The sequence below is a fragment of the Mesoplodon bidens genome (genome assembly GCF_964165515.1).
Source record: "Mesoplodon bidens genome assembly, chromosome: 5".
In the NCBI taxonomy this organism is placed as follows: domain Eukaryota; kingdom Metazoa; phylum Chordata; class Mammalia; order Artiodactyla; family Ziphiidae; genus Mesoplodon; species Mesoplodon bidens.
Genome location: NC_138161.1, coordinates 84,570,561 through 84,841,105, shown reverse-complemented (window position 1 = coordinate 84,841,105; position 270,545 = coordinate 84,570,561). Strand labels below are relative to the sequence as shown.

General features: G+C 37.3%; 2 protein-coding genes and 1 long non-coding RNA gene across 4 annotated transcripts; 2 read left to right on the top strand and 1 right to left on the bottom strand.

Annotated features, from left to right (window-relative positions):
* Positions 1–26,511: 26,511 nt before the first annotated feature.
* Positions 26,512–94,725, top strand: LOC308618000. Its single transcript, XR_014015946.1, has 3 exons — positions 26,512–26,599; positions 59,178–59,257; positions 93,832–94,725. It is a non-coding gene; the product is annotated as an uncharacterized lncRNA (long non-coding RNA).
* Positions 94,726–148,647: 53,922 nt separating this feature from the next.
* Positions 148,648–217,867, bottom strand: SERPINI1 (serpin family I member 1). The gene is made up of 9 exons (XM_081234870.1): positions 217,786–217,867; positions 175,435–175,702; positions 173,805–174,035; positions 171,959–172,153; positions 170,278–170,482; positions 164,364–164,461; positions 150,790–150,876; positions 149,308–149,397; positions 148,648–148,965 (listed from the first exon to the last, which is right to left on the bottom strand). The coding sequence occupies exons 2-9, from the start codon at positions 175,682–175,684 to the stop codon at positions 148,889–148,891; spliced, it is 1,233 nt and encodes a 410-aa protein (XP_081090996.1). The 5' UTR covers positions 175,685–175,702; positions 217,786–217,867; the 3' UTR covers positions 148,648–148,888.
* Positions 217,868–218,496: 629 nt separating this feature from the next.
* PDCD10 (programmed cell death 10) lies at positions 218,497–260,727 on the top strand. Of its 2 annotated transcripts, none has more exons than XM_081235877.1 (8): positions 218,497–218,795; positions 235,906–236,116; positions 243,476–243,529; positions 248,286–248,403; positions 249,581–249,707; positions 255,067–255,145; positions 255,447–255,529; positions 258,572–260,727. In XM_081235877.1, exons 2-8 carry the CDS (start codon positions 236,021–236,023, stop codon positions 258,651–258,653), a joined length of 639 nt encoding a protein of 212 aa, XP_081092003.1. In that variant the 5' UTR covers positions 218,497–218,795; positions 235,906–236,020; the 3' UTR covers positions 258,654–260,727. The 2 variants fall into 2 exon arrangements, with proteins under 2 accessions (XP_081092003.1, XP_081092004.1); XM_081235878.1 differs by lacking the exon at positions 218,497–218,795 and adding an exon at positions 219,178–219,341.
* Positions 260,728–270,545: the final 9,818 nt, after the last annotated feature.

Sequence of the window (270,545 nt, the reverse complement as noted above, 5' to 3'; positions counted from 1 at the left end):
AAAGGTAACCAAAATTTTGAGCCTGAGTTGGTTGCAAAGGAAGGAGGAAAGAAGAGCAGTATGAGAGGAAAGTTGGTGGGGGGCTGTGGCATATCTAGGCAGGTTAGAATGTGTGGCTGCAATTCAGAAGACAGGATAAGAGGGAGAGATATTTGGGAGCCATCTTCACAGATATTATCCTGTGGTAACAATAAGGCCAGAGGGGTGCTCCCAGAAAGAATGAATATTGAGAAAATAGAGAAAAGCTCCAGATTCCTAATATGCAATTATAACTTGGAGTTTCTGTGCCTTATTACTAACATGTGTGACTGATAAAGTCTGAATATTTATTTTCCAGCTTTCCAGTTTAAGCAGAAAGGAGAAATAATTATTTTAAAGTGCTTGTAGTTTGCAACATGATTAGAAATTTAATAGTACATTTATGAGATGTGGATGTTTTATTTTGAGAAATGCAGAAAGCAGGTCAGACAGAATAAATATTGCTATAAATAAACACATACACTAGGCAACCCCAAAGCATCCTGATTTTGGAAATCAAACCATCAAGCATCTAATACTTTTGGCAGGAAGAGAGGAGACAGAGGCCAAATGAGAATTGGAAAGAACAGATGGCTGTCCTCAGGTGATAAATATTTAACACGAACTATAGCAGGCATTCTCAGTAGGCTGACAAGATCTTAATGACCTAAAATTTATTTTAACTTTCTCTACTTCGATGAAAGGGAACACCCACCTCCTCGGGCAGCGTATTGTGATAGATATGGCTTTGAATATAAAATATTGACCTGAGCCATATTGACAAGATGGAAGAGGGCTGCAGGGCAGAAGCTACCAAACTTTCTCTATTCATGGGGCCCTTAGTGTCTCAGTATTTCTTTTTTTCCACAGCATCCTTAGGCCAAAATAAGTACCTGAGAGTTCAATGTGTAAGTGGTTAGATCCAAACAACTTCATAAGTATTTATGTCCTAGCAATTTAGTAGCCACATGAAAAAGTAATACACATAAATTGAAAGAAAAAAATATTTTATATCATTCTTGAATAACCACAATTACCTCCTAATGGGAGGTGTGCATCTGCTGGGTACTGCACAACTTCTCAAACCTTGGAGTCAGACTGGATCCCACTATCCTCACTTCCTGTTCCTCATTAATTTTTCTGCAGTACTTGCTACAGAACCCCAGCTTCTAAAAGATGATGTCATCCAAAGGAATGTTGTGTGGTCTGAAAATTACTTCAAGCTTGTCATTCACGGGCTGTCTGACAGATGCTCAGTATCACTGTGTTTCCATTAAAAATGTAAAAATTCCACAGCTCCCCTATAAATCTTCTGCCAGCTTGAGATGGCGCACAGTTAAGAAACTGCAGCTTTAGGGAATTAGGAGGTAGTCACAAGTCAGAGTGGGATCAGGGAACAGAACATTTAGATCATCTCTGGATAATCAAGTGGTTTCCTCTCTGTGAGAAACTAAGATTCATTGAGTTCCTAAGAGGCCTCATAATTTGTTCCCAGTTATGCATCAACATGAGTTTGCATAACTCCCTTTCTAAAGAATATAAATAGTTTTCAGGATAAAACAATAACCTCTTACCCTAAGATCCCATGAGAATTCTTGAGTAAAATAAGATCAGATTATGTCAGTGCTTTCCTGGGCAGAATCCAGGACACATGTAGGTTGGACAAGGTGTGATTTGTTCCTCTTGGAGTATATTGAGCTGTTCCTCTGGTGCTTTGTTAAAGGACACAGTGTCAGAGCTATTATCTACTACAGGGGCCAGGAAATGACTCTGCATCTAATCACTACCAAGCCTGGAGATATTTTATTAGATGAATGAAATATTAGGCTCCTGTATCACTTGTGTTCCAAATTGGATCCCAAAATTAAATCCTTGTTTACTGTCTATTATTGCTTAACTTGCTTTTTTTTTTTTACTGCTATGATAACAAATTCATTGTAAGCTATAATTTACTAACTGTCTAATATAATCATTAGGTAGAACAACAAGATTGCCTCTAGCTCCTAGGACAGTTGTGAAGAAAACTTACTTCCCTTTTCCCATTTTCCCTGGAATCAGCCTGATTCTAGAATGTGTCATCTGTGAAAGGAAGAAGGAAAGGAAACAATTACTTATTTTTTTTCGAGTGTCTGCCTATTTTGTACTCTGAACTTTTGCTACTTTAGTTAATTGAGACTTCGCAAGAACTCTTGAAGTACATAGAACAGTCTCTTTTTAACTGGTGAGGAAAATCCTCCTCAGAATTAATAAGTGCTTGAGTGGGAGTTCAAACACCAACATCCATGTTCTTTTTACTATATACTGTCCCTCTCTTTCTAGGATACTTGGACAATGCCACCAAATAATGCAAAGTCATGTCTGATCTATATCCCTCCATTCTGCTACCACAAGCCCAGGATCAAGCCAAATTAGGGTTCAGATAGGGTTATAGGTTGGGAATGTCCCAACAGCCACTGTGCAGAAGTTGTTCTTTTTGTGTTCCCTCATATCCCTGAGTTGAAATCATAAGGGTACCAACACGTAGAACCTTCACCAAAGAATCCAAAGAAACATGGGCCTGGGGAAGACTGAGTGTGGTACTGGAAGAGGCCTTAGAGATCACTTAGTTCAGTTCTATGATATTATAGATGAGAAAAGGAGGACCAGGGTAGTTAAGCTACTGTCTCAAGTTAGTGAAGATCTGGGTTTAGAACCCAGGTCACCTGACATCAAACCTAGAGTTCTTTCTACCACGTCACATAGTCTTTTGTCCATCATGGGCTTCTTTTCTTTTTGAGCAACACACTAATATATGTTCATTATAGAAAAACAAGAAAATATAAATATGTAGTAGGTAATAAAAATAGAATTTACCCAGATTCCTACCACTCAAGATAACCACTTCTGTTAAGACTTCTTTCTATGCGTATATGTTCACATATATTTTAAAAATGTAATTATACTGTGTACGATAGCTAGTAATCATTTTTTAGCATAATATTTTATAAAGGCCTATGTAAATAAGTATACCAATATCATAATTTTTTATATTGCAGCATAGTATGACATACAAAAACCTTTTTTGTGGATGTTCTTTCTAACTCGTTGCTATTATAATAATATTTCCATAAACCTTATTATGTAAAAGACATATATATCTCTATCAATCTATCAGTCTATCTATCTACTGTATGATTAATTTCTTGAGATATATTCCTAGAAGTACAACTCCAAGAACAAAGCATATGTGTTAGAGTTCTCCAGAGAAACAGAACCAATAGGATTTATATGTAGAAAGAGATTTATTATAAAAAATTGGCTCACAAGATTATGAAGCCTCAGTATTCTCAAAATCTGCAGGTTGATTCTGCAAGTAGAAAACCCAAGAGGGTCAAGTATGTGTTCCCAGTCAGCATGCTGGCAGGCTCAAGACCCAAGAAGAGTCAGTGTTTTAATTCGAGTCCGAAGGCAGGAAAAAACTGTCGTCCAAGTTCAAAGGCCGTCAGGTAGGAGGAATTCTCTCTTACTAGGGAAGGTTCAGCCTTTTTGTTCCATCCAGGCCGCCAATCTGGCTACCACATAAAATTATCACAGTGTGTGAACAGTTTTTAAATTTCTGATTCATATTTCCAAGTTGGCCTCGGAAAATTCTGTCCTATTTCAGAAGGCAAACTCCAGCACTGGAGTATGTCCACTGTCCCCATCCTTGCCAACACTAGTCTTATAGATCTTTTGAAATCCTTGTCAATATACAGTCAATCCTAATTATTCATGAATTCTGTATTTGTGAATATGCTTACTCTTTAAAGTTTATTTGCAATTCTAAAGTCAATACTCAGGGCACTTTCCTGGTTGTTTGTGGATATGTGCAGAGGTGAAAATTTTGAGTCACATATGGTCAAACAAGGCCATCCTCTGCTTTCTTGTTTCAACTTTCATACTGTAAACAAATGTCTTTTTCACAGTCAATTTATGCCACAATTTTTGTGCTTTTGTTTGGTAATTTTGCTGTTTAAATGGTCCCCTAGTGTATGCTGAAATGCTGTTTACAGTTCCCATGTGTAAGAAAGCTGGGATGTGCCTTCCGGAGAAAATACACATGCTAGATAAGCTTCATCCAGGCTTGAGTTATAGTGCTGTTGGCTGTGAGTTCAATGTTAATGAATCAACAGTACTATATATCCAGAGAAACGGAGAGGAAATTCACTGATCTGTATGTGAGGCTGCTCTGGAAAATGCAAAAGTAACATCTACAGTTCATGACAAAGCTATGGGAAAGATGGAAAAGCAGCTAAATTTGTGGATTCATGAGATGATGACTGATTAAAAAAAGCATAGTAGACAGCATTGTTGTGAGGATGAAGGTCAAAGAAATTTATGGTCATGTTACCCAGCGTCAGGATAATGTTCTCAGCTAGTGTTTTATTATAAAGAAACACTGCATATGATTAAATAAAGTTATATATTTATCAGTTGAAGAAAATGTTGTGACCAAAAGCTTGCAGGAACCTGATCCTCTATTTCCCCCAGGAGCAATGGCTCAATATACATTTATTCAGTGTTCACAGTGACTTTGTAACTGTGAACTGTGATTTCCTCTTATTTTAATTTACATATCTTTTATGGTAACTGAAATTAGCCTTTTTATCTTTAATAACCATGTATATTTTTTCTTTGTCAAGAGGCAGTATAATGTAGTAGTTAAGAATGTGTACAATGTTTGAAATGATATCCTGGTTCCACATTAACTTGATATCAAGAAATCTGGGTTCTAAAATGTTTTCTTCCATACATATGTGACTGCTATTACTTTCTGAGCTTTTCTTTTCACTTATATAAAATGAAGGTATGAATTTTTCCAATTCTAAGGTTTTTGGTTTTATAATCTATAAAATAAAGGTGTCATATTCCAGATCAACTCTAAATTTACTTCCACAATGTGCATTTGGAAATCAATGACTATTATCATCTTTCTAGAGGCAGAGCTTAACTGCTGGCATAGTATCTACATTCTGCATTCTATTTTGAAGGTCTGATGTGTCTGAAGAATTTTAGAGTGATACTATTTCTGGGAGTTGTTTTATATATCTAATTTTGGATTGTTGGGCTAGCCTAACTTTTTGGCATTTGTTGACTCAAATTACTAAACAAAATTTGGATTTTTATTTTATATTATTACAATATTATTATATTATCTCTACTGTTATTTATGTTGTCACTGTCTCTAATTGTGCATAATTACACTGGAGACAAATATGTGTACTTCTTAACGTAGTTGACTATCACATAATTGCTGCTAATAAGTGAAGTACTTTATGATAATTTTAGGTAAAGAAAAATACAATCACCAAAACTAATACTTAAGATGCTCAATCTCCAACTAAAGTAAAAATAATCTTTAGTGCAGAAGAGAAAACAGAAGACCCTCATTCTGATGACAGAATTTGTAACTATTCCCCAAGATACCAAGTTTTGTATCTGATTTTCTACACCTTTTCATATAATCAAATGTTTCTTACTCCTACTCAGCTGCCTGTTCAAACTTGCTTTCTTATAGTCAGGCCCAAAATCTATACTCACATTCTTTGTACATGCTATGCTCGGATATCTCTTGTCTACAAGGATACATAATAAGTTCCCAGAAGTTTCAAATCCAGAATCATAACATTTTCTTAGCATTTTTTTTTCAGAATTTTCAATGATGCTTAGATTAAAATGGTCAGATATTAATGAAGAAAATCACACATTCTAGCAAAGTAATTGATTTATCTAGATGTAGCAAACATTTCTCATTTGTGGCTGTCTGGTGTCTTTTGAATACCTTCTCTATATTTTGATAACTTCCCAAACTTTGAGTTTTGTGTCTCTAATGGAGAATCTATTTCTAGTCTCCTCTACCCCAGGCTAAGGGCATAGCATCTGGAGTCTATCATCTACACTCTGGAAGACATGCAAAAGTAAGCAACCAGAGTATGTAAAATCCATTTTTTCTGGAATGCTAGCTGGGATATGCAGCTTTTGGCAATAGAAGTTTCTTTATTGGCCAAATCTCTGTGTGTTCCTGGGTGCTTGACCTCTACCCTGTTTCACCTGTGTAATGAACCTATGTGCTCCCTAATATCCTTTAGCAAATTATTTCTCTACTTAGATTAGACAGAATGTATTTGGTTATTGCCAGTTAATTAAAATATGTAAAGTTTTTATCAAAATGCTATACACATAGTTTTTAAAAATAAAAGGATTATAATAAACATGAATCATCTCTCTATCTTTCTTCATTTCCAATCCCATTACCCAGAGACATTCACTTTCAACAACTTAATTGATTGGGCTGGTATTTTCCTCTCCTCCATATATAAATTATATATGTATATAACTCTTTAGTTATCACATCTAGATATTACCTGTTGACAATGGATTTCTTTTTTTCACATTCATCTCTCTTCCCTTCCTCTATCTTCTCTATATCATTATAAAATATTTGCTTAGATAATTGGTCAGCATTTACTATGTAGATACTGTTTATTAATAAGCCAAGTAGTATACTATTGTTATATTTTACTTTATTTTTTAGCCTTTTGCTTTTCCTGGACTCAATAATTGCCTTGCTCCCCCTTTGTTTTGTTTGATTTTCAATATATCTTTTTAAATTCTCTGTCAGAACACTCAAATACTCATTACTACAATTTTTTCAAATGTTTAGATAAATCAGTAGTTTGGAGGCCTTACCCCTCTTCACTGTTTTAGTCTTGGTTCCCTTCTAGCCTAAGGCATGGCTGTCCTGGTGGGACTCCATTTTGTAGCTTTCTTGTGTTGGATGCTCTATTTTCTAGGCACCAGTCTGCCTCTTTCTTGTTTTACTGCCACATTTTGCTAGAGCACATCTTACAGTATCTTCCTGAAAATGAATATATGGGATTTTGAGTCCCTGCACTTTTGCAAATTCTCTATTCACTGCTCACACTTGATCATTTGGGTATAAAACTGAGTATTTTTTTCCCATAGCATTTTTCTGTGAGCAATACTTCTCTTTTTGATAAGAAAGAATCAACTTTCTCAATTGTTTTTTACTTGTCATTTTATGCAAATTAATTATTAACTCATGGCCATTACTGAAGTGAGTATAACTGGTATCTGCAATTTTAGGTGGGTATTTTCATATCTGAATATATTTTGCCACCTTTAAAAGGAACTAAGTAGTTTACAGTGTCAAATTTGTTAAAGATTTTGCATATCATCAAAATAATGTGAAGGATGTTAATTTACAGCCCTTTGGCTATCTTATTCCAGACCCAGGAAAATTTAGTGAACTATAAGAAGAATTGGACTTATAATTTGGTATCTGTTGCCAGTTGGGAAGATTAGAACTCTGTTTTGGATGTTGTCACTTCTAGCAAAATTTGCCAGATAAATGATGAGGTGCATAGGTGTTATGATGACTTTTTTGTGCTTACTGCCAGAACTCCTGGCTTCTCCCATTAATCCAAAGACTTTTTGAAATGAAAATTCCAAGAATATTAACTTTATTTAAATATTAAGATAAAAAATGTTAAATAAAATATAACATGTAGTTTCTATGAAAGTGAGCTTTGATCCTGAAGAAAATTCTGGGTTAAGCTGTATAAACATCTCTATGAAAATAGCAATCCTTAATGCTCTAATGTTTTATTTTTACATATTACATCACTCCGTGTTCTGATATATCCTTATGCAGCATTGTACTCAATAAATGGGAGGAGGCACTCAATAAATAATAGTATATAGAGCAAATGAATGATGAGAGACGTGGTAAATGTTTAAATAAGAAAGTTCAGACTTCTTTTTCTTGCAGTGGAACTCATGTAATGATGTAAATTCTACACTAATAGTAAATAAGAAACTTTCAGTATCTAAATATTTCACTCTCTCATCCTTTTTTTTCTCAACATCTTACTCAGGCACTGAATTATATGTCTTGTCACCATCTCTGCCACTTCGTTGTGAACTTTAGGTCTGTGATTAATTCATCTTTTTATTTACCTCAGGAGCTACCATTTTATTCTGCACACAGAAGGTGTTCAATCAGTGTGTATTGAGTTAAGTCATTAGTGAATCTTTGGCTGACTGTCTACCAGGTTCAACAATGTGATAGTACCTTTCCAATAAAGGAATAAGAAATGGAAGGTACATGGTAAAAGACATTAAGGTAAATGATTGCACAATAATGTACAGAGAGCATGGATAAATAATAAGGGTTCATCTTTTAAGAATTCACCTAAAAATTTCACAAGAGTTTAATTAATGCCTTTGAGTTCTTTGGCAGATACTTTTAAATAATACAAGGAGGATATTGATTTTAAACAACAAGGGACTCGATTAGTGCCCTGCTTTTGTTAGGATTAAAACAATACCATTCAAAGAATGTTCTTTCACAAAAGCCTTTTTAAAGAAACATATAGGCTTTTTGAAGCCTATCCAAGCAAATACTTGAGGTTAAGAAGCATTAGAAAGTTGAAAAGGTAACTATTTTTTCATGAAAAGATGAAAAATGAATGATAGAATCTGAGTAAGTGTAAATATGTAATGTAAATATGTTAATTTGAGGAGAAAGTTAAAAACCAGAATGCTAAAGGATGACCTAGGTCTTGGACCCTGTTGTCAGGGAATTTAATTCGTCTGGGAAACCTACTTGAGCTCTGCTTGCTCTATCATCGTCTTATTGTTTTTGCTCTAATAAGAGTACTGGCTCATTATAATTTCTTATAATAACACTGATATGAAGCATCATGAAATTCACCTCTAGATATAGTGCCTACTCAAATTGCCATCTTTTCTTGCTTACCTCTTTCTCTCAATCTCCTTGGCTGCTAAGCAAAATGCAGATTCCTTGAGGGCAGGGCTTGCTTACTTTACAGAAGCCTAAAATTATGCCAAGCACATAGGGCATTAAGAAGTAGTCTCGCAGCCCTCAGAATGGGAGAAAATATTTGCAAATGAAGCAACTGACAAAGGATTAATCTCCAAAATTTACAAGCAGCTCATGCAGCTCAATATCAAAAAAACAAAAAACCCAATCCAAAAATAGGCAGAAGACCTAAATAGACATTTCTCCAAAGAAGATATACAGATTGCCAACAAACACATGAACGAATGCTCAACATCATTAATCATTAGAGAAATGCAAATCAAAACTACAATGAGATATCATCTCACACCGGTCAGAATGGCCATATCATCAAAAATCTAGAAACAATAAATGCTGGAGAGGGTGTGGAGAAAAGGGAACCCTCTTGCACCGTTGGTGGGAATGTAAATTGATACAGCCACTATGGAGAACGGTATGGAGGTTCCTTAAAAAACTAAAAATAGAACTACCGTATGACCCAGCAATCCCACTATGGGGCATATACCCTGAGAAAACCGTAATTCAAAAAGAGTCATGGGGCTTCCCTCGTGGCGCAGTGGTAGAGAGTCCGCCTGCCGATGCAGGGGACACGGATTCGTGCCCTGATCCGGGAAGATCCCACATGCCGCGAAGCGGCTGGACCCGTGAGCCATGGCTGCTGAGCCTGTGTGTCCGGAGCCTGTGCTCCGCAACGGGAGAGGCCGCGGCAGAGAGAAGCCCGCGTAATGCAAAAAAAAAAAAAAAAGAGTCATGTACCACAATGTTCATTGCAGCTCTATTTACAATAGCCAGTACATGGAAGCAACCTAAATGTCCATCAACAGATGAATGGATAAAGAAGATGTGGCACATATATACAATGAAATATTACTCAGCCACAAAAAGAAATGAAATTGAGTCATTTGTAGTGAGGTGGATGGACTTAGAGTCTGTCATACAGAGTGAAGTAAGTCAGAAAGAGAAAAACAAATACCTTATGCTAACACATATATATGGAATCTAAAACACAAAAACAAAAAATGGTCATGAAGAACCTAGGGGCAAGACGGGAATAAAGACGCAGACCTACCAGAGAATGGACTTGAGGACATGGGGAGGGTTAAGGGTAAGGTAGGACAAAGTGAGAGAGTGGCATGGACATATATACACTACCAAACGTAAAATAGCTAGTGGGAAGCAGCCACATAGCACAGGAAGATCAGCTCGGTGCTCTGTGACCACCTAGAGGGGTGGGATAGGGAGGGTGGGAGGGAGGGAGACGCAAGAGGGAAGAGATATGGGGATATATGTATATGTATAACTGATTCACCTTGTTATAAAGCAGAAACTAACACACCATTGTAAAGCAATTATACTCCAATAAAGATGTTAAAGAATTTTTTTTAATTAAAAAAAAGTAATCTTGGGCCTCCCTGGTGGCGCAGTGGTTGAGAGTCCGCCTGCCGATGCAGGGAATACGGGTTCGTGCCCCGGTCTGGGAGGATCCCATATGCCGCGGAGCGGCTGGGCCCGTGAGCCATGGCCTCTGGGCCTGCGCGTCCGGAGCCTGTGCTCCGCAACGGGAGAGGCCACAACAGTGAGAGGCCCGCATACCGCAAAAAGAAAAAAAAAAAAAAAAAAAAAAAGTAATCTTCAATGTTGATTAAAGTGGGACCTTTTTCTATTCCTATTCTATTTGATTACTTACAAGTTGCTATTATATACATCAGAAATTCAGTGGTTATGAATTTTGTTAGCTTCTGAACTGTTTAGGAGACACTGAATGTTGTCCCTGGATCAATGAGTTCAGTTAAAGGACAGAAGCTATGACAAAGGGTCCGATCCCCTTAGTTACTTGTTTGTTTTCCCTTCACACAGGGAAAGTTTGTATCCTGATATAAACTGTACCCTATTTCCAAGTAGGTGATATGTAAATATATATGAATGGTTCAGAACAATTTGCCTGCAAGTCTGAATAAGCAGTTCCAGTTTCATGACTCTAGGTTAATAGTGTAATTTTTGTAGAAGGACAAGACTTTACCAAAGCCATAGTCACACTTACTGAGCAACAGGGTCAAGTTTAAAGCTGAATAAAAAATTACCACCTCCCCTTGTCTGTTGGTTGCTTATAAACCTTACAAAACTGGAAACAAATATATTTTGTGTACTCTTAAAATTTTAATATGGTTGTTTTCTTCCTGAACTTTTACTAAAAGAGTTAAATGAGAGGCAAGTATGTCTATTTATTAATGACATCATTACTCAAAAATTATTTATTGTAAAAAGCATTTCCTGCTACTCTATGCAAATTATAAGATAATACCAACTTTGGAAATTAGTTAAGCCTTTCTATCTAATTTCTCTGCTCCAGGAAGCATGTTGTAATAATGTACCTATTTGGTAGTAAAGTATTGATAGACATAGAAATAACAATTTTTAAAAATTGTATACTGGAATAATCTAAATTAATGAAAAGAAGAGTACTATAGTTCAAATGTTATCTGCCATTTTCAAGTTTTAGAATGTTAAAATATTTTTCTAGGATGATAAAGAAAATTAAAGCTAATTTTCTTTTTAATCATGCTTTCTTTTGAGTAAGAAAATAAATGTTGGGTATAAAATTAGAAAAGCAGAAAATTATGAAGAATAAAGCTAAAAGGCCTACTCATATCCTGTGATAAGAATGTAACGTAAACATTTTTAGAGAGCAATTTGGAAATAACTATTTTAAAAAGCATATAATCTATATAATGATCACCTTCTAGGAATTTAAGAAATAACTCTCTCAGCAAGTGAAGAAATATCTGTAAAGACAGCCTTGAAACATTTCTCTTAATAGCAAAGAGCACAAACAAAAATAGTTCATTAATAAGAATGTGGCAAAACAAGTTATGGGTTTACATTATTTTGAACTTGAGTCATTCACCAGATTCCTATGTTAGGGCTGTCCTATGCTCTTAGATATAGCAGTAAAAAAATTTTTTTAGCCAATGAAGCTTATGTTCTAGGGATAAAACAGACAACAAATATAATAAATTAGTAAATTATATAGCATGGTAGGAGATGAGCAGTGTTATGTAATCAATAAAAAGAATGAAACAGATGGGGGAGGCGGAGTCAAGACGGCGGTGTGGGGAGATGCTGAGTTAGCATCTCCCCACAACTAGGGCACCTGCCGGCTGCTGGTGGGGGACTGTGATGCCCAAGGAGACGGGAGGAAACCCAAAGTGAACGGTAGGACATAGGGGGACTGAGGGGGGAGGAGAAGTGGAGGCCACACAAGATCAGTGCCCCTGAGGCCAGGGAGATTAGGAGAGGCAGCGGAAGGGACTCTCTGGGAAGAGCAGGAGAGGAGTGGAGGGCGATCACCAGGCCCACTTGGGCCAGGGAGCCTGCTGATCTCCCAATGCAGTAACCCCGCCCTCCAAAGCCCAGTCCAGGCCACATGGGTCCTGGGGGCATAGGAGGGAGGCAGGGGAGATCAGGAGAGGCAGGTGGGAGGGGCCATACAAGAGGAGTGGGAGAGGAGCAGAAGGTGATTGTCCTGCCCACTCTGCCTGGGGAGCCTGCTGAGCTCCCAGGCCAGTCCTCTGCCCTACAAGGCCCCCCTCCGGGTCACATGGGTCCTGGGGACCATAGGACAGAGGCTGAGGGGAAAACAGGAGTGGCAGGTGGAAGGGCCCCTCTGGTAGTAGCGGGAGAGGAGCAGAGGGCAATTGACCCTCTCACTCGGGCCCAGGGAGGCTGCTGAGCTCCCAGACTGGTCCCCTCCCTCCCACAGCCACATTGTTCCTGGGGGCATAGGAGGGGGGAACGGGAGATCAGGAGAGGCGGGTGGGAGGGGCCCTCCCAGACGGGAGGAGCAGGAAAGGAGAGGAGGGCCTTTGCCCCACCCACTTGAGCCCAGGAAGCCTGCTGGGCTCCCAGGTGAGGTGCCCTGCCCTCTGAGACCAGAGGTGGGGGGCATGCCTGGGCCCCTTCTGTTCCTTGAGCCTAAGCCCCACCCCCCAGAGCCCCCAGGGCCTTTTCCAGCCCTGTGGGTCCTGAGCATTGGCCCCACCCACTGCCCAAAGCTTGCCCTTGCTTAGGCCCTGCCCTCCACAGCCAAGGCCTTCCCCCCACTTTTTGTTTTTCCCTCCTCTTTTTTACTATTGTGGTACTGATGTACCTTCCAGTTGTTGATTCATTATATTTTTATTTTTATATTCTTTCTAACATATCTGTTAGTTTCCTGGTCTAATTTTATTTTATTACTATTATGATTATTATTATTATTATTATTTTGGCGGTACGTGGGCCTCTCACTGTTGTGGCCTCTCCCATTGCGGAGCACAGACTCCGGACTCACAGGCTCAGCGTCCATGGCTCACGGGCCCAGCCGCTCCGCAGCATGTGGGATCTTCCCGGACCGGGGCACGAACCCGTGTCCCCTGCATCGGCAGGCGGGCTCTCAACCACTGTACCACCAGGGAAGCCCGAGCTTGCATTTTTTAAAGAACTACACCACAAAGCCACAGTAATCAAGACAGTATGGTACTGGCACAAAAACAGAAATATAGATCAATGGTACAGGATAGAATGCCCAGAAATAAACCCACACACATATGGGCACCTAATTTACGACAAAGGAGGCAAGAACATACAATGGAGAAAAGACAGCCTCTTCAATAAGTGGTGCTTGGAAAACTGGACAGCTACATGTAAAAGAATGAAATTAGAACACTACCTAACACCATGCCCAAAAATAAACTCCAAATGGATTAAAGACTTAAATGTAAGGTGAGACACTATAAAACTCTTAGAGGAAAACATAGGAAAAACACTCTGGCATAAACCACAGCAAGATCTTTCTTGATCCACCTCCTAGAGTAATGGAAATAAAAACAAAAATAAAATGGGACTTAATTAAACTTAAAAGCTTTTTACACAGCAAAGGAAACCATAAATAAGACAAAAAGACAACCCTCAAAATGGGAGAAAATATTTGCAAATGAAATGAGACAAAGGATTAATCTCCAAAATATACAAACAGCTCATGGAGCGCAATATCAAAAAACCAAACAATCCAGTTAAAAAAAGGGCGGCAGACCTAAATAGACATTTCACCAAGGAAGACATATAGATGGCCAAGTGGCACATGAAAAGGTGCTCAACATCACTAATTATTGGAGAAATGCAAATCAAAACTGTAATGAGATATCACCTCACGCTGGTCAGAATGGCCATTATCAAAAAATCTAGAAACAATAAATGCTGGAAAGGGTGTGGTGTAAAGGGAACCCTCCTGCACTGTTGATAGGAGTGTAAATTCATACAACCACTATGGAAAACATTATGGAGCTTCCTTAAAAAACTAAAAATAGTACTACCATATGACTCAGCAATCCCATTACTGGGGATATACCCTGAGAAAACCATAATTCAAAAAGAGACATGTACCACAATGTTCATTGCAGCTCTATTTACAATAGCCAGGACATGGAACCAACCTAAGTGTCCATCGACGGATGAATGGATAAAGAAGATGTGGCACATATATACAATGGAATATTACTCAGCTGTAAAAAGAAACAAAATTGAGTTATTTGTAGTGAGGTGGATGGACCTAGAGTCTGTCATACAGAGTGAAGTAAGTCAGAAAGAGAAAAACAAATACCATATGCTAATGCATATATATGGATTCTGAAAAAAAAATGGTACTGATGAACCTAGTTGCAGGACAGGAATAAAGACGCAGATGTAGAGAATGGACTTGAGGACACGAGGAAGGGGAAGGGTAAGCCAGGATGAAATGAGAAAGTGGCATGGACATATATATACTACCAAATGTAAAATAGATAGCTAGTGGGTAGCAGCCATATAGCACAGGGAGATCAGCTCGGTGCTTTGTGACCACCTAGAGGGGTGGGATAAGGAGGGTGGGTGGGAGACGCCAGAGGGAGGAGATATGGGGATGTATGTATACATATAGTTGATTCACTTTGTTATACAGCAGAAACTAACACACCATTGTAAAGCAATTATACTCCAATAAATATGTTAAAAAATAAATACTAGTATAGTTTTAAATTTGATAGAAAGTGAGGATCAAGGAGTGCACGCAGCCGCTACTTGGTAATAAGGAGGATTATTCCATGACAATCTTGGTAATATTATGAATCATAAATGGAAATTATGGAGTGTTTGAGGTACGGTTAGCGTAACCTAATAGTATAGGGCTGCTGTGCTTCACTGCTAAAGACAAATACCCCCTGGGAATAAGTGCTATTTTGCTTCACAAATGTTCAAGTGCCCATTTACAATCAGTAGATTTTAGAATATGGGAAATCAGCCACATTGAGTCTTAGCCCATAGCTGGAATTAAGTGACACAAAACTATGCAAGCCATTTTACAAGCGTGGCTTCATTCAGGTAGTTCAGCTTGTGTGTTTCATGAATACGACCTTGGGGCTGTTAGTTTGCAGAAGGATTTCAGTTTTACAGTTAACACAAAAATTTAAATGCCATATTCAGAGGACATTCATAAGAGTGTTCTTTGCTGTCTCCGTCATTTCCCACCCATCATCGAAACTTGACAGGTAGCCTTATGATGAATACTTTAAAGGACTGGTAAGGTTATCTTTCACTAGGAAATGCCATCAATGGAATGAATCAGATTTTGAATAAAAGCCAAAGCTTTAATTATGGATGATATTAGGAATACTATTCATATCCTGGGTATGGCAAAATATCTTGATTGACACATTAATGAATAAATTAAGTTTATTACAGGTTTACTGGAAAAGATTCTGATTTCTTTTTGAGATTTCACTTTACCTGATCTCAATAATGGTAGTAATACTAATGATAATGAGAGCTAACCTAAATTAAGCATGTACTATACGAGAAGCTGCTAAATGTTTTATATGATTATTTATTTGACAGAAACACACCATGTTAGGAGGTAGATAGTGTTGTTATTTTCATTTTATACGTGAGGAAATGGATACTCTGTGTATTAGTTTTCTGTCACTTCATAACATATCACCACAAGTTTAGTAGCTTACAACAACACCCATTTATTAGCTCACAGTCTGTAGAACAGAAGTCCAGGCATGGCATGACTTGGTTCTCTGCTCAGGATCTCACAATGCTAAAGCCAAGGTGTTGGCTGGACTGCTTTCTCATCCAGAGCCTCAGGGGAAGAATCCACTTCCAGTCTCATTCAGACTGTTGGCAGAATCCAGTTCCTTGAGAATGTAGAACTAACTGAGCTCCCAGTTTCCTTGCTGGCTCTCAGCTGGGGTCACTGTCAGTTCCCAGAGGCTGCCCACGCTCCTTACCATGTGGCTTCTCCATCTTTAAAGCAGGCAATGGGAATGTCTCATGTCAAATCTCAGACTTCTTTCTCTCTGACTCCAAGAACCACATTTCAAAGGCTCAGGTGGTCATGTCAGGTCTATCCTTCTTAAAGTTTACTAACTTTCTTAAAGCTAACTATGCCGTGTGACATAATCTAATCATGCGAGTGATCCTCCTGTCATGTTCACAGTTCACACCCACACTCAAGGGGAAGGGCGTTATACAAGGGTTGAGTCATCACAATAGTAGGTGCCTACTACACCCTGATAGCATAAATAACTTACCTAGGTAACCATCTAAAAACTAGTGGCATCAGGATTTGAACTCATGGCTGACCAACTCTAGATAGAGCTTTGCCCATTTTTCCATATTGGCCCTGATTATTTAATTTAAAGCTACAGATTAGTGGGGAATGTCTGACCATTATATTGCTATTGAATGGTACTCCTTGGAGTTCTGGAGTGAGTGGTCCTGACCAGACAGTATTATCTCTTGCCTCATTCTAAACCCATACCTATTTCATAATTTTTAAATTTGCTCACCATGATACATGCATTTAGTTTAAAAAGTAAGAGGGCATCATAAAGTTTATTTTTATTTTTTTCTTTTAAAACAAATCTAACTTACAGAAAAGCTGCAAAATTTAGAAATCCCATATACCTGTCACGAAGGTTCCCTAATTGCTAACGTTTTACTACATATATCTTAGCCATCTGACTCTATGCATGCATATTGTTTATTAACAGCTTTATTGAGATATAATTCTCATGCCATAAAGTTCACCTGTTGAAAGTCTACAGTTCGGGGCTTCCCTGGTGGCGCAGTGGTTGAGAGTCCGCCTGCCGATGCAGGGGACACAGGTTCGTGCCCCGGTCCGGGAAGATCCCACATGCCACGGGCCATGGCCGCTGAGCCTGCGCGTCCGGAGCCTGTGCTCCACAACGGGAGAGGCCACAACAGTGAGAGGCCTGCGTACCGCAAAAAAGGAAAAAAAAAAACAGAAAAAAAAAGAAAGTCTACAATTCAATAAATTTTAGTCTATTTACGGAGTGGTGTAATTTTAGAATACTTCTGTCATCCCCCAAAGAAACCTTATATCCATTACATAAGGATGTAAGGTTTCTTTCCCACTTAGCCCCAACCAACCACTAATGATCTTTCTGTCTCTACAGAGTTGCTGATTCTGGCCGTTTCATATAGATGGAATGTGCTGCTGCTGACTAATTTATCATGGCATTCGTTCAGGGGCAAAACTGAACCCAAAGTGGTCCAAGTCCCAGTTTAACAAAGAATGTAATTTTAAAATCTTTTACAAAGGTTTGTTTCTAAATCTTTCGATACATAATTCCTAGGACTTTGGGGTTTCTAGAATTGACATATTAAGAATTTACCTATTTCTCTGACTTCAATAAATTTTTAAATATCTTCAAAGTTTTAATGTATTTATATATATATTTATTATGATTCAATAGGCTTTAGTGTTCTTAGGTGTAATTTGAATTGATGACAGTTTTCTTTCTTATTTTCTCTTTAAATATATACCATGTAACAATTCTTTAAATATATAATCAAAATACAAGTTCAAAAAAAAATGTGGTCTTTAGTGACTGGCTTCTTTCATTTAGCATAATGTTTTTGAGGTTCATCCATGTTGTAGTACCTACCCATACTTAATTCCTTTTTATGGCCAAATAATATTCTATTTTTACATTTTGTTTATCCATTCCTTAGTTGATGGACAGTTGGGTTGTTTCTACTTTTGGTTATTATGAATAATGCTGATATGAACATTTGTATACAAGTTTTGTATAGACATATGTTTTCATTTGAGGGGGGTAGATACCTAGAAGTAGAAATTCTGGGTCATATGGTACCTCTACGTTTAACTTTTTGAGGAGCTGACAATCTGTTTTCCAAGGCAGCTGTACTATTTTACATTTCCACCAAGCAATGTGTGAGGGTTCCAATTTCTCTACATCCTGGTCAACACTTGGTATTGTCTATCTCTTTAATTATAGTTTTTCTAGAGTGTGTGCAGTGGTATTTCATTGTGATTCGATTTGCACTTCCCTAACGACTAATGATGTTCAGCATCTTTTCATGTTCTTATTGACAATTTGTAGACCTTTTTAGAATTGTCTATTCAAGTACTTTGCCCATTTTTAATTCAAGTTGTCTTTGAGCTGTAAGTTCTTAATACATCCAAGAGTTCTTTATGTACCAATAGTGTCCTTCGAAGCATAACATTTTAAAGTTTTGATGAAGTCCAATTTATCTGTATATTTTTTCTTGGTGTCTTGTGCTTTAGGTGTCATATCTAGGAAAACATTACCTAATTCAAGGTCATAAAGATTTACACCTTCAAGGAGTATTACAGTTTAGTTCTTACATTTAGGTCTTTGATCTATTTTGAGTTAATTTTCATCACGTAACATAGAAGTCTAACTTCATTCTTTTGCATGTGGATATTTAGTTGGCCCAGCACTAAATGTTGAAAAAGATTGTTTTTTCCCCAATTAATTGTTTGGTATTCTGTTGAAAATCAATTGTCCATAAATGTTGGGATTTATAACTGAACTCGAAATTCTATTCCATTGATCTATATATCTCTCTTTATGTCATTACCACACATTCTTGATTACTGTAGTTTTGTAGTAAGTTTTCAAATTGGGAAGTGTGAATCCTCCAACTTTATTCTTCTTTTTCAAGATTGTGCTGTCTATCTGAGTGCCTTGTATTTCCACATGAATTTTAAGGTCAGCTTGTCAATTTCTACAAAAAAAGCTGCCAGCTGGGATTTTGAAAAGGCTTGCATTGAACCCGCAGATCAATTTGGAGAGTTTTGACATTTTAACATTAAGTCTTTCAATTCATGAACATGGATGTCTTTCCATTTATTTAGGTGCTCTTTGATTCTTTTCAACAATGTTTTGTAGTTTTCAGAGTATGTCTTACATTTCGTTATCTTTACTCCTAAGTATTTTATTCTTTTTTGATACTATTATGAATGAAATTGTTTTCTTAACTTCATTTTCAGATTGTTCATTGCTAGTGTATAGAAATGCAACTGATTTTTGTACATTAACCTTGTATACTGTAATATCGCTGAATTCATGTATTCGCTCTAATGGGTTTTGGTGAATTTCTTAGGATTTTTTACATAAAAGATTATTTCATATGCAAATAGAGATAGTTTTACGTCTTAGTTTCCATCTGGAAAAGCCTAATTTACCTGGCTAGAAACTTCCAGTAATGCTTTTATATTAAACATTTTTTTTCTTCTAGTCCAAGATTCAATCCAGGATTATGTGCTGTATTTACCTATAACAATTCATTTGTTCACCTCAAATCTCGTTGTTTTCCTCAATGTTTTCTTTTCTTTTGTTGCCTTGATATTTTACCAGATCCAGGTAATTACTTTAGGTAGGAAATCCACAGAAATTGTTCTGTGTTCTCAGTGAGGCACATCACGTTGCTTTGCCCCATGGGCAAAATGGTGTTAACTTTGAACATTTGGGTAGAATGATATCCACCCAATTTCTTCACTGTAAAGTTAATAAATAAGTATATACATCCTGTCATTCAACAAACTTTCATCCATTTAGCTTAACATCCATTAATGATTCATTCCCAAATCAATCATTGCTATAATAGTTGCTAGATGGTGCTCAGTGCAGATCTTGAGACTTATTAGCCTCCATAATCACATGAGCCAATTCCTTATGGTAAACATATATACAATTATTTATATTTATATGTACTCTATTGGTTCTATTTCTCTGGATAACCTTGACTAATACAAATTTATTAAATTTCTAAAGCTCTTTTATTATTCTCTCAATATCTCTTTTAAATAACTTCTTGTTCTTTTTTTTTTTTTACTGTTTTTATTGGAGTATAATTGCTTTACAATGGTGTGTTAGTCTCTGCTTTATAACAAAGTGAATCAGTTATACATATACATATATCCCCATATCTCTTCCCTCTTTTTTTTTTCTGCTTTATAACAAATTTAATCAGTTATACATATACATATGTTCCCATATCCCCTCCCATTTGCGTCTCCCTCCCACCCTCCCTATCCCACCCCTCCAGGCGGTCACAAAGCACCGAGCTGATCTCCCTGTGCTATGCAGCTGCTTCCCACTAGCTATCTACCTTACGTTTGGTACTGTATATATGTCCATGTCTCTCTTTCGCTTTGTCACAGCTTACCCTTCCCCCTCCCCATATCCTCAAGTCCATTCTCTAGTAGGTCTGTGTCTTTATTCCTGTCTTACCCCTATGTTCTTCATGACATTTTTTTCCTAAATTCCATATATATGTGTCAGCATACAGTATTTGTCTTTCTCTTTCTGACTTACTTCACTCTGTATGACAGACTCTAGGTCCATCCACCTCATTACAAATAGCTCAATTTCGTTTCTTTTTATGGCTGAGTAATATTCCATTGTATGTGCCACATCTTCTTTATCCATTCATCCGATGATGGACACTTAGGTTGTTTCCATCTCTGGGCTATTGTAAATAGGGCTACTATGAACATTTTGGTACATGACTCTTTTTGAATTATGGTTTTATCAGGGTATATGCCCAGTAGTGGGATTGCTGGGTAGTTCTATTTGTAGTTTTTTAAGGAACCTCCATACCGTTCTCCATAGTGGCTGTACCAATTCACATTCCCACCAGCAGTGCAAGAGTGTTCCCTTTTTCCACACCCTCTCCAGCATTTCTTGTTTGTAGATTTTTTGATGATGGCCATTCTGGCTGGTGTGAGATGATATCTCATTGTAGTTTTGATTTGCATTTCTCTAATGATTAAAGATGTTGAGCATCCTTTCATGTGTTTGTTGGCAGTCTATATATCTTCTGTGGAGAAATGTCTATTTAGGTCTTCTGCCCATTTTTGGATTGGGTTGTTTGTTTTTTTGTTATTGAGCTGCATGAGCTGCTTATAAATTTTGGAGATTAATCCTTTGTCAGTTGCTTCATTGGCAAATATTTTCTCCCATTCTGAGGGTTGTCTTTTGGTCTTGTTCATGGTTTCCTTTGCTGTGCAAAAGCTTTTAAGTTTCATTAGGTCCCATGTGTTTATTTTTGTCTTTATTTCCATTTCTCTAGGAGGTGGGTCCAAAAGGATCTTGCTGTGATTTATGTCATAGAGTGTTCTGCCTATGCTTTCCTCTAAGAGTTTGATAGTGTCTGGCCTTACATCTAGGTCTTTAATCCATTTTGAGCTTATTTTTGTGTATGGTGCTACGGAGTGATCTAATCTCATACTTTTACATGTCCCTGTCCACTTTTCCCAGCACCACTTATTGAAGAGACTGTCCTTTCTCCACTGTACATTCCTGCCTCCTTTATCAAAGATAAGGTGACCATATGTGCGTGGGTTTATCTCTGAGCTTTCTATCCTGTTCTATTGATGTATCTTTCTGTTTTTGTGCCAGTACCATACTGTCTGATTAGTGTAGCTTTGTAGTATAGTCTGAAGTCACGGAGCCTGATTCCTCCAGCTCCATTTTTCATTCTCAAGATTGCTTTGGCTATTCGGGGTCTTTTGTGTTTCCATACAAATTGTGAAATTTTTTGTTCTAGTTCTGTGAAAAATGCCAGCGGTAGTTTGATAGGGATTGCATTGAATCTGTAGATTGCTTTGGGTAGTAGGGTCATTTTCACAATGTTGATTCTTCCAATCCAAGAACATGGTACATCTCTCCATCTATTTGTATCATCTTTAATTTCTTTCATAAGTGTCTTATAATTTTCTGCATACAGGTCTTTTGTCTCCTTAGGTAGGTTTATTCCTAGATATTTTATTCTTTTTGTTGCAATGGTAAATGGGAGTGTTCCCTTGATTTCACTTTCAGATTTTTCATCATTAGTATATAGGAATGCCAGAGATTTCTGTGCATTAATTTTGTATCCTGCAACTTTACCAAATTCATTGATTAGCTCTAGTAGTTTTCTGGTAGCATCTTTAGGATTCTCTATGTATAGTATCATGTCATCTGCAAACAGTGACAGCTTTACTTCTTCTTTTCCGATTTGGATTCCTTTTATTTCCTTTTCTTCTCTGATTGCTGTGGCTAAAACTTCCAAAACTAGGTTGAATAAGAGTGGTGAGAGTGGGCAACCTTGTCTTGTTCCTGATCTTAGTGGAAATGGTTTCAGTTTTTCACCATTGAGGACGATGCTGGCTGTGGGTTTGTCATATATGGCCTTTATTATGTTGAGGAAAGTTCCCTCTATGACTACTTTCTGCAGGGTTTTTATCATAAATGGGTGTTGAATTTTGTCGAAAGCTTTCTCTGCATCTATTGAGATGATCATATGGTTTTTCTCCTTCAATTTGTTAATATGGTGTATCACGTTGATTGATTTGCGTATATTGAAGAATCCTTGCATTCCTGGAATAAACCCCACTTGATCATGGTGTATGATCCTTTTAATGTGCTGTTGGATTCTGTTTGCTAGTATTTTGTTGAGGATTTTTGCATCTATGTTCATCAGTGATATTGGCCTGTAGTTTTCTTTCTTTGTGACATCCTTGTCTGGTTTTGGTATCAAGGTGATGGTGGCCTCGTAGAATGAGTTTGGGAGTGTTCCTCCCTCTGCTATATTTTGGAAGAGTTTCAAAAGCATAGGTGTTAGCTCTTCTCTAAATGCTTGATAGAATTCGCCTGTGAAGCCATCTGGTCCTGGGCTTTTGTTTGTTGGAAGGTTTTTTATCACAGTTTCAATTTCAGTGCTTGTGATTGGTCTATTCATATTTTCTATTTCTTCCTGATTCAGTCTTGGCAGGTTGTGCATTTCTAAGAATTTGTCCATTTCTTCCAGGTTGTCCATTTTATTGGCATAGAGTTGCTTATAGTAATCTCTCATGATCTTTTGTATTTCTGCAGTGTCAGTTGTTACTTCTCCTTTTTCATTTCTAATTCTATTGATTTGAGTCTTCTCCCTTTTTTTCTTGATGAGTCTGGCTAATGGTTTATCAATTTTGTTTATCTTCTCAAAGAACCAGCTTTTAGTTTTATTGATCTTTGCTATCGTTTCCTTCATTTCTTTTTTATTTATTTCTGATCTGATTTTTATGATTTCTTTCCTTCTGCTAACTTTGGGATGTTTTTGTTCTTCTTTCTCTAATTGCTTTAGGTGCAAGGTTAGGTTGTTTACTCGAGATGTTTCCTGTTTCTTAAGGTGGGATTGTATTGCTATAAACTTCCCTCTTGGAACTGCTTTTGCTGCATCCCATAGGTTTTGGGTCGTCGTGTGTCCATTGTCATTTGTTTCTAGGTATTTTTTAATTTCCTCTTTGATTTCTTCAGTGATCACTTCGTTATTAAGTAGTGTATTGTTTAGCCTCCATGTGTTTGTATTTTTTACAGCTCTTTTCCTGTAATTGATATCTAGTCTCATAGCATTGTGGTCGGAAAAGATACTTGATACAATTTCAATTTTCTTAAATTTACCAAGGCTTGATTTGTGACCCAAGATATGATCTATCCTGGAGAATGTTCCATGAGCACTTGAGAAAAATGTGTATCCTGTTGTTTTTGGATGGAATGTCCTATAAATATCAATTAAGTCCATCTTGTTTAATGTATCATTTAAAGCTTGTGTTTCCTTATTTATTTTCATTTTGGATGATCTGTCCATTGATGAAAGTGGGGTGTTAAATCCCCTACTATGAGTGTGTTACTGTAGATTTCTCCTTTTATGGCTCTTAGTATTTGTCTTATGTATTGAGGTGCTCCTATGTTGGGTGCATAAATATTTACAATTGTCATATCTTCTTCTTGGATCGATCCCTTGATCATTATGTTGTATCCTTCTTTGTCTTTGTAATAGTCTTTATTTTAAAGTCTATTTTGTCTGATATGAGAATTGCCACTCCAGCTTTCTTTTGGTTTCCATTTGCATGGAATATCTTTTTCCATCCCCTTACTTTCAGTCTGTATGTGTCTCTAGGTCTGAAGTGGGTCTCTTGTAGACAGCATATATATGGGTCTTGTTTCTGTATCCATTCAGCCAATCTGTGTCTTTTGGTGGGAGCATTTAGTCCAGTTACATTTAAGGTAATTATTGATATGTATGTTCCTATTCCCATTTTCTTAATTGTTTTGGGTTCGTTATTGTAGGTCTTTTCCTTCTGCTGTGTTTCTTGCCTAGAGAAGTTCCTTTAGCATTTGTTGTAAAGCTGGTTTGGCGGTGCTGAACTCTCTCAGCTTTTTCTTGTCTGTAAACGTTTTAATTTCTCCATCAAATCTGAATGAGATCCTTGCTGGGTAGAGTAATCTTGCTTGCAGGTTTTTCTCCTTCAACACTTTAATTATGTCCTGCCACTCCCTTCTGGCTTGTAGAGTTTCTGCTGAGAGATCAGCTTTTATCCTGATGGGGATTCCCTTGTGTGTTATTCGTTGTTTTTCCCTTGCTGCTTTTAATATGATTTCTTTGTTTTTTATTTTTGACAGTTTTTTTAATATGTGTCTTGGCGTATTTCTCCTTGGATTTATTCTGTATGGAACTCTCTGTGCCTCCTGGACTTGATTAACTGTTTCCTTTCCCATATTAGGGAAGTTTTCAACTATAATCTCTTCAAATATTTTCTCAGTCCCTTTCTTTTTCTCTTCTTCTTCTGGAACCCCTATAATTCGAATGTTGGTGCGTTTGATGTTGTCCCAGAGGTCTCTGAGACTGTCCTCTGTTCTTTTCATTCCTTTTTCTTTATTTTGCTCTGCATCAGTTATTTCCACTATTTTATCTTCCACCTCACTTATTCGTTCTTCTGCCTCATTTATTCTGCTATTAATCCCATCTAGAGTATTTTTTATTTCATTTATTGTGTTTTTAATCGATGCTTGATTCGTCTTAGTTCTTCTAGGTCCTTGTTAACTGTTTCTTGCATTTTGTCTATTCTATTTCCAAGATTTTGGAACTTGGAAATAGAATCTTGGATCATCTTTACTATCATTATTCTGAATTCTTTTTCAGATAGACTGCCTAGTACCTCTTCATTCGTTAAGTCTGGTGGGTTTTTATCTTGCTCCTTTTTCTGTGTGTTTTTCTGTCTTCTCATTTTGCTTATGTTACTGTGTTTGGGGTCTCCTTTTTGCAGGCTGCAGGTTCGTAGTTCCCGTTGTTTTTGGTGTCTGTCCCCAGTGGCTAAGGTTGGTTTAGTGGGTTGTGTAGGCTTCCTGGTGGAGGGGACTAGGCCTGTGTTCTGGGGGATGAGGCTGGATCTTGTCATTCTGGTGGGCAGGTCCATGTCTGGTGGTGTGTTTTGGGGTGTCTGCAGACTTTTTATGATTTTAGACAGCCTCTCTGCTAATGGGTGGCGTTGTGTTCCTTTCTTGCTAGTTGTTTGGCATAGGGTGTCCAGCACTGTAGCTTGCTGGTCGTTGAGTGAAGCTGGGTGTTGGTGTTGAGATGGAGATCTCTGGAAGATTTTCGCCGTTTGATATTATGTGGAGCTGGGAGGTCTCTTGTGGACCAGTGTCCTGAAGTTGGCTCTCCCACCTCAGAGGCACAGCACTGACTCCTGGCTCCTCAATTTGGGATGATTTGTTGTCTATTCATGTATTCCACAGGTGCAGGGTACATCAAGTTGATTGTGGAGCTTTAATCCGCTGCTTCTGAGGCTGCTGGGAGAGATTTCCTTTTCTCTTCTTTGTTCTCACAGCTCCCGGGTCTCAGCTTTGGATTTGGCCCCGCCTCTGCGTGTAGGTCGCCGGAGGGCGTCTGTTCTTCGCTCAGACAGGACACGGTTAAAGGAGCAGCCGCTTCGGGGACTCTGGCTCACTCAGGCCGGAGGGGAAGGAGGGGCACGGAGTGCGGGGCGAGCCTGCAGTGGCAGAGGCCGGCGTGACGTTACACCAGCCCGAGGCGCCCCGTGCGTTCTCCCAGGGAACCCTTCCCTGGATCCCGGGACCCCGGCAATGACGGGCTGCACAGGCTCCCGGAAGGGCGGCGTGGACAGTGACCTGCGCCTGCACACAGGCCTCTTGGCGGCGGCAGCAGCAGCCCCAGCGTCCCACGCCCGTCTCTGGGGTCCGCGCTTTTAGCCCGGCTCGTGCCCGTCTCTGGAGCTCTTTTAAGCAGCGCTCTTAATCCCCTCTCCTGGCGCACCAGGAAACCAAGAGGGAAGAAAAAGTCTCTTGCCTCTTCGGCTGCTCCAGAGTTTTCCCGGACTCCCTCCCGGCTAGCTGTGGCACATTAGCCCCCTTCAGGCTGAGTTCTCGCCGCCAGCCCCAGTCCTCTCCCTTCGCTCTTACCGAAGCCCGAGCCTCAGCTTCCAGCGCTGACTGCCCCAGCAGGTGAGCAGACAAGCCTCTCGGGCTGGTGAGTGTCGGTCGTCACCGATCCTCTGTGCGGGAATCTCCGCTTTGCCCTACCCAGGTACGTGGGGAGTTTCTTGCCTTTTGGGAGGTCTGAGGTCTTCTGCCAGCATTCAGTAGGTGTTCTGTAGGAGCTGTTCCACGTGTAGCTGTATTTCTGGTGTATCTGTGGGGAGGAAGGTGATCTCCGCGTCTTACTCTTCTGCCATTTTCCCCGGAAGTCCTCTTGTTCTTGTTTTATAAACATTATGCTTTACTTTATATCTCTGGGGAATTAATTCCTTTTTTTTTCTTTCTTTCACATTTCTTTTTGTTCCCTAATTTGTCTCTCTTTCCTAGAGTTTCACTGTTTGCTTTGGCTTCTTTGTTTTTTATCAGAAGCCCAAATGCCTGAAAATTCTTTCCTCTCTGTTCATATTTAAGAAAAAAATCACTAGAATACTGATTCAGCATACATAGGTGAAACTTATCTACTGGTGAGGTTACTGTAAGGTGATCTTTAGGGGTTCTCCAAATGTAAGTATTTATCTATCGCTATTTCTTATTAGGCTTCTCAGTTTCCCCAGAAGAAAATCGACCTTTCTTTCCCCTTGAGGATGAGGTCTACTGCCAATATTTTGAGAGACATGCTATGAAAGGGGCTAGAGGGTATTATAGACTAATCATTTGTGTCTCTCCAAAATTAATGTTGAAGCACCAATCCTCAATGTGACTATACTTAGAGATAAGGCCTTTATGGAGGTAACTGAGGTTAAATGAGGCCATAAGTGTGGGGCCCCGATACTGTAGGATTAGTGTACTCCTTTATAAGAAGAGACATCAGAGCTTGTTCTCTCTGCCATATGAGAATGTAGTGAGAAGGCGATTGTCTGTAAGCCAGGAAGAGAACTCTCACCAGAAACCGACCCTGCCAGACCTTGATCTTGGACTTATACACTACAGCACTGTAAGATAATAAATTTCTGTTGTCTATGCTACCCAGTCTGTGGTACTTTGTTATGGCAGCCCAAGCAGACTAATACAGAGTGTCTCTCTTTCTCTTAATACCTGTTTTTAATATGATGCTTTCATGCCTCATATGTTGCCTTGGCTTTATCTGGTGCTCTTGAATTTACTGTCTTATCTCTGCAAGACTACACCTTGAGTTCTCTGCTAAGGAAAGGAAGGGGTACCATGCCTGGCTGTGCTGGGTGTGGCAATGGATGCAGAGAGTTAAGTGCCACACCTAAATACTTTCAACAAATTCTTCTGTTTTTTTTTGTTGGGGGTAGGAGTTTTTATTTATTTATTTTTGCTGTGTTGCATCTTCGTTTCTGTGCGAGGGCTTTCTCTAGTTGTGGCAAGCGGGGGCCACTCTTCATCGCGGTGCGCGGGCCTCTCACTATCGCGGCCTCTTGTTGCGGAGCACAGGCTCCAGACGCGCAGGCTCAGTAGTCGTGGCTCACGGGCCTAGCTGCTCTGCGGCATGTGGGATCCTCCCAGACCAGGGCTCGAACCCATGTCCCCTGCATTAGCAGGCAGATTCTCAACCACTGCGCCACCAGGGAAGCCCCCAATTCTTCTGTTTTTATCCCCACCCTGCAACCTTCCCATCAGAGTGACACCTCCAGTTTATGCTTGTCTGAGGTTTTGCAGCTTGAATTATCTCATTTCTAGAGAAAAATTTTTGCTGTCTCTTTCTACTGCTGTTTCCTGTCTTGCTTCCTTTTTCTTGGAAATATATGCCTTTTTAAGTTTTCTAATTGTTGTTTTCTAATTGTCATTTTCTAACAATCATGTTAATGGAGTCCCTTGTAGGGACTGGACACCAAAAGATCATGGGCTTGATCAATTTTACCAGTTTCCCAATCCTACAGAGCCATTTACTGGGACTGAACAGCATGAGGTTGCAGGATGAACAGTTTGCAGGAACTGGAGAAAGAGGTCAAATCCAGGTCAGAACTTCTACGCCAGGGAAGGGAAGGAGGAAGCCTGTGTCCCATGATAAAGCTTATATTTAGACACTGGCATCTTACAGGAATTAACTGGCCAGACAGCGCTAAGCAGCAGTGATAAAGAACAAAAGAGGGGCTTCCCTGGTGGTGCAGTGGTTGAGAGTCCACCTGCCGATGCAGGGGACACGGGTTCGTGCCCCAGTCTGGGAAGATCCCACATGCTGCGGAGCGGCTGGGCCCGTGAGCCATGGCCGCTGAGCCTGCACGTCCGGAGCCTGTACTCCACAACGGGAGAGACCACAAGAGTGAGAGGCCCGCGTACCGCAAAAAAAAAAAAAAAAAGAACAAAAGAGGGCTGCCGTCTGGCTCTGAGATATCATATATGCCCTCCCCTAACTCTCCTCCTCCTCAACAGCAGAGAAAAAAACTCAGAGAAGGTGAAGGGAGAAATGTGGGAAGAGCAGACTATACCTTTTCTTTAAACTCCAAGAGAAATAGACAGCCTGCAAAGGGGAAAAGGAAGCAGGCATTAAATCAGATAATGAGGCTGAATTTTAAGAATAATTGGTACTGACTCTTTAAATGCGAAAGTGAGACTATTTAAGCAATAAAAAGGGACTAAAAGATTATGGACTCTAGACAAAATATATTCAAGAGAGCCACTATCAAGCCAGAAAGGGATGCCCACATGGCTCCAGTGGAGCCAATTATTTTTTAAATATTATGTTTATATACAAATAAATTGAGACTAATAAACAGTTTATATATATACTCTGGAGTTTACACGTAGTCAGATCAAGAAAAGAGAATAGATTTTCAAAGTGCTCTAAATTCCAGTTTCAAATACTTGAGACAAGATAGTTGGGTCAGGAATAGACTGGCTTAGGCCAGATATCTACCCATAATCCAATTAGGTGGGGTGGGAGGATAAGGAGAGAGGGCAAATGCAGGGGCGTGAAATAGAAATATTACTCTGGGACCATTTTTATATATGGTTCTCGGAGTAGGTGAAACAGGGCCTGGGAAGACATCCTCAAAAGTAGTGCTACAGCTAAGTGTCCATCAGCTGGTTGGCAATGACGGTATCAGAGTTAAAGAATCAAATCCACCAGAAGCCAACATACTTTCTTTCCCTGTGCAAAGTAATTTTGCAATCAAGCAAAAATAACTTAGCCATTTGCTCCAGGAAATTACTGTTACTGCAAGCTAAGATGGTGAACCAACTAAAAACTTGCTTATGAAGACTAATATTTTACTCATCAATACTTTTACATCCTCACATCACTATGCCTTCCAATCCAAGGCTTTCATGTCATAAACTTTGCCCAAACCCAATCAGTCCTCCTCCTTTACAATATCCACCTAAACTCTCCCAGCCTAAGTCACAAAACCTTTCAACTATTTTCCACTGGCTTCTCTTTTCTAAGGACACTATTAAGTTTGTATCAAGGTGATATTCTCCCTCATTGCAGTAAATCTGATAAAATAAGCTTTGCTTTAGCAATTGGTTCTTCTGGGGGGGTCTCCTTGAAAGTCAACAGCTGACATTGAGAGCTATGATTTCTGATATTTCTCCTGTTTCAAATTAATTTCCACATTTTATTACTATTTTCTTCCCTGAGAAGTTATACGTGGTTGATATTTGCAAAGCAAAAAACATAACTTTTGCAGAAAAACTTATTGAAAAGATTAACTGGTGACAAATTATATCCTGAAGTGAAATACATTTGTCTAAACCTAAACATCAGACAATAGTCAAGTCTACTCAAAATGTTAATCATCTTTTTAGTTGAAATGTAGGTCAAATAGTCATAAAAATAACAATTGGACAGAGTTGATGATTAAAGAATCACCCATGAGAATTTGTATAGCATTAATATCAGTAGTTAAAAAACAATAGTAATCAAGAACATTGCTACTACTGCTAGTTTTGTCTAATTTCCCTTTTAAATAATTTTTGAGTACATTTTTTCCTGGTGTATTTTTCTATTCCTCCTAATCATTGACTTCCCACTTGGTAAATATTAGTAAAGGGTAAAGTCTCTGCAATTTAAAAATTTTGATGGTAGCCCTTTTTGTTTTTTTTCATATTCCAATACTTCTACTGCAACACTGAATACAACATTCAATATTGTGTCACTGCCACCATTATAACATCATCTTTATTTTTACTAAACATAAAAGCATATTCATGACTATATATCAAAATCTGATGCCAAACGAGAACAAATAGGGTTGGCTTCAGTTGGAGTTAAAATGGGGCAAAATTTCATGTGCAAGTTGTCCTTGTGCATATCCATCAGAGAGAGCTAACAGTATTGTTTCCCCTTCATGTAGGCCATTATCAGTAAGAAGCACACAGGAAACTGTGTGGAGGTTGGTTTTTAAAACATCTTTCCAAAGAATTAACTAAACCACAAAATTTCACTCTTTCTCTCTAACCAGAGCTGTGTTGTAATAGCATCATACGTTATTGCATTAAGTATCACTGACACGCAGGGACCAGGAGATGTTTAGCAAAAACTTTTTTAAACCTCAATTTACACTCTCTGGTTGGGTGATCTTGGGCAAACAAAGTTATTTTTTCAGCCACAGTTACCTCAGTTGCTATATGTGAAGAATAATAACTGGTTGTTACGAAGATTAGAGAAAATGTCTTACAGCAATGCCTAGCTCTCAATAAATGGTAGTCGTTGATAATCTATTCAATACAAAAATGAGGCAAAATAAAATTCAATATATAGGCACACAAGACTAGGAGGGGTAACACATTTGCCAGTGAAGAATTTGAGAAATGTGTTTTAAACCTGGAAGAGCTGAGTTAACTTATCACATAGGGAACATCTGTAATGAAAAGGCAAAAAGCAAGATTTTAGCAGCTTGCTCAAGCCAGAGAAGAGGCTGGCCTGTCTCACATGTCTTGCATCATTCATTAGGAGATTCTGTGCTGGGAACTTTGTCAGGTTTTATATTGTGTAACAGAAAAGAAGATATCAAGTTTGAAACTTTTCTTTCTATTTTGATCTTTAAATATTACCATATAAATATTTGAATGGCTTGTTGAAACAAGATAAAGCAAATTCTAGAAATGTAATTTTTAAATTTTAGTCACATAGGACACATAGCAGAAACTTTGTACAGAAAAACTTTTTCAAATCAAGAACTTTGTGGAATTAAAGGCCTTGAATGGAACTAACTTGTCAGATCCTTCATGACTCACAAAATTGAATTTTTTTACTGAGATGGCAAGACCTCGACCACACTTGTCTTAAAACCTCAGGAAGGGCAAACAAGTCTGTTATTGATTTGTTCAAGGAGGTGATAATTCAGATTCAAACTGATTATGTGTGCAGTTGGGCTGCCAGTTTGATCTGCAGCTGTGTGCACTGCTGGAGCTAAAACATGACTAGGCATGTCTGGAGGACAAGTGGCACAACTTCACCAGGAGTCTATTTATATTAGGAATGAAGTGCCTCATAGGAGATAAATCATCCTAAAGGGAAGAGGAGTTGGAGGCGTGGGGCTGGTCCAATGGCAAAGACTTATCACCCGACAGACAGTTTTGTGTATAGCATGGTTTATGTTACTTAGGCTCTCAGCCTCCTTCCCAACCTTCCTCCAATTTCCTGGAATTCATATAAGTTTAAAGAACTATAAATCTTTTTTTTTTTTTTTTGCGATACGCGGGCCTCTCACTGTTGTGGCCCCTCCTGTTGCGGAGCACATAGATTATGTGCTCCACAATGTTCTAGAGTACAAGTTGTATTGAGCATCACTCTGTTTCAAGAAGGAACCATTAAGTGGTCAGAAATTATACCCACCCAGATGATACATTAATATCACTGAAATTTGGGAGCACTTCACTCTGTGGAAGTGTATTTTCTTTCATGACACTGATGAGATCAGAAGGGAGAGGCATTTACCTCTTAAGTAGTGATGTAGTCCCTGGGTCAAAATTGAGATGTATCCTGACTGAGCAGTCCCCACATTGAGTAAAGTGTTTTTTCTTCCTCTATTTTCAGAAAGAGTTTGGGATGGATTGGCATTATTTCTCCTTAATATTTGATAGAGTTCACCAGTAAAGCCATCTGGGCCTGGGATTTTCTTTGTGAGAAAAATTCTAAATTACTATTTTAATTTCTTACTTGTTATAGACCTGTTCTGATACTCTATTTCTTCTTGAATATGTTTTGGTAATTTGTGCCTCTTTAAGGAATTTACCCATTTCATCTAAATTGTCTAATTTAGTGCATAGGGTTGTTCATAATGTTTCCTTATACTGGTTTTAATTTTTGTAGGTCTGCAGTGATATTCTTTCTTTCATTCCTGATTTTGGTAATTTATGTCTTCTCACTTTTATTCTTGGTAAATATAGCTAAAGCTTTATCAATTTTGTTGAACATTTCAAAGAACCAACTTTTTGGTTTCTTTGTTTCTCTTTATTGTTTTTCTATTTTCTATATCATTGATTTCTGCTTAGATCTTGATTGTTTCCTTTATTCTATCTGTCTTGCGTTTAATTTACCCTCATTTTTTCTAGCTTCTTGAGATGCATAGGTTATTGATTTTAGGTCTTTCTTCCTCTTTAATAAATGCACTTAATGCAATAAACTTCCCTTTAGCACTCCTTTAGCTGCCTCCGACGCACAATTTGAGAAATCTTATTGAGAAATACAATTAATGAAATTAAATACCTACACTTGTGTTTCTATTTACCAAAAGAGAGAAAAAAGGGGAAGGAAAATGCCAGATTTATTTCAATAACTTGCTCCGTTTGGTTAGTAACTTTATTGTTCAAATAAGAGAGGAGAAATTAGTGAGCAGTACTCTCATACATCAGTGGATACTAATAGCACTGCAACCTAGAGGTATGTTTCCTGCCAGGGCATTGCCGGACTTGTCATTGTCCCATAGTAGCAGTTCTTTCAGAGCCAAGTCCTTGAAAAACCAATTAAAGAGTGTAAATATAGTTGCTTTTTAGGAAGCCTTCCCTCATTCACTCCTGTCAGCAATACAGATTATGGCTTTTGTGTCTGCTAATAATGACAGTATTGGTGGATCAGGCTAGAAGGAGAATGAATTTAATACAACACAAAGGAAGAATAGGAATTAAATAGTGAAACTTCCTTTCATCATGTGATTACTTCACCTTGAATACTAATCCATGCAGCTGTATTCTGCTGGAAAAAAATCCTTTTTGCAGTCACCAGAATGACCCTTTAAAATATATGTCAGATCACGTCACTCCTCCACGCAAATCCCTCCAATCACTCCCATCACACTCAGAGTGAAAGCCAGAATCTTTCCACTGGCTTACAAGACCCTGCGGGATCTGGCCTTCCACTGCCTCTTGGGTTTCATCTTTGGTTTCTCTTGCCTTATTCACTCTGCTCCCGTCCCAGTGGCCTCTGCGCATTTCCTCCACCATGGCAAGCATCCCCCCAAATACAGGATTTCTGTGTGCTGTTCCCTGTGCCTGGATTACTTTCCCTCCACATATCCATATTGCTCGCCTTCTTACCTCCTTCAGGGCTTTGTTCAAATGTCTCCTTCTAAGAGACTCCTTCCCTGATTACCCCTTTAAAATTGAAACCTATACTTAACAATTCAGGTACCCCTTTAGTGCTTTATTTTTCTCCTTAGGACTTATGACTCTCTAAGGTACTACAGATTATGCTTATTTAGTTTATTGTCTAAATGGCTAAAGGGAAGTTCCATGGGGCACAGCAGCTGTTGTCTCTTTTGTTCCCAGCTATATCCATGGCACCTAAAACAGTTCCTAATACATAAAAGAGATTCAATATACTTTGATGAATGAACAAATAATTGAATGAATACCATGAAGATCTGTCTAGGAGTTGAATGTGTTGAAATTGCTTCTCACAAAGCCAACAACATTAAAAAGCTTTTATAAATCTCCTGAATATGAAATTTGTTTGCTAGCTGCCATTCTATAGAAATCCAAATGCGTGGTGGGTATTAACTTGCAAATTCTGTAGCTCTTTGTTTCTCTAAATCACACTTCTGCTCTGAGCCCCTACCTGGCCAAAATAGTAGGAAATATCATTCATCACTGGCCTTCCCTCTCCTCTGCCAGGATGTGTAAAGGTCCTGGGAATCTAATGAGGTCCAGAAAATTTGGCAAGGGATCTCTGGTTTCTTCTCCTGATACACCTGCATGCTGCCTTGGAGACAATCTGCTGGGCTGGGTCTGTGCCAAGCTCTGACAGCAGAGACTGCCAAATTTAGAGCCTTGATGTCTTGGATCTAGGCTCCCTGGGTTCACTGTTGTATCACACCTCCTGCAGTTTTGCTACCTTCCGTGGTTATTGTGAGTGAGTGAGGTGTATGCTAATTTTCACAAAACCTCCAAATTCCTTCCCCTTTGAAATCCAGGGCTGCCAGCACCTTTTCCTCTCCCCCCTCTGTAGGAGTCCTGTGTGATCTTTCTTCAAAAGCCTTCAAGAAGGTAATGTTGGTTTCTCTCATGTAGGATGAGAAAAGGAGATGCTGGAACAGTCAGATTTTCTATTTAAAAAACCATTTTGTAATAAATGATTTCGTTAGTTTTACTAAAAAAGGTTCTGAGGTGAGGTTAGGGGCTTGCTAAGGGTTAGCTGAAAATCACACAAGGACACACTTCCAGAAATAAAAGAGAACATTAGGATTGAATGGCTAAAAAAAAATCTGATTCATACAAAGATTTTTAATAAAACATATAATGAAAGGTGATAATACAAATTAGAGATTTAAAATAAGTCTTTCAATCTCTCTTTCTTCATAGATAGATAATTAAGTATCAAAGTGGGTTCTGCATTCAGTGCCAGTGTGCACTGTTAATTACTGGTTTGTAAACAATATAATACAAAGAAAGTATAGAAAATGAGAGTAAGTATGTAGAAAACATCATAGCAGTTGCCATGCCATAGTATCCAAGTTCATGATCAGCAAACTCTTCTTGTTTAATAGGGTGTAGATCAATATAGATGCTGTTGAAGTTGGGTGGTGATTTGCTTGTGGTTCAGCTGCATACTAGTCATGTGTAACATTTTAAAGATATTTTGTCAGCTATAACCCAAAGGTGTATAGAAATCTGAGAACGGGTATTAGATATTTACAACTTGTTATTTTTAGTTTTTTTACATTTTAATTCAGAATTTTAAAATTTACAGTTTAATGTTGTTAGCAAAATTTGATAATTAAAATTTATATTATTTACACTTAACCCTAATTTACAGATTACTTTTTTCTGAGCCTAGTTCACTGAATTTTCTCTTTTTTTGTCAAGAAAAAAGACATTTTTTTCTGAATGTAGCAATAAAATATGTGATTACTAACAAAAGAGGACCAGAAAACTTACACTTGTTTTAATTGGAAAAATGATGTTTTATGTATGGTGTTTAATTTTGTGGCCATTGTTGATGAAGAAGTACTAAAACCTCGATGTGTTACTTATGAAGATGTACTGGCTAAGAAGTAATGAAATCATAAACATTTAAGCAAGATTTACATTCGTGGCATAAAGAAATATGCTTAACTGTTTGAAAGAAAAAATATTGAAATGAATAGCTGACAGAAGTATATGTTCACTATTTCACACATAAACATTCTATTTCACATATGAATATTAGTGGTGTATGGGTTACCTATAATGTAGCACTAGATACAATTGCTGAGGCTTAGGCAAAAGACTGTGGTAAAGATTTTTGCTTGGAAATTTCGGGTGTCTCTGCCGCAAAGAAGGTAGCTGAAGTACTTTCTAATGACTCCACAGCCTATTCAGGAATGGGTGAAAGATATAGAAAACCAAGTCAGAACAAATAGAGCTAGCAAAGTATTTTTGACTACAAGTTGATAAATAAACAGATATTGCCACGTGACAATTTTTTATATATATATACACACACACACACATATGTGTGTGTGTGTGTGATTTGAACATAATGGTGACTATTCTGTCAGCAAATGTGGTTCAGAATTTAATTTTAGTTTGGGAATAAATTCTGATGACATAGCTGCAATGACAGGAAAATAATCGGAATACTTGCCCAGATTAAGGAGTTTGTGCCAGAATGTAAATCAACTCACTGTTTCCAACATTAATGAAATCTTACCTCAAGGGAAAAAAAAAGTCAGCTGAACTAAACAGCAAGCTAATTAGTAAAAATTGTGAATAAGCTAAAGGTATGTTAAATTCTGGACTATTTCCTTTATTATATGACAATAAGGAAGCTTATTGTAAACAACAACTATACATGCTCCATGGTTATCCAGGGGGAAAGTTCTACCAAGAATGCTTGAGTTATGGAACAAACTCTTAACTCTTTCTACTGTGTAAGAAACCAGTTTGGTCTCAGCTTTTTACAGATCTTCAACAAGATGCCAGGCTTGTTTCTTTGTCTGAGATCTGAGATATTTTAAATGATATTTAATTTTTCCATGCAAGGAATCCAATGCAACATGTTTTCCAATGGAAGATGAGACCAAAGCCCAAAATGGAAACTAGGAGCTTAGAACGACAGTCTCTACAGATTGTTACAACAAGTCATGTAATTGAACAATTTTCCATGAAGTAGGTGATGACCTTCATGAAGCACATCAGCTAAATGAAATTTCCATAGGTTATTTTTAGAGGTGGAAAATGAGGAATGGGGCATGTTTGTTTTAGAATTATGGATATACATCTATCACATAAGAAATTACTCTTGTTCTGTTCACCTTTGCCTTTTGTTCTATCTTGCTTGGCTCCCCTCTGTTTAATTTCTAGAAAGATTAAAATAGCATTAATAAAGAATGTGTCATTTAGTATTGATTACTTTTCTTTGCCAAGAGCATTCCCCTTTGTCATTCTTTTTTTTTTTTTGTTAAATCCAGTTTTTTTTCCTCTCTGTTGTATGTGCCTAGATAGTCCTTGTTGATGATGATGATGATGGTGATGGTGATGATGATGGTGGTGGTGGTGATGATACTGCTGTAGATGACTATAATTTAAAAATCTTAAATATGTGTCTCTTTTGTTCTCTTCCTGGAATAGTAAATTTTACATTCCAGGGCACCATTTGACTCTGTCACTGAAAGTGACGCATTTAGTCTTTTGAGATATCTTGGTATAGTGGCACAACAACTTTAAAAATGGCATTTTAGTGGAGAAAAATATTCTATCAAGAACTATAGCTATGTACAAATTACTGCCCCATTTTACTTTTTTGTTCTCCAACAGTAAGTTTCTCTGTAGTTAAAAAAAAAAAAAGTCTGATTCATTTACTCATTTTACAAACTCTTGAATCCTGTGAAGGTTTATTCTGCCAACAGATGTGGTTCTCTCTAACTCTTATGCTCATGAAAAAAGGAATACTCATGATGTCCTGATGATTAGTGCAGGTGTAGGGTGCCAGATCCTAGCTTAATGATCCATTAAGCAGAAATACTGGTATTTAGAGATTCTGAAACAAATCCTAGTTCTAATTTTTTGTTCTGTTCTGTAGATTAGAGAATAACAAGCCCTATTCCCCCACATTTCATCTTGAGTCAACGCCAACCACACACACATGCACCTTTCTCTCCTGCCTCCCTCTGGTCACCCTAATGTGAAATGCATCTCTCCAGATACTGCACTTTTGTAGGTTTGAAATACGTCTGCTACTGAGATGATATGCCAGTAGGGAATGGCAGCGTCCAGGCTTTACATATATCGGGATGAGGAGGATGAAATTTAGGTGTAGAACACAGGTGAAGGCAATCTTGCCTTCTAGGCAGCATGTGATCAGTTTTTTACTAGGCCTATTGTGAAGACCATTGTGATTGATGAAAACACACACTGGGCTCCTGGAAAATGTCTATAAAATGGGGTCCTGGTAGATTTATAGTGAAAGCTATGAAGACTGGAGGTGATGTAGCAAGAGCATTGGTTTGGGGGTCCTAAGACCTGGGATTGAGCCAGCACCCACACTTACCAGCTGGGTGATCTCAAGAAAGTCACTCGAAGTGACCCTGAGTATTGGCTTCCTGAGTCATGTAATGGGAATAATATCACCTCATGGACAAGTTATGAAGATTGCCTACAATGAGTTATGAAGAAATGTTTTACACAGCATACACAGATACATTGCTTCATAGTAATGGGTACTCAATTTCTCTCATGAGTTCATTTTGCAGTTTACACCTAAGGCTGCTATGTCAATCAGTAGCTTTCAGTGAGAAATGGCCTTCCTTAAACATTGTGTAATTTTCTAGACTTTTTTGGCATTTCTAGTCCTTTTGAATCTTTCTTTTGGGTTCCCCCAAAAGACTCTTTTCAAATCCAATTTGAATGCCTTCCGGTGCATCCGCCTTTCCTCTGCTCAGGCATCTGCTCTTGCTGTGAGCTCCCGGCTGGCTGGCTCAGGCTTTACTCAGGCCTCTCGTCATGGCCCTTCTCCTACTTGACCTCTGGTGCCTCTGGATAATCTGTTCTCTCCTCCATTTTCCCACCTAGTCTCAGAGTCTAACTTACCTTTTTTTCCAGTTGGTTAAATAATACTACACTGTTCACTTTCTTCTCTCAGAGAAGAGGGATAACATTGCCTAGTGGAGATGTTTAGGTCTCTACTGAGAGCCTTCTTACAGACTTTCCACACAGACCCACCTCCTGGCTACTCCACCCTTACTTTTGGGCTGCTGCAGTTTTCCCTGGTACAGACTACACTGCCAAATCTGATCTACCAGGCCGGGGGATTATTCTTTCAGGGATTCCACTGGGATTCTCTCCAGTCTAGGGTCTCTTGTCCCTCAGTAGAAACTAGGTTCAGGTTGTCTTCTATAAGCCTTCTGGGTTCTATGTAAATCAGATTATGTGGCTACATACTGGTGGGTATGCCAATAAACTCTTTAGGCCAAAGTACCAGAACCTTACCTAAGACCCCCATTCTCTAAAAATAATTTGAATGAAAATAATGGACTTCTTTGGAGAGTAAACATTACATATAACTAGATAGACGGTATCAGAATATGTAACTCCTCAAAAAAAAAAAAAACTCCTTTAGTATTAATACAGGTCCTGATGGATTGACTTTGTTTTTATTATAAAAAGTAATTCTATTCTTTGTCTCTGGGAGCAATTTTTGTCTTAAAGTCTATTTTTTCTTGTATTAGTGTAGCCATTCCAGTTCTCTTTGGGTTACTGCTTGCATATTAAATCTATTACTATCCTTTTACTTTCCATCTACTTGTATCTTTGAATCTAAAGTGCATCTCATATAGACACATACAGTTGGACCCTTTAAAAAGATTATCTGCCTTTTGATTGGGTATTTAATTCATTCATAATTAATGTAATTACTGATAAGGTAGAATAGTAAGACATGGCCAATCAACATCTATTATTCAACCAATTGAAAAAAAGAAGCTATCATCTCCACCTTTACGTGAAGACCCAGCCAATGAAAAAATAAAATATTTCAGTTCCCAAATAGCATAACCTTGGTAATTTTCTCTGTAATTTTTATTTGATCAGACAGTCCAATTGAGATCTGACTTTCATGCATCCTTTCCCAAATAAACGTTTTCTCAATAATTTCATCTGAATCTTTGCATGACAGTGAAGTAAATTCTTCTTTACTTGTATAAAAGAACTTTAAAAGGGAGCTTGATATCTATTTAAATAGAAATCCCCTGCATATATATAACATATTTTAGAGTGAAACTACATTTATTACATATTAGCTAAATACTGTTCCCTGCATGAAACTTTGAATCTGAAATTTACCACCTCTATCTTAAAATATATTAGCAAATATTAGCTATGTAATAAAGATATCCTAACAGGGACAGCTGTTGGGAGGTGGAAAGGGGAGGAAAGGTAAAGTGAAAGACAATAGAGAAATTATATTCCTCTTTCAAATTGAGAAAGTAAAAGACACCGATTGAATATTAATTATAAGTTTGAATGCAAAAAATGATATCCCAGCATAAACTAAGATTTTTTTCTTGACTAACCAAGAGAAATAAAATGGAATTAAAAAGAGAAAGAATCTACCACGCAGTTCAGTGTTATTTAATGCACCACTTGAAATTCCTTGTACACAGTCCACATTTTCAAAATATGTGAGAGTGGGACAATTTCTCCACTTTTTTTGAGGCACATACTTTCAACATAGAAAATATTTGAGGCTTATGCCGTTGAACTTAGCTGAGCAACAGAGGGTGTGGAGCTGCATAAGGCAGAGCTTCTGAATTGATGTTGGTCCCTAAACAATCTGACAGTCTACAAGAGGGAAAGATCATTGTATTAAAAGGAGCATTGAGTTCTTTTAGTCATAGTATGTTACTTCAAAGCAAAGTAGAAACCTTATTTGTGTGAATACACTAACCCTTTTTGTGATACTCTAATCACTCACTGAACAAGGTCACCCTTTTAGTTCTCACAATGATGGATTTATAGAATGTTAGTTTTGGACAGTTCATTGAAGACCTTGAAACTCAACTCCACATTTTGCATATGAGTAAACTGGACCCAGATAGATGAAGTGCATCCCTCCAGGTCTCAGAGCTAGTCCATGGCAAAACAGGCATTGGAGCCCAGTCCCATAGCCTTTCCTTGACACCAGCAGTTCCCACCCCTGGTTGCACATTAGAATCACCCAAGGAGCTTAGCAAAAATAGTGACACCTGAGCTTCACATAGACCTGTTTGAAATCTCTGGGGGATGGAGCTAGGGCATTAATAGTTTTGAAGGTCCCCAGATCATTCCAAAGTAAAGCCAGGACTGAGAATCACATTTATGCCACTCTCTTGTAGAGTGAAAATATTTACAAATATTAGCTCATGGACCAAAAATTTTTTCATGAATTATTTTGCTTTTGCTTTCTTAGCATAAATGATGAAGCATCCATTGCTTTAGGGTAGGCGGATAAAAACCATGGACAAAAGAAATCAGTGTTCAGCCTTGATTTTCAAGATAAACTTTAAAAAGTATATAGAAAAGTAATAGTTTTAAAAACTAGACTTTCAATGGCAAGAACTAGGCAAAAGAGTTTTCTGAATTCCAAAATCTTTAAGTATCAAAAGTCAAATGTCGATGGACTCAGGCATGGCGTATAAGGGAACCACAGGAGAGAAAGAATTAAGGATATGTTGAAGGAGTCATTTCCAACCACACAGAAATTAGAGTAAAAACAAAAATGATGACCACTTTCCTGAGCTGGTGGGTAGAGGGCTCAGAGAGAATTGGAAGCAAACAAGAAATACACATCATAGGCTGGTTACCTGGTATATTAGGGTTCTTCAGAGAAACAGAACCAATAGGGTGTGTGTGTGTATTTATTTACTTACTTATTGATAATGTATTTATGTATTTATTATTAAGGAATTGGCTCATGCAATTGTGGAGGCTGGCAAGGCCAAAATCTGCAGGGTGATCTGGCAGGCTGTAGACCCAGGGAACAGCCAATGTTGCAGCTCCAGTCTGAAGCCCACCTGCTGGCAGAATTTTGGGAGGTGGGTAGGTGGGGTGGGGGTGGGAGGGGGAGAGTAGAGGAGGTGGTCTTTTGTTCCATTCAAGCCGTCAACTGATTGGATGAGGCCCACCCACATTGTAGCCAGTAATCTGCTTTACTCAGAGTCCATTGATTTTAATATTAATTTCATCCAGAAAAAAAAAAAAAAACACCTTCACAGAAACATCTAAAATAATGATTGGCCTAGTATGTGAGCACCATGACCCAGTCAAGTTGACATAAAATTAACCATCACACCCGGTATATGTCCAATTGTGCTTATACCACACCTACTTCCTTCTCTCTCCTTTCCACTCTGCCCCAGTCAAGATTCAGGGGAGAAGAATATCTGCTCCCAGTTGGACCTGAAGGCCCAAATGCAAAAAAAAAAAAAATCCTAAGAGACAATTTGTAGACTGAAGCGCCAATATGAGGATCCTCAAATCCCAAAATCTTATCTACTGCTAGAATTACATTTTAAAAATATGATGGGGTAGAAGTTACACATGTGGTAGCATGGGATCTCAAAATCCTGGCATAAAGTCTGGCATATTGTGGCTGCTTAATAAATGTTAGCTGCCCTAAGAATATTATAAAATATCGGATTATTATCTAGTGAACCGCCCACTGTTACAGCTTTTAAATCAGAGGTAGATTACATGTGCTCTTTTGTGTAGGTTAAAGATCTGTGGAGAGTTAAGTGTGGGATATGCATAAACCTTCACCCAAAACTTAGAATAATAATGCATGATAAAATTCATTTGCTTTTTATAACTTTATTTCCTCTCACCAGTGGGCCATTTTCTATGTTTATCCATGATAATTTACTGAGAGAAAAACCACACAGCTTTTTAAAAATGTGTTTTAGACAGATAATGGTTTTAAAAGCAAGGGAAATATATCTAGTCATTGAACAGGTGTGTGCTTGCAAAAGCAAAATAAATGACCCTTTTAAAACACAGTTTTTCATCAAAATGAGTTTTACTTCTAAAAACTGATGGTGATATACCCTGTGGATACTTAATATAAATTCATTTGAAAAGCATCCTAGATCTTTTTACCTAGTGATCAATTGCTTTGTCTTTATTTTTATTTTAAAAAGCTAAAGAGAGAAACCATAATTCTTCTGAACAATACAGGCCAATATTCAGCTATTTGCTTGAATTTCACAGCTCTGTGTGAGATAAATGTACATTCATATTGGTTCCTTACTTTAATCCTTAATTTGCACAACAAAGCTTTGCTGTGTTATTAGCTTTCTGTGCTATACAATAGGCAGAGAGAATATCATTAACTGTCTCTGACCAGATTGGCAGTAGATTGAGAATCTGTAATAGTGGGATCAATAGAACTTAATCAAGATATTGTTTTGATTATAGATTTTTACTTAGATAAAATTCAATTTAATGTTTAATACGAAATCTGTCAGCATATTTGTATGTATATATGCAAACACGTACTATAATATTGAGAGTAGAGTAAGATTGGCATGCTATTAAAATGATATTTTGGGGACTTACCTGGTGGCACAGTGGGTAAGAATCTGCCTGCCAGTGCAGAGGACACAGATTCCATCCCTGGTCTGGGAAGATCCCATATGCCAAGGAGCAACTAAGCCTGTGAGCCACAACTACTGAGCCTGCACTCTAGAGCCAGCATGCCACAACTACTGAGTCCATGCACCACAACTACTGAAGCCTGCGCGCCTAGACCCCGTGCTCTGCAACAAGAGAAGCCAACGCAAGGAGAAGCTCACGCACCACAACGAAGAGTAGCCCCTGCTCGCCACAACTAGAGAAAGCCCGCGTGCAGCGACGAAGACCCAACACAGCCAAAAATAAATAAGATTAAATCTTTAAAAAAATTTGTATTTTGGCCGTGGGACTCAGGAATACCAGAATCCTTCCCCAGAAAAATACCTCCGACAATTTTCTGGAAGGTGATAAATGAAGAGAACAATAACTAGTTAAACAAAATAACACTTTATTATAAATTAAGTCTCTGCCCCAAAAGCCATTGGCAAAGTCTAGTAAATTACACTGGGATTTAGTAGAACTTTCACCTCAGTTAGATATGTGAGTGGGTGCCATCCTACTGAGCTCAGGTTTAATATTAGGCAATGACCATCTTTACAAAACAAAAGGCTACACCTGCCAGCCCAGGAAAGCATGGAGACAAGAAGCAGAAAAGAGCATTTGCTGTATTTGCCCAGCACTGAGTAGGCCTAGACCACCAGGCAGGCACCCCTCTGAGACCAGGGCAGAGTCTCCTGCTGAGCAGGAGAGGGACAGAGGTAAAGTGTGTGTGTGTGTGTGTGTGTGTGTGTGAGAGAGAGAGAGAGAGAGAGAGAGAGAGAGAGAGAGAGAAAGAGAGAGAATGGGGAGGGGAGGGAAGGGAGGAGAGAAAGCTGGAGCCCTTACCACTTTCCAAGTAGAAGGAGGAAAATTAGGAAAAGGAAAATCAAAGCCCCCTTGAAAGCTCCACCCATAAAAAATGCAGTGGAGTCAGTAATCAGTGTGCAAGCAGTTCAGCCCTCTTGCCTTGGCCTGGAGGAAGAGGGAGGACAGAACTTCTAGCTTGAGGTCTCATTTGGTCAGGGGAGGGGGTGAGGAAATGGGCAGAAAGGAAGCTGGAGCAATCTCAAGGCTGACCTCTCTCCCGCTGAAGAATTCTTGTCTCAGTGAGATTTTTGGTATTCATAAAATATTTTTGCAGCCCTATAATGTTTCTTTAGATACAAGCTTTTTCCAGCCCTAGAGATTTAACCTCAAGGAGGATATACTCGAATTTCACACTCATCCACTTAATACTCATTGAGAACAAAGTTTTGTTTTTGAGGGGTATAAAGAAGAATGAAGATGAATCCTGCTTTTGGAGAAACTTGCATTTTAGACCTTGTCAAAAATAACTAGACTATAAGCTATAGAATGAAAAGTACCTTAAAATATTTATAGCTCAAGAACACTGAAAGTTTGGAGAAAAATTTTTAAAAATTTAGCAATAGTAGATTTCACTATGACATTTGTAGAGTATTATAATAAGTTTTGCAGTAACCTTTTAGAAATTCTGAACAGATCTCATAGAATACTTCTTTTGAAGAGAAAAGAAGCAGATAAGCAAATATACACCTGCACAATTCAAATACTGATTCATCTCTCCAAAACTGTAAAACTAATTAGAAATTTTGTTTCATGACTTCATTTAGCCTTTAAAAAGATAGGCATCTATTAACACAGTTTGGGAATATAATGACAAGCAATTAATTATAATTGTTCTGGAAAGAAATAACTGGAAGCAGATGACTTCTAAAGGAATTGAAAAATAAGCTTGCTAACTTCTTTTTTTTTTAATTTTTATTTATTTATTTATTTATTATTTTTGGCTGTGTTGTTGTTGTCTTCGTTTCTTTGCGAGGGCTTTCTCTAGTTGCGGCGAGCAGGGGCCACTCTTCATCACGGTTCGCGGGCCTCTCACTATCGCGGCCTCTCCTGTTGCGGAGCACAGGCTCCAGACGCACAGGCTCAGTAGTTGTGGCTCACGGGTCCAGTTGCTCCGCGGCATGTGGGATCTTCCCAGACCAGGGCTCGAACCCGTGTCCCCGGCATTGGCAGGCAGATTCTCAACCACTGCGCCACCAAGGAAGCCCCTGCTAACTGAATTAAAATTTGATACAGGGAATGCATTTTAGGAATCTTCCTCTTTAGATGTATATAGAACTTGAAGAAGATAAAATTCTTTTCTTACTTTGGGCTTTCTAGTTAGCTTTTCTACCCTTCTTTCACCATCCTCACCCCACAGAATCTTCATTTAACCATTTACATTTCCCTTGTAATGTAAGAGAAAATATCAGGGTACTTTTAAGAACCTGGAAGCTGAGAAAAATTCCCTGCAAGATGGAACTAATTATACTTATTTGAAAGATTTGAACAATTAGTTGGAAACTGCAGAAGGCAGATAGCAGTTCAATACAAGGAAGAACTGCCTAAAGATTAGAATGGATCAAAAATAGTTTTCTCAAATATTTCTAATCCCTCAGTTTGTTCAAATGTGAACTAGAAAATCTTTTACAGGTTAACATAGAGTTGATCCAAGCATTCACTGGATATTGGTGAGGATCTGGACTAGTTGATATGTAGGGTTTCTTCATATACTGAATGAGCTTCTCTCCCTGAAATTATTTTCTAACAAAGGAGTTATTTGCACTGTGCCCTCTCTCAGAAAGTTGTAGGTGTAAGATCTACACAATTAACTCCTGCCACTGTTTTGAACTAAGCCATTCAGATAATCATGAACCTATACACATGCGCCATTCAGGGTAAGAATGAAATTGGGACACAAACTTAGATGTGAAATTAAGTGGCATTAGGAAATCTTTTTATGCCAATTGCCCCGTGTATTGAAGAGGAACTGAATATTTCAGAAGGATGGATGTACCTAAAATTTTTTAGAATGGGAGCTTGGTATGGTTCTATTGAGTTAAATAGAATATGGCCAGAAGTTACCCATCTTTGGCACCTATGCACAAAATTCTCACAAACATAGCTCTACGGCTGCTTAAAAAAAAAAAATCCCTGCATATTTCTTAACAAAGTATGTCTGCTAGTATGTTTAGGCTGTGGAAGTGAGTGGCTCATATCTCTGGGGATTATAGAGGATGCAAGGAAGTATTTTACACAGGTCAAGTGAACAGATATATTTGAAATAATAGCAATACCACTACTGGACCTGTCATTGTTGATAGCTATTAGAGCTGCTGGCACCACAATGAATAGGTAGACTCAATTTTGGGTTTCACTTTTATTCAGTCCATTGGCCTCGGTCCAGTTGGTTCCCTCTGGTGTAGGTAAGCATCACCAACTTAAGTCAACCCCTCTGGCCACACTTCCCATAGAATCTGTACCTCTTAAGATCAGAAAATCAGATTGCAACTCAACACAAGCTATCCCTTAGAAATAGTGTGATATATATCTTGAGACCCTTGCTTGCAGTGCATTTAGCCATTATTCTTCATAGCTATCCACCCAGCACCTCTTATGAAACCCATGATTTTCCTTGCGGTTAGAATGTTTTTGCCTGCGGGTAATAACTCAATTCAAACTAGTTTAAACAATAAAACACTTTGTTGGCTGTCATAACTCCCCAGTTTTTCATGCTCTCATAACTTGTATCTATTTCTAATACTATTGCTCTAATTAAAAATTTTTATACATTTCACCTAAAGTATTATAATTGTGTCTACCTGGTAATTCTACTACCCCATTCATGGTTTCCTATAATAGGCATTTATCCATTTATTCAACATTTTGCATGCCTACTCTGCTATTTGGGGGAGAAAACACACCATTGAATAAGTTAAATTGCAGTCCCTAAATTTAAGGAGCTATATTAGCTGGGAAAGGCTAGGCTATGGTACAGCATCAAATGGAATCCTCTAGGTTGATGACATCAGTATACTCTCTCTTGCTATATGTCCTGTGTAAGATGACTGTAGCTCTGCCCCACATCATATTCACCCCAGGACCTAGACTGATGGTGCAGCTTTTAAATGGAAATTTGCCTGCTGGTGTGGCCCAAGGAAAGAAAGTGTGACAAAGCACAAATTGGTTCTCAAAGTTTCTGCCTATAAGTGACATATGTCAGACTCACTTATAGTTCACTAGCCAAATCATTAATCATTAATACATTTCATGTAATGTGTGAGGAAGTATACACTTCTTCCAAGGAGGACAGTGAATACTGATGAGTAAAGCAATCAACCACATGACCTTAAAATTTAGAGCAGGGGTCAGCAAACTAGAGCCTGCCACATACTTTTGTAAACAAAAGTTTTATTGGGACACAGTCACACCATTCATTTACATGTGGTTTATGGCTGCTTTTGCACTAAAAATGGCAGAGTTGAGTGGTTAGGACAGAGACCACATGGCCAAGAAAACCTACAATGTTTATTCTCTGGGCCTTTACTGAAAATGTCTTCCCAGCCTGAGTTAGAGAGTCAGAAGGTTACATGTGTAAACATCTAAAATGAAATGTGTCCCACTTTCTTATTTGCTTCATGATTAAAGCCCCTGTTTTTCTGGAAGCAAGCAACGTCTAAAAATTGTTTTTTAATCAAGTTGAGGCATTAATGAGAAAACATACCATAAGACCAATATTTTTTTTAAAGTACTTTGGAACTGCAGAGGAAGCAGTTCTGATTGAAAAGATGAGGGAAGATTTTGGGAGGAAATACAATCCAAAACGAGCACTGAAAGGAGAAAATATGTTCTCAGGCGTGCCTTCAAGGGAAAAGTATTGGGGAAAGAAGCAAAAACTTGAACAAGGAAAGTTTAAGGTATGTTCAAGGAATAGTGAATCCTTGATTATGATTAAATACTAGGATTTGTGATGGATTATGGAAGATGAAGCTGTCCCTGGAAACACAAAAATACCATCTTGAATTTTAAAATTAGAACCAAATTATTAGAAGAGGCAGCAAGAATGTTGAAAGGTGTTCAGGGTTTGAATCTTGGCTTTGTCATGTGATAGTTGTGTGACATACCTTTTGTGTCACCGACCTTGAACAAATTACTTAACCTCTCTGAGCCTCAGATATTCCTGCCTAGGAAATAAGAATACCTAGAACCTCATGGTTTTTTGAGGATCTAAATAATGGATACATAGTATCTGTCCTATGCTTGATATATAGTAGATGTTCAAAAATTATAGCTATTTTTATTAATATTACTCTTTAAGCCATTGTCAATATGCTTCTCTGACTTTTGCAGCCAGCCCATTCTTAACTCACATACAATTTCTGGTCTTTGTGCCCCTTTTCATGTTGTGTCACCTGTCTGGAAGAGTCTGCTACTACCTGCTACCTGTGAAAAGTCTACTCTTCTTCAATATGCATCTCAGATAGCTTTCCATAATTTAAAATTAAATCTCTTCCACTTATTCATGTAATAGATATTCATAACACATTTCATTGAATTTAAGGTCTTATGTGTGTGCTGTCTTCAATCATTCATAAGATTCTTGAGGAAAGGAGCCGTGTCTTGGTCTTGTTAGAATCTTTGTTATATAATTTTACCAGCAGCATTCACTCTTGGCAGAATGATCCAGAAAATATTTTATTTATTTCATGCTAGGATCCCTAGTTAATCGATAAACCATCTTGGGAAAACCTTAGCTCTGCAACTAAGTTGGTCTTTATAAATAAGGACAATATAAGGCCATAAGTTGATCTGGGTGTTGACCTTTCTCTAAATTTTGAAAGCAATTAAATTGAATTGTGTTCTTTCTTATTAGCATGTAGGGAAGGCAATTTTAAAATCACACTTGTGAAATTCTCTGATCAAAAGAAGCTTTATCATTATTGTTTACTTTCTAAGTATTTAATGAATAACATAAGGCTTAAATTTCTGTTGTGTGAAAATCACTAATAAATGACAGAATGTTTAAAATGAAGAATTCAGTGAATGTGGCTTAAAATTGTACAAGGCACTTCCAGTTGTCCCTTTTCCTTTTGATAGGTTCAGATATTTAAAGCAGTACACTCCAAGCACACTCAGGCTTATAGTCCTGAGAATGGACCAGATGCGTCCCTGGAGCGTGGGAAAATCTTAGAGCCCTTATTCATGTTAAATGTTTATCCCATCATTTAAAAATCTCTAATTTTATATTTTAAAATATATATTATATATTTATTTAGTATTTTATGTATATAATTTCTACATAAAAATTATTAATTAAATACTAAATTAACCAATAAAATAAAATAAATTAAATCATTTAAAATGTGTGTGCTCAAAATTTATTTACTGATAGGGTGTAGAATTAAAAAAACTGGAGATAATTGGTTTAAAGGAAATCAATATACATAAATACATAATGTGTATATATATGTCGCAATATTTAGTCATGCATTTCTTGTTTATTAATTTTTAAAGACAATAGTGATTGCTTTCTTTCTATACAGATTGCATTAGGACACAATACATACTTTTGAAAAAATATTGGTTTCTGGTGGTGAAGTGTCTTGTGGTAGCTTCAGGATCCCATCCAGCATTTTTAAGTTTGGCAAACAGGAGAACACTCTAAAGCAAAAGTTAAAGAAAAAATAAAAGTAACTATACTGAACAAAAGCATTGTATTTCACTTACTCTCTTTATAAATGAGTAGACTTTGCCTATTGTTACAAGAAAGATGAGTGGCTATCACTTTATTCTGTTTTCCTTGTCTCTGCAATGAGGTTACAGAAAAATACTATTCACATTCACTGAGGTGATGACCCTCCCATAGCTTGCCCTCTCAGTGAGCTACTAGATAGTTCAGCAGATTCTAAGTATTGAGCAGAGGAGTGGAACTGCATAGTCTGTTTTTATAAAAGAATGTCATTCCAGTTTTTACAAAGTCATATAAAGAAAAAAAATCAATGAGTGGATTTAGCCAACTAACCATAAGAGAAAAATGAGGTCACAATATATGTACACATTATAAAGTTAAAAGTTTTTTTTTTTTTTTAAAGTAAAGCAAGTCCAAGTTGTTTAGTGATAGTTAAGGAAGAATTCTGGCTGAGAGTTATAAGAAGGGGTGGGAAATAATTTTGTGCTGAGTGATTTTGCCTTGACAGAGAACATTTTTGAAGCTCACATTTGCAATTTAGACAATCACTTCCAGGTTCAGGAAGCAGTCTTTCATGTCAACCCAGTTAAACAGTAGTTGTATGCCTAGCAGTGTTACAAAGCAGCATTTTCTTTCAAGTGGACAGCTTTCCTGGTTGGGGAGTTCTGGGGGCTCAGGCCAGAGGAAGTGCATGGCTCTGGCATTGGCCAAGGCCGAAAGATGCTGAAACCTCTCAGGTGATGTGCCGAGTCAACTAATGATGGTGCCAACCTCCTCGAATGCTCCCATTGGCTGCATGACTTTCTTAGCTCTAAATGCTTTCTGCACATTATCTCATCCTCACAACAATTCTGTCAAGTTAGTTTTTATCCCCTATTTTAAGTAACTTATCCAAGATCATAAAGTCTGTAGGTGACTGAGCAAAGATTAAAAGCTAAGTCTTCTGGCTCCAATGTTCAGACTTAGCTGGCAGGAACTCCTAGTCACTTTCTTTTTAAAAAGTCTAACTATGGTGAACTAAGATAACACTGACGTCTGAAGAATGGTAGAAGAGTTTGCCTGTGGGTGTCCCAGAAAGTGGGCTGCCCTCTACCTACTAGGACTTATACTATTAGCTCTATCGTTAAGTCCTTTCTCTTTTGAACTGTGCTGTCTTCTTATTAGAGGATCTGAAACAAAGGAGGAAGGGAAAGACAGTCACAATTCTAGGTGTCAGTGATCAAGAAAAGCTTATACTTAAATAATTCTGATCGTGATGTAAAGGGCCATTGAAAGTTTGGCCTAAATCCTCGACAGAGACAAAATGACAAAATGAATGACAGTGACAAAATGAATGCTGTTATAATCCTCTTGTGGAATTTTGGCTAGATAACGAAACCCAAATTTGGATGAACTAGGGACTTCAGCTTAGTTCCTTAGCAGGAGTGGATACTTAAATCCTTCTCTCATACTTTAAAATGACCACATCTTTCTGTTTAAAGCAACCCTGCACTACCTCAGTCAATACAACCTGGCTTTTTATAGCGTGTCAGTATATATCCACTTTGAACTCAGTCCAATAGAGTGAATACTAGGAAAATGGAAAACCTCATTATATCCCTCATTCCCACATAATTCTATACCACATCATGAATTCTGAAGACAGATTTATAGTGAGACCTCAGGGCATATCAGATTTCAGATAATTAATCTAACACTACTGTTATAAGGAATTCTTTGAAAGGAGGCAAGTGACTGAGTTGGGACCAAGGTGTTTTCTAAAATCGCACATATAAATTAACCAAACTGAAATATAATACTAATAAATTATCTCTATGACTAGAAGTGTGCTTTTTTATGAATAATGTTGAAAAGTCCAGCTAAATCTCCTCTGACTGTAGGAAATAAAATTTTAAACCTCAAAACATTATTATGGTTAAATATTAGTTCAATATTAAAACAACTGTGCTGCTAGTTTTCACTTATGTAAAAGCAATTTGAGAATTTATTGTCACAGAATATGAAATTTTGCTTTCAGACTACATCAGAGGGAAGACAACGGCAGTAATGAGATTTATGTAGTACCAACAGAGATTAGAATTTATACTTTAACAATTTTCATTGTTCATCATGGGTTGAAGAATCTAATATTATACAGGCTTCTGGAATACAGTTGCTGTCTTGGGAAAATGGCAGTGTGAGAAAGGAAGGTAATGAGAACTGTCTTTTGTTGAAATTGGATGTGAAGGAAGGACTATAATCATAGACTAGAAATGGAGTCTAGAGATGATCTAAGGCTCTGTATGACAGATTCACACTGAGAGATGAGATGACTTGTGGTCATCTGGGGGCAAATATAGGTTCTAGAATTCAGTGGCTTGTTTTTACCCTTTTAATTCCTGTAAGTGCACTAATAGTGGTGCTGGGAATTAGCTGGAGATAAATAGGTGGGCATATTACTTGGTGCACACTCCAAGGTTGTTTAGATTCCATTTTTATCATTAAGAATGTTCCCAGTAGTGACAAAGAAATAAAAATGGATTATTCTTGGCAGGTTTTCCAGCTCTTTCCACCACTAGAGTAGATCAAACCAATTACTTTTTTGTATTCACTTAATTAATGGTGCCCTTGTGGTCCAAAGGGATGAAAACAAAGCCAGAGAATAAACAATTTATAAGATGGTCATATGGACCTTAATAGGAACCTATATTTAGAAATTTCAAAAAAGATATAGTATCTATTAAACATTATGAGAGAAAATGCATAGGATTTGAAAGTCTAAAATGAAACATCTTAGTGTATGTAAAGTCACATTACAGGAGGAGCCTAAAGTTTGTACAGCAGTCATAAATTAACTGAGAGAGGAGTGTATTAAAGATTAAACTCACACACACACACAAATCAGTTCAAAGTTCTTTAGGTGAGATTAGAAGCATGAAAAGTTCAACACATAGTAAATAAGATAAATACTTGCTGAGCAAATTTAATCAAGAGGGGAGCAACTGTTAAAAGTATAATATTCAATGAAGTACAAAAGGTGACAAGATGTTTGGGGCCTCACCGTTTCCGGTAGTTTTGGTGAAACTCACAAGGGTTCCTCCTGAGCATAAGGGATTCCAATGGCGTGCACCGTAAACTGGAGAGCCCAGACAGAGCCTCAGTATGGTTTTCAGCCAAGGATAAATGCTGTATCTGAGGTATCTTTGGCAATTGTTTTTTTTTTTTTTTTTTGAAAGATGTGAGATGGTTTTTGTTCATATTTAAAACTCTGCAGCTGAATATAAAATATAAACATCTTGTCATTTGTCTCCTAAAGAGGATGGTAAAGTACTAAATCTTGCAAAACACTAGCATGCCTCACCTAGACCATAGCCCCTCAAAGGTGTGACAGTGATATTTTTTACAAATGTGGTTGGGAAGAAAAGAGAAATATGTATATTAAAATATTAAGAGAAAATAAGCAGGATATATAAGACTGTAAGCTTGTGTAGGGCAGGAATCTGTTTTTTTTTTCCAATGTATACACTCAGTACCTGGCATTGTATTTGGTCCATGGTGGATTCTCAATAAGTCCTGAATGAAAGAGTGAAGAGCTGCATGTAATCTCCACAATATAAAAGTTCACCCAAAGACACATAATAACTTCTGAAGAGTATTGCCCCTAAGTAGTGAGATTATAATTATTTTCCTTTCTTTCCACTTTTCTGTAGTTAAATTCTATATTGAGAAATAGCATTTTAAATCAGAAAAAAAAAAGGCCTTTTTATACCAAAGAAAACTAAAAGCTATCCTTACGAAAAGAAATGTACGTTAGGCATTTTCCTGACAGATAATGCTTCTTAATATTTTTGCCTTAAAACTGTAATTGTATAAAACCACGCAAGTAGAGACAATAATTCCAAATCTATCACTGACACCTTACCTAAAGGAAAAATTCCTTTATAAGCTGGGGTTTAATACCCTGAGACAGGGTACTTATTTATGAACCTCATACCCCACAAAGACATTTGGTAAATAATTATTGCTAATGGTAAATATGGTGCTAAACAGAGAAAGGACAGCCACAAAGCAGCATGAAAAACACAAATTCAGTTTGAACCCACCCAGATTTCATTGTAATTTTTCACATCCATTATTGTCATTTTTCTTGTTTTCTTCCATTCGCTCTCCATATGGATATTTTACAGTCTTTTAATCATATCTTTGATAACTTTAGGTTTCCACTCTTTCCTAGGTTATACATAATCTTTATTTATTTTTTAAATAAATTTATTTTTTATTTATTTTTATTTTTGGCTGCGTTGGGTCTTCGTTGCTGCGTGCGGGCTTTCTCAAAGTTGCCGCGAGCAAGGACTACTCTTCATTGCGGTGCGCGGGCTTCTCACTGCGGTGGCTTCTCTTGTTGCGGAGCATGGGTTCTAGGCATGCAGGCTTCAGTAGTTGTGGCATGCAGGCTCAGTAGTTGTTGCTCACGGGTATGAGAGCGCAGGCTCAGTATTTGTGGCACACGGGCTTAGTTGCTCCACAATATGTGGGATCTTCCCGGACCAGGGCTCAAACCCATGTCCCCTGCATTGGCAGGCAGATTCTTAACCACTGCGCCACCAGGGAAGTCCCTATACATAATCTTTAGATGCACGTTAGTACTATTGCAATTTTTAATTGAAAACCCAGCCGAAGCAGTTCCTGTCTCTCTGTCCTCCTTGAAATCTGTTGTTTTCTCATCTGCTAGTCATTCTCTCATTTTCAGTGTATACCCTTCCACTTTCTCAGCCTCTCAGATTCACCCTACCACAGATCCTTAGTCAGTCGGATAATGTTAGGGGAGACGAGTGGCAAACCAAGTGTGGTTTTTCACCTGGGGCAGAAGGGAAGGAGGCTATGAATATACATGCATCAATTTTCTTTTCTCTTGATACATTGATTTGACAGTTGTAAAGTTTGAATTGCAATTATATAATTTTATATGATACATCCTATTTCTAAAGAAAGAAAGGCCAAAAGAACACATCTAGAGAATACTAAAACTCGGTCAAGTCTTTTCTTCAGTCACTGGAGTTTCTCTCTCTTTCTTCTTTTTTATATGATAGCAAAGATTTGGAAGTTTACTGATCTGGATCAAGTCAAGTTCACATACTCCAAATTAATGGTCTTCTAGTTCAGTGTTCCCAAAGTAGGCTATGTTACTGTTAAAATTCTTCGTTGTTGTCTGTTTATTTAAATGTGTATTAGAAAAATATAACTAATGCATCACTATTTTATCCCTAGAAGAGAGTCTGGGGAAAAAAAAAAACTGAACAAATTAACATCAAGTAACTGAATAAGTTAAGGTGGCAGTGATATTACAATTCCTCTGAAATTTTTTATTTAGGTATTTTTAAATTTGTCATTTGAAAAGAACATAAGTAAAATCAAATGCTATCCAAGTCTGTCTAAAGTTGGGAAGGGGCTTTGAAAATGACCAAAGATACCCAGGGACCCATTGCATATTCTGACACTTCCTCTGTCTGCCTGACTGTTTCCCTCTCCTGTGCAACTATGATGATCTGTTTGTTTGTTTTTTAACATCTTTATTGGAGTATAATTGCTTTACATTGCTGTGTTAGTTTCTGCTGTATAACAAAGTGAATCAGCTATACGTATACGTATATCCCCATATCCCCTCCCTCTTGCGTCTCCCTCCCACCCTCCCTATCCTACCCCTGATGATCTCTTTTTGTTGCCCTACCTCAGCCCAGCTCAGAGTTGTATCTTAACGTGCTCTGGGATTTATCCTTCCTTCTTGTGGCTGCTTGATTTCCTCCATCTCCTAATTCTCTTCTGAGAACCTCTGTCTGCCCCTCTGATGGCTACCAGAGCTCACTCCAGCTACCCATCTGCCTGGTGAAGCAAAGGGCAGCTCTCCACAGAGTTCTCAAGCAATCCTGAGCAAAGAGACAGATTATCTTTAACATCAGGAGCTTAGGGTCCTTGGAATATCAAGGAGGCCATATAAATTTTAAAATTTTTAGTTTGCTTTTGTCACTGTTCTGATTGGCAACCCCTACCCCTCCATTAGAATGTGACCCTGAAGCCAAGACTCTTGTCAACTACCTGTAGAGTCTTTCTCCACGAGTGTTCAGAGAATATGACAAAAAATCACTAACTTAGAATGATAATGTATATATAATGTAATTGTATTTCCAGTTGACAATGCAAGGAACACAGCAGGCTTTTCTGCCAATATGTTCTATGATTACAAATTACTCCCTTAAAAATGGATAATAACAGTATTAATTTGAAAAAGGATAGATTTTTCCCTCTAAAGGGTGACATTTTGATTTATAAATTTCCCTTTTGCCTTGCCCAGGCATCGCTTAGCACTCTCACTAAGACCTGACCACATGAGAGGAGCCACAATATGAACAGACAATGGTCACGTACCCATATAGCAAAGACTTCACTTTAACTTAGTAACTGGACATGCTGGGAGCAGATACCTTGGCAATCTTGTGGCACTTAAATCCACCAGTGAATTATCCACTAACCAGAGGGTTTCAACTCGAACTAGTCTTCTAAGAATCCTGTTAAAATTTGCAACTTGATAAGGGTCCCCCAAATCCTGAAATGAAAGGTTCAAATTCTGAAGGAAAAACAAAGAAAAAGAAAAAGCAAGTGCTTTATCAACTTTTAAAAATAGTTATTAATTTTAGATGTGTTGCATATTTAAACCAGCAGTTTTTACTATTTTGTTTTTTGGTCTTCTAAAATATTCACACATCCAAACACACAATTATTGCAGAGTTTCTCAAGGTAGGGAGGGAAGGTGAAGAACTTGACTGGATCCTGATTAGAATTACACACAAGGTTGTTGGGGGGTGGGTGTCAGGGAGAGAGGGAAAGACCCTCATACAGATTCTGAAACTTCTAGGGGTAAAACTTCTAGGGGTAAATTACTTCTAGGGGTAAAAAGTAGAGGAGGTAAAGCTCTGTTTGGCTTTAAATGATTAGTTATCTTTAGCCTCCTTGGAAATACTCAGAAATCACATTTATATACATTTCAGAGTAAGATTCAAAAGATGGAAAATATTATTTTATTTAAAAATAACCTGGGATACATAGATAAAGATGACTTGGCATATTTCAGAGATAGTGGGTATTTTATTTTTACTTTTAACATCAGTCAACTTTGATCTCAAGGAAATTAAAACCACTCTCAGTGGTAGCATTGCTGTTGTAAACTCTATTGCTAAAAGTCAACTTAACTTTTTGTTTCCAAAATTTTACCATCAATTTCTGTGAATAGAAATTATTGCATAAAATGACATTTTTTTAAAATTTGAAGCAAAATAATTTACTATTTTAGGGAAATATGGATATCTCTATCTAAAAAGATAAGGTCTTGGGCTTCCCTGGTGGCGTAGTGGTTGAGAGTCTGCCTGCCGATGAAGGGGACACGGGTTCGTGCCCCGGTCTGGGAGGATTCCACACGCCACGGAGTGGCTGGGCCCGTGAGCCATGGCCACTGAGCCTGTGCGTCCGGAGCCCGTGCTCCACAATGGGAGAGGCCACAACAGTGAGAGGCCCGTGTACCGCAAAAAATAAATAAATAAATAAATAAATTTTGAAAAAAAAAAGATAAGGTCTTGATATTTTTAGACATTAAACATTATAAAATTTGTTACTTTAAATTTTATTTTCCCACAGTATAAAAGGCCTTAATTTAAAATAAAACCAAAGAAATATTAAGATATATTTATCATTTCTACATTAAATACCACCTTCTCAAATAGGATTTTTTGACCACTATTTCCCAGTAAGGTTTTCTGTGATAATTTAAAGTTTATTTAGCCATTCTCTGACAGTATAGTTATCTAAAGGCCAGTTAAACTTTCTATGATAGTTTATTAGCAAGGTTCCATTGGCCTTTACAATATATCCATGGTTTAAATGACAGCTATAAAGAACGAATGCATGTATACACTGGAATGATTACCTCTAAAAAGAATCCTGGGAGTGGAGGTCAAAGTTTTAAGTGTATTGTTTAAATTTTTCAAATAAATAAATAGGAGCATTGTTTAAACTTTTAAAGAGTAGAATGTATCTATCCATTATATAAGGATAATTAAAATTAATTTTAGAAAGAAAACACTGTAGTGGGAAACAATATGCTATTTTCCTGTCTTCTGCTAATCAGCTGTGTGACCTTGGGCAAATCATTTCTCTTTCTAAACTTTCCTTTCTTTTTTGAAAGGAAGGAGTTTGGACCAGACCCTCCCTGAAGCTCCTTCCCACACCTTAATTCTATAATTCTACAACATACAAGATCAATCTGTAAAACAAAAGAGGCAACAGGAGATCCCAATAAGTCTCATTTTGGGAAGATTTCCTAAAATCCTCATATACAATTTGATCACTTCGAAGAAAAAATATTGACATCTTACTCTGCTATAAAGAAGTTGATTTATTCTTTTATTGCTACCAATGGCTTAGTCTTCCCAGTTAAATCTTCAGTCCTCTGCTTAAACATGACTTGCTCCAATTGGAATTAGAAGCTTGAGTGATGGCAGCCCCATAGATTGGTAGTGGTCAGGCTAACTACAGGGACTGTTTCAATGCCAGTGGCTGAGCCAGCTGAGTCATTTTCAGCACCAAGAAACCACAGCTCATATCCTTCACTGGTGAAAGTTTGATTTGTTCCAGGGTAGCTCTGTTCAGACCCAACTGGCTGCCCTAAATCTTCAAAACTTTTGGCTTACTGCATTGTTCAAAGGATTCCAGATTGCATCATAAATTCATTGATAAGGATTATTGTTCAATATTTGACTGTTTTATTATTAAAAAAAACAATTTCATTCTCAAGTCTTTTAAACTTTTTCCAAAGTTCAGCAATATCAAGATAAAATAAAGATTAGAAAATAAGTAGCAAGTCTTGATGAAGAGAAGGGATGGAAAAAGAGATGGAGAGCCCAAACACCACTATTTTCAGAGAAAGTTCTAAAGATGTGCTTAAAGTTTTGATGTTTATGCTGGTAAATACCCTTTTTTAAAAAGTGTTGTAATTTAATCAATGAGGGAAATAGGCTTTTTTTTTCTTGTGTTTTTATGTTCTCACCGTGCAGTCTTCCCAGTTTTCTTGCAGCCATGTTTCCCATTTGTTTATTTCAAGGACTCTTTTCCTTGGAGGCAAGGTACACTCCTGTCTGAAGAACAACTCTTCCGCAGAGGGTCCTGAGCAGAAATCACAAGGTGAGATCTTGGAAGTAGGTTTAGGAAGAAAGGATTGACAGCCTCACTGGATGCTTGGCCAGTTGTTTTAAACTTCCATTAGATATTTGGATTGAGGGAGACAGGATTGGACTCTTAGGCCCACATAGTGTGAGCAGTAACAAAATGTATTTATGCGACTTAATACACTCCTGCTTGCCTGCCTAACTGGGTTGGGAAGAGATGGGGACAGAAAAGATGCCAGGACTTGACCACTTTGTACACTTTCTAATTGTTGAAAATCATTTTTCCTGAAATGTGCTGAATAACTTTCCTCTCATGTCTTCCAAACAAAATAAAGTGAAACCTCTGATTTGAGAACACTAAATCAGATGTGCAGGTATGACAAGAGTAAATTAATCACGAGATGATTGTTAAATATTTAAGCCACCCAGTTCCTTTGTTTCTCTTCCTGCTGCAGGAAGCCTTGTGGCATTTCTGATGGGCTGACTTCGTAGGCCCTCCCATCACACAATGAGTTATACAAGAGAGAGGAAATAGCAAACAAATCAGCAAGTTTATTCTTTTCCATCTGTTTTACTTTTTTTAAGTTTACAGTAGAGTGAATACAGTTATCAGAAAAAAAATAGGGTTGCAGATTATTTTAATTTAAATTGTTCACAAGTTTGCTATCTATGGTCTAGGTTTCCACAGAGGATCAAATGTCAGTTTTAGCTTAAATTCTCACCTATAGATTTGTTTTTAAATGCAATTTAACACATTGCTAGGAAAAATGTCCTAGCTAAAATGTATAATATCTGTATTCTTTATTAGACTCTTTAATTCTGGGCAAGTATTTTGAGGTTCAGAGATAATTTGATGATTTTCTAGAGTTAAAGGGGAGGAATGACCTCTATTAACTGTTTGGAAAAGTCAACATGCAGAGTTAACTTTTAATCTTACATAAATTACTTCTAGCCCAGGCAAGTGAGAAAAATCATCAGTATAATGGTTTTAATTTTCATATAATTTTCTCTTTAGGGATCATGAAGTCACTCCTGACTTCATCTCTCTTTTGTCTCTCAATTCAGTTAGCCACCTAGTCCAACCAGTTTTCCCCTTGAGAACCTATCCCTTCCCTTTCAATGTCCAGACCCTCATATCTTCCCACCTGAACCGTAACTACTGTCCCTTGGATCTCCTGGTTTGCAATCTTCTCTCCTTCAACATAAATGACACAAATTGCCATCCAGCTCTCGTAAAACACAGCTTTTACCATAGCACTGACATATTCAAAACATTTCAGATTTCTTATTACTTACCAAATAAAGATGAAAAAACCTAGTTCATCAAGCAAGGTTTTCTACAATCTTATCCCAATCTCCATTTCCAAACTCATTTCCTACTATTTTCCAACCTTATTGTGTTCCAAATCGGGTTTGCACATAACTTCCAGGGTTAGGGAAAGGATATCTTGTTTCCAGTCTGGAGTTAAGTAGCAGGTAATTGTGTGACTCCAGATGATTAATTTTAATTTTCTGAGCCTCAGTTTTTCAAGTTTGCAAAAATATGGGGAAGACTAGCATCAAGGGCCCATCAAGGGCTGAATTTGGTGAGAAATTATGTTTGAAGTTGATAATGTTTTATAAAAAATACTGATTTCTAATACTTTTACACCAACATAGGCTTCTCATTGCCATAGACCCCTACACTCTTATCATGCTACCCCAGGCAAACTTCATTCAGCTCTGATGCCAACCAAGCCCCTGACAGCAATCCTAAACTAAATGATTTCATTTCCCTTCCAGCTCTAATATATTGTATTTCTTTAGTCAGACCTGGCACCATTTGTACCCCTTTCCCCCCAACTCCATTTTTCTGGAATGCATGATTCCCCTAATTTCAAAGGTGAAAAGAGCACAGAAAAGATATTGAAGGTATCAGGAACAGACTTTGCTTTTGTGGCAAGTTCATCTGGACTGTGATGGGAGATAATGAGTCTGTTTGTGAAGGATTTATGGAAGGCGATAAAAGCAGCAGTCCAATGTTCCATTATTGACAAAAACATCAGTTTTTTCATCAGGCACAGGTGGAAGCCAAGAATCTAACCTGTCCTTTTAGACATTTCTATCATAACAAACTGTAATGTTGCCACCCAGGGAATCACTTACCCCTGAAGGTGGTAGTATCCCTATCACTTTACAAATAAAATATCCTTGTTCTAGGAAATGATCTTGTTCATTGATTAGGATGATTGGAGTTAAAAGTTGTAGAACTGGAAAAACTGGAACCATCACCTAATTGACTGGGGAGACCTCAGGATTTATTGTCTTTAATACCTCCCCCAAATTTGGTGGCTTTCTTTGTGCAATAGATGCCCCAGAGTTATTAAACTCTGCCCTGTATTGTTTGTTTGAGTTCTATCGATCTTCTGTTCTTTCAATTATTTCTTTTTAAAGCAGCTTTCAAAGATTTCTTTGAAGTCGGAAGCCAAAGGTCTCTTCCACTGTGAGGAGTTCTATTAAATTGGATTCTTTTTTTTAAACTCAGACCTGGTTGATAATTGAAGATACATCTTAGCAGCTGAGAACTAAAGTCTGGACTATCTGGCAGCCCAGGGATGTTGGCTTTCACCTGCCATCTCTGAGCTTGTTCTTTGTCCCCTCACTGGATTTGTAACTCCTAACAGCAGTGACTGAATTAACTTGCTGGGAGACTTTCAAACAGAAAGAATCTATTCTCTAAAAGAATTCTGCCAACAGTTTGCTCTTTTGCTTCGTTTAATTGGGAGGAGTTAAGTCCGTCTCTATCTGGCAATCAAAGCCTTGGGAAATTGCTGTTTATCACACACCAGCTAACCTTTCTTTTCTTAGGGCCTCTTCCTGGATGTACAATTTGAGCAACTGAGATCAACTAAAGTAGTCTTATGGGTGTTTCAGGATCTAATCTAGAAAGAGGGTCATTCTTATCAGAATGCTTCTGAAATGCACTTGTTCTCCATCTCACAAAAAAAAAAAAAAACCAAAAAAAACAAAGCAAAAAAACCAAACACTTCAACAAAATTTAGGGCAACAAACAAAGGACATCTGTTTTCTTCATGGTTTGAGGTGATGGGATTTTCCACTGTTTCCCATCGCCTAGATCACGCTCCATTCTTTTTACCACTTGTGAGAGAATGGGTGTTGTTAATGATTTGTAGAAGCAAAATGTGCCTTATCTCTGCAGAGCAATGATAGCCTCTGCATAAATGGCCAGCATGGTCATCACGAAGGCTCGGTTTGCTGAGTGATGACCTCAGGGCACGACTTGGCTGCTTAAATCAGGGAAGGAGGGAGACCACAGGACTCTTTACACATGCTCATTTTCAGTTTACACCTAGATTTTATTCTTCTGTCATCTCTTCCAGTTTCTTCAGTTCTACAGTTCTCTCTAAACCTCAACTTTCCACCTGTGCTCCAAAGACAATTTCTTTTTGCCTCGTTGTGCTTGCCACAGTTATCAACCACTCCCCTCACACACACTTACACATACACACACGCGCGCGCACACGCGCACGCACATAAATGCCAACACCCTTACTTTCTCAAGTTTTCACTTCCTATTCAAATTTCTTCCTTTCCTGCCTCTCCACAAGCCCCCTAAACCAGTGTTTCCCATAGCATGGCCCTCAGATCATCTGCAACAGAATTGCCTGTGATATTTTTAACAAATTCAGATTCCAGGGCCCCACTCCAGACTAACTATATCAGATTATTTGGGAGTGCTGCCTGGGAATCTGTGTTTTCCACACACTTCCAGGTAATTTGTCCGTACACTGAAGTTTAAGGGCCAATTAAACCCTGCCTTCGTTAGCCCCTGATGTAACCCTTTCTCTTTCTTTTGCTGCTGAACTCTATGCCTGTGACACACATGGCCTGCCTCCACAGCCTCTGGTCTCCTTCCTTCCTAATTCCCCATAATTTCTTTTTTATTACTTATTTATTTATTCATTAAAAAAATTTTTTTACAGTAGGCCCCTGTTATCTATTTTAAAAATAGAAGTGTGTACATGTCACTAATTCCCCATAATTTCTTGCTCTTTGAAAAATATTCTAAGTTCTCCAAAGGGAAGTTCTAATTTACCTTTGATAGTACTATCTAATAATATTTTATTATTATAAAATAATATAATATAAATCATTAAAATATAAAATAATGTTTTCTTATATAAGCCAGTGCTTAGCTGCAAATAGATATGGCAGAGTTAAACATAAGAAAGAAAATGATGTTATTTTAATCACCCTTTGTCAATTGAGTTTGAGTGAAAGAAGAAAGACATTGGTGGGTAAAGTAATGCAATGGAGTGGGGAAATGGGCAGATGAGTATATCTAAAGCAACTTTGCTTAAATCAATATTATAATTGTGCGATAGACAATGTGTCTTCAAGTCTGCAAATACAGATACAAGGTAGCCAAGATACTTGATGTTTTGTAAAGAATAAATACTCACTGCAGCAGGAATTATGTCTAATATTATTTCATCAGCTTATGGGGGATGCAAAAGCAACAAGAGAAACGCACACTCTCTGTCCTTACACAACTTATCTATTGAAGCTACTTATAGAAATCAAACATTATGTATATTGGGGCTGCAGATAAAAAATTCTTCATACTGTCACACCAGTACACTTGTAAAATCTGATAGGATGAAAAAGGAATAGTAAAACATTGGTTATTTTACCAAATTTAAAATGCTTAGTGAACATACTAATGAGACTACCTGCTTTATTTAGATTATTTTTTACGCTTTTTAAAAAACTGATATAGGATTAATCAGCTTAAAGTCATCCACTGAAGTGACAGTGTTATTCATGACCATAACATTCCAACAAAGATCATTGGTTAAGTAAAGTTAATAATATCCTTATGGTGGAAAGATCTGCAACTTTTAAAAAACTTGTTTGGGGTAATGTTTAATAACATGGCAGAAAGAAAGGCTCACAATATAAAGTGAAAAAAACTCAAGAAACACAATTGTTCACATAATTTTGTAAAGAAATATATACATGCTTTTCAAAAAAAGACTGGAAATAAAAGTCACAGTGACTATTTCTGGATAATTGAATTACAGGTTCTTCTTTCTCTATTTTCCAATATTTAATACTGAACACTTATTATTTATATAATCAGCTATAAGAATATACTTTTAAAGGTGGTTTCACTATATTAACAACTCTATGGTCTTGAAATGGGAAATTTTTCTACCTCCAAGTAATACAGGTTTTTAATCCCCAAGTAATGTCTCGTGATCCTCAAAAAACATCCACTAGGAGCATGTACGCAAAGACCACACACTTCTGTTCCTTTACCTTCTCTTACTCTTGGGCAACGCAGTTGACTTCCTTTGATGTCATTTTGTTCTACCTTGTGCCAAGTAAGGTACTTAAAAGAATCTGATGGAAGCTTTAAAATAAGAGAGAAGAGAAATATCATCTGGCAATATATAGTTCACTTACTTTTATGGGTGCAAGTAATGTGAACCCATCCCAAACATTCAGCCAAATTGAACTCCAGTTACCTAACGGTGTGCTCATAAACGTTATCCTAGTCCAATCTAAATTATGTATTATTCAACTTTGCATCTCCAACACCTGCAACTGATTTATGTTTGATGACAAATGACAGCAGAAATAAATATATTACCGATTCATGAATCCACTTTACACCACCTCTGATAAACTGTCCTTTAATATTTATTGAATAGCTCATAAAGAATCTCATTTCATTTTAGAAGAGTTGTAATTGTTAATGGCTCTTCATTATATGGACCCCAAGTAATCCCTCTAAGTTAGTCCAGTTGTACAAGTTCTGCCTTTTGAGGCTACACAGAAGAATCCCTCCACATGTGACTACTATTTTAAGTGTTTGGTAATAGTTGTCATCTTCTTTGTCATTTAGTTATTACTCACAGATCATGGTTTACAAATTATTAAATATCCAGGGAAAACATGGTTCTCCTTGGGAAGAGTTCCATTTTATTGACATTGCTCTTAAAATGTGTAGCCAGTATTGAATGAAATATTTCAGGTCTGGTCATCTTCCTTTTCTGGACAGTATATTATTGACCAGAATATGTGCCAAGATCACATCTAGGGTAATTTTATGTTCTTTACTATTACTGAGGTTGTAATCAATCAAAATTCCTGCATTTTACATAGCTTATGGTAGATTCAAGGTTAACACAAACAAAAAGGCATATTACTCAGAAAGGAATATTATGTTAAATACATACACCATAGATTCATTCTTCTGTTAGCCAGTGTTACGCACATATATAAATGAACCCGGAATATTTGATTTGAAGAAATGTCATTACAATATTTGGAACAACTGCATTCGTTTCACAGAGCAGCATTTTGCATAGTTTATGCTTTGCTTGAGCTGTACATTTGTGTGACTAATACTAACATCAAAAACATTTCCACCATTAAATAAGCTTATGAGGCTCTGGATTAAACCAAACTAAGCATTTCTCTTACTACAGGACTTCTCTGAGCCTTTAGTATCTTAGCATATATTGTGAGTCTGTACTACAAAGTGTTCCCCTGGACTTTTAAACCATAGAACCTTTTATTCTTATAACAGCACATGGGACTAGTGCATCCTGTAAAGCAAAATTTGGGAAAAGCTGCCTCAAAATAAATTGGGAAGAGGTGGCTTTTTAATAATCAATTAGCTTTGATCTTTTACTTCATTACTTCATCACTGAATGACCTTAGTTGTTCCATAAATATTTCAATATCTTCATTTTAAAAATAAAAGCTCTCTCTCTTATTAAGAGCAACATTAAAAAGTTAATTCTTGAGCAATTCTTTGAGATAATTTGAGGATTGGCTAACATACTTTCAAGGAATTCACTCATTCTTCAGAACTATAGTTTTTTTGTGTGTGTGATACGCGGGCCTCTCACTGTTGTGGCCTCTCCCGTTGCGGAGCACAGGCTCCGGACGCACAGGCCCAGTGGCCATGGCTCATGGGCCCAGCCACTCCGCGACATGTGGGATCTTCCCAGACCGGGGCACGAACCCGTGTCCCCTGCATCGGCAGGCGGACTCTCAACCACTGTGCCACCAGGGAAGCCCCAGAACTATAGTTTAAAAAAACAAGAAGCACAAATACATTTCAGATTATTGAAAAATATAGTCTCTGGCCCATTCTTGGTTGTTCAGTTTACATGTTTATGGAAGCTTCTTTCCCAACCTGTTATGTGCTTTTGGAATCTTTTGCTTGCTCCTATCATAGAATAAAAATTTCTTAGGAGTTAAATTTCCTGTAGTTGCCACACCCCCATTTACCTTTTGGTGCTATTTCATGAGACTCTTGCTGAGAAACAAAGAATCTAAGCTAAAGCTGTATTTGAGAATAAAGTTTCCATTTTTCAATTGACATCTAATTTCGTACAAAAACGTGTCTTTTTTTTAACTCTTTCATCTTATTTTATTTTTAAAATTGCATCCATCCTTTAATATTCATTACACATGCTGCCTCCATTTTAAAATTTTATTTATTTTATTTATTTATTTTTGGCTGCATTGGGTCTTCATTGCTGTGCTCAAGCTTTTCTCTAGTTGCGGCGAGCCAGGGCTACTCTTCGTTGCGGTGCGTGGGCTTCTCATTGCGGTGGCTTCTCTTGTTGTGGGGCACGGGCTCTAGGCACATGGGCTTCAGTAGTTGTGGCAATGCAGGCTCAGTAGTTGTGGTGCACGGGCTTAGTTGCTCCGAGGCATGTGGGATCTTCCCGGACCAGAGCTCGAACCCGTGTCCCCTGCATTGGCAGGCGGATTCTTAACCACTGCACCACCAGTCCCTGTCTGTTTTTGAAAGGAGTTATGAGGTTGATTTTGGGATTTCTGACATTGTAGGAAAATGAGCCTTTGCATTTCTTTGTTTATATCTATGTAAGGGTGTCAATGTGTTGCAGTTCTGTGACCGTTGTTTCTTCTTAAAGGAATAGTGAATATTTGTGTCTTACCCTGTTCTTTTTTCTTTTTTAATTCTGATGGACCAATTGATGAATCCATTCGTTCAATAAATATTTTTGAATATTTTGAATTTCAATCCATTCATTTATTCAAAAAAATATATTGTACCCTTGCTATGTGTCAGGCACCCTGTCAGACACTGAGGATACAAAGTTAAATAAAATATGGCATTTGTGCTTGAAAAACTCATTTTCTGTAATTTGGGAGGCAGACATATAAATAACTCATTTTGATCCAGTGGGATGAGTGGAACAATTTTGAAAGAAGGAAAGGAGAAAAGGCCTGTATGATTCCACTTAGATGTGTTAGAGAGAAGTCTTGGAAGTGGTAAGTTTACGAGGAGAAAATTTTATCTTGTAGCCAAAGGACATTCCAGAAAGAAAGGAGATAAATCTTAGACTAGGGACAGAATTTGAACTCAGTGGGGGAAAGGAAGGGACACCATTTTTGTTTCTCTGGTCATTATCTTTTCTACTCATCTTGGTCTCTTTTGTCTTCCTTCCTCCACCTCAGATTCTTTCCCTTTCCTCTTTGAGTTGAGACTGAGAGTACCAACCTTTTATTTTCCCCCCAATTACAAGGATAGGTTTAATACACTTATTAAAAGTTTATCACTTATTAAAATACACTTATTTAATAAGTGTATAAAGTTTATACACTTATTAAAAGTGTATTATAATTATACACTTATTAAAAAGTGTTAAATCCAAGGTAAAACACATTTTTAAACTTATCACTAGGTAAAGGGCTAATCAAAAATATTTACCAGGGATGATATTCCAGAATCCGAACGTGAATAAAAAGTTCTGTTCCTCAAGAGAGCCGAGCCAGTATGTGACTCACTCAGATCGGAGGTGTAGGATGAATTAGATGGATGAATCTCCTGACTGCTTGTGTTTTGACCTGAAGAACTGAATGAAAGAAAATGCTTAAAGTCTTTAAATGTAAATACCTTTGTATAAAACAACAATAACAACAAATTATAAACACCAACTTTTCCAATTAGAGTAGACATAAATGATACCCTAGGAATTCTGTCATAGTCCTACGCACATTTTTTTATGGCTAACAGTCACTTAAGACAAATTCTCTCCCAAGGTAAGGGTGTCTACATAGATTGCAGATCTTAGAAAAGTAAATCTAATGGTACACACAAATACATGCTTATAGGATATGAACGAGAAAGTCAGCCGTAATTTTGGAATATCATTCCTAGTAGAGCTATCATTGCAGATTTGGCACAAACAAGCCTTAAACTCCATACTGGTTTTTTCATTGATCTGGACCTTCCATTTTCCCTGAAATTTCCCCCAAACCTCTTATATTTCCTCAAATTGGTGGCACACATATTAAAAATTCAGGTTCTTTAATCAATTTTACTCACTTTGAAATAATACTCAAAGTATTGAGTACAATGTAAAAATGTTTTTCATTTTTCATTCATTAACTGATGTGCTATAGTAGAAGAGCATAACCATTACATCATTTCAAAAAATAGCACTACTGTGCCATTAAGAAAATAAAACTGTGTCCTATTATCAAGGAGAAAATTATTCCTCCATCTGCTACTAAATAACAAATCAAAGACTTGGTCTCAATTATGTGAAAAAGTCAGAAAATATATGCCTTTCAGTTCTTTTCCACTTGAGCAATTCTTTAATAATTTGGATACTGTTTCTTGACATTACCAAGGAATAACTTACCATAGCAACAAATTAACAAACATTAGAAGAACAACATTACATTGTGCAAAATTGATTATTCCTGAGGCAGGTAAATCCTACTATCTATGACCAGAGTTTTGGCCAACAATCAGGGAGAAAAAAAAATGGGGCAAAATGGAACAGTATTTCAGGGGATGAACAGAGGATAAAAGTTGAACTGACTTTTTTAGTTCACTTGTCTTTATGAAACTGTGCTAGCCATTTTCTGCCAAAATGAAACCAGGAAAATAAGGGTAATGAACATGACTGAATCTGTCTTCAGTGACTGGTGTTCTGTGATTCTAAACTTCAGTAGTGGTTACACAGTGATGAGAGGCTGACTCGTAAGTGTGAGAAATGGTCTTATTTTGCTTAAAGCAGAGAACAGGGGAAAAATAAGTTCACATAACAAAAATATCTGAGAGAGATCCAGCTGATTGGGTTTTCAGTACACTTTTCTTGTGTAGTGCTACAAGACCAAGCCCAACAGCTTTAAGGTAAAACCATGTTTATAAGTAACTGAAAATTATCTCATCATCTTAGTTTACATTAGCTGATTTGAGAGTTTAACTTAAAGAAGTACTTGTGCCATTACCCTGACTACTAGACATTTATGAATAATAGAAGGTAATTAAAACTTCAGTAACACAAGTACATATGCAAATAACATCCCCACTATTTCTTTTTCTCTCCGTTTTTTTTTTTTTTTTTTTTTCTGCCAGAATGGAATGAATTGAATTTGATGTAGAGTTTCAGCTAAGGACAGATGATCTGAGAAGATTCTAACCAGTAGATGACTAGTCTGACTCTCTTTCAGTGTGATATCTTTCTGTGGGTCCCAAAGGCTGGATTCCTTCTCTCACATTCATATACGCTTCCTGGGCGCCACACCAGAGGGCAGTGGTGAAGGGCAGTACGCTGGAATCTTGCAGTAAAACCTTTGGGACATTCTGAAAATCTTTGTTCCGTTACTTCTATCTTAAATTCCATACGGAAGTTTTCTTCGGTCTGCTTTTGGGGGAGAAATATCAGCAAAGAAGTATAATTTCTGATCCTTTAGTTAAAAAAAGAAAAGGTAGATTATCCTCAAACTTCTACTCCATCTGCTTTAATGCACACATCACTGATGTCAAAACTGCAAGACCTGTGAGTCTTAGGAATCTACAAACAGCTACTGCTGTGACCTCGGGTCACTTAGCACCTCTGGTGGTTCCTTACCTTTAATATTCAGAAGATGATGTGGACTCTGCCTGAGTGAAAAGGTTTTCTGTTTTGTTTTGCAACATTATTGCCATGATGACAACTATTACTAATATAATAATTTTACAGTTAACATTTCTTGAGCACTTGCTATGTGCTAGGCATTGTACTAAGAACTTTACATAGATTAACTCATTTAATCATTACAATCACCAAACAAAGTGGGTAACATTATATTTTGATTTTAGAGATGAGGAAATTGAGACCCAGAGAGGTGGCATAACTTGCCCAAGTCACACAAGTAAATGACCAAGTGTTCTTAATTACTAGGGTTCAAATACGATTCAGATAAGCTACTGTGATTCTTTAAATAACTGTAAATCTGTATCATTTATTAGGGTGAAGTTGTTAGTAAGGAAAATCATTAATATTGATTTTTCTTATTCTGATTGCTCCACTTAACTACAGATAAATAATTTACTAGTTAATAGAACATGTAAATCTTAGCACTGACTATTTACTGAAAACAAAAGGTAAGCCTTTAGTAGTAGAACCTATGAGAGCACCATCCCAGATAACATCAAGCTATTTTTAAAACCCTCTCCTATTGCCCCTCCCCAAAAGAAAATAAAGCTAGACTTGCAGTTTAGTTGGTATATTGGTTTACTCATTTTTAATCTTTCTGCCTGCAGTGAACAAACAGTTATCATAAATTACAACTCTAAATCCTTATGAAAGAGAAATTAATTTTATTAATGCTGTAGTAAAAGCTGCCACAGAGGAGGTGCCATGGCTAAAACTGTACATTTGTCAGGAGTAACTTATAGTGTCTTTAAATTAGGTGGTATTATCTGAATTGGCCATCTATTCTTGGTTTTAAAAAGTGTAGAATGGCCAACAAGAAGGAATCAGGTGAGCTGAGACTGCAGGATGAAAAACAATAATAATATAATCTATTAATTCATGATCCCCTTTCATTGGAAGATTGCAATGTCCTTTACAATCAGGAATTTATAAGCCTCATAAATTGTCGGCTGCAACAGCGTGCTGTTTAATTAAAATGTCAAGTTGGTGATTATGTAGCTTTGTAAGGAGAGTGAAGAAGAAAGTGGCAGATGGCCTAGTTTCTGAGGTGAAGCCGAGCTCTTGAGGTGAGGGAGGCTGTATTGGACACACATCAACCAGAAGGCCAGAGGGCACCTTACAGACACCCAGCATTGTCTAAATTGCATTGCCTGTGATTCCATTTCTAAATGTTCCATTTACATTCAGTGCTGCATCATGAAAGCTTTGTATTTTGAAAGGAAGAAAAAGCTCAATCGTATTTTTCAGTTAGCAAAGGACACTCCCCAAATCCTCAAATACTGTCTTTCTCCTCCCAAAATATTGAGCTAGGTTCTCAAATCTAGTGGAATCTTGCTAAACCCAGGCACTTCTTAGGTTACTGGCTAGAGGAAAATTACCACGGACTCTGGAGCATTAAATTTGGGTGAAAGGAGATATAAATCCAGCCTCTTTGATTTCTTTGACCATTCTTCTTATCTTTTAAAATCCAGAATCCCTGTCCTCTCTATGCCTATATTTAAATGTATTCATCTGTAAAACGGGTGATGATTTTACTATCTGCATGCTAGAGATGGTGATGAGATAATATAAAGTACTGGGAAAGGAAGTTTCATGAAATCAAGAAGTAATTTGGTATCATAATGTGTTAGTTTCTGGAATGGCAAATTTGGTATACCAAGTTATTTCATTCAAATTTGGGATGGCTCTATATTAATTTCCCAGAACTAAACCCATAAATTGAGTAAATAATCATATAGCAATGAACTGTTCTAAAAAACTGTGTGTTTTACAGATAACCCTCAAATTTTAGTATGCAAGGCCCAGGATTGTAACAGATATATCTGAAATTATTTAGATTGTTGATTCTAAAAACATAGCACAGCTAATTGTAATTTTGAAAAACATACAACTAAAATTATCATTTCTCTATTTCTATCTGAATGGGTCAGGTTTTAATCTTACGCAACCTTGTATTCTTATGAATTTTGCTTTTCCCTGTTGTTCCAACCCCATGTGCATTCTTATAAACACAAATAGGTCCCCACATTAAGGTACAACAAAAGTAAAAGAACAAACATGTATCAAACTTCTCTAGAGGGAAAGCTTGTAAATTTCAATACCTATTAGTGGGTTCACTGATATTTATAGAAGTAAGAAGTTATATTAAAATACCAAAAACAATGAAGATAGACTGAGATACCTCTATGTTCCATTAACAAAATTATATTTAGATATTTTTAGAACTTTATTGTAACCACATATGTAGCTATTATTTAGAAGATTCCCAATACTTAAGAATGTTTTACTACAGAAACATAAATCAATGGAACTAGATAGAAAGACCAGAGATAAACCCACGCACCTATGGTGAACTAATCTATGACAAAGGAGGCAAGGATATGCAATGGAGAAAAGACAGTCTCTTCAATAAGTGGTGCTCGGAAAACTGGACAGCTTCATGTAAAAGAATGAAATTAGAACACTCCCAAAAATAAACTCAAAATGGATGAGAGACCTAAATGTAAGACCGGACACTATAAAACTCTTAGAAGAAAACATAGGAAGAACACTCTTTGACATAAATCACAGCAAGATCTTTTTTGATCCACTTCCTAGAGTAATGGAATAAAAACAAAAATAAACAAATGGGACCTAATGAAACTTCAAAGCTTTTGCACAGCAAAGGAAACTATAAACAATATGAAAAGACAACCCTCAAAATAGGAGAAAATATTTGCAAACGAATCAATGGACAAAGGATTAATTTCCAAAATATATAAACAGCTCATGCAGCTCAATATTAAAAAAACAAACAACCCAGTCCAAAAATGGGCAGAAGACCTAAATAGACATTTCTCCAAAGAAGACATACAGATGGCCAAGAAGCACATGAAAAGCTGCTCAACATCACTAATTATTAGAGAAATGCAAATCAAAACTACAGTGAGGTATCACCTCATGCCAGTTAGAATGGGCATCATCAGAAAATCTACAAACAACAAATGCTGGAGAGGGTGTGGAGAAAAGGGAACACTCTTGCACTGTTGGTGGGAATGTAAATTGATAAGCCACTATGGAGAACAGTATGGAGGTTCCTTAAAAAATTAAAAATTGAATTACCATATGATCCAGCAATCCCACTACTGGGCATATACCCAGAGAAAACCATAATTCAAAAAGACACTTGCACCCCAATGTTCATTGCAGCACTATTTACAACAGCCAGGTCACGGAAGCAACCTAAATGCCCATCGACAGACGAATGGATAAAGAAGATGTGGTACATATATACAACGGAATATTACTCAGCCATAAAAAAGGAACGAAACTGGGTCATTTGTAGAGATGTGGATGGATCTAGAGACTGTCATACAGAGTGAAGCAAGTCAGAAAGAGAAAAACAAATGTCTTATGTTAGTGCATATATGTAGAACCTAGAAAAATGGTACAGATGAACCGGTTTGCAGGGCAGAAATTGAGACACAGATGTAGAGGACAAACGTACGGACACCAAGGGGGGAAAGCTGTGGGGGGTTGGGAGGGTGGTGTGATGAATTGGGAGATTGGGATTGACACGTATACACTGATGTGTATAAAATGGATGACTAATAAGAACGTGCTGTATAAAAAAATTTAAATAAAATTCAAAAATTAAAAAAAATGTTTTACTACTCCCTATGTTGTTATAATTTTGAAAATTCAACCACATACAACACTACAAAGGAAAAGAATATAGACACTAAAGGACAACATGTGATTAGGTAGATCTTGTGAACAGAGACAAAACTATAATAAAATTCCAAATGAAAGTGACAGTATGTTAGGAAAGTAGTATGACTAAGACTCATTTCATGGTGTGCAGAAACATGATTGAACAAATACTGGCACTAAGAAAACTTCTTTCTTTTTTTTTTCTTTTTCTTCCCTCCCTCCCTCTTTCCTTTCCTTTCCTTTCCTTTCCTTTCTTTTCCTTTCCTTTCCTTTCCCTTCCTTCCCTTCCCTTCCTTCCTTCCTTCCTTCCTTCTTTCCTCCTTCGAAAGTTGAAGGTTAAAGTTTAAGTTGTAGCCTGGGCATTACTTTTTACACTGTCTCTAAAATAATTTTATAAAACTTACTAGTTGAAAAATAATAATACTGATCATAAAGATCACTTTTTCACAGAGCTCACAAGTAAACTTCCTCTTGGTATAGTGTATTCAAGGGTGTTAGCAAGTAGGAAAAATAAAGTTTATAATTGTTCACAAAACTTCTACCCATTTAAAAAGTATTATTTCACATGCCCAATTCTAATTATGACACAGTTTTTAACATTAAAATCAACATAACATCTAGGCACTGCTTGAGATGTACACAGTTTGCTAACAAAAACAAAACTTCTGTAATAGAACTGCTTCAGCCTCTGAACCTCTTCCTAAGCATCATTCCTATCTTAACTATAAGCAGTAAATTTAGGGAGCTATAAATACGTTTCATACACTCATGAAACCACAGTGTATTTCATCCTGAAAATTGAAGGTGCAAATCTCACTTTTTTTAAAGATAAGAGCCAACTTCAACACTAATAGAAGGACAAAAAAATTCAAGAAACTTGCAACCCCCCTAATTGTGTATTGTCTAATTATCAGGATGCTTTGAGAAATATTTATGTAACAGCTATGACGTTTAGGAGTGAGGAAAAAAGGATTGGGTTTTGGCCCTCTTATGTAATCTCATTTGTGGCTTTATTGATCTAGTAGAAGTCCTGTTTTGTGCCAGTAATTTCATTTAAATATAATTAATAGGTACAAACTAATATTAACTAATAATTCATGGATATTAACATGGATATTAATAGATATTTCCTTTTGTCTGTCTTATCTGTTTTTCCCCCTGAAATTCACACTCGTTCTCTTAAAGAGCCCTGTGTAGCTATAAATGTACCACTACTAGAAAAAGGTCCAACTCTCTCTGTTACAGTATTGATCACCTGAATTGCATTTGTAGCCTGTTGCCTGCTATAGGGGAGACAGTGGCTTCTTTCTCCAATCAGCCATCATCAGTAACACAGGTTGCATGATTTTACATTTTTAAATGAAATTTAGTCCAGGAATACTACCTATGTTTGTTTTTTTGTTTTCTCTTAAGGAATGACTGAGGCTACTTTTTAGTGTTTCACTTGCTTACCTTTCAGACATGTCTTGCTGGTGCATAAAGTTCCTCTGGCCTTCATAAGGCTGTTTTTCTGAAGACATTTTTCATCCTCCTCCCAGGAGGGGCTATGAGAGCTGTCCACCAAGAATCTGCAGCCTCCTTTGGGGGTCTTCCATGTATTCACTGTGACCAAGGAAACAACCTGTTACCTAGCAACCTGGCCCTTTAGGAGGTATTGTTACCAATCTCTTAGTGCTCATCTAAGGAATTCCTGTGCTCCTGGAGCAGCTAACGGTGATCATTGTTTCCAGTGAGTTGCCTAAACTGTGGTAGAACTGAACCTTGACTATAGAAACATAAATTACAGCAGAGGGAACAAATGGCCCTAGCATCCCTGAAAAGTATGCTGTCTTCAGCTCCATTATTTCTTGAATTGTTTGCATCTGGCTTGAGTTTAGTTGAAGTGGTACTCGTGCAATGTATCCCTCAGTATTTGGTTTCGTACTTCTCTCCTGTAGTTTCAGAACAAGCAGAAGAGGCAAAAAGGAAGCTATCTAATTCCAGCTTGAACCTTGCTCAAATAAAACACCTTTGAATTGAAGGTACGGAATTCTGCCTTGTTCGGCACAAGGAAAGAAATAGCAGATTTTCGTTTCAAAGCAAACTTTTACAACCTGTCACAGAAAAGGGAGAGAATATTATATTGTATACTTGTTTACTGGTCCAAGAAGTCTGTTCAGAGTGCCTGCTATGTGTATAGATAGCGCTGTGAATTTTTAACTTCAGGAGCTGATAAAACAAAAGTTCTCTAAACCTGTTACTTGCATACCTTCTTTCCTCCAAATAGAAAAATGTTAGCTCTGCTTTTGGGTACTGAGAATTTGTTGTTTGCCAAAAGCACAGTAAACACTTTCATAGTCTTTACTGCTTCAGAGGACAAGACATTTAGGAAACCATTTTATTCAAAACTTCATTTGAAAACAAGATATTTGGCATGTCGGAAAAAACTTTATGTTTCCTTTTCATTCCTTTTTCCATGCAGTGGTAATCCATCCATAGACTAATACTATTCAGCAACCTTAGAGGTGTGCTTCATATCAAAAGAGTGAACACACATTCTCCTCCACATTATGTTTCTGTTAGAACTTTAATTTTACATACAAAATGCTTTAGGCTGAAACTCAGCATAAAAACTTTCTGTTGGGCTTCCCTGGTGGCGCAGTTGTTGAGAGTCCGCCTGCCGATGCAGGGGACACGGGTTCGTGCCCCAGTCTGGGAAGATCCCACATGCCGCGGAGTGGCTGGGCCCGTGAGCCATGGCCGCTGGGCCTGCGCGTCCGGAGCCTGTACTCCTCAACGGGAGAGGCCACAACAGTGAGAGGCCCGTGTACCGCAAAAAAAAAAAACAAAAAAAAGAAACAAAAAAAATCCTTACTATGCTAAAAAATATAATTTAACATATTTGATAATGATCTACAAATTTATTTGTTTCTATTCAAGTTAGTATAATTTTTAAAAAACTATCAAATATCTAAAACATTACATCGCAAATTTTCTGGATATTTTTCCCATGATAGGTGTAGAGATGCCAAATGTCAGACATTTTTTTATCCTTGTCTTTTCTAAGCAACCTCAGAATTTCCCCAAGTCCAAAAATTGTAGACCAATGTTATCCCAAAGTGAATTAGATAAGATAAATAAATCAAAAACTAGTCTTAGTTTATCTTTTTAGCTTTCTAGCTCCAAACAACTACCCCATACCTCCACTGCCTTGGGCAAAACCTATTCATACTCCAGTGTTTCGATTCTGACTTTTCCAGAATCCTCAGATCCAGTGTCTCCCCCGGTCTCCCAGTTGATCCTCACCTTCTTCTCTCTCTCCTAACTTCCAAGATCTCTGCTCCCATCCTTACTTTCACTTAGCAATCAGAAAAGAATTTCCAGAGGATCCACCTACTCTCATCTACCTGCCCATTTACTCTGCTTTCTTCTCATTAACAGGTATGATATCAATGCTTCTATCTTCATTTGTGGACTAGATCCTATCACTTCATCTCTACTCAAGACAATTGATCCAGAAATTCTTCTGCATCATCAGTTTCTCCGCTCTGCTGCCTCATTCCCACAAAGATATAAACATGCTGTAATTTTTCTCATTTAAAGCAGAAACAACACAAAAATGCCCTTTGGTCCACTTCTCCATCCAGCTTTATCCCATTGCTTTACATCCATTACAACATGGGGGAAAAGCTTTGCAAGTATTGTCTATGCTTGCTGCATCCACTTCTCTTTCCATTTCTCTTGAACTCACTCAGGTATTGTTTTCACTCCACTACTCCACTGAAACTATATTTAGCAAGGCCACTAATGACCTTCAAGCCACTAAATTCAACAGTCAGTTCCTAGTTCTCATTTGTTTGATCTATTCACTGCATTTGAAATGTCGAGTTACTCTGTCTTCCCTGCAGCACTCTCTTCATTTGGCTTCTGGGACCCCACACTCCACTGGTTTTCTTTCTACTTTGTAATCTCTTTTGCTATTTCCTACTCATCCTACCAATCTCTTAATACTGGTGTGCCCATAGCTCAGTCTTTAGACTTCTTTCTCTTTTAACTCACTCTACTAGTGACTTATCCAGTCTCATAGCTTTAAAAACAATTTATATGCTAATGATTCCAATATTTCTAACTCCATCCCCGACCCTTCTCTGTCTCTTGAATCCCAGACCTATATATATATATATATATTTTTTTTTTTTTCGTGGTACGCGGGCCTCTCACTGCTGTGGCCCCTCCCGCCACGGAGCACAGGCTCCGGACGCGCAGGCTTAGCGGCCATGGCCCACGGGCCCAGTCACTCCGCGGCATGCGGGATCCTTCCAGACCGGGGCACGAACCCGCGCCCCCCCATCGGCAGGCGGACTCCCAACCACTGCACCACCAGGGAAGCCCCCAGACCTATATATTTACTTGCCTACTTGAAATTCCTCTGGAAGTTTTATAGTCACCTCAATCTTAATATTCCCAAAATAATCTTCTAAATCTCCTATCCAGATCAGCCCCTTTCATACCCTCCATCTATTCAAACCCCAAATCATGGAATCATCCTTAACTACTCTCTTTCTTTCAAATACCACACCGAATCCCGGATGAAATCCTATAAGTTCTACCTTCAAAGTATAGTTAGAATCTGACCACCTCTCATGCCCTCCATGGCTACTATGAGACCCCATATTTCTTATTTATTTATTGAACTATAGTTGATTTATAATATTGTGTTAGTTTCAGATGTACAGCAAAGTGATTCAGTTATATTTATACATATATATATTCAGATTCTTTTCCATTATAGGTTATTACAAGATATTGAATATAGTTCCCTGTGGTATACAGTGAATCCTTGTTGTTTATCTATTTTATATATAGTGTTGTGTATCTGTTAATCGCATACTCCTAACTTATCCCTACCCCACTTTCCCCCTTGATAACCGTAAGTTTGTTTTCAATGTCTGTGAGTCTGTTTCTGTTTTGTAAATAAGTTCATTTGTATCATGTTTTTAGTTTTCACGTATAAATGATACCATATAATATTTGTCTTTCTCTTACTTCACTTAGTATGATAATCTGTAGGTCCATCCATAGAGAAGGTTGCTGCAAATGGCAATGTTCCATTGTTTACGGCTGAGTAATATTCCATTGTGTGTGTGTGTGTGTGTGTGTGTATACACACACACACACACACCACATATTCTTTATCCATTCATTGGCACTTAGGTTACTTTCATGTCTTGGCTATTGTAAATAGTGCTGTTATGAACACTGGTGTGAGATCCCATATTTCTTAACAGTATTATTACAACAGACACTTCACTGGTCTCCTGCTTCAGACCATACTACCCACATTCTCTCCTCAAACACAGCACCCAGCATGATTCTGTTAGTATGCAGTCATTCTTCTGACCAAATGCTTCAGTGGTTAGCTGTCTTACAAAGAAAGGATCGGCATCCTTACAAGGAACTACGAGGCACTGATGTATCTGATGCTTTTTAAAAAGTAATATCTCAAAATTAAAAGTACTTTTGAAATGTCCTCAAAACAATCAAGATTCAAACTGAGTAAAGTCCTTTGATAACTTCCAAGTTGACTAATATCAGTTAAGGACAGTTAAACAGTTGGTACATGATGTTAGACAGCTAACCTTTAAAAAATCCTTCTACTTTTAAGCTTCAGGACCAGTTAAAAGAAGCATCCCAAATTTGGAATGTGAGCTGTTTAAAAAAGGCTACTGTTTACAAGTACTTCTCTGTCTGATGGAGTATTTTCTCAGTATTGTGAAATCAAACCAAAAGATAAAATTGGTGTGTAGCTTAAGACAGTGGCAGCAGGCTAGTTACCAGATCCCTAATACGTCCTCCAAAAATGATACAAAACAAAAAGAAGAGAAAATATATCTACACAAAAACTATATATTCTGCAGACCTTGAGCACGGAGAGTACTAAAACTTCAAAATAACTATGAATAAAAAAAAAGTTGAGTGTATCTTTCATGTGCCAGCTCCAGCCTCATTGCACAGCAGCACTTGAGGGCAAGCAAAGGCAGACCAAGAAAAATTGGGGGAAGGACAGAAAAGGATGGAGTCCAAAGTAGATTTTAAACAATCACAAAAAAGATTAAGTCCAGTCTAACTGGAATATACTATAAAAATGTCCAGGCAAATCAGAGCAAGGACTACAGGAAGAGACTTCAAAGTATGCAAGATGTAAAAGCACAGGCATGATATAAAGGGGACATCTTTGAAATACATAACTTCTGGGAGAGAAAAAGGTAAAAAGGAAGTGAGAACTTCCCTTTGACAGTTAGGAGATAGAGAGGAAAAGAAGAGAAAAGGGAAATCTTAAGGTCTTACAAAACAAAGTCACTAAATGGACGGACTCACAATCCCTTATCCCTGTGTCTGGTAGAATAATATCCACACCCCACCCCCCCGCCAAAAGATGTCCACATCCTAATACATAGAACCTGGGAATATGTTACCTTACATGGCAAAAGGGAATAAGGTAGCAGATGGAATTAAGGTTGCTAATCAGCTGACCTCAAGACAGGGGAGATTTTGTGGATTATCCATGTGGACCCAGTGTAATCACAAGTGTGCTTAAAGGTATAAGAGAGAGGAAAGAGAATCAGTGTCAGAAAAAGACAGCCAGCCATTGCTGGCTTTGCAAATGGAAAGAGGCCATGTGCCAAGGAATGCAGGCAAAAGTATTATCCATAAAAGAGAAAATAGTTGATAAACTAGCCTTCATCAAAGTTAAGGCCTTATGCTCTTCAAAAGACAGTCATGAGAGAATGAAATGACAAGGCACTTGGAGAAAATATTTGCAAATAACACATAGAATACATCCAGAATTTATAAAGAACTCTCAAACTCAATAACAAGGTGCGGGGAAAAGAACTAAAAAATTGGCAAAATATTTGAAAGGAAATTTGACCAGAGTACATATGTGGATGGTGAATAAGCATGTGAAAAGATGTTTAACTTCATCAGTCATTAAGGGAATGAAAAGTAAAACCACAACAAGATACCATTACATACCTACTAGAATGGTTAAAATTAAAAATAACAACTGTGAAGAAATTGGAACTCTCTTATACTTCACGTGGGAATGTAAAACGATACAACAACTTTGGAAAACAATTTGGCAGTTTCTTTACAAGTTAAATGTACATATACCCTTAGACCCGTTCATTCCACTCCTAATTATTTACCTAAGAGCAATAAAAGCATATGCAATACAAATTTCTATACATTAATGTCCAATTAGCTTTATTTGTAAAAAATTTAAATTTGGAAACAAACCAAACATCTAAACAAAAGAAGTAAATGGATTAAAAATTATGATATATCTATACCATGGAATATTACTCAGCAATAAAAAGGAATTAACTAATGATGAAAATGAAATCTAATCTATAGTGACAGAAAGCAGATCAACGTTTATTTGGGAATGGGGCAGGGAATATGGGAAGGGGCAAGAATGGGATTACGAAAGTGTACAAGAAAACATTTTTGGGTGATGGATATGCATATTATCTTGATTGTGACAGTGGTTTTACAGTATATACATATGTCAAACCGTATCTAACCGTATACTTCAAATCCGTGCAGTTTATTATATGTCAGTCACACACACACAGAAAGAGTGAGAGAGAGAGAGAGAGAGAGAGAGAGAGACAGAGCCACAGAGAGAGAGAAAGAAGAAAAAAAGGAGAAGATGGAGGAGAAGGAGAAAGGAAAGAGAATGAGAAGAGAAGTAAAATGATGTGAAGGTGTAATAAAACTACAACAGTCACACATAAGCTCATGTCACAGATTTCTGTGTTCATGGAAATAGCCCTGTTTTTCTCACTGATTGTCTTTGTAAGTAATATATATCTGAACTTCAAAATGAGATTAAATGAATGGTCTACTGCTTTTTTTTTTTTTCTGTTTTTGCGGTACGTGGGCCTCTCACTGTTGTGGCCTCTCCTGTGGCGGAGCACAGGCTCTGGACGCGCAGGCTCAGCGGCCATGGCTCACGGGCCCAGCCGCTCCGCGGCATGTGGGATCTTCCCGGACCGGGGCAGGAACCCGTGTCCCCTGCATCGGCAGGAGGACTCTCAACCACTGTGCCACCAGGGAAGCCCTGGACTACTGCTTTGATCTCATTTATACATGAGGGTTCCACATAAGTTGTTATTTCTTTACAGGGATGCATTGCTTACAAATACTGGAAAAAACACTTTTTTTTTTTTTTTTAATACTCAGAAAACCCTTCTAAAATGAACCTGTGTATTTACTAGAGGTACTGATGATGCATTTTGACTTATCAAACTTTATCATGGAGAGGAGATTTGCATTCCTAGACAGGCAAGGAGCTCCCTCATCCCTGTCAACACCTCAGGCAGAGTTGTGCTTTTATCTATTTTATAAATGGGTTTCTACATAAGATTTAGATTGATAAAATTAATCATTGGCAATTCCCATGAAAATGGAAACAAGGGAATGGTGGGAAAAATGAACTCAGAACATGGTACCAGGAAATGGTGAACCAATTTGCACAACTGCAGTGGGGGAAGCCGAGGGGCTCTGGGGTAGTGAAGCGTGAGATGAAGAGGGTAGATTTGGAGATGATGCCCAATAATGAGTACCTACCAAACAAAATTACTTGGGGATAGCCTGCAACACGTCTATCAAAATCTTACAAACATATGCAAACTACTAGCTAACTAGCCCCCCTCTGTTCTTTCTGCATAATGGTCTTCCCCTTATACTAGGTAACTTAACACCCACAAGTAAGTTCCCTGTCTACATCATTCACTACTTGATATCTCTCATGCCAAACACAGTAACTAGAATATAATAGGCATGAAATAAGTATTGGTTAAATGAATGAGCAACAGTACAGGGTCTAGAGTCATCCTACTGATACGGAAGATGGAAACAGTCCACAGCTGAGAGGTGGTCATAAGCTGGAGAATACTTCACAGTGTTACTACTGGGAAATGTTTGTGTGTTTACATGGGCATTGCTTATGGAAAACATTTCAAGAGACTTCTTTCAGTAGAAATGCACGTTAGTTCCCAACAGATTGATCTGGAATCTTCAGAAAAGGAAGTACATATTTTCCTATAGGAATGTGAAGAATAACTGATCGGAAAACAAGAGAAAAATTCCACGGCATTTATAACACAGATGTATGGATCCTGTCTCACATTCTGTTCTTTGGGGAGAAAATAATCATGGAAAAAGCATTCATTTCCTTCCTGTAAGATTAAACTGGAGACAAATTAAGGTTTTGCCCTTTCTTTTTCCTGTGGTGTGAACAGTTATGTTCACAAAATTTTGAGGACCTGGCCAGGGTCTGGCACATAATAGGTACTCACTGGTGAGGTGAAACCAGGGAATTGGGAGTTCTTTGAGAGAGTACTTTTCTAATTAGCTGAGAACAATATCTTACCTCCAAAGAGAAATAGGCAGAACAAGGACTTCAGCAGCACCCATTAAAAAGCAAACTAAGAGAGTTCTAAACTTAAACTGAGAGAAATTGTTATTAGGCAATAATGATTAAGAGAAAGCATGAGATAGGTCAGGTTTCTGTCATTTTAGATCTTTTTAAATATGCTTGCTTCATGAGGAAACTTCTTTCATAGTTATACAAGCATATATATATATTTGCATATGTATGTTTATATACAATATAAATTTTTAATCAAAATTTTAATTTACTTAAAAGTAGCTATAATACCACAGAGTCATATTGTAAAATAGTAGTTTCAATTTTGAGTCTTCTATACATATGCAAATTTTTTTAAATTAATTGGCATTGAATTGACAATTTTTTTTTCTAAATGTGGTAACTAGAAACAACAAAAATACTATGTGCTTGCATCATTTCTTTTTTTTATAAGTTTATTTTTTACATCTGTAACTCTATTTCTCTTTTTTTAATATAAATTTATTTATTTATTTATTTATTTATGGCTGCGTTGGGTCTTTGTTGCTGCGCATGGGCTTTCTCTAGTTGCAGCGAGTGGGGGCTACTCTTCCTTGAGGTGCACAGGCTTCTCATTGCAGTGGCTTCTCTTGTTGCAGAGTATGGGCTCTAGGCATGTGGGCTTCAGTAGTTGTGGCACGCAGACTCAGAGTTGTGGCTCATGGACTCAGTAGTTGTGGCACATGGGCTTAGTTGCTCTGTGGCATGTGGGATCTTCCTGGCCTGGGGCTTGAACCTGTGTCCCCTGCATTGGCAGGCAGATTCTTAACCACTGTGCCACCAGGGAAGTCCTCATCATCATTTCTAAAATGAAAAATCTATTAAATAATCCAAATAGGAAAAAATTATCTTAAAATAAAAAATACTCCATTAAATTAACAAAATGTCTCTGTTAAAAAAAAAAAAGCCCTATTATGTTTTCTTTATTTTCCGTTTGCTCTTGGCTTTGCTGATACTAACTTGTAGACTCATTTTTGGGTCTTTGGCAGTCACTGCTCTGGAGTTGATTCTAAGAAGGAAACAGGCTGCTGCAGTGTACATAATGGAGTAGGAACATTTTATTTATTTAGCGGAGTTATCATCCTGAAACTCACAGAGGGCCATAGGGCATGTCATGCTAATATAACTCATGTGTTATAGTACGATAACATCATGTATACACAAGGGGTTTATGTGAAATATGAAGAAAGGCTTTTTTGCTCTCAGATAAATAATGGGATGAGTTAACAGCTCAACTCTGAGAGACCTAAAATATGAGTACAGGATGGTTCTGATAAAAGGTGCAAGAGAATAAACTAAATAGTATTTGAGGTTGCCTCAAATCTGATGTTACTGCACTGATGACTCTTGGAATATTAAAATTTTTCTCATGCATATGTCATCTTTTTTAGCCTAACACATGGTAACTGGTAAATTCTAAAGACTATACTCTCTAGAGTAGAAATGGCAACTAGCCAAATGCCAATAAAACTCATTTTTTAAAATTTACATTTGCAAAAAAATATGATATAACATGTGCCAAGAGTTCTACTTTGTTTTGCCAATGCCTATTAAAATTACTGATGTTTCCCAGTCATAGTGAGTTGCTTCTTTGGGGGAAGGGAGATTAATAGATGTTCAACATTTAATGAAAACACTGTATATGCTATACTTTTATTGTACTCTAGTTTTTATCTCCAAATTTTGGCTAATATACTGATGTTGGCATAAATCATATCAACTTTTAAAAAACAACTTATTCCTAAAAACTCATAATATTTTTTGTTACTTTTCTTTTTGAATTCAATTAACCTGTCATTACAAGTAAAATTATTAAGTGCTTAGTGACAATCTTTACAATAAGATTCCATTTCTGGCTTTATTGTGCTGAATGCTTTGCTTTATGTTTTAATGTGAGATATCTAGTCTGGTAGAAATAAGTCTAAAGGCATCAAGTAATTTCATTGAATTTAAAATCATTTCAGTTAACTGAAACCACTATTTAGCCTGGCAGCTCTGAGAGAAATGATTTAAAAGAATTATTATGATAAATACCAAAGAAAAATTCAATTATATTTAAAACAGTTATTCTTATTTTCTTCAACAAATAGGATTCGTTGTTCACTATATTTTCCAATGGCAAAATTTGACAGCATAAATATGGTAAATAAGGCCAAAATGCTGAATGGCCATTGCTCCTTAAATCATAGGATAAATCAATTTTTATAAAGAGCTGTCATTTAAACAACTATTTTTCAGATTAATTAAAAATTCTCTCATGGTTTATAATAAAAGACATTTAGCTTCTACTGTGTGTGCTAGGCATCATGTTAGGTGACAGAAGTACAATAGTAAACAAATCAGACTCCCTTAAGAAAAGAAACTTGGGGCTTCCCTGGTGGCGCAGTGGTTGGGAGTCTGCCTGCTGATGCAGGGGACGCAGGTTCGTGCCCCGGTCCGGGAAGATCCCACGTGCCGCGGAGCAGCTGGACCCGTGAGCCATGGCCGCTGAGCCTGCGCGTCCGGAGCCTGTGCTCCGCAATGGGAGAGGCCACGGCGGTGAGAGGCCCGTGTACCGCAAAAAAAAAAAAAAGAAAAAAAGAAAAGAAAAGAAACTTGTAAAGGTGAAAGAAGTAATAGGAAATTATGAATTTGCGTGAGAAGTGCTACAATAATAGTAACCATAGAACAGTTAGGAATCACTTAGGAGGAACACAATGCACTGAGATGGCAGAGTGTTAAAGATGACTTTCTGGCATCTAGGCTGACACTGGGAGTTGAGCAGGAGTCAGATAGGCAAAGAAAAGGATGGGAGTGTTTCCAGAGAAGGAACAACATGGGCAAGGGGCTGGAGGTGAGAGAGCGTTGTGATTTGGGCATTTTTGGTAATTTAGTGTGATTAAAACCAAAAGCTAAAAAAGAAGAGACATGAAAAAAAGAAACAATAATACATAGCCCTTTCAATTAAAAAAAAAAAAAGCTGTATATGGGGGGGGGCGGGAGGAAATGGGATGAATTGGGAGATTGAGATTGACATATATACACTACTATGTATAAAATAGATAACTAATGAGAACCTACTGTATAGCACAGGGAACTCTACTCAGTGCTCTGTGGTGACCTAAAGGGGAAAGAAATCTAAAAAAGAGGGGATATATGTATATGTAAAATTGATTCACTTTGCTGTACAGCAGAAACTAACACAACATTGTAAAGCAACTATACTCCAATAAAAATTAATTTTAAAAAAGAATAAAATAAATAAAACCAAAAGCTGGTTCTTTGAAAAGATTAATAAAATCAATAAACCTTTATCCAGGCCAAAAAGAAAAAAAAGAAAGGAGGCAAATTACTAACATCTGAAATTAAAGAAGGGGCATCACTTCAGATCCCATGGATTTTAAAGGATAATACAAGGATATGAACAACTCTCGCCCATAAATTTGATAACCTAGATAAAATGGGCCAATTCCTTGAAAGACACAATCTGCTAAAAGTCACAGAAGAAGAAATAGACCATCTGAATAGACCTAAATCTATTAAAGAAATTTAATCAATAATTAATAACCTTTCAAAACAGAAAGCACCAGGCCTGGATAGTTCACTGGTGAATTCTACCAAACATTTAAAGAAAAAATTATACTAATTCTGTGCAATCTCTTTCAGGAGATAGAAGCACAGAGAATACTTCCTAATCCATTCTATGAAGCCAGCATTAACCCTAATGCCAAAGCCAGACAAAGACATTATGAGAAAAAAGGAAAAAATAAAAAAACTACAGACCAATATTTCTCATGAACAAAGATGCAAAATTTCTCAAAATGTTAGCAAATTGATTCCAACAATGAAAAATATAAAAAGAATTATATACCACAACCAAGTGAAATTTATCCCAGATAGGCAAAGTTAGTTCAGCATTGAAAAATCAATTAATGTTATCCATCACATCAACAGGGTGAAAAAGAAAAACCACATGGTCAAATTAATAGATTCAGAAAAAGCATTTGACAAAATCCAATACTGTTCATGATAAAAACTCTCTGTAAATGAGGAAAAGTGAAGTATTTCTATAATTTAAATTTTTAAATCAGTTTAAGTAGTACTTTTGTGGCAAGTTGTATATCTAGAGGTTGTTTTCCAACTTAAGTAATTAAATCTTCAGATTTTTCAGGGAAGTAAGTATGTGGTGATGAAGAAGAAGAAGATAGGTAGGTAGGTGGATAGATAGATAGATAGATAGATAGATAGATAGATAGATTTTTTAGTCAGGTTTATTGAGGTATAATTTATATAAATAACTTCATTTTTTGGCTGTTCTGTTGTATGAATTTTAAAAAACACATACAGTCATGTAACCACTACCACAGTCAAGAGGAAAGCAGTTCTATGATAACTCAAGTTTCCTTATTGTATCATTCTAGTGAGTCTCTTCCCCCCACCTCCATTTGCTGGCAACTATTGATCTGTTCTCTGTCCCTATAGTTTCTTATTTTCCAGAATGTAATGAAAATGTAACCCTACTGTATGTGACTTTTTTTTTTTTTTTTTTTTGTGGTACGTGGGCCTCTCACTGTTATGGCCTCTCCCGTTGCGGATCACAGGCTCCGGACGCACAGGCTCAGTGGTCATGGCTCACGGGCCTAGCCGCTCCGCGGCATGTGGGATCTTCCCAGACCGGGGCACGAACCCGTGTCCCCTGCATCGGCAGGCGGACTCTCTACCACTGTGCCACTGGGGAAGCCCTATATGTGACTTTTGAATCTGGATTCCTTCTCTTATTATAATGCATTTGAGGTTTACTGATATTGTTGCATATAGTGGCAGTTGTTCCTTTTCATTTCTGAATAATTGTCCATAAGTATATGGACATTTAAGTCATTACATAGACCCAGGAGTGGGATTATTCACTTCCCAAGTCAAAGTGGGCCTTAAATTCAATTTTATTTCATTGCCAAGATTTTTGAAAATTGGTTCAATAATCTTTGCCTTTCCAAAGTTGAAATTTATGAGTGAGATTATGCCTATATACAAAAGAAATGACCATATTACATCAGAGTTTAGAAGGAGATGGTTTTTCAAACAAACAATTTGGTTTGAGGAGGGGCGTGTGGAACAGTGACCAGGTACTAGGGAGGGAGGTGTCAGGGAATGGATGGAGTTATAAAAGGTCAGATTCAAGGTAGCAGGCAAAATTCACTCAGTACTACTACTGAGGTCTCTAGTGAAAGCCTGGGAGGTGTTGTGGGAAATAAGGGTTATGCCAGTGTTCAAAGGGTAATTTACAAAAAAGTAAAATCATGATTCTCATACAGATTTAAAAATGAACATGTGTTAAAATTTTTTTTAACTCATTAATGATAAACTGGTAAGATGTTACAATCAGTTTAAAGGGAACTCTAAACAGTTATGTTTATAAACCTGGAATATTAAAATGAATGTGCAAATAGAAGCAAAAGTAGCTTCTTCCACAGTGAGTGATGGAAGTCAGCTGGACCTCTATGGAACAGAACTTGCATGTTGTGTCTATAGACAAAAATTATTCTGCATTGTACCAGTTATTTACAAAGCACGGGGTTGTAAAATACCTCCCATCAAACTGAAATCAGATAAGACAGAAAGGTGTGCTCTAGACAAGTGCCAGGCAACCACCTGCCCACTGGTCAAATCTGGCCCACAGTTACCTTTTGTAGGTCCTTTAGTTAAGAATGCTTTGTACATTTTTAAAGGGTTGTAAAAGCAAACAAACAAACGTTGGTAAAAAGGAAGAATAAGCTAGAGGCATATGTGGCCCTTATAGAAGAAGTTTGCTGACCCCACTTTTTGGCCTTTGCTCTAATGCAGAGATCAGCAAAAAATATGCCAGCCGCCCAATCCAGATGGCTGCCTGAGTTTTATAAGTAAGGTTTTATCGAAACATAGACACACACACACATACTTTTTAAAAATTTACTGTCTATGGCTGCTTTAGTGCTACAATGGCAGAATTTAATAGTTATAACAGAGCAAAGCCAAAATATTGACTCTCTGATCCTTGATAAGAAAAGTTTGGCTATGCCTCCTTGGACAGTACATGGCTCTCCAATGAAACACAGATTTATTCCTCCTGGGAAGATCTTTTACTTTTCCTGTCTCTATTTTTTCTTCTGTTTCTTTTGCTTGGTTTATCCCATTTTTTCCTTCCTGTCATCCATAATTCTTTCTCATATTTTTCATCCTTTTTAACTCTTTCTTTCTCCATTAAATAGCCGTAACATGGAACTAAAATATAATATTTTAAAAATAATTTATCAAATGAAATTTTAGATTCCTCCTTAAATCGAAAGTAAAACTATACCTCTTTTTTCCTCACCACCTCCAATGCTCTAAGAGCCTAAAAGTACTTGGAAGTCACTTTTCACTATGTTGTAAACATGTCTGTGGGTCAGTGACCCTTAACGAAAAGGACCTCTCACCTGAGAAACGAGAATCAGGGGTCCAGTTAGTTGCCTTCCCTTTTCCAAGCAAAACAAGGAACATTTATTGACATTTCAGTAAGTGAGAATTGAGAAAGTAACTTAATATAATCTGCTTTGAATGGCTCTTTACTTCCACTGGTATGTACATAAAGCAGTGTGAAGTTGAGATTGACTACTAAAAGTATAATGTCAGCATTTTAAAATATAAGTGTATACATATAATATGATATAGATTATATCAGAAATATAAAGTGTAACGTCGGCGTTTTTAAAACCACAATATTCCCAAGCAGTGAGGAGATTTACAAGGACATGTTTTCTGTGCCTCTCCCCTCTGCTGATTCTCTTTTGTCGCCCTAATCCCATCCTAGTCTCCTTTATTTTATCATTTACCCCTGTACATGTCTTAAATGTCATTTTTCTCAAAATGCCATCCTTGATCCTCTTCTCTTCTATTTCTACATTCTATGAGCGTTCTCATCTACGCCTCTCATTTTAACTACCAGCTAATGATTCCCAGTCCATATCTTTAACTGAGAAATATAACTAGAGCTGTAGATGTTACACGTATATATGCATAACATATATATTAAATTGTCATCTCTAGTTCAGTGATATTGGATTGAACTCAACACAGCATCTCCCAGTCCACCCCATAAATGTATTTGTACATTCTTCCTCATCAAGCATAAACTTAGGAAAAAACCCACACTCCTTTACCCCTATTTTCAATCAATCTTAAATTTTTTTTTTTATTGCAGGGGGGAAGGTATACTGGTATCTGCAACTTACATTGAAATACATAAAAAAGATAGATGAAAGGATGGAGAGATGGATAGATGAATAGGTATGTGATAAAGCAAGTATAATACAATTTTAATTGTAGAATTAGGTGGTGGTTATATGCCTACTGACTGTAAAAGACTTTAAACATTATTGAATGTTTCAAATTTTTTCATTAAATGTGTTAGAAAAAAATTCTTTCAATTTGCCCCCAAAATATCTTTAGTGACTGCTACTGCTTTAGCCTAAACCCTCATCATCTCTTACCTGAACTATCACGTTTGTCCCTATTGGGTACTCCTAAAGGCAAGTTCCCTAAAATGTTGCCACTCACAGTGTGGCCCACAGACTGGTGAGCAGCCAGCACGTCACCTGCGAGCTTATAGGAAACACAGGTCCCACCAGACATATTGAATCAGAATTCACAGTTAAGAAGATCCCCAAGTAATTTGTATAAACTTTGAAGTGTTGAGAAGCTCAGCTCTATATGATAACTCTATCCTATATCATTCCCTTGCCTCAAACCCTTCAGTGGTTTCCCATGGCTTACAGGGTGATATCTAAGACCCTCAGAGTGGTTGCCTGTTGTGAACATTTTGAATATTTCCAGAGCACATGTGTTGTGTCTCATGCTGACTCCCCTTTCTCTGACACTCTCCACATACCTTAACTCAGCCTAACTCTGTCCTGTTTGTCCTTCAAGATAATTTAGTCCACATTGCTTTCTTATTACTTTGGCAATATCTCTATTGTAGCCCTGTATTTTACATTTTTTTGAAATAAGAAGGTATCTGTTAGTTTTCCCACTAGGCTGTGAACCTCAAAAAACAGAAAATGTTTCTTATTCATGATTCTATTCCCAAGTGTTTGCACAGTTCTTGTTGCGGATGTCAGGTATTTAACAAATGCTTATTGAACTTAACCCCAAAGCAGCTGACTATCCCTGCAGGTATATAGTTCAGTGTGGAGTGGTGGTTCAGAAAGAGATTGCTAAAAGATAAGCAAACAAGTGAAACCAATTTTTATTTTATTATAGCTACACTCATTTAGCTATATCTACCTAGCTACTTTAAGATAGGTAGATATAGTAGCTACCTATCTATATCTACGTTCCAGATTCTGAATTTATTCATAAAAGACAGCTATTTCATTAAGCATGTGTATTCTGAGTTCAAATGAAAAAGCCATACAAATTCACTCACTATGTATTTACTGAATGTCTATTAGAACAGGGCTAGTCTTACTGAGATGTAATATTGCTTTTGTTGCACTTAAAGAGGTCTTCTAAGTGCTTGTTTTCCAAAAGTTATAGAAATGATATTTCATCAGTTTTCATGCATAATAGATGAAAATACAATGTCATATTTAGCAACAAAGGCAATGAAATGTCTTTTAGATATTCGTTAGGCAATCAGTCACCCGTCAACAAAGCATAATTCAAATCTCATTTTGACTTTTGCCTGTGAGATTATTACAACTAAATAGAAAATAAAATGTTTTGGGTATATACGTGTTAGTAGAATAAATCAGAGCTGAAAGTAAAAGAACAAAAAGACTAACAATTCCTATCCTGGACCATGAAAATAATTCTTACAGTTTAAGCCCTAATCCCATTCACCCTCCAATAAAGAGCAGTTTTTAGCCATATTAGTAGTATAATAATATATATTTAAAGTTTTTTAAATTTAAGTATGTTGGCAGAATTCATCTCACTTTGATATAATATTTTAGATGCCAATCACATAGAAGTAAGTAAGCTAATTATCAATTTATATAGAACTAATAAACTGAGAAATGGAGATTCTTCCTTCCAACCTCCTTCCTTCCACAATATTTATTGAGTGGTTATACTGAGGAAAACATTGTGCTATGCTAGGCTCCAGGGATTCAAAGATAAAGCATTCCTTTATTCATTCCACAAATATTCAGCACCTTCTACATGCCAGACACTGTTCGAAGCCTTAGAAATACAGCAGTTAGTGAACAAAGCGCTTGTGCTCTTGGAGTTTATATTCTAGTGCATGAGACAAGTAAACAAATGGGTAAGGAGTACAGTTACAGACAGGTGCTCTGAAAAGTAAAAGACAGGGTAATGGTATAGAGTATATAATGTTGGAGAGTGGGGCAAGGATGACAGGGTAATAGTATAGGGTATATAAGGTCTGGGAGCAGGGCAAGGATGCTATTTTAGGCAGAATAGCCAGGAAAGTCCACCTGAGAAGACAGTATTTGAACAGAGCACTGAAAAAACTGAAAAAGTGAGCAATTTGAAGATTGGGAGAGGAGAGAGGTATTCCAGCCAGAGGGAACAGCAAATATAGATACTCTAAGATGAGACTGAGCTTGGGGTGTTTTCAGCAAAGAAAAAAGGAAGTTGGAACTCAGGGTACCAGGTAGAGTGTGGTAGGACAAATGGTCTGGAGGGGAGGCATGATCTGAGGATCTTTTGATGAGTTTGGATTTTATTTAAAATTGGCTGGGAAGCCACTCAAGAGATTTAAGCAGGTAAAGTTTGTGAAATGATTCTCTTCTTAGAAAGATCACTCCAACTACCATGTGGAGAAGGAACCATAGAGAAACAAATGGAAGCAAAGAGTTTGGTTAAGAGGCCATTACAACAGTTCAGGAAATAAATAACAGTGTCTTAGATTTCTCTCCACCTAGGTAGAGAGAACTGGTTAAATTGGAGATATATTATAAAGGTAAAATTGATAGGATTTGTGTTTGATTTAGATTTAAGGGAATTGAAGGAGAATAATCAAGACTCCTGTGTTTAAGTGATGAAGTGACTAGTAAATAGTGAGCTAAGATAGTAAGTGTAGGCAGAAGTTTGTGGGAAATTGAGATGATATAAGATGCCCCATAGACATCAAAGTGGAAAAGCCAGGCAGGCAGTTTGATATGTACAGCTGGAGCTCAGAAGACAGGTCAGGGCTGGAAGAACAAATTTGGGAGTAATTCTCACATAGATGACATTTGAAGCCTAGGGGCTGGATGACATCACCTTAAGAAGAAATAAATAAAATAAGGCTTAGCGCTGACCCAAGTCATAATATCTGGAGCCAATGAGAAAGTTTGAGAAGGTGCAGCCAGTGATATAGGAAGAAACCCAGGAAGCAGATCAGGTTTCATGGGCATGTTACCAGTGCAACACACAGTGCTTTGCACTCAGAAGGGCCCCAGACTTGGTTGCTAAGCTGCCACCAATTCTTACTTATTTTATCTTTGAACTTGTGTTTTGTAGGTAAAGTCTGATGGGACAATGGAGCATGCAAGTGAGGAGAGAAGGTACACACATTATGTGTATCAACCATTCCTTGACACCCCATTCATATTCCTGATGCCCCACGAGCACAGAGTTCTAGGGGACCCATGATGCATGGGTGTTCAATGAGGCTCCAATCAAGTACATGTAAGCATATTACACCGACAACAGAGCAAGTGGTGGTGTTGGTGCTGACAGCCTTGAGAGGTGGTGCTTTCTGTTCAAACCAGAATTTCCTTTAAAACAGACAGAAGGCAATGGTGATCTAAGAAGCATGAACAACCAAAGAACCCTATCCGATCCTTCCTGACTTATGTTACTGCTGTGATTGAATTGGGTCCTGCTGCTTGCTGCTTACAAAATCAGTTACATACTGACAAATGGTAGAAAGGAAAGGTGCTTTTAATCAGAATGCCGGCAATCTGCGGAGACGGTGGACTCAAGTGTTCCCCAAAAACCACCTCTGAAGATTCTGCTCGGCCATGAGAGTTTTAAAGGAAAGGAAGGAAGCAATCTCAGTTAATCATTGAGATGGGGGTCAGAGTCATCGCCATTCCCCACTGTGTGCAGGCTTGTGTTCAGGCTTGTCACTCGTGATCTTCCTCTAGATGTCATCTTGTTCATAGAACTTGGTCACACAGTTTGTTTGGAAGATTACTGAAGGGGAAGCTAGGGAAGACATCTTGTTATCTGTTAATTACTTATTCTTCATTTCTACTTCTTTGACCTACGGAAAGGACTGACCAGGTAGGGAAGGTATTTTTTTATATATATAAATTTATTTATTTGTTTTCATTTTTGGCCGTGTTGGGTCTTCGTTGCTGTGCACGGGCTTTCTCTAGTTGCGGTGAGCGTTGGCTACTCTTCGTTGCGGTGCGCGAGCTTTTCATTGTGGTGGCTTCTCTTGTTGCGGAGCACGGGCTCTAGGCGCGAGGGCTACAGTAGTTGTGGCTCGCAGGCTCTAGAGCGCAGGCTCAATAGTTGTGGCGCACGGGCTTAATTTCTCCGTGGCATCTTCCCGTGCCAGGGAAGATGCTAGGGCCAGAGATGAGTAGAGCATGGAGATTAGTTACAATATAGTTAGTTACAATATAGCTTTGTTAAAGTGACAAGAAAAGGGGCTTCCTGCTGAGGGTCGTTTCCTGCAAAGAGCTGCTTACATTACTTCCCTGTATTAGCCAACCACTCATCCTGAAAAGGGAAGTGTAGAAGGAGAGGGAAAGATAGAGGAGCCCATAGAGACTTTTCCTTTCTCATCCATAAGCCAAAGATAGAGAGTATTGATAGAATGCATGCATCTCAAGAAGTGAAATTAAAATAATTAGATTAGTCTTGTGCAGCACTTCCACTGTTCTAGAAAAAATAAAAAATATGTATGCGTGCATGGGCTACAAAATATGAATTGTGTAATTCATACGAGTTAAATGCTCTTATATTTTCATTAAATCTGGCATTGCATAATGTAAATTTGAATGGTAAAATTCATGTCGATAATTTAAATTCTAAATTTTTCTTTATTTATGAACAACATAGAAAGCAAATTTTTAAAAAAATGACAAGTTGAGGGAGAGACAGTGGAAGAAAGGAAAAAGCTTTATAATTTACTACCTTAGGGCATTTTTTCCTTGCTTTTTGAACAAGGGAGCCCACATTTTCATCTTGCTCTGGGCTCACAAATTATGTAGCTGGTGCCACCAGAAGAATATGGTGTCCTGGAGTCCAAGTGAAGAAAGTGCTTCCAGGAGGAGGGAGGGATCTTTCAACTATGTCAAATGCTGCTGAGAATTGAGTGAGATAAGGACAGAAAATCAAACATTACCTTTGGCATGGAGACTATCCAGTTAAAGTCAATTCTGTCAGAGATGGTGAAGTATTTTGTATAATAATTTAACAATAGTAAAAATAAAGGGGGAGATTTATACACCCATTTTTATCTGTGATGTTTTCTTTTAAATATATTAGCTTTATTTATTCTAATTATGTTTCAAGAATAAATTAGCATTTGTTCAATGATAAAGTGGAATCGCCCTAAAACTGAAACAGTTTAAGAAATATAATTAAATTATTACTGTTTATATCTTCTGTTGTGGCGGGTTTAAAAATGCTATTTTATTTTTCTTTCTCTTTATTTTCTTTGTTTTTATTTTTCGCCTTTACTTCAAGATGCCTACACAAAATGGAGTAAATTATAACTAGATCAAATTGGAACAAAAAAATAGTTTGTTAAATAAAAACATGTATGTTTCCTACTTTGCTAGCAACATAAAAAAAATGTAGTTGAAATACAACGACCGAAACCCTGCCCTCTTCCTTATTATTATTACCGTAAAAATAAAAATTTTGAATTCATTCTGTAGTACCTGAAGTCAGCCACTAGATGGCAGATGTTACCATAGTCAACAAATCGTTACTTGAAACGGGATATAAGATCACTTAAAATTATGATTTTGCAGAAACGTAAAACCCTATTGATTCATTCTCCCCACCCTTCCTGCTCTTGAAGAACTCATTTTGGGGGCTTGAAAAAGCTTTCCCGTATACATATACAAGATGGATAATTCAGAAAGCAATTCTGGAATCCTATCAGCTCCATAAAACATAATATTAAATCACAAAACTGAATAACAAATTGCATTTAAATGACTATGAAGATGAATGGCAGTGTTGTACTGGAATGTTTTCAACCAAGGCCAAATGGATAACCACATTGATCTTGCATTTTATATCTTACAAAGAAGGACATGATGTAAATAAAGATCACAAAGCAAAGCTAATATATTTACTGCTATGTTAAACTAGTTACAGAGGATTAAAAAAAACTTTGATAAATTATTTGTTCATTTGATTACTATGTTGGTTATTTGTTCCTTATATGGCAGTTGCAATTGAAGAGTACAGTGAGGAGGAAGAAACCTGAGCTGTTAGAATAATGTTATCTGCAGAGTTTAATGCTGTCCCCCACATATAAAGATTGAATTTTAGAATCTGCTAGAGATTATACTTCTAATTAATCAAATTCCTTTTGTGGGGTTGCACATTATAATACTTATATTTTGACTGATAACTTGAAATATATTTAAGCAAAAGGTGAACCTTTGTAAGTTTGTAATTTTCCTAAGGTAATGCAAGTACTATTCTTCCCTTATGATAAAGGGATTTTTTTTTTCTGTTTGACTATTTTGTGAACATTTTATTAAGATAGCTGTGGATATCCTGCAATATTTCTTTCTTTTTTTTTTTTTTGGAAAATAGTGAAAAAACAGGAATTGATTAGCATGATGGGAAATTTTGGAACTTGAAAATAAAGAATCAGGGTCAGAAAATAAACCATATTCCCTACTGGAATTCTGCATCACTCCTGACACTCTTTCCTCTCTCATTCCATGATATGTACTCTCCCCTTTTTTTTCCTCCCATCTCTCTGCCTGCCCCTTCTCAGTCTCTTCCCTGGGTTCCTCTTCTGTCTCTTCTTTAATCCTTTGGCTCTCAACATTTTTCTTATCACTCTTTACTATTGCTCTATAAAATCTTGAGCATTTAATTCATTACCAATGTTTCAACTGCAATGAATAACTAGTTTCTCTCCAAATCCTATGAGTCAGCATCACATAGCAGTTATATTTAAACTCTGACATTAGACTGCTTAGGCTCAAATACTAGTTTGACCACTTAATGGTTAGGTGATATTGATAAATTACTTAACCTCATTGTCTTAGTTTCCTGTCCTGGAATTTTAGAATGATAATATCTCTAAATGTTGTGGTTAGGTTAGAATGAAGCAATTCACTTAGCACAGTATCTGGCAAAAAGTAAAGACCTAATAAATATTCCATCTAGGGCTTTTTCTCAGAAAATAGAGCCATATACAATGGAGATCCTCACTCTGATGTCTTACAAAAAGCTTAAGATGATAGATCCAAATCTTACAAATCAATATATTACCATTCCTAAATCAGTTTCCCCAAAGATGGGAAAACTTTACTGTTTAATATTTAATATTGTAGAGTTTTTCCTCTAAAGTCAAGAGCAAAGGTACCTACCATATCCATAACATTTATCATTATGTTGCAGATACTAACCAGTGTAATTAGACATGAGAAAGCAATTACTGAAATATGAATAGGAAACAAAGAAGTAACACTATGTTTATTAAGAGAGGATGTGATTATACAGCTGGAAAATTCAAAAGAATCCATGGAAAAATACAATAATCAACAAGAGAATCTGGATAAAATAACAGGTTATAAAATGAGGATATAAAAATTAATAGCATAGGTATGTATATATGTTTACAAACCTATACATAAACATATATTTGTATAAATAAAAGTTTGAATATATAATTAAAGAGAAGACCCCATTTATGATAGAAAATAAAAGAGAAAAAAATACTTTAACATAAAGTTAGCAAGAAATGTCCAAAACTTATATGAGCAAAACTGGAAATTGCTTTTGGAAAAAAATAGATCTTAATGAATGGAAAGACATATCAATTCTGGGAGAGAAAGAGAGGCCAACATCATGAAGATGTCAGTTTTCCCTAACTTAAGGGCTGGGAGAAAAAGCCACTTACAGTACTGTTAAGCCTCTGTAATTCAAACAATTCTATATTAGCACATGAATAGGAAGGCAAACTGAAGGAAAAAGAGAAAATCCAGAAATATATCCAATTGCATATGGAAATTAATATACATTATAGGTGGCATCACACATCACTGGGTAAAAGATGGACTTTTAAATAAATGTTGTTCTGATTACTGGGTAGCCATATGGAGAAAAATTAAATTGGATCCATTTCTTACACCATAAGCCAGGATAAATTCCCAGCAGATCAGATATTTAAATCAAAGGTATAAAAAAGCACCATGCATATATTTGAAAAAGCACTTGTGAATTCCTTTATAATCAGGGGATGAGAAAGCATTCCTAAATATGACTCAAAATCTAGAAGCAATGAGAAAAAAGATTGGCAAATTTTATCAGATAAAAATTAAAAATTTTTTTCACGGTAAAAATACCATATCAGACACAAAGTAAAAAATACAAATAAGAGCCTGGGAAAAAATATTTGCAAAATATACAGTGAAAGGTGTAATGATATATAATACAAAGGTATCTCTAATATATAAAGAGCTTCTAAAAACTGAGATGAAAAAAGCCAAGAACTGATCTACAGAAAATTCATAGAAAAAGATATGAAAATTACTCTTAACTGTATGAAAAGTTGCCCAACCTCATGCACAAGTTGATATAATTGTTCACTGGGTGATGGGTACATGTGTGTTCATTATATACATGTATATCCAAATTAGATGGTGTCATTCATCTGACTGAGAACTTCAGGTGGCTTCTCACAGCCTACAGTAAAAAGTCCACTCCTTAGCACAGCATTTAAGACTTTTTAGAATCTGAGTTTTGCCTAATTTATTAGCCAAATCCCTCACGATTACCCAACTCCACAACATTATGTTTTGGTTGCATCAAAGGTTTTGTTATTCCCCAAACGTGGCATGTGTTTTTTCATCTGTCCATGCCCTTCAACATGCTATTTCTGCTGTCCACAGTGCGCTTTTCTCTGTTCTCTGCTTGGGAAAATTCTACCCTTCTTCAAAATATACTCAGAGTTCAAGTATTTGAACTTGCTTGCTCCTTTGAGTTTCCATGACACTTTACACAGGCATCTATTAAAGCCCTTCTTACACAGTTCTATAATCATTGGCTTTGATGTATGCCTCTGCCATGGATATAGGGTACTTTCTTGCCCGTTTCTTTAGTATTTCTACTACTTAGCACAATGCCTGGCCCGAAAGAGGCATGGAATACATTTGTTGAATAATATAATTTTTATGCACTTGCCAAAAAGACTTCAACATTTCCTATATAAATCTTTCAGGACAGATGTCAAGGGGAATAGAAGCTAGAAAATAGATGTCTTGCAGACTTTGTTTACTTAGCACCCTGAGTTTTGGCTATCAGTCAGGACTTTTAGTTAAACAACATATATTCAGCTCAACCTAGCTCTGCAAATGGGCAGTGTATTTGTTCTGAAAGGCAAACCTTGAAAAGTAGATCTAGCTTCAGAGACAGTGGATCTCTCTCTCTCTCTCTCTCATACACACACACACACACACACACACACACACACACACACACACCTTCCCATTTCTGATTGTTGCCTTCATCATCTTAGGCTGTGATCTCCATGAGGCAGGAACTGGTAGCAGATAGTTCTGGGCTTATATTCTTATAGCCTTGTAACTAACAAGGAACAAAGCTATTTCCTGCCAGATTCTGTTAGAAAAATTTCATGAAAATACTGCGATTGGCCTGAGTCTTACATCTGTCTGTCAGCTAATTTCCATGACTAGAATGGTAAAGTATGTGATTGATCCCAGTCTGGCACCCAGGCCCCATCCTGGGGTGTGGGATAATGTGGTCAGCAGCCCCCGTCTTAGGGTCCCCATATGAGGACCATATATTGGAATGTGGGAGGAGCAGCTCCCCAAGACAACAAAGATCTTATCTGGACATGCAAAGGAATGACTCTCCACCATACCTGTGAAGAAAATAACAAGATCCAATGTTGGAGTGATGTTATATAATTTTATGATTAAAACTTTCTTATTCCTGATAAATAAATATTGTAGCTCAAATACATGATAAAATATATCAATAAAATAAACAGCTGATCAGGAATCTTATTTGGACACTTTCATCTTTTGCTTCTCCTTTCTAATTATTATTATTTTTGCTCTTATCATCTAATTATTTTTTAAATAAGGATCCACCCAAAGAGTAAAACTCCCGAACCTAAACTTTCTAAGTTTGATACTTTTTATTATTTTATTCTTTGTCAACCATATGCTCTTTGTTCTTTCTTTCACTGAGCGTATTTCCCCCAAAACCAAGTACAGTATTCAAAAAGAAAAGAAAAAATTGAAGAGAAAAAATATTTTATCTGTGAATAAGTTACTGCTCAAAGATGTTTTGAGAGTAGAAAAAAAAAATAGAGCAACACTTCCATGATATTCACTCTTAACCAGATTTTCTGATAGCACTTGTGATGCTGTTATAGCATCACACTGCTCTGTATCCAGAAAACTGGGATGGCTGGGCAAGTATTACCACCCAACTCTGGGAACTACAGTTAGGAAATGTGATCTCAACTAGTGTGGGAACCCCAACAAGCAGCTTTCTCTTGGGTTTATTTGGTCCACATACATTTGATTGCCCATAATGGGCAAAGAACTATCCTAGGATTAGCGGGTAAACAAGAGAAAATCCTCAAAAAGTTAACCCTCCATAGGAAGAGAAGTGTTGCAAAACTGCTAAGTAGGATTTTGAAATAAATCACTTTTCCTAAGCAAATTAAACCCTTAATGCAAAGATATACTTATTTTGCTTATCTGTATTTTTATTACAGTGAACATATATTTCAAAGATAATAAAACAAAATTAAATGAAAAGTTATTGTAAAATATAAAAGGGTATGTTCACCATCAAATATGTCATCCAATAGGTACAAATCCCATTTCAGCCAGTCACCAGCTGTGTGAATTTGAGCAAGTTAATCAATCTCTCCAAGGTTAGGTTTCGTGGGCTATAAAATGGAGCTAATAATTCCACCTGCCCAATAAAGCTGTGAGTATTAAATAAGATAAAATGTAATAAAGTGGTTAGCACTATGCCTGCAATATAGAAGTTGCACAAAACAGATTATGTTCATTATTCTTGATATAAATTTGAAAGAAAATCTCATTTGAAGCTTGGACAAATGCAAAATCTAGGAACAAGTGGTATCTAACCCAGTTTATTCTTTCCCAATAATTGAGCAAATATGAATTCTCTAGACTCTTCCAACTTTATACTGAACCCTCTTAGAAGACTCCTAGGGGTCTCCAGGGCTTGGGCTACTGTTTCCACATGTTTTATTTCTAGTGGCAGCAGCTGGCTAGGACTTTAGAGATCCATAGAACAAAATGAAATTTGTCACCGAGAGAACCCAACCTGGGTTGTTGCAGTCTGCATGTTTTCCTCTAACTGAATCTCAAGGGGGGAATAAAACGGTGACTTTTCTCTTTCTCCTTGTTCCTACAACTTTATTTTTTCAAAGGTATTCAGAGCAGAAGTGGTGAATGGTGACAGCCCCTTGTTTGCCTCTTCTTTTGTCTTCCCTCCACCCTCTTCTCTTGTCCCCCAGTTCTGGATGGGCTCTTAGTGTTTCTTCCACACAAAGAGAAAGTCAGTTGCTGACTCTCCTACTCAGCTGTCTCCAAAGTTTTCTCACTGCCAAACTGGGCTTTCTTTTTAGAGGGACCTCTTCATTTCTTTCTCTTGTGAAAAATCTACTTAAAAACAACCAAAAAAGTGCATGCAGTTTTATCTTCCTTAGAGGTTTTCAGCCAATTCAGACTGTCAAACTCTTGACTTAAGTTTATTTTTCTGTGACTCACTATTTGAGTAATTTTAAAGATGGAAGTTGCATTCTTGTATATAGCAATGCAACAGGAACAAAACAAAACATAATTCTCACTAACTAACAGAATTCTTGGAAAACAGAATTGATGGCTCTCCAAATATGGTAGCTACTACAACTGGTTCTTCTATTAATGAACATTTAATGAGCACTTACTATTTGTCAGGCAGCACACAGGTATCACTTATTTAATCCTTTTAACAACCTTATGAGTCATTATGATTTTTCCCCCATTTTATAGTTGAGGAAACTATAGCTTAGAGTGGTTAAGTAGTTGGACCAAGGCCACCCAGGTGATGAGTGATGGAGTTTGGGACATACTAATTAAATTGTTGAGCTTAATGGATTCTATGATTTACTCAGACAGGAATATAACCGTTGAACTAAATGTTTTAATGTGTGCAAAAGTCCATTCACAAAAGCATGAATTTAGCTCTAAAACCTATTTGCATTGAATGAACAACAAGAGCCATTTATCAATGAATTACAGTATATTACTCTTTAAGCTTAATCTGTATGACCTACTGTTCCAAGTTTGAGGGCTTCTCAAACTTTAGCACTGAAAAGGAATTTAGAATCTACTTCAGTGTTTTTCCAACAATGCTCTGGGGCTGTCCAGTCCCTCAGGGACTGTCTTGGAAGAAGGGCCAGGTTTATCTGTCACACCTGGTGTTGTCTGGATGCATGATTACTTGATTCTCTACATAATAATGATGTATAGATCATTTTATTTTATTATTTTTGAAATAAATTTATTTTATTTATTTATTTTTGGCTGCGTTGGGTCTTCGTTGCTGCGCGCGGGCTTTCTCTAGTTGCGGCGAGCAGGGTCTACTCTTCGTTGCGGTGCGCGGGCTTCTCATTGCGGTGGCTTCTCTTGTTGCAGAGCACAGGCTCTAGGCACATGGGCTTCAGTCGTTGCGGCTCGCCGGCTCTAGAGCTCAGGCTCAGTAGTTGTGGTGCACGGGTTGAGTTGCTCCGTGGCATGTGGGATCTTCCTGGACCAGGGCTCGAACCCATGTCCCCTGCATTGGCAGGCGGATTCTTAACCACTGCACCACCAGGGAAGCCCTAGATCACGTTAAACTACTGCTGTTCTGTAACTCGTTGGTGAGTAACTGGTAGTTCAGAAAATTTGGTGAAGCATCCACCAAACCTATTAGCTAAATGTTTAAATTTTCAGTCAGTTTTGGTGGTAGTGTGACTTTGATTGCATGACTTGACAAGGGAAGAAAATGTGTCACTCTTCGTGAGATTTATGTCAGGAATGTACAAACAGCATGGATTTTCTCAGGTACTTCTATTTTCAAATATTCAGTTCCAGATTTTCCATATTCTATGAAGTGTCCCCCAAATTCTAATTTATAGAAAACAATAACTGACTGAATTAAGTCAGTAAACATTGTAAAATGAACCAGTCACAAAATCTGTTGCAACACAAAAGATGTGAAATCGCAAATCAGGGGCAATCTGGCTGCATTAAAAGAATTTTAACTACTCATGAAAATGCCTGAACATGTAGCATATATGAGGCACAACTCTTTATGAATGTGGTCCTTTTCCAGTCATAAAGTTTTTTAAAATCATGATAGTAAAAAAGTTGTGTAATTGAGGTTGCAAAAAAAAAAAGAAAAACTGATGCAGTACAATGTGCGTGAGGGGATAATCATTATGTCTATTATGAGCCATTACTTTGTCTATGGTCAGAAAGAGTTTGAATTATATTCAAAAGGATTTAGTTATAATTTTGTGTATTATGCACCCAGGCAGAAATAAATTTTCATTTACTTATGCAATAAAAATATACAGATATGAATAGATACATAATCACTAGAAGTTAGTTGCTGGAGTATGAGTGGTAGGGAATGACTGCTGGAGTTCAAATCCTGATTCTGCCACTTACTAGCACCTAAGCTTGGGCAAATGACTTCATTTTTCTATTCTTTTATTTACCCATCTGTAAATGGGGCTAATAATAGACACTAAATCATATCATTGATGTGAGGATTAAAGGACTTAAAAGAGCACCTGCACATATTGTAGTACAAATACTTGCTGAGTGCCCTCTCTGTGTCAGGCATTGCTCTTTATTCTGGGGACATCAAGGTGGACAAGACAGAGAAGGCCTCTGCCCCAGTCCGCAGTTACCTTCTAATACAGGAGAGAGAAAATCAGGAAGCACACACCATAAATAAATCAGATAATTGAAGACTATGATTAAATTCTAAGAAAACAACAAGAGCATTTTTTGACAATGGCTGAACGTACAATGTAGCTTGAGAATTATGCTTTTGTTTTAATACACATGATATAAGCAATATACATGTACAAGTATATAGACTGACAGTTTTTGGTGCCCCTTCACTGAAGAACTGGTGAAAATACTTTGCTAGATTTATCCAGTTAATATATTGACCTCTGTTCAACCCAGGCTGGTCTCTTTGTCTTCCTTGTGCTCCCCAAGTTCCGCTGCACTTTCTCTTCTAGAACACCCCATTTATTTCCAGAGCTGTGACTTTCTTATCAGCTTGCCCTCACATGAATTGCCACACACTAACTGCTATGAGGGCAGCAGAGTACTGCTAAGGAAGCTTTGCTTCCCTCCCAATCTGTTCTGTACAAAATGCCTAGGGTTAAGAGCTTTTATTAAAAGGGCATGTCGGGCTTCCCTGGTGGCGCAGTGGTTGAGAGTCCGCCTGCCGGTGCAGGGGACACGGGTTTGAGCTCTGGTCTGGGAGGATCCCACATGCCGCGGAGCGGCTGGGCCCGTGAGCCATGGCCGCTGAGCCTGCGTGTCCGGAGCCTGTGCTCCGCGATGGGAGAGGCCACAACAGTGGGAGGCCCGCATACCATTAAAAAAAAAAAAAAAAAAAAAAGGGCATGTCTTTTTGCTGGGTTTGCATGATGCTGTAGCTCTTACAGTCTCTCTCCGCTGGTAGTACTGCCTTTCTCTTGCAGGCTTCCTCTCGATCTTGGCCCATTGTCTTCTGTGCTGTCATGATGGGTTATTTAGCTTAGCTGGTCTGGAAGAGTAGCTTTCTTATTGGGTTATGAACTGGAAGCAGATTTCGCTCATTGAACACAAATGAGAATGCCATGACACTTCATACGTATAATCATTAGCCTCTTCTAGGCTGGACTGGCTCAGAAGTTTTACTGATTAGCCCTCTCTTGCCTAACATGATATAGGCAATGTCAACTTTAAAAAAAAGCACAGCCTAAAAGTTGTGAGTTAAGTTTTGTTTGGGGATCGTACTGAGGACTGTAGCCTGGGAGACAGCCTCTCAGATAGCTCTGAGAAACTACTCCAAAAAAGTAAGAGAGGAGCCAGGATATAGAGGAGTTTTGCTGGGAAAAAAACATGTAGTCAAATATCAAAAGATTATTGCTAATCACAAAGAACAGACATCTCAAATTAATGAATTTAGTGCTTTTTCATGTATGGAAAGATGCAAGAATATGGGCTCATTTAAATTATTCCTTAGATATGCATCCAAACTATCTAGGGCCAGTGTCCAAAACACAGAATTCTTCCTGTGTTTCTCCATCTTGAATTTCCCTCAGGGTACACCCTCAGGAGGGGTGGGGTGTGTCTACAGTGTCTGATGGTTTGATCCTAGTAGAACTGGAATAGTAGGCAACAGTGTTTGTTTACTGGAATGGCAGGCAACATTCCCTGTCCACATCAGCAATAAAATATAGTGTAGTTGCTACTGCAGAGTGGGGGAAACAAATCAGACCATAATGTCTATTATTGGAAAAATAATTCTTGTTAGATCGTTTATGCTGGATTTGGGGTTGAAAGTATTTGCTCATGGGGTAGAAGTCTCTGATACTGAAATGTTGTTATGCATGTAGCATGCATAATAAGAACTGTCTGCTAAAATAATTTTGAGTATTTTTCTAGAACCTATGGTGAATTGTAAAGACTGGGTCAGTGAAAATGGAAGTTGCTTCACTGGCCCTATTTTAATGTCAACAGTATTGAAGCATCAGACAAGCAGAAGGAACAGTCAGGAATTTGCTCTTTGGGGGCAAACCCTCTCAAGAGGACACACAGCCTTCTCTTCAATGTAAGCTGGACCTTCAATGGGGAGTATTTCTTAAAGTTTGTTTTTCCTTTGTTTTTTCAACTTTAACACATTTTCATAAGACAATTGTGAGATTGCAGTATGGGAACTGTATCTCAAAAGGCGGTAGTAAGTACCTAGTTATTTATGCAGAAATCTTGGAGTACTCAAGGCTAGTTTCACAGCAAATAAAATATTTTTTAATTATTCATAGTAAAGTAACACAAACAGTACCTTCAAATTATGACTGAAAAATTAGCTAGCATTTATTTCACTGCTCTCCATTGTTAAAAAACAAAATTCAGCTGAGTAAATTTGAAGATGTAATTGGCTTTATTCAATGATTCATGAATTGGGCAGCATCCTGTCTAGCAAGTAGAAAGGAGCTCCAAGGAGCTCTAGCAAGTAGAAAGGAGCTCCATTTGTACGAAATGGAAGGCTTTTATAGGCTGAAAGGGGTGGGAAAAGGAAGTTTGCAACAAAAAGTGGATTTGTGCAGGCAAGGTTACCTTCCTTTAGGGGAGAGCCAAGAGTCTGTCAAACAGATTACCTCACTAGTGCTGATCAGGTAATCCCAGGTTGACTGGGGAAAGGTCACATTCCCGGGAGAGGGTGAAACTGAAGTTAGTTTAGGTATTAGGTCTTGGTTTGCTGTCCTGGGGCAAGTGACTCCATTTGGGGCCTGTTGTTCCTTTTTATTTTTATTTTTTTAGCACATGTTAGCTGTATTATTTTATTCTCACAATCCCTGTGAACTAGGTATTATCATCATATTGTTCTCAGGTGACCTCAACCTGCAGCAGCTTGAAGGAGGATTTCGGTTCCTGGCCAGAGACTGAAGTCAGGCTGTGGCAGTGAGAGCGCTGAATCCTAGCCACTAGAGGGACCCGTGGTCAGTGACAAGGCCCTGGCCCGTCAGCTGTGTAGAAATGAATTTCCACATAGAGACGGAAAGTAGTGAAACAAGTAGAGCGTTTATTAGGAGGAAAAGGGTATGTGTGGGTAGATACAGGTGAACTCAGAGAGAGAGTGGCACCCTCATGGTAGTTTGAATCACTTATGGGGTATTTCTTCCGGGTTTGCTTTGGCCAATCATCTTGCTTTGCCTGGCTCTGAGTCCATATTTGGTTTGTCTCAGGGTCCTCCCACGTGTGTGCGTGCATCTCTTAGCCAAGGTGGATTCTAGTGAAGAGGCCTATGGGTAGGTTAACATCACTTACTATGAAGTGATGCCCCCTCTCTTTAGACCTCCGAGGAGGCTTTCTGTGCATTTATAGTTGGGAAGGTATCCTTGACCTCGAGAATGAGAAATATGTGGTCTCTACCTTTTATCTGGGAGGGCTCAGCTCTTCTCTCGCTCCTGCTATTTTGGAGTATCTGTCCACAGGGGACAAACTCCAGCTGCCCAGCCTGGGGCCCATCTATCTCCTGCCTCACTATCAGTTCTTGTGCTGCTTTAACTGAGGCCTGGAAAGACTTCACCAACAAAATTCCTAACCATTATGTCCATCATTGGCATCACATGGACTTCTAATGCAGCAAAGTTCAGAAAAAGAATGAAAATTGAATTAATAATTGTGTATATGAGTATTTATGTAATTAGAATTATCTTCAATGTCAAGTAACATAAAGTTTAAAATAGAGCCCCCTAACTTCGTAAAGACATGATTGAGTGGGAAAGGTATTTTTCATTTACATAAGAGAATACTGCAGCTGTTCATGATGTTGTGAATGAATAGTTGCAATGAAAACATATTTATTGACACCCATCACAGTCTGCTCTAATATATTCTTTTACATTTTGGATCAGTTTTGTTAGGAAAGGATATTTGTTCCACTTCAAAGACAGACGATGTATTAGCATTCCCTGCTTGCACTGACAGGGAAGGAGCTTTTCAGCTCTGACTGGCAAGTGAGAAACCACCAAGGAGACAGACAAAATATTTGTTTTGAACCCAATCTCAGTAATGTCTTTATTTTACATTAGGAATTCAACTCTTAGGTTTGAATTGTTGCTCTTTTTCCCCAGGGCTTGTTGTATCCTTCCTTCCTGAAATAACAGCAAAGGGATGCAGGAATGCATGTCAGGAAGGCAAAGACACTTGGGGACAGTCATTGATTGCAGGAGTTTTCCAAATAAAATAACAAAATATGGGCTTAGGGAAAAAAGATACTTGAAAAATTTACATAAATCTTTTTGACCTAGAGTAATTAGCAATAACTTTTAATTGCTTTTATTAAAAGTTTTTATAATTATTTCAAAATATCCTAAATTGCAAATTTTAAAAACATCAGTGCAATTGAACATCATATGTTTTACAATGACTATACTCAAGAATAATTTAGGAAAGTATTATCAAAAGATTTGTTAAAGTTTAATATGGGTAGATATACTATCTAGTCCCTATGGGTACCAGAAATATTTCTCCTCTCTAGTAACAAATCTGCTTGTCTGGATTGATAAAATAACACGTTTGAATAATTCCATGCTGTGCAGTCACCACAAAATATAACTCAAAACACAGCTTTGTCAGTTACTAAATACCCGCTTTTAGGAAGAGAATGAAGGGTGAGAGTCTTACCACCTGAGGCTTGGCCATATCCACACCTCAGTTCTTTCAAGTGTCTTAATGACCAACAATTGTCTTGTGAGCCCCCGGAAGAGGTGAGTGATGTAAGACTCAGGCAGGCATTGTGATACTCTGGCTGGGGAGAGGAGACTTTCTTCAATGAAGCAGGAAGGGGGAAGAAGGACCTTATATTCATTTATAAAAGAGCAGACTTCAAAAATGCTACTTGAAATGTATACTGAGAGCATATGTTTGAAAGAAGTTCCATTTTTGGTTTTTGTCCAGTGGAATATTACGGACCTATCATTTTATTGAGAGCCCAACACTTTTTCTCTAACCAGCAGGGTATAGGAAGCATTTTTCCAACCAATATTTGGTGTCCTCTTAATCATTAACCTGTTCTAAAGCTTAAGAGTTCGTGTTTATGCAATAAAGCTGAAAAAAAGTTTGTTTGTCACTAATATTTTAACTTATTAATAATCTAAAAGGTAAAACTTGATTTTATCAGTGTGATACACCATATAAACAAATTGAAGAATAAAAAGCATATGATCATCTCAATAGATGCAGAAAAAGCTTCTGACAAAATTCAACACCCATTTATGATAAAAACTCTCCAGAAAGTGGGCATTGAGGGAACCTACCTCAACATAATAAAGGCTATATATGACAAACTCACAACAAACATCATTCTCAATGGTGAAAAACTGCAAGCATTTCCTCTAAGATCAGGAATAAGACAAGGATGTCCACTCTCACCACTATTATTCAACATAGTTTTGGAAGTCCTAGCCACGACAATCAGGGAAGAAAAAGAAATAAAAGGAATACAAATTGGAAAAGAAGAAGTAAAACAGTCACTGTTTGCAGATGACATGATACTATACATAGAGAATCCCAAAGATGCCACCAGAAAACTACTAGAGCTAATCAATGAATTTGATAAAGTAGCAGGATACAAAATTAATGCACAGAAATCTCTTGCATTCCTATACACCAACAATGAAAGATCAGAAAGAGAAATTAAAGAAACAATCCCATTCACCACTGCAACAAAAGGAATAAAATACCGAGGAATAAACCTACCTAAGGAGGTAAAATGCTGGTACTCAGAAAACCGTAAGACACTGATGAAAGAACTCAAAGATGACAGAAACAGATGGAGAGATATACCATGTTCCTGGATTGGAGGAATCAATATTGTGAATCAATATTGTGAAAAATCAATATTGTGAAAAATTTCCACTGTTGGTGGGAATGTAAATTGATACAGCCACTATGGAGGACAATATGGAGGTTCATTAAAAAACTAAAAATAGAACTACCATACGACCCAGCAATCCCACTACTGGGCATACACCCTGAGAAAACTGTAATTCAAAAAGACACATGTGGGCTTCCCTGGTGGTGCAGTGGTTGAGAGTCTGCCTGCCAATGCAGGGGACGTGGGTTCGTTCCCCGGTCCGGGAAGATCTCACATGCCGCAGAGCGGCTGGGCCCGTGAGCCATGGCCGCTGAGCCTGCGCGTCCAGAGCCTGTGCTCCGCAACAGGAGAGGCCACAGCAGTGAGAGGACTGCGTACGGCAAAAAAAAAAAAAAAAAAAAAAAAAACACATGCACCCCAATGTTCATTGCAGCACTATTTACAATAGCCAGGTCATGGAAGCAACCTAAATGCCCATCAACAGACGAATGGATAAAGATGTGGTACATATATACAATGGGCTATTACTCAGCCATAAAAAGGAACAAAATTGGGTCATTTGTAGAGAAGTAGATGGATCTAGAGACTGTCATACAGAGTGAAGTAAGTCAGAAAGAGAAAAACAAATATCGTATATTAACACATATATGTGAAATCTAGAAAAGTGGTACAGTTTAACCGCTTTGCAGGGCAGAAATAAGAGACACAGATGTAGAGAACAAATATATGGACACCAACTGGGGGAAGCGGTGGGTGGAGAGATGGTGGTGTGATGAATTGGGAGATTGGGATTGACATGTATACACTAATATGTATACATTAGATAACTAATAAGAACCTGCTATATAACACAGGTAACTCCACTTTGCTGTACAGTAGAAACTAACACAATATTGTATAACAACTACACCTCAATTTAAAAAAACTTGATTATATCCTGAATGTTAGTTTAGTAGAAAGGAAGATATGTGTAACATGAATAACTAAGAATAAATGCAAAGAGTTGGGAAAGTACAAGAAGTTTTACCGTGATGTATCTTGTACATCTTACTTATTAGTGTGTGCCTGAATCAATCTTATGTGTAGCTAAAAAAAATGAAGAGATTACAATTAAAATGTCAAAAAGTATTTACAATAAGTTTAATGCTGCTTTCTGTTTCTGGTAATTTCCCTCATGTCCCCCCCTCCCCCTCCAGCCTACTGGAGAGAGTTCATATAGTAGAGCGCTAGTTCATAATTTGTCATTTATATCATTTTATTTTTGAGGACTTTAGCAATGAAATGTACTTAAAATTTTGACCCCACTAATGTAAAATCTAGTCTAGATTATAATATGTTGGCCTAGAAAACTTACTGGATTTTTAATTACAAGGGCAATATATAATTTTACCAGAAAGTGTTGCATAATAGTAGTGATAGCATACATCCTTGTCTTTTTGCCACTTCAAGTGGGAATGAACTTAAAACTTCAGCATTCAGAAAAGTCGGTGACTTTTTTCTTTTCTTTCCCTTTTTTGTTTTAAAAAAATAAGGTGCCAGTATCCACACTTTTATACACTGTAAGTTGTCTTCCCCATCTTTTTCATGTTTATCCTACTTTAATTGCTTCTCTTTTTCATTGGAATATGAATATCTTATTTATTTCAAATGAGTGAATAGGTCAACCTCAGTAAAGGGGGAAAATGAGAAGGAGGAAATAATGAAAAAGAAAAGAGGGAGGAGGAGGAAGAACACTGGCAGCCATTCATAAAAAACTCCCCACAACATAGCTTATATGGTCAACATATTCCCCACTCCTGCAAAAAAATACTGCCAATAAGGTTTTAGACCATGGTCTTCCAAATATTTTCACATGTATTCATAAATAGATATGTAGACTTTCTCTAATTAGACATAGACATACTTCTCTATATGTTTATGCTTTTTCACTTAGTATATTGTGGGCGTTATTTAATGTCAATATGCAGAGATCTATATGACCATTCTAAATTACTGAATGTATGAATATACAATACATTATTTAACCAGGCCCTTCTTAATAGATGTTTGTAAAATTTGTTCAATTATTTTTCTATTGAGAACAATGAATGAACTTACTTTTACATACATTTTTACCCAACCGCCTAAACAGTTGCTTAATATAAATTTTAATGAAATTAAGTTTTTAAAAGTGTGGGCACTTCAAAAAAACAACACAGATGGTCCCCGAGTTATAGTAGTTCAATTTACGATTTTTTGATTTTATGAGGATACAAAAGCTATATGCATTGAGTAGAAACTATACTTTGAAGTTTTGAATTTTGAGCTTTTCCTGGGTTAGCAATATGCAGTATGAGAGTCTCTTGTGATGCCGGGCAGCAGCAGGAGCCACAGTTCCTGGTCAGCCACGTGATCATGAGGGTAAACAACCAATATACTTGCAACCATTGTGTATCCACACAACCATTCTGTTTTTCATTTTCAGTACAGTATTCAATAACTTACATGAGATACTCAACACTTTATTATAAAATAGGCTTCGTGTTAGATGATTTTGCCCAACTGTAGGCTAATGCAGTGTTCTGAACATGTTTAAGGTAGGCTAGGCTCTGATGTTTGGTAGTTTAGGTGTATTAAATGCATTTTCGACTTACAGTATTTTCAACTTATGATGGGTTTATGGGGATGTAATCCTATCGTTAGCTGAGAAAGATCTGTATATACATTTCAGTCTTCCTGAAATTCTATACCAATTTACACCCTTACCATTAGTGAAGAGAATTTGTTTATATACACCTTCAGCATCACTAAAATTTATCTATCTTTTTATTACTCTTAGCAGATCTCTTTTTAAAAGTCTGGGAAAGCAGGAAGAGAAGAAAAGAAAAATGTCCACAAAACTGTTGTGATCCTTCAGTCTATTTAAGACTGAACTGATGACTTTCATCAATTTTCAGCTTATACATTTAATTTATCCTGGGGAAGTTCTTCAACCTTTTCTGCAAAATTCAGTTTTAATTTCTATTTGTCTACATCTTTTCATATGTGATTTGGACGGGTGCAGGCCATTGAATATAATGGAAGAAATTTCTTAGGGCTTCCCTTGAGCTATTTCATAGTTCCTGCTTTAATAGGCAGGAGATAGTTAAGAAATAATGATTCAGCTATTTCCTACAGATTTCACAATTCTACATTCAATAAAGAAAATGTGAATTCCTGGAAGGTATGGTATTTGTGAGGTATTTAAGGTCAGTTCCCATGGAGGGCCTGGATACATCCACACCCTGCTCATAGAATTGCCTGTTGCAGAATCTGCTAGTTAGGTGAATTGGCAAATGCGATTTGAGCATCACCATGTGAGTTGCAGGTTCCTTTAGTGTCAGAATATTTTATAGTAAAGTTTAACTGTTGACTAAAATGGCAGCAATGTTTTTTCAGTTTTGGCAGTCACGAAGGGGAGCCTTGATGGATAAAATCTTGCTTATCTCATGGTCTGGATTATGAATATGAAAGGATATTACTAAAACCAAAAGCATAAATAGGCAATATGTTGTTCCACCTTTAATTGGTTTACTTAATGAATCATAGTGATGAATTCCCTAATGCTGAACCATGAGATGGATTTTAAAATATAGAGATAAAATAAATGGATAAGATGATATGTGGGATATATTCAAGTTTTGAGTACTTATTCCTAAACTGAAGAAAATGCTGTCTCAGAATATTTAACCAGAATATGAAACATTAGAACTATGAAACTGTTGCTGCAAAACCCAAGCATTGCCTGTTGGCAAGGGTGGGGATTTCGTTTAGAATGGAGCAGCAGGTACAGGGGGAAATGTCTCCTCTTCAAGGGAGTTGGGATGGGGGACAGGAGATGATAGGCAAATAAAATATTAATTTTTATGTGTTAGTAAGACACATAGATTATAATATTATTCTTACAATAGTAAGGTAATATTTAGAGGCGTGGGGAATCATCAAATAACATTAATTTAAAAGTGAGAGTGAAAAGATAGAAGAAAAACTTCGGAGGACTAGCAAAAGGCTTAATATGATGAGCCAGAACATAGGGAGATATAAAAATAAAAAATTAATAAATAGTAAATATTAAATATGATGAGACTAAGACAAAACTATTAATCTTCATAATAAATTCAAGTGAACCAAATTTCCCTATCATGAAACAATGAATATCAAACTGAATTTTAAAATATGCACAGATATATGTTGTCTGTCAGAAACACACCTGAAATAAAATGAAGACAAAAGCTGAAAAGAAACAGATGTTCAGAATCACAAAGACAAATGCAAATAAAAATGTAAGAAGGGCTGACAGTATCGATATATCAAATGAAGCAAGATACACAACAAGTGCATTAAATGAGACAAAGGGATTATTTTATCATGGTAAAAGCTAAAGTCCAAAGCAAAGTTTATATCTTTATTCACCAGGCACACAGCATCAAAAATACAGAAAGCAAAATCCTTCACAAATACAAAGATAATTTAATCAACTAAAGCTGCAATGCATTAAAAATAAGGTCAGCAGACTCCTTTTCAAATATTTACAAACACACACACATACACATATATTTAAAACATTTGTATTTTACTGACAGAGAATACACATTCTTTTCTCATATTTTAGAGCATATACAATTGTGAATCATATTTCATCTCACAGAGAGCAATTGAGGCTATATCCTTCAGTCAATCCAATAAAACTAGGAAGCAACAACAAAATCATGAATAAATAACCAAAAGTACTCTTCTAAACAACCACCAGATCAGAGTATAAACCAGATGGTAATTAATGGCAAATTAATTAATTTTATGAGCACCTCACTTCAAAATGTATAGAATTGTGGCCTTGAACATTTTTACATCAACAAAGAAAGCCTGAAATTTAACAATTAAGAATTCAACTTAAGGAAGGAGAAGACTAAATTCTATTATTCTGAGAGTTGAGCAATTTTAGGCTTCTGGTTTATCTAGTATATTTAAGGTCATAGTACACAGAATTCATGGCGAGGCAGGCCTGGCAAGGATTCAGGCCTATTTTTGACGATTTTTCTGGTGCAAGCAGCAGAATGAGTCAGGCTGCTCTGGCCCTGCAGAGCCCAGGGTGGATTCCCCACTAGGAATGCAGAAGAGATGTCTCAGGCCGGTGTGGGGACTGTTAGGGCATCACCCCACATAGAGTGCTCCTGAACCACCAGCAGCCTTGGCCTACTTCCTGGTTCTCCTCAAGGCCCCCTGCAAGACTTTCAGGTAGGAGGCAGGGTTCTGGGAGAAGCTGCCTCACCCAAAGGTGGAGCCCCATGTGAGCCAAGAAAGGCCACATGCTGCCAGGGATGATTCAGGGATGAGGTCACTTTGGAAGAGATCCAAGCACTTTTTTCCCCAAATCATCATCTACACTCTGGCAGCTGGATGCGCACGATGGTGCTGGGGCTGGGGAGCTGCTGGAGGAAAGTTACTGCTGCAGTGGTGCAGGTTGTGCCTTACACCAGTGCCCACCAGGGGCCAGCTGGACCTTCAACCCAGCCCCACGCCACCCGCCAAGTGGTCCCTTGGTTTGCCCACATTTTCATTCCCACATGAAGGGTCACCTTCTGATTTGCACAAAGGTGTCTTGGACAAAGAACAGCTGGGGTGGTGGTGATAGTCAAAGCTTGCAGTACAGGTCAGATGCTGCCACCCTTCTGGTCCCAGAGAGGAATTTAGGAAGCCATACAGATATTGAAGAAATGAACTGAGGCAATGGTCCGGCTCAACCTTCCACAAAGAGGTGGGGACCGAGAGAAGGGACACAATGTCTTCTGGAAAGTTGAAGTCTGGGAAGCCCCAAAGGCAGGGGCTTAGTGTTCCCTCCTGTACGCCACTTTGCTTCCTCTAAAAGAGGACACGGTCTTTTATGTCACGATGCTGTGCCAGCAGGTGTGAAGATGACCTCCACTGTCTGAGCTGTGATTCTGGGATCCCTTGGCCTCCAGCCATGAAACAAATGGAGCTGGCCTTCCCTTTAGCATCACATGCATCAGATGTGGCCTGAGCATGTGCAGAGCCCAGGACAGGCCTGGAGCTTCCCATCACATCAAGGGCTGCACACACTGCACACAGTGCCACCTTCCACTGGTTTAAACAGCCAGCTTTGAAAAAAAGGCAGAGCTCTTCTAATCCTTTGGAACCCAACAGGTTCAGTGTACCATGCAGGACTCTATGGTATTCCAGGCGCTTGCTACCCAGTCCCAAGACCAGGAGCATCAGCATCCTCAGAGACAAGACCCCCAGGTGACCGGTGTGCATGTACAGATTTGAGAAGAACTGCCTACCAGACCATCTCCTTTCTAAGTTAGAATCAGGCCAAGAAAAGATATGAAATTGTTTTAAAGCTAAAATCTTGGAGTGGTGTGTGGTTGCCAGCTCTCTATCTTTCTCTCCAGCTTAAGTTCCTGAAAAACTCTTGAACGCCAGGTCCTATGGATGACTGAGAATTGCTGTCAGCATATGTGGCTTGTTTCATTCCTACCTGCAGCCCCAAATCTGATTCTAATGTCTGTAGTTCTCAATGTTCTCTGGGGCCCTGCTGTTTGAGGAATGTAATGTAAATGCCACTCAGTTGGACAGCAAAGGACTTGCTCCTGATGAGTTTATCCTTTTCAGAACCGTGAACCAGTTAGTTCTCATCTTAAAAAATGTCAGGGCTTCAAATTCTAAATTCATTAGGAAACACCACCTTACACTCAGTGCTTCTGTTTCCTACACTACAGTGACCTGTCAGATATGTGACCTGTTCATCTCCCTTCTTCTGAAGGAAACAATCTCTTATAAGCAAGCCAAGATTTAACAAAAATGCAGAAATTAACTGCTCAGGAAGGGGCAATTTTATTTGTGTTTTTTTAATGTTCCTAGGTTTGATTTAGACAATCTATTATATTTCTATGGCATGATTTCAACAATAACAGCATACACTTTCATCATCATTTTGTTTACAGTGAAGTATGGATTAGTAAATAGTCCATTCATCATGAGGAAGATTTCCAGATATCTATTATATACATGTGCTTGGTGAGACCAGTTTTAAGGACCAGAAAAGTATCTTTTTAAACATCACATTTTCAAATTCCCCAAGGCACTCAACTTTCTCACCATGATACTGAAGAAGTGAATAGGGTATTCTACTTAACCAGCTGAATTCTCATCTCTGTGGAGTCACAAAAAGGAAAAACAAGGCCTCTCTCAGTTTACAGTCTAGAGTCACATCCACAAAATAGAGAAAATTGAATATTATCACATGGTTGTACTGCATAGCTTGAAGGTCAAAGAGGAGAGAACCCATTACTTGCTGTAGGAATCTGCATGCATAACGTGTGACTTGAACATTCCACATAAACAAAGTCAGGGTACTCAGTGAATGTGGGTATGGGAATAAAAAATTCAATGTCAGCCAGCACCTGTGTGCAGATAAACTCCAAAATGCCTTTTCCAGCATTTCTAATTTCAAATACCTTCTTTCTCTTCTAGCTAAAAAAAATTTTCAGAATGATGTCCTACTCATGACAAATATACTGGTTAGGGACCAGGGTCCATGTCATGGGGCTGGGAATGGAGAGAAACTTGCAGGCCATATCAAGATACCCATCACATACACACAGAATGAGGAAAGCTGGGATTCAACTTTTAACAGTATAATAGATCCTCTGATTATCAATGTAATATATATCCACTGCCAAAAAATAGAAAATACAGGAAAATAATAAAAGAAGCTATTTGATTCTAACATATTAATCAGAGACAACTGCTATAAGCATTTAGGACTATATTTACCAGGATTTTGTGTGCATTTATATTCAAATATAAATGCATGTATTGGTATCTTACTGCGAATTCCTGGAGTCCCACGACAGTGGAGGAGACAGAAGAGGGATAAGGAAGCTACAATTCAACCAGTCTCTTTCGGTTGAAGTTGCTTTGTCTTGCATTGATTTTCGATGCTATCATTTTGATATATGGTACGGCAAGTTGCCCTCTTTAGCACCATTCAGTGTTCGCTATGCTGCCTACCCTGTTCTAGGTGAGGTTTGACAAATGTGCACACTGTTCAAAATGGAGTCTTAGAATTATTTCGTGGCCTTTGATTTAGTAAGCAAATAAAAATTGGGAGTTATTTCTTAAAAGGTTTCAAATGTCTATATCTGCCTCAATATGAGAAAAATGTCAAGTCCTGCAAGATGTAGTTCTGATGTAATTAATATAAACCTTTTCACTGGGCTTGTACACCTCTTAATCCCAAATCACCTGTTTACTGCAGAATGGGACTGCTTGACAGAGAACTGATGTCTTAAAGACATCATTATTCTAGACCCTGTGAAAGAAAGAAATCTATGACTAATATAGGCCTTGACTCATAGGACTCACTGTCTAGAATGGGAGCTATGCCATATGGAATGTACTAATGATGAGCTTCATGATGAGCTTCACGACGACCTTCACAATGAGTATACATTCCAGAAAAATGCAGAGGCGATTTGCCTTTATGACTCAGAAATCCCACTTGCTCTTTTTGATTCTCTTGGGCATCATGTTCCTCAGGAAACCTTTTCTCTGAGTCCTAGTTTAGGCTAGAGACCCTTTCATGGTACTTCCATTAGGCTATGCATGTCTCTATCATTATACTAACTCCATTTTTTTCTTGTATCGCTCTTCTTTTCCAGATTATGAGTAAATTGAGAGCAAGTAGTAAAACACGGATTTTTGCATCCCTGGGAAATAGTGTCTGACACATAAAATTATTGAATAAATGCTGTTGGAAGGTATGAAGTCCGGACAAGTTCAGGAAGGGAACTTGAAGGTGTCATTTTGATTTTGAGGTACCAGCAGGTTCTTTAAGAAGCCAAAATTTGGGAAAGCAGTTATAGTATAGAGTGAAACTAAGGAGATAATCCAGGGGCTCAGAATGTCACGGCTCTGAGGGTATCAATCCTCTCATCCACAAGTGGGATGCCCTGACTTGCCTCAGTACACAGTGAAACTTGACAGGTGGTTTAAGAGATAATAGATTTATTTAATTTTTTTAAAGTTGTGATACAAATTTCAAAGACAAGTTAATTTTAGACACTAGCCTTTATTTTAATAAGACAGGCTGGAACAATAACACGTCTTTCAGAATTTTTAAAACAAGTGATTTTTCCAAAAAATAAGTGATTTTTAAAAATAATTGAATGGTGTTTAATTATTTAAGAGATTATCTTTCCCAACTTCTTTTCAGTCTCCCATATTACCTTTCCTCTCTACCACCTTTTAAAGCTTTTAAAACATATATATGTTTGTAATGGGCCTTCAAGAGTAATGTGAAGAAGTTCGGCTGTGGAAGGATTTCAGGTGAAGGGAGAAGGTCATATTATTTGAGGAGGTTGAGGGCATTCATGAAATGCATATATATGATTTATAGGAAAACAATCAAATCTTAATTAGTCTGAGAAACACATTTCAGAGCAATTATGGAAGAGTAGGCGTTAATATATTTGAATATCAAAGAGAATGGTGCCAGCCTACCATATAATTTCTGTCATCTTAATCAAATTTATAAAGATAGAATTATACTGCCCTGTTATGCTCAAGTTTCTCATAAACTTCCCTTGTAAAAATGCTTTAGGAATGGGTTGCTTTCTCAGTATTATCTTCAGCCTTATTATCTTCACTATCAAATCAACACCCACATTTCTTGAGATTGTATTTGGATTACAATATTTTATTACAGAGCTAGAAAAAAAAAGTCTGATAGTTGGAAGCGATCGTGTAGCTTTCTTAACCTAACCCTGAACAAATTGAATAGAAAGACAAGTACTTGTCACAGTGCTGTGAAAAGAACATAAATTTTAAAATCAAATAATCTTGGCTGTTGGCCTAGTTCCAGTACCTACCTTTTGGATTTTCTATTAAGTAGGAATGAATTAAATCACTAAATACTGGAATTAAATTAAAATAGTCAGATTAAATGTTTTAACTATTTTAACTGAGTACCTATTGAATTAAATATTCAAATAGATTGTAAACTTGCTTAAAGCAGGAGTTTTTATGTTTTCCAGATCTGGAAATAATGCCTGGAACTTAATAGGTGCTCTATAAAATCTTTTAAAATCAATGAGTTTAATAAATTAATGGCTATGGAGAAATAAAACCCTTTTAGCATTAAAACTATACTGCATATAATTCAATGTTGAATAATTCAAAGTCTATTACATTGACTTCCAGATATCTTGATATCCTTAAAGTGTTTTGATTTTGAGGTGACAGAAGGTCATTTGGGGGTTCTGGTTTTATGGGTTGATGGAAATGGAGTCTATTAGGCTTTAACCTCTACTTTAAACTTTTCAGAGACAGGGATCTTACTCTGTATTTGTCCAGACTTTGGCTTTTTATTAATGTAAGTGAGACTATTCTCCTTGTGATTGATGGGAGAGACCAAGAAATATGATTTAATTATAGGTAACAAAGTTTTGGCAGCAATCAAATAAATTCACTCATTAATCTATCCAACCACCCATCTATTCATAATGGTTTTGCCCTGGAAGCTGGCACAATGGATGAACTAGGAAGTGTATGGTGTAGAGTGGTTCAATAAAATCTTCCTGTTTAATATTTATTGGGCACCCTCAGTGTGCTAAGTAACCCACAGAATACAGATTAGATCACAGTTGTCACCTTCAAAAAGTTAAGACATAAGGACCTCGTAAAGTCTCTGTGGAATGAGGCAAACTGCCAAACCAAAAAAAAGAAAAAAAGACTAAAAAGTAATGACTTCAATTTTACTCTTGATTCTTTCTTGCTCAGTCTGAAGAAATAAATCTGAAACAGAGCAGGTGGGGCATATCCAGCCTATGTTCAGTTACCAGGCCATTGAAGTAGACCCATCCATCTGCAAAGGGCTATATTGAGCTGCCTTTATGGAAGAAGCTGCCTTGATTTGTGTTTTAAGAGATAATAAATTTCATCAATTTTTTAAAAGTTGTGATACAAAGATTAAAGAAAAGTTATTCTAGATATTTGCCTCTATTTAATTAGGCAGTAACCTGAGTTAGAAAAAAAATCCTTTTCTAAAGGATATTTTAAAACAACTGAGTTTCTAAATAATTGATTCATAAGTAAAGACATATGAAGAGGGTGAAATCTCTAAGCCTGTGGTAAGAGAAAGCACCTTCCCCTTCATCCTTCATGACAGTCGTCTAGAACACAAACATATTTGTAATAGAAATTTGGATTTATTCTATGAGCAATAAGGAACCATTGTTAAGTTTCATCACAAGATAATCTATAACAGCATTGTCTAAAATGGCTCCTGGGCACTGAAATGAGTCTAGCCCAACCTGAAATGTCCTGTAATTATAAAATACACACTAGATTTTGAAGACAGTATGAAAAAAGAAATGAAAACTATCTAATTGATATATTTTTATATTTATCACATGTTGAAATATATTTTGGATTGGTTGGGGTGAAGTATGTTATGAAATTAATTGCAAACTCTTTTATTTTACCTTATTTTTTTTTTTTTTTTGACGCTCCGTGGAGCTTGCGGGATCTTAGTTCCCCAGCCAGTCAAACCTGTGCCCCCTGCAGTGGAAGTGCAGAGTCCTAGCCACTGGACCACCAGGGAATTCCCTTTTATTTTACCTTTTTAATGTGGCTATTAGAAAAATTTAGAATTGCATATGTGGCTTACATTATATTTCTTTTGGGAACCAGTGTTGAATGTTGAGTGAAACTTTTCCTGTTGCCCTGAAATTGGCCTCTGGGACCTACAGATCAGGACAAGAAGTGCTAATTAGCTCCACATTCCAAAGACAGCAGCCAGAAATTGGGCTAAACAACGACCCTCTAAACTAAGATGTGGGGAAACAATTTCTTCTACAATCCCAACTTCCACCAAACAATACACTCCCAAGGGCAATGTTTGTGGAGAGAGGCTTTCCCCCCTCCTTCCTGTGTGCACATTTCATCCACCTTCAAGCCAAGCGATGAGGCTTGGAGGTAGGAGTTGGGAATAAGGGCTTGAAGGTCACTGCAAGAGACAGAGCTACGCATTTTGCTTCCATCCCTGGCTGAATGCTTGATCAGTGGCGGATCTTGGGACCACACTGATGCATCACAGTGCAGTGGAGAGCGTGGTGGAAGAATTGTTCAGAAAGCTTGAAAGTGACTCTTGGACTGAACCATGGAGACTGGTCTCTCCTACTAGTCTAGAAATGCATGAAAGCAGGAGGCTTACTGTAATAGTTTGCCCAGCAAAAGGGACTGTTCTGTGATATTCCTGTAAAGGAAAGTCAAAGGGAGGGAGTCATTCCCCAAGTCCGTGGCCCTCAGAAAGAACAGAAGAGGACCACTTAGATTCCCAGGGCTTCCTGTGAAGGGGCATGGAGGTTAGAGGAGAGAGCAGAGTCTATAGGGTTGCCCAGGCAACCTGGCCAAGTGAGGGAACGTTCCACCTTACCAAGAATGCTGTACTCTCTCTTCATTTTCCCAATGCTGCTTGTATGCATGTGTGGGAAGGGGGGTGATGGTCGAGGGAGGTCAAGGTAAATCCTCTTCCTGAATAACTGACTGTTCTTTTTATGATATTAAGTACTTAGCATTGGTCCTCACCTATGAGCTCTAGTCCCAAGCACTCAGCCCTAGTCCCAACATCCTACTGCATACTCACTTGTGTCACTTCCCTACTCAAAGGCTTTTAATGGTTTCCCATTGTCTGCAAGACAAAATTGTAATTCCTTAGAAGATCATACTTATGGAATTTGGTCCGTACCCAGCTTTCTAGCCTCTATCTGTTAACCCCAATCTTTCTGTGCTTTAACCTGAGAGAACCACCAGGAGCTGCTCACTTTTGCTTGAAATCATGCTTTCACTCGTTCAGCAAATATATATTATCTCTTAGGCATCCAGGCACTCTTCTAGGCATTAAGGATGTAGGAGGAAAATCAGACATTCTTCCTTTCAACACAGAGCTAACAGTCTAATAAATAGGATATTTTTTGTCTGGGTAAAATTCTGTCCCTGCTTCTTGGATATGTGTCTCTTCCATCACAGCTTAAATATTTTATCTCCACTGTGAAGCTTTTCTTCAGATAGGATAAAGGCTATCTGGCTCTGTACTTTGTATCTATTGTTTTTTTTTTTTTTTCTTTTTGCGGTACGCGGGCCTCTCACCGTCGCGGCCTCTCCCGTTGCGGAGAACAGGCTCCGGACGCGCAGGCCCAGCGGCCATGGCTCACGGGCCCAGCCGCTCTGCGGCACATGGGATCCTCCCAGACCGGGGCACGAACCCGTATCCCCTGCATCGGCAGGCGGACTCTCAACCACTGCGCCACCAGGGAGGCCCCTGTATCTATTGTTTGATGGAACCTTCTATTACTTGATTATCTCTCCACCTAGTCTGAGATCTCATCGAACTGTGTTTGATCTATCTTTGGATCTACAACATCTGGCACATTATGGGTGCTTAAAAAATGCATGCTGAAGTGCCTCAACCTTATTGTCATTTATTTAATTCTCTCTTTATTTCTTACTTTTGTATTTTCTCAGAGGTTATATAACAGCCAGAGACTTGGCAAGCCAAGTTTAGTTTAGAACAGTTACACAATCAAAATATGCTTTAAAGAAGTCTGTTCCAAGTAGCATTGGTTGAATGCTTTAACATATTTCTTTCTGCATCTAAACAGTGAAGTCATTCCTGTCTTTTGAGCAAAAAGTAGAGTACATAGCTCCCGTAATTATTCTCAAAATTAAGGATAAACAGCTGCTATCATTTTGAAAATAAAAAGCTATTTTGACCATCAGAGGCTCATTTCAATGCATACAAAAATAGACCTATATATAATTAACCCAGACTTGCATGTTGCTAAGTTATAATCACTGAGTCATTGATTAAGGAGTGGCTCACATCTGGGACTTATCTTGAAAACAAGATTTTCTACCATTGAAATGGTTATTTTCCGTTCTTCAGTATTTGATAAAAACTAAAGTAATACAAGATTTCAAATGGCAATCCGTGACACTTTCAAAACCAGCAGTTGAACTTTATTAATCTACTCTACTAGTCGGACTGAAATAAATAGTTACGTAGTTGATTAGAGCCCTAGACAACCTCGGAATTTACAAGGCACAAAAACATAAGAATGATCCCAGGCATCTGAAAATGGCATCAAAGGAATGAGGGTCCCAGCCTCCCAAAGTGCCTGGCAGCTCAGCACGGTATGGGGGTTGTAGAAGCAGCAGACAGGATGGGACCACAAGGAGGAAATCTTGTGATAAGATAGCAGAAATCTGTGTATAAAATCTACCAAGTACCAACAGAATGATGGCCAAGTCAGAAGATGACAGCATGGCTGGATTATGACAGAAGGCCAGCTATCCACAGATACCTCAACCCCTCTGCTCTGTGCATGCCTCCTGGTTCTCAGATGCAACTCCAGAAAAATGTCAGGGAATGAATCCTGAAATGAATTAGATTTATTTTTACCACCTAGTGCAATGGGCTTGACGTATAAATCAAGTTGACTTAGAGGAAAAAAGTAACATTTCTTGCCTACTTGAGTTTAGAAGCTGCTGTGCAAATATGTTGCACTATATTCCTGTGCATTTGTGTGTTTTTCTTAAGGATATATTTCTAGAAGTGAAATGCTGGGTCAAAAGATATGTATCTTTCACATTTCGGTAGGTACTACCAAATCATCCTCTAAATTTTTATTTTTCTACTAACGACGTATAGGAGTGCCCTTTGTCTGATGCCCTTGCCAATATTTATTAATAGCTTCTAAAGGTCCATTTACTTAAAATATTTCCTTTGGTTTATTTCCACAGAAATATCTCTTTTGGTTTGCTTCCAGAAAAACCTTGCCCAAAGATAATTGCATTTAGCTCAATTTCATTCAAATCCAATGTCATTAACTTATTTTTATCATCCATTTCCTTTGCTTTGAGGACATGTAGAATAGAGGTGGAAGATAGGAGAGTAACATTCACTAGGTGGTTGCTTTTTTTTTTTTTTTTAATTATTATTTTTTATTAGTTTCTGCTTTATAACAAAGTGAATCAGTCATACCTATACATCTGTTCCCACATCCCTTCCCTCATGCATCTCCCTCCCTCCCACCCTCCCCATCCCACCCCTCCAGGCGGTCACAAAGCACCGAGCTGATCTCCCTGTGCTCTGCGGCTGCTTCCCACTATCTATCTACCTTACGTTTGGTAGTGTATATATGTCCATGCCGCTCTTTCGCTTTGTCACAGCTTACCCTTCCCCCTCCCCATATCCACAAGTCCATTCTCAAGTAGGTCTGTGTCTTTATTCCCGTTTTACCCCTAGGTTCTTCATGACATTTTTTTTTTTAATTCCGTATATATGTGTTAGCATACGGTATTTGTCTTTCTCTTTCTGACTTACTTCACTCTGTATGACAGACTCTAGGTCTATCCATCTCATTACAAATAGCTCAGTTTCGTTTCTTTTTATGGCTGAGTAATATTCCATTGTATATATGTGCCACATCTTCTTTATCCATTCATCCGATGATGGACACTTAGGTTGTTTCCAGCTCCGGGCTATTGTGAATAGAGCTGCAATGAACATTTTGGTACATGTCTCTTTTGGAATTCTGGTTTTCTCAGGGTATATGCCTAGTAGTGGGATTGCTGGGTCATATGGTAGTTCTATTTGTAGTTTTTTAAGGAACCTCCATACTGTTCTCCATAGTGGCTGTACCAATTCACATTCCCACCAGCAGTGCAAGAGTGTTCCCTTTTCTCCACACCCTCTCCAGCATTTATTGTTTCTAGATTTCTTGATGATGGCCATTCTGACTGGTGTGAGATGATACCTCATTGTAGTTTTGATTTGCATTTCTCTAATGATTAATGATGTTGAGCATTCTTTCATGTGTTTGTTGGCAGTCTATATCTTCTTTGGAGAAATGCCTATTTAAGTCTTCTGCCCATTTTTGGATTGGGTTGTTTGTTTCTTTGCTATTGAGCTGCCTGAGCTGTTTATAAATTTTGGAGATTAATCCTTTGTCAGTTGCTTCATTTGCAAATATTTTCTCCCATTCTGAGGGTTGTCTTTTGGTCTTCCTTATGGTTTCCTTTGCTGTGCAAAAGCTTTGAAGTTTCATTAGGTCCCATGTGTTTATCTTTGTTTTTATTTCCATTTCTCTAGGAGGTGGGTCCAAAAGGATCTTGCTGTGATTTATGTCATAGAGTGTTCTACCTATGTTTTCCTCTAAGAGTTTGATAGTTTCTGGCCTTACATTTAAGTTAGGTGGTTGCTTTGAATCGAGCACTTTATAAATAGTATTTCTCATCCTAATGATGTTATTTCAGTGATTCTCAAAAGAGTGGTCTCTAGGCAAGCAGCATCAGCATCACCTAGGACCTTTGTAGAAATGAAAATTCTCAGGCCCTACCCTAGACCTGCTGAATCAGAATCTCTGTGGAGGGCCCAGCACTCTGTTTTCTCTTTTTCAAGCCCTTCAGGTAATTCTAAGGTACCCTACATTTTGAGAATCACTGCATATGCCCATTTCAAGGAGGAGGAACTGAAGGACTAAGTAACTTGCTCAAGGTCATTAGCTATGACTTCAAAATCAGCACAGTGCTTCCTCCTTGTGTAGAGGTAAATATTAATAGGATCTAAGGTATGAGATATGCTGTTGGGGGAAAACAAAATGGTAAAGTAAGACAGAGTAGAACTTTGTGGAAACCAAGCAGCAACAAAAGCCTGTGGATAATCCTTATGGTCAGACATTACCAACACAGGAAGCAGGGCTCCAAAACTAGGAGAGTGAGACAGACTTTCCCAGTATATCCGTTGGGCCTGAAATTGACCCTGCAGCTATGATTCCTTTTGTTCTCACAAAATATGCCAGAAATGTGGATCGTAGATAGTATGCAGGGCATAAGCTCATGATTATGGGTTAAAATTATTGTAGTCCTGAAAACACAGCAAAAGACAGAGGCAAAGTTGGAAGAAGACAAATTTGTCTTATGCTCAAATTAGGGCCTCTTTGTCAGAGATGATTATTCGGCCCTGAAATGTTTTTGGTTTTTTAAAAAGCAGAAAATATTGCACTTTGTGTGGTAAAAAGGTTGGGTCACAGAAGTATGTGGGAACTAGAAAGTTTTGGGCAGAGGAGAGAGTTCACTGTAACTCACTGTTAAGTACAAAAGAAAATAAGTTCTATGAGATAGAGACTTTCCCTAGCTCTCCTTGTCTGCTCACATAGAAATATAGCTCAAGCTGTAGATAGTAACTGGCCACTCCTCATTTCATTCAGGAATGTAACCTTGGAAAAGGAGTCCATTGGGTAGATTCTTACTTTCAAGAGCCCTTTGAATCTGGAGGTAGGGTAAATACAACTTTGGCTTTTTATCATGTACCTGAGTGCCCATACGAAGATCTCCTGGGTTGATCTCCAGGAAAAGGCAGTGTTTTTCTTTTTTCACCAAATCATAAAATAACCAGAAAATTTTTTGATCAGCTTGGGGGAAAGTGATATGGGTAGCAGGGTATTATACAGTGTTTGTCACACTTAAGTGTGTATCAGAATCACCTGGAGGGCTTGTTAAACACAGGTTGCTGGGCTGGACTCCCAGAGTTCTGATTCTTTAGGTTGGGGGTGAGGCCCAAGAATTTGATTTTCTAACAAGTTGCTTGGTGAAGCTGATACTGAGAACCACTGGTGTAGGGAAAAGAGTCTGGATTTGGGAATAAGATCACCTGTGTCCCTCTCCAAATCGTAATGTCTAATTTCCAAATTCCCTTGGACAAATCACTTAACCTTCCTGATTTGGGATTTCTCTTTTGTAAATTAGGCAAAATGGTAATAACACCAAGTTAATGAGGTTGCCCAGAATTGGGGGGAGGACCAAATGCTGTGATGCAGGAAAATGTTTGTGAATATTGGATAATAATTTGTGTGTGATGGTTAACTTTAGGTTTCCACTTGCTTGGACTAAGAGATGTCCAAGTAGCTAGCAAAACATTACTTCTGCATACATTCATGAAGGTGTTTCCAAAAGAGATTAGCAACTGAATCGGTAAACTGAGTAAAGAAACCTGCCCCCATCAATGTGAATGGGTATCATCAATCCTTTGAAGGGCCCTAATGGAACAAAAAGAAGAAGGGCAAATTCTCTCTTCCTCTTCTTGAGCTGGGATGCCCCTCTTCTCCTGTGCTTGGACATTGCAGGTCCTGGTTCTTGGACCTTCAGATTCAAACTGAATTATATCATCAGCTTTTCTGGTTCTCCAGCTTGCAGACAGCAGATTGTAGGACTTCTCGGCCTCCGTGACCACATGAGCCAACTCCTATAATAAAGCTCCTCTTATATATATCTCTCTCTATATATATCCTATTGGTTCTCTTTCTCTGGCGAACCCTGACAAATACAGTGTGTTTCTTCCACTTTATTTTTACAGTTTAAAACAAAACAAAACTCCTCCATCCACAACTTTATCTCCAGATGGCTCTGCCTTGCTTTTCTCAGGGCTGATGTAAGCCAGAGTAGGTGAGCAGTCTATCACAATGGTAAATTGGAAATTCTGGTAGACAGTATTTGTGGCCTACCCAATAGCCAACTCTTTCTCCTTTTTTCTTGTTAACAGAACATTAATTTTGTTCAAGAATGGGATAGCTTTGTGCTCAAGGACAAAGAGTACCTCCCTTAGCCCAGGGATGTGAATTGGTCTAAGCCCATCTTGGCAACCCTGACTTTTTCTCAGATGAATCATGCTAAGAGGGTCAAATTCATACATTCAACATATACTTATTCAGTGCCGAGCATTGTTCTTGGTGCCAGAAAACAAAGATGAACAAGAATGAGAGGCCTATGTTGAACAAATAATAACAAGTAATTTCTGCCATGAAATAAAAGTACTGTGTGCCATCAGGCTATGTAATTGGAATTCTAACCTGTTCTGGGGGAAGCGAGAGGAAATGGGTATTAAGGAAAATTTCCATTAAGTGGTACTTTAAGAATTAAGGATGGATAGGAGCAAAAATAGTTCAAGCTTGTATAAAGGCTGTGAAATGGAAAGAAACTTTGCACAATATACCGATTGGAGATATCAAATGGGGTCAGATCATATAAGGTCTGGTAGTTTCTGTTGGGAGTTTCAGACTTTAACCAGAGGGAAAAATGGGAAGTCACTGAAGGATTTAAGCTTACTCATAAAAACAGATTTGCACTGAGAAAAAAATTACTCTGGCTACCCATAAAGAATGAAGTGAAAGGGGACCAAATGGGCATGTGAAGCCCATTAACAGATGCTGCAAAAAGAGTTGGTCAGAGTTTGGACTAGAGCTGCTCAGTCCAATATGGTGGGCATTAGCCACATGTGGCTACTGAGCACTTGAAAATGTGGTTTGTCCAAATTACAGTGTGCTGTAATTATAAAGCACACACCAGATTCCAAAGACTTAGTAAGAAAAAAAGAATGTAAATATTGCATTAATAATATTTTATATTGATTACATGTTAAAATGATAATATTTTGGGGCTTCCCTGGTGGCGCAGTGGTTGAGGGTCCGCCTGCCGATGCAGGGGACGTGGCTTCGTGCCCCGGTCCGGGGGGATCCCGCATGCTGCGGAGCAGCTGGGCCCGTGAGCCATGGCCACTGGGCCTGCGCGTCCGGAGCCTGTGCTCCGTGGCGGGAGAGGCCGCAGCGGTGAGAGGCCCGTGTACCGCAAAAAAAAAAAAAAAAAAAAAAAAAAAAAAAGATAATATTTTGGGTATATTGAATTAAACAATATATCTTATTAAATTTAACTTCACCTGTTTCTTTTTACTTTTTTAATGGAACTACTGGAAAATACAAACTTATATGTGTGACTTGCATGTGTGGATTACATTATATTTCATCAGACGGTGCTGATCATTGTGTTGACAATGGAGATGGAAAGAAGTAGACATGTTTGAAAAGTATTCAGGAGACTAAATTGAGTAATTTGATGATTTATTGTGAAAGAAAGGATTATCAAGGATCATATCTCTGTTTCTGGAATAAATAATTGGGTGGATATATCATTTCTTGCGATATGAAATGATGAGTTGGACTGAGGAGAATATGAAAGGTAATGTGTTACAGTCAGTCACATTGAGTTTGATGTTCCCCCAAACTGATGCCTGAGCCGGACATATGAATTTAGGAGTTGGTGAATGAAGCTATGGGAGTGGTTGAGTTTAAGGGGAAACTAATAGTTTAAAGAAAAAAGGAGAAGACTGAGAAGCAGCCACCAGAAGAATTAGAGGCAAACTAGGAGAGCATTATCAGAATGAGTGAGATGTCACCATATCAAAGACTATTGAGGCAAAAATCACAGAATGTTGATAGCTTCTGAAACTCAGTGATGGACACATGGTATTTCATTATTATTATTCTCTATTTGTGTATTTTTAAATTTCCATAATGAAAAATTGCTGTTGAGTTTTCTAGAGACCTGGGAAGACAAGGGCCAAAATGTGTTCTTTGGGGGTGGATTCAGCCTAATCATCCATAAATTTCTATGAGTTAAATTGTACACATTTACAATTCAATTAATGAGAAAACAAACAGATGCAGATCTTAAGGCTCAGGGAGGCTTGTCCAATGAAGAAATACCTTATGAACATTCTTTTTTCCATGGTCATAGCAGTGTAACCGCATGTAATTTGAGAAGGGGTTATGTGTGAAATGCAAGTACTCCTTGTACATGGGCGAGAAAGAGGATAAGAATAAGAACATTCAGATCAGGTCCTATGAATTTTCATTCCATCCACTTCCCCAGAGGAGGAACAAATCACAGAGATGTAAAAACTTAGATTTCAATAATATACTATGCAGTAGCTTAAATAAAGGCTAATATATTCCAGCTTCAGGATTTCCTGTTACTAACATTTTAGCCAGTGAGTATTGTCTGTCTTTGTGCTTGGTATATTATAACTATTTTGATTATGAGTTCAAATTCCTGGGATTTTGAGTATAATTGTTCTAAATGTCAGTAACCAATAGATCATGTTTCAATATTTTTTTTCTTCTCTAGGCATGAGCAAGACTAGAATTCTAAGAGCAGTGAAAGTAAGAAAAAGCAAAGGTTTAAGTTACATAGATTGCATTAAAAATTTTAACACAATGTGAACTCTAGGAAAACTTATTCTTAAAGTTCTTTCAAAAATGTACTAGAAATATTTTTGTGGAGAAACATTTTGTCTGAATATGGGAACAAAATACACAATTCACAAACAGGATATATAAGAATTAAGTATTGAAAAAAGTTTAAGTTTGCAGGTTAAGTCTGGATTATTCAATGAATGCTTTTGAAACAGCTGATCAATTATTTGTAATAATCTATAATAAAATAGATTCCTAACACCATATGTCCAAATATACTAAAATAAACTCCATATGGGTTGAATATCCAAATGCAAAATGAAACAGAAATGCTAAAGATTACATAAGTGATTATATATATATATATATATGCAGAAAACATAAGGAGAAATATTGATAGATTTAACTATAAAATTCAAGACTTTAAAAACACTCTAAACCAAAATAAAAGGCAAAACACAACATGAAGGAAATATTTACAACATATGAGAAAAGGTTAATGTATTTAATATCAAAATCTTACAGAGCTATAAGAAAACAGATAAATGTGTAGTTAACATATAGACAAAAAGCATGAAACATTTTCCAAAAGTAAAAAGAGTAAAATTCCATTTCCTGTAACTATTGGAGATTTTTAAAAGCAATAAATGCTACTCTGAGAACATGGGGTGTCTCATAGTCTGTTGATATAACTTAATATAATCTTTTTGGAGAGCAATTTCAAAACTTGATTAATCCTAAAAAAACAGTGTATAGTTTTGACCCAGAAATTTTACTTATAAGACTATATTCAAGGATATTATCATGGTTATGTATAAAAAATACATGTACAAGAACATTCATTAAAGCATTATTTAAAATTATGAAAATTAAAACAGCATACATTTTCAGGAAGGTAGGATCGATTAAGTAAAGCATGTTACAGACACACAATGAAATGCCATTCAGGAAAGATGTAAGGATAAATATTTAATATTCTGAAATTATGTGTATACTTTTTAAAACGGTAACAAAAAGTATGGTGCCATTTCCCACACATATGACTGTAGAATACACAGCAAAATGTAGAAGTGGTTACTTCTAGATGGTAAACTTGTGGTGGTATAGTAATGAAAAATTCTTTTTTCCTTTTGGCTTGTCAGAATTTTTAAAATGTTCTCTTCTTTCTGTCTTCAATAATTTATAAAATTATGATATAATTCAAACATACAGGAAAGTAGAGTATAACAAAACAAACATCCCAGAACTGAAAACTCAAAATGCTAAGTCTTAACAACTTTTTACAATGTCAATTTCAGAGGGTTTTTCCCTTCCCTTCCCTTCCCTTCCCTTCCCTCCCCTTCCCTCCTCTTTCCTCTTTTTTTCCTCTTTTCTTTCTCTTTCTTTCTTTTCCTTCCTTCCTTCCTTCTTTTTTTTTTTGGTTATTTTTCAGAATTAAATAATATTTGCACTTCAAACCATAAGGAAATAAGAGGATTAAACAACTTAAAAATTAAATTATAGGAAACAACCACTTTCTGACATTGGACTAAAGACAGCACTAGGATGCTTGAGGAAAGGTAGATGAGCCCTAGAGTCACCTATGCTTGCTGCGTAAAGGTAATTGCTGTACTGTAGTACACATACATCTGATATCTTCCTCCCTTGGATACCTTTCTTGATCTCATTTCTAGTCTTTTTAATTGACACAGGTTTTTATATTTTTACTGTGTCCATCCATTTAGTATTATATGGTACTGTGTGGCTTATATGGCTTAAAATTTTATAGAAATGGTATCATACTATATATTTTTTTGTTCAATACTATGTTTTTGAGAATTTTTTTCATATTAATCCCTGAAACTCTATTTTCTTTAACTGATACAGTGTTAAATTGTATGAATCTGTGATAATTTATTCATCCATTCCTGTTTTGATGGACATTTAGTTCATATTTTATACAATAAATAGATATTACTTTTACAAAATCACAAAAGTTATTGAGATTATTGAGTAGTAGTAAAAAATATTACATGATGGAATTCAGATAATACATTGGCTGCAATATCTTGCAGGGATTATCTGATTTTGCCACTAAAATGTAAATATTCATGGATAAGTTCCCCTTATATAGATATAAATTCTGTTTAAACTCATAACTTAAAATTTTTTCATCTTTAATTTTAAAAGACTAATTACTCTCCAAAATACTAAAAAGAATGTAAAAGAAAATACAAAAACCTATTTTAGCTTCTTTGTAATAGAAGTTTCCTAGGCAATCACACATCCAGCAGAAAGAGATGGTTTTAGCTTTTTTTAAAGGTCAACTGAATTTTAATGTACAATTTACCATCAAGTTGACATAAAGCTACTTATTTTTCTGAACCTAAAGTTAGGGCTAATTCTCACTCCTCTATCCTAGGGGCCCGGCATATAATAGATGGCCAGTAAATATTTGTTAAATAAATTGATATTGAATATATTGATTTTTGGCTTTGAGAGAAGGTCTGGGAGAGGGCATGCTAGTGTTAAAATGTAGAAATTTCAGAAACATTTGGGTGTTTTATAATAAGGAGTGCGGGGAGAATATCTCTTTTAAATTGGTATTTTCCTAGAAAATCTGAGACAGGATTTTGGTAGATTACAATAGATTCTTGTCTGCCTTGCTGTCCCTTTTACTCAGTACCTGCTAGATGACGTTAAAGCTTCAATAAAGAAGTATCAGATGGCAGTATATTGGCATATAAATCAACTCCCATTTAGGGAAATATAGATATATTTATATACATATTATTATATTCTATATAGACTAGCTTTTCATTAGAAATTTCAAAAAGTTGATGTTATATTCTTTAAAAATGTTATAGTTTCAGTTTTATCATTGATAATTTCTTTGCTGTTTACATTTATTCTTGTTTTCTTTAAGATACATTCAGATATCTCAGTCATGTTCTCAGGTCACAACTTCTTTATAGACAGTACACGTTTTCCCTCTCTGAACTGCCTTATATTTTATTTTCCATTAACATAGTGATTGTAATGTACAAGCAATTTCGAAAGGTAATCTTGAAACTGATGTCTAACTATATGGATGGAGCCACTCTTTCAAATGTGTTGGTGAAAATTTGCTGCAGATAAATTTTTGAAGACAAAGCATTATGTTTTGTGCTCATTCATTTGCTCACCAGCATTTTGGAGTGCCTAAAATGCAAGTTTGTTTTTTTTTTGCGGTACGCGGGCCTCTCACTGCTGTGGCCTCTCCCATTGCGGAGCACAGGCTCCGGACGCGCAGGCTCAGAGGCCATGGCTCACGCGCCCAGCCGCTCCGCGGCATGTGGGATCTTCCCGGACCGGGGCACGAACCCACGTCCCCTGCATCGGCAGGCGGACTCTCAACCACTGCACCACCAGGGAAGCCCCACAAGTATTTTAATAACCCTACCGATTTATACTTAGTAGTCCTGAGGCCTGGGTTCTATGATTCCATAACCAACAGGCATTGGTGCAGTGATTCAGAATGCTGGCTCTGAAGAAGGACTCCCCACAACTGACATTTTACCTGTGTGACCCTGAGCACAGTATACAACTGCTTCAGGCATCAGTTTCCTCATTAATAAATGGAAATGAAAATAGCACCCAGGATTAAGAGGATGATATGGTACAACATATAAAGCACAATGGCCAGCATACAGAGAGTGCACAGTAAGTGTCAACACGCTGACAAAATTGATAATGATGGTTATGTTGGGCAAGAGCTGCACTTCTCTGGGTCTCTGTTTCTTTAACTATAAAATGCAGATTGAACCAGGTTCTCTTTAAGTGCAAATAATTGATTATTTAGGGGCTGGGTTGGGGGGGCATCTAGCACAAAGCTTTTGTACCTCCATTACCTTAGAATAAATTAGGCATCCCAGGAGGTCTTTAAGGGCTGGTGGGAAGTGCAAAGTACACAAAGATAAAAATTCTGTTCCTGAGATGTGCACAAATTAAGTTTCCATAACGTTTACGTTGCCACATCTGTGGCTGATGCCAAGTCCTAGCAATGGTCATACTTTCTTTAAACCAGTGAAATAAAAAGCAATCTTGGTCAGGATCGAAGCTGAATAGTCACCATTAGCACCATTAGAGGAAACACTGATTACATTAAGGTCTGCCTTGTAGACATGCACAGTCATAATGCCAGAACATTACTACTTGGTATATTACTCATAGTATTATATGCTGAATGTGTCAGGATTTTAGCTCTTAAAAAATAGAATTATTTATTTTTGAAAATCAGTTTAAAATACATGTATCAAAGGTCACATTCAGGGCTTCCCTGGTGGCGCAGTGGTTGAGAGTCCGCCTGCCGATGCAGGGGACACGGGTTCGTGCCCTGGTCCAGGAAGATCCCACATGCCGCGGAGTGGCTGGGCCAGTGAGCCATGACCGCTGAGCCTGCGCGTCCGGAGCCTGTGCTCCACAATGGGAGAGGCCACAGCAGTGAGAGGTCCACGTACCAAAAAAAAAAAAAAAAAGATCACATTCAGTGATCTATTATTTTCCTATACTTTTATTAAAAATTGTTCTATTTTTAGCATTGCCACTGTGGTATTTGGGGCAGATTGTTTTAGGTTCTTGCTTTTACTTGTTTGTTTTTGCTTGCCATTTTGGGTTTGGGGCTTTTATCAGTTCTGTTTTGATTCTGAAACTTATTCTCAGAGCTGAGTTCTTATATTGATAGCTTGAACTCCTCTCTCGGTGGAGAAATGCACCCAAAACTGCTACGTTGCCTGCAAGTCTTTCCTCATCTGCTCTGTTATCACTTAGAGCTTCCATTGCATGTTGTATTTTCAAAGTATTTTAGCACTGTTTTAACTTGTGTTATGCCTGTGAAATGAGAATGCCATAAATACCCCAAAGTAGGCTAGGTTATAAAGGATCAATAAATATCTTGATTTTTAAGAGAAAATAAAGACCCAAACTAAAAATCAGAATAACAGGTAAATATATTTAAATAAATGCAGCATGAAAATGAGTCTAAAGGAAGTGTTCCTTGCAACAGAAGAGGGGGAAGGCTAATAACAAATGCTATTTTAAAAAAATGTTTTAATAGGCTCCTGTTTAGACAATATTTTTTAAATATATTATATTACATACAATAAAATGCACAAATCTAAAGTTTGCATGGCTTAATTAATTTTGACAGATACCCACCCTGAGCTTCCCTCTCTTACACACCTCACACAGGATTCTAACTGCCTTAGTACATGTCTGTCTCCTCCCATCTCTTTCTACAAGAGTGTAAGCTCTCTGAGGACAGGGGCTGGACCAAACTCTCTGGCTTCCCTATGACCTCACATAGCCTGCTGGTTCTCACTCAGTAATGAATAAATTAAAAAATGAATGACTATTCTTTAAGAGGATCTCCTATTATCCTGCCTGACTTCTTTTCCTGGTGGCTCAGACCTGGGAAGAAATGATGGGGGTAAGGGTTGTTAATACCCATAGCAGCCTCAGCCTGAGCATGTGGGAGGGCGATCTATCAATCAGGTCTCTTCTTAAGTGCAGTTTAAGGTTCCTGAGGGAGAGAATCAGGCAAAAGATGCCGTGTCCTAAAGTGTGAGAGTGGCATGGACACATATACACTACCAAATGTAAAATAGATAGCTAGTGGGAAGAAGCCGCACAGCACAGGGAGATCAGCTCGGTGCTTTGTGTCCACCTAGAGGGGTGGGATAGGGAGGGTGGGAGGGAGGGAGACGCAAGAGGGAAGAGATATGGGAACATATGTGTATGTATAACTGATTCACTTTGTTATAAAGCAGAAACTAACACACCATTGTAAAGCAATTATACTCCAATAAAGATGTAAAAAAAAAAAAAAAATGCAGTGTCCTGAGGATGACTGGTCCGGGACACAAAGAGCTGTTTAAGGTATGTGGTTCTTGGTGTCAGAAGCAGAGAAGTGGTATAAATCCTATCAATATCTATTAGTTGACACAGTAGGCCTGTGCAAGGGAGCTGCATAAGGTGCCAGCATTTGAAAATCCTTCCTGAAAATAATGTCCTGCATTATTCAGCAGTTTCTAATGAAAGCGACCTCACAAAGATCGAGCATTAATGTAAAATAAATGTGTCTTGATGATTGCAGACCACCTTGTACCTGGGATAAGTATATTACATAGTGTATTATTTTGATAAAACGTCAAGGACGAGAAAAACGGAAAAAAAGGTGAAAACGTATACAGCACGTGTATGAGAGTAAATCAGTCATATGTATGCTTAGAAAAGTCACAGTAGACTAACTGCTATAATAAACAAACGAACTCAAATTCAGTGGCTTAACTATACAAGTTTTGGGTTTTGCTCATGCACAGGTCACATGAGTCTCCCTGGCCCCTTGGCTCTTCTGGACATAAGTGGCAGCTCAGGGAACCAGGCTCCTTCCCCCTTGGAGTTCTTTCAGCTCTTAGGGCCTGAGCCCCTCGAGAGATATTCCACACCCAGTCAGCAGATGAGGGGAGAGAAAGAGGTGAAATGACGTACATAATTGCTCACATACCTTTGGCCAGAATTTAGTTACTTAGCTGCACACCACTGCAAGGCAAGCTGGAATCTGCTGTTCCCAGGATAAAAAAGGAATGAGTGGTGAAAAGTTAGCCATTTTTTTGCCAAAGGACTAGTCCTGTCTTTTGCCTTCTATGAACTGTTAGGTTTGGGGTTTTGAGGTGCCTTTTGACCACCTTCAGCCCACACCCCCCTACCCCTGGCCTCTGGCAGCCACCAATCTGTTCTCTGTTTCTGTGAGTTCATTCTTCTCAGACTCCACATGTAAGTGAGATCATGCAGTATCTTACTTAGCGTAATGCTGTCAAGGTCCATCCATGTTATAGCAAACAGCAGGATTGCCTGCTTTTTTATGGCTGAATAATATTTCATTGTATGTATACATCATCTTTTCTTTATCCACTCATCCATCCATGGGTACTTAGGTTGTTTCCATGGTAAATAATGCTGCAATGAATATGGGGGTGCAGATATCTCTTTGAGACAGTAATTTCATTTCTTTTGAAAGTATACCCAGGAGTGGAATTGCTATATCATACAGTAGTTCTAATTTTAATTTTTTGAGGAACCTCCATACTGTTTTCCATAGTGGCAGCACAAGTTTACATTCCTACCAACAACGCACACGTGTTCCCTTTTCTCTACATCCTTGCCAGTACTTGTTACTGCTTGTCTTTTTGTTTTGTTTTGTTTTTGTTTTTGTTTTTTGTTGCGGTACGTGGGCCTCTCACTGTTGTGGCCTCTCCCGTTGCTGAGCACAGGCTCCGGACGCGCAGGCTCAGCGGCCATGGCTCACGGGCCTAGCCGCTCCGCGGCAGAACCTTCCCGGACCAGGGCTCGAACCTGCATGCCCTGCATTCGCAGGCAGATTCTTAACCACTGCGCCACCAGGGAAGCCCACTGCTTGTCTTTTTGATGACAGCCATTCTAAAAGGTTTTGGTTTGCATTTCCTTGATGATTAGTAATGTTAAGCACTTTTTAATTTACCTGTTGGCTATCTGAATGTCTTCTCTGAAAAAATATCTATTCGTTTCCTCTGCTTCTTTTATAATCATATTGTTTGGATTTTTTTTTCTGCTATTGAGGCTTTTTGTTTTGATAATTGTTTTAAAATTTAAAAAAATCTAATTCTCTGAGGAAAATATCTTCTGTTTGAGAGTAGCTGACATTCTTACTTTAAGAGGAAGCCACAGCAGGTACTAGGTCAGACCAACGAAGATGGTCAGGGTTGCAGGGTGGGTATGAGAATGTCTCGGACCTAGTTTAGGTGGCCAGTACTTGAGTTTATTCCCCAAAGAGCAAAGAAGCCGGTCAAAGATGCAAACACCACCAGATGTGAGTGGGTGGGCACAGTACTCAGGAATTGGTGAGGTTACCCGGGAATTGGTGGTCCTGGTGATGTTTTTGGAGAGAGATCTCCCCAGGGTTGGAAGACCATGAGGACTGTGAACTTATTCTTGTCTACTTCCAGCCACGTCATTGCCCAGGATCAGCTTATATGTCTGTCCATGGCTAGAAATCTACTACGTAGGAACTCTGTCACCTTGTAATGATGTAAAACCTCTGGCCACAGAAATTCTTTCTGTGCTAGCACTGGAGTAATCTCTGTTCCCTGAGCCTGAACATCAAGGCCAAGGAGTTTGCCATGTATGCCTGGGCTGGGACTTCCCACAGATAGGTTTAGCTGTGGCTATCACAGAGGAGAAGCTGTTTTCCTAACTCCGGAGACTAGGTTTTGGGATGAAAACATGCTTTACTAATGGGGACAGAACTTCTAGCTGACAAGATAAACTCATAGGACTTGCTGTATCTCTATTCTCCATTAAAGTATTGTAATTTTTTTTTCACCTCTTCCTTTTTTACAGACCAGGAGATCAATAGACAAGCACTTCTTTGTTGCAGTAAGTTATGTGCTGAAGCAAATAAGTGTGGGATTCAATATGATTATGCAGCCACATGAGCATTACTTCAAAGAACATCTCTTTAGAAATGTTTTCTATCTCCAAGTAAACAATTTCTTATATTTCTTTGACATTAACAATGAAATGGTTGGTTTGATGAGTTAAGTAAATTTTTCAAACCGAAAAGAAAACTGAAATCATGCATTTTGGCAGGTTTTCTTTCAGTATAGAGGGAAATAAATCAGCATATCTAGTGAAAAAGACAGTCATCTGAAGGGCTTTGTTGCCTCCTGTTTGAAATTTATATAGACTGGACCTCTTTACCCCCACTCCTGGTGAACTCACCTTTTCATCTATGCCCAGCTGCACCCAGTATGAGCTTCTATCCTAACATCATCTGCTTAAATAGTTGCCTCCTTCAACTGGATTTCAAGAGCTTTAAGAGTCTGTTGGCTCTGTGTCTGATTCATCTTTGTAGCTCTTTGTAGCATGACTAACTAGTAATTAAGTGAATAAATATGGAAAAAAATTCAGTAAAAGCAAAAGTGATGACCAAAGTTGCAGGTGGCAAAGGCTTTCATATAACTAGTTATAGGGATTTGCTTTTTAAAATTTTTTAATTGAAGTATAGTTATGTATAGTATTATATTACCAGTAGTTTCAGGTGTACAGTGGGATTTGCTTTTTTAAATGTTTTCAATGAGACATTCCTTTTTAAAAAGTAAGGGACGACTTTAAAAAAAAAAGCCTCTAAATCCATGTATGCAAAACAATCAGTCCCTTGTAACTACAGCCTAAAATTTCTGAATATAATATTATTTTATATGTTCAAAGCATTAAAAGAACTTACTTTAATAAATCACAGGTTGTTCTCTCTACCAGTAATGGTAAAAGTGATCTTGAAAGAACCAACTAAACTCACTTTTCCCCATGAGTGTTTCATTATAGTTGAAACCGAGGTTCATACATTCCCTTTTAATCTGTGTGCTTTGACTATAGGATGTGAATCAGAAGGAGATTTTCAACTGGAAGTTGACAAGAATGAGTAGTTCACTTATAATTTTTGTCTTGAGTATATTACCAGGAAAGATTTTTTGTCCTTTTTTTTTAATGGCCCACGCTGTGTTTTTCTCACAATTTTATGTCCATTCTGGCTGGCAGTGGAGTCTTCCATAGACATCAAAGACATCATAGAACTGGTGTAAAGAGCTTTTATTGCATCTTTAACCTGAAGGTTTTTTTTTTTTTTTTCTCGGTACGCAGGCCTCTCACTGTTGTGGCCTCTCCCGTTGTGGAGCAAAGGTTCTGGACACGCAGGCTCAGCGGCCATGGCTCACGGGCCCAGCTGCTCCGCGGCATGTGGGATCCTCCCGGACCGGGACACGAACCTGCATCCCCTGCATCGGCAGGCGGACTCTCAACCACTGCGCCACCAGGGAAGCCCTAACCTGGAGTTTTTATTTCCAATGAGTCCAAAGTATTATCCTACTTGAAATCTGAATCAGAAATAGGCTAGATAGAATTGTGTCATAAAAATGAAGATGATTTTATTTCAGAAGAATGAAAGATTCTTACTCTATTCTATGAAAGTTGTCATTGAATGCCAGAGGCTCATTCCAGGGTGTACTTTTTATAGTTAGGTTTAGATTTGAAAAGATAGACAGTAAAGCTACCAACTGCTTTGTGCCTATTGTGAGGAGTTTTTTCCTCACCTAACTTCTTTAAATGTTGAAATAAAAGCAGTTACTACACTTATCAGTTTATGAGGATTACAGTGACATCTTGTGGCATGTTATTTTCCCTTTTAAAACTTGCCCAGGTAAAAGCTAACACTTTAGTTCTTGCTAAAGAATTTTAGCTTTATTAATGTAAGCGATATTAATAAAAAACTCAGAAACTACTATTTGAAGTAGAAGCCAAATGAACAAAATGCATTCCACCTTATTTGGTTCAAGTAAATATTTCTGAATAATTTCAATTAGAAAAATATTCTTTCAGAAATACCAAGATCTAGCATTCATTTAAAATTTTCTTCCATTGACATCATTATAACATAGGAAATGGCGTAGAAATCAATCCACGTAAAGACAATGAAATTAAAAATTAAAAGTCTGTTGCTAAGGAAGTATTGTGTGATTATAGCTTCTATAGCTTATGAATTGTTAAGACCAGCTAATTATAAACAATCTTATTGGAGGACAGATTTTTATTGGAAGAAAAAAAAATTTTCAGGACACATTTAAACCTCTGCCATTGAATCTGATAATTATCAGCCTCCTCATGGATTGCCTCTAATTAGCATGTACAGTATGTAAGGCGAGAATGTTAAGCTACATTAAGAGATGTAATTTTTTTTTTAAAAAGATAAACTGATTTAGTATCCCCACCCTCCCACTCTGCCCTCCTTACACGCATTCCGGTCATTAACAGTCACTTCTATGTGATGGATGTTAGAAAAATTCTTCTTTCAGATGTTTTTTAATGACCAAGTTCAGTCTGCTTCAGATACTGTAGAGTCATTTTGCTGAAAATAATTACCATTTGCAAGTAGCTCGTGAATATTTGCTGTTCTACTCCCTTTTTCCTTTCCTCTCTCACACACTCTCCCCTCCCCTCTTTTTGAATTTGAACTTCTAAATAACCCTTCTGAGATCCAATGAAAGCAATCTCCCTGGGAATTTATACATGACAACATTTCCACTCGCTATGTACTTTAATAAATGTGATTCCTTCACAAGTCTTGCTGTGAATAATATGCTAGTTCATCCAATTCAAGACATCAGTTGTAGGACACTCCTTTGTTTTACGTACAGCTTAGAAAGAAAAAAATCACTTTCAGTAAAACTATGACATGTTAAACAGAATGTTTATTTCAAACTCATTTGAAACATTAAGTATATCTTCTATTTAGACTTATTTAAATACATTTTATTGTAGATCATACTTATGTATATATTAAAAAGAAAATATAAGCAAAGTAAAATGTTTCTAAAAGACAGAGTCCAGGGCTTCCCTGGTGGCACTGTGGTTGAGAGTTTGCCTGCCAATGCAGGGGATGCGGGTTCGTGCCCCGGTCCGGGAAGATCCCACATGGCGCGGAGCGGCTGGGCCCGTGAACCATGGCCACTGGGCCTGCGCGTCCGGAGCCTGTGCTCCGCAATGGGAGAGGCCACAACAGTGAGAGGCCCGCGTACCGCAAAAAAAAAAAAGAATAAATAAAATAAAATAAAATACAGAGTCCAGTTCCAAGTCACTTTCTGTGACGTGACTGATGTCCGCGTTTGCCCACACCATTATCCTCTACAGCACTAAGAGCACTGGTGACACAGTCATGCCCGTAGTGCAACTTTTGTCTCTAGGACTTTCTTCTAAGCTACTGATAACTATTCCACAAGTTTTGAAACTGGCACTTTATCTGACAGAAAAATCAATGAAAGGTTTTCAGACGATAACCAGGATTCACAATGCTTCTTCAAATAGCCATTATGATTCTTTCTCAAATGGTTTGTGGACTGAGAAGCCAAGAGATTACAGTCAGACAGCCGTCATGCAATAAGATTACTGTGTGCGCGGGCAATGCCATCTAAGTCTTGGTTGTTACCTTCACCAGCAACTGTAAGACACCATTGATCACTCCACTCTCTTAATGTTAAAATGTGAAAAATTATGTGCCTTAGAAGAGCTGAAATATGGTAATGTTAATGCTAATTGCTAGCCTTTCATGACTGACTGCTATGTGTCAAGTACTTATTATATTCCTCATACACATTATATCATTTAATCCTCAGATAATCCTATGAGAAGTAGGTGTTACTATTTGAATATACAGATGAAAATTAAACAACCTTGTTCCAAGGACAGATATCTAGTAAGTGGCAGATCTGGTGTTTAAACTTGGTTCTCTCTCATGCACACAGCCCATGTTTTTCCATAGGTACCTGGTTATAAATATTTAAGCAGAAAATACTTGAAGGGAGGTGATTCAATCATATAGAAAAAGATGATCTCTCCATCAGCAATTTTCCTTGAATAACAGATAAAGAGCAATTGCGTGAACAAGTGTCAGATTTATATATTTGTGAATTATCACAAAATTTTCAGAAAAGAGGAGAGAAGAAACACTGTCTCCTATTTGAAAAAGAGAAAGAACTGCTATATCAGCTAGTAGCTGGGATGACTGCTGAAAAAACATTTTCTGGAACATGCCATATGTCACAAATAACCATGTAATTTTCCCCAAATAGACCAAAAAAACTCTGCAATTTTCAGAGAGGAAAAGTGTGTCTATACTCAATACATAATAAAGGGTGAATTTGGACAAAGGAAAGTATGTGTTTTATTTGCATTGGTTTTATTTTATTTTATGAAACACCTTTTTCACAAATCCATGCATCTTTGTCTCATCAAAATCAGAAGCTAATAAATATATATAATGCACCTTTAGCTTTTAGCTTATTAATGTTAAACTATCTTCTATAAGTAAACTGATTATTTTGTGGAAATATCTCTCCCAGTTTTCATAACACACAGTTTTTTTTTCATTAGCTATTTTTATGTGCATGTAGAGGCTTCAGACTCACTCAAGAATAACTTAGTTGGCAGACATGAAACAAAGCAGCTGAGTTAAGTTTCATATTCTCTAGGTTTGCTCTCTTAGAAGAAAACATAGGGGAAAATATCCTGTTACTGGTCTTGGCAATAATTTTTTGGATATGACACAAAAGCAAAAGCAACAAGTGGGATTACATCAAACTAAAAAGCTTCTGTAAAACAAAGGTAACTATAAACAAAATGAAAAGGAAACCTACAAAATGAGAGAAAATATTTGCAAACCATATATATGACAAGGAGTTGATATCTAAAATATATATCCAAAGGAAAAGAAATCAGTATCTTGAAAAGATATCTGTAACTCCCACGTTTATTGCAGCATTATTCATAATAGGCATAAAACAACCTAAGTGTCCACTGATATATGAATGGATAAAGAAATGTAATATATGCATTCCTGTGTAACATATGTACATATACATATATATAAATACACACAAATGTATACACACACACACAAAGGAATATTATTCAGCCATAAAAAGATGGAAATCCTGCCATTTGCAACAACATGGATGACTCTGAAGGATACCATGCTAAGTGAAATAAGCCAGACAAAGACAAATGCTGTATGAACTCACCCATAATGCAGAATCTAAAAATAAAATAAAATAAAATAAAATAGTAGAATACATAGAAACAGAATAGAATGGTGGTTGCCAGGGCTGAGGGGGTTATTTATAATAACAGAGATAAACTCGGAAGGCCTTGTGCTATGTGAGATAAGCCAGACAAAGGAAGACAAATACTGTATGGTATCAGTTGTGTGCAAAACCAAAAAAAATAAAATAGACTCATAGAAACAGAGAGAAGAATGGTGGTTTCTAGATGCTGGTGGGTGGGAGAAATAGGGAGATATTGATCAAAGGGTACAAACTTTCAGTTATAAGATGAATAAGTTCTGGAGATCTAACGTACAGAATGGTGACTATAGTTAAGAATACTGTATTGCATGCTTGAAATTTGCTAAGACAGTACATCTTAAGCATTCTCACCACACACACACACACACACACACACACACACACAAAGGTAACTGTGTGAGGTGACAGATGTGTTAATCAACTTGATTGTGGTAATCGTTTCACAATGTATACATATATCAAATCATTGCATTGTAAATTTTAAATATATACAATTTTATTTGTCAGTTATACCTCAGTGAAGCTGAAAAATTATTTAAAATAAAAGCAGATGTATAATTGTTGTTGATTTCCTCCCCCAAAATATAAGAAAAATAGAAAAGTTTTCATAAACTGGCTGTGCACATTGTGTGTGTGTGTGCATGTGTGTATCTGTGCTGACATACATTTTAAAGGAAATGGAACTGAACTACATTTTTTCATTTTTCTCCTCAAAAAATTAAAAATATAACTACCATATGATCCAGTAATTCTACTCCTAGGTATATATCTGAAGAAAATGAAAACACTAATTTGAAAAGATATATGCACCCCAGTATTCATAGCAGCATTATTTACAATAGCCAAGATATGGGAGCAATCTAAATGCCTATCGATAGATGAATGGATAAAGATGTGGTATATGTATATGTATGGAATATTACTCAGCCATAAAAAAGAATGAAATTTTGCCATTTGCAACAATGTGGATGGACCTAGAGGGTATTCTGCTAAGTGAAATAAGAGAAACAAATACTGTATGTTATCACTTGTATGCTGAGTCTAAAAAATAAAACAAACAAATTAATATAATGAAAATTTAACAAACTTACAGATATAGAGAACAAACTAGTGGTTACTGATGGGGAGAGGAAAGACGGCAGGGGCAAGATAGGGTAAGGGAGCTAAGAGGTACAAACTACTATGTACAAAATAAATAAACCACAAGGATATATTGTACAGCAGTGGGAATATAGCCAATATTTTATAATAACTTTAAATGGAGTATAATCTATAAAAATTTTGAATTCCTATGTTGTATACCTGAAACTAATATAATATTGTAAATCAACTATACCTCAATTTAAGAGAAAGAAACTAAAAAAAAGATTTATTTTTTCAATAGAAAGGAAATTATTGAAGAAATTATAAACAAAATCAAACAATAGGAAAAACTTGGTACTATCAAGTATTCTATTTTTAAGCACTCCACAAACATGCTAATAACAAGGCAGAATCCATTTTCATTTAAGGGACATCTAAATTGTATTGAAATATTTTATGGTAAACATTCTGAATGGTAGAGTTTAATCTTATGTCAGCTAACACAAATTGCATTTTGGGCTTTATAAAAGCCACATGCTTGTCTAATAATGTTTACTCTTCCTTATAGGTAACTCATTTAGTTGACTTATGGCTACACAGGTATAGCAATATATGTAATGCTTAAGAAGTAGTGATATGGTAATAAAGAACATCACAAACTCAGAATATCAATACTGAATCAACATTAGTTAGCCCAACCTGTGTACATTATAAATGAAAACAAGAACACTGGTCTCCAATAACCTCAGCTTTATGAATATAAGTCTTCTGAATATACAAGCAGTAAAAGATTCAGTGATAAGTATTGTGTCCTTGGATACCCATAAATTCTTTCATGGGCATTGCCTATAAATGTCTTTATATTTTTAAAAACTGTATTTCAAGTGTTCTAATATGCAGAGGAAGTCTGTATTTTTCCATGTGTAACAGGAAAAAAAGCTTTAGGGTGAAACCATTTTTTTCGTTTTGTATAAATTCATAGCATTCTTAATGTAAACTACAACCCCAACTCCTGAATCTCTCCAAGTTGCATGAAAATTATACAGTTTTTCTGTTTCCGTAAGTAAAAATATCAAACAGGTAAACCTATGTTAAGTGGAGCTTTGCTACCAACCTGAATCCGTGGGTCAGCAGCCATGGCATCACCTGGGAACTTGTTAGAAATATAAAATCTCTGGTCCCACCGCAGATCTACTAAATGAGAATTTGCATTTTTAATAAGATCCCCAAGTATTCCATTACACATAAATTTGAGAAGCACTAATTTAGGATACTTCATTGATTGACCTAATTTTCTATAAATTAATCATATTTAAACAACTAGTGTATAAGTGTTCCACCTGTATCCTTTATTTTAGCAATATTCAAGATTTAGTGTATAACAAAATCACCAAATGAACTTGTTTAAAATGAAAATTTCAAGTTTTTTCTCCAAGTTTAGAATTCAGTATGTCAAGGGTCAGGCCTGGTTGCTTCAAACCACAACTCTCCTGAACAGAATTAAAGTTAATAATAATATCAATTCTTCTTAACAGCTCCAAACCATAGCAAAATACCTAACACACAAGAGAGTCACATACAAACTGTTTCTGTTAAATTTTGAAACGTTTCAAACTTTTTCAGAAATTATTAATCATAGAATCAAAAATTTGGCAATAAATGGACCTGGTTCCATTCATGGAACATGACAAGACCATTCTTTTTTTTCTTCTCCCCAAAGGAATGCCATTATTTCAGCCACAGGATAACAAAATAATTTACTGGAGAACTTAAGAAATTGACACTGTCCCCATTGGAATCGACTACTCTTATACTAGAAAATAAGACCAAAATACTATGCAAAGGACTTATTACAACTCTCAAGAGGTCTCAAAAATGCATCCTGGAGCCATCAGGTAACCAATGGGGAAACAAGGAATGTGTTATTCCAGTTACAGACATTCAAGTTCAAAACATGAAAACCTCTTGCACAGAACAAACAAAAACATCCTGTGGGCAGCTCTCAGCCTATGATCTGCTAGTTTCTAATATCTGTACGAACAGAGTTTTTCTAGTTAACTCTCTGGTGACATACCAGAGGGCATATTTTTATCATTAATTTGCTCATTTGGCTTACTGGGGGACTTTTGGGAACTATGTTAACAGTTCAGATTTTACTTGCCACAGCAAAACATGGTGATATATCAGGCTCATAATCTACATCACCCTTATGATGCCAATGATCTTTAAAGACAAAGTCAGTAAGCTATAGCTATAATCTATGGGTTGGCATAGCCCTATATTTTTGTAACAAGTTTTGTGATGGAGCCACACAGAAGATGTTCAGTGTGCAGGTCTTTATATTACACTGTACACTGTCTTCAGAGAAACAGCAATTAGAATTTTTGCAGAGTACCTGTCTTCACCTCACTTGTTGTTGCTTGTTATGTATAAGTGTATGATGCTAATTTACTTTGGTGCTTTGTTTCTGCATGATTATAAAAGACTTAAGATGTCCAGAAACATCACTGTTTCCAAATTTCACCTAGAGGTATCTTTATACTACAACTTCTAAAATGAAAAACAGAGCTGTTCACATGTTCACTATGTACTTTTATTTTAAATACTAGCACAACAAACACAATGACATGACAGGATCATTACCTCAATAATACGGATAACATTCCTTGACAAGTTGGCTTATAATTTACATACATTGCTTTTATTGGGAGCTATTTTAAGTATTATCTTAAGATATATTGTAAAACACAAGTCTCAAATATATACCAGTTGCCAACATAATGTGCTTAGTTACTATTTTCCTTATTATTTAAATAAAATGATTTAAAGTTCCTCAAAATCATGCCCACTGGTGTTCATGGTTTCAGGATGCATGACTCGTCCCATGAATAGGATTGTACCTGCATTGGGTTGGGAATGAACAAAAGATATTTATTTTCCTTCTTGCTTACAATTAGCAATGTTCTAATTGTACATTATAAATGAAAGCAAGAACACTGGTCTCCAATAACCTCAGCTTTATGAATAAACTATAAGTTTTCTGAATATACAAGCAGTAAAAGATTCAGTGATAAGTATTGTGTCCTTGGATACTCATAAATTCTAATGATAAAAATGTAAGTAAATTATTTTCATCTAAAAAATCATTTGAACACATCTGATAAATAATGTGGAAAATGTTTTCAATTAAAAAAATGATTTCTTTTTGGCTTATTAAAGTTCTGTTCTCATAACAGACTTACCTGTTCTCCTGTTCCTAATAAGAAAGAAAAATGGATGGTCGACAATAACTTGAGGATACAGCACAGCCATCCTGCTAATTGCAATCATTCCTGTAACGCAGAGAGAAAGTAATTACATGTCTGTGGGTGTGCGGGGACTAATGAGTAATTTCTCCAAACTATCTATGTTTAACGCAAAGGTAATGATTTACACGAAACAAGATTTTAAAGACTTAGAGAAAAATTATAAATGTGTTAACATTTCTACTTGATCTTAAAAAAACCCAAATACACACACACACACAGTTCCCTCCCATCATCCCACCAAAAATATAGGACAATTTATTTTGCATGTTACAAATTTTTATTCTCAGTCTCAGATAAATACTTACAGCTTTACTAAAATGACCTTTGAGTCAAGGAAAGGGGAAAAAAACCCACCCCAAACAAACAAAAATCAGTTTCTTTATATTCTCAAATCATTATTTCTTTTATATGAAATGGGGATTTTTACACAGCAAGTCACCAGGCTTCTAGCAAGTGGCCAGAACAGCAGTGATTAAAGAGAAAATACAGCAGGGAGAGATGCAGTGTTGTTTCCTACAGCTGGGAAATTGAATTCCCTTGAGATCCTTATTGTGGGATAATAATTTTATACTTTCTGCAGGGTGATTTGTTGTGAGGAAAAGGCCAAGATTAAATTATGTAAGATTTTAAGCTTTCTCGATGCCTGAGACTACTGTTTCTATTTCCTCCCGAAAACACCATTTTAATTGATGAGATCCTTTTAATGGGCAAATGTATGCAGAAGTTAAAAATAATTTGTGCAAATATGATATGTTGCATTTTACCAGAGAAGGGAAAAATCCTACCAAAATTTCATGATGGTTGTTGAACATGATATTGAAACAAATCCAAACAAATGAAAAAAAAAAAGAAAAATCCTTCTTGCTTAACTAAGGAAGTCAGAACATTCAAAATAACCAAGGACATTTACCATTTTGCCTTGGACACGTAATTTAGGTAAATTAAAAAAAATTTTATTTAAAATTATTATTAACTTAAAATTATGTATTGCATGCTATCATGCACTCTTGTTTGTGCATGTGCTTTTTAAAAACTCAAAGCTCTTCACTGACAAAATTAAGAACTAACTTCCAAAAATAATTAAGTAGAAAGAAAAATGATTAACTGGGCAGCGGGGAAATATTTAAAATATTTAAACAGTCAGCACAGCAGGAAAATCTATTCTGCAGAGCTGACAATCTCCTCCTGCCTCTCATTAGAGATGGGAGTTACTCTGTATGGGGCACTGAAATGAGTGCATGCTTCATACCCTATTTGGAAAATTCTAGCAGGTTCCATCATTAGCTTGACTTCTAAGTTAGAGCAGGGTCAGTTTTTTGGCTTAGTTCTAAATGACCCCCATTCCCAACCCAAGGTTGCTTTAAAAATACAAATCTCAAAAAAGCGAGAAGATTTTGGAAAACAATAATTTGGCACCTGAAGCAGCAGCAGCTTCTGAGCCTTCTTCATTAACCTCTATGAAGGACTTGTGAATTGCTTTAGAAAGGAAAATATCTTTGTTATCTGCAAAAAAAAGAGATAACAGAAGCATTTCTTCGGTATCAGAGAAAGAGAAGCACTTTATCTTTAGTTAAACAGATTTGAGAAATATAAGTGTTATAAGATACTGATATAAAACATAAGAGATAATGTTGTAAGATTACATTTATGATTTGAAAGAACCATTGAAGATGTATTTTCTGTTTTGTCCTTATTTTATATTCTCTTGTTGATTTTCTCCTTCATTTTTATTGGCAATTTTCCCATCGTTTATTTCTTATATTGCCAGGAAAAACAGAAATGTGGCTCTGTTTTTAATAGCAACCTCAAATTAGTTCATAACAAGATAAAACTTCTTACATGTTTCTCCCTAACCTGAAATTTCAATACATAAAATGAAAACAGAAATCCACATATAACCAGAATAAAAAGTTTTTTAAAATCTAATCTCTAATTACTGTGATAATAGAAATATCCTTGGCAAAGGAAAACAAAATTGACTTCTAGGTTGTAGAAACAGGAATACATTAAAAAGTTATTTCCCATTCCAATTAATTGGTTTATCTGAGGATTCAAAAACATGCTTTATCCTAAAGTCAGAGGAAATAACACATTTTTAATATTAGGAGGACTGTTTTTCCCTTTGAATTGTCTTTCTAGTTACGCTTACTTTTAAATTAATGGCTGTTATAGGCTGAATTTGTTCTCTAAAATTCGTATGTGGAAGCGCTCACCCCTAAGATTTCAGAATGTGACTGCATTTGGAGATAGTCTTAAATTTAAATGAGTCATTCGGGTGGGCCCTAATCCAGTATGACTGGTTTCTTTACAAGAAGAGGAAACTTAGACACAGACAGGTACAGAGGGAAGACCATGCATGATGGTTAATTTTATGTGTCAGCTTGGCTTGGCCACAGTGCCCAGATAATTGGTCAAACATTATTCTGGATGTTTCTGCAAAGATGTTTTCTGGATGAGATTAACATTAAAGTTGGTGGACTTTGAGTAAAGCAGATTACTCTCATCATGTGGGTGGGCCTCATCCAATCAGCTGAAGATTTTAATAGAACAAAGACTAGCTTCCTCTGAGCAAGAAGGAATTTTGCCAGCCGACTGCCTTCAGACTCCTCCCTGTGTCTCTGGCCTGCTGACCTACCCTGCAGATTTTATATTTCCAAAGTCTATACAATTGTGCAAGCCAATTCCTTAAAATAAATCTCTTAATCTCTCTCTCTCTCTCTCTCTCTACATATATGCATATATCCATATATCCAAATGCATATATCCTCTCTCTCCATATATATATATATATATATATATATATATATATATATATATGTATATCCATTCATCCTGTTGGTTCTGTTTATCTGTAAAACCCTGACTAATACAACATGTGAAGACATAGGGAGAAAATGGCAATCTATAAGCCAAGAAGAGAGGTCTCATAAGAAATCCACCCTGAAGACAGCTTAATCTTGGACTTCCAGCCTCCAGAACTGTGACAAAATAAACGTCTGTTATTTAAGCCACTCAGTCTGTGGTGCCTTGTTATGGCAGCCCTAGCAAAGCATACAATACAATAGCCTTCAGTCTTGGGTTTCCCACTTTTCCCCATGATTAAAACAAAACAAACAGAAGATACTTCAAATATATAAAAAGGAAAATAGCACAAGAAGCAAGATAAAGGATTACTCAAGTTTATACCATTTTTTTTCTAATCCCAGGAAGTCTACTTCAAATTTAAGATAAATAACTTTGTTGCTGATGCCCAGCCCTATTTAGTAAAAGCACAATTGACTTCCCATTGAACTACTTAGTAATACTTTCAAAGACACATAATTATCTGATACCCATAGAAAATGATGTCCAACAACATTTTTGGTACACCTGTTGCAAAGCACCTGCTTATTTTGAATAAGCCCCAAGACAAACTGGTGGCATCGCTGATTATATTTTAATAGGGATACTCCTTCCTCAGCTCATATTTAGCATTAAGATAGAAGCGCTGCATTATGAAATAGTCCATCTCACATATTGTGATATTTTCTTCTAGAATACATTTGATAACCAGAAGAAAATTAAAAGCAATAAAGTTTTACATCAAACAATTAAGTAAAATTAGCTTTCTCAAATCCAGATGACTAGGTTTTTTTAGCAAATGAAAAGAAAAATATCAATTGCATTAAGTAACTAGTCAAAGTAATTTAGTAGGCAAAACAAACACTGAATTCCAAGACAGTAAAACATAACTATTTAGTAGTTAACAGATGCTATACTATTTTCAGATTCTGCTGTGCATTTTCATCAGTCTGCCAGTTAAGGTAGAGTCATGCATCAATGGCCCTAAATGCGAAAATGACAGCACCCAGTTCCTAAAGGATAAGGAGTGTCCACATCGCCAGGTAAGCCCTGTTCAGAAATTTGAGGGGAGGAACTTCCCTCGTGGTGCAGTGGTTAAGAATCTGCCTGCCAATGCAGGAGACACAGATTCAATCCCTGGTCCAGGAAGATCCCACATGCTGCGGAGCAACTAAGCCTGTGAACCACAACTCCTGAGCCCGTGTGCCACAACTACCGAAGCCCGCGCGGCTAGAGCCCATGCTCCGCCACAAGAGAAGCCACCGCAATGAGAAGCCCGTGCGCAGCAACAAAGACCCAACGCAGCCAAAAATAAATTTATTTAAAAAAAGAAAAAAATTTGAGGGGAGTTTTCAATAACACCGAATGATATTTCAGACACATTAATGTGCACAAAGGAAACTGCCTCCAATATCCCCTGAGCCTGATTTGCTGACTGTACTAAGCACCTTCAAAGAAGGAATCTCCTCCCTTCAACCCTGGTGTCTGCCCCAAGTATACCCTCCTCTAGTCCCCAAATCTCTCATGTGCTCTCATTTACCTCCACAGAACCGTTTTGAGGGGAGGGATCCTGCAAGGCATCATGGCAGAAAAATCAAGAAAGCAAGAATGCCGAGGGTTCTTCCCAGAGAGCTAGTTATTTAAAAGATAATGAAATGGACAAACCTATAATGAGATTCACAAAGAAGAAAGAAATTACCCAAGTAAACAATATTAAGACAAAAAAGCAGAACATACCTAAAGATAACAGAAGAGAATTTTTAAAAATCATGAAAAATACTATATAATTTTCTGCCGGTAATGTTAACTTTAAAGGGTATACTTTATTTACTACGCATTGTATCTATTTATAATACACAATTTGGTAAATTTTGATAGATGTATATATCTATGACCCCACCTCTACAAATAAGATAAAGAATATTTCCAACTCTCCCCACAAGTTTCTTATGCTTCTTTATGCAGATAACTTTGAAACAGAAGATTTGCCATCAACTACAATTTTATAAAAATATTTAAATTATAAAGTTGAATCAAGGAAAAAAATAGAATGAATAGTCCAGTAACCATTAAAGTAGTTGAATCAGTAGACAGAATCTTCCCCCATCCTCAAAATTAAAGACCACAAGCCTAGATGGTTTTCTAGGGAACTTTAACCAAACCTTCTAGTAACAGAATTTTCTGAGATAAAACTATTCCAGACCCTAGAAAGAGAATAAAAGCAATCTAAGTCATCTCTGGGTCATCTTACTTGCTATTAAAATTAAAAAAGGACTGTCTAAGAAAAGAAAATCATAGACCAAACTCACCTATTAATATGGAGGTAAAAGTTCTTCAAAATAGGAAAATTAAACTCAGCAACACATACAAATAACTTTTTTAAATGAGTTTCTGGGGATGTCAGTGTATCATGACACAGCAGTTAAAACTACTCTAACTGCCTCCCATTCACATTAAAGCTTCCTCTGGGATGATCATCAAATACAAACCAATTCATGCTACTCCCCTACTTAAAACCCTTTATCACCTCTCCTGCTAGCTCTACCTCCCATCTCCCCCTCAGTATATAACACACTTGCACACCTGCTCAGTATGTAATATGAGGGCCTCCGTGAGGTTGCCTCTGCCTCTTCCAAATAGCATTCTTCACTCTACACACTGTGCTCCAGATTATTTGAATGGCAATGGCCTGATCATACCACACTTTATCACTTCTGTGTCTTTGCTTTCCCAGAAACTCACTGAACCCTTGTAGTGAGACACCTAATCTACTTTTAAGGCTCAGCTTCAAACCCTACCAGGACTTTTCTGCTCTCTCCCGATTCCCACCCCCCGCACTAAAGTAGAACTGACCACTCTTTCCCACTGAACCCAGGATCTAATTCTATTTAAGCCTTCATAATATATCATATTCACATTGCTATCTCTCTCTTCCTGGACTGTCCACTTCCTTCAGGCAAGGATTGTGTCCTTCCCCTTAGTGCCCCTGGCTTCTGGCATTTAGGGAGCTTAATGAATGAACTAACCTAAGTAGAGGGAGTTTCCTGGTAATGTGTAATTTTCCAGTAGTTAACCCAACATTTAGTAACTGTTGAATGAAAGGTGTTAGTTATTTCATATTGCAAGACTTTGGGTGTTGTCACTCTGTGGGCACCATGACCACAATTCTGTTCACAATTATGGCTATAAAGTTTATTCTTGTAATAAATAAAACGTGACACCAATCCAAAGTAGATGGTCTAGGAAAATTGATGGAAAACAGCCCCAGAGAGAGAAAGAATACAAAGACCACACACACACTAGAAAACTTAAAAATCTAATTGAGTTGAAGAGCAAAGGGAATGGGATCTAACAGACCACTGTCATCATATATATTTCAAAGACAGCAAAATAAAGATTGAATCCAATGTTCCAACTCCAGGGGGTGACTAACTGCTACACCAAGGACAGCAAATGTCTCCAGTTGTAAACAAGACTTCAGGACACTTAACCTTCAGCAAAACACCACCCCTTTGGATATACAAGTAGGAGAAAATGTAACAAATAAGAAATCACATCATCAACACTGAGGGAACAAAAGAAAATGAAACTTTTTTCTCTAGGCACAAACCGCAAGCTGTCACATTAAAATAAAATGTAAGCTGAAAGTAGTTTAAGCAAGAATGTGTCTGCTACCACATCTTAGAAGGAGATCAGATCATACAGGAATACAGGCAAGTTCATAGCTTCTATGTTTGGCCTCCACTATTGCTCATTTTCGTGTAATTATATGTCAGTCGAGGCCATCTTTCCTGCCATGCACTTACTTCCTGAGGGCCTGGACCCTCCTGTCCTATTTATCTCCTCTCCCTATCCCGAGTTCCTTGCACACTTCCAGCCACCAAGTACGCACTCAGGTATTCAAGGAATCATAATATGAGGGGAGTTAAAGAGATTTACACTGATGAGTTTGTCTTATTTGTTAGAGAAAAGTTAACTATTCTCTAAAAATGGAAATAAATAAATCAATGACAAACAGAACTACAAAAAAAAAAAAAAAAAAAACCCACACACTGGTCCCAAGCAGTCTTCTTCTTCTGGCCACAGAAGACATTGCTGCCAAATAACTGGTCCTACTTTTCTCCAGGCAGCGTGGAGCAAGGCTTTTCACAATGGATAAGATGCAAACAGTGCCAGCAAACCCTAGGTTCCCCAGAGAAGAGCTGGGCAGTAATTCAAGCTTTTCTGAAAAAAGCAGGGCAAAACACTAAGGCATTCATTCAGTCACTGAGCAAATATTTATCAAGTACCCTGCTCATATGAGGTATTGTGCAGGGCACCAAAGGCTCTAAGTACCTGTGATTGACATAATGCTGGCCAGATGGCCATCATGCAAGAGTATGCCACTACTTCCTTTGTGGCACTGTTCCAATTCAGCCAATTTTAATGGATTTCTGCATCACCAAGGACATGCTTAAAATAACAGAATGAACGGAGTTCCATAACAGAACCCTAGGATACCAAAAATGTCTCTGTCTCTGTACTTTAGTTGCTAAAATACTTTTAGCTTCAGCCCCACCCATGAAGTTTAGAAAGGTTTTTAGAATTTGAGCTCCTTCAAGGTAGGAATAGTGTTTGCTTATTTGTTTTTCTGCATAGATTTTGTTATAGACCAGCAAATATTCAGTCATTTATTCACTCATTCATTTATTCATGTACTGAGCACCTCCTATGTGCCTGACATTGTTGATGCACTGGGTATACTATGTTGAGCTTAATAGTTCATTCCTAATGGGGGAGAGAAGACATTAAATAACAAGGACAATAAAAAAGCAAATCAGGGCTTCCCTGGTGGCGCAGTGGTTGAGAGTCCGCCTGCCAATGCAGGGGACACGGGTTCGTGCCCCGGTCCGGGAGGATCCCACATGCCGCGGAGCGGCTGGGCCCATGAGCCATGGCCGCTGAGCCTGCACGTCCAGAGCCTGTGCTCCGCAACGGGAGAGGCCACAGCAGTGAGAGGCCCACGTATCGCAAAAGAAAAAAAAAGCAAATCAATAAATGACCACAATTTCAGGGTATGGTAAGTATAAGAAATAATATAAAGTGATGGGTTGGCTGGTGGCTAGGGAAGGGAAGAGGAGCTACTTGACATTGGATGTTAGGAAAGCCTTGTCTGAGAAGGTTAATCTGAGCTGAGACCTAAAGAATACAGAGGAGCCAGTCCCAGGCAGACCTAAAGGTAGAGTTAGCAGCTGGGGGGGAAGGCTGGTGCAGAGGCAGATACAAGCCAGGTGTGTGCTGGAGCATGGGGATTGAGGAGGGCCAGAGGCTTGAGAGAAGCCCCCAACTTGGAGCAAGGCAGAGCCCAGCACCATCTTCTCAGGGCACGCACCCACCCAGCATCTATCCTGCTCCCCACACCATGCTGGACTCTGAGGACAGAAAGATGTCTGTGACACAGTCCGGGCTTCTGAGGAGCTCCGAGCTCAGTGACAGGTATGAGAACAAACAATCCAAGGAAAAAGTAGAACTTGTGAGAGCACTTTGCACTATCAGAATCCAGATAAGGGAAAGTAAACCATCTAGGAAGGGCAAGATGTCAGGGGAAGCTTCTCAGGGATGCTGACATTTGGACTGGTTCTTTTTTTTTTTTTTTTGCGGTACATGGGCCTCTCACTGTTGTGGCCTCTCCCGTTGCGGAGCACAGGCTCCGGACGCGCAGGCTCAGTGACCATGGCTCACAGGCCCAGCCGCTCCACGGCATGTGGGATCCTCCCGGACCGGGGCACGAACCCGTGTCCCCTGCATCGGCAGGTGGACTCTCAACCACTGCGCCACCAGGGAAGCCCTGGACTGGTTCTTGAAGAATAAGTAGAAGAGTGAAAGTCAGAGAAGGGGACAAGGGCATTCCAAACAGAAAATTATATCTGCAAAGTGAGAGAAGCAGTGGTGAGGGCCTGAAGGTCCAACTGAAGATGGGGCTAGGAGGAGGAGGGGAGTGGAGGGGGATGTGCTTGATTTTAAGAGCTTCGACCATGATGCTAGAGAGCCCAGCCTTTGTCCAGAAGTAACAGGACATGACGGCTTCGATTTTAGAAGATATTGGTGGCAGCAGCTGTAAAGCATGAATTGGATGAGCAATCAGCTAGGGGCAAGAAGATCAACTGTGTCAGCTGTTGCAACAGTCCAAGCAAGAAAGTGGGGTAGAACTGGAATTACGGTGCTGGAAGAGAAAGACATCTCTCTGACTTACAGGTAGAAGGAGAAAGAGAACAAACAAGGGCAGGATGTAAGAGTCAGTCCAGCATAAATCTAAGCGCTTGAGTCTGACCTGAATATGGCTTTTGCTGTGTCCTCTTAATTCCTTTATTTCATTGGCTCCTTTATTAAAGCTCATACTTCGTGCTGAAGGATTTAGTACTCTCTTTCTCTTTCCCCTTACACCTTCCAAGAGGATTATCTATTAATCCAAATGCTGATGGTCCTTCATTTCCCTTACAAAAATAGCCCTACTCTATAACAGGATCTTCGCTGCAACTAGATGAGCATTTTAAATAGAGCCTGAGAAGAAAATGATTCTCAGCACCCTCTAGATTCCATGTTTATTGCATGAGTCTTTACTATGTTTTATGTTCATGGAATTTAGCGTCAAAAGCAATGGACATCAAACTGAGGTGAAAAAATAAACACAATAAATACAGAGCATCTCATTTGTTCCTTCATTCAGGGAGTACGAAGCAGAAAGCACGGTGCTGGGTGCTTCTTAAACACACATAAGGATCAATTATGTGGAAGTTTAAATTCTGGTGGGAGATATCCAGTGCATAAATAATGATACTATGAAATTAAATGTGGTATGTGGCATAAGAAAAATAATAGAATACTGTAGTATTTAAAAAGGAGTGATTACTTCTCGTTGGTGTAATCACAGTGGCTTAATAAAGTTGGAGATATTTGACCTGAGGCTCCATTCTAAAGGTATTTCAGGTGGGAGAAATTTCATAAAGATGAGGGCTGGGGGGATGTGAGGTGCAGAGCAAATGTTCAGTTTGGCTGGAGCACACGCTGTGTGTAAGGAATCAGCCAGAGATGAGGTCTGAACGCCCTGCCGAGCGGTGGACGGTGAACAGCAGACCGAAGGGAGGCTCTGAACAGGAACTGGAATGATCAGAGAGTGAGTTTTAAGGTGATTAATCTTGGCAGTGGTAGATAAGACAGATTAGACGGTAGAGAGATTGGAAACTGTTTAGGAGGCTATTGAAATAGTCTAAGGCAGCAGTAATGAGAGTCTGAAATGAAAGTAGACGCCGTGGAACAGAAAATGAAAGCATGGATTCAAGAGGTCTTAGCAAAAGACTCTCAAGTCATTCAGTTTTTCCAGAAGCAAGAGAATGTCACGTAGGGTATTTTTGGTCCACTGCTAAATCACATTAACTATTTTTAAAGAAAGATAAAAATCTCATTCCATGATTTTAGAATGTAGCAGTGTCCCAGTAGTACTGAATTGGTTTCTGGGTACCTTCGAGTTTTCAAATTCTACTAATAATGTTATTTTTAAAAGATGTCCCCAGTTTTTACATAAGGCTTTTAATTAAAGAAGTAATACATACACAAGGTAAATTTCCAAATAGTACACAGTGGTCTATGAAACGAAACCCCTTCTCTCATCTAAGAGCCTCTGTCCAGTATTCTCGAGGCAACCACTTCTATCATTTTCTAAGATGTTGTTCAAAAATGTTCTATGCATTTAGAAGCTTAAATACATACTTATGAGGGGGGTGATCTAAGATGGTGGTGTACAAAGATCCTGAGCTCACCTCCTCCCACAGACACACCAAATCTAAAGCTACATATGGAACAACGAGTGTTGAAAAAGAACTAATAATTAGCTGACCAACTGGAGGCACAACAAGGGATAAAAGGGCCTCATGGTAGGAGATGCAGAGGGTCAGTCCCACCAAAAACTCCATGCCCCTGTGCAGAGACCTCCAACAGGGAGGGATCTCAGAGGTCCAGAACTACACCCTGAGGAGCAAGGTATTTGTGCCCCACGTTGGGCACCCCAACCCTAGAGACCTGCACTGGAGACACGAGGTCCCCAAAACATCTGGCTTTGGAAACCTAAGGGGCTTATGTCCAGGGCACCCAGGGCAGTGTAGAGACCTGAGATACTCCTTTGAAAGGACTTGCACACTGTCTCACTCATCCCAGGACCCAGTACAAAGGCAGCAGTTAGAGAAGTGCCTGGACTATATGTGAAGGAGGTTCATTTGCTAATCTTAAAGCATCTGCTGGAGGGGCAGGGACAAGTTGGGACTTTCTTTGGGGACAGAGCCATGGGTGAGCGCCGTTTTTGCATTCTCCCTATACCTTGCTCGTGCAGGTGGGCGCACACAAGCATAGCCTTGCTATAGCCTTGGGTGTGCCCCGTTCCCAGCGCTCTTGCTCTACCTCACTAGAGGCAAGGGTGTGCCCTTCCCCCAATGCTCTTCACCTGCATCGCTAAAGCTGGGGGTGAGCACAGTCCACACAGGGGGCGCCCCTTGATTGCCTGGCCCTGGTGGCCAGAGGGGCTTGCATTTCTGGGCCCCAAAGGACTGTGACAATCAGAGAAACAGTTCTGTGCAGGCTATCACCCCCCGGGGCACTGCACAGACAGCAGACTAAAACCGTCCCCAGTCTGCCTGTGAAAAAGGTCCATTTCCTTGTCTTGGAGCTTCAAGCTGAGGGACAGGCTACAGGTTTGTGACACATCTAGGGGCTACAGAGGAGCTCGCAGGAAACATAGGCAAGGAAATACCATCCTTCAGCCCTCCCTTGGCCTCGCCACAACCTACTGGTACCTCCCCATAGTTTATTCATTCATCTGAAATCCTGATTTTTGCAAACTGTCACCCAGGAACATGTTCAGATCTGGTCTGGAAGTCAGCGGGGTTTATAATTGTGGTCCCACAGGGCTGCATGGATTTGCATACTTTAAAAGCTGCTGCCTGAAGAGCTGGCTTCTAATCAGCCTAAAACCAGGTGCTGACTGAGCTCCCTCTTATTGGAACACTGCTGGGTCTTCACACACTGTCCACAACTGGGATTTATCAAGTATTAACCAAGCTACTTAGACAATCACAAGGGTTCAGGAGTCAACCAAGAGCTGGGGAAAGGTTGAACAATAAGGTTCATCTCCTACACGTGGTCACTCCCTCAAGACTGGGAGAGGCACCTGTTTTGCTTAATTCATAGAAACAAACACAGAGAGTCAAGCAGAATGAGGGAACAGAGGAGTGTATTCCAAATGAAAGAACAAGACAAAACCCCAGAAAAAGACCCATTAAAATGGAGATACAGAGAATAGATTGGTGGTTACCAGAGGAGAAGGTTACCAGAGGAAGGGGGTGGGCAAAACTGGTGAAGTAGGTCAATTGTACAGTGACAGACGGTAACTAGATTTAACAGTGGTGATCACTTTGTAGTGCATACAAATAGCAAATTGTGTTGTACACCTGAAACTTATATAATGTTAGCTACCAATTTTACCTCAATAAGAAAATAGAAAGAAGAAAAATACATATAGTCTCTTCCTCCATCTTTTGACCCAATATGCTCCCTCCCATTCTCCCCTTTGATTTTTTTCCTTTCTGCTTCTGTAATGCTTTCTCTAGTACAGAGTTTCTCAACTCATTGCTATAGAAATTTTGGGCTGGATAATTCTTTGTCATGGAAGCTGTCTTGTGCAGTGTAGATCACAGGGATGTAGAAGCATCCCTGGCCTCCAGACAGTAGATGGCAGTAGCTCTCCCTAGTTGTGACAACCAAAAAGGTCTCCAGCTATTGTCAAATGTTCCCTGAAGGGCAATATTGTCCTGGTTAAGAACCACTACTACAATAAAACATTTCTATCACTCTTCCTTTTATTTAATCCCGCTGTGTATGTCTTTCTCCCCACGAGTCTATGTGCTTCTTCAGAACAGATATGATATCTTAATTATTTCTTCATTTTTATGACCTAGTACTTTGCTCACACTATCTGCCTCACAAAGAGTTGTTAAATGAAGGGAATAGACATGGCATTGAATGGAATTAATTTGTATATCCTAAACACCATGAAAATTCTCACTAAAGTAGAAAGTAATAACCAAATACATGCTAATAATTTTCCTGGGTACTTGTGGGGTTACTAAGTGTCCTAAACACTTTAATCATCAAGGTTTTCATGTAATTTGGGGAAGCAAACAAGTATACATGTGAACAGGACACCAATCATGTAAGGCAGAGCATATGGTGCCCCAAAACGATGCAGGGAATAAAGGCTATTGAATTTAGAAGAAGCAGAGAGGAAAGTTTTATAGCTGTGTCACTAGAAAGTTCTTGAATGAATGATTCATAAAGTAATGTATATATTTGTGTATGTGTGTGTGTGTGTGAGTGAAAGAGAGAGAGAGAAAGAGAATGAAGAATGTATCGGTTGAGGTAGCTGGCATGCCAGGACTTCTAAGACTGTGGCAAAACTAGGAATTTAAGAATCAAAGAATTCCCACTGAAAACTTGAGAAGTTGGTTTTAGATCAGTTATCCTGAAGACCTGAACTGGGTAGTGTTTGAGGATGACCAATCCTAAATCTCTTACTAATATTTTAAGGAGTTAAATGTTTCAAGAAATATAATGTACAAGGTGGCCCTGGGTAAATCTATTCTCTCCTCCTTTTCTTGATTTATACTCTAGCAGACATCTACTGTGTGCCAACTATGTGTTGTCAGCCCTGGGCCAGGTACTGGGAATGCAACTGTGAGCAAGATGCTGAGAAGGATTCAGTTCTGATGGAGGTTTGATCAAAGAGCAAAGACTTTCCGCTATAGACTCTATGAACTCTGAAAGAGCCTAGTGTGATTTCAAATCTGCACTCATATGTACATTTATGCTCTGTTGTCTCTGTACATAGTAAAGGCAATTAAACATTACCTTATAAACCTTCCAGATATGTCAAAAAATTTGACCTACACTGACCACAATAATTGATTTGCCACTGCAGTGATACTCCCTCAGGACTGAAAAGCAGTAAATATTCTATGTGTGTGAAATAACTGCCTAAATGTTTGGGTGACACACTGAGGAATCTCTAATCAAACTGAAAATAGAGCCATGGTAAGAAAGCAAAATATAATTATTTAGTTGGAATTTGGCCAGTATAGCATTCTTTGAATTCATAAGGAAAGGAGCATAAGAACTTTAAATTATCCTGCGCTTGAACCACAAATATATATATATTTCTGCCTCAAGTACAATGTACCCATTACCCTTTGAATAGGTACTTATTCTACCTTCATGGCTCACATCCAAGCTCCTAGGGCTCTGAACTCTTGTTTTATCTTGATATAAATCTGTCTTTATCTCATCAGAAAACATATTGTGTTATTTCCCATGTTCTATAGAAATGATGAAAATTATCATTATCTAAGCTAACTAAATCTTACACTGACAGGTACCTTATTTCAATACGTGTCTTGGGATTAGCTGCTTTAAAAATATTTCCAAAAGGATTTTACATTTCTAAGTACTTTAATGTTACTAATATGTTAAGATTTTTATCCTGACCAAATTAGGGCATCTGAATCAAATAATTTAACTGGTTGTTTTCCCTTGGGATATTTTAAATAAATTACTCAACACCCAATATGTGAAGTATATTTTGAAGCTACTTCTTCAAAACCACTGTTTTTTATTGAAGACTTAAGATAATATTTACATCATCTCACAGGTGTCCTTTTTAAAAGCATCTAGTTCTCACAGCAGACACTCATTTATCCTCTCTTCCTTCTTTCTTTCCCATATGATTTATTATAACTGGACATATTGAGATATTCAATCAACACATTTATTGATTATCTGCTCTACAAGGCATTCTGTCAGATGTGATGGGGAATTCAAAGATGCATAAGACAGGTCTTCTGGAGAATATAATCTGCTATCAAAGATAGACATGGAGCAGAATAATACAAACAATGTTGTGACTGTATTTATAGTTTTGCTTGTAGAAGTTAAATATATTTCTTATATTTATCTGGCAACTGCTAACTATATTTTACCTCAGAACTCCTTAATAAATAGAGGATTCACCACCATCATTTAAAAAAATTTTATGGCATAACATTTTTTAAAAATTGGTGTTTATTTCCTACCAGACAAGGCTGTCAAATTTGCATTTTTGATGAAAACTTCAGTTATTCCAAGAGCCTTCAAAACATGTTTTAAATCAATTTCCTGTTCCACTGTGAACCTGGAGAACACAGAGGGGAAAAAGTATTTAGTTACAGCATTTTAAAAGTATTTAGTTACAGCCTTTAAAAAGTATTTAGTTACAACATCCTGCTACCTGGGACAGGAATAAAATGTTAGAAATGTTATCTTTAAAAGTCTGTTTTATAGAGGGTAAATTATACTAAAACTGGATTTTGCCTATAAGTAGTATTTGATTGTTATTGTAAAAAAAAAAGGGAGCATCGAAAAGAATAACATAACAGAATAGTATTAAATTATTAAGTAGGAAGCCAGATTGGTCTTAATATGGAATCTCTCCCAATGAGATTGTATCAAACCAATGAATTGTATCACCCACCTTTCCAGTGAAAGATATGGACTGAGCATGACTGTATTAACAAGTGCAGTTTCTAAAAGCAAAGGCTTTTATTACATTTTATAAAAAGTGAAAAACAACTGGTTAGAACTAAATATTTCCTTTTTAAAAGATGTTGCCTCCTAATCAATACAGATCATAAATATAAGTTTTTAGGCAATGGGCTGTGTCCTTAAAAAAGCTAAGTCTGTAATAGTCACTAAACATTACTTTGGCATCATTTCTGATGTCTGGTTTTAAGAAGAATGATTGCTATAAACAAGACTCAGACACCAAGAGGAATAATCAGGGGAAAACCAACAGATGAGTAAAGGTATAACAAATATTAGACTAAGTACTAAATTTTATCTATATCTTACACTTTAACTTGCACTTAACATTGTTTATTTTGTTTTCCACAAAAAGCGGATATTGACTGTGAAAGTAGAAAAGGGGGATAAGTAGGGAAATACATTGGAGAATATATTCAGTGACTTGAATGAATTCTTAAAGTGTTTTCTCTGTGTGCTTTGTTATTTAGTGTTTTGTTTATTGGTCACATATGTAGCTTACTAGATAATAGGAACTGTTCCAACAATATAAAACAGATTAATTTAAATATCATTACAGCTCTTTCAGGTAGGTATTATTATCTTCAGTTAATATTTGAAGAAACTGAGCAGCAGAGAGATGGAATAGCTTGACCAAGTTCATACAGCTAGTAAGTGGCGGAGTTGGGATATGGATCCAGGTAGTATTATATATATCCTGATCTACCTAAAATAGGAAAGTGAAGGAAGATGTCAGTAAGGGTTCTTTTTACTTCTTAAAAGCAGCTTGGTTTGTTTCACACTTTTTAGGCTGTTTAGGTGACGATGATATTTTAGCTAGATTGAATTTGGGCAAGTTCCCTAATTTCTGAACCTTGGTTTTGGCATATGGAAAATGGCAATAATAATGCCTACTTCACAGTATTGTTGAGGGGATTAAATAAGTTTTCTAAACATTTTAGGATGATGCTGGCTTGTAGGAGGCATGCAGTAAAGGGCAGATATGTTAATAATACTTACCATATTGCAGTAATGTGTAACATTCACATTATTATCGATGTTAAGGTGTTGAATATTTGCATTTTAGTAGTGATGGAGTAATTTGATTAAATAGGTATACTAATCTCTGCTACTTTAACTGTAAATTTGTCAGATCTAGTGTTTTTTTCATTTTAATATTTGTAGTATCTGGCATAAGACCAAATACGTAGGGTGAAGTGAAATAAAATCTAGGTGTCCACGAGAGTGTTTGTTTAAAGTTGAAGACAAGATGTAAACAATTTCCACTTATCCGTTCCTTGTCTTTGTTCCTTATCAAACTATTAAAAAATAGCTATTATCCATATACTCTCTCTTTCCTCTTTATATAGACTAATATTAATATAAATAATTATTATCATCTCCCATATACTGAGTGTTTACTATGTCCCAGGCACTATGCAAATCCTTTTATGTCTAGTATCTCATTTAATCATCCCTGTGATAATCTCACACAGTCCTAAGCGACAGGTATTGTTACTTCTATTCCACAGAAGAACAAACTGAAGTTCAGTAAAGCTAAACAACTTCCCTAATCACACAGCTAGCTAGTAGGTGGCAGAATAAAGATATGAACTGAGATCTTTCTGACTGCGAAGTCCTCCCATCCTTAATCACTATAATTTCAACAATGGCTTATTTAAAAACAAACAAACTACAGGAAGATTTTACATTTCACCCACTGATTTTAAAAATAAAAAGCCACAATGCTACTTTTTCAAAACCAAAAGGCATGGCTGTTTTTGTAAAGGCATTTGATGTAATCTTGTATTTGTAATTTTCTATCTGAATAAATTAAAGAGGTAGGCGGAGGGCAGAAGCATCAGAGACTAAGCAAGTACGGTGTGGAGCAAGTGTTAGAAAAAAGCAAATATATATTACACATAAGGAGATTTATAAAAATGTGTAAGAATTAATCAAATTATTTGAAGAGAAACCTAATAAAAGCACTCATGATAAAAAATAAAATCAGATGGCTTATGCACTGGTTTTCTTTAACAGACATGAAACTGAAGTGCTTTATTAGTAGACAATCACTTCAGAATAGCAGGATGGTTTCTGGTTACAAAATAGAGAATACTTATCCTTTGATTTCTAGTACGCTAATCACAAATGACAAACCTGAGACTACAAAGGTAAGAGTGGAAATATACTACAGCCAGGTACATCTGCATTCCAAGTATTAGAGATTTCATTTTGATTTTATCAATAGAAAGATCTTTTTATACCTAAGCTGTATCAGTAAGACTGAAAAGTAAGAATATACAATGAAGAGGGTAATTTCATTAGAACCAAGTTTTAAAAAATCCTACTTAGAGAAAAGTATATAAAAAGATTGATTAACAAAAGATAAATAGTAGGACTTAAAAATAAACGATGATAGTAATATTAGATAATAATTATATGATGCTTACTTTATGGCAGGCATCATTCTAAAGTGCTTTTTAGATATTTTACATTATTATATATTTTATATTTTACATTATTATATATAATATATACTTTTACATATTAGCTAAACTCTTTTTTCTACCATGGATAAATTGGAAGAATATTTGGCAATCTCATTTAAATCTTAGAGATGTATGACTGTGCATAAACCTTGTGGTATTTCACTGGATTTGGTGATATCACATAGAGATAGCAATCTCACCCTCTTCTGAATAGATTCTTGTATTTTGGATAAAAATACAATTTCAATTCAGCATCTGATTCCTGTAGGATTTAGGGGAAAAAATATGAATACAAAAGTAATTGCCTCTCCCCCTCCCCCTCCCCCATGTACCCTATGCCCCTTAAGGGAAAGTATTTTAAAGCAACTTGTATAAAATCTGGTATAATAGAAAGTAAAAGTACTTGTGAAGTAGGACAAGAATGTGGTCAAATTCAGAAATGCAAAGTTGCATTTTTAGAGTAATGTCTCCATGTGAAAAAACTATACATACCCTTTAAGACAGACACTTGAGTAAAGCTGGAGCACAACTATTAGAAAACTTTTGCCTTTGCTAAAATTGAGTCACATAAATCACTTCCTTCACTGAACATTTGGTGGGTTGTAATGCTGTAAAATGGAGGGGTGGATAGTTCCCATTGATTATTATCAACACATTGGTATTTGGAAACAGTCAATCTCTTAAAAAGGGACACCAAATTTATCTTATCTAGCTACTTAGCCTCCCATGCTATGCATTAGCCATGCAGAAGGAGAATTCACGGAACTCCTGGAGAAATGGATACATGGTAATTAACCATGCCTAGTTTAGTAACAGGCATTAATACGAGCAAGCAAGCTAAACTCTTTCATAATTGAAGAGTATCTCTTAGAAAATGAAATTTTAATTTTCTTCTGCTGCCGCATTCAGTTTCTCAGTGGACAGTACCCGAAGGCCACATTTTCTAATGAATGTGGTTGAATATGTGATACTTAATAAACATTCCTTTAGAATTCTTTTAAAATATTCTTGAATAACTTTGCATCCCTACAGAATTAAGGCATTTGGAGGTGCTGCAGTCAATTCGTAGAATTTAATAAGAGAAGCACTAACTCTCTACTGAATTTCTCATATTATCAAAAAGAATTCCTTATAAAAATGCAAGGGAAAAATACAAAATTAATGATAAAAGGTCACTAGATGAAGGTTTAAGTCTGATTTAGTTACTTACATTTAATTATTAATACTTAAAAGTAAATTGTTCTTTTAGAGTTAAGATATATTGTTCATATATTAAATATGTAGATGTCAATTATCATATATTAAAAAAAAACCCTGGTTTTGTATGTTAGATATTCTTTGGCTACCTCTCCTTGAGAATAGACTTACAGTGAAATCTTTCTACACAAATGTATTGTCATGGAAAGTTATGCAAGCTAAATATCTTAGCTAAAAAGAAAAAACATTTGGATTATGATTACCTTAATTTTTATATGTAGACTGAGAAGTTTTTGGCTATATATTATATATGGCTATATATTATGAACTACAACATTAACATAATGCATCAATATATGCATATTTCTAGCCAAAAATGTCTACAGTTCCAAATAGCTCTCCTTCATTAACATAATGTAGCAAACATCAGCTAAGTTTTTGGAAAAATAAGCATTCATAAAAGATGTAATTTTAAATGACAATTCCTAAAATTAGAATAAATATGAATGAGTCAATGAGGTTTTAGTAATTCAATTTTAATACTAATATCTTATTTATCATCCTTCAATATTCATACTAATTAATCATATTTGTGTAATTTTCTTACATGGAATGAATATTGGAACTCTACTTCCACATACACACACACACGCACATGTTTATTGGCTGTTTGAGTGTTTTGTTTTCTAGCCTAGAATTTATATATTATGTTTATAAATTTGTTGTTTGGTTTGCTGGTCTAGCTCCCCTATTACATTTTAAAGTATTCAAGGGCAGAATAATATCTTCGGTTGGGTTTGATTTGGCAAACACACTGTATCTCTAGGACAGGAGAGAGAACTGACTTTACCCTAGAAGAATTTACAGAAGGAAAGCAAGACCTACAAAAAAAGTAATTTTGTTGTGGGGTGGTAACGTAAATGTACTGTCATAACAGGGAGGTGCATAAGTGAGGCAAAGTGAGGGTTAACTGCTCCATCACGTGGTTCATGGAAGGTTTCCTAGAAGAACTGGTGCCAGACCTGTACCCTGAAGGCTAAGTAAATAATATCTGGCAAACGTACGTGAGGAGGGCATTTTAGGCCAATGCAAAAACATACATAAAGACCCTGAGGCATAAAAGGGCATATGGTGTCTGTGGCATAACTACAAGCACAGGGATAGTATCTACTACAAAAAATTGAACGTGGTGAGTGGCCAGAAATAGGGTCGAGGAAGTGGACGGTAGTCAGAACATCAAGGCCCTGCATGGATTTTTATTCTTTCAGCCACAGGGAGAATTTTAAGCTTCTTCCTGCTTGTTTATGGTTGCATCTTGGCACCTAGCCCATGACTTGCTTGCATTTCTTCCAACAAAGTAGAAGATTATTTTTTCTCCAGCTATTATCAATTTAAATATTAATGAAATACAGAAGACTGTAGATGCAAATGATATTCAGAGGCAATCTATTGAAAAATCTTCTAAAATGAAGCTAAGAATATTGATTCATATCTGAAACTAGGTCTTGATAAGTAGTATAGAATGATCAATGAGTCAGCCTATGTCTCTGGGCAGGACTGAATGAGTATGAAAGAATACTTTTTAAAAGATGGAGGAGGTGGAGGAAGAGAAGGAAGAGGAGGAGGAAGAGAGCAACACAAGACAAAATTCAACATCAGTGGCAAGAATTTCTCTGCGTCAGAACCTTCATTGATACCCTCCCTCCATGCTATCAGAGGGAGTCACACAGGAACCTCTCACCTGGGGAGGTACACTTCCACTTTTTGCTTCTTCACAGAGTTTGCCCATTCTTCAATCAGCTGTGCTTTGACCAATGGCTCCAGAGTGGCCAGTGGAACTTCCTGTCTGGACAAGACCAGCATCATACTTATCTCATCCCCCTCATAGGGTATTTCCAGGACTTGGTAGATACCACCAGCTTCATTGGAGCCATCACTAAATTCCCCTAAAAAGAACAGAAAGGTGATAAAAGGCCCCTATCAAGGCTTAAATAAAATGTTTACATTTGTTATAACTTTCTTCCAAAATAGTGTGTAGAATATAAAAAATTCAGGCATCTGAGAAGAAGAGGATTTATTTTAAAGTAAGCCCTGAAATTCAAGTGAATCCTCAGCCCTACAGAATTTATTTTATTTTAGGATCCCCAGAATTGTTTCACATTTGTTCTCTAGACTTACTTTTTTATTTATTTTTAAATGAGATATCTCAAATGAATATATTTTAAGGATATCATTAAAAAAATGAAAAGTCATGATTAGAAAAATAAAGCCCTGGATCCAAGTTGGATGTAAATCACATTTACCAATATCCACCTGATTTCTAAGAAGGGAAAAACTGACCACATAATACCTGGTACTCTATTATTACCGCAGCTAAAAGTTTTGAGGCCAAGGTAGCACAGCCAAAATGAAATCTACTTCATTCGGCAGTAGTTATCTAGAGCTTTTGTGGTGATTAAAATCTCCAAATTAGATAATTAGGTAAATTAGGTAATTGGCTTCGTGTTCTATGAACTTAGCTAAATTGACCAGGCTTTCATTAAAAAAAAAAAAAAAAAAAAGTCTTTAAAACAAATGGTCCTGCCACTACTTTAAAATTTCCCCCATTTTCAAAACAAATGTAATGCTTTTGTTCTGAATATTTTCATTTAACTGATCTAGGTTCTTTAGATGTCACATTAAACATTTTGGTTCTCAAATAAATAGGTATTTCCCTTTCTTATTTTGACTGTTAATTTGATTAACTGTGATTATAATATTTTAATTTTACTGTGTACCTTTAAATAGAATAAAATATTAGTTCTAACATATACTTAGCTTGCAATTACATTTCTGCTTATGACAATAAATAATTATAGTTCAGTATGGTATGGGGAAAGGATTAGCACCCTAAACTTCTGAAAAGGCCAATGAAATATCCCTGAAAATAATGCCAAGGATGCTGACTTGTATCGCAAATTATAGACTCTCAGTAAGTGAAACTATGAATGAATAATTATGCCTGACTAAACATAAACAAGTCTGAAGGCAAAATTTTAAAGGAATGCTTATAATTCAAAAAGTGATGAGGTGTCCAAATCAAGAGCTGGGTGGAACCTATGGCTCACTGAAAACCACCCCAAAGCGAATGACTTTCTGGAGTGACTCAGAACATTCTTACACAGGTCAGATATTTTCACATAAATAAAGCCACTCTGTAGGTGTAATCAACTTTATAAATTAAGAAACATATTGGAAAACTATCAAAACATATAATATTCACTCAGGATCTAATTAGAGGCCTTTGAAAATAGGGCCAAGAAAATTGAATTGTAGCCCAAACCAGATTGTTGAGAAATCTGAGTAACGAATATTTCATGTTTTTTCTTAGAAGTTTGTTGATATACTGCAAGAAGAGAGAAATAAAAGCCAAACTGTCTTACCATAATAAAATTCTCCTTGTTGATACATCATTGGAATTTGGACTTCACTTTCATCATCTTTAGTGAAGGAAAAAGTTCTGGTATTTTCAGGTCTAAATTGTGACTTCCAATTCCCTTTGAAATAGACAGCATTGATGAGGGCCAGATGAGTGACGGCATCAAAATCCCTTGGGGATACCAAATCTTTCAACAGACCTATTCAGGAAAAAATGAATGGATGAAAATTCATATTAAATTTGAAGGTGAAAGGAAACCAAAAGATTATCAAACTACCATCCAATACAGTGCTTGAGGTGAACTTTATATCATTATAAAATTTACAATAAAAATTAAAAGTATCTAACTTTCAAAGGAAAAAATGTTACACACACACACACACACACACACACACATACTTACAGACTAAAGGCATCTAAAATACCCTTATACACCACCTAAAATAACACTAACTAGTAGCATCTTGACATTTGCACAAACTACAGAACCACATACAACAGAATCTCAGGCTTCACTACTTTCTAGTTGCAATGATACATGTAAAACTCTTAACACAGAGTAAGCATTCAATAGATATTTCTAAGTTTATTCTTGAACAATGTACATGATTAAAATGTCATCCAATTCAAACTTTTCCCCCATGTACATTGGATATCTATCAGAGATGACAACTGCTTTTGATTAGGTGAAAAGAGATGAGTAAAAGCCAATTTAACTAATGATACCTTATTTTTTATCACTTATAATGTTCCTTTCTAAATCCATTTTGAAAGACATTGGGACTTTATTAATGGCTGAAATTGTTTAAGAAGAGTTTGGAAATAAACAGCTTTCAATAATCCAATCTAATGCAGCTGAATTATTATCCTTAATTTATTCTTTGAATGTTAAAAAATAACCATGTTTATATTACATTTTAATAGTTAGAAAAGATAGGACCAACATTCACTCTGTGTTCTCTCATTTTATTAGTCATAGCACTTCTTTAGGTACTTAAGAAGGTGCCTCAGCATTTTGGGGAATATAGGACAAAGGGTATGGGATGAGGGTCTTTTGTTGTTGTTGTCCCAGCATAAAATGTATTAGATTAACATTATTTTTGGAGTTTTGACAACATGAAATAATTAATTTAAGGAACAGCCATAGTAATCTACTTTCAATTTGGTCTCATTTTTTTTATCCTAATTTCAATTATTTTGTTGGTAAAATCAGAAAATAAAATGGTAAAATATGAAACATTTGGAGAGCTTAAATGCATTTTAAAAATATGATTTAGAATTAAAATTTGAAACAAATGCATCCTTTTCTAATTCCTCTCCAGATATTTTATTTGGGCTTAAAATGGGCTGCTCTTTTTTTTAAAGGAATCCTGTATAAATTTTTTGATTAGCAGTCAAGTTCTGTGGTTGAAAAGCCAACAAATATCTTTAAACTCTCTTACTCTATTTTTATCATATTGTTAAGAGAACCAGCAACTGTGATTCTAACTAGTATCTAACTTATTAAATGGTCAGCTCAAGCAAAATTCCATACAGTAGTTAAGATTACTACTATTCAGATGAAACTCACCAACTGGAGAGCACAGATTTCATATTAATTTATCAGTGCCAATATTCTATACATGCCAAAAGAATTAACTTCTTTCTCAAATGTTTATTCATAAACAATCCTTCTAAAATAGGCTGTAATCTATTAGTAGATACTCAACTAAATGCAATAATTTAGTTGATACTCAACTAAATGCAATCTAACCTTCAAAATGTAAAAGGAACAAGGGGACAAATAATTTCAGAAGTAAAAGGGAGTTAAAACTAAGCTATTAGAGAAAGAAAGGAACCAAATGACTTACTATTTGTGTTATTCTCCACCCACTTATTGATATGGTTGGCCACAGCTACATTTTGACCGAAGTCCACATGACTGACTTCTGCGTTAAAGTACTTTTTTATCATTTGCAAAAACTCATCATTGATATGAAATCCATTTTGCACAAAGAGGGAATTGGCAATTTTCATCACATACTGACTCTCTTCAGCAGTCACCATGTGAGAAAGATGCTTCAAGAAAGAAAATTCTTCACCTGCAAAATGACAAAAGATAAGTTTATTAGTGGAACAAACACAGTGAAAGATCCTGGAGAGTGGAGGAGCACGAAAACACAGCAAGGGGGATTAATAGAATAGAGGCCCAAAGGAAAAGCACTGGCTTATTCCCCACACTGACATGGTAAGGAGGTTCCAATATTTGTGCTGTTTCTAGATGTTCAAATTAACTTTTTGCAGTTTAGTATTATCAACTGATACTATTTTCATTTTAATTGACTTTCTTGGTAAAATCTATAAAGTAGAGATACTTGGATTGTTTTCTTTCAAAGTACTTAGGTTACTTTAATTAAATGAGTCTTATTTTATGATGATCAGAAATAATCTGTTTCTGTTATCGAGTTTAATTTTCTAGTTTAAAAATCAAAATATTCCTTTAAATTTTACTTTAAGTAGACTTTTTTTTAACCTTACAACTAGAAAATCCAATTGAAATTGTTTTAGTTCTCAACTTTTTAATGAGTTAATTCACATGTATATTAGAAACGTTAAAATAGAAATTATACATCATTGAAAAGTGATTACAAAATACATTTTGGCTAGAAATTTTCTCCAGTACAAAAATTTTTCATGATAATACAACATTCAAAAAAAACCTCTTGGGACTTCCCTGGTGGCGCAGTGGTTAAGAATCTGCCTGTCAATTCAGGGGACACAGGTTCGAGCCCTGGTCCAGGAAGATCCCACATGCTGCGGAGCAACTAAGCCCGTGCACCACAACTACTGAGCCTGCGCTCTAGAGCTCGTGAGCCACAACTACTGAGCCCATGTGCCACAGCTACTGAAGCCCGCACGCCTAGAGCCCGTGCTCTGTAACGAGAAGCCACCACAATGAGAAGCCCGCTTACCGCAACTAGAGAAAGCCTGTGTGCAGCAACGAAGACTCAATGCAGCCAAAAGTAAATAAATAAAATAAATAAATTTATAAAAAAAATTCTTGGGTGCCATTTAAATAATGAAGGTACTGTTGATTTTAAGTAAAAATTTCTGATATTCTTAGAGAACAATGTTTTTTTTTATAGCACTCATCACAGTTATAATTTCTCATTTATTTATGTGATAATTGATTAATATATGCCCTCCCTCTAAACTGGAAACTCCAACAGAGCAAGAACCATGTTTGCTTTTGTTTATCACAGTGAGGTTTGTTTAAACAATAATAATAAAAGATACAATTTCCTTGGATTAACTCAGCCAGGGATACAGCTAGGAGCTAAGAACTTTCTTGGGTTTCCTAATGGTTCTCTTACCCATATCACCTCAGTGAGACCTCTTTCTCACTCTTCGTAAATACTGCTGCCTCAGGCATGAGGCAACATAACTGAGTTGAATGTTAATGTCAAACCATCTTGAGAAATTAAATCTAAGCACACTTACCATTTTTCAGGCTATCATATCCCATTGAATGACGGATTTCTTTCAGGGTAGACCCTTGGGCCCCAAGTTCCATCATTCCCATTGCAAGGGTGACACTCAGTGGAGAGAAGAGAATATTTTCATCTTCTCCAGTGGCTCGAAGATGGTTATACATATTCACTGACAACTCAGCAATGGTTTCATCAGTGAAAGTGGTCCCTAATGCCAAACTTTGCAGAACCAGCAAAGAGAAGAGTCCGAGGAAAGCCATGTTGGAATAGTTTCAAGCCTGGAGAACAATATTTTACATATTAATTATTAATTACCTCAGTGAAAGGGAGTGAAAGGTAAAAAAAAAATAATTTCATGGCAAAGTTGTAAAACAAAAGTTTTTAAACATATGCAGTGTTAGTGTCTCTATAGCAAAAAGCCCATTAAAGGATTTGTTGGAAGATCCTATTAAGTTAATTAATAGTCAGATGAGCGAATAACACTGCTAAGTCCTGAGGATACTCCCAAGAACAAGATAGCCCTGGTCTCACCTTCATGGGGCTGAGGATATATAGATATATATTCAACAATGTTTGGTGAGGCTAATTTATCAATTTTCATAGCCTCATCATGCATATTTCAGTCATGACTTTGAAACAATTCACTCTAGCATACACTAAACTACACAGGCACAGGGCAATTAAAATGAAACCCAAAAGGTATTCATAGGGTTTAGGAAGAATTAGTGAAGTTAGGCATTTGAAAATGCCCCTTTACCCATTTACTACAATTTATGAAATTAATGTACCATGCAACTGGGTCACCAACTAGTGGGGAGAGGTCAGACACACATCTGCCAGGAGCCCCAGTTTATTCAGCCCAGGCTGCAGAACCCACAGGAAGTGGTAACCCAGAGAAAAAGCAGATTCGGCACATCCTTGTGTGGTTTTCCTTATTTATTTGTTCCCTAGCAGGCTGCTGCCCTCAGTGACCATCTCTGCGCAGGGAGACGCCTCCCTCTTACAACAATGTCCTTTCATTCTTAGACTTACGTGACCATTTCAGCTTACACCAATACTCCAGTGATTGTATTTAAATGACTGTTTCTAAATATCAAGCTCATCTGGTACTTGATCCGTGTTCTCTTGGGAAGAGAAAGCAGTGTCAGTGCCGAGATATCTCAGAATAATATTCCTGCCTTTTGGCACACCAGCATTCCACACGCTTTGTCTCCCCACAAACAGTCTGACTGGCACACATTGGGGACAGGATTCCCTCTTTCCTTGCATTCTTACACTTTGTCACTTTAGGCATCTGAAAGGTAAACTGCTGATTCAAACAGTTAAGCAGCTTCCTTGTTCCTGATCTTTAAAAAAAAAACCATCATTAAAACAACAGGTAGGGCTTCCCTGGTGGCGCAGTGGTTGAGAGTACGCATGCCGATGCAGGGGACGCGGGTTCGTGCCCCGGTCCGGGAAGATCCCACATGCTGCGGAGCGGCTGGGCCCGTGAGCCATGGCCGCTGAGCCTGAGCGTCCGGAGCCTGTGCTCCGCAACGGGAGAGGCCACAGCAGTGAGGGGCCCGTGTACCGCAAAAAAAAAAAAAAAAAAAAAAAAAAAAAAACAGGTAAATGGGCATCATCAGAAAATCTACAAACAACAAATGCTGGAGAGGGTGTGGAGAAAAGGGAACCCTCTTGCACTGTTGGTGGGAATGTAAATTGATACAGCCACTATGGAGAACAGTATGGAGGTTCCTTAAAAATCTAAAAATAGAATTACCATATGACCCAGCAATCCCACTACTGGGCAAATACCCAGAGAAAACCATAATTCAAGAAGGTACATGGGGCTCCCCTGGTGGCACAGTGGTTGAGAGTCCACCTGCCAATGCAGGGGACACGGGTTCATGCCCCGGTCCGGGAAGATCCCACATGCCATGGAGCGGCTGGGCCTGTGAGCCATGGCCACTGAGCCTGCGCATCCGGAGCCTGTGCTCCACAACAGGAGCGGCCACAACAGTGAGAGGCCCACGTACCGCAAAAAAAAAAAAAAAAGAAGATACATGTACCACAATATTCATTGCAGCACTATTTACAATAGTCAGGTCATGGAAGCAACTTAAGAGTCCATTGACAGACGAATGGATAAAGAAGATGTGGTACATATATACAATGGAATATTACTCAGCCATAAAAAGGAACGAAATTGAGTCATTTGTTGAGATGTGGATGGATCTAAAGACTGTCATACAGAGTGAAGTCAGAAAGAGAAAAACAAATGTTGTATTTTAACATATATATGTGGAGCCTAGAAAATGGTACAGATGAACCGGTTTGCAAGGCGGAAATAGAGACACAGATGTAGAGAACAAATGTATGGACACCAAGCGGGGAAAGTGGCTGGGGTGGGGTGGGGGTGGTGGGATGAATTGGGAGATTGAGATTGATATGTATACACTAATATGTATAAAATGGATAACTAATAAGAACCTGCTGTATAAAAAAATAAAATTCAAAAATTCAAAAAAAAACAGGTAAAGTGATATTGAGCAAACATTTGGAAAATTGTATTTTGTTAGTATGAAGCATTAACAGTCCCCACTACTCAGTTAACAGAGTGCACACATGTTTAACCTAAGAGCAGCATGTTTCCTACAGGATTTTGAGTCAGACTGTCCCAATCAGCCCTGTAATATTTCTGATTCCAATTTCAGAGAACTTTGCCTGATCAGTTTGCAAGTCCTTCACATTTTCGGGTTCAGTTTCAGGTATCAGTTTTTTGTCTGAGAAGTTCCAAGTTCCCCTGTATCCTGCCCCCCACTTTTGTATTAAGGTTTAAATAATTCTTGCATGTTTAGGAAGGTAAAGCTCAACCTATATGTAAATATGAACTCTCACAACCCACGCTGTGAGAAGGCTGAGAATAGCTACTGGCGGGAGATGAAGTATGTTGCTGCAGAACAGAGTCTGCAGTGCAGGCAGCATTGGGACAGAAGCCAGATGCCAGAGCACAGCTGTCCTGTGGGTCCGCTGGCTTAGGCCATTGATGGGAGGCTGCTGTGCCATTCTCTCTTCCTCTGTCCTCTCCAGGGAAAGTTAAGTGGAAGAAATGAGTTTTCTCTCTCTCTCTCGTTTCAGATGGAAGAAATATAGCACGTGCTCTTCTAAGTTGAAAGAGAACTTAAAACATATCCGGGGGCTTCCCGGGTGGCGCAGTGGTTGAGAGTCCGCCTGCCGATGCAGGGGACACGGGTTCGTGCCCCGGTCCGGGAAGATCCCACATGCCGCGGAGTGGCTGGGGCCGTGAGCCATGGCCACTGAGCCTGCGCGTCTGGAGACTGTGCTCCACAACTAGAGAGGCCACAACAGTGAGAGGCCCGCATACCGCAAAAAACAACAAAAAATATCCTGTATTTAATACTTAAGATGTAATAGTGTTTAGGGGAACTCTGAAATCCAAGTCTGGTTCAAAAGCTCCTGCTCTTCATCATGACACTATACTGCTATCTGACGTGCCATCTTCACTCTACCAAGCAAAGACCCATTGCTTTCATTTAATGTTATCTAGTACAAGACCAAGAAATTAAACTCACTGTATGATAGTAGTATCTGTCATTCAATAACACAACTATTGTGAAACCACTGCATTTAACATGAGGATTACATTTTAAGCTAATAAAAAGATTACATTCATATAAAACAAAAACCTATTGCCAACCAATAAGCATCTCAGAAAGTAAGACCAAGTCTATTGTGTTTATAGGCGTTTTTATTTATGTATGTACCATGAGATAATAATAATAGCTGGCGTATGATGTATGACCTGTGACAAGTCATGTGCATTCTTTCAGTCTTGGCGCCATTCATGAGATGAAGATACCAATCCCTACTCTGCACAATTATTAAAGAAATAAAGGAGATAGTGTGTGTGTCTGAAGCACTCACTTTAAGCTACAGGTTATACTAATAAAGGACATTATCATTAAAAAATATGTTTTCTAGGTTTGTATACTTGCTAATTCAAGCAAGAGGCTATAGAGTCAAAATGAGTATTTTATGATTCCTGTTGGCCCATGGAATGTAGCACCATTACCCATTCACTCAGCCAAAACTGATAGAGGTATCATGAAGATACCAAAATTTATAAGGACAGGCTCTTGTCTTTAGGGCACTTACATCATCGTGCAGCAGGGCATGATCCATTACAGTGGTTCTTATCTTTTTAAGAAAAGAGATGCTTTTAAGAATCAGGTGAAGGGTAAATCATCTCCTCAAGAAATGCACACATGTGGAACAGAACATTACATTCACTGGCCAGGATATTTGCTGGCCTCGGGTTAGGAACCCCTGGTCTACAGCAGATGGTCCAATGCAGAAAGAAGAAGTGTTTGATGGACCCGCAGCTCTGCAACATTGCCTTACTGGGGGAAAGAGATGTCAAAACCACTCATGTCTCTTTCAAGCTTCTAGAGGATTCCTGGAAAGAACACCCGTATGTTTGTGAGACAGGGCTCTTCCCAGGGCAGCAAGCAGCAGGACACTGAGTCATATTGGGAAACTCCTTAATAAAGATTTAAAGAACTGTGCTCTGGAAACACACATTTGATCTATGGTTAAGTGGTCTTTCCTTCTTTCGAAGACAAGATTTACCATGTGCAAGCAAAATGACCTCTGCCAGTCTGATGCAGCCTTTTTGATCCCACCTACTCCACCCCTGGCCCTGGCCCCCTTCACCTCTGCCGCCACAGACTCCTCCTTATGAGTGGTTTTTTTAAAAAATATTTATTTATTTAATTTTGGCTGCGTTGGGTCTTCGTTGCTGCACTTGGGATTTCTCCAGTTGCGGTGGGCGGGGGCTACTCTTCGTTGTGGTGCACGGGCTTCTCATTGCGGTGGCTGCTTCCCTTGTTGCGGGCTTCAGTAGTTGTGGCTCGAGGGCTCTAGAGCGCAGGCTCAGTAGTTGTGGTGCACGGGCTTAGCTGCTCTGTGGCATGTGGGATCTTCCCAGACCAGGGCTCGAACCCGTGTCCCCTGCACTGACAGGCGGATTCTTAGCCACTGCGCCACCAGGGAAGTCCATGAGTGTTTTTTTGTTTTGTCTTTTTCAGAGGAGAGCGGAAGATTTCCTATTCCCCTTCTAAGCACAGGCATCCTCCATGGACCTATCCCTGGCCCTCTCCTCTGTAATGCTCTCCTTGCTGCTGCCCCTGTGAACTTCTCTCAAAACAAAAATGTGCTTCAACTATTATCCCTATTCATACTATTCCCAAATAAGTAAAATTCTAGCTCCGGCTTTATTTTTTATCTTCATTTCCGACGTGCATTGCAAACTGTTCTTGCGATATTTAGTCTTTTACTCTTGCCAGCACTTTAAATTCAAGGTGGCTCAAATAAGAATCTCTGTCTTATCAATCACACCCACTCTTTTTTATTTCCTTAAAACATCAAAGTCTTTGACTCTTCCCCATCTCTTTCCCCCTTATGTTCAATGAACGTCAACCCTTATTCCATACCGCATCCCTGACACTTCTCCTAGCCATCGTCCATGGCCATTGCCATGGTCATGGTGGCAGTTCTTCCTCTTAATGCATTCCCAAGGACTCCATCAATGACTCTCAGCCATTCTCTGAAATCTAACATTTGCATATCCTCCAGATGAACTGTCTTGATATGCTCTTATGAACAGATATTCTTATATTTACAAAACCTTAGGCTTGCCCTTATGCCTGGAGACTAAAGCCCCAAATCTTGAACATAACCCACTGCACTGTGTTCCAGCATTTCTTTCTACCCACCACTCTCCTTCCTGGATGCTGCAGTTCTAGCCAGAATCCCTTTTGCAATACATATCCCAGAATTTCCCTCTCCTGTTGCTGGCTTGTGGAGTTTTCTTGCTGGAACTGCTTCAACATGGTTCCATATGTTCAAATCCTAACCACTCCTCAAGGTTCTGCTCCACTTCCTTTTCTTTTATGAATACCCTCCTAGCTCTTCAGTTAAAACAACTATTTCCGCCTTTTTTGAAATCTTGGCATATTTTATCTCTACCTCTCCAATAGCATGTACTACTGTTGCCTTCTATTACAGATAATTCCGTACATGTGTCATCTCGTCTCCTAAGCTTTTTCTTTCTTTTTTTTTTTTTTTGCGGTATGCGGGCCTCTCACTGTTGTGGCCTCTCCCGTTGTGGAGCACAGGCTCCGGACGTGCAGGCTCAGCAGCCATGGCTCACAGGCCCAGCCGCTCTGTGGCATGTGGGATTTTCCCTGACTGGGGCATGAACCCGTGTCCCCTGCATCAGCAGGCGGATTCTCAACCACTGCGCCACCAGGGAAGCCCCTCCTAAGCTTTTTGAAGGCACAAATGGAAGTGCATCCATCTTTTTTTTTTAATTAATTAATTTAATTTATTTATTTTTGGCTACATTGGGTCTTTGTTGCTGTGCACAGGCTTTCTCTAGTTGTGGCGAGCGGGGGCTACTCTTTGTTGTGGTGCGAAGGCTTCTCATTGCGGTGGCTTCTCTTGTTTCGGAGCACGGGCTCTAGGAATGTGGGCTCAGTAGTTGTGGCATGTGGGCTCAGTAGTTGTGGCTCGTGGGCTCTAGAGCACAGGCTCAGTAGTTGTGGTGCACGGGCTTAGTTGCTCCACCGCATGTGGGATCTTCCCGGACCAGGGCTCAAACCCGTGTCCCTGCATTGGCAGGCAGATTCTTAACCACTGTGCCACCAGGGAAGCCCCTGCATTCATCTTTTATATCTTAGGATATGTAATGCATTACACATAGTAGGTGCCCAATAAATATTTGTTGAATGAATACAGCATGAGATATAAAGGCCCACACAGGGCCTCCCTGGTGGCGCAGTGGTTGAGAGTCCGCCTGCCGATGCAGGGGATACGGGTTCGTGCCCCGGTCTGGGAGGATCCCATATGCCGCGGAGCGGCTGGGCCCGTGAGCCATGGCCGCTGAGCCTGCGCATCCGGAGCCTGTGCTCCGCAACGGGAGAGGCCACAACAGTGAGAGGCCCGCGTACCGCAAAAAAAAAAAAAAAAAAAAAAAAAAAAAAAAGGCCCACACAGCTGCATTAGAAGGAACAGCAAGAGGGGCTGCTGCTTCTAAATTCTCCAGGCTAATTTAATTTGAGCCCACAGGTAGTAGCTCATTTCCATTTTTTATTCCCTTGATAATGTGTTTCCTTATTGAGTATGAGACTGTCTTTCCAGCCTGACAAAGTGGCACTGTCACCAATGTTGGCATAATGCAATGACTGGACATGGGATGCGTGTATACAAACAAGTATACCACCTTGAAAAATTGCAAAAGGTGATACCCAAATGTTACTGTATTAACATCCATCTACAAAATGCCAGGGCCCCACCGTTAATCATAATAATCAACGCATTCTAAAATATGTTACTCTCACATGGAACATTACTTTGTAGATTCATTACTTTCAAGCTACTGAATAAAATGCCTTTACATAAAAGCAAGTGGCTGCAGTACCAGACTAGTAGTAGACTGTGCTGTTGTGCTAGAAAAGGCAAAGGCAGCTGAGCTGTGAATAAACCACATTCATTCTTGCAATTCTCCTCCCATTGCCAGTAGTAAGGTAGGTTATGGGCATGTGTATGTGAGTATCCTGCTTCAGAAAACACTTCATTGAAACAGGTCGGAGAACTAAATCTTCTGGTAATCGAGGTATGAGGAATCACAGAACTAAAGCTAGAACAGTAAAAAAAGATAGTTTTTTTTAACTTCCTTAGTAGTTAGTCTTATTTATAGAGAGGCTGATTATTCATATATGAAACATTTCTTTTTAGATAACCCAATTATTTGAAATTTTTAAAAAAACGGTTTCATAATTTTGAGTAGAGAAAACAAGGGAGGTGCTCTTTAGAAGGTGAGACGAATAGCTGAAGAAGGTCCTTTCTTCAGCAAGAAACAGCCATGGGAAATAACTAAGGAGAAATGCCTAATGCGAAGAACACTGTCTTAAAGCCCTCTGGCCTATTAATTCTCAGATTTTTGCATGTAAAGGACTTGTAATGTTTTAACTGAGGGAACCAATATAGGGTTGCTAAATTTTTATTTTACCAAGTAAATATATTGGGATGGGGGCAAAAAAAATTAACAAGAATAATGACTCTTACAATCACATGAAAGAATGAACACATCGATACCATGAAAGATTGAACACATCAGTCACATAAAAGAGTGAACGTTTCAACATGAAAATAAGACAGTCATTTAAAGTGGATATATTTGAATTCATGAAAGTTTTTTTGTTTGTTTGTTTTTTCCCTCATGGGTAGGCACTGAGTGTTTGGAAATCACTATCTAATTTTGGTTAGTAGTAGCTCACTTGATGAAATTTGGAACAAGTTGAAGTTTCCAGGTCTGTGTTTCCTGATTTATTAAGAGAAAGTGTTAACCTAGATCAGCAGCAAAGAAGCTGGGAAATTTTTCAAAGACTTGTCACATACAAAAAAAAAAAAAATCATTACCTTGTGAAACAATATGTATTTAAGCAACCTATAATTTAGCAAATTTCCTCAACTGTAACATTCACGGTGTTCCTCCCCACCCCCAATTTTACCTTTTCTGAAATTGGAGTAAGTCTTATAATCATGTCCAGCTGGCCCTCAGACAGAGAGGCAAATTGTGAGACTGTTCCCATTGCCTGTATAAGTGTCATAGCCTGGAAAAGTGTGAACTTTAGGCTATTTGTCTATCCTTATTCTCTCAGCTGACTTATTTCCACTGATGCTGGCTCCCATAATTAGTTTTTTGCTTCAACTTGGATCTAGAATTATCAGGACCATACTATGATGGCAGTACTTAAAAGAAAGAGGACCACATACAGGGATGAGAACAGAAAGGAGAATGTAACCTACTGTAAGTGATGCAAGCATTCATTACTAGAGAAATGAACCAACTGATTTTCTTGTAAAACAAAAACCAGATTTTTTTCTAAAGCACCCAAGAACAGAAGACACATGCAAGAGTTAATTTGCACTAGTAGATAAATCTTTTGTCCTTGGGATATATACAAAGAACTGTCTGTTGGATCCCAAGCAGTACAATTAAAGGCAGAAGAATTTGCCAGATTTCTCAGGATAAATCATAGTGTTTTCAAAGCAAGAAAAGGTGAATTACCTATGCATGCTTTGTGAAGGACTATTGTTCAGGCGCTAAGCTGTCAAAAACTTGCTGTTAACTTTCAAAATTAGCTGTATACGTACATGGGTATGGACTAATCAAAGAATCAAATGGAAGTGTAGAGAACACATCACTATTCTTTGAAATGCCTTAAGATTACATTTTCAATCACAACAGCACTAAAAAATTTTGATCAGAAAATACATTATGAAAAGTATAATGTCATATGCATGATAAATGATGGCCCAATGTAATTCAGAAGAAAGATAGGAAGACTTAGATTTAAACTCTGATTATTAAGGGAATAATATGCTATGGTATGAATAAATATATTCCATTGTGCTATTTTTAAAAAGAAGTGTACACTTTTTTCCTTTTAAAATGTTCTTTGTCCTAAAAAAGGTGTTATTAAATTGAGATGTGTCTTAAAGCCAAGAGGTCAGAAACAAGGAAATAAGAGAAACAAAGAGGTTTAATTCTATAATTGCAACATCTATGAAATTTTGATGTAAATGATTTAATCTTCTCATCTTTTTCTTTCTTTTGCTTCTCCCTTCAGCTATTCAGCCCACTGTGACCCTTTTCAATAGTCTCTTAACTTAGAGTTTTCAATAAGATACATCTTTATGTTCTTTTTCCTGTTCTACTGAATCAAGCAAAAAAGAAAGCTCATCAAGTATCTCTCAAACAAGGAGAAAATGGCCAGGCAAATTAAAGAAGCAGAACTAGGGAGAGAGTAACGTATAAAGATTTCTACCCTAAAACAATTATAAAAGGCTTGGAAATGGACCAAGATGATTACTGGGTGTCTTCAATGAAAAACTATACATTACCTAGAAATACTGTTCCAAGTTATCTGACTATGGGTTTGGGCCCTTCATAGTCTTTGAACAATTTTACAATTCTCTAAATTGCAGAGAATTGATAGTGATGCAAATGTCTATAAGAATGCACAGTGTACATGGATGGTGGGATGCAACTGATTATTGTCCTGTGGATATTGACCAGTTTTGCACCTATTAAGCAAACATATTTCAGTATTCCTGACAGACTTACATATTCATCTGCTTTCTGGAGTCTCTTGTGAATTGTTTGTAACATCTTACTGTATCTCTCACTAATTAATGGGCTAAATAAAATCTTTGACATCTGTTCATTTTATATTTGTATTAAAATCAAGACTATAACCTTTTAAAAAATAATTTTCCTTTAATTTTTTAAATCAAAGTTAGAAAATTTTCTTTTAAAAATGTTTATTTTCATGGGATACCTCAATAATCAGAATAGGAAAAAACTGCAATATTCGCCTTTTCTTAATCACTGAATATTCCTTAATTATTGGTTGAATTAGTATTGTACCAGTGGTATCCCAAAGTGATTTGGTAGAATTCTGTGGCTTGGAATTACTGATCATATAGCAGCCAGTGCTGAGCTGGCTCTGCTATAGGTTTAAAGTTCTTGAGTATTTTGCATGTATCCAAGAGGTAGATTAGGGCTGGAAGAGTCTATGGCAGGCTGCTCATTTAGGGACTAACTCGTCCTAGAAATGTGGAGAAATAATTAAAGGAAGCTATGGTGCCAAAACTTCCCAGAATTTATAAAGTGCTTTGGTATATATTAATATAATTAATATATAGTCCTCAGGCTAATTGGAATGAAGATGAACAGTAACTGAGAAGATTGCCTTTCTTTGGCAGTACCGAAGGCTTCCAAGGAGTTTTTGAGTTTTTCCCAGTAACCTCCCTGGGCCACATCATCTATCTCGTAGGAGACAGGGGCTATAAACCTTCAAGAATATTTCACAACAAAAATAGCCTCTTGGGAAATTGTTTTGACTCAATAAATAAGTGCTGGATAAATAAATCTCTGGCCAAAACTTTTCCTACCTTAGGCCATAAGAAATTCTAAAATTAAAATCCAAAATACTTGATTACTCTGTATCCTTCGGAAAGTTAGAAAAATGTGGTCCAACAGAACTCTCTGCGGTGATAAAAATATTACATATGTGTTCTTGTCCATAAAGTAGCCATTTGACACTAGTAACTATTGGGTTTTGTAATGTGACTAATGCAACTGAGGAACAAGAATTTTACTTTTATTAAATTTTAGTTAATTTCAACAGCCACATGTGGCTAGTGGTTACCATATTTGAAAGTACAGAGCTAGAAGTAGGCTAAACAGATTTAGTCTTCAATAACATTGATTCCTGACCATAGTACAAGTGTTTCAATCAAAAACAGAAAATTAGTAGCATGAACCTCACAAAACGCATCTCTTTTTAAAAACATACTTTCTTTGAGAGATCTCAACTGATAAGTAGGCTCCTTTTGGAATTCCAAAGGCATTTGGTTACTGCTGGTGACTGCTGAGGAAAACAAAGTCAATGCCAGCAAGAACCAGTGAGCTGGCAGGTCCTTAGCCCTCCTGGAACTATGATTTGGGCTCTCCATTAAATGGTAATGAATGATTCTGCTTGGCACAGCTAGGGGAGACTTCGTACTGGCCAGTGAATGACTTCCTTTGGAATATACTGTCAGGAAAGCTAAACAAGTGACACACAAGCCCTTAGGCAAAATTCAGTGAACAGTTTCAGAGAGACAGGTTAAAAAGTCATCATCTAGCAAGGTCATGCATGGCCCAAGGCCATTTTGGAACTAAGCCATACATTAATGGTCTTAGCTTACCCATTAATGTTTTAAGAAATCCCTCTGCTTGCTCTCTTCCCTGGCCTGAAGGTTTAGCTGTTTACAAGACTGTATGTTTCTGCTGGAAACACCTTGTCCAGCCCCTCATTTTATAGATGAGGAAGGGAAGTCATTTATATGGAACATCTTCTTGTACACAAAGGATATTTAATGAGCTACTATGGATGTTTTAAAAAAAGCCAAAAACTTCAAATGTGAATACAGAATTTCATTCACTCGTACGATAAATATTTATCCTTGACAACTAGTTACTAGGGATGTAGAGGAGAACAGGGTGACGCAAGAGATGCCTTTGGGGTGTTCTCCTTCATGTGTTAGGTCTACATTGTTCAAAGAGATATTCAACTTTTTATTCAGAGCTTCAAAAATATTTGATTTTCTAATTTTTCAGTATTAAAATGTGGCTTGTGTAATAAAGTTTTTAAAAGTTGGATGTGTCCCTAAAAATCTAAAAATACCCAGATGTAAGGTTGCTTCTCAATTATTTTGCCAGTGGAGGGAGTAGTAGCCTGACTCATCTTGCAGTCATTCACTAACACTTGAGCACACCCTGAAAGGCTGAGAAATGAGGTAAAAAATGCAGAGAAGTTATTTGGTGCACCAACCTAAGGAAAAAATTCTCACAGAAAGACTTTCAGAGCACTCGAAGCCAGTTTTAAGCTTGTCTTGATAATTACAGTCAGAAGTGTTAATACACTGTTGTAATGTGATGATATCCTAATAAAGGACAGTAGTGGTTAGGGCTCCTGGCCAGACACATCAAAGTATCTCAGATACTAGGTATTTATATTTGTATTTTTATTAAATTATATTTGGGTTATAATTACAGTGTTTCTGTTTCTCCTTCCTCCCTGCCTCCCTCCCTCCCTCTCTCTCTTTCTTTTTCCTTCTTTCTTTCCTTTTCAGATTCTCTGTCTCTCCCCACTATAATGCAGCCCTCACGGCTGTTGTTATTTTGCTGCTTTAGCTTTACCCTCTTGCCTTGTTTTATAAGATTGTGTGTGAGGGTTTGGGGACATCTAAACTCTCCTGAGGCGAAATGCATACGTTCGCTTTGCCTCAGTGTCTGTTAAGGCCACACAAATATACTTCCTTATCTTGGCTAATAACTATAACATTACCAAGATCTGCTTGCTCTTTTAGTAAGATGGTTTAGGCTTATGGGATTCTGACACCAAGGTGAATAATGAAGGATATTAGTATTATATCGAATCCTGTGAAATTGCCTTTTTTTTTTTTTTTGCGGTACGTGAGCCTCTCACTATTGTGGCCTCTCCCATTGCGGAGCACAGGCTCCGGACGCACAGGCTCAGTGGCCATGGCTCACGGGCCCAGCCGCTCCGCAGCATGTGGTATCTTCCCGGACCGGGGCACAAACCCGTGTCCCCTGCATCGGCAGGCAGACTCTCAACCACTGCACCACCAGGGAAGCCCGAAATTGCCATTTTTGTAAGTCAAAGTGGTCAGATATCAGCAACTTCATATGCTTCAACCTACTCCTTACTGAGCATCTATTGTGCGCCAGGCTGATGATTAGAACATTCATAGGCTGCTTTGTTACTTAATATTTCACAGTTGCTTCACTGTTTTGAGAGCTCACAATATCTCATATTTTTTAAATGCATCCTATTTAAGAAATCTGGAAAAAAAATTATGATTTTGTCTTAGAATCCTTTTCTCTTCACCTTGTGCTAGAAACACTAGAAACTGACAGAAGGAACTCTCCAACGGATACAAAACACCAACCTAAATTAAGTGTCTCTTTCTTTAAAAGAAAAAATACAAAATCCTCATGGCTCATATTTTCTGTACCCTGTGGAAATTAAGTTACATACATTCCTTTTTAAATGGTCTCTTGCTGGACTACAGACTGTGGGGAAAGTGAAAGCGAGAAAGAACATGTCAAAAAATAATTTCACTACTTTGTTTTTTAATACTCTTATAAGCTTAAAGTACAAAATTTTCCTGATATTGACTAACATTGTATTAATGCTGCTTGAAAGTATCCACCTGTTAACTCTATTTATAAACCTGCCACACTGTAATAGGGGATTTCTAACAGTACTTTGGTTTCCTCTTCCTGATCATCACTGTGAATGACTGAAAAAGCAACTTGTAATTTTTATTGCTGAGTGTGGGCAAACAAGTAAAACATAAGTATGTAGATATAAAGGGCTCTACGAAAGTATTCTGGTACACTTCTCTGTGATATTCAGAAAAATATTTACAATATAGTAACAGCTTTAGGAAGTGTGTAGAAAGATGAATCAAGGAAATCAGCCAATGTAACTGTTGTATAGACAAAAATAAAAATAAAAATAAAGGAAGCTAGTGTACTTCTTCTCCACAAGGCAGAGTTAAACTACTTCAAATGGGGTTTCCCTAGTGGCGCAGTGGTTGAGAGTCCGCCTGTTGATGCAGGGGACACGGGTTCGTGCCCCGGTCCGGGAAGATCCCACATGCCGCGGAGCGGCTGGGCCCGTGAGCCACGGCCGCTGAGCTTGCGCGTCCGGAGCCTGTGCTCCGCAACAGGAGAGGCCACAACAGTGAGAGGCCCGTGTACCGCAAAAAAAAAAAAAAAAAAAAAAAAAAAAAAAAAAAAACTACTCCAAATGGTAATCAACCTCTCTTCTTTTCAGAGCTCTGTAGAGATATAGGTTTAATTGGTTTCTTCTGAATGTCTTCCAAATTTAATAGTCCTCACTGATAGGAAATGGTCCCCATCAAGCTCCTTGCATAGCACCTTAAGGCTTTTCCCATTACTGGACAGGTAAGATGGGAAGGATTTCTCATGGGTCTTATATCGTGAGCACCAGCGCTCACTGCCCCGACCTGTTAGGGTGCAGCTCTCTTCCTCTGAGTTAACTACTGAAGAATCCAGAAGAGTCTGGTGAAATGCAGGCAAGGATACTGGCTTTTCACTTTGTTAACTTGTGGGCTGCCTCTTACATGTCTTAAGCATTGTCAAAAGTTAAAGCTAGTTGTGTCAGAGAAATTTCAGAGTATATTTTTATGACTCCAAGATATGTGTCAGAGTCTATCTTGCAGATGAGACTTGTCTATATGTAAATTGGAATAAAATGAAATCACTCTCTCAACTTAGCTTTTTTAAAAAATTCACATAATTGGCCTTGCAAAGAATGACTGAATGATGGGCATCCTGAGCCTCATAGATTTTACACTGTAACAGAGCTTTAGAACTATAATTTTAAATATACAGTTTTACAGCCCCAGTGAGAAAAACAATGAGAGGCAAAGCTCAACTTGAGACAAGTGCATGGGAGGCCACCCAAATAGAATGGGATATGTTGCCTGCTTTCTCACTTCTAGGATTGCTTGAGAGTCTACATATGACTGGTTGGGAGCTTGAAGACTAGGTTCAAGGTAATAAAGTTCACAAATATGATAGGGGGCTTCCCTGGTGGCGCAGTGGTTGAGAGTCCGCCTGCCGATGCAGCGGACACGGGTTCGTGCCCTGGTCTGGGAAGAACCCACATGCCGCAGAGGCTGGGCCCGTGAGCCATGGCCGCTGAGCCTGCGCGTCTGGAGCCTGTGCTCCGCTATGGGAGAGGCCACAACAGTGAGAGGCCCGTGGACCACAAAAAAAAAAAAAAAAGGAATATGATAGGAATATTTAAGTTTCAAAATGAAAAGGAAAATTATTCCCATAAAATACATCCTTTGACCTCAGTGTTCTCCCCAGGGACCAATTAATTCATGGAATTCTAGAGCTGAAATAATAACATAATGGACCAGGCATCTGGACATAATACAAATTATTGCTAATCCTCATAACAAGCTGGAAGGTAGGTGAAGGTAACCCCATTTTGTAGATTAAGAAACTGAAACCTAGTAAGTTTAAGATATTTTTACCATGTTCATAAGTTTACTAAGGAATAGAAAAGGGATCTGAACTTTTGCCTGAAGGCTTCAAATCCCTTGCTAATTTTACTGTGCCATGCTGTCCGTGTTGGGCAGGAATTCCCTCTACAAGACTGACTCTGCTTGAATTCTGTGTGCCAAATAATGCTACAACAGGCTTTAAACATAATGTATGTTAATTGGGATCTTAACCTGTTATATAATACATTACAATACTTAAATTTTTTAAGCTAAAAAAATTAAATAGGTAAAACATTCACAGAGTACAAACTCAAAAGGTTTGAAGAGTCATAGAGTGAAGATTCTCTTTCCCACACTCTCTTGTCCCTTAGTCAGCCAATTTCTCTTGGTGGAACCAACGAATGTTATCTTCCAGAAGTATGTTATGTATATTCAGTATATGTATTTCCCATTTTCTTACGGAACATAACATAATATACACATGCTGGTTTGCAACTTCATTTTTTCATTTAGCAACATATCCTGGAAAATATTTCTCATCATTACATAAAGAACTTCCTAATATTTTCTTTTACCAGCTTCAAAGCATTTCACTGTATGGGCATGTTATAATTTACTTAATTAGTCTCCTACCAATGGGAATTTAGATTATTGCAATCTTTTGCTATTACAAATAATGAGGCAATGAGTAATTTCAGAAATACATCATTTCACAGGTGTGCAATTATCTCTGCAGGATAAATTCCTAGAAGTTAAGTTGCTAGGTCACAAGACACATGTACTCGTAATTGTGATAAATGTTGCCAAACTGCTCTTCTTAGAGGTTATATCATTAAAAATCCTAGGAATATGCTCATAAAGAAACAAGGAAGGTATACACTAAAGAAAAACTGAAACGTCGCTGAGAAATAGATGAAAAAAGAATAGATTATTTAATCTCCTACGCAGTATTCTTCCTAAAATAAGGACAGATGAACATGTTAAACAACACCGTGGGGGTGTAATTGACAAGATCCTGATGGCGGGAAACTCCATAGGACAACTGATTCAGTTTCAAAAAATAAAATGTAGAAATAAAGGGCAGTGGGAGGCAGGGAGGCAGATGGCTTTAAAAAGATTTAGACAACTAGAGAAAGCCTAAAAGCAGCAACGAAGACCCAATGCAGCCAAAAATAAAATAAATAAAATAAATTCTTAAAAAATAAATAAAAAATAAAGTTTATATAGAAAAAATTAGAAAGCAAGAATGGCAAGAAAAACTATGAGGAAAAAAGAACAGTGATGAGATACTAAAATGTATTAAAAAGCTATAATAATTAGAATAGGGATGGTGAGAAATATAATTTGGTATATGATAGAACTTAGCATGTCAAATCAGTGGGGTAAGAGAGATTATTCGGTAAGTGATAACTGGTGTTAGGAGAACAGAATTTCCAGGTATTAAAAAATAAAGAAGATGAATATTCTAATTTATTATTTTGAATCAAGATAAGTTCCAGGTGGACCAAACTTTAAAAGTGAAAACTGAAACTTGAAAATTCCAGTGAGAAATCATGGGAATTTTAAAACATACATTCATAAGTAAAAATATATATATGCATATATGTGGTTCATACATACAAACATATACATGTGTATATATATACATATGTATACATTATATATGTATAGGTTGCATATATTTATATTGTACTATTATTTGTATACTTTATACATATATATACATATATGTATTATACACACATGTATTATACACACAGTGTTGAAATAGAGAAGGCCTAAGTGTGACAAAGACCCAGGAGCCCTTAAAGAAAAGATTAATAAATTTTACTAAATAAAGATAAAAATCTGCACAGCAAAAGCCATATGAGAAAAGTCAAAAGACAAGTGACAAACTGAAAAATCTTAAATTACAGACTAAGGCAGGGGTCCCCAACCTCCGGTCCACGGCCTGTTAGGAACCGGGCTGCACAGCAGGAGGTGAGTAGCGGCAAGAGAGCGAAGCTTCATCTGCCGCTCCCCATCACTCCCCATCGCTCACATTACTGCCTGAACCATCCCCCCCACCCCCATGGAAAAATTGTCTTCCACAAAATCGGTCCCTGGTGCCAAAAATGTTGGGCACCGCTGGACTAAGGGATAAGTTCTCTGTTCTGTACAAGACCTCTGTAAATCAATAAACCCAACAAAAATCCTATAGAAAAATAGGCAAAGGATATGAATAGACATGTTACCAAAAGAATGTTAAACAGCTCTTAAACACATAAAAATATGGTCAGACTTACTTATCAGATTGATAAAAGTAATATTAAGGCCTAAACTATGCAGATATAACAATAAGGCCTTAAAGTCTTAGGACCACTTACTACAGGCACATTTCTTATGAAGACCAGGGTATTAATGTAGTGCCCACTGTTAGATATTCATGATGATGACCTTGAACCATCTCAAAAATGTTAATTTATTCTGTTTGGTAGATTCTAGAGGGTTACAAATAACATACAGTTAGGTAAACTACCATAAGGCATCTGAAACAAAATACTGGGATATTTACTAGGGTACATTTCAATTGTCTTTTTCTAGACACACAGGAAAACAAATTCTTCCTTGGATACAGCTAACTATGATATTACTGTAGGTTTAAAGACAAATAATAGGGAGTTCCTTGGTGGCCTAGTGGTTAGGATTCTGGGCATTCACTGCTGTGGCCTGGGTTCAATCCCTGGTGGGGGAACTGAGATCCCGCAAGTCAGGAGGAGAAGCCAAAAAAAAAAAAAAAAAAAAAGACAAATAATAAATCATCATTGGTGTGCTTTTGTTTTTAACCTACAAGTCAGATTTTCCAGGCTTCAATCAATCTGAATTGAGTAATATCTAACTTACCTTATGATTATTTACAAAGGAATAGTTTTGTGGGTTTATGACCTTATTGTAGAACATGGCCACATGTCATATATCAAAATTACTTGCCTTAGCATAATTATGTCAACAGAGTGAAATTATGTTCACGTTTGAATCTGCAAGGCTTAATCATGGCAGCAGTCAGCACCACCTGTTGATGGCTTTCCTTCGTGTCTGTGGCAGGAAGGCTCTCTGAGGTCAATATTCTTTTTGGTTGTGGCTCTCTTTGCTATTCTGTACTTTTTAGCCATGTAAATAGATGACATTTTTAAACTCTTTGTGTTTTTTGCAATAAAGCTACTAGGCAACAAAAAGTGCCCTCAGGGGGGTGAGTTATTTTAAGATTGAGACCCTAGTATGATTAGATAGTGTGTGTGTACCCTCTAAGGATAATTAAAATCATTAATGTGAGGCAAAAGTCCTGGAATAAATGGCTTCTGGGAGAGCATAATTTATTCAGAATGACATGACTTTAAAATGTTTTTATTATTACCTATTATTAAAAAGAAAAATGATAAAGCTATTTCTTTAAATCAGCACTTCTCAGTGTGTGGTCTGCATCAGAATTTCCTAGGATGAGGTGAAAATGCAGGTTGGAGGCCACATCACCAACCTCTTGAATCAGAAATTCTAGACACGGGCCTCTGTTGCCTGTATTTTTAAGAGATATTTCAGGACACAATCAAGTGTGAAAACCAAGTTAGTAGGATACCAACTAGAATATACCTGTCAGTAAAACTGAGGTTAAAACAAGGCAGTGGTGGCGTGAGAGGAACACTGTTTACATTTGTTTCTAGAACTATTATTTAATATCTATCTCCTCCCTAGATTGCAAGCTCCATGAGTTACATGTCTCACTCAGGACTGGCTGGACTTAGCCCATTGCTTGGTCTAAGACTGTTCTCAACATTTGCTGAGTGAATGATTTAAGTATATTGTGCAAACTGCAAACTGAAGAGGGTAGACAGCCCAACACCACTCAGGTGATAGAGATCTGAGTGACAACTCAGATCACTCAGTGACAGCCACTTACTGGCTCCAAACCCAGGCCCCTTCCTTGCCATGGGACATTCAATGTGGTGGTAGAGGGGACCTATATCAGCTTTGCCGGTTAAACACTCAAATCCTCAAAAACCCCTATAATGGAGTTTATTTAGAAAATAAAAAGTTTTATAGTGTTTTAGAATGTGTTAATATCCTGGAAAGAAAAAAAAACTCAGCATAAGGGGATAAGAGAGTGAGGGGGTGTGAAGGACTATCACAATTTTAAATAAAATGATTAGAAAGTCTTTACTGAACAAGTGATTTTTTTGAACAAAGTCTTCAAGGAAGAAGCAAACCACTGATACCTGGGGTTGGAGGCCAGGGATCAGCAAAAGCAAATGCCTGAGGAATGAGTGTGCCTGTTTAGTCCAAACATCAGCAAGAAGCCAACACAGATAGAATGGAGAGGGTGAGGAGGAGAGGGGGTGAAACATGATCATAGTGAGTTATAGAAGAATGGGAAGAGAGGACTCAGAAACTTGAGCAAAGACAACTCTTTGGAAGAACAGAGAAATCGGGCAGCAGCTGGGTGGAGAAGGGGTGAGTCAAGAGGGAGTTTTCTTTGGGCTCCCCAGGTGGTGCAGCAGTTAAGAATCCGCCTACCAATGCAGGGGACACGTGTTTCGAGGCCCTGGTCAGGGAAGATCCCACATGCCACAGAGCAACTAAGACCGTGTGCCACAACTACTGAGCCTGCGCTCTGGAGCCCACGAGCCACAACTACTGAGCCTGCGCCCTAGAGTCCCTGCTCCACAACAAGGGAAGCCACCACAATGAGAAGCCCACGCACCACACAGAAGAGTAGCCCCCACTCTCTGCAACTAGAGAAAGCCTGTGCAGCAACGAAGACCCAACACAGTCAAAAAGAAAAAAAAAAAAAAAAAGAGGGAGTTTTCTTTTATTGCTTGTTTGTTTAAGGTAGGAGAAAAAATAGGATGCTTGTTTCCTGGTAGTAACGCTCCAGGGGAGAAGGGGGAATTGATGGTTCAGGAGAGAAGGGCGTTGCAGGAGCGGGCTTGTGAGGTGACAAGGCTGAGAACCTGTGCATAGGGAGGGGGTGGCCTTAGAAGCACAGACAATTCACCTACAGAAACAGGAGAAAAGGTAAAGTATATGGGTACAGAGCTATTAGGTGGGGGCCTGTGGTAGTGGGAGGTTGTGCAAGTCTTTTGATGGGTTCCCTTTTCTCCACGAAATAGGATGTAGGTTCATTAGCTGAGAACAAGGCTGGGAGCAGGTGCTAGAGAACCCGCCTTAAGAACATCTTTCACTGCAAATCTACTCATACATAAGCACCGTACTTGATATTTCTGCTTAAGCATACAGAAATATCTTGTGCACATACTTTTGCCAATGCAGTGTTACTCATCTTTGGTTAGAATTAGCTTGGGAAGTAAACTGTACAAGTAATGACTTTTGAAAAATAAATTAATATAGACTGAAAACCTTCTCATGTGCTCCCATTTGTATTGCAAATATATTCTCTCAAAATTATTTCATGTTCTGAATGTCACTGAGAAATTTAGTAGATCACCGAGCTGTACCACAGAAGTGGGTTTCCAACCATAATTTAATTGGAAGGGTCATAACTAAGTTTCACCGTATAGGGCTGCCAGATGTAATCAATGCAGTAGAAGTTTGAAGAAGATATTGAGTGTGTCGAAGCACAATTTATAAGCAATGCAAGCTATCGTTTATGCAACAGAAATCACTCTAATGTCATGAAATTAGGGCATCAGTAGAATATACAAGTGTTGGTTAATGAAAAACAAGTAATTTTGGTTGAAAGATAGTATACCATTTAAAGACATGCATAAGTCAGATAATAAAGGTATTACTCATCATTCCTCCACCCTGCCATATCAATCAAATCCATAAGGCTGACATGGCTTGAAGTTTTTATGCCAACACAATTGATGATACAATTGGAAACTGATACAATGGGGAATTTAGTTTTATTAACAGAGAATCTGGGCAAATTCCTCAGCCATAAAGTAGAGGCCCATAAAATTTTCAACCTGGGGCCAATGAATGGTTTAACAAACTGAAATCGGCATTACTGAATTTTCAGCTTGTTATCTCGATTCTTAAAGTCTCAAAGCTCTTGCAACTCAGTGGCTAGCCTTGCAATGGATAAACATAACAACACCTGTGATCCCCAAAGTTTTTCATTCTGATGTTTGAAGGCAGGCTCAGAACAAAAGATCACAACTGAATAAACCATATAAAAGGCATTGTCTTCTCCCCCTCAAGGTCAGGTTGAAGAGGGTTCTTGTACAAGCAAAGAGTTCATCTGCCCTAATTGTGCATCAGTAGTGGCTACTGTACTAGTATTAAATCTTGCTCAAATACAGATGCATATATTACATATGCCACCAAAACAACCCACTCCAAAACTAAATATCCAAGATTATCCACCATGCAGGGAATAATCATCGGGTTTTACTCTCCCTGAACTTGGCTACAGTTATTTGCAGAATTGTGATGAATGAATCTTAGAGTTTAATGCCTTAAGTTCCCACAAAGTGGAATTCATCCCCCTCATGGACTAATCTGAGCACGTGTGTGAAACCGGTGAAGGAAATGCAAACTCAGATAATTTGAACTGCATAATGTGTGGCCAGATTAGATAAATTGAAGAGAGATATTTCACTTAAAGGGTTTAGCAGGTTGGGACTTCCCTGGCGGTCCAGTGGTTAAGACTCCATGCTTCCACGGCAGGAGGCATGGGTTTGATCCCTGGTTGGGGAACTAAGATCTCGCATGCTGTGCAGCCAAAACAATGACAACAAAAAGTAAATAAATAAATAAATTTAAAATTACTGTAATTAAAAAAAAGGGGGGGTTTTAGCAAGTTAAGGGTTGTAAAGTAGTCAAGAGCATGCACACACTCATACACACACACACACAATTTGGAGCCAGGCTACCAGAACTGAAGAATCTCCTGTGGCCAGCTGGAGAATTTAAGCTGAGACAGTATGTTCAAGCCAGGAACATAGTGTGAGAGGATTGGAGGCCACACTTGTTCTCTGGTCAGTTGCTTTCTGCTGCCCTGGTGCCAGGCAGGCGCATCTTCTCTTGACATCAGTTATCCAGCCACCCTTCTCCAGTACCATTATAACTTTGGTAAGATCCAACTGATGGCACCACACAGAGGAACTGTTGAGGCCAGCCAGCTGGACCACAGAGATATACGGGCAACAAGACTAACTTAAGCTTTCCAGTGAAGCAGAATGCAAGTAAATTCTACAACAATTCCCAAAGCAAAGCTAATGTGAAGAAAATAAAGTTTATTTATTTTTTAAAATTTTTTTAATTTTTGGAGTACACGGGCCTCTCACTGTTGTGGCCTCTCCCGTTGCGGAGCACAGGCTCTGGACACGCAGGCTCAGTGGCCATGGCTCATGGACCCAGCCGCTCCGCGGCACGTGGGATCTTCGCGGATCAGGGCACGAACCCGTGTCCTCTGCATCGGCAGGCGGACTCTCAACCACTGTGCCACCAGGGAAGCCCCATAAAATTTACTTTTAAACTGCAGTCTGTAAGTGGCCTTTCACTGGTAGATGGGCACTAAATGCTTACAAAGGAGTGAATAAAAGGAACTGTGAGGGTGCTGGGCCTCAAGGCCAGTTCTGTGGTACTCCTGCTGCCATCTTTAGAGGCCAAGTTACCACCCTCCCTGCTCAGAATGATGTCCTTGGCTTTTTTTACCTGGCTAACTTCTATTTCTCTTTCAAAACTCACCTCATTGAAGGTGGCCTCCAAAAAGTAATTTTCATTTTTGTATGCATAGTGCTCAGTGCAGTGCCTTGACTAGAAAATTCTAAATAGATATTTGTTGAATAAAAGAGATAATTATATGTATGGAATATGAATGAAAACAAAATTGGATTAAGTATGAGTAGACTTGAACTTTAGCTCTCATTCCACCACTCACTAGCAGTAAATCTTTTACTCTTGCTGGAACTCTGTTTCCAAGTCTATAAAATGGGAATCATAATGCCTTCTCCTTCTTCTTTGTAAAGTAGCTATGAGAATGAAGCTGCTGTGGTGAGGATCTAACAGAACACATGACTTTATAATGGGTAGCCTTGGGCAAATAACAGAAATGATGGGCATTTATTTCCTGTGTCAAGGGAGGATCATAAAAACTTCCCTATTTCTTAGCATTTTTTAAAAATAAAGGGCCATTCAAATGTTAGAAAATGTTAGAACTTTTTAATTTATTTATTTTTAAGTTTAAATTTTTAAATTTTATTCTTGAAATAATTTTGGACTTAGAAAGAAGTTGAAAAAAGTACAAAGTATTCCCATATGCACTTAGTTTCCCCAAATGTTAATATCTTACTTATAACTGATGCACAATAATCAAAACCAGGAAATTAACATTGATATAATACTATTAACTGATCTATAGACCTTATTCAAATGTTTCCAGTTATCCCATTTATGCCCTTTTCCTGGTCCTGGTTTCTATCCAGGTTCTCACCTTGCATTTTGTTGTCATGTCCCCTTAGTATCCTCCAATGTTTAGAAAAGTATCTCATGGGTGGATAGATTAAGACAATGCAAATATCCTATGTCTCATTATATTTTTGGCCACTAATTTTAACATCCATGTGTTATTCTTACCTGCAGCAATGAACATGGTGTTTGCCAAATGGTGATTTTTTTACTTCTGTCATTCTTTCTACATTCATCAATTGGACTTCTATTGTAAGGAAGAGCTATCCCTTCTCTCTTTTTTAGTAATGTATTCAAGTTACTTATTTGTATGAGTATGGACTCATGGGTATTTATTTTATATGCATTACAGTCCATTGCTAACATGATTTATTTTATTTCTCAAATTGCCCCAGATTTACTATGGCCTTTTTAGATGGTTCAACTCACATAGATCAATGCCTTGCCAAAAATCAATCCACCCCAAGAAATGCCTGTTTTTGAGATGTGGCATAGGAGAAAAAATTAAAATGTATAGCTGGAGAAGGAAAAAATGTCTGGGGTACAAAGGACAAAGGGTACTGAATCTAGATCCTGGCAGCTCCAAGAATGAAAGACAAAAGACCTATAAGGATACAGAAGCTCAGGGTACTGAATACCCCTGATATTTATACTTTGGCTGGAGATTTGACCACCTGGCAATTGGTAAGAAGGGTGTTAAGAAATATTTCTATCTCTGGATCATCTGAATATACAGAGGCCAGCCAGAAGCCATAATTACAAGTTCAATAACTTTAACTCATGGGTGTGTGTGTGCGCGTGTGCGCGCAAGTGCGAAAGGGCAGGGTGCAGGGAAAGATTAAGATATCACCAGTTTAGGCTACTGTAATGAGAGAGAGCTTTTTGAAAACAGATAAGATCAACCTTGAATATGATTTGTGTAACACAAATCCCTGTGCAACAGACAGGTGATGTTTGTTCATAAAATCACTTATTAATTCATCACACAGACTCATACTCTGAATGTTTAATATGTTCCTAGCACTGTGCAAACACCACGGATATAAGCAACAATTAAACACTGTCTTCAGTGACCTTGCAGTTCAGTGGAACTGAGGTCCTTTCAAAAAGCTGGAATGTTCCAGGTGGTCTTAGAGAAAGCTTTGGGCTTCATTAGTAAAATGGGAGAGTTGGTCTTTGATCTTTAAGATTCTTTCCAGCACTGAAGTCACTTGATATTGTAATTCACTAACTTGATTATTTAAAAAGTACCGCTTAATGTGCATTTTGTAGCAACATTAAACAATCACTGCATGGTTTCTTTTATTTTTTAAAAAGTATTTTTGCCTAAAATTGACAGTCCTCTGATATGAAGGCTTCATTTATCAGTTATTATTCCAGTGACATTGGTTCTAGGCAAGATTTAGACATGTGTTTCTCAACCTCTGCCTCAACACACCTAAGGAATATAATATACTTAAAAATAGCCACTCTGTAGCAAGCAGTGGAGGTGAGGTGCAAGTGCAAGGAGTTTGAAAAACACTACAGAAATTATTCTAATGCACCTACCTCACTGTCTCCCCATTCTCAATATTCCAGGGGGCCCAGGGCTTTTGAGAATCACTTGTGCAAAAAAAAATCAAAATTACTATTTGAAAAAGGCATTAGGATTTCCAGCATTTATTGAGCACCTGCTGTGTACTAGGTACTTCCTATGATTTTTTTTATTAACCCTCTCAGAGTGTCACTAGAAAGGAACTCTGCAAAAGAAGAAACAGAAGTGTATCTACTCAACAAATATTTATTAAGCATCTGTTACACACCAGGGACTTTTCTTATCACTGTTGGGATACAGCAGTGAACAAAATAGACAAAGTATACGCTTTCAAAAGCTTACAATCTAGGGGCTCAGAAAAGTTGAGTTAACTCACCCCAAATGAAGATGAGATTTGAGACCAGTCCATGTTTCACATATTATACAACACACTTCCAGAGGCCCCTCATCACTGCCTCCTCTTCTGAACAATCTGGTTTTCTTCAAGCACCAACATCGAAGATAGATTGTTTTTCACTTTAAGCAGACAGCAGCTACTATGTACTGGGCCCTGGACATAGTGCACAAGGTGCCTGCCTTATGGCGTTTATATTAACCAAATAAACATACATATAAATATCTAATTGCAAACTGTGCTAAGTGCAATGAAGAAAAAATTACAATGTGCTGTATGATAGAATCATGGCGGCCTACTTTAGAGAGAGGACTGGGAAAGGTCTTTCTGAGCACGTGTCATTTAAGCTGAGCATTGAAGGATCAGTAAGAGTTAAAGAGGAAAGCAGTATTCTAGGTGGAGGGAACAGCACAAAGCCCTGAGGTCAGGAAAGAGCTTTGTGACTGTGAGGAACCGACAGAAATCACTGAACAAAAGGGAGAGAAGAGGCTGGCTTACGTAGGTAGGGGCCAGAACATACAGGGTCTTGTAGGCAGCAAGGATGTTGCATTCTCTCCTCAATGCAGAACAATTTAAGAAGCTGATATTTACAGAATGGATTTCAAGGGAGTCTAGGAGTAGAAGCCTAAGGACAAATTGGGTGGTTATTGCAACAATCTAGGTGAAGGGAGTTAGTGGCTGGATTAAGGTGGCTACAATGGAGATAGAAAAGAAGTAGACAGCGTCTCAATATTCTTATATAAGAGATAGACTGAATAGGACATAGGTAATGGAAAGGAAGGACAACTCCTTGGTTTCTCTGGGACCAAAAAGGTGGGTGGAGGTGCCCTTCACCAAGATGCAGAGGTTGAACTAAGAACAGAGAGGAGTGAGAGAGGGAGACCAGAAAGTTTGTTTTGGATAGGTAAATCTGAGATGCCTATGAGATATTCACTTGAAGAGGCAAGGAAGTACAGTTAGATAAACGGGGTTAGAGTTCAGAGTAGAGGTCTGGGATACAGAGACATTTGGGAGTTGTCAGCACATTTAAGACTATCAGGACAGATGAGATTTCCTGGAGAGTGTGGTGAATAGCCTGCCTATGGCCAAGCTCTGGAAAATTCCAATATTTGTAAGACTTAGGAGGATGGAGCAAGAAAATGATCATCCATGTGAGCACAGGGCCTAGCAGAAGCAAGGACAAAATGCGTGTTTATTATTAGCCTAGAAACGAAACCATCTTTTAGTTTCTGTTGAAAAACACTTTCCCAGTCTGAAACAATTATATCTAGGTTGGAATAGCTGATGTACTATGTTAAACCATGTGAACTGTCTTTTTCTTTCTTGTAGGTCAAAAATAGTCAAATTTTGGCATTTTTATAAAGTTCAATCTTATACAAACATAAGTTGGAAGAAAATCCATTTGTATCACAGGACAGTATACAGTTCTAAAATGTTGCCCTTTCACACATGAAGAGTAATCTTTTGCTAACATTAGAAGCTTCTTTATTACCTTAGATATTATAAAAGTTATTAAAACAAATCATACATGGTAATGTTGCATAGCACTTAACCAAATAATTTTACCCTGTCAAGCAAGCTGACAGCCTGAAAATGCCATTGACAATTTATAATTGTATTCTGACTACTGACAACCCCAATACTACTACTCCCTGGAAATCTACACATCCATCAGGGTAAGCATGTGCAATTTCACACATCTCAAATTTTCTGTCTGGTTTAAAAAAAATCTGACTTCCTGCTTCTTTCTACAGGGAAAAAAACATTAATAGGAAATTAATAGACATGATTGACAGCTCTATAATCTAACCTTAGTTTGTAGGGACTATGCTTTGAAAAACTATTCTCATATAGCTTGAGTTACTCTGTATAATCACAGGTCTCTCTCATTTTACCAGACATATTCCAAAAAAAATGTTAATAATTCAATATATTTTCAATTTGCCAAGGACTCATGATTTAAAGCCAGGATTACAAACTTAGATGTCAGATATGTGAATTGGGCCAGTGTAACAGAGAGGAGTGGCATATGTGGCAAGTAAAGAAAACGGAGTTTTTTCTAAAACATAAACTCTGCAAAAACAATTCAGTAGGGATGAGGTGAGGTGGGAGGATTTCAGTCTGTCCAGCTGGAAGTTTGAGATATCTGATTTAAAGTAACCTCGCAGTGGATTTTTTGGTATGATCACTGGGCATCCTCCAGTTTTGTCTGAAGTTAGAATTTTAAAATATTGCTTTTGTTATTTTTAAAATGGTAAGACCTGTAATTGTAAATGTTCTCATTTTTTTTTAAGAATGCTGGAGACTTTATAGTTGCAGAATGCAAGGTGCATGACACAAACGGTATGTAGTAACTGTGGAGAAGTCTATAGAAAAACACAGAGGATTTTGGTCACTTCTGAAGTAATGAATATAAGCCACGCTTAGGCTAAAAAAAAAAAATGCAAACTTGGTCCTATGTGGTGATACCTGAGATAACCTACACAACTTTCTGTGCCTCATTTTCCTCATCTGTGAAATGGGGACTAAAACAGTACTTGTCTCATAGGATTATTATAGAAATTAAGAGGGATAGTGTATGTATATAAACATACTAGCACAGTGCATAGGTCGAGGTAAAAGTCTAGTCTCAAAAAACAGTAAAGTACTCTGGATCTCCCTTTGCACAACACCCCCTGCCTCCTCAAAGCTTTCACCTTATCTTCACACACTAATAACAGACTCTACACGATATGCAAACAAGTATCAGGAACATATGATTGCAAACTCATTGCTCAATGTGGCCTGTTCTGTTTCATTAATTTCTGTGTGCAGTCATCCTGTTCTTATTTTCTCACACCTAACTGTGCTGATGAAATAATACTTCTCGGAGAACTTTCTAAACCCAACCAGGAAAAGAGAAAGCCGTCATATGCACATGTCTAAAGTAAATATCCCAACATTAACAATCATTATTTTAGATATTCAGATAAATACATATATGTAACTATACATATAAAAAGCAAAACTTTGGTTTTCTTAATTTCTCTGAAAATAAGTTGTCCTGGCTGGGTGTTTTGCCAATGATGTGAATTTACTACTTATGCACCAAAATTTCTATTACCATTTGCATGAAACTTAAAGAAAACATGTAATCTACTTTTTTCTCAGAAAACTGGAAACATAACTATTTATCCTCTTTGTCACTCTGAACTTACTGTTCTTCATTCATCCAACTAATACCCACTTAGCATCTCCCATTGTCCTAGGGCTCATGTGTCACAGGACTTCACTGAGGTCTCAAGACATGTACTTTTCAGATAACTAAGCTTTTTTAGTTCCATTGTTCTTTTCCCCCCTCCCATTTATATTAAGAGAGTTTATATTATTGAATCATTGCTAAACATACAAATTAAACAGTTTATTAAAAGTACACAGGCTCTGAATAAGGGCTGAAGGGGCTAATGAATGCATAAAGTGAATATTACAGTAAGAAATTTGGCTGGATTAGAAAGCTCGGTTCTAGGGTATGTTTTGGTTGGGATTCTGGATCCATTTGAAAAGTGAGATCTTTCTGTTAAGGGTTTTCACTTACAACTTATTCTAAAAGGGAGAAAGAAGAAAACATTTCTTGAAATATCAGCTGGCACACTATTATATTTAAAGTGAAAGTGGGTTTATCGTTTTAAGTTGTCAACCACATAATGAGAAGACTGTCTTTCCTTGTTTAAAGACAGCAATTATTATAGTTAATGATTCTTAGTGATGGATTATTCATGCTAGTTAGCTAGCAGAACATTATGTTTCTATAATAGTAAAAAGCATAATTAATATGTTTTGTGGCAGTTAAGAAGCAGGTGTCAAACCAAAAACTAAAATTTTCCAATTAGGGTGACAGAAAAAGGAAGGTGATATGAAAGTAAACTAGAGCAACTACAAAAATTTCAAGACTGAAAAGAGAGGAAATGAGACAGTATTTTAATTAAAGTTGACTTCCTTACTCTAAAAGCAAGGGGACAATTTTTACATAGTGATGTATCAATGTCTCAATAAGCCATTACTTTTTATTATAAAATGAAGCAAACTGAATGCAGGTGAGTGAACACAATCCTCTTAAGACAAACAGATTTAAATGCTTCAGCTGATTTATAATTGTTACTACATTTTTTAGGATTCTAAACTTATTTTTTATTGTGGTAAAAAAAATCCATCTTAACATTTTTAAGTGTATACAATTGTTACTTTTTTTTTTTTTTTCGGTATGCGGGCCTCTCACTGTTGTGGCCTCTCCAGTTGCGGAGCACAGGCTCCGGACGCGCAGGCTCAGTGGCCATGGCTCACGGGCCCAGCCGCTCCGCGGCATGTGGGATCTTCCCGGACTGGGGCAAGAACCCATATCCCCTGCATCGGCAGGCGGACTCTCAACCACTGCGCCACCAGGAAAGCCCAATTGTTACTTTTTGAACTACTGCAATTATTCATTCTCCTCTTATTACTCAGACTCACAACTTTCTTAGCCATTTTTCCTTAGCCATCTCCCTTACCTCATCCCAGGGTTCACACACTGAAATGTCTACAGAGGCTGGGGTGGGGGGCGGGCAGGGGCAAGGTAAATGGCCCCAACGAGCTCAATATAAGACAATAGAGAATGGCGGTGACTGTGGAGAACTGGCATTTAAACACACACACACACACACACACACATGCACACGTGCGTGCACACACATACCTGTGGGCTGACTTCTGACTTGTTTTGTAATCCTTGGGCTAGAGCTAATAAAGGGACAAGAACTGTGGATTCCATATCCCAAATCTTGAATCTACAACATTGTTGCTATCACCCCTGGGCCACTGTCATCACTTCTGCTTCTTCCCAAGTCCACTTTTGTCCTTTCCTTATTCTTAACATCACATGTTTATTTGCATGTTTCCCTTGAATCCAAATCTGACACCAAAGGCCATGTTTTCTTTTTCAGATTGTTTTATGTATTTTAATTCTATATGACCAGTACAAACAGATTCATGGCTATTAAAGCTTCAGTGTGGATTACATCTTTACCAATATAAATTATCCTTTTTGACCAGACTAAAGCTTTTTACTTTGAATTCTGTCATCTTACAAATATGCCACCTACACTTTTAAATTTATTTTTGTCTATTATTGCACTGCCATCCTTTTACTTTAACTGATATTATTTTGCTTAGCTTTGTCTCTAAAAAACTTAATAGTTTTTGTTTTCCACCCAGCATGGCAGATCCTACCTTTCTGTAGGAGACTAAAACTATTGATAATTGCAATATGTTTGTTTAGCATTTTGTCATGCTTCTTATTCTTTTCTTTTTGTGTTGATTGCATTTTTTCCTTTTTTCTTAAATATAGTTTTTCTATGAATGTGAAGAATAAAACATTTACTGACTCCACAATCTGTAAAATAAGGCATGTGATATTCTTTCTTACACATCTCTCTGTGTTTTTGAAGTGATCTGGGGTATTGGACCCAGAATATTATTATTTTTTCTACCATAAGGCACCTTATAAGAATTATTTTTAACGTCTGAATTGTTTAAAAACAAAACAGGAACAACTTATTTAAATGTCATTTGTTTCATCATTTTATAGTTCCTTGAATTCAAACTTGAATTCTTGATTTTGATTATTTGGGCAGCAAATTATTTGGGTATGCATTTTTTGTTGTTGTCATTGGCAGCGGTGGTGGTATGTGTATGTCTGCCCTTGTATGGCTGAGAAGATCATTCTTTGGTTCTTATGCATATTGAATGCTAGCTCAGCTGGAAAAGCAAGTTTGAATCATAAACTTATTCCACTGCAATTCCATATACATTATTCCTTATGTCATTAAATGCCACAGAAGAGAAGTCTGATCACAAGCTGGTATTTTCACTCCCTTTATTTTTTATCTGTTTGGAGTTCTTTAGGTTCTTTTTCCCCTTCATTTAAAATTAAAAAACAAAACAACTTTACCAAAGTGTGGCTAGATTGCAGTCTCCATTAATTTTTCCTCGTGTTCTGAGGACAAAAGATATAAAATGAGAGTATTTCCTTTTATCTGCTAGTTCTGGGTTTATCTGGGTTCCTTATAATTCTATCTTCTATAACTCTTCTTTATGTTTTTTAAAATCATTTAATATTATATTCACTTACACTTTTTACAGGTTCACTTTTAAAGTGTACGATTTAGTGGTTTTTGAAAGCTGTGCAATCATCACCGCTATCTAGTTCTAGAACATTTCACCCCAGAAAGAAACCCCATAACCATTAGCAGTCACTCCCCATTCCTGCTGTCCCTTAACACTAATCTACTTTTTGTCTTTATGGATTTGGCTACTCTGGATATTGTATATAAAATGAAATGTGGCCTGTTGTGTCTGACTTTCTTGTTTAGCATATTTTCAAGAGTCATCCATGTTGTAGCATCTATCAGTACTTCATTCCCTTCTATGGTTAAATAATATTCTATTGCATGGCTATACAACATTTTGTTTATACATTCATTTATTGATGGACACTCAGCTGTTTCCATTTTGGGGCTATTATGAATAACACTGCTATGAACATCTGTGTACATGTTCTTGCGTAGACCTATTTTTCTCCAATTCTATTAGGCTTATGTCCTGATCTTAAGGAGAAATATTCAGTCTTTCACCATTAGGAAGGATGCTAGCTGTAGGTTTTTTGCAGATGTCCTTTATAAGTTGAGGAGGTTCCCTTCTATTCCTAGTTTGTTGAGTTTCATGTTTTCACCCTGAAAATGTGTTGGATTTTATCAAATGATTTTCTGTATCTATTGAGATGATCATGTGTCTTTTGTTCTATTGATATGGTATATCAATAGATTTTCTGACTGATTTTCATGTTTAACCAACCTTGCATTCCTGGACTAGATCTCACTTGATCATGGTATATAATTTTTATTTGTTGCCAGGTTTGATATAAGGATTTTTGAGTCTATATTCAGAGTTTCCATTTCTTCTTGTTTTGATAGTTTGTGTTTTTGTACTAATTTGTCCATTTCACCTAGGTCAACTAATTTATTGCCATATAATTGTTCATAGTATTCCCTAATGCTATCTTTTATTTTTGTAAGGCTAGTAGTGATGTCTCCTCTTTATTATATTCACTTTTAAATATAATTTTCCTCTAAGTTTTAATAAAGTATCTTAATTTCACTTTTAATTGACTGTCATGGCTTCCTACAATATTTAATACACTATTCAGTCTTTATTAATTGTATTTTAAAGTCTGGGCTTTACTATTCAGTACATTTATGTTGTTTGGCTCTTACATCAATATCATAGTCCCTATACAATATTTTGTGCAACTCTTGAAAATTTCTTACAATAAGATGATACCCTTCCCAATTTCTTGAACTTTTATTTTAGGGGTAGGGAGTACTTAAATTTAGAGATTCTAATCCCCATTCGAATTAAAAGTTATAGTTCACTTAAAATAATAAATCATAATCAAATAAAATCTAACATTTAATAAAATAACATTTAATAAGCATATAACACACACCAGGTATTAGAATGCACTGTATGTGAAATCTCCGTGTATCAGTATAAACATCCCTGGAGTCAAGTTACAGATTACAAAACCAAATTTGAAGCCAGTTTTGTATGACAACAGAAGCCACATTCTTAACCAGTAGTTGACAAACTTTTTTTAAAGGGCCAGATAGGAAATATTTTAAGTTTGTGGGCCACATGGGCTTTGCCACAGTGACTCAACTCTGCTGTTGCGGCAAGAAAGCAGTCTTAAAAATATGTAAATGAATGCGCATATCTGTGTTCCAAGAAATCTGATTTACAAAAAAAGGTAGTGTGCCATAGGCCATAGGTTGTGGTCCCCTGCTCTTACCAGCACACCACACTGACCTACTTCCTTCTCAAAGCCTTCCCTGATTACCACATAGATCAATTTCTTCTGCTTCTGGACATCGACCATAGTAACTGCTGTAATACCATCATCCTAAATCATATATCCTTGTTTATATATATATGTCTTGTGACGCCTTCTTTTGTTAACTATATTGACAAAATCTTATGCCAAGGAGTAAGTGATTTTATATATTGCAATATTTTGTTGTATCTCTCTATAACACCCAACCCCATGCTACAGATTATAGTAGTTTAGAAATTTACTTGAGTATATCTGGAGAGTTTTGCCTCTATAAAGCCATTCATCTAAGTTCACATAATAGAAATGTAAAAACTGGACAATAAAGATGTTGATAGGGAAATGCAGACAACTGCTGTATAGCCAAGGTTCTATGGTCAACATCTTTATGAGTTTTTTTTAAAGTACAAAAAATATTTGTTTCCATTTTCTCAGTTTCAATTTTCTTTTCAGACTTTCCTATCTCAAGGAATCCTAACTTATCAAAACTATAAGTCCATGATGTATTATTCTAAGAATGAGTAATAATTTAGAGAATAATCAAGGTATAGATATTGATAATATTTTTCACATTTTAGAAATGGGTAATAACACCATTTTCCAGGATTAAAATTTTTTAGAATGAGTTCCTTTCTATGAAACAATGGCTTTTTGGCTTTTTTGGGCAGATAGCATTTGTTTTAAGATTTTTTTAATATTCAATTGTTCTTTCATTTACATTATACCCATATTTTTAATTCAGTCTATAAGAAGATACTTTGATACCTTGAGGCTCAAAGCAGATTTAAAACAGAATTGTCGGGCTTCCCTGGTGGCACAGTGGTTGAGAGTCCACCTGCCGATGCAGGGGACACGGGTTCGTGCCCCGGTCTGGGAGGATACCACGTGCCGTGGAGCGGCTGGGCCCGTGAGCCATGGCCGCTAAGCCTGCGCGTCCGGAGCCTGTGCTCCGCAACGGGAGAGGCCACAGCAGTGAGAGGCCCGTGTACCACAAAAAAACAAACAAACAAACAAACAAAACAGAATTGTCCTTTCAAGTGTTACTGAATACATCTGTAATGAAAAGTACAGGACAAGTATTATAAGTGGTATGGGCTACAGGGTCTTTTAACTAGAGATGCCATCAGTCTCTGAGAAATGCCTTTGCCCAGAGACTTGAAATTTGGTAGTCACAGAAGTGAAAACTTGGTGTAAGAAGGTTAGGGTTTTCTAACCTGAAGGAAACAAACAAACAAATGAACAAACAGGAAACATAAACATCAGTCGGAATGAGAAGGAATACAATTTAAAGTTAGCATGTTTTTAATTATCAGACTATGGCTGAAACTATTGACTGGTTACCCCAAAATCACACTCGAACCACTGTTCCCCTGCTTCATCCACCACCAAGGCCCAAAGTCCTTGATATCTCAACATCCCTTAAAAATAGGGACAGCTACATGCCATGAGCCAATAAGTCCACAGTCGACATTTGCTAGAGGTCACTGGGGAAGCTTTTACTTCCTGATTAAAAGAGAAAAACTCAGTAGGCACAAGCCTTTCCTCATTCTTCCTGCCCTGAACTAGAATATGATGTCTCGATCTGCAGAAGCATCCATCTTGCATCAGGCACAAGGTGTTGTGAGGACAACACCCTGACAACATTAAGCCTCTAAACGAAAAGGACACAACCGCTTTCCTTTAGACTTCTTATCCTGGAAAAAATAAATCCCTATTATTTTATGTCATTGTACATAAAACTTGCAGCTGAAAGCATTTCTAATTGATACATACTTGAAAACTACTTTTTAAATTGTCAGTTACTTTTGGGCCACATAATGTGAGTAAAAATTGGCTTTTAAGATAACCTTGGACAATAGGATTTCTTTCTCTTTCAAAATGTTTAATTTCATATTAATAATTATTAACAAAATCTGTCATATTTAAAAATGAATAGTTATTATTAGGTCTTCATAATTTTGTTATTAACATTTTATTTTTAAAAGAACAAATCAAAAACTTTGAAATACAGAAAAAGTTACTTTTCTGGCTTTGACTTAGTTAACGTACCTTGTGCTCAATACCTCACAATATAATTTTTAAAAGTTCCCCGACTTAGCAAGGACAAAAATTATACCATTGTTACATAGCTGTCAGAATACTGGTATTGTACAAATTTCATCCAGTATTATATGTCAAATGATGTAGGGTATAAATACAATTTAACCTGCCTTAGACATAGAACAAGAGATTTAGGATACTTTGTGAAGGTTTCTTAACTGGAAGGATGAATGTATCTAAAAAACACTAATTGCTTCAATGATTTTAAATTGCTTTGTGAAGTACACAACAATTAAATGCTCTGATAATTGATTTAATTCAAGTGAATGGCAAAAATTATACATCATAATACAGTATTTATAGCATACTACTAAAAGGTGAAAAAACAATAAAATTAACTCTTCAAGTTACACAGGATTAAAAGACCTCAAATAAAACTTAGGTTCAGAACAAAATTTAGGTTATCAAGAAAATGGCAGAAGTAATCCAATATGGGCAAAATATCAAAAGTATCTTGGTGAGCTCTTTCGGGTCCATTCAAAAGAAGCTAAGACACTAAGGGGAAAATAGAGTATAGGTTGACAGGTACTCACTGAATTGCTAGATTGTGCAATAGAAATCACTTTCTGACACTTGAGTTACTGTTACTGGGAACTTTGGTATATGTGGGAAAAACAATACACTTAGGCAAATGAGGTTATTAAATTAAAGTAAATTCCATCTGCCTTTCTTCTCACACTAAATTATGAGCTGTGTGCTCAAAAGGCTCCTTTCCTAGGCTGAACCAGAAGGGGGCCTTGAAGCACTGGCTAGAGCTGGAGGTCCCATGCACACTTCATCAGCTATGCTGTTCGGAAGGCCAGCACTGAGTACTGTCAGTGCCAAATCTCAGAACTCATCTCTTCCCCATGCTGGCTCAAAGATGACAAATACCTGAATCATTTAGATTTAATAAGCCTGAATAAGGTCTCCCATTGTAACCATTTCACTGAAAACAGAACATTCAAGAGCAGTTAAGTTTTAGTTAAGATAAAGCCTCATGTTACGTTTATATACTTTTCTCTAAGTCTCTATGTGTCAAGAAAAAAAGTCATAAAGTGTGTGTATATACACATAGTATGGAATGTTACTTAAAAGTACATCTTGGGCTTCCCTGGTGGCGCAGTGGTTGGGAGTCCGCCTGCCGATGCAGGGGACGCGGGTTCGTGCCCCGGTCCGGGAGGATCCCACATGCTGCGGAGCGGCTGGGCGTGTGAGCCATGGCCGCTGAGCCTGCGCGTCCGGAGCCTGTGCTCCGCAACGGGAGAGGCCGCAACAGTGGGAGGCCCGCGTACCGCAAAAAAAAAAAAAAAAAAAAAAAAAAAAAAAAAAAAAAAGTACATCTTTAAGTCAGCAAAGTTCTAGAGACAAGGAGAGACCACACAAATTTCAAATGGCATTGAATTAATAAATTTATATTTAAAGTATACACACATGCAAGGTTGTAGTTAATAGCAATGTTTACTCCATTCAGAAATCCAACAAAATACAGTGATATTTATATTTAGCTCAATATAAGCAACTGTTGTGGGCAGAGGGCTGAATTTAGTGCTAAAATACCTGTTTAAAAAAATTCATTTTTCTAGGTGTACTTGTGAAAAATGTAAAATGATGCTTCTTTACAGGTTGTCAACTATAACTGTTACTGTTAAACTATTATGTGTGAGGCTCTCAAAGTAAATACCAAGGTAAATGAAACTCAGTCTTAATTCTGAAGATACTAAGCATCTGGTGAAGACAGGAACTCAGCTAACTCTATACAAGGCACTACGCTAAGCATTAAGAGTAACGCCAACGGGGCTTCCCTTGTGGTGCAGTGGTTGAGAGTCCACCTGCCGATGCAGGGGACACGGGTTCGTGTCCCGGTCTGGGAAGATCCCACATGCCGCGGAGCGGCTGGGCCCGTGAGCCATGGCTGCTGAGCCTGCGCGTCCGGAGCCTGTGCTCCACAACGGTAGAGGCCACGACAGTGAGAGGCCCGCGTACCGCAAAAAAAAAAAAAAAAAAAAAAAAGAGTAACACCAACGAACCATGAAGAAGGAAGATTAATCAAACATCATTTCTAAGCCAAAGTGTATCTATCAGCATGCTAGTAAAGGCATATTAAAAAGCATACAAATGATAGTTAAATATCTGCTATTATTAAATTTACGACTAAAGAACTATTTACAATTAACTAGAATTCTCCAGGTCTTATAATAATAAAAGAAAAATCACATTTGAATTCTTAATTCTAACATTAATCAGATTAATTTGTTTCTGGAATAAATGCCAAATTCCACATGTGCTTAAATACAATGCGTCTGGCTTTTTTTTTTTTTTTTAAGAACAATTAGAAAAATGGAAGAGCAAATTCAATTTTTATAGAATAAAGTATGCTTTTACTAGATAAGCTTCTACAAAGGTATCTTACTTGAAGTAAACAGTGGTGAGCCACAGGCTTCCTTGGCTGTAGAATGCAGACCTTGAGTACCACTGGTGGGAGAGCACTTTTCCTTACCTATAATTGCCTGTCTGTGGAAGAATTTAGAAATGTTGGCACATGAAGTTGTAGGTAAGTCTTTGCAGTCCACATAGTCTGAATCAAATTGGGCTCAAGTAACACTTTTTTTTTTTTTTTTTTTTGCGGTACGCGGGCCTCTCACTGTTGTGGTCTCTCCCGTTGCGGAGCACAGGCTCCGGACGCGCAGGCTCAGCGGCCATGGCTCATGGGCCCAGCCGCTCTGCAGCATGTGGGATCTTCCCGGACCGGGGCATGAACCCGTGTCCCCTGCATCGGCAGGTGGACTCTCAACCACTGCGTCACCAGGGAAGCCCTCAAGTAACACTTTTGCAAAGGCTAACCAGCACAAGGACATTCTCAGAAGGCCTAATGTATAGTGCTTATTCTGTGAGGGCAACTGACTCGTTTGTCAAAGTGCAAGATGTATCAATGCATACATTAAAGAAGTATTGGTCCCCACTTCTAATTCAGTAAGGTTATAGGGCAAGTTCTTTCTGCTGAGCATTATATAAGGCGCTGAGAACAAACAGGAGATAGGAAAGAAGCAGTGTCTAGGAACTAATAATTGTTAACTTAAAACACACTGATCCAAACTTTAAGGACTAAATTCTGAAAACATTGGACATAAGATTGAAAATAAGACAGAAACAAATCTTCACCTTTTTATGTACAGTGCTCCCCAAAGCACTGTTTAACCTTAGGAGATGACTTTAAAAGGCAGCAGTGGCTGGGAGGGGAGGGTCCTGCTCATCTTTAGTGTCTGGTTCAAGTACCTTTGCTATTAAGGGGGAAAACCTCAGTTTTTACTTTTTAATATTATATCCAAATAACATGAAGTTTCACTTAGAAGTGAATGTATACATTCAGGATCCTTTTCACTTTGCTTCAGTAACCCATAATTATTCAAAACCTAATTAATTAATGTCAGTCTGACTCCAGTTAAAATGACAATGTAGGAAAGTACTGTCTCCCACTCTGGGTATAAGCCTCTAGAAATTAATAACTGGGAAAACAGGTCTTGAAATCACTTATAGGCATTCAACAAAAAAGAGATCAAATCTCTTTCTCTCTTGCTAAGGGTATGTGTCTCAAACAGGTTTCTTCATATCTATGCCCCCTTGTACGCCACCTCTCCCCGACTGCTGCCCCCCCAAAAACCATTTGATCTTGAACCTTTACGTTTTGCTCTTTTGTACTGCATACATCAGTGAATCCTCCTGTTAGAAAGAGAAACCCATGCCACTCAATTATTTTTACTCAATAGGCTTAGAGTTAGAATTATAAATTTAAAAAAAATCCAAAGTATATTGTAATTTGAAATTAACCAAGTCTTTCAGCTAAAGAACACTAATTTCATGAGCATCTTCCACTTGAGAGACATTCTGCACTCCATTGATTTTCTTCTTTCTCATCACATGCATACTCTGATAGCCATATGCAAAGAGTAAAAATCAAGCACAGAATAATATGTTTTTAACCTAGGTAGTACTTCACATAAAATTATAAACTGTCATTTGATGAACATTTTCAACACCAGTAATGTACAAGAAGTCTTCAGATTATCTGCGATTTAATGTGAACACCAATTTAAAATGTGTCAAGAGTTCAAGGTAACAAATACTTAAGTGCCACATACTGCCAATGATTTTCTTCCTTATAAAAACATGGTTTTCTTACTCTCAAATGTTATGGGAAGCCAATCTCTTTCACTGACACCATAAAAAAGATCCATATCTTGGAAACAGGTGAAAAATCCAGTACTTTAATACCACAGACTCATTCATTCCTAATGAGATTTTATCATTTTTGATACTTCAAAGCAGAAGACCTATAAATAGTTGGGATTCAAAGTACATCTGAATTTCGACTGTTTTGGTATTTATTTTCTATCTCACTTACTTGATTATTAACTGATTCCCAATCAAACCCTTTCAAAAAGATCTTCTGATAAAGGCCCTGAAAGAACTTCATTGCCAGTATTATTATTAATTATTATTACTACATGGGGGAAACGACCCAGTGACAGCAAGTATTCAATTTCACAAAATGAATCAGTAGCAGAGCCTGAGAGAGAATCTGAGACTCTGATTCAGGATGATCTATTTAATCAGAAATAACAAGGGCAAACACAATCTTTTCCAAGCCTAACTAACTATACCCTAGTACCCATTTTTCCCCCTAAAATCATTTTCACAGGGTCATATCAGCTATGTGGATTAACAGACTCTCCTGTGATGTAGCAAAGATAAAATCCCATCCTTACCATGACTGCTAAATTTAGTGGCTACTGTTGCTTTTTCTTTCTTCTAAGCTCTTTGCTGTTTCTAATACTTACCTGATCTACTTGAGGACAATCGGAAAGCAGATGTTTTTCTAAGATCTGTCCCCCTATATATTCCTCTAGTGGGTGAGAGTATGGGAGGGAGTGTTGGAGTGTTGGAGTATATATAAGTCACTTAGGCTTATCAGTAGTAGCACTCAGTAGGATTGAACTTGAAGCTATGAAGAGAATTCTTTCTAGCCATTTCTTTTCAAAAAGGAATTTTGTGTGTATTACAGAAATAAAATCCCCAAATCATGAGTAAATCAGCAAACCATGAAAACAAAACAAAACAAACAAACAAGAATAGAAGGTAATTACTCCATTTTATTGACCCTAGTTCAAAAAAAAAAAAAAAACAAAAAACCCAGATTAAAGTATTCAGGCAGACTCTGAAATATACAACTGTCACAAGGAAAGCATTTCAGAGCAAAATGTGCTGCAATATGCTACTATGATTAAAAGCCATGTAATCTGGAGAACCTCTGTGACAAAAAGAAAAAGAAAATGAACTAGGCAAATAGCTTTTTAAGTTTTTTTCTAAAAAAAGGCTGTAATTTTGTCATAGTTACACAAAGGTAGATGCGACTTTCATCTTAGTATTAAAACATATATTCACCTATTGGTGTTTAATTACACTCAAAGAAATCACACATGGTTTAATACTAAGAATAAACTATTATTTTATGACACTATTACATGTGTTAAGTCTGAGCCCATCATAACACATACTAAGGGAAATCATCTAGCATACACTATCTAAATAAACAGAAAAGATCCTTGCACAGCTTTTCTTGTACTTTTGTTTTTTAAAATGTACAAATATTACTAGACACAAATGAGAGAATAAGGAGCAGCTGTGAAGTACACCATACGTTCGCACTGTAGGCTGAGTCCTAGTCTTTGTTCCGATAGTTTAAAGCCACTGGAAGGAAAGCGAAGTGTCTCCATTAAAAAACATTTTTACATTATTGCTGGCAAAAGTTATACTTCTGATAGGTTCAGTCATCGTGATTATTCCTGACTGTATTTCCTTCTTTAATAGAGATATCTTTCAATTTTAGGAACCTGCAGTATAACCACCCTGGAAAACAGGTCGGTAGCAGGGCAATCTGATAAAACAACGTGAAGGATAGATAGTAAAGAAGAATGCTAAGTTATTTGCCTAGTGAAACAGTTCTGAAGTAATTCTCTATCAGTGACAAAATTTTTGTTTTTTACCAGCTACGCACCTATCCAAATATCATTCACCTTGTCCTCAATTAGCAGTTTCCTCAATATTAAAATTTCCCAGAATAGTTTTAATGGTACAACTCAAACCAAAAACACTAACCACGCCCTTTATACCCTGAGTCAAGCCACCTTTTGCTTTTTATCCCCCCGCAAACTCCGAAAACGTACATCTTTCACCTAAAAGGGTTTGCACCAGTTCCCTAACCCGAGTCAGAGACTCTTTTTAGCTGTGCCTTGATAAAATTCCTATTGGAAAACGCTTTCTCCCGGGCAGAGGAGACGCCCAAAGAGGCACCCACGCTTACCTCCCACACACCTGCAACCCCTGGCGGGATGCTGGAGCAGAGGCTCCGAGGACTGCGCTCCTCTCCTATTCCTGCTCTCCTCTCTCCCAGGAAACTACAGTCCAGGCTGCGCCTTCGGCTGCTACAGGGACCTAAGCTCCGCCTCCCCTCCTCTAGTTGGCGAATTCGGCAGCTGTTGCTCCTCCCCCTGCTGTTCCGGCTGCTTCCCAGGCTGAAGGCGGCGGGAAGCTGCTGCCTTGGTACCTTCGCGCTCCCCGCACTTCTGCAGCTGCTCTGCCGCTTCCCTTCCCCGGGGACCCCTCTCCCTTCACTCAGTGGCCTGACACCTAGAGCAGCCTCCCGCCCCGTCCGGGCACCTCCCCGAGGAGCCCAGGCTCAACCTATCCCTGCCCGAGCCGCAGGTCTCGCCGCTCGGTGTGCCTGGTGCTTGGCCGCTTTCGGGGAAACTGCTCTTCCAGCCAGGGTGCATCCTCACACCGCGCCCTCCCTCCACCCTGGCTATTCTCCCGCGGCTTCCTCTCCGCCCGCGCACCTCGGCCGCCCCACGTTCCCCACTTGGAGTTCTTCCCCCGCCCCCCTTCCTTCCGCGGCTCAGCTAGCCCGCCCCCACAATGGGTGAGTCGCCTGCCGGGCCGACCCTGCATTCTGATTGGCGCAGGTGAGAGCTGACCCCTCCCTTCCTCTTCTTTCCGTGCACCCTCTCTCTTTTTCTCACCTCCTCCCGCACAGACAGGGAACTCTCCTACTATTGGCTAAAGATGTCCCCACCCATCGCCTAAGGCTCCACCGCATGGCTTGACGGGAATTGTAGTCTTGGATGTGCAGGAATTGCCGACAACGCCGGCGAGTGGGACTACGAGTCCCCATAGGCCCCTGCGCGACTCCGGCAGGGCAGGATTCCGGACAACGCCTGGTTCCTCTCGGGTCCTTCCGGCGTCGCCGGAGTGAATTGATCTGGGAGTTGAAGAGGGCTCCAAAGGTGGCAAGTGAAGTCACTGCCTCAGTTGCCGGTAAGGTGTGGCTGTTCTGTCCCAGTCACCGTAGTCCCGCGCGGAGCAGAAGAGCTCTGGGGTCACACGGGGGTCGTGACTGAGGCACTCGGGCTTGGTTCTGGCAGGCGGAGCGGACGGGGCTGGGAACGGGGCCCTATGGGCGTAAGCGAGGTTACCCTACGCGAGTGGCGTAAAGCGGGTTTGTAAATGCCGCCTGCCCTGCTCGGGCCTGAACGCCTCCAGGAAGTCTCCTCTAGGTGGGGGCGGGAGGGGAAGGGCGAGGTTGGCCTCTGGTGCCCCCGGAGGAGGGAGAGGGCGGATGTGCCTGGGGTGGGGTCCTCTGAAGGTGCGGCTTGGGGCGGGGAGATGAGGCTGCTATTTTCCCCCTGCTTTAGAAATAGGAGAGGGAAGGAGTGGAGGAAGGAAGGGGCGCTTGGAGTCTGCTTTTGAGGTGACTCGGGTTATGCCCTTTGAGGGAAGAGGAGAACTGTAGAAGAAAGAGTCAAATGTTGACAGAGACCTACGGATTCAGTACCAGTTTCATGATGTGGTCCCTCTAAGGAGGTAATTTTACCCTAAGTAGAAAAGCTTAACGCTATAAAGATGTAATTCCTAAGATGTATTTACTGTTTTACTGTTTACTGTTTTCAAAGAGCATTCACAGTTGGATGCTAATGAGGAAACTGAGGGGATAAATGACGTACCCAAGGTCACACACATAGGGACAGATCGTCTGAATCTAATCTAGTTGTAATACAGCTTCTGCATCGGAGCTGCCGCACCAGAAAGGAGTAGGGAGTTTTTTTTTTTTTTTTTTTTGAAGAGGTGGAGGAAGTTGCAAAGTAATGAATTTTAGATATTTCTAAGAAGCCATCTGTGAGGTGAAGAGTTTTTTTGAGCTGGAGAGAAATTCCTCAGCAAAAGAAAACCACGCACTCTAACCTGTTGGAAAAATAAGAAGAATCAGTTTCAACTTACCTATTTTTTCCTTTTATTAGAGGTATATTAAGTGATGGATTGTGCTACCATTTTAAAGGGTAGTTGATAGGACAGGAGAAAGGTAACAATACAGCTCATCCTTACTGGTGAAAGATATTCCTTTCCCTTCCTACCTTAGTCTTTACTGTGTTTTTTTACTCTCAGCTGAGAACAATGGGATTAGGATTCTTCCACGAAACTTATTTTACACTTTTTCAAATAATACAGCAGCAAGAGAGAGTTTATTTCTAGTTGTGCTCATTACTAGAAAAGAAGATACGTTGCATTTCTTGGAGGTAGCATCACATTTTTGTTGATCTTTATTTACTTCCCCTCATTTTCTTGGCTCGTGTGTGTGTTGTGCGTGTGTGTAATTAATAACATCAGGCTCTTGTATATTTTATTTTTCTTAGCATCATCTATGAGTTTTAACTCATCCTTATTTTACATTAAAGAATGGAAAAATGGACATTTGTGTTTTATATTGAGCAGAAAGCAGTGTGCTTGATCCAGTCTTACCCATTGTTGTGACCAATTATAATTACAGTTCACATATATTATTATTATTAGACAGTTCTTTAATAGAATTTTAGGAGTATGTTCATTGACATCAAGATCTCTTCCTGATAAGTTTATAGCTAAAAATCGGGTATCTACTGATAGCAGGTAATCAGTCATGGTTTACTGTTGTATAAGTTGGCCATTTAAATATGCAACATTTTGAATGTATTCTGAAATTATTAAAATTATCCACAATGTGTTTAACTTTTGAATGCAAAAACACTTTATAGGATCAGAAATACTCTTACATTCCTCTTTGATTGAAACTAAGATGGTCTGGAAATTAATATGACTTTTAAAATGAAAGAGAGGTATGATACTATAGAATGAAGTAAAATAAAAAAATAATTAGTACCATAAATAAGTAATGCAGTAGACAAGGAAGGAAGACCGACTGAACAAATGGAAAATTATGAGGAGGTAACTGGCTCAGTGTTGTGTTAGAAGGGTGCGGTAGTTTAAATAGACCATAAACTGAATATGAGTCAGTTATGGTAAAGCAAGAATGTGAAAGTATTTTCTATATGGCCGTGTAGGCATTTGCGTTTTGTTGGAGGAAGTGAGAAATGAGTTCTTATTTTTGACATGCAGTTAGGAGTTTGTGGAATGACTTTTGAACCAAAAGTCAGGAAAATTTGGAAATTAGTAAAATTAATATAATGCACTTGTCTAGTGAGTGTTAGTTTTTGTCCTTGGTTCGATTCTACACCAACTGCTCTTCATCTCTGAGCTTCATTATAGTATTGATATTTCACCATTGGCGAATGGTGAGTAATGGAATGGTGGGATAATGTTTCTATTGTATTTATGATCTTTCAGTCACATGCTGGAGTACTGTGCTCATTTTGGAGCTCTGCACACTGAATAACTTAGGGCTCACAGAATGATGTGTACACTTGTATTTTTATAGTAGTTTGAAGTTCACCAATGTCCACATTTGTTGTCGTTTTGAGTTTTGCAGAAGCCTTGTGTGAACTTTTGGACCTCATCTCTTATAGAGCCTAGGATGTGTCCCATATACATGATCTTTTCTTCTTGAAGGATGTAAGATCTGTAAGAACAGGACTGTTGTGTTATCATTGTGTTTCCCAGGAGGTAAAATAATTGAGTACCTGTTTACAAAGAGAATAAAGAAGTTCGGATTGGTTAAGTGCAAGATCACGTAGCTAGTAACTGGTGGGACCAAGGCATAATCCAGGTCTTCTGACTATAGATATTTAATATTGTGGAATAAAGACTCAGTTCCCTTAGATTATTTATTTTACATGAGAAAAAGACTTAAAATGATTTAAATATTCAAATACTGTTACCCTCTTACTCTGTTTAATGCTCACAGTTTCTCTTGTCTCCTATCTAGCTCTCCATCCTTAACCCCAGCCTTTCTCATTTACTGTGCTTTTCAATTACTACCTACAAAAGCTCTTTCCTGACCTTTGTACATGTTACATTCTCCTGCCTGGGCTGCTTCCCCTCCCCTTCCCAAGTCTGGCCCACTCCTAGTTAATTTTCAAGTGTCAGTTTAAATGTTATTTCTCAGGGGAACCTTCTCTGACCATTGACCCCTCCTTCCCCAAACTAGAGTGAGTTCCCACTGTATCTTCACCATACTCTGTAATTCTTTGTAGCATCATCACAAGAGGAACTTAATTATTTCTGTGTTTATTTGGTAAATGTCTGTCTGGCTGACTAGATTGTAAGCTACCTAAACAGGGCCCTCATTTGTCATGTGCCTTACCTCACTACTTATACAGTAGTGTCTGACACAGAGTTAACTACTCAGTAATTATTTGCTGAATTTATGAAGAAATGTAAGTGCATTCATGCACAGTGCCTCCAGCACTCTACTAGGGGCAGAAATACAGAAATTAATAAAGGAGACATGTTCCCTACCTTTGAATAAAAAGGAGTTATTTTCAGAAGTTTAATATAAATTGTAGAAAGATGTTTGTTCTTTCTTAGAGATCTGTAAAATCAGGGTAGTTTTCTGTGTGGACATGGCAAAGGAATCATTTTCTATTACAGCAAAATTTCTGTATAACAGCATTTTGGAGACCTTGTCACTATCCCTCTTTTGCAAGCAGCATTCATTATAACAGAATACAGACGTGGAAGAAACTAACTTTCAGTGGATTCTGTTCTTCCCCTAATGGTATCTCCTTCTGTCCTCAACAAAATTCATCCTTTTTCCTTTTTTCTTTGTTGTTTTGTTTCATTTTTTAACCACAGTATCTTCCTTTGAGTTTTTACCTTTAGTATCACCTGCCTTAGGCAAGGTGACTGTAAAATTGAGTAGTACTTATTTCAAAGGAGCTTATAGTTTGTGCTTCTTGAAAGTTTTCATATTTCAGTGAGTCTTACGGTAATATCTTGTTTGCTTTAACCTAGATACTTATGAGAGTAAAAATATTATTTTCAAAACATGCAGACTAAATTCAGGAAAAAATTGTGTCAGGTTTTGGTCCTGAAAACAGATTCTCTGATCTTTCACAGTACTGTAATAATGGCATAGAATAAATTCAACAGCTCTGTGTCGCTGTAGCTTTGCCTGCCTTCATGAATTTACCAATTTACTCTTCCACAAGATATTGTCGAAAAGTGATTGCTGATATTTGGCTTTAAAACTTGGTAATGCTCCCAGTTTTTATTTTTAAATGTAAGTCTTTGATAAGTCCTAAATTTAATTTTTAAAAAGTAAGTCGCTATGTTGTTTGAATCTTGGATAAAAAATTCATATTGACCTAGCATACTAATATGTGAAAGATAAAACTGAAGTACTGCTTCTTATATCTTGTTGGGTTATTAAGGTTGATACGATTGGTAACGTATGCCAAGAATTTTAAGCTAATTCCATGATAAACAATTTTTTTTCCATAATATAAACTGCAGAAGTGATTTAGATGTTAAATAGTGTCATCGATGGTGTGTATTATTGCATTTGAAATGTTACAGAAAGTTGCAGTCTTAGAGATTTATGTTTTAGCAGTCTGCGCATGCGCGCGCGCGCACACACACACACACACACACACACACACATACACACACACACAATGTAAAAACTGAAAGCATCTTTATTGTAGCAGTTAGAAATAATTTATTGGCAGAAAGGTAAACAGTGTAGTTTGATGGTCCATTTTCGTCTGTATGAAGATGAAGAATTCAGTTTTCTCATTTTAGCTACACAATTAATTGCATCTTGGATGTAATGTAATACTATAGTCTTATTTTTCAAGGTCACCCTTACATTTTTGGTATGTATAATCTTTTTTTTTTAACCACCCAAAAAGTGAAATAAATATTCAGTCTCACTCTGCAGTTGCCTAGAATCAGGTGTTGCTATTAAAAAAAAGAAAGAAAAGAGGATTTTTTATCAGCAAGCTTATGAATTATTGGGTAACAGCAGTGGAGCTTATTAAGTGGTAGTCACTACTGTTTACTTAGGCCAGTCCTTGGGAAATAAGTTTACCAGAAGTAAGTTAGATTGCATAATAATGATACTTTGGTTCATTCATTTATCAAATATTTATTGAATATATATTATGTATAAAATTGCCTTAAATCTTCTTTGTACCAACCCTGTGATGTAGAGGCACTATTATCCCCAAGGTAAATGAGAAAACTAAAGTACAGGGAGGTTAAGTAACTTCCCTGAGGTCACACAACCACTATTGCTTGGAATTAGGATTTGAATCCATTCTGGCCAAGTTAAGACACCATATTTTTAATCATGGCAGTAAAATGATGTTAGTGATTGAGTGCCATTGGAGGGCAGTTAGAGTTGCAGTTACAGAAAAGTTGTATCTTAGATGCTAAGGTTGGTGTGGCAGGCAGAAATTACTTATCTTCAAGCTTACTCTAAAAAAAAACACTTAGGAAGTTACCACATTGGAAACTAACAGAACGTCAACACATTTTTCCTCTAGCATTGGAATAGAATTACTTTTCCTTTGAGTGCTGGGTCAGGTATTTAACTTGTTATTCAGAGATCATGTTGGAAAAGAAATATGTACATTATAATACATAATCACAGTGTGATTCTGTGGAATCACAGTGTGGTGAGCTGCTCATTGTGAGGGACAACTATGGCTCTCAGTCTGATGGGGGGGGGGCAGCAGATCCATGTCTTTATCTCTTTCATTCTGGGGCTTATATGCATGGAATGGAATTATGATCACCTACCTATTTCAATAGTTTTCTTTTTTGTTGTTTTCTTCAAAAAAAATTGTTCAGCATGCTCATCGAATTTGCATAGAAAAGTGTATATATAGTATGACACAGGTATGCTCCCTGGAGTTATGTGAAGTGGCAGCTTAACATGTATTTCTTTATTGTCTCTCTTCCCTGTAAGACTGCACACCCTCAAGGGCGTGGACTATATCTGGCTTTTCATCATCACATCTCTAACACTGCTGCTGACGTAGACTGACTATATAGAGTACTGAGCTAGGTACTAGAAAATAGAGAACGGAATAAAACTTCCCTACAGTGTTTATAATTTGGTGGATAGTAGGGGATGGAAAGACCGTCATATGGACATTTAGCCATTCTGTTACGTTAAATACTTGTACATGCATCCATTCATTTGATAATTTTGGGTCAGAGCTGATAGGAGGGGGGGGAAATGATAGTTTCTCTAAGTTACCTTCTGGTCCCTGGCACTGAAACATGCCTTCCTGCTTTATTCAACCATCCTGTCTTCAGGATGAACTGGAACTGCAGTGGAGTTTGGAGTTCAGGAAGGACAAAATCCTAAGATGTTACACATCTGCTGCCTTCTTAGACTTCATTAGGTTGCTGCAGCCAAAGGCATTTGGGAATGGTAAGTGAATCAGACATGGCCTCCAGACTTCAGCTGCTCCCTGTACCAGTTCACGTTGTTGCAAGGCTTTCTAATTTAATTACAAAGGATTTTGAATATGGTCTTTTATTCAGAAGTAGATACTTGTGGATGCCTTTATCGGTAATAAAATTGACATTTTGGCAGTATTTTCAAAACTTGAGGGATTTCTGAGGTCCTACCTTAATTTTGGTGTGCTTCCTTGAAAAATGAATTACAGTTTTGCAAGTGAAGGTCAGGTGGAATTGTGCGTATGGTTTAAGCAGATACCATTCTATCTCCCTTATTTCTTCTTGTGACTAATAGAATTTTTATTTGAGATCAGTTGGGAGCTAAAGGTGAGGTTAAAGTTCATCATTATGATAGAATCTTGTCCTTACTAGCATCTACTGTTAAACAAATGAGTCAGAGTCCATTTATCATCTGAGGCTAATAATTTTATCAACGTTTAAGTGCTTTGTGGCAGTGTTGTGGTGCAAAGAAATTTGATAAGGTAAGGTAAAGAAAATACACATTGCATACTGTAGAGAACCTTAAGCAGTAAGGAGTCATTGAGTAAGATAGTAGGTATCTAAGATTGTAAGTGTTACAGAGCAGGTAAGCCTGACCCATGTGGTACAGTCTCCTTACATTGTACTTCCAAGCATAGAGAACATAGGGACAGTATGAGAGCTTGAGTTTAATTGAATTTCTAAGGGGTTTTAAAGGAAAGCTTTAGCATTATATTTGAGAAATTAAAACATCACAAATACTAATAAAAAGGAAATTGCAAAGATGTACCGCAATTAAATGCTAAATGACTGTTCAGTTAGGCATTATTTAATTCATGAACCACTAGATTAAGAACTTTATGGGCATAAGTGAACACATTCAAGGGAAGAGATTTGTTTCCTGCCTTCCAACAAATGTTTTCATTTAAATTTTGTTCAGACCAGAATTTAACAAAAATTTAGGCGTTCGAATAGGAAAAAAAATCGAGGATTGTCACAACCAAAGAGACGTGTATCCTTTTCCCTGAACCTGTTGTGCAGAAGTATCTTAGAAGCCAGTTGTTGCTATTTTTGTTGTTCCCATTTCCCATCAGCTAATTCAGAGGTAGCAAGCCTTTTGATTCTATTATCTTCTGGTTTTCCCATATAGATTATCCCCCTTTATGGATTATCTTGAGAAAATCTTTGATCACATCTTGATTTCACTCTGCTACTGAGCCTACTTCTGGGCCACGGCTTTCTTTATTAAATTGCTCTATGTACATTAAGAGAATAAAAGGTAGTTTTAACACAGGCTTGCATTTGATGATCACATTCTTTTAAGGATTCCTAAACTATGTAATTTGCTTTGGATGATATATGTAACTTTTTTGGGTGGCCCAAGTAATTTATATATGCCTCCATTTTGGCAAGTGGGGGAGAAAAGGTTTTTTGTTTTTTTTGGGTTTTTTGCGGTACGTGGGCCTCTCACTGTTGTGGCCTCTCCCGTTGCGGAGCACAGGCTCTGGACGCCCAGGCTCAGCGGCCATGGCTCACGGGCCCAGCCGCTCCGCGGCATGTGGGATCTTCCCGGACCGGGGCACGAACCCGTGTCCCCTGCATCGGCAGGCGGACTCTCAACCACTGCGCCACCAGGGAAGCCCGAGAAAAGATTTTAAAAATATGCTATGTAAGTGGCCTTTATGACATTGTGATATCAGTATTAGGCTATCCTTGTGTGTGCTATGCAGGGACAGGACTAGGGTGAGGCAGGGAGGGTCTAGGGTACAAAATTTAAGAAGGTGCTCACTCTCTGTCAGGCAGGTGAGAGCTTAATTTTGTGCTCTAGGCATCTGGTTTGCCTCACCCTAGTTCCAGTCCTGATGCCATGTCAGGTTCATAGAATCTTGGATAAACCATTAATAACTAATAATATGAATTGGATGTTTATTGTGTGTCAGACAGTGTAATGAGTACATGCATTTTGTACTCTTAATCCTGTGAGGTGAGTACCTCAATCGTTATTTCCAGTAATTTCTCACTGAGTTTAGAAAGAGATTAAATAACAAATGATATCACCCACCTGAGCAAAATTCAAACTTAGACCTTTGTTTCTAATCTAAGCACTTACCTACTGCTCTGTACTGTCCATCTGTAGAAAAACCTAATTACTTCTTGTCCGTTTTATGATTTCTGTATTAAGAAACTACTCCCCCAAATATGGAAGTTCTTACACTGACATGATGCAGGTACCTTTTCAAGTGAGTGAGTCAGAGGTCTCAGCAGCAGCCAATGGAAGATCCACAAACTCGTGCTGCTGAGTACCCTAGGGTGACCTTGAATCAGAACCACATTCCCACTGGCTTCCATCTCCAAACACTCTGCGAGGAGTCTGGGGGTCTTGGCTCTCATCTGCGGGACCAGTGGAGGACACAAAGAGCAGGGCAGGTGAGCCTAGAAGTAGATCAGTTTGGCAGACTAAGATGTCCTGTACAATAGGTTATAGTAGCTCAATTGCATATTTGTTTAAAATGTTTGTGACTAGTTTCTTAATGTGAATTTCTGGGGACTTTTATTTCTAAATTGTGAAATCTTGAGATTGCACTAGATAATATATAGTAATGTATACTAATGGCTGTTATCGCTTTAAAATTTTAGGGTCTTAACATTTAGGTTTCTTAAATGCATGAGCATGTGACAACAGTACAGATAAATTTACTGGTGAGAAATTGAGATCCAGAACTATCTGAATTATGGAAAAAATCTGGGTCCGGATATCTTTTGCCAGTCCTTATCCTTACTATTCGGACCACTCACCTTTGTTCTTAAGATGCTTTGTTCATAATGCTTGTGTAGTGATTGTCCCTAGAGCAGTGATCCTCAAATTGTGGAGAGAGGTGTTTAAGGGCTCCTGTGAGAGGAAGGGCTGGTAAACCATAGTTATTACTTAATACATGTATTGAATGAATGAACAGTTGAGTGTGTTTTATCCCACATTTAGGATTTGATAAAAGAATTTATTTGAAAAACAAAACAGTTCTGCTGTTCTAAGGTTTACAATCACTTATCTTCCCCCACTTATCTGGTTTTCAAGAGTCCTTGACTCCCCTGGCTAGATGGTTGATTGTACAGAGGATCTGACCTCTAGAAAGAGATCTTGTCATCCTAGATTAAAATGTACTTAATCATAATAGCTAATATTAAATAATTACTGTGTTCCATGTACTGTTCTAAACACTTTATCTGTAATAACTTGTTTAATCTTCACAACCTTAAGAGCCAGATATTATTCTCATTTCATAGATGAGAAGACTGTAGCACAGAGAAGTTAGATAACTTGCCCCACGTCACAGAACTAGTAGATCTAGGATTGATTCCAAGCGAGTCTGGTTCTAGAATCACTATGCTTGTCACTTACCTCACTAATGACAGTGCTGTTAATGTTGACTAAGTATAAGAGCCCCCCCCCTTTTTCTGGCTATAGGTTGCAAGACCCCTAGTGGATGCCAGAAACCTCAGACAGTACCATCCCCTCTATATACTGTTTTTTCCTATACATACATATGTGTGGTAAAGTGTAATTTATAAATTAGCAAGAGATTTTTTTTTTAGGATTTTTTTGATGTGGACCATTTTTTAAGTCTTTATTGAATTTGTTACAATATTGCTTCTGTTTTATGTTTTTGGTTTTTTGGCTACAAGGCGTGTGGGATCTTAACTCCTCGACCAGGGATCGAACCTGCACCCCCTTCATTAGAAGGTGAAGTCTTAACCACTGGGCCACCAGGGAAGTCCCAGCAAGAGATTAACAACAATAACTAGTAATAAAATAGAGCAATTATAACAACGCACTATAATAAAGTTATGTGAATGTGGTCTCTCTCAAAATATCTTGTTGTACTATACTTACCCTTGTGATGATGCAAGGTGATAAAATGCCTGAGTGATAAGATGAAGGGAAGTGAATGATGTAGGCATTGTGATATAGTGTTAGGCTACTATTGACCTTCTGATGATACGTCAGAAGGAGGATCATCAAGCATGATGATGTCAATGGTTGCATGTTGGGAGCAGACGATATCTATGGTTGGGGGTCTCAGGCTGGAGGGTGTGAGATTACGTCATGCTGCTTGGAATGGCGAGCAATTTAAAACTTATGAATTATTTCTGGAAATTTCCATTTAGTATTTTTGGACCGCAGTTGACCTCAAGTAAGTGAAACTGGATTGGTGGGGGTGGGCACTGTATAATTCAAACAACCCTATTACTATTTTCCTTTAGGTAACATTGTGAACTTTGAAGTCTTTCTTAGAACCTTAACCCTCACTTAACCCTCTATAGAAAAATAAACAGTAAGTTTTAAATGAGTGATTTATAAGTATATGTTTAGAACCAGATCTGCTTCATAGTTAAGGAACACTTGTCTGTGAAAGCTATATGGAGTTTAACAAAGAATGATAAAGTAAATGGAGTTAAATTGCTAAATTTTACATGTAGGCGTTTTTCTTTCGTGGGTCATTGTGTGCTAATTTGCCAGTGTTACCTATTTTCAAAAACATCTTAATTTTCAGATGTTGTTTTAGTTAGAACCTCTATTATTTCTTAATAACAGTAAATGCTTGTTTGGTCAGTCATGTTTACAGAGATATTAGAGATTATATCTTTTGGACCTTGTTTTTTTTTTTTAAAAAAAAAACAAACAGTTGGTGGTATCCGATTCCTGGAAATTGTGATATAACAGAGGAGGTGCCTTTACAAATCTGACTGAGGTCAGATCTTCCAGTGAAGTGATAATTCTTTGCAGAATGTATACTTTCTTTAAATAGTTACTTAAAAGTGCAAAAATACAGTGCTTAGTAACTTAGTAAATTAAAGTGATTTCATATAGAGGCTTTATGGTTTGATTTAGAAATTACTTCATCTTTCAGTCTAATTATATCACTTTCAAGTATACAGCTCAGTTTTGGTCCATCTTAAAAAACTAAAGCATACGTAGGTCAAGTGACTTGCTCAGAGACAAGATGGTTTATAATGACAGGATTTGAGCCCATGTTTTCAGATCGTTCTTACTCTCATTTCACATATCTCTGCACAAATTGTGCATTTATTATTTTGGAGAAGCCTAGAAAAAAATTGATACATATAAACAGATAGAGTGGCAAAATGTAATATATTACACCTACCATTAAGAAGAGATTGTTCCCAGAGGTCCCTAAATGCAAAATTCTATCAATACTAAGCTGACAGCAGTGCATGTTTAGGGAGGTTGAGTTCCACGTTACCTTATTCAAGAAGAAAACTGTAGAATGGAGGACCTTGAATAATAAAAAATACAATTTGCAGAGGAAGGAGAGAGATGTAGGTGTATCCTGAAGGTTCAAGCTCATTTTGGTCTAAGTAGGATCTCTTACTTAGTACCCTGTTCCTCTGCCTGCCTTTTTCCTAGCTTCCTCCTCTAAACCTTTTGTCTCTTGTTTGGAAGTGGCTACAATATTTTGGCATGAGAAGGCCCTAAAAGGTAGGTTGTGATATCAGATGCCCACCTTTCCAGCTATGTGAATTGGCCAGACTGATCTATACCCACTTTGGAATAAATTCAGTTTCTGGGTGTGATTCGTGATGCTGGATGCTTAAGAGAAAGCAAGGGGTTGTCAGTTATTTGAAACCCTGAATCAACCAACTATTGAAGAGGATCTCCTTATTGGAATTGGTGAATTTTTTTAAGATCTGATGAGATCTTCTTCTTTTTTAAAAATTTCCCACGGGGCTTCCCTGGTGGCACAGTGGTTGAGAGTCCACCTGCCGATGCAGGGGACATGGGTTTGTGCCCCGGTCCGGGAAGATCCCACATGCCGCGGAGCGGCTGGGCCCGTGAGCCATGGCCGTTGAGCCTGCGTGTCCGGAGCCTGTGCTCCGCAATGGGAGAGGCCACAACGTGAGAGGCCCGCATACTGCAAAAAAAAAAAAAAAAAAAAAAAAAAAAATTCCCACGAGATTACTTTGGAACCTTTAGGAGATACCAGTAGCAAAATTTTATTATCACTGAATTTTAGAGTACCACGGCCTTTAAGATGATACAATTTTTACCCCCTTTCTGTTTCTGATGAGGAAACAAGGTCAGTGATTAAGTGAAACTTCTACAAAGTCAGGACCAAAAACCCCTGTCTCAGGTACTGAGTCAAACTTAATTTTACCCATGTCTCAAGACTGGCCTTAGCAGCTCTTTTTTCTGACTCTAGCCACTGTTCTTTCCATACCAGTGATTTCCAGCCGGTTCTGTTCACAAGAATCATCTAGGCTGGCTGTTAAAATACAGCTTCCTTGGCCCTTTCTTGGAGATTCTGATTGAGTAGTCTTGGGGATTTGTGTTTTTAATAGGCCCTGAAGTGATTGTGATGCCTTAGGTCATCCAACATTTGGAAACTGCACCACTCTTCCACTCTTTCTCATAGAAAAAGTTTTGCTTTCTGCTAAAAGTTGGGTGATTTTTAGGATCTTTCTTATGTGTAAAGCAAGGTTAACAAATGTTGGAAATGTTTGCACTTTGAGAATTTTGTGAACTATTAAATTATACACCAGTTATGTCCCTAGAATCATGTCCTCGTAGCCTTAATAAAATTGAGACATTAGAATTTATAATCTCTGCTTTATTTTCTTTGGTTTTATTTGGTTTTCATGTAAATTTCTGTTGGAATTCTGGTTTTATTTGCAGTTATCTGATGCTTATATTCTCTTAGCTTACTATAGTAGGAAGAGGTTGGGATAGCCAAAAGAAGTAAAAACTGGTAAATGTAACTGGGTCCAGACTTTGTTAATAAATTATTTAGATTTCTGGGTCTGTTTTTGTTTTGCTAGGCTTGATATTTGAAAAGTATTAGCAAGACTGATTCAATTTATAAATTGCCCATCTCTTATCTCATTGATTTATTCATTCAACAAACGTTTATAAAGTGTCTACTATGTACCTGCTATGCTGACTGTAATGGCTATTGGAAAAAAGAACTACACTTGTAAACTGTAACATGAACTCATGGGTTCTGTTTACTGCTAGAATAAACAAACTTCTTTTAGCTAAATATTATGGACAGTTCGGAGAGCCAACAAAAATAAATAAAACTTCCCCTCTTTAGGGAGGGAAATGAAAGGGATTATAAGAATTTAGGACCATGTAAGGGGGCTAAGTACTAGATTTCACTATAGAGAAAAACAGGACAAATAGACCTGCTTACAAATATTTTTTAAGTGTAGAATTTTACTTTACTTAGGAAGCTTCTGTTTCTCCCCAAGAACTGCATACATCAATACCAGGAACTTCCCTTTGTTCACTCATTTTATTCTTGAGTAAATAGCTTTGGCTCTGTTGTCCCCAGATGGAGTAAAGTGAGGCTGTTTCAGGAAATGCTGATTCTGAGCCTTAAGATACACCCAAGTATAGTTCTTTAAATGAACAGACTCCTGTGGGTTGGTTGGGTAGTGCAGGGCAGAAACTCCTAAGACTGAGTTTGGCATTGGAGTGGCTTGGAGTAATTGGCAGGTTGTCCATTAAACCATTTCCAATGAAGAAGCATGTAAAAGGAATGACAGCATATTTTAACTTGAAGTTGAATTAAAATTGGCAAAACAATTTAATATTTAAAAAGCCTTACTGGAATTGTTGCTTTTTTTTTTTTTTTTTTTTTGCGATACGCGGGCCTCTCACTGTTGTGGCCTCTCCCATTGCGGAGCACAGCCTCCGGACACGCAGGCTCAGCAGCCATGGCTCACGGGCCCAGCCGCTCCCTGGCATGTGGGACCCTCCCGGACCGCGGCACGAGCCCATGTCCCCTGCATCGGCAGGCGGACTCTCAACCACTGCGCCACCAGGGAAGCCCGGAATTGTTGATTTTTAATCTCACGTAAACACTAATGAAACTGTGTTTGGCCCCAGCTTGTGAACGTGTGTTCTGAAAAGGTCAGATGTAAATTGGTTCTTTGGAACATTTTCCCATAGGAACAATATTTAAAAAGGTGGTTAAGTGTGGAGTGGGCCAGCCACCTATGTAGCCCATAATGTTGCTATAATATTATCTTTTTGATGACAAATAGTAGCTGATAGTCCTGTAAAGTTAAAGAAGCAAGAAATAAATATATATATATTTATATGTATAAAAATAAATATATACAGAGGAAGAGACAGTTGACTTAAATCATAAATATTTTAAGTGAAAATTTTCTGATGTGGTACAATACTACTTATTACACAAAAATTTTTTTTAAAAATTCAATGCCAGTATTTCAAAAAGTGAAAATTAAGTGAGCAGGTTTAGTGGGATAGATAGGTGGGTATCAGCAGGAATTCAGGAAGTGACTCTAGCCACTTTACTGATCCCTTCAACTCTGTCTGCCTTATTTATGCAGGGATAGGCATGTGTTCAAAAGAGTGGAAGACAAAAATGATCCCATTGAGCATACTTCAGTGTTTTATCTCCTTTAATATTGCACTTCCTTTTTATTGAGATCCTTGAAAACTTAGACTCCTCTCTTACCAGCTCACCACCTCAACCCTTGCAGTATGCCAGTGACCTCTCCCAGCATGCAAGTGACAGTACTCTTTGAGTGTTACTCTTGACCTCATCAAGAAATCAAATTAAAAAAATTTTTTAAGTTATTGTCCATATTCAAGAGCATCTAAAACTTTTGACCACCTTCTCTGAAACACCTGGTTTTTGTGATGCTGGTCCTCTCATCCAGTTCTCCCATAGTAGGATAGCATCCTGTGTGGTTTTCACAATTGTTCATTTTCTGTCTTTCCTTCCATAGTATAAGATCCCTGAGGTCTTGTCTTATTCACTGCTCTCTGTTTAGTACCAGGTCTAATATTGTGTAGCTAGTCAGTAAATATTTATTAAATAAACAAAAGATTTTTTTTTCTGTTATCCAGTGAAATAGCTCTTCAAGTTCTGTTGTTGGCCCTGTACTGCTATTTTTCACTTTCTTTTTTCATAGATACTGAAGCTTTTTATTTACTACTTATACTGTACATCCAGTATCCATCATTTTCATTTTGACAGCACTTCAGCCCCTCTTCTTTATTCCAAGTTTATTATGAAAAGGTATTCACAGTTAATTTTTAAGTGGAAAAGCAGATTACCAAATGGCTTATTAAGTAATCAAATAGGAACAGCAGGGCCAGAATTGATATTTATCTGCTTGCTCTTGCTTATTATTCAGGTCCTATTGATCTAGATACACTAGATTTCTTAAGTTTTCCTTCCCTTCAACTTCTGTTCCTCCATTCTTTCCTAATGCTATGACCAAAGCAGTCTACTTAAGTACCAATTGTCTCATTAGGTAATGATTTTCTCTTGTCCTATAGAATAAAATTTAGGAATTGGCCTTTTCTTCCTTTTATTTTTTATTTATTTATTTAATTATTTGGTTCTGTGAAGTCAGGGAGCAGATTTAAGCTCAGAAACAGGAAAGACTTTCCATGTTTAGAACTACCAGAAATAAGGCTAAACTGTTTTTGTAGGTGTTGAGTTCCCCTTCACTGGTAGGGGTATATGGAAGAATAGTAAGCAGTTCTCAAACGGGGCAGGTTATTGGAAGTTTTTAAAGCTATGAGTACTGGCCTTTGTAGCTTTCAAACTGCTTAGGTCTTCCACAGTCTGGCTCAGATAAGGTTTTAATGATTAAGACCACATCTTTTTCATCCCCCATTGTATCTTGCATGTAGTAAGTACTAAACGTATATTTATTCAGTGAATGAATAACTTCTGGGCATTTTCCTGGGTAGATGAGGTTCTGGGTTTTCACTTCATACTTTATTTTCTGATTTGGGAGTGTCAGATCTGGATTCAGAGCACAGGGATCAAGTCACAGGCCTCTGCATGTGTGATCTTTGGCAAGTTATTTATCATCTCTGAGTCTACATTTTCATCTGTAAAATTAGAATGACAGGGCTTCCCTGGTGGCGCAGTGGTTGAGAGTCCGCCTGCCGATACAGGGGACGTGCGTTTGTGCCCTGGTCTGGGAAAATCCCACATGCCGTGGAGCGGCTGGGCCCGTAAGCCATGGCCACTGAGCCTGCGCGTCCGGAGCCTGTGCTCCGCAACAGGAGACGCCACAACAGTGAGAGGCCCACGTACAGCAAAAAAAAAAAAAAAAAAAAAAATTAGAATGACAGTTACTCTAAGGTAAGTTATTAGGACTAAATGCATGTGAAATATGTTTTATAATCTGAAAATGCTTTATAAATGGTAGAAATTATTCAAAATTAATGGCTTTTTGTTTAACATGTATATCATTTAATATATAGGTATGTTACTACTGTTACTCTTTCACTTTATAATTAGGCTTATATTTCAGCCTAGCAAAGGAATTAAATACAGTTGCTTTCTCTTAAAAAGCAACACATTTCTTCAACTCCTCAAAGCAAAATTTCTCTCATATTGTTGAATTCTCGATATTTTATTTCCAAACTACCAGTGTCTGTGGGTTTTTCTTCTTAGTCTCTGTGTCAGATTTGGACAAAGATTCAAAAAAATGCCACTGGCAAAATTAAATAATATTAAGTGAATTATTTAATTAATAAATTAGGTCAATTTTTTTCCCAAATAGATCACATTTGGTAGAATTTAAAATTTTGCCTTAAATCTTTGATGCTTGCTATGTTTTGGTTATTTTTTAGGTGACAAAAATCAATGAACAATTAGCAAAAGAATTTTAATGAAAATGTTAAACACCTTAAGTTTTTATTATTAATTCTAGCATAGTAAATCTCTGTTCTTTCTTCCCCTTTAACCAGGTCAGCATATGTTTTGTGCCCTGTTGTTTTATCACAAAAAAGAGAAGAAAGGCTGCAGTGAATGAAGATTCCTCTGCATTTTAGCACTGCTTTTTCTACTGTAGTTGGCTTTTGAATGAGGATGACAATGGAAGAGATGAAGAATGAAGCTGAGACCACTTCCATGGTTTCTATGCCCCTCTATGCAGTCATGTATCCTGTGTTTAATGAGGTAAGTGGGTAAACATTGCTTCATAGGATCTCTGCAGTTCTTTAATGCTTGCTTCATTTATTCATTCGTTTGTTCCTTCATATAATAAGTACTTACATAAATGGACTCCATCTATGTGTTAGGCATTGTGCCAGGCCTGGGCATAAAACATTGAGGGAAAGACTGATTTTTTGTTCCTCCTCTGGAGGTTTCACTATAGTGGGAGAGAGAGACATTGAACAAAAGAATACAAGTAATTATATAAATGAAAAATTGTGGTAAGTGCTAGGAAGTTTTTTTTTTTTTTTTAAGTGTGTTAAATAAAATAGCAGGTGGGACCTATTTTAGGGGCCAGGACAGGCCTCACTGGAAAAAGAGACATATATTGTAACATCTGAAAGAGATAAATAAGGGTTAAAGGGTTGAAGAGTTGGGGATTAGCACATTTTAGGCAGCCAGAAGAGCAGGCACAAAAATATCCTAATGAGTTATAGTCAGTAGCAACAAACATAATTTTACTGGTAAATGGCAGATACCATTCTTCGTATCTAGAGAATATATAGTTGATTTTTTATTTGAGGAATTTTCCAGGACTTAATAATACCAAAACATTTTAGGTTTTTCTTTTTAGTTTATATGCTAAGGTATGTAGAGAATTTTAGAACTGGAATTACTCCCAGTAATTACTCCCCTCCTTTTAATGGTGAACTGATATCCTGATATGTGAAATTATTTTGCTTTAAAGTTTATTTCTTTACATAAAAAATTCTGGAGGTAAGTGGTCCAGGAGTAGTAGTATTATGAGTCAGTATCGTCAGAAATTCAGGTTCCTATCTTCTGTTTCATCATCCTAGTGCTTGCCTTCCATTATCAAGGTCACTTCAGTATGTAGGATGGCCGCTGCTATTTTGTCTTAAGTTGTTGTCTAGAAGGGGTAAAAAGTGGAGCAGGGGGTGGGGAGTTATTTCCAGCTGATTCAGCTTCCTTAAAGTAACCTTTTTGAAAGTCCTACATAAGACTTCCATTTACATCTCATTGGCACCAGTTTAGATTTATGACCACACCTAGCTGGGTGGTTAGGAAATTTAGAAGTTTACTAAAGAGGAAGCAAGGAGGAGGCATCTTTTGAAAACCTGTCCCTATTATCCTGCTACCGTGGTAGCATTGGAGGCACTCTTTTAGGGCTGGTTATATCCACCTCTGGCAGCTGTAGCCTATGCTCCAGTAATTCTGCCATTTTGTTCTAACACTTTACCCAGTCATTGCAAGACTACAGTTATTGTTGGAAGCAAGTGCTGCAGTGCTGTTCAGTGAATATAATGCCAACTGTTAATTTGTCAAGTACTCAGCAAGGGTCTGGAGATATGGAGAAGAAAAAGTTGGCATACTTCTTCCCAGGAGTTGTAGGGAACACAGATGTTTAAGCAAATACATTATTAACTATTTAATTATTCTTGTACCAGGTATGAGGTAAGGAGAGGGTCACTGAAGGGTAGGTGAGTAACCTGTCTTGACATTTAGTGTTTGAACTTCCCATGTTTTTCAAGAACCATCATGACACTTCCACCCAGAGGTGCTCCCTCTTTTCATGTCTATATAGCTAACTCTGTAGGCTATTGGATCAAGTTGTTTGGGGGCATTTTCTATATTTATCTGGTATTTTGAGTCTTTATTTGAAGGGAGGGCAATTTACATTGCAGAACTTCAATTTGATCCTCTGGTTAATGAGGGGGGAATGAGAAAAGCTTTTTTCCTAACAATTTGAGTGACCTTTTCCTACATATGGTAAAATGATTTTATTTGAATCTTGACTTTGGAAAACTGTTATAAAAGATGCGGGATTCTGGTAAAATGAACTGTTGGGATTAATACTGGTATACCTCTTATAATTGATTCATGTGTACAAAAAAATTAATTTGAAAGAAAAAGAAATGGCTATGAAGGGACTAGTAAATCTCTTCCATAAATCTGAGATCTGAAAACATACATGGGTTAATGGACCCAGAATTAGAACATGTTGCCAAATGATTTATAGTTGCTTCAAGAACTAATTGTTAGAAGTGAAATTTGAAATGAAATGGCTGGATGAGGCCAACTGAGAGATACTATGTTAAATTGTCAGGATCTAATTCTCACATTGAATTTACTGATCTAACGTCATGGTATCAAGGTTTTTTCTTTTTTTTTTTTAAAAAATACTAGCATTGTTCTCTGACATTCCAGTGTATTAATGTACCATCTTAAATAAGATACCTAATCAGTTAAACAATATTTAACTATCGTTCAAACATGGATTTTTCTATAAATAGTCATGGGGAAATTAGAGTTTAGTTTGGCTCTGTTTTTCTCTGCTTTGCAGATTTAAAGATAAAATGGATGTCAAATTAATTTTACAGAAAATAGCACCACAGTAGGGGTAAAGTTTTACTCTGAAGCTAAATTGATTCACTCAGTTTTATCCACAGTGTATTGTGAGAGTTAAAAAGCTTGCATTCTCACCTTAACATTACATTCATAATAGTAACAATGGTAGCCCAGAAGTCATTTTGCAGAACAGATTTTTAGGTAGTAGGACATCCTTACACCTGGGGAAATTTTAGTACTGTTACTGCAGCTCACAGGGGAAAGTTATTTATGGCATTCTGGGACCTAGATGCTTGCTAAACTTAATGAAGCTATGCCAGCACAGCTGAGGAGTAAGCCTCTCGTTTAATCAGCTGCTGCAGAGTTCAGAGTCCAAGTATATTGCATGTGTTGTAAATGTACCGTGAAATAGGTCTCCTGGTTGCATGATAGAATAATGAGTTTATAGAAACCTCATGCCAAGTCTTAGATCAGGTTTTTAGGTACTGTATTATCTTTTGTTGATTCTTTGTATATGGAGGAGGAAAGATATATGGTTCAGTTCTTCATTCCAGGAAAAGACATATCATGTATCTTCTTTTCCTGTGACTTTAAAGGAACGTTCTAAGGTGAAATATAATTATAAATATAATTTTTCCTATTGAAAAAAATCAAACCTCAAATTCTGAGCATAGTAAATATACACTTCTCCACAATGAAGGCATGGGTTTCACCTGCAATCCCACCATTGGGAAGCCATCATAGTTACTGTTTTGCATTGCATTTGATTTACTCCTCTGCCACTTACTGTGTTATATAATCTTGTCTTTGTTTCCTAATCTGCAAAATGAGGATAAACAATATTTTACTTAATGCTCACAACTCTGGGAAATAAAACAAGTTGATGTTTTGTAGTGCCTAGAATAATACCAGGAACGTACTATTAGTAGTAAGTATTAGCTATTATTATTAAGGAGTCTTCCACATAATTTTCTGACAAAATTGGGATCATACCCTAGAGTTCTGCACATTCGTAGGTAATGTTTTAGTGGAATATTTTTATACTAGTTAGACGGCTCTGGTTACCTTTTTGCCAGACAACTTGGCAACGCCAGGAACTTATTCTTATAGAACCAGTTACTGGACTTAATATCAATCTGTACAAAACAGATGATTGCATTTTGCCTTCTCTGTGGACTCATAAAATTTAATGGGTGGCCTCTTGATTCCATCTACTTCTGTTTTTCTTCTGGCTTTTTTCCTTTTTTTGACCTAACTCACCTCCTTATCATTTGAATCACAAGAGGTGTATGTGGAGTTTTTATTCTTTTTATTCTTGGCTCAGTTTAACTCTTTTTAAAGAATATGATCAGTAATCTTCGTGGGGGTGGGGGCGTGGGAAGAAGGGTAAGGGATATCAGCATGTGGAAAATATACCTAATTTTGAGGAAGCAATATTTATAGACAATTTGGAACCAACCAATCTAATTATTTTGACCTAAAACACAAAACAAAACAAAAAAACTTCTGAAAGATTTTATGCAAGACTGTTTAAAACTTGAGCAACCAAAGGGTTAAGTGGATATATTTTTTTATAATTACGGGTTTAAGAAGCCAGCTTGATACTAGAAAATAAAGTATAGGAATAAACTGATATTTCTGGAGGGAGCAATATAATAAATGAGCTCTGTGGAATTAAAATTAGTTACAAGCTTTTAAAATATTTTTATAAATGACCCAGAAAGTTAAATTTGACAAGTTTGCAATTAGTTAATAGTTAAGTGCTCTCAAAATCTATGAAGAGTCAGTTGCAGGAGGAGTTCACACAACTGAGAGTAGGCAGAACATGAGGTGAGGGTGAGACCTTAATGTTGGGCTCACCCAGCCTGTCATTTCCCTCCAGTTGCACTTCCCTCTCTTTAGGTGAGGGGAAATGTTATGCGCCCTTTTCTCTCACCCTGATTCTCTCTCTTTTTTTTTTTAAACTCTTTTTACTTGTGACGTAGAAGTTCCACATGGCAGAGACCCAGGAGTGCCTCTCCATGTCCCAGTATCCATTATCATATGTCCCCTCCTTCTTTGGACTTAAAACATGGTGTATGCACTATCAGGCACCACTGAAAAATGACAGCATTGGCTCTTTAAACATACCCTGGTGAAAGACCGTTATCCCAAAAGTTAGAAAAATACTGGACCCATTAGTAAAAGTATTGGAAACAAAGTGGATATTATTGTCTGTTCCAAACTGACATAACATCATTACGCCCCCTTGTGTTACCCTGAAGAAACACTAAGGAAGATGATTTTAAGGGACCACATTCTTCAAGGACCAGTTCAGATCTCATCTTCGTACTTGCCTTTGTACTTTAGCTGACAGTGATCCCATCAGTTTCCATGTAGCTACCTACTTAAATTAATCTTCTGGGATTCCAGGTCTATAGTCTGTTTCTTTGTATCTCTCACACTGACTTCTCTCACATGGTAGCAACTCAGGATTTTGTTCGTTCTTAAGTAGCTGAAGAGATTCGGTAATAGGTTAGACTCCAGTCCAGAAAGGGTGAGTACGGGGAGGCAGCATGAGTGGCTTGTGTATGGGTTTTGGAACCAGACAGATCTGGTGTGAATCCTGTCTCCGTACTTAGTAGCTGTTTTATGTTGGGTAAGTTTATGCAAACTGAGTTTCTTCCTCTGTAAAATGGAGATGCTGATAGCTAGTTACAGATTTATTATGAGGATTAGAGATACTCTTTATAAAAATACTCTATATAATAGTCCATAATATGTGCTTAGTAAATGGTAGCTGTTATTAGTATATTACCAGAACCTAATACTGTCATGAAAGGTACAGGTAAGATGAACTTGATTTTATTGTGAAATCATCTATCACATGTAAGAGGCCTAAAATAGAAGCACTTTTTAATAGGGCATGTATAAACATATCTTGCTACCTGAGTATTACAGGCTGAAATTATAAATAGATTCAAGAACAATTTAGATAAATTTATGGATGAAATAATAAGTTTCATTCAGAATATTTTTGAATGTATATATGTGCCTCTGTGCCTGGTACTTCCTGGGCAGTGTTGATATCATATGAGTAAAAAAGCCTGGTGGGTTTATTGCAAGATGTTGTGGGTAAATAATATATCCCCAAATGACTCCTAGCAGAGTCCTGGTCAGGTGCTTCACAGCTCACAGATTTGATTCAGTATGTTAAGTCTGACCTTTCTGTCTTTCCTAAGGTATATATATATATGTAAACTTAATCTAGAAATCTAGAGATGTAGATGTCTGTCTTGACCAATTTTATAGTTCTTCACTGACTTTTGGGGCCTCTTTTACTTCCCTTGACCATTTCACATACCAGTCAAGGCAGTACAGAATGAGTTAATAATGCCGATACTTGAAGGCACACATCTGACTCAGACCTTTGACTTGTCAGAAGAGGTCAGAGGGTGGTGTAACCCAAACAAGGAAATGGCTTCCTATCTGGGAGGAAACACTCATCCTGCTGTCGGCCCCTGCCTCCCTTGCACAACATGAACTTGAGATCAGAAGAGCTGTATTATTATTTTACTATTCATTGGGATTTATTGTGAGTAAATGAATTTGGTCGAAGAAGAAAATTTTAATTTTGGGAAATATACCTTCATTAATTAATATACCTACCTTATGTAGTTGCTTATTTGCTGTTTTTGCCTACGTGGGTCCCCTTGTGTCTTTCCTTTGACCCACAAGGGCAATGTTAGATTTTACAAGATTTGTAGAAGCCAAGTTAAATACTAAATTAAATGGCCCATTGTTTATTTTTGGAGATAAATTATTTATCTTGGCAAATTTTGTTGTTTTTGCCTTTTGCTTAAGGTGATAACTCGTAAGGAGATAAGGTTCTTGGCATTTCTGTCTTGTTTAGAAAATAAATTGATTTAAACTGTTGGAGATTCATTAGGGGTGTGTGTGTGTGTATGTCATTTATAAAGGAAAACATTTTCATTGCCTTAAGGAATTGAAAGGAATATTTATTGTATGATGTGATATGTAATCGTAAGAGTTTTGTAGAAATATTCTACTTGCATGAAAATCTACAAAGGTTACATTGTTTTTGAACATTTAATATTGTCCCAAATAAAAAATATTTATGTTGAGTTTTATTGAGTTAACCGGCCTAATTCTTAGGGACTAAGAAAATCTGATCTTAACTGAAGCTAGTTATTGTAAGCCTGGCAGTTAACTCTGCAAAAAATGGAGTTTTTTAATGAAATTGCATGCCTTCCTCAGCTCACTGAAAAGCAACTTATATAGTGTCTAATAAGGACATTTATCTTTCAGAATTGTAAACCTTACACATTTGATGTAAGAATTAAAAGCATTTGAACTTTTGACTCATGATTTTAGGTAACAATTTTTTAATCCTGGTTAAAAAAAAAATAGAGGACAGATAAAAGCATCTCTGAAATCCAGATGATCCACAGTCTTCAATTTAACTGTCAAACATTTTATCACTGCTATTTGCTAATTAATAAAAAAGATTAATCTCAGTTTAATGCCTGACTGAGGGGATTGAAAAGCAATTTTAAAAGAGTAAGGTAGAATCTTAAGTAATAGATATTTTCTTTGTTTTGGTCATTTTATAGTCAGTACACACATAATTTGCCATCTATTTGCAACAGAGCACTGAGAGTTAATCTTGAATCCCCCCTGTTTTCAGAAATTTAAGTGAATATGTTTATTCTTTCTATAGGGACTTAATGTTATTTTGTATTCTGTGCTTATCTTAAAATAAATCTATCTTTAAGGTACAGTATTTTTTTAAAAGGAATAAATTAAGAGACTGATATACATGCCTTAATTTTTCATGATTTTAATGAAAATTTTAGATTGCCTGTCTGTTTGAAGAATTCTGGTGATTTAGAATCATTAGCAAGTATTTTTGTTAATCGATGAGCATATCAGTGTGCTTACTACAGAATGAAATATCAGAAATATGCTTTTTCCAAGAAAATCGATGTTAATAATGATTTAAAATTTTTATTGCAGCTAGAACGAGTAAATCTGTCTGCAGCTCAGACACTGAGAGCGGCTTTCATTAAGGTGAGATGCAGATAATTTATTATGATGATTAAAAAGTATGTTATATATAAATCTAAATACCATGTGATAATTGCCAGTTTATTTCTTTATTTTTTTAGTGAAGACCTGTTTTGTTTTGTTTTTTAGTGAAAACCTTTTCAGTCATCTTGTGCTTGTTTTAGTGTACTCTTTAAAGCTTAAAACACTTCTAAAGAGTGAGCTGGAACAGGCGCTGTTTCCTTAGCATTCAGCTTTTGTCACTTCATGCTTTTGAAACTGACTTTTTCAGAGTGTTCTCTGTTTAGCTTTAGAGTATATTTTTAAGTTCTGTTTTATTTGACTTACTAAAACTTTTATAAAGTTATAACTCAGATTTTCTTCATATTGTTTACCTATAGAACAGAAGTATAAAACAGTATTTTTGAGTGGGAAAATAAGACCTCTGTGTATGTCAGATTAAGGATATTTTGAGAATATACAGCTGAGTCACTCGAATGAACTTTTTCATTGTCTCTAGACCTGAGATGTTCAATTGATAATCACTAGCTATGTGTTGCTGTTGAGCACTTAAAATACGGCGAGTTCAAATTGAGTTGTAATCCAGGTATAAAATACACACCAGATTTTGAAGGTGAATACCAAAAAAAAGAATGTATACAACTCAGTAATAAGTGTATTATGTTGATTACATGTTGAAATGGTAATATTTTGGATGCACTCTTAAAATAACTTCACATGTTTTTTCTTTTTACTTTTTAATGTGGCTACTAGAAAATTTAAAGTTACATAGGCTCCTCATTGTTTCTTGCATTATATTTATTGGACAACCCTACTTTACATATTGGGTACAGTCTTTCATATAAAACTTAATTCACCCCATCCTAAATACACATGAAGATACCCAAAGTCTTAATTTTTATTTACTTTTTGTGTGTTTGCTCCCATCAATAGCTAAAACAACTTATATTTCAAGGAAGGTATTTTAATGTTTAAATCTAGAAAAAATTTACAGTTGAGTCTCATTGGAGTTGAAACTATAAATCCATCCAGCTTGATTTCTTTTTATGGCAAAGATTAGTTTATTTATACCACTCTTAACTGATAGCACAAATAATGTCATTAGACATCTGCGTATTTCACTAGAAGAAATTACATTGTGTGTGTTGTGTTGGATTAGAGCTATTTTGATTTGTTTAATACTCTAAAATGCAGTGCCTGTGTACACATACATACTAATTTCATTAAAATACATCCTGCCAAATCATTGGGTTAATGAAGAGAATCAGTGAAGCAGCACCATCCTTAGTGTTTTTTTTCCTTCTTTCCATTAAGTATCAGTGTGGTTTGGAAGGGTATATTTGGTCATTAGGGAGGCAGGATGGGGACTGTTTTAAGCATCTTTGTGGCCAAAGAAAAGAAGGAAAAGTGATCTGTTGCACACTGTAGTATCGATAAGGCAAAAGTCAGTTTTTTAGCTTTTCTGATATCAGGAACAGAGAGAAATTTCTCCTGTGTGTCCTCATAAAGAAGACCCTCTCTGAAGTAGTATATGCTATATACTCAATGACATTCATAAAAGAGATAAAATAATGAATTTCATTAAGCTCTTTCTTATAATATCCTTATATATAAGCTGATGTTTTAACTCTACAGTACAGTTAAAAAGCAAACTGTGTTTAAAGTATGTGATTATTATAGATCTGGTTTAATACATGGATAATTTTATCCATGGCACTGATTCTTAATTGGGGATAATGGAAGTTATTTGGAGGAAAATATATTAGTTTTGCATTGATTTATTCTTAATTACTATATTTAATTTGTTAGAATTTCAAATGACTTTAAAGGAGGACATGCATTAAAAAGTTTAAGATTTTTGTAATTTTTACACTGTAACTTATTTGAAAAAGATTAAAAAAACCTTGTTTCATGTTTCTTGCCCAGCCATATATCCATATTTATATCCATATATGTATTCATGTTCCAGTTCTTGGTCCACAACAACAGTGATATTTATCAAGCTTTAATATCTAGTTTTGTTATCTGGAGAAAAAGGATTAAAATAATTTTTCCAAAGATAAAACAATACTAGTTAATATTGTCTTTTATGATAACTATCCTGCTGTTGATTCCTTTTCCCTCTGGGAGGTTCTGATAGTGTTGAGAATCTTTGCTCCACAAGCGTGGATGTTACTGCCTTTGGGATAGTTTTCTCTCACTCTTGGATTTTTCAGAAAAGTTGGACAGCAGAGTTTAAGGTTGTATTCTGAAGGATATCTTGAAGGTATAGACAGAGTCTCTGATTTAAGGGTAGATATATTTGTTTTGTCAACTAGAATCACTGATTAAATTTAAGGCTTTTAAGATAAAAAAAAATAGCTAAGATGCTAGACTACTGTTCCCAAAGTATGTGCCGAGGCACTCCAGGACCATGCAGCAGACTCAGAGTGGTGTCATGGGATATTTTAAAAATTTGAAGGAACGCAGGGATACTCAACATTAGGTTGACACTGTGTGAATGACTCTCTTGAAATAGTTTGCAGTTTCAGCATATTTGATTGGGCTGCATTCCTTTCAATGATGTCATATCTTTGTGAAACTGGACTTTTGGCCACTGCTATTGATAGAATGCAAGTATCACAAGAAAATCAATGTACAACAGGAAATGAGGGTGGAAGGGTCTAATTCCAACATTTGAGAAATTGTGCAGTGCCCAACAGGTGCACACATCTCATTAGGGATTGTGGTTATTTAAGAATAAAATAAAATATTTTTCTTTCAATTCATGTAATTTTAAAGGTTACTAAGTTGTTAGGATGTAAGTATTCATTAAGTTGTTTGTACTTCACTTAATATGCAGCACTGTTAGGTATTTCTTTTGGTACTGAGAACACTGTGAACAAGAAAGTTAGGGACCTCCGTAAGAACTCTGTAATGCTCCAGCTTTGGCATTTGGGGACTGCAAATGAACTTGGTATTGAAAACTTTGTTCTCAGGCTTTCAGCATTTAATTCTTTCAGTAGCTTATTATAACTTAATCAGAGAGGCATTATTTTTCTGTTGGCATTCTCTGGAAGCACATAGAGAATGCTCCCCTGCTTTCCAAGATAATTCATTATGTAGGTAGATTTAATGCTACTTAGAGAAGATAAACCACTGTTATCAAATAGTGGCTTATTTAATTAGTATACTGTATGTTATTTTGTGGCAGTTTACCAGATTAATAATGTTGATACCGTCTTAAGCCATATTTGTACAGCTTTTCTTTTAATGGCAAATCTTATTTATTAAAGTAGATTCTTCCTTAAATATATTCATGAGAGGAAAAATCAAAACAGGTTATAAAAGAAACGGAATTCAGTAGGACATATTTTATTAATCAACTATCAAAATGATTTTCCTGTACAGCATTTGACAGCAGTTAAAATGATCCCAGGATTGAGATAAATGTGTATATTTTTTCTCCTTTCATTCCATAACCTTTCAGTTTTTGGTACTTGAAATTAATGAGAAACAAGGTGTTATAATGTGAAGAGCAATAGGAACCAAATAAAGCTGAATCTGCAGTGATACCAGAATGGAATTGAGGAGGCAGAGGTTAAACATAATCGGCACATCAGGAAACAAATAGATTGCTCTCTGATAGATCATAAGTTGTGTTTCTGTTTGCTATTTAATATCAGGGCAAAAAAGATAGGAAATCATCAGCATAATGATTAAAATTGGCAGGCATCCTAAAAGAAACAGAATGTGATTATAAAATTTTTTTAAATAAAATGGGACAGAATTACAAGGGAAAACCAAAATCTCGAAAATTAACTTTGGTAAACTCAGAACTCTTTACGCTCAATCTTGAAATGACTAGAAGATTTTAGTACCATAGGGCGTGTAAGTAACATCGAATCAATGCAAACTCATTAGCGAAACAAGCTCAGGAGGTAGTAAAAGGATTGATGATGTTGTGAAAGCTAGTGAAGGATATACTCCTGCTGCAAAAATAGGGAATGAAAATCATTGTGTGGGAATGTAGTTAAGGGATCACATAGCTTTAATAAAACCTCCAAAAGGGGCTTTCCTGGTGGTGCAGTGGTTGAGAGTCCACCTGCTGATGCAGGGGACACGGGTTCGTGCCCCGGTCCGGGAAGATCCCACATGCCGCAGAGCGTCTGGGCCCGTGAGCCACGGCCGCTGAGCCTGCGCGTCTGGCAACGGGAGAGGCCACAACAGTGAGAGGCCCGCGTACCGCAAAAAAAAAAACCACAAAAGCTCCAAAAGGAGGGTTATTTTTTTTTGTTTTGGTTTGTTTTTCCTGACATTCTGTTAACTTAAATGTTAAGAATCTGCAAAAAAAAATTGGTGAGATGAGTTACTGCTTGATCCTCAAGTCGAAATATTACGTAATGAAAAAAAAGCTAAAAATCTTCAGTCTTTAACCTATTGAAAAGTAATTGAAGAACTACCAGTATATATATAATCTTTATTTCTAGGTTTGTTAATAGTTTGATTGCAAGAGAGTGTAAATGAGAAGTAGGAAATGTTAAATACTTTATGTTGAAATGGAAAATGGGACCATGTCTGTAATAAGAAGTTACGGATGCACAAGCTGTACCCAAACATAAGTGAGTGCCATCACGACACCTGCTTTGCAAAGATTTCTGCTCTTATTTATAAGTTGATCAGTTTAAGGAGGTCCCAACAGGTTCTAAACAATTAGGTTTTGGCTTTGAAATGCTGATTTAGTTTCTATATTTCCAAACTAGCTTTCTCTTTCTTATAGGCTGAAAAAGAAAATCCAGGACTCACACAAGACATCATTATGAAAATTTTAGAGAAAAAAAGTGTAGAAGTCAACTTCACAGAGTCCCTTCTTCGAATGGCAGCTGATGATGTAGAAGGTAATCAGAAAGAGTCTTGTTTAGTTCCTTACAGTTGTTGAAAAGCTTTTCCTCCAGATCTTACTTATTTGATAAAAGGGACTTCCTCCCCTTCGCCTCCCTTCCCTCTTACTGTTATTGTTATTGTTTTGAAAGTGGGAAAAAATAAACACATATAAAATAGAAATGTAGTTCTTAATTTTATTTTATATTTGCCAGATTTAATTACTTGAAGTAAAGCATGCGTTTATGCTGCATGCTTTAATTTTTTCCCCTACTAATTAATATGTTTGATGAGTTCTAGTTTCACCAAGAGACAAGCTGTTTGGAATGGTTATTTTATTTTGTGTTGACTTTATGCAAATACCAGTTTGAAAGTAATGAGTTTCTTCTTTTTAAACTTTAGTATTGCGTTTTTTTTTTTTTTCAAACACAGATTCGAGAGAACAATGTAATAATCATCCTTTTGGCCTCTTTTCACATTTTTGCTTTTTTAAATAATTAGAAATGGGTTTCAGTTAAATTTAGTTTAACTGAATTAAATTCAGTTCCCACTAATTTAGAAAAACATAAAGGTATAATTTCCCATGTTTATTAAGGGAGAACAAAAGTAGATGTAGATGTTTTTAACTGATCCCATAAATTATGAGAAAGTTTTCATCATTATTCTAGATTTGAGCATCTGTAGCCTGTTAGACTGGGTTATATTGAAGAGTTGGTAGAGTTGTAATGTTTCTAAGTCTATAATGAATCTGGTAGTACATTCAGTATAGAGGTTTTTATTAAACTCATATTCCCCATTGCCATTGTATTTGTTACAAATGTTACTTACTTTAAGGTTTCCTTGTGAAATGTAGCTTGAGAGGCCTGAAAAACTTGATTAAGCCTCCCTTTTAAATTTTATTTATTTATTTATTTTTAAATCTTTTTAATTTTTAAGGTTTCATGGGTTTCCATTTACCCCAAATTGAAAATGTTCAGTCTTTCATTTTCTGATATTTTATTTGGAGGGAGCCCTAATATAATTACAGAGCTAAGTTGAACTGTAATGACTTCTGCTTTGCAACCTTGTCTTCCCTAATTATCTGGCTTTTATCTCCCCCCTCCTCCCCGCCACCTCCTTGACCAACACATTGGAAATTCTTAGACTTGAATTTGGCAGCAAGTTGCATTTTTTTTTTATTATGTATTTTATCAGAGTATATGATTGAACGACCGGAGCCAGAATTCCAGGACCTAAACGAAAAGGCACGAGCACTTAAACAAATTCTCAGTAAGATCCCAGATGAGATCAATGACAGAGTGAGGTTTCTGCAGACAATCAAGTAAGCAACTTTTTATTTGGTTCTTATTTTTTAAAGTACTTCAAAGGAACCACTCATTCTGTATGTTTTACTTTGGTATGATATTAATATTAAATTGAAATAAAAAATTTGAAAATTTTAATTGCTACATTTTTATTATTAACTTCTAAACTGTGCCTTTGGCTTCTGAGTACAGTAACATTTTTTAGAATGTTTAAAAACAGTGAAATGTGCATAAACTGGAATGCAGTTTGAACTTCGTGAGAAATGGAAAAATGTAAATGTCAGATTAAAGCGAAGAGAGGAGTTGGATAAATTATAGAGATTGATAACGAAGGATAGCAATATTGTTTTTATTTCAGAAATGGTACAAGTCATTAGCATAATAATGTACCCTTAGTGATAAATAGCACTTTCTAATGTTGACCAAATGGTGAACCTCCAAAAATCCTTGCCTTTGGGATGTAGGTTAAAAAAGACTGAGAACTGTGTGAGGCCAGGAGGCTGGTTGATGGGCAGCAAGCAAAAAGGGTCATCATTCTCGAGCAGGGGCACGAGTGCCTCAACCCAGGGGCACTCTCCTCGGGGGTGAGAGGGCGGAGGAATGAGGGGGAAGCTCCAAGCATAATTGCTGGATAAGTATTTTCAAACTAAAGAGTCAGATAATTTTCTTCAGCCTCAATGGGTAGAAAACAGAGAAAGCCGGGAATAACTGTAGTGGCACTATCCATGCAACCTTTTGGTGACACCACAAGTAGAAATTGCTAGAAAGGAAGAACTTAGCACAGATCTTTTTCTGGAAGAAGCTGCATCATACATTGTATCTTTAAAGAACTGAAGGAGGCTGCCTTGGAATAAATATTAGCATACTTCTCAGGGGAAGAGTATTCCTTGTAATTCACATTGCAAAATTCTATTTTAGCTATTTGGCCACCTGTTTTGAGTGGGTTAGAGGGAGGAGTATGACCCATTTTAGAAAATAACGGTGATAGGTACCAACCCAGCTATCAAGGAGTGACCCTCTTCTTTTTGGTCCTCTAATTGAGGATCAGAAAGTACAAAAGACTTCATTGACTAGCCAAAATCCATGTTACAGGGGATGAACCCTAAGGTAAATATTTTACCTTTATTGGAAAGCCCCAACTTTCTTTAACAGTTTTTAATACAACTTTTTATTTTCAGTTTGGTATAAAGTGAACATGTTTGGCCCATAAAAGGATAAATTATCAGTGATCTCAAACACAGCTGTTTAAACACTTCTAAAATTTTCAAATAATTTAAGATTTAATTTACTTTGGTGATCATATGCTACATTTCTATAACTTGGTTTGAACCTAAGCAGACTGACTCCAGGGACTTCTCTGCTGCTTCCCAGTCATAGATTCATAATGTTCATCTAATCTGGTGATTGAAAAAAAGAATGTTCTGCTGTTTGGAAGAGGTGTGGTAAAGGACATCCTATCTAGGGTGTCAGTAGGAAAGAGGCAGAATGGTGTTGTAGTTGAAGCTCGGATAGAGATGGTAGGTCCGGAGCCTTCATCCTGCTATTTTGATACCCTCTTTCCATCTTAGGAAGTCCTGGAGACGTCTCTTCTAAACCCAGTGTGGCTCTAAAGAGATACAGTTTGAAAACCAATTTATTAATAGCTGCATTTTGATCAAAAGGGAGTTGAGGTCAAGAGCCTAAGAGTCTTGTCCTTAGTCATTGACAAAGGCTGAATTAGGGTTTTGTCTCTCATTTATGGGGCAATAGTAATATTTCATTTCTGTTTTCTGGAGTGTACTCAGCCAACTGAATTAAGATTATTGGCAATTAAAATTTATTTCGTATCCACTTTAGGAGGGATAATTTGCCATGGAAAGTTTGTTGATAATATGTATTGTTTTTGAGACTGAAATTCAACCATCTGTGCATTAGCATGGATGGCTAAGGTATAATTACTTGTATCACTGATATATATTGATAACTTTTGATATATATTGTTAGCAGTGTTAATTGTTTGACAAATTAGTGGATAAAATTGCACCAAAATATAAAATGGTTTATCTTTCAAGCACAACATATTGTACAGTTATTATTTTTCTTTAAAATATTTTACTTTCTCATATTTAAGGTGGATATCCTCTTCTTTCAAAATATTTTAACAATATTTTTCAATAAGCATGGATCAAATACCTACTATACGAAGTACTGTACAAAATGTTATAGGAGAAAAGATTCCTGTCAGCTAACAAATATCCATATATGTTTGTATATATCAGCAGACTTAGGTTTGACTCCCCATTCCAGCATTTTGCTGTGTGACCTTGGATAATTTGCTTAGCTTCTGTGATTCTAGTTTCTGCCTGTGAAGATGAGGGTAATAGTTGTGAGAATTGAAATGATATACATGGTACCTAGCACAGAACCTAGCATACACTCACAGCACCTAAAGCATTGTGAAATAAGATTTTTTTTTCCCTCTCTCTATGAAGTTGATTAGGAAAAATGATCCAGCAAACAAATTATTTTAAAAGTACTTTTGATTAATGAATGTGTTTGACTACATTTGAGCTTATGCAAATATTTTATAAAATTAATTCTTAGGATACATTCCAATTAATGGATGACTAGTGGAAACTGGTGATTTAATAGTCCAGAAAGCTATGCATTTATCTGTTTACCCTTTTTTTTTTTTTTTTTTTTTTTTGTGGTACGCGGGCCTCTCACTGTTGTGGCCTCTCCCATTGCGGAGCACAGGCTCCAGACTCGCAGGCTCAGGGGCCATGGCTCACAGGCCTAGCCGCTCCATGGCATGTGGGATCTTTCCGGACTGGGCATGAACCCGTGTCCCCTGCATCGGCAGGCGGACTCTCAACCACTGCGCCACCAGGGAAGCCCCTGTTTACTCTTTATAATCTACATTTGCATATTCAGAGGTGAAAATTTACCAGCTTTTGGTTTTGATGCTGGCCTCAAGATAGCTTTTCCAGAGGTGTCCAGTCTAGACCAAACCAAACATACAGTGTAGGAATTTCATTCCTTTAGATTGTTTGTATAAACATAATTATACAAATTTGGTTGATACAGTTAGAAGCTCTACTATTCCATGCAATTTTTTTAATAAGATGTACTACATTTCTTCTGATGCCTGTGGTCCTCTCTTTCAGCGTATATGCTCCCCAGAGCTGCCCCCTTATTAACCCCTTTAGCGACCTGCAAGTTGCTAAAATTCCTTCCTACTTACACATACTATATGTCCCGTATCACAGAATCCATTAACTCCGAACTGCATATAATTGCATTATAATTATTTTACCCTCAGATTTTCCTCAGTTCTTTATTTTGTTTAATTGTCTGAAGTATTTTGTGTGTGTGTGCCGGTATTTTCTCTTATAGGAAACAAACCCTCGGGTAGTTACTAAAATAATTTAGCTTCCCTGGTGCAAACCTTAGTGCCATAAATGAAAATGCTGTTCCATGTACATACAGATGACATAATATTTGATATAAATTGCTGCAGATTGTTTTAGAAAAGGCCAGGACTAGGGATAAACAGCCTTGGTCTTTATAAAGCTCCGTGGCAAATAGTGGATCAAGGATTAGCTCTAGCTTCTGGGTTTCCAAGCAGTGGTTTCCAAACCTGGTTCATCAGCAGAATCACCTGGGGAGATTTTTTTACCTTTTCTTTTAAAGTACATACAGACTCCCAGTATTCGTTGAAGTACACAACAAGGTATGGTTGTGTATAAACAGCTGTCTGATCACTATAATTTTTTTTGTTGTATCCCTTTTGAATAAGCTTACTGTGGGTTTGAAGAATCTTCCATATTCAGAGATTTGACATTTTTTATTTGTTGAAACTAATTTTTCTTACATAATGGCATGGTCATATGACACCGTTTTATTAAGCAGTAGGGGGCTTACGCCCATCACAGCAATACAGAAGGATTCAACTTTCTCGAAAAGATAAAGGAAAGGAATAGTTAATGTAACTTAAAATTGATATTACTAGAGGCCAAAAAACAAAAAGAGTGGACAGATGTTATTATATAAATTCATTATCCTGTTTGAATATCTAATGTTTCAATGTTTCAGCCTGATGCCGATATTTGAAATACAAGAGGTCATAAGGAAATAGTTATTGAAATATTTAATAAAAATATCATTACTACTTCAGAATAGGCTAAAATACTTTTTTATACCAAAATTCTGTATATTTGTGATTTTTAGAATTTCCATTTGCTTATTTACTAGAAATAAGCTATGAAACACACACGTACACACAAAAATCTGGACACGGAGCTTTTTGGTTTTCTTTAAATAGTATAGCTGAAATGTTTTAGGTGTGAAATAACTGAAATCTGAGATTTGTGACTAAAAAGTAGGTAATAAAAGGTTATGTTTGGGGTGGTCTAGGTTGACGTTTTACTGATTCATATCTTCACACTTGCATTGCATTTGAACAGTAAAAGTTTTTGTAGCAATTAACAGCTAAGAGAATGGATGTGAAAAAGAGGTTTGCCTTAGAGGCTGAGAGGCTATTTGAAAATGCAGAATTACAGTAAGTTCAGTTTGCCAAAATATTACTATGAAGTTAGAACATGGAAATTGAAAAGGGCATAGATACAAAAGATAAGAAGACTTTTTAAAAAATGGTACATGGATAGGAAGAATAGTCAAGTCAAATGAGAATTATTGATTTCTTCTCTCTTTCTTTAGAAAGGGGAGAAAAGTGCTGATACATATATACTCAAAGGATGATTGCTGAAAAGGTTAAGTAAGGTAGAAGAATATTCTGATATTGTCTTCCAGAAATTTAAATATATTTTCTAAAGGAAATAGTGTCAGCAAAGGTTTGGAAGAGAATAGGTGTGTCTTAAGAGAGAAGAGCTACATCTGAGGAGGAAATATTTTAAACATCAGAACTATGTTTGAAACTATGTTTCAAAACTACATCAGGTCTGTAACTTGGTGTTTTAAGTACAGAAATGAGTTACATGTAATAGCAAAATTTCATATAATTGTTCATGAAATAGCAAAAGTGGATGATATGGTTGCTTGAATTCACCTACATGAGCCAGAAAAAGGAAGAATCGTAACCAGAAAAGGTGAGAGGCAGAGGTATTTTCTTATAAATCTGAGTAAGTAATGCTGAATGAAATGTTACTGATTTGGGAAAGCTGATGTTAGTTGTGCAGTGTTTTGTCAGCAGTGCAAGAGTAGCTGGGATCACAGGAGCGTACAGGCTAAAACCCCCATTCAACTAGCCAGTCAAGTATTTTTGCTTGATGCAGTGTTCATATGGTAGTTAACAGTGCAATGATTCTTAAAAGAAAAATGTAGACTTCTTTCAAATGAAACTGATTTTAAGAAGATTCTTTTTTCCTCACCCAACAGGGATATAGCTAGTGCAATAAAAGAACTTCTTGATACAGTGAACAGTGTCTTCAAGAAATATCAATACCAGAACCGCAGGGTAAGTTTAGTAGAAGCCTTGCAAGCTGCCACTCTAGATATTGGTTTACACCTTGTCGTTTTACTGAATTAAATAATAAGACTGTTGAATTATTGGAAATGGTTTTGTATCATTAATGACTGGGTTTGTCCTTGCATTTAAATATGCTGTTACATATATTTAAGTAAATACTCCTAAAAATGCTTATCTGTAATATAAGGTACATTCATATTCTGTGTAATCTTCTGTCTTTGACTTTGGCTTTTGTGTTACTTCTCTTTTCTTATTTAGTATTTTTAAAAATTATTTTTGATGTCTGCAGGCACTTGAACACCAAAAGAAAGAATTTGTAAAGTACTCCAAAAGTTTCAGTGATACTCTGAAAACCTATTTTAAAGATGGCAAGTAAGTATTGTCATTTATCATCCTTTTCTTTTAAAAATTAGAAAATTATGTGGTTTTATATGATACTATAACCATATAAATTAAACCCTTTTACTATATTATTAATACTTACACCAACTTACTAAGATAGACTGTTAAAAATAGAAAGGGAATGGTTGATAATCCAGCCATAACTCTAGTCTGGAGCAGGAGTTGCAGGCTTTTTTCTGAAAAGGGCCAGATGGCAGATATTTTGACTTGGTGGGCTTGTTGCAGCTGCGGCACTTCACCTCTGCTTTTGTAGTGCAGAAGCAGCTGTAGACAGTGTGGAAACAAGTGGCATTTTTGTGGCTGTGTTCTAACAAAACCTTACTTATATTATAGACACCGAATTATAATTGAGCTGCCACATCATAATATTTTGATGTTTAAAATTTTTTTTACTGTTTCAAATGTAAAAGTATTCCTAGCTCAGAGACCATACAGTGAGTGAGATTTGGCTTACTGGCCTACTTTACCAACCCCTGAAGCAGTGATTCTCAAACTTTAATAGCCTCAGAATCACCTGGAGGAGGGCTTGTTAAAGACAGATTGCTTTTGGGTCCCACCCAGAGTTTCTAGTTCTGTAGGTCTAGGGTGGGCCCAAGAATTTACATTTCTGAGAAATTTCCAGATGTCATGGATCCTGCAGGTCTGTTAAGAACTGCTGCACTATTGTTAAAACAGTGGTTCTCAATCCTGTTTGCACATTACAGTCACTTGGGTTCAGTGTTTTAAAATCCCAGTGCCTTGGCCCTACCTTCAGAATTCTGACTCCATTGGCTTGGAGTGGGGTCAGGGTTCAGGTGTGTTTTTGTAAAAGTGCTTCACGTGTTTTTAAAATGCTGTAAACGGCTGTGATCCACTGTCCTGGAATAGGGAGGGCTTTCTATAAGACAGGAAGTATACTAAAAAGGTAAATAGGACATTATTTTAAAATTTACATACACTTGGCTGTAGAACATTCTAGAAAGCCAAGTAATCTTATGTGATTTATGTATAATACACATGTACATATAATGTATAAACTGATGCAGAGGCTATGTCTTCTGCAGCCTCATACCTTACAGAGAATTCTTTGTACCTCAAGTAGAGTTTTGTGGACAAGACCAATTTCCTACAGTGCTTGAAGCAGAAGAATAAATGGTGATTATTTCAGCTCTAATTGGCAGGGGCCTCTAACATCCTATCCCACCATTGACATTTTAAGATCCCAATATCCATGTCAAACTATTACAATACTATTGTAGTAATATTAAAAAATAATAAAAATACATTAGAATGGTATATTGATTTTCATAGTTATCTTAAATAGTTCAAACAGGTTGAAATATTTACATCTTATTCTAAATTAAAGATACTGAGCTAAATATTATTAATGGTTTTGTGTTGTTTCATTTCATACTACTGTTGAGGTTGTCTAGAGGAAATGTACCTTGTTGACGTAGTTTAATAAACTAGCAGGTGTGTTCTGAAAATAAACTTACATCTATTTTTCCTTGGTCTCCCCTGCTAAGCCCAAATAACAAAAAAACACATTAAAAGAATAATTTGCATTAAGAAAATTATTTATGATACTGATTAATTGAGAACTATCCTGGAATAAGCACATTGAAAGGTAGAAATTCATTTGGAACATAATTTTCATTAATCTGAAATTATTCACTCTCATTCCTGTTTGTACGTTAGAATCACTTGGGTTCAGTTTTTAAAAATCCTGGTGCCTTGGTGCCATAGTTATTTTTAACAGTTTAAGCAGGCATATGGATTATTCAAGCTCTCTACTACTTTTTCTCCATTCAGCAGCTTGTTTAAATTACCATTATTTGCTTATGAATAATGTGCCACAAGTTTTGTCCCTGTTTAATCAGAATTGAAAATTATTAATAGAGCCTGATCTTTGAGCCATTTTTCAGTAGGAGGATGAATTTGCATTGATTCATCTAATTCTTCCTAGTCCCCCTTTTTTGAGGGATGTTTAGGATGAAGATACAGTCAGCCCTTAGTATCTGCAGGTTCCACATCCCTGGATTCAACCAATTGTGGATTGAATTCAACCAATTGTGGATTGAAAATATTTGGGGAAAAAAATTCCAGAAAGTTGCATAGCATTTATATTGTATTTACAGCTATTTACATTGTATTAGGTATTACAGGTTAGAATCTAGAGATGATTTAAAGTGTACTGGAGGATGTGCATAGGTTATGTGCCAATACTACACCGTTTTATATAAGGGTATTGAGCACCCACAGATGTTGGTACCTGTGGGGGGTCCTGGAACCAGTCCCTCTTGGATACCAAGGGACAACTATACAAGCTTAGCTTTGCTACTGAGAAACTGATAAGGCCACGCAAGGGGACTAGGGCATCACCTCTGTGCTCCAGATCGTATGAAGATGGACTGATAGGAAATAGGGTGCAGCATGAAGTAATTTTTAAGAACATATTTTTATATATTGTCGACTCATAAATATTGAAACCACATGATTATTTTGTTTTAAAAGTATATTCTAAAAGTAATTTAAAATTCTCAGGTTTTTTTTTTGAAAGAAGGTAAGAGAGATTGGGATCAATCAGATTCAAAGTAATGAGCTTTTTCTTAAGTATTTATCATGCCCATTGATATACAGATTTTGAGAATGAATATAATGTTTTAGCAGATCTTATTTTGGTAACTTTTGTGAAACTGCAGCTGGAGACTATGTTTGAATCCTCTTCTTTGGCCAGTTATTTTTTGTGAACTCTGGTTGTTGAGGTGCCACCCATCATTAGCAGCCCACCAACACCTTATTGCCAGCCAGAACCACTAGGGGGCAGTAATTCCTAGATAGTTTCAAATGATGCAGGACCCTTCAATTCCAAGCTGGGATAAAATTTATGATACTCAGTACTAGCTTTTTTTTTTTTCCCCCCCCTAAATTGATTTTATTGCTACTGCTAGTAGGGCATTTTAAGTATAAAGTATTTTTAAAGGATGATTTTTGGGGGGATAAAATTAATTGTTCTTTTTTTTTTTGAAACAGGGCAATAAATGTGTTCATAAGTGCCAACCGACTAATTCATCAAACCAACTTGATACTTCAGACCTTCAAAACTGTGGCCTGAAAGTTGTATATGTTAAGAGATGTATTTCTCAGTGGCAGTATTGGACTGCCTTTATCTGTAAATTTTAAAGTTTGACTGTATAAATTATCAGTCCCTCCTGAAGGGATCTAATAATCCAGGATGTTGAATGGGATTATTGCCATCTTACACCATATTTTTGTAAAATGTAGCTTAATCATAATCTCACACTGAAGATTTTGCATCACTTTTGCTATTATCATTCTTTTAAGAATTATAAGCCAAAAGAATTTACGCCTTAATGTGTCATTATATAACATTCCTTAAAAGAATTGTAAATATTGGTGTTTGTTTCTGACATTTTAACTTGAAAGCGATATGCTGCAAGATAATGTATTTAACAATATTTGGTGGCAAATATTCAATAAATAGTTTACATCTGTTAAACATTTCTTTACTTGAAAAAATGCATATATATATGTGAATATATATATGATCAGAAGACCAAGACGACTTGGTGTAATGTCTAAAGAACTTCTAACGGGAGCTTATTAGCAGTTTATCAGATAATAAAGCAACAAGAATTCCTATTTTTTTTGTCCTTAATCACTCTGAGCAAAAAGTAGTTAATGGAAATATTTTTGTTAGTTACTATATTTGAGGTACTGAGTATTTTTCCAACCTTTGTTTTTAAGAGACTTATGAGAAGGAGATGGCAGTTTATAGTGTCTTCACACTGTACTGCCTCTTTTGAACTCTACAATGTAAGATTAAGTCTTTCTGGTTTGCTGGGCCCTAATAAGCTTTGCGCCTTTTTTCCATAAATAGCCACAACTAATAGTAAGTTGAAGCTATACCAATGCTAGTTGGTTTGAATTTGTCATGAGTGTTAATAATATTATATACACTCTTTAAATATGTAGTTTTACCATAGAGAAGCTTTAAGAAAATCATGTATCAAGTATTCATGTTAAGTGATTTCATTTTTCAATTATGATAAAATAAAGGAAAAAATCAGAATTTATCTTTTATAAAGATTTTAAATGTTAAACTAAACTTCTGTTGGCAATATAAATTTTTTTGCTATGATGCAATTTAGTTATTTTTTAAAATTCTTTCTCCCATTTTAAAAAACAGACTTTTAAAGAATTACTGTCATTAGCAACATAAAAGGAAATCATCCTGTTAGATGTAAACAGGAAATATGTGGAGGGAAGGAAAAAAGCAATAGACAATTGGATGAAATCTCATAATTTATGGACATTTTACTGAATTGATTTTTTTTTCTTCAGAGATACATAGCTAGTAAAACAAAGAATTGGCGATTTTAATACTGTTTGTTTTTGGCATAAGCTATTTTTCACGCTTGGAAGTAGAAGGATGGTTATTTGCAAAATAGGCTTGTGAATATATGAAGAAAAAATATACTGTTTTTCTTATTTTTGAGCAGCAGACATTTCTAAGGTAAACAAGTACTGTCTTTCTTCCTCTTGTCTTTATCTCCTTAAGAGAACTCATCAGTTACCAGCCATGCCCCAACTCATCTGTTTTTATAAGTCTTCTGTCTTTTTATTCTACTATGCAATATATCTGGCTTCTATTTTCATGAAGTTTACCTCCAAAAAGGGGGCTTATTCTCAGGATAATTCAGTTTCTTACATGATCCTCGTGGGTTTGTGTTTTTGGGTCAAGGAGGAAAGGACCAGTGTGTCCCCAGTCATATACAACTCCAGAGAACAGAAAGGTGGCTACCGAGCAAAGGAAGAGAGGAGACATTTGTTGAGCACCTCTGTGTCAAGCATTATTCTAGACACATTAATTTAATTCTCTTAACACTCTGTGACTTAGCCATCTGCCTTACAATTGAGGAAACTGGCTAAGAGAGCTTAGGTTACAAAGCTGGTAATTGCTGGAGCCAGGATTTGAATTCAGCATTTGTCTCCAGACTCCATGCTCTTTCCACTGAACTGTACTTCATCCATTGTCGAAAATGCACCATTTAGAATACTAATTCCCTAACACCAAGCTGACATAGCTGTCCCTGGTCCACAGGGAAATGAGAAAAATTAGGATAATGTGATGTCTTTTTCATAAATCTAAATTTATTCATTTTAAAGGACCATTCTTTTATTTAAGATCATTGCTATGCTTGGGACGTTTAATATGCCCTCACACTTTTTTTAAACAAAGTGATATAATTGTAGATGGTGGTAGTATGGGGTTTTTTCATGATTGCATTGTAATAACCTTGTTTGGCAAAACATGAGGTTAGTAACCCAAAGTCAGGCCTTCCTAATTGTTTTTTTAACAGATTGACCTATTGTTAAGATTTTACCATTTTTATTTTATCATTTGTTGATTTGCTTACCTTCCCTTAATCTCCTTTACCCTGGGTCATTTCCATGGCTACCTTTGTCTTTTATGGTGTTGAGCTGTTTTTGACAAATACAGTCTTCTGTCTTCTCCCCTATCCTCCCTTTAATAATAGAATATTCCTCATTTTGGGTTTCCTCACGATTAGATTCAGGCTATGCATTCTTGGTCAGAATAACTCTACACGTTGTCCCATCTTCTCCTCAACTGGTCAAGGTGTTGGTCAACTGGTCAAGGTGTTGTTCAGTTTCTCCAATGTATAGTGGCTATTTTTTACCTTACACCTGATAAGCAATCTGTGGAAGGCTCTTTTTAAGTCCATGCTTAACATCAACATTTTCCCCCCAATATTTAGCATCCATTGATGATTCTTGCTTACTCAGTCTTTACTTCGACAGTTACAAAATGGTGATTTTCCAACTCCAGCATTTCTTCTTATGTACCAGTTGACACAGCGTTCTCTGTAAGCCTGAACCCTCCTTTCTCTCCCGTACTTCCATTCATTAGTCCATATCTGTCCACGTGAATTTTTATAGTTACTGTTGTTTTGGACTCCTGGTTTTCTATTTTTTTCAATGGCTTATAATTAATTACTTACTTTGGTACTTAAAGTGGTCTGAGATTTGACCGGTTAGTAGTACCTTCAATTTCAACCTTGTTTCTATATGTCCTTATAGCTTCCAGAACCTTTTTTTTTTTTAAAGCACATTATCTTAAATATGTCCCAGGATCTTGGAATCAGCAGTTTCTCCAAGGAACTCTGGGGAATGATAACAGATACATAGATCTGCTGGCTGCTGCGTAGGCTCATTGCTACTACGTGTCATTGCTACTGAGTGTTGTCTTGCATCTAGGCCTATTCAGACAGAACTAGAAAATGTGCATATACAGACATATACACACATATGCATGTACACGTACATTTTACATGTCATAGGCACATGATGTTTGATTTCAGAAATCATGAGTTCACACTAGTACCTCCAATTGCAGTCTATCCTCATAGGGTTCGTTCTTGCTTTCCCCATTCTGTGTTTCTATGTCCCTTCTTCCTCAGAATCCTGGCTCCCTGAAAAACCAATTCATTCACTTGTTCAGTCCTACAATACATCTGAAACAGTCTTAGAATTTCTTTTGCCCTATCACTCTTAAAAACACGCTTAAAAGACTACAGGACTGTTTGCAGTTCTTTCCCTGTCTGTACCCTGCCCAAGACTAAGAATGTGTAATTACATTTTGTGTTCATGAATTACTTGGATTAATTCTTTTTTGTCCTTCACTGTGATTGTTATTTATTTGAAATAAATTGGGTTCATTTGTTTCAGTTTTCTTCCAGGTTTAAGGTTCCTTCCCCCCGCCCATCCCCACACACTTCCCATCCTTGTAAATTTAATTTTATTCATTTAAGAATACATAGAACATTAACACGCTTCTAAACATCAGAACTATACCAAAAAGTACACTAGAGAAGCGTCACTCTTACCTCTTCTGCCCCATTCCCCACCCTGCCAACTAAGTATCCAACTCCACTGTTTTTCGGTGTTTATCTTCTGTGTTTCTTTTGATGAAGAAAAGTAATGATAAATGTGTTTTCTCATCCCCCCCCCTTCATTCCTACACAAAAGGTAGCATTCATGTAGGGAAACCAACCTTCCCAGTTTGCCTAGGACTGTGAAGTTTCTTGGGACAAAGAATTTTTAGTGCTAAAACTGGGAGAGTCGGACAGACTGGGAGGGTTGGTCCCTCTGTATACATGCCTTTTTTTTTTTAACTTTCTATTTTAAATTGGAGTATAGGGTGATTAATAGTGTTGTGTTAGTTTCAGGTGTACAACAAAGTGATTCAGTTACACATGTACATGTATCTATTCTTTTTCAAGTTCTTTTCCCAATTAGGTTGTTACGTAACATTGAACAGAGTTCCCTATGCTAGACAGTAGGTCCTTGTTGGTTATCCATTTTATTTTATTTTTTTTAACATCTTTATTGGAGTATAATTGCTTTACAATGGTGTGTTAGTTTCTGCTAACTACAATGGTGTGTTAGTATAACAAAGTGAATCAGCTATACATATACACATATCCCCATATCTCCTCCCTCTTATGTCTCCCTCCCACCCTCCCTATCCCACCTCTCTGGGTGGTCACAAAGCACCAAGCTAATCTCCCTGTGTTATGCGGCTGCTTCAGTGTATGTATGTCCATGCCACTCTCTCACTTCGTCCCAGCTTACCCTTCCCCCTCCCCGTGTCCTCAAGTCCATTCTCTAGTAGGTCTGTGTCTTTATTCCCATTTTGCCCCTAGGTTCTTAATGACCTTTTTTCTTTTTTTCTTTTTTTTAGATTCCATATATATGTGTTAGCATACGGTATTTGTTTTCCTCTTTCTGACTTAACTTCACTCTGTATGATGGTCTCTAGGTCCATCCACCTCACTACAAATAACTCAATTTCATTTCCTTTTATGGCTGAGTAATATTCCCTTGTGTATATGTGCCACATCTTTATCCATTTCATCTGTTGATGGGCACTCAGGTTGCTTCCATGTCTGGCTATTGTAAATAGCGCTGCAGTAAACATGGTGGTGCATGACTCTTTTTGAATTATGGTTTTCTCTGGGTATATGCCCAGTAGTGGGATTGCTGGGTCATATGGTAGTTCTATTTTTAGTTAAGGAACCTCCATACTGTTCTCCATAGTGGCTGTATCAATTTACATTCCCACCATGGTTATCCATGTTAAATGTAGCAGTGTGTACGTGTCAATCCCAAACTCCCTATCCCTCCCCCCCAGCCCTTTCCCCCTGGACACCATAAGTTCATTCTCTAAGTCTGTGAGTCTGTTTCTATACATGCATTTTTAAAATACAACTTTATTGATGCATGGTTTATATATATGCATTAGAAAACAAACAAACAAAAAAACTATTGAGGTATGATTTACTACCACAAAGTTCACCCATTTTGAGTCATGCAACCTGACCACAACCCAGTTTTGGAATCCTTCAATCATTCGGATAAAATTCCTCATGCCTGGTTACTGGTTAACCCTTGTTCCCATGCCGCCCTGTCTCCTCCCCAGTTCCAGGCAACCACTAGCCACTTTGTCTCTATGGATTTTTCTTTTCTGGATGTTTCATATAAATAAAATCATACAATGTTGTCTTTTTAGCCTGGCTTTTACTTAGCGTAACGTTTTTGAGGTCCATCCAAGTCATTGCATAGATCAGCATTTCAATCAGTATTCTTATTACCGAATAGTATTCCATTATATGAATCTCCTATATTTATCTATGCATTAAATAGTTGATGGACATTTGAGTTGCTTCCTTCTTGGCTATGATGCATAATGCTGGTATGAACATTCACCTGCAAGTCTTTTTTGGACATGGGTTTTCATTTCTTTTGGGTAGATACCTAAGAGTGGAAATGTTGGGTTGTTGATAAATTTGTATTTAAACTTTTAAGAAAGTATCATACTGTTTTCCACGTGGCTATACCATTTTACGTTCCCAGCAGAATTTAGGAGGGTTCCCATCTTCACCATCATCTGTTATTGACTATTTTTTGTTATAGGCATTCTTGTAGATACCAAATGGTATCTCATAGGGAAATTTGCATTTCCCTAGTGACGAATGAAGTTGAGCATCTTTTCATGTGTTTATTAGCTGTTTCACATACCTGCTGTGTTTAACGTCTCCAAAAATCACTCCGTGTAAGTCCATAGCGACCTCTCTCTTTTTTTTTTTTTTTTTGTAGCAGCCCAGTGTTCCATGGTGTGTAGGTACCATAATTTATTTATCTGATCAATCTACCATGCTTGGGCATTCAGATAGTTTTCAGCATTTTGCAAATTACAAGTAATGCTACAATGAATGTTCCTACATATATATTTCTGGTTTGTTTGAAGTATACCTTCAGAGTAGATTCCTAGAAGTGGGGTTGCTACTAGTCAAACAACATATGCATATGCAGTTTTATTAGATATTGATAAATTCCTTTCCATAAAGGTTGAGGCAATTCACACTCCGCCAGGAATGTATGAGATTATTTGTTTCCCCAAGGCGTCACTTAATATTGTCAAGCTTTTGACATTTTGCCAGAAGATGGGTGAAAAATGGTATCTCATTGTACCTTCAATTTGCATTTCTCCTACTATGAGTGAAGTTAAACATCATTCATGTTTAAGGACCATTTTTGTATCTTTTTGTGATTTTGAATTTAGTTATTTTTTATCATGCAAAATTAAAACATTTTTATGTAGACAAATTTATCGATTCCTCCATGAAACCATCTGGGCTTGATGCTTCTTTGTGGAGTAAATGATAACTATTTCTCCTGTGCAAAATGTTTTAAGCTTTCTACAGGAGTCAGTTTGTTGAATTACATTTTTCTAAGAAAGTATCCATTTCCTCTAGGTTTTCAGATGTGTATTTTTATTGAAGTGAGTAAAATAATCTTTTATGTTTTTTAAACATTTTTCTCTGTATCAATAGCCATTTCTTTGTTATTATTTCTTATTCTGTATATTTGTACTCTCTCCCTCTCCCTTTTTTTATTAAACTGGATAATCCTTTGTCTATGTTGTTCCTGTTTTTCCAGGATTTTATTCATTAATTTTGTGTACAGTTTTTCCTTCTCTACTTCTTTAGTTTTAATCTCTGCTCTTATATTTATTATTTTCTTCCTTGGGCTTTTGTTTTACTTTGTTGTTCTTCTTCTAGTTCTTTCAGTTGGGAATGTAATTAATCTTTGTTTTTTTATAGATATAGGTTATTTAGTGCCATGAAATTTTCTCTGATCACTGCTTAGAATGTGTCCCATAGTTGTATTTATTATTATTTTTTAGAAATTCTGTAATTTTTGTTTATACATCCCGTTTTGCCCAAGAGTTAAGTTTATTAGAATATCTTTAATTTCCAAGTAGAGTATCATTTTTGGTTGCATTTTTAACTTTTAGTATTATTGCATTGTGATCAGCAAGTACTATTTGCAATAACTTTATAGTATCTGCTGATACTATAAGCAGATAATATATCTGCTTTGTATGTACTTTGTATATCCCTGCGAATGTTTCATGTATGCTTGAGAAGATTGTATTTTCTCTATTATTAGTATGTAGTATTCAATATATATCCCCCCCCCCAAATTACTTCCTGTTGTTTAGTTCTTACATATTTTTTATTTGGCTTACTTGACCTGTCTCGTAGTGTGTGTTAAAGTATCTATTAGCAGTGTGTTTCTCTGTTTCTCCCTGCATCTCTTGTAGTATTTGTTTTACATAGGTGGTTGCTGTGTTATTTGTTGTGTAGATATTCATACCTGTTACATCCTAAATGTGAATGTGGATTTTAACATTATAAAGTGTCCTTTTTCTCCCTCTTGTTTAGTGCTTTTTGAAATTTGTCTTTTGACCTTGAGTTAAACCCATTCAATTTATTGATACGACTATTATGTTTGGGCTAATTCTGTTATATTATAATTTCTGCATATATTATGTTATAATTACTGTGTATTCTTTTCTACTTGGTTGTACCCTCTTTGCTTTTTAAAAAAAAAATCCTTTTGTATTTAGGAAGGTTTATATTTTTATCCTAGTGGTGGCTTTGTATTAATATATTACAGATTTTTAACCCCTTTTTTTCTTACTTAAATTTTCATTATCTGATATGTCAGTTTTAAATCATATCCTTTAACGCTCACCTATTACCTAAATGAGAGTCAGTGTTCTTTTTCTACACTTCCCTTGTTCTCTCCCTTCTCTTACTTCTAATTACATTTTTCTTCTTTATCAGAACACAGAATACTTAACATGGTTTTCTTCTACCTTTGTTTCCACCATCGTTTCAGTCTAAATGAACGCTACAATTAAATATATGAATGCTCACAAGTTGTCCCTTTGCCTAAGTTTTCTCAGTTGTCTGCTGGTTGGGTGAAGCTCATCCTCTAGTAGCTTTTATGCTATATATTTATATAGTATTGTCTGAGTTCTTGCAGGTTCAATATTATTTTCCTATAGTCTTGATACTTAAAGAATATCTTGGTTGTATATAATATCCTTAGTTCACATATTCTTTCCTTAAATTTCTTGAAAATTGTAGCTTCGCTTTACCTTGCTTTATATGTTGTTTCTGAGATGTCTGGTGTTGATCTCATTCTCTTGCCTTTACATTATTTTGTCTTTTTTGCCTGGAAACCCTAGGATTTTTCCCTTATTTTCAGAGTCTAGTAGTTTTATTAAGATATGTATCAGAGTTGGTCATTCCAGGTCAATTTTCTTGATAACTAATATGCCCTTTCTGTGTGTAGATTGAGGTCTTCCTTTATTTCTGTAAAGTGTTCCTGGATTACAGTTTTAAATATGAATTCTATTCCATTGTTTTGTCTTTCTGGGACATCAGTTAACATGTTGAACTCGCCTTACCTGTCATCCACTTTCTTTTTTTTTTTTTATACTCCAACATCTTTATTGGAGTATAATTGCTTTACAGTGTTGTGTTAGTTTCTGCTGTATAACAGAGTGAATCAGCTATATGTATACATATATCCCCATATCCCCTCCCTCTTGCGTCTCCCTCCCACCCTCCCTATCAGACCCCTCACCCAGAAATCCCACTACTGGGCATATACCCTGAGAAAATAATAATTCAAAAAAGTCATGTACCACAATGTTCATTGCAGCTCTATTTACAATAGCCAGGACATGGAAGCAACCTAAATGTCCATTGACAGATGAATGGATAAAGAAGATGTGACACATATATACAATGGAATATTACTCAGCCATAGAAAGAAACAAAATTATTTGTAGTGAGGTGGATGGACCTAGAGTCTGTCATACAGAGTGAAGTAAGTCAGAAAGAGAAAAATACCATAGGCTAACACACAATATGGAATCTAAAAAAAAGAAAGAAAAAGAAAAAATGGTTCTGATGAACCTAGGGGCAGGACAGGAATAAAAACACAGCCCTAGAGGATGGACTTGAGGACACGGGGAGGGGGAAGGGTAAGTTGGGAGAAGTGAGAGAGTGGCGTGGACATATATACACTACCAAATGTAAAATAGATAGCTAGTGGGAAGCAGCTGCATAGCACAGTGAGATCAGCTCTGTGTTTTGTCTTCCACTTTCTTTGTGACCTTTCTTTACTCCTTGCTTTATTTAATTATTTTCCTGCTTTTCTTCAAGATCCTGTTAAATTTTTATCCGAATCTACTCTTTCAGGCACCTTGTAATTTAACCTTTTTTTTTTTAATTGGAATATAATTGCTTTACAATGGTGTGTTAGTTTCTGCTTTATAACAAAGTGAATCAGCTACACGTATACATATATCCCCATATCTTTTCCCTCTTGTGTCTCCGTCCCTCCCACCCTCCCTATCTCACCCCTCTAGGTGGTCACAAAGCACCAAGCTGATCTCCCTGTGCTATGTGGCTGATTCCCACTAGCTATCTATTTTACGTTTGGTAGTGTATATATGTCCATGCCACTCTCTCACTTTGTCCCAGCTTACCCTTCACCCTCCCTGTGTCCTCAAGTCCATTCTCTACGTCTGTGTCTTTATTCCTGTCCTGCCCCTAGGTTCTTCAGAACTATTTTTTTCTTAGATCCCATATATGTGTTAGTCTACGGTATTTGTTTTCCTCTCTCTGACTTCACTCTGTATGACAGACTCTAGGTCCATCCACCTCACTACAAATAACTCAATTTCATTTCTTTTTATGTTATGGCTGAGTAATATTCCATTGTATATATGTGCCACATCTTCTTTATCCATTCATCTGTCGATGGACACCTAGGTTGCTTCCATGTTCTGGCTATTGTAAGTAGTGCTGCAATGAACCTTGTGATACATGACTCTTTGAATTATGTTAACCTTTATTTCTGGTGTAATTTTTTTCTATTTCTTTCCCACATTCAACCAACTCTCATTTCTCCCTATTTTCATGCATTTGAGTCCTTAGTACTTGTATTTCTGATTTAGTCTACTTTTTCATATATCACATGCTTATTTGAGGATATTTTATTTAGTTGGGGTATACTGACTCAGTTTTCTTTTAGCTGCTTTTTTTTTTCATTATTTTTTCAAGGTAGGGGGATTTTCAGCAGCAAAAATGAATTGTGTTGCTGTTGGGGAAAGAGGAAGCCCAGTGTGTCTTGTTTCTTTTCTATTACCACCAGATACTTAATTTCCCCTTCTTATTTTCTTCTTTCCTTCTCTGCCTCATTCTTCTCTGGATGCGGTGCTTCATCAAAGCTGTCACATCCAGGGCTTCCCTGGTGGCTCAGTGGTTGAGAGTCCACCTGCCGATGCAGGGGACACGGGTTCATGCCCCGGTCCGGGAAGATCCCACATGCCGCGGAGTGGCTGGGCCCGTGAGCCATGGCCGCTGAGCCTGCGTGTCCGGAGCCTGTGCTCCGCAGCAGCGAGAGGCCCGCATACCGGAAAAAAAAAAAAAAGCTGTCACATCCAGTTCTGCCTCTTCCCTGCAACTCACGCTGCAAAGTTTCTATCAAGTACCCACCTCTTTTCAGAATTCTGGCCTTTAATGTTGCACTTTCTCTTTCTAGAGATGATTTTACCTTTGCTTTTTCTAAGTCCTCTTTTCCTTTCTGCTCCTTTTCAGAGGCTCTCTTAAACTTCCCCTTACTTGCTCTCCTTGCTCACAGGCTTGCCAGCAGCAGGAGAGAAGTAAGAACTCTTGGATTTTTCTCCTCGACTCACAGGTGATTTGAAGGTCTCAGTATTTGCTGTCTCCTAGTAATACTGAAGGCATAAGTCAGCTAAGGTTTCATTTACTCTTACTGAATTTGTCATTTCAAATAGGAGAATGTGTGGGATATTAAGAATCAGACAGCCACCATTGTTCTCCAAACCTGGAACTTCCTTTTCCAATATTTCAAATAATTTTGCTGGTTTGTGAAATTCAAAATTCCTGAAACCTATGAATTAAAAGACTGAGCTTTAGAGGTAAATGAAGACCCTGTGTTTTGGGAGGACAGATTCAGGGGAAAGCTGTGGGCTCCCTCAATCCTTCCAGTCCCCTTCTTCCACAGGGAGCACTGGTAGGAAGTAAACTCCATTTCTCTTTTCCCTGGTCTTGGTGCTCTTGCTGTTAACTGGCAGGTTAACATGGGAGACAATTTTCTATTCTGAGAAGGTTCTAAATTGGCATACTCATGTTGGCTAAAATGGGATAATTCTGGGCTTCAAATTAAGAAATAATATGTCTAGAAAGTCCAAAGACTGTTTCCAGCCATCCAGTGAACTATGCACACCAACTGTGGTAAATGTAAAAGCATGCATTTTGAGTAAAACCTAGTGTTATTAATGAGGATAAGCCCAGTTGTATTAGTCTAGTCTGGCTGTCATGAAATACCATAAACTGCATGGCTTAAACAACAAAATTTCATTTTCTCACAGATTTGGAGGCTGGAAGTCTGAGATTAGCAACAGAAAAAATCAGGGAAGAGAATGCTAAGTAAAACTATTGAACTGCAGCTATGTTAAGGAAGACCTAAGATAGATGGTCTCACTTGCTAAAATTAATACTAAAGAAAGGAG

Coding starts and splice junctions, on each gene's coding strand:
- SERPINI1 (XM_081234870.1), bottom strand. CDS start 175,684: ATGGCTTTCCTCGGACTCTTCTCTTTGCTGGTTCTGCAAAGTTTGGCA. Junction 149,398..150,789: donor AGAAGCTGCTGCTGCTTCAG/GTGCCAAATTAT, acceptor TCTGCGTTACAG/GAATGATTGCAATTAGCAGG. Junction 148,966..149,307: donor TATTAGGAACAGGAGAACAG/GTAAGTCTGTTA, acceptor AACCCAATGCAG/GTACAATCCTATTCATGGGA.
- PDCD10 (XM_081235877.1), top strand. CDS start 236,021: ATGAGGATGACAATGGAAGAGATGAAGAATGAAGCTGAGACCACTTCC. Junction 249,708..255,066: donor AGGTTTCTGCAGACAATCAA/GTAAGCAACTTT, acceptor CTCACCCAACAG/GGATATAGCTAGTGCAATAA. Junction 255,146..255,446: donor ATCAATACCAGAACCGCAGG/GTAAGTTTAGTA, acceptor TGATGTCTGCAG/GCACTTGAACACCAAAAGAA.